General features: G+C 46.3%; 1 protein-coding gene across 2 annotated transcripts; it reads right to left on the bottom strand.

Moving 5' to 3' along the window:
* Positions 1-65454: 65454 nt before the first annotated feature.
* LOC143171913 (protein Hook homolog 3-like) lies at positions 65455-204682 on the bottom strand. 2 transcript variants are annotated; one of them, XM_076361094.1, is made up of 22 exons: positions 204515-204682; positions 193669-193754; positions 181550-181622; positions 169351-169401; positions 161448-161580; positions 155514-155581; positions 150855-150917; positions 149755-149838; positions 148356-148519; positions 132515-132655; positions 131314-131515; positions 128922-129032; positions 109875-109962; positions 109159-109228; positions 101967-102107; positions 100346-100433; positions 82777-82811; positions 81241-81323; positions 71171-71271; positions 69953-70057; positions 69751-69822; positions 65455-66392 (listed from the first exon to the last, which is right to left on the bottom strand). In XM_076361094.1, the coding sequence occupies exons 1-22, from the start codon at positions 204569-204571 to the stop codon at positions 66252-66254; spliced, it is 2157 nt and encodes a 718-aa protein (XP_076217209.1). In that variant the 5' UTR covers positions 204572-204682; the 3' UTR covers positions 65455-66251. The 2 variants fall into 2 exon arrangements, with proteins under 2 accessions (XP_076217209.1, XP_076217210.1); XM_076361095.1 differs by lacking the exon at positions 101967-102107.
* Between the last annotated feature and the right edge of the window lie 52793 nt (positions 204683-257475).

Here is a 257475-nt window from a genome sequence, read left to right as displayed (position 1 = left end):
TGGATCGGATGGGGGAGGGGTGGTAGGAGGAGGGAGTAGGGAGGGGAGGAGAGGAGAGGAGAGAAGGGGGAGGGGTAAGAGGGAGAGGGAGATGGGGAAAATGGGGAGGGGGAGTTGGGAGGAGGACAGGAAGTGAGAGGGAGGTATGGGGAGCGGGAAGAAGGGAGAGTAGGGAGGAGGGGAGGGGGCACAGGGGCGTGGGGTTGAAGGGAAGGGGAAGAGGGGAAAGTAGGGAGAGGGGGTTGTGGGGAAGGGAGGAGGGGGAAAGGAGAAGGGGGTTGGGGGTAAGGGGGAGGGAGTATGGGGAGGTGGAAAGAGGGAGAGGTGGGGGAGAGGGCAGAAGGGGATTGGGGGGGTAGGGATTCGGGAGTAAAGAGGGAGGAGGGTGTTTTGCACCAGGAGGTGCTGGTTCACGATGATCACGGTAAGAAAGGCACTTAGACTCTGTAATGTATCATTTAAAATGCTATTTATTAGAGCTAACACTATAAAGAAGGAATCATAGAATCATTAAGGTTGGAAGAGACCTCTAAGATCATCGAGTCCAACCGTCAACCCAACACCACCATGCCCACTAAACCATGTCCCTAAGTGCCTCATCTACACGTCTTTTAAATACCTCCAGGGATGGGGACTCCACCACTTCCCTGGGCAGCCTGTTCCAATGTTTCACCACTCTTTCAGGAAAGAAATTTTTCCTCATGTCCAATCTAAACCTCCCCTGGCACAACTTGAGGCCATTTCCTCTCGTCCTATCGCTACTTACTTGGGAGAAGAGACCGACACCCACCTCGCTACAGCCTCCTTTCAGGTAGTTGTAGAGCACGATAAGGTCTCCCCTCAGCCTCCTCTTCTCCAGGCTAAACAACCCCAGTCCCCTCAGCCGCTCCTCATAAGACACGTTCTCCAGACCCCTCACCAGCTTCATTGCCCTTCTCTGGACACGCTCCAGCACCTCAATGTCCTTCTTGTAGTGAGGGCCCAAAACTGAACACAGTAGTCGAGGTGTGGCCTCACCAGTGCTGAGTACAGGGGCACGATCACTTCCCTACTCCTGCTGGCCACACTATTTCTGATACAGGCCAGGATGCCGTTGGCCTACTTGGCCGCCTGGGCACACTGCCGGCTCATGTTCAGCCGGCTGTCGACCAGCACCCCCAGGTCCTTTTCCGCCAGGCAGCTTTCCAGCCACTCTTCCCCAAGCCTGTAGCGCTGCATGGGGTTGTTGTGGCCGAAGTGCAGGACCTGGCACTTGGCCTTGTTGAATCTCATACAGTTGGCCTGGGCCCATCGATCCAGCCTGTCCAAGGAGAGGATAGTATAGATAATGTTATGTCCCTTCAGATGCTGGGAACCCCAAGTTGTGCAGCATTGAATGGGCCTCTGATGAGGGTGCAGCACACCATGCAAACCCTGTCTGTAGAAAGGGTTACTCCATTTTGGTCATTTGAGCTCTTCTAGGGTTTTCTTACAAGAAAACAATTCTGTTCATTTCTGCTGTCAAACAGAAAGGATGTTTACATGAGAACTCACTGCTTTACTTTTAGACCAAGGCAAGGAAATGCAGGGGGTGTAATCACTGATACCAAGTGGGAGCTGCCTGCAGGCTCCTCTTACAATGAGCTGGCTAAATTTATCCTGCGGCTAAGGGATATGTGCAGCACAATGCAGGCCTGGGCTTACTTAGCTTAATTGTTGTGTGGATCACTAACTCCTTGATGTACAATTGTCTTCTAGTTAGGATCACTACATCACCATGCACACGTTCTTTCGAAGTTGGCATTTTGTTCTGGGTTTCCATTTTAGTGGATAGTGTTGCCTGTGTCTTGCAGCACAGCACAAAGCCCAAAGGCTGCCCCGGTAATACTGCATGTCTGTCGTGGTTTAACCACAGCCAGCAACTAAGCACCACACAGCTGCTCACTCCCCCCCAGCAGGATGGGGGAGAGAATCAGAAGGGTAAAAATGAGAAAACTCGTGGGTTGAGATAAAAACAGTTTAATAATTGAAATAAAATAATAATAATAATAAAAATAAATTGTAATGAAAAGGAAAATAACAGAGAGAGAGAAATAAAACCCAAGAAAGACAAGTGATGCAAATGAAAACAATTGCTCACCACCAACTGACCGATGCCCAGCCAGTCCCTGAGCAGTGGCCCCCCTGCCAACCTCCCCCCTAGTTTTATTGCTGAGCATGATGTCATATGGTATGGAATATCCCTTTGGTCAGTTGGGGTCAGCTGTCCCAGCTGTGTCCCCTCCCAGCTTCTTGTGCACCCCCAGCCTACTTGCTGGCGGGGCGGTGTGAGTAGCAGAAAAGGCCTTGACGCTGTGTAAGCACTGCTCAGCAATAACGAAAACATCCCTGTATTATCATCACTGTTTCCAGCACAAATCCAAAACATAGCCCCTTACCAGCTACTGTGAAGAAAATTAACTCTATCCCAGCCAAAACCAGCACAATGGTCATCCTGGTGGTTTGGGTCTGTGAGGCCCTCTTGTTTCAGCTCACAAGATTGGTTTCTTCTTTGCCCCGGGGCAGGGGTTACATGGATGCCCCTTGAGTAGCCTCCTAGGAGGGGTCCATAGCGCTTGTGCATGTTCAAACTTCTTTGTGTCTCTCTGATCCTTTTGGCACACCCCATTCTCTTAAACTCCTCCTCACAGAGAACACAGAGAACAACAGATAGAGCAGGGGCACAAAGGGACTAAGCACTTCAGAATAGGAATAATGCTCTGGGCACTGGTGAGGACAAACAAGACCCTTCAGGGGATTCATCAGAGCTAGGTGAGCCAAAGCCTTGTGTCTGCATGAAGGAGAAAAGGCATGTGATAGTTACTGGAGACTCCTTCCTGCAGGGGATGGAAGCATCAGTCTGCCAACCTGACCTGATGTCTCAGGAAGTTTGTTGCTTGCCAGGAACTAGAATCCAGGATGTTGCAGAGGGACTGCCAGGGCTTGTCTGGCCCTCTGACTATTACCCCTTTCCTGTTCTTCCATGTAGGCAGGAACAGTACTGTCAAGGGTATCCCAAAGTGTATCAAGAGTGACTACAGAGCTTTGGGGATGAGGGTAAAGGGCATGGGGGCTCAGATGGTGTCTCCTCAGACCTGTCAGTGAAGGGGAAAGGCTCATGTAGAACTGGACTCATTCAGCAGATCAACACCTGGCTGTGGGGCTGGTGTCACACAGATAGGGCTTTGGCTTCTATAACTATGGGACCCTATTTGAGGAGTGAGGACTGCTGAGCAGGGATGGGATACATTTGACAAAGTGGGGCAAGAGTGTCTTTGCAAAAAGGCTTGCTAACATACTGAGAAGGACTGTAAGCTAGGTATGTTGCTGGAGGGTTGCTACAACCTGAAGAGAAATGAAGGTGCAGGAGGCAGAGCAGATGTGTCTAGGGGACAGCATGACAGGGGAGGCTTTCATACTTTGCCTGTGTAAGGGGCTTAAGGCAGTCCTGCCAATTTATAGGTTTGGGATATAGTTAATGTGGTGGGTTAGCCTTAGCTAACAGCCAAATGCCCACCCAGCTGCACATTCATTCCCCCTCCTCAGCGGGACGGGGGAGAAAATAGGATGAGAAAGCTTGTAGGTTGAGATTGTTTACCAGTTACTGTCATGGGCAAAACAGACTCGACTTGGGGGGAAAAAAATTTATTGTCAATTAAAATAGATTTGGGTAGTGAGAAACAAAGACAAACATTAAAACACCACCTTTCCTCTCCCCCCTCTTCTAGACTCAACTTGACTCCTTCACTCTGATAGCCTCTACCCTGCCCCACCCTGCTGAGTTGTGCAGGGGGATATTGCGGGGTTACAGTCAGTACATAGCAGTTTCTCTCTGCTGCTCCTTCCCTCTCACACTCTTCCCCTGCTCTGGTGTGGGCTCTCCCGCAGGGTGCAGTCCTTCAGGAAAAAAATGCTCCAATGTGGGTTCTCCTTGGGCTGCAGTTCCTTCAGGAAATATCCATCTTCTCGGGTATTGGTCCTCTATGGGCTGCAGGGAATATCTGCTCCAGCACCATGGAGCACTTCCTCCTCCTCCTTCTCTGACCTTGGTGTTCCCTCTGCCATTTCTCTTTTTGTTTGGTTTTTTCTTTCTCCCCTCCTCCTCTCTCTGTCTGGCCTTCCCCGTGTCCCCCCCCCTTCCTTAAATGTGTTTTCACAGATTGATTGGCTCAGCTTTGACCTGTGGTGAGTCTGTTGCCGAACCAGCTGGAACTGGCTGTGCCTGGCACAGGGCAGTCCCTGATGTCTTCCCACAGAGGCCACCCCCCCACTACCAAAACATTGCCATGTTGTGACTGATCAAGGAACCCCTACAACAGAAGAAGGCTCAGAGAAGATAGGCAAGGATGATGCGCTCATGAAGCTCAGAAAAGAATGCAGGAAATGACCACAGCTATCGTAAAGGAAGCTGAACTTATCTGAACTTATCTCAAGACCAAGGGGACCAGAGGGTCACCTTTGCTCTAGATAAATGGCTGTATCAGTTGAGTGGGTCAACTGGATATGTAAATGGCCTTCCCTAAAATAATCAATAGAAAGTATTATCTTCCTGAGCCAGCCAGACCAACATGGGGGAAGGGTATATGTGTCTCAGCCCATCACAGAGTATAAAAATCGAACAACTAGCAAAATGAACTTTGAAGAGAGCAACTGGCTTGAGCTGGCTTCAACCCATGTATTCCTTCCCAGCAACTGGAGACACCCAGCGTTGTGACGATGAGCATAGACTGGTAATGGGAATCATGTTTGTTTTGTGATTCAACTGTATATTGCAATCGCTATATTATGCTTCTGTTGTGATTTCAGTATATTGCTGTATCACTCTGCTAAATCAAAATCACATGTATCATCAAATATCTTCAACTAATTAATTTTCGTATTAAAACATTAAAGCCTCCTTGTGTGGAGTATCTAAAAGAATCTGGTCAGAGAGTATTTGACTCTGACGCATGTACACCCAATACAGTAACAAGACACCAGACCAGCAGCTTTAGGGCTAAACAATTTATCTCAAAATAACAATACAGTAGCAAATACAAATCAGTAGTACAATTAACGGGGTTGAAACAACATTAAATCCAGTAATTCACTGGGCTAAACTTAATATCCAGGCATGCGAAGACTTACATAACCAAAGTTATCAGGCAGGCCAGCAGGAAGCAGGGCATAGTTTCTGTTACGAGTGACTTGGACCAGCTGACAGGCTTGGGAATTCCAAATTCCCTGATCAGACTGTCCTTTTTTATTGTGGAGTCATGGAAGCACTATCTGGGCTTGATAACCAATCATCGCATCCCAACTCTGCTCCCCCTCTGTGCTGGTTCTTTCCATTGTGTGCACAATGCCCAGATGCTACCTTAAAAGTTGCGCAACCGCCATATGGAGCTGTAGCCATATAAGGTGCAGGGTCATAATGTGGAGAATTACCATATAAGGCAGTAATATACGGACAACTTTTATCCAAGATAAGAAGTGACAGGTGCCCTGCCCCCCTGCAGGCATCCACATGTACCGTTTGCCCCAGAAGGCAATCCCCTCTTCTGGTCATATGCTCTGTTGTGATTGGCTGACAGGACCAGCCATCCCTTCCAGTTTACCCAGAAGTACATCAGACCAGAAAGTGCCTTCCCCTACACACAAAAGAGGCTGCCATTTTGTTTAAGATGCCATTTTATGGCAGGGAGTTGCCATTTTTGACAACGTCATACCTATGTGTTCTCAGATCTCCCTCTGATAGGCTGCCCACATCCTTTGGACCAGGAAGTGTTCAAATATCACAGAATCACAGAATCACAGAATGGTTGAAGTTGGAAAGGACCTCTGAAGGTCATCTAGTCCAACCCCTCTGCTCAAGCAGGGCCACCTAGGGCCAGTTGCCCAGGACCATCTCCAGACAGCTTCTGAATATCTCCAAGGAGGGAGACTCAACAACAACTCTGGGCAAACCCTTCCAGTTCTCAGTCACCCTCACAGTGAAAAAGTGTTTCCGGATGTTCAGACGGAACATCCTGTGTTTCAGCTGGCCTGAAGGGGATTCTTCTGTCTTCAGAAAACCAACTCCAAGAGCTGGCTGCAGAAATAGCCCATGGAGTCTCGGTGTTGGTAAAAGTGAGTGGCAGTCTCACAGGCATGCTGCATTTCTTCTACGTGCCTAGGAATGTATTTAAAGCTTTAGATTGGAATATGGATTAGTTGTTTTCTGCAGACCTTGGAAAGGAGGTTAGTCTTATAATTTGAGCTATGGCTGCATGAGCTGCTTACAGTTCCAGCCATGGAACTACTGCCAGATCCCTAATGAAGTTTGGAGTTGAGATACTATGCTTTTGTTTGCATTTGTAACATCTCCTTTTCAACCCTGCTGTGTGTTTGTTCCTAGGCAATGAATAAATATTACTTGCTGTTTCTCAATTTGAAGAGAAACGTAAGGGATATTACTTTGGTAAACTGTGCTTGTTTACCCTACTACTTCTGATAAAACAAGAGCCTTTGCAATAATATGTTTCCGACTTTTATGCTGATAATGTGAAGGGAGAGAACTTAAAAGGTATTTTTATTTAATAGGAAATGAATCTTTAATGAAGGCTGAAGGTTGAATAGAGGTTTATATATAAAGTATTTTGGATGAAAAAAGCAAATAAGGAATGTGCTATTAATAAGCAGAATACATATCTGTTTCAGAAAGTATAGTTAGATCCTAGAGTTCTATAGAATAGAATAGTTCAGTTGGAAGGGACCTACAACGATCATCTAGTCCATTCTACTATAGAAGAGTTGCCCACTCTCATTCCAGCTTTTTTAGGAGGTTTAGAATATTGATTTTCTGGATTCAAGGGGGGGGGGTGTGTGTGTGTGTGTTTTTCAATTAGATGTTGAGAAAGCACAGGCATTTAAACAGTTTCTGTGTCTAGAAACCTGGGTTGGGACAAGTTATTGCTGTCATGCTGATTTTTATCAAAACTTGTGATAATATCTCAATCCAAAACTTTTTGAAAATAACAACTTTAATGAAAGTATCTGCAAATGTCAGTCACTGATCTTGTGAGCTAGGATAGAACTGGAGCAAGCAGTTTCCTTGCTTCTATTAGGTGATGGTGCATGCACTGATAAGTGAAGCGAATGATGTACTGTGCTTTGGGAATCTCTGGGCATTATGTGTGTAGTAATGTATTTTGTGTCATGCTTGTATTTAGAAGTTGTCCTGGGGACAAAATGAGCACTTAAGGGATGACTAGAGAATTTTAACGCCCCTTAAAACAAAACCCCTCTGAAGGGAAAGAAACTTCAGAAATAGCTATTTTTTCCCTTCAGCCCTAGAATCCACTTCTGTGAAGTTTTTTGAAGCATCTAGGAACGAGTTTGTTAAATGTCTGTATTCTTGCATCAGGAGTGCCAGGTGTTGTCAGATCTGTACATGTCAAAAGAAGTGCAGCAGTACCTAGGCTGTTTCTCAAAGGAATCGCTTTCAGATGTTGTTCAGCATGCATCAGTCCAGCTGTTTAGGCAATTAGTGAAAGCCCATTTTGTTGATGATACTACTAAGCCTGTCGTCTTCTCTCTTTCTGTGATGCTATGCAGGTTGAATGATCCTAAGATGTCGGAAGCAGAGCGTCAGTCAAAGGAAAGCGAACGGGCAGACCGCAGCTTGTTTGTTCAAGAGCTTCTACTGTCCACTTTGATGCGAGAAGAAAGTTCCTCCTCAGATGAGGATGAACGGGGAGAGATTGCTGATTTTGGTGCTATGGGCTGTGTAGATATTATGCCTCTAGATGTTGCTTTAGAAAACCTAAATTTAAAAGAGAATAATAAAGGAAATGAGCCTCCTCTTTGATGGCATCCCACTTTGCAGACAATGTCCTCTGTGCTGTATTTGCCAATGAAAGTGGGCAACAACTATCTTGGGTTTGTTTTGGTGATTGTAATTTCAGGTCTGTCACTCTTGTTACATTGTGTACATTCAAAGGAAGAGAGAAAAGATATATACGATAATCATTTCCACTTAACCAATTTTTACTTTTAGCAAGTAAATATAGGTTGCAGTGCAGAGAAAAAAGCTCTGTGTCCTGTAGCTTGACGTGCAAAAAGCTCTCCTAATACTCCACATTCAAACTGAAGAGGAAAAAGTGAAAAATCTCTAATGAAGCTGCTGTGTGTATTTATGAATATTAATGAATAAAAATTGCTTGGATGGTTTACCTTAACTACTGCATGATTTTTTTTGCAGCGTGCATGAGTTTTAGTGACCTTGTCATTTAAAAAAATGTAAGTACAAGGAGTAAAACTATAAAACCCCAAAGCTTTCCCATTATTCAAAGGTAACGTGACAAAAAAAAAAAGATTAATGCTCACTAGCAGTTTGTGGCCGTGAAGTAGCCTTTGAGTAACACATGACCAATGACCTTTTTATGTGCTCTCCCTGCGTATTAATGCAAACTCTGCAGTGGGCTATATTTTTGCTTCCGGAGTGTGACGTTTTGCTATATCATGACCACTATGTTGCCCTGTTAGACATCATATCCATGTGGAATTGAACTTTGTATTCATCTGTAGGAGACAAAAAACAAGGGCCACTACTGGAATCTACCACAAAGGGCTTCTGTGTGCCCTAAAACCAAATTTTGCTCACCTTTCTCTAAAGTTTTCCTTTTTGTGTTAAATATACTTTATTTAGGTGTAAATGATTCATATATTCACTGTCGGGGGGGAGTTAACCTGGATTGTGTTGTCTTAGTTCTAAGCCTTCACAGTCCTTATCATTTTGAGTTATTTATGTATTTGCTTCATAGTTTGCAGAGACTCCTTAGTATCAGGAGAGCTTGAGGATTTGACTTCCCAGATATCTCCATATGTTACAATTGAATTCTTAATGCTAACTTCCTATAAACCTTTATTTATTGGGTTTTTGGGTTATATTTCTGACATAAAAAATAAAGCCTTTTTAATTGAGTCATGCTACCTATTTGCCTATACTGTTAATCCTATAAGGTTTTTTGTATGGATTATTATAATAGCCCCAAAGCAAGGGACAGCAAGGCTTTAGTTATTTGGAATGTAAAGTTAGCTTATAAAGATAAAAATGCACACAACTTCTGAAAATTAGACTTGAAAACCTGATGACGTTCCTAAGAGAACTGTGATATGTATGTTAATCTAAGATAACAGCAACAAAAGAAGCTACCCCATAGGTTGACATTTGAGTTCCATTCTCATTTTCTCAATTCTCAAATTCTGATTGTTTCCGTCTAGTACTGTATTAGCATTGTTTTTCTTTTAGTCTCTGCAACAGAAAATGTTTTAAGGGAACTTTTTACACTAGTCTTCTGGTTATCTCAGGAGTTACCCTCAATAAAGATTCATTTTTAATTGATTGTTTGAGGATGTTAAAAAAAAAAAATCAAACTGCAGTCTTCTCGGACACATCTTCTGCACATTACAAAAAGACTCAGTTCAATAAAGCATTTTAAGGGCTGTTGTTCAGTTGATTCTTTGGTGATGATGTAGAAGAAATTCTGGAATTAAACTATCATTCACAACTGTATGCAAAGGCATTTCATGGCGAAACCCTGGGTGATTTACATAAACAGTTTTTAAAAAGGTGCATATTCTGTGCAGTGCATGTAGCAGTGATTAAGCATGTAATCTTATAGCTTCATAGGTATGTGCATTGAATTTCTAGAAAAGACTTGTTTAAAAACAGTATCTTAATGAATTTTTTTTTTTTTAATCTAGATATACCTGGTCTATTGAGGATGTTTACATTGCAGGGTTTGCAAACTCCATTCTGCTTTTACATAAAGCACTTGGAAAGCCTGCGAACTCTTACTGTCCATGTTTATTATTAGAATCTGAGTATCTGCTGGCTTACATTTAAAATTAAATTTAGTTACTGCATTAACTCCTCTAAGAATCACAAGTGTGTGAGATTTTGTTAGTTTAGAAATAATGCCAAACAGCGACTGGGAGAGTGTTGTTCTAGCACTCTGCTGATGAGTATTTCAGGGAAGTGTTCTTCATTGAAAGAATGTTTCTCAAAATTATATTTTTGTTACTTTCAAAATACTGATGTTTATTTTCATAATGCTGTGGGCTATAGTGAAAGTAGCCTTTGGGAACTTTTCAAGGGGATCCTGGAGGGGATATCACATAATTTCCTACCTTAAGACCACCGCTTCAGAAAAGAGGGCCGTAGCATTCAGCATACCTGACATTCACAAGAAGTCTGTTGAATCCTGTGCATTTGTGTGAGAGAAGTTTGTTTTCCCAAAAATGTGGCACAGCCTGTGACAATCTTTGCAGAGACGCTACATCTATGAATAGAGAGCACATCTGGAATTTGGTGTGCTCTCCTATGAATTTGCACCTCGGAGCTCAGATGTGGCTTGCTTCTGCTTCCTCTGTTTAATCAGCCAAGAATCTGTATGTTGCCTTATGGAGTATGGAAGTTGTATGAATTTTGCAGGGGAGGGTAGGGTGCCCATGTGCCCTTAGACTGAGTCTTGCAAGATGGCAAATGAGACTCTACCTGTGTGAGGATGTTGACCTTTGTGTTTGTGTATGTATGTTAGCTCTGGAGACCAGTGAGACTGTTAGGTCAGCTTGGTTTTTTACCTGCATTCTGTGCTGACTGAAAGCACTGTAGCTGTCCTTAGTGTGATGCTGATATTGAGCTTACAAGTGCTGCAAAAATGATCCCTTTTGGAGAGATAAGGGCATATTCCTATATAGAAATGGGAAGAGATGTGAACTTTTTTGAAGCTGTTGGGGAACAAGTCCTGCTTTAGGTGCCTGTGGGTACTTATGTTTAGTATGTATGGTGCAATTCAGACTATTTGCAACTCTTCTAATCTGATTTAACCAGGTTTTTCATCTGTTTGGTACTGTGCCAGAAACAGACGTTTGCATGAGGTGGAACATGGAACAGAATGAAATTGCATTTTAACTTAAACATCTCTGGGGACTAATCAGTCAAATGAGATGTCCAGGAGGTGAAGTGGTTGACTACATCTTACTAGTATTATAACTGGTTCTGGAGACTGTCAGACCTACTAAACCTCTCAGTAGAAAGCCTTTATGGCTGTCACTACTTCCACTGGGTAGTTTCTTTTGGAAATGAGGCTTTGTTCTTCCCATAGGAGCTTCTTGGTTCTCTCACTTCTATAATGTTGTTGTTAGCCTTTGCCAGCTTCACCTACTGGAAGCTTTTCTGTTTTGTGGGAGTTAAGAGTATTGGCTCTGATCGGGTCATTGTTCCTGTTTATTGAGAGGGACAAAATTATTACTGCTGTAGCAGGGAAAGGACAGTCTGTCCCTTAGCAAATACTTTGTCTGGGAAATGAGTGGGGGAAGAAACATGACATTTGGTCTGGATGAGATCTGGGTCTTGGATGGAAACGTGATGGGTTGCAAACTAAGCATGGGATGTGCTCAGCAGTCTGGGCTCAGCACACGAAGGTAATGTTTTCATAGTGATTCTACACAGAAGGGACCAGCGTGATTCCTCATCTGACATGCAGTGAGGCTGGAAGTGGAACTGTGAGCTTAGGCAGTAGCTCTAACTTGTATATCTCCCTCTGTCTTTGAAAGAAATGAGCGCCTTTTTTTTTAACCTATCTTGGGTGTGTTATTTAAGGGTGTGGACTCTTACTCACAGATTACTTAAGGACGCTGTAGCTTGCCTCAAAAGCCGAGTGTCTACATGTGCATGCATTTCTGTCTTGGGGCCCCTGTCTGTTCATAGAATCATGGAATGGCTGAGATTGGAAGGGACCTCTGGAGGTCATCTGGTCCAACCCCCCTGCTCAAGCAGGTCCACCTAGAGCTGGTTACCCAGGATCATGTCCAGACGGCTTTTGAATATCTACAAGGAGGGAGACTCCACAACCCCACTGGGCAACCTGTTCCAGTGCTCAGTCACCTTCACAGTGAAAAAGTGTTTCCTGATGTTCAGACGGAACAGTTCTCCTAATACAGCCCAGGATACCAATTGCTGGCTCACGTTCAACTTGGTGTCGGTATTGGCTTTACATGGCAAGATTATGGTAGCGGGAGGGGCTGCCGGGGTGACTTCTGTGAGAAGACACCAGGAACTGCCCCCATCTCGGACAGAGCCAGTTCCAGCTGGCTACAAGATGGACCAACTTCTGGCCAAAGCTGAGCCAATCAGCAACATTGGTAGCACCTCTGTGATAACATGTTTAAGAAAGGGTAAAAAATGCTCCGCAGCAGCTGTGAGAGAGGAGTGAGAGAAACAACCCTGCAGACACCAAGGTCAGTGAAGAAGGAGGGGGAGGAGGTGCTCCAGGCGCCGGAGCAGAGATTCCCCTGCAGCCTGTGGAGAAGACCATGGTGACGCAGGTTGTCCCCCTGCAGCCCACGGAGCACCATGTCAGAGCAGATATCCACACTGCAGCCCTTGGAGGACCCCACACCAGAGCAGGTGGATATGCCCTGAAGGAAGCTGCAGCCCGTGGAGAGGAGCCCACGCTGGAGCAAGCTCCTGGCAGAACCTGTGGCCCTGTAGAGGGGAACCCATGCAGGAGCAGGTTTGCTGGCAGGACTTGTGACCCCGTGGAAAGGACCCACGCTGGCGCAGTCCGTTCCTGAAGGACTGTACCCCATGGAAAGGACCCACGTTGGAGCAGTTCGTGGAGAACTGTCTCCCATGGGAGGGACCCCGCGCTGGAGCAGGGGAAGAGCGTGAGGAGGAAGGAGCGGCATAGACAAAGCGTTATGAACTGACCACAACCCCCATTCCCCGCCCCCCTGTGCTGCTCAGAGAGGGAAAAGGAGGTAGAAGAGTTGGGAGTGAAGTTGAGCCTTGGAAGAAGGGAGGGGTGGGGGGAAGGTGTGTTTAGATTTGTTCTTATTTCTCATTGTCCTACTCTGTTTAATTGGCAATAAATTAAACTAATTTCCCCAAGTCGAGTCTGTTTTGCCCGTGACGTTAATTGCTGAGTGATCTCCCTGTCCTTATCCCAACCCTTGAGCTTTTCATCGTACTTTCTCCCCCTGTCCTGTTGAGGAGAGGGAGTGATAGAGCAGCTTGATGGGCACCTGGCGACCAGTCAAGGTCACCTCACCACCCTGTCCACCAGGACCCCCAGGCCCTTCTCTGCCAAGCTGCTTTCCAGCTCAGTGTCCCCCAGCATATATTGGTGCATGGATTTCTTCTTCCCCAGGTGCAGGACTTGGCACTTCCCCTTGATGAACTGCATTTGCCACCATCCATGAGTCAGTATAAAGTCCTGGCCATTTTTCTCGGTCAGCAATATCTAAAGCCAGCTGGACGGCTTTCTCCTCTGCAAACCTTTTCCTTCAGCGGATTCTGCGACTTGTCACGTAGGACTCCACACAGCAGCTTTCCACTTCCGATGTATTCCCACAATACGACAGGACCCATCAGTGAACAGAGCATATTGCTTCTCATTTCCTGGTAGTTTATTATACAGTGGGGCCTCCTCAGCATGCGCCACCTCCTCCTCTGGTGATATTCCAAAATCTTTGCCTTCTGGCCAGTCCATGATCTCTTCCAAGATTCCTGGGCAACTGGGGTTTCCTATTCAAGCTCGTTGTGCAATCAGTGCGACCCACTTACTCCACGTAGCATCAGTTGCATGATGGGTACAGGGGACCCTCCCTCTGAACATCCAGCCAGCACCGGCAGTCGGGGTGCCAGGAGGAGCTGTGCTTCAGTGCCGATCACTTCCGAAGCAGCTCAAACCCCTTCATATGCTGCCAATATCTCTTTTTCAGTTGGAGCATAGCGGGCCTCGGATCCTCTGTATCCCCGACTCCAAAACCCTAGGGGTCGACCTCGAGTCTCCCCTGGTGCTTTCTGCCAGAGGCTCCAGGTAGGGCCATTCTCCCCGGCTGCGGTGTAGAGCACATTTTTTACATCTTGCCCTGCCCGGACTGGCCCCAGGGCTACTGCATGAACTATCTCCTCTTTAATTTCTCCAAAGGCTTGTCGTTGCTCAGGGCCCCATTTGAAATCGTTCTTCTTTCGGGTCACTTGGTAGAGAGGGTTTACGATCAGACTGTAATTTGGAATACGCATTCTCCAAAAACCCTGCAACGCCTAAGAAAGCTTGTGTTTCCTTTCTGCTAGCTGTTGGAGACATGGCTGTTATTTTGTTGATCACATCCATTGGGATCTGACGACGTCCATCTTGCCATTTTATTCCTAAAAACTGGATCTCCTGTGCAGGTCCCTTGACCTTACTTTGTTTTATGGCAAACCCGGCCTTCAGTGGGATTTGGACTATTTCCTTCCCTTTTTCAAAAACTTCTCCTGCTGTGTTGCCCCACACGATGATGTCATCAATGTATTGCAGGTGTTCCGGAGCCTCACCCTGCTCCAGTGCAGTCTGGATCAGTCCATGGCAAATGGTGGGGCTGTGTTTCCACCCCTGGGGCAGTCGGTTCCAGGTGTACTGGACGCCCCTCCAAGTGAAAGCAAACTGTGGCCTGCACCCTGCTGCCAAAGGGATTGAGAAAAACACATTAGCAATATCAGTTGTGGCATACCACTTGGCTGCCTTTGACTCCAGTTCGTATTGAGGTTCTAGCGTGTCCAGCACGGCAGCACTCAGCGGCAGCGTGACTTCGTTCAGGCCACGATAGTCTACTGTCAGTCTCCACTCTCCATTAGACTTCCGCACTGGCCATATGGGACTGTTAAAGGGTGAGCGAGTCTTGCTGATCACTCCTTGGCTCTCCAGTCGACGAATCAGCTTATGGATGGGAATCAGGGAGTCTCGGTTGGTGCGATATTGTCGCCGGTGCACTGTCATGGTGGCAATTGGTACCTGCTGTTCTTTAACCCTCAGCAACCCCAGCACAGAAGGATCCTCTGAGAGACCAGGCAAGCTTAATCTTCTCCGTACTCAAGGCAGCTATACCAAAAGCCCACCGGTACCCTTTTGGGTCCTTGAAATACCCTCTCCTGAGGTAGTCTATGCCAAGGATGCACGGAGCCTCTGGGCCAGTCACAATGGGGTGCTTCTGCCACTCATTCCCAGTTAGGCTCACTTCAGCCTCCAATACAGTTAGCTGTTGGGATCCCCCCGCCACTCCAGAAATACAGATGGGTTCTGCCCCTTTGTAGCTTGATGGCACTAGGGTACACTGTGCACCGGTGTCCACTAGAGCCTTATACTCCTGTGGGTCCGATGTGCCAGGCCACCGAATCCACACAGTCCAGTAAACCCGGTTGTCCCTTTCCTCCCCCTGGCTGGAGGCAGGGCCCCTCTAGTCCTCATCACAGTATTCGTTTCTCGTTTCTTGTACGTACGAGTCAGAAGTCTCTTCATTAAGATCAAGAGTAAGATCAGCCCTTCTACTCTCTCTGGGGAACTGCCCGCTGGAAACTGGAGCAGCAATTTTCCTGGAAGAACCCTCTTTTGTGACTGGTTTTCCTTGCAACTCACGTACCCGTGCCTCTAGGGCTGAGGTAGATTTTCCATCCATCGAATCCACACAGTCCAATAGAACTGGTTGTCCCTTTCCTCCGCCTGGCCGGAAGCAGGGCTCCTTTATTCCTGGTCAGAGTATTCATTACTTGATTTTTGTAACTGCAAACCAGAAGTCCCTTCGTCAGGGTCAGAAGTAAGATCAGCCCTTCTACTCTGCCCAACAGAAACTGGAGGAGTACTTTTCCTGGATGGATGCCTGTTGTCTGTTGTTTTTTCTTGCAATTCCTGTACCTGAGCTTCTAGTCTACAGGTTGGTTCACCATCCCACTTCCTCATGTCCTCCTCATGGTCACGCAGCTAGAACCACAGGGTTGCACGTGGTGTTCACCACTGGTACCCTTTCCCTTGAGCAGAAAAAGGCTGACTCTTAATAGCTGAGACCTTGGTTGGAGTGTGTGAGGAAGACCTATCCTTCTTTGATTGCTGGGACAATTTTTGGGTCAGTTCCTTCATAGCTGAGACGCAGGCCCATAGGGACGAAGTGAGATTCTCTTTGAATTCTTGGAGTTGGTTGGCCAATGCATCCACAGTTGGTGCCTCCGTGTCTGTCCAGCTCATCATTGCCAGGGTGTTGGCGTATGACATTGGTGCACAACTTTTTCACAGTGAAAAAGTGTTTCCTGATGTTCAGATGGAACCTCCTGTGTTTCAGTTCGTGCCCATTGCCTCTTGTCCTGTCACTGGGCACCACTGAAGAGAGCCTGGCTCCCCCTTTTATGGACCCTCCCTTCAGGTATTTACATGATGAGATTCCCCTGAGCCTTCTCTTCTCTAGGCTAAACAGTCCCAGCTCGCTCAGCCTTTCCTTATAGGAAAGATGCTCCAAACCCTTAATCATCTTCGTGGCCCTTCGTTGGACTCTCTCCAGCATGTCCATGTCTCTCTTGTACTGAGGAGCCTGGAACTGGACACAATACTCCAGATGTGGACTCACCAGTGCAGAGTAGAGGGGAAGGATCATCTCCCTTGACCTGCTGGCAGCACTCCTCCTAATGCAGCCCAGGATATTGTTTGCCGTCTTTGCGGCAAGGGCATGTTGCTGGCTCATGTTCATCTTGGTGTCCACCAGGACCCCCAGGTCCTTTTCTGTCAAGTTGCTTTTCAGCTGGGTGGTCCCCAGCATGTGCTGGTGCCTGGGGTCGTTCCTCCCCAGGTGCAGGACTTTGCCCTTCCCCTTATTGAACTGTATGAGGTTCCCGTCAGCCCATTTCTCCAGCCTGTCCAGGTCCCTCTGGATGACAGCATGACCCTCTGGTGTATCAGCCACTCCTCCCAGTTTTGTGCCACCTGCAAACTTGCTGAGGGTACACTGTGGCCCATCATCCAGGTCATTAATGAAGATGTTGAACAGGACTGGACCCAGTATTGACCCCTGGGGTACACTGCTAGTCGCTGGTGTCCAACTAGACTTTGTGCCACTGATCACCACAGTCTGGGCCCGGCCATTCAGCCAATTTTCAATCCACCTCACTGTCTGCTCATCCAGCCCATACTTCATCAGCTTCTCTATGAGTATTTTATGGGAGACAGTGTCAAAAATCTTACTCAAGTCTAGGTAGAAAATATCCACTGCTCTCTCCTCAACCACCAGGCCAGTCATTTCATCATAGAAGTTTATCAATTTTGGTCTGGCATGACTTCCCCTTGGTGAATCCATGCTGTTTACTCCCAATCACCTTCTGGTCCTTCGTGTGCCTTGAAATGGTTTCCAGGATTAGCTGCTCCATCACCTTCCCAGGAATGGAGGTGAGGCTGACCAGCCTGTAGTTCCCTGGGTCCTCCTTCTTGCCCTTCTTGAACATAGGAGGGACATTTGCTTTCCTCCAGCCCTCGGACACTTCTCCCAATCACCATGATCAGGGAAAGATTATCAAGAGCGGCCTTGCAATGACATCTGCCAGCTCCCTCAGCTCTCGTGGATGCATCCCATCAGGTCCCATGGACTTATGTATGTCCAGTTTGCTTAAGTAATCCCTGACCTGATCCTCTTCCACCAAGCATCTTCCTTGCTCCATATTTTTCCCCCTGGTCTCTGGGACCTGGGATTCCCGGCTGGTCTTGCCGGGAAAGACTGAGGCGAAGACAACATTTGGTACCTGAGCCTTTTCCATGTCCTGTGTCACCAGGTCCCCTGCCTCATTCAGCAGCAGGCCGACGTTTTCCCTAGTCTTCCTTTTGTCACCTATGTACTTAGAAAAGCCCTTCTATTTGTCTTTGATATCCCTGGCCAGATTCAATTCCATTTGGGCTTTGGCTTTCCTTAGCTCATCCCTGCATGCTCAGACAATGTCTCTGTATTCCTCCCAGGTTACCCATCTGTGGTGGGTCGACCTGGGCTGGCTGCCAGGTGCCCACCAAGCTGCTCTATCACTCCTCCTCCATCTACAGGACAGGGGGAAAATACGTCAAAAAGCTCATGGGTCAAGATAAGGACAGGGAGATCACTCAGAAATTATCGTCACGGGCAAAACAGACTCAACTTGGGGAAATTAGTTTAATTTATTGCCAATTAAACAGAGTAGGACAATGAGAAATAAGAACAAATCTAAAAACACCTTCCCCCCACCCCTCCCTTCTTCCAAGGCTCAACTTCACTCCCAACTCTTCTACCTCCTTTTCCCTCTCTGAGCAGCACAGGGGGGCGGGGAATGGGGGTTGCAGTCAGTTCATAATGCTTCGTCTCTGCCGCTCCTTCCTCCTCACGCTCTTCCCCTGCTCCAGCGTGGGGTCCCTCCCATGGGATGCAGTCCTTCATGAACTGCTCCAACTAGGGTCCTTCCCATGGGCTGCAGTTCTTCACGAACTGCTCCAGCATCGGTCCATTCCACAGGGTACAGTTCTTCAGGAACGGACTGCTCCAGCATTTTTTACCCTTTCGTAAACGTTACCAACATGACTGATTGGCTCAGCTTTGGCCAGCAGTTGGTCCATCTTGGAGCGGGCTGAAACTGGCTCTATCGGACATGGGGCCGCTTCTGGTGTCTTCTCACAGAAGCCACCCCTACAGCCCCCCCCTCCAAACCTTGCCACGTAAACCCAGTACACCGTCCTTAGAATCATAGAATCATAGAATCATTGAGGTTGGAAAAGACCTCTAAGATCATCGAGTCCAACCGTCAACCCAACACCACCATGCCCACTAAACCATGTCCCTAAGTGCCTCATCTACTCGTCTTTTAAATACCTCCAGGGATGGGGACTCCACCACTTCCCTGGGCAGCCTGTTCCAATGTTTCACCACTCTTTCAGGAAAGAAATTTTTCCTCACGTCCAATCTAAACCTCCCCTGGCACAACTTGAGGCCATTTCCTCTCGTCCTATCGCTAGTTACTTGGGAGAAGAGACCGACACCCACCTCGCTACAACCTCCTTTCAGGTAGTTGTAGAAAGCGATGAGGTCTCCCCTCAGCCTCCTTTTCTCCAGGCTAAACAGTCCCAGTTCCCTCAGCCGCTCCTCATAAGACTTGTTCTCCAGACCCCTCACCAGCCTCGTTGCGCTTCTCTGGACACGCTCCAGCACCTCGACGTCCTTCTTGTAGTGAGGGGCCCAAAACTGAACACAGTAGTCGAGGTACGGCCTCACCAGGGCCGAGTACAGGGGCACAATCACTTCCCTACTCCTGCTGGCCACACTATTTCTGATACAGGCCAGGATGCCATTGGCCTTCTTGGCCGCCTGGGCACACTGCCGGCTCATGTTCAGCCGGCTGTCGACCAACACCCCCAGGTCCTTTTCCGCCGGGCAGCTTTCCAGCCACTCTTCCCCAAGCCTGTAGCGGTGCATGGGGTTGTTGTGGCCGAAGTGCAGGACCCGGCACTTGGCCTTGTTGAACCTCATACAGTTGGCCTGGGCCCATCGATCCAGCCTGTCCAGGTCCCTCTGCAGAGCCTTCCTACCCTCGAGCAGATCAACGCTCCCGCCCAACTTGGTGTCGCCTGCAAACTTACTGAGGGTGCACTCGATCCCCTCGTCCAGATCATCGATAAAGATATTGAACAAGACCGGCCCCAGTACTGAGCCCTGGGGAACACCGCTCGTGACCGGCCGCCAACTGGATTGAACTCCATTCACCACAACTCTCTGGGCCCGGCCGTCCAGCCAGTTTTTGACCCAGCGCAGAGTACACCTGTCTAAGCCGTGAGCCGCCAGCTTCTCTAGGAGAATGCTGTGGGAGACGGTGTCAAAGGCCTTGCTGAAGTCCAAGTAGACCACATCCACAGCCTTTCCCTCATCCACTAGGCGGGTCACCTGGTCATAGAAGGAGATCAGGTTGGTCAAGCAGGACCTGCCTTTCATGAATCCGTGCTGGCTGGGCCTGATCCCCTGGTTGTCCCGCTCATGCCTTGTGAGCCCCCTCAAGATGAACCGCTCCATAATCTTCCCCGGCACCGAGGTCAGGCTGACAGGCCTGTAGTTCCCCGGATCCTCCTTCCGGCCCTTCTTGTAGATGGGCGTCACATTGCCAATGCATCCACAGTTGGTGCCTCCATGTCTGTCCAACTCATCATTGCCAGGGTGTTGGCGTATGACATTGGTGCACTTCGTACAAACTTTCACCACGTGGACCGCCACATGGATGCCTGGTTGTTGTCCAAGTTGCTGTAGATCACCTCCACCACGGCTAATTCCCTCCGATACTGGATACCTCCCTTAGTGGTGGTCCATTTGATTCAGGAATTTGCAAGTTCTTCGTTCAGGGGATACCTTTCCTTCACGCTCAACAGGAGCTGCCTTCAGAGACTGAGGACTGCTGTCCCTTTTCCAATCTCTTTGTCAATAGCTTTATCCCTAGCAAGGGATCCCAGTTGCCGGGCTTCCTTACCCTCTAATTCCTGACTACTGGCACCAACATCCCAGCATCGGAGTAACCAGCTGAGAATTAGCTCGCCTGCTTGACGGCTGAAATCTTTCTTCATATCTTGCAGCTCACTTAGAGATAGGGATCGGGTGGTTTCTGACTCATTTATGATTTCAGTCTCTTCTTTCTCTTGTTCTTGTGGCTGTTCTGCTGCAGAACAGGCTGCCTCTTCTGATTCTTTCTCCTGCTCCCTCTTAGGAGAAGCTTCTTCCTCCCTTACTAAACGAGTTGACTTCCACGTCCATTGTTTCTTCTTGACTATAGGGGTGACTGATATAGTTGAGGGTTGGGTCTCAGGTTTAGCCACAATGTCTGTTGGTATGTCTTCAGATCCAGAGACCCTCTCTTCTCCTTGAGGGTGCTGAATAGTACTAAATAATCTTGGGATATTGTGGTGGGTTGACCTTGGCTGGATGCCAGGTGCCCACCAAGCTGCTCTATCACTCCCCCCTCCTCAAGTGGACAGGGGAGAGAAAATATAACGAAAGGGTCGTGGGTTGAGATAAGGACAGGGAGATCACTCAGCAATTACTGTCACGGGCAAAACAGATTCGACTTGGGGAAATTAGTTTAATTTATTGCCAATCAAATCAGAGTAGGGTAATGAGAAATAAAAACCAAATCTTAAAACACCTTCCCCCCACCCCTCCCTTCTTCCAAGGCTCAAGTTCGCTCCCGAATTCTCTACCTCCTCCCCCCGAGCAGCGCAGGGGGATGGAGAATGGGGGTTGCGGTCAGTTCATCACATGTCTCTGCCGCTCCTTCCTCCTCACACTCTTCCCCTGCTCCAGCGTGGGGTCCCTCCCACAGGAGACAGTCCTCCACGAACTTCTCCAACTTGGGTCCTTCCCAAGGTGCAGGACTTGGCACTTCCCCTTGATGAACTTCATGAGACTTAGAGAGAGGGTAAGACTGAGATAAAGAGGGACTGTGACTGAGAGAGAGAGGTGGGGGGGCGAGGGTGCAAGAGAGAGAGAGGCTAAGACTGAGAGGGAGATATTCACGCATTCCAAGGGACACTTAGAGAGAGGGGGATAAGAGACATCAAGAGAGAGGCTGATGCCGAGAGAAAGAGAGAGAGAGACAAAGGGTGAGGGATGTGAGGCAGAGAGAGGGACAGTGAGGGGGAGATTGAGAAAGAGGCCAAGATGGGGGAGAGAGAAGTCGAGGGCAAAAGACAGAGAGGGAGTGTGGATGAGACACACAGAGAGAGAGGGCGAAAGAGGGAAAGAGGCAGAGGCTGAGACCATGGGCGGGGAGAGGGGGAGTTAGAGAGAATGAGATCAAGGGGGGGGGGGAGAGAGGCCAAGATCAAAGTTAAGATAGAGAGAGAGGCCGAGAGAGATTGAGACATGCTGAGAGAGCATGGGGGGGGCGGGCAGAAAGAGAGAGAGAGGCAGAGGCAGAGAGAGGCTGTGGCCAAGAATGACAGAGAAAGAAAGAGAGGAAGAGACCAAGAACGAGGGTCCAAGACCAGGAGAGAGTGGCTGAGATTAAGAGCGAGAGGCGGGGGTGCCGAGAGAGAGGCTGGGGGTGAGGACGAGAGAGAGAGGTGTAGGGAGCGAGACTGAGAGAGAGGTCGAGAATGACACAGAGAGAGGGAGCAGCCAAGACTGGGAGAGAGAGGCCGAGAATGAGGGCGGGGGGAGGGAGAGTGACCTCATCCAAGGGTGAGAAAGGGAGATGCTGAGACTGAGAGGAGGGGTGGCGGAATGTGTGGGACACAGCACGTGAGAGACAGAGGAAGGAGGGAGGGAGAGATGGGGCAGACAAAGAGAGAGGCCCAATAGTGCACGAGCGTAAGAGTAAAACTTGCTGACAGTTTCTCTTGCTACATTCTGCTGAGAATGGTGAAAGCCAGCTGAGTGGAACAGCTAGGTTTCTGTTTATTGCTGCCTTTAGCTATTAATTACATCAAAGAAACAAAAAGCAATTATTGCATCAAAAATTCTGTGTACTTGTTGTGATGGACTGAATTCTGCTCCTCAGCAAATTTCTGTTTCTTTTCTAATCATGAACACTCAACAGTGTTGCTTAACCTCAGGGGCCTGATTTCCCCCTTCCTATCCAGGATCACTTGGGGCGGGATAGGGAAAGGGAGAGTTACCAGTAATGACATGGGACTGGGGGGCAGGTCCCTTGCGCGATACCTCAAGGTATCTAGTTGCTTTTGTTTCCCAAAGCATAATAAAGTAAGAAAGGGTGGCATGGGACAGAGCACGGTCACCTAATTCACAGTGCAAGTTTCTGTTCAACCTTTCATGGTAGGGTGTCCCCTACAGGACTAGAAACCCTGCCTGGTCCTGCCAACACCAAAATGGTGAACTTCTACCCAAGGGATAAAATTATTTCTGCTGAGGCATCCAGTTGAAAATGCCTAGGAACCTGTGCTGCAAATGGTTCCAAATAGAAGCAGGGTGGCAGCCTGGAACTGCTGAAGAGAGGGTACATGGCCACATGTGCTTCACTACTGAGAGCCACCCCACAACTGAGTCAGCTGCAGTCAGCACATGCACCTGGGTGAACCTCTACACCAAAATCAAAGCGGGGGGGAGAGGCCAGATACAACCAGCACCATAAAACACAGTTCAGGGACAGGGAGTGCCTTCAGAAGATGGTGGGACCATAGAACAGATGTGAGGGGAAGGAAGCAGAGAGGATGGATTTCTGCCATCTGTTAGAGACAGGACATTGGGAGTTCTGTTGCCATGTGCTTTACTAGCAACATTGCTCTGTTGGTGACAGCCTCCAAGGAATAGAGACTTGAAGGTGGCATTATCATTTCTTGGCACATAAGAAGCAACCCGTGTGCACAAGAAAAGTTAGATGGGCAGAAGACACCATCTTACAGGCACAAAGCTAACCCAAGGAAAATAAAGCTACATCTTACCTTTTGAGGTGCAGTTAAAAATTTCAGCACAAAAAAGAAAAAGAGCTGAGAAAATGGACTTATATAAAGAACAGGTACTCACAGACTTTTTTGATGCCTGCTGATCTGACAGTACAGATATGGCTTGAGCTTCCTCACAGGATCCAGTTCCCAGACACACAAATAACAACTTGTCTTGTTCCCCAAGGACTGTGCAAAGCAGAAGAATACTATTTGTGTATCAGGAGTACCCAAGGAAACAAAGACCTCCCAAGCTTTCCCTGGAGAGTCTGAACTGGCTAGTCCATCACAGCAAGAATTACCTAGGCATTTTGCTTCAAGAAGGACTGTCCTGGTTTTGGCAGGGATAGAGTTAATTTCCTTCCTAGTAGCTGGTACAGTGCTGTGTTTTGGATTTAGGATGAGAACAAAGTTGATAACGCACCGATGTTTTAGTTGTTGCTAGGTAGTGCTTACGCTAATCAAGGACTTTTCAGCTTCCCATGCTCTACCGACTGAGAAGGCTGGAGGTGCACAAGAAGCTGGGAGGGGGCACAGCCAGGACAGCTGACCCCAACTGGCCAAAGGGACATTCCATACCATGGGACGTCATGCTCAGTACATAAACTGTGGAAAGCTGGCTGGGGGGGCCGCTGCTCGGGGACTGGCTGGGCATCGGTCGGCGGGTGGTGAGCAATTGTACTGTGCATCACTTGCTTTGTGTATTATTATTATTATCATATTATTATTATTATCATTTTATTTCAATTATTAAACTGTTTTTATCTCAACCCACGAGTTTTTCTCACTTGTGGTCTTCCAATTCTCTCCCCCATCCCACCGGGGGAGGGGGAGTGAGCAAGCGGCTGCGTGGTGCTTAGTTGCCGACTGAGGTTAAACCACGACAAGGACCAAGTATAAACTTCCAAATAGTCATACAGTTCTGCTGACTGCATTTTAGCTACAGAAGTAGTCAAAAGCGCCCCCTGCCCCCCCTCCCCAATACACTGCTAATATGAGCAGAAACATTTTCCTTTCATTCTCTAGAGTGAATCAGCTTCTTTTTTCTTTTTGGGGTGGGGGCAGGCAGGTGGTGTCAAACAGAAGAAGCAGGACATTGTCCCTATTTTGGTGATAGGAAATGCAACAGCTAAGAGCAGTTACTGAGCCCACAAGCATGGTGTATGATGCTGATGCTGAAAAGGCATGAGCAAACAGCCCAAAGCAACTTTTCAAGGGCTGTCTTGAGAGCAAAAAGGAGGGCAACCTCCTGTTCCTCTGCAAGCACAAAGACCATGGCTGCATCCCACCCCTCCCCCCACCCCCCCATGAAGCAGTGACTTCAGCAAAGACATATGTAAAACACACCATATATAGTAAATTCATGTATAAGGTGGACTTCCAGACTATTGAAGAAAGAGCAAGGTGTAGAGCATGTTACCAAACCTAGAAGTAACCCCAAGGGAATCCTAAAGCAAGGAGGAAGAAGCCATTAGCATCAACATCATACTTCTCCCAGGGAAGAAATGCCAGAGTTACACAGATATCCGTTCAAAGGAGATGATGCTCTGTAAATATTATGTCTTTGGCTGCCATTGCTGTGTTATCAGGAAAGCTAATAAAACTGGCTAGCAGGCAGAGCTCAGCCTCTTTGAGCTATTGCCTGCTAGAGCCTTCAAATCCTAAAGTTTTGTCTCTTGTCTTGGGCCTGCCCTGACAACTACCTCGAATAGACCCTCCCTGCTGAAAATACTGGGTAAAGATGTCTGGTTCCCAAGCCCTTGCAGGCGTATCTGCAGAGGATGCTGTTAAAGCTCTGCAGTGTACAGAACAGATAAAACAGCTCTAGTAGCAGTATTCACAGGAACTGGGATTGTTACTGGGTGAGATATGGGAGAAGACTTGAACCTTGATAGAGCAGCTTTGTCATCATGTGGAGGCTGTGGAAAGGGCAGGCTGTTTCACCTCCCCATTCTCCCCCTATTGCTATTCTTTTGCATGGTGGGGGTTTTTCCCTCATGTCTGTTTGTTCTCTCCCTCCCCATTTTACTGGGGATATGGATCCCCTCTTTTTGCATTTCTTACGGAAGTTTTCTTGGAGGGTTGGGATAGTGCTTTTCCCAGTGATTGTGCAAAGGTTAGCTTTCTTTTGTCCTGTTTGGGGGGCAAGGCCTTGTAGTGGGCTCAGTCTTTGCATGCTCAAGGAGATGGGGTTTTGGATGATTCTACCTCCTTGCTTGCAATGTCAGTGGATTTCTTTGGGCTTGTGCCTCAACCATGTTTTTTAACCCACTGCACCAAAGGGGGCAGAGTGTGGCAGAGTACGCCGGCGGATTTCCTGAGCATGTCCTCAGAGCTGAAGTGGGAGGATGACTTTTTGTTACCTCTCTATATTCATGGCCTGGCTGGTTGGTGATGTCTGAAGAGAGGTAGCCTGGGGGTTGGCACCAGCAGATTTGCAGGCTGCCATTAAACGTGTGTCTGAAGCAGAGCAGCTCCTGTGCTTGCCTGGTTCTGCTCTGGCTTTGACGCCCCCCACAGCCCCCCCTGCATGGCAAGAGGGCAGGTGCCATGCTGGCAGTGCCGGGGGTGGGGATCATGTGGCCAGGACCAGGGTGGCACCTCCCTGCCCCAGCCCTGCTGTGGGAGAACCAGATCCTAGAGCAGTATCTCCATTGTTATATTAATTACCATCAGGATGACTGGGGCTCTGTGTTACCATTGGCAGAATTTGCCTATAACAGCAGTGTCCACTCTTCCACACAGCAGACCCCTTTTTACGCGCAGTATGGTTTTCATCCCTGTGACCACCCAGCTACTCTGGTGGCTGTCCAGGGGTTTTCCCCTGAGGACTCCCTTGAGCGGTTGTGGCATATTCGTTTCTTTGAGAGCAGCTGGAAAAAGCAAAGGTTGCTTGCAAACATTATACAGATAGATGTCAGCAACCAGCATTGAACTTTGTGGTCGAGGACTATATTTGACTGTCCAGTGAACATGATTGTTCAGTGTGTCCTTCTAAGTTGGACCACCATTACCTGGGCCCGTATAAAATCTTGGCCCGGTGTTGTGGGTAAATCCCAGTAGACAGCTAAGCACCACACAGCCACTCGCTCACTTCCCCCCCACCCCCAGTGGGATGGGGAAAGAGGAAAGGAAGAGTAAAAGCAAAACATGTGGGTCAAGATAAAAATTGTTTAATAAGCGAAGGAGAAGTGGAAGAAGAGAGAAAGAAAACAAAACAAATGATGCAAAGGCAATCACTCACCACCTCCCATGGGTAGACCGATGCCCAGCCAGTTCCCAAGCAAAAGATGGCTAACCTCCCTAAAACCCCCTCTTTTCCCTTTTTATTGCTGAGCATGATGTTATATAGCATGGAATATCTCTGGTTAGTTTGAGTCATCTGCCTGGTTGTGTCCCCTCCCAACCTCTTGCACACCCTCCAATCTACTCACTGGGTGGGGGGGGGGCAGAGTGAGAAACAGAAGGCCTTGACGCTGTGCAAACACTGTTCAGCAATAGCTAAAACATCAGTGTGTTATCAGTATTGCTTTGGTCACAAATCTAAAGCACAGCACCATGCGGGCTGCTATGAAGAAAATTAACTCTATCCCAGCCAGACCCAGTACACCCGGGTTAATCTCATTGCGTTTCATCCGCAGCTTCCACATGCTCTCAAGATTCACCTTGTTCACATCTCCCTGTTAAATCTTGTTCACCCAGATCCCTTCCAGCAGCAACCTCCACTTCTGCCTCCAGTTATGGTCCAGGGCCAGAAGGATTATTGCATCCAGGCAACTTTTGGATTCCAGGATATCCCAGGGTACCTACTAGAGCCTTTGAATCTTATGTTTTTGTCTCTCGTCTTGGGGCTGCCCTGACAAGAACTTGGGATGCTGAAGACTCACTATACAGCCCCCTCCACCAGACTGAAGTCACTGACCTTAGGAAGGTGAGCATAACACCAGAGAAAGGGGTAGATACTAGAAAGTATGGGGTTTTTTAATTTTAACTGCATATAATTTGAATTGTCTTAGTATCACTGTAACTGGACTAATAATAATTCTCTGGTTAGACTGTTAAGACTTTACTTCAACTAAAAATAAGTTCTTAGCTTTACATATAAAAGTAAAACCGCAACCATGGACTTCCGGAGGGCGGACTTTGGCCTGTTCAGGACGCTGGTTGAGACAGTCCCTTGGGAGACGGTCCTGAAGGGCAAAGGGGTGCAGGAAGGCTGGACGTTCTTCAAGAAGGAAGTCTTAAAGGTGCAGGAGCAGGCTGTCCCCATACGCCGTAAGAAGAACGGGCGGGGAAGACGACCAGCCTGGCTGAACGGGGAGCTCTTGCTGGGACTCAGGAAAAAAAGGAGAGTTTACCACTTGTGGAAGAAGGGGCAGGCGACTCAAGAAGAGTACAGGGATCTTGTTAGGTCGTGCAGAGAGGAAATGAGAAAGGCAAAAGCCCAGCTAGAACGCAATCTGGCCGCTGTCGTTAAAGACAACAAAAAAAGTTTTTACAAATATATTAATGACAAGAAGAGAGCCAAGGAGAATCTCCATCCTTTATTGGATGCAGGGGGGAACATTGTCACCGAGGATGAGGAAAAGGCTGAGGTACTCAATGCCTTCTTTGCCTCAGTCTTTAACAGGCAGACCAGTTATCCTCAGGGTACTTGGCCCCCCGAGCTGGAAGACAGGGACGGCGAGCAGGATGAACCCCCCATAATCCAAGAGGAAGCAGTCAATGACCTGCTACGCCACCTGGATGCTCACAAGTCTATGGGGCCGGATGGGATCCACCCGAGAGTGCTGAGGGAGCTGGCAGAGGAGCTCGCCAAGCCCCTCTCCATCATCTATCAGCAGTCCTGGTTAACGGGGGAGGTCCCGGACGACTGGAGGCTTGCCAATGTGACGCCCATCTACAAGAAGGGCCGGAAGGAGGATCCGGGGAACTCCAGGCCTGTCAGCCTGACCTCGGTGCCGGGGAAGATGATGGAGCGGTTCATCTTGAGGGTGCTCACAAGGCATGAGCGGGACAACCAGGGGATCAGGCCCAGCCAGCACGGGTTCATGAGAGGCAGGTCCTGCTTGACCAACCTGATCTCCTTCTATGACCAGGTGACCCGCCTAGTGGATGAGGGAAAGGCTGTGGATGTGGTCCACCTGGACTTCAATAAGGCCTTTGACACCGTCTCCCACAGCATTCTCCTAGAGAAGCTGGCAGCTCACGGCTTAGACAGGTGTACTCTGCACTGGGTCAAAAACTGGCTGGACGGCTGGTCCCAGAGAGTTGTGGTGAATGGAGTTCAATCCAGTTGGCGGCCGGTCACGAGCGGTGTTCCCCAGGGCTCAGTTTTGGGGCCGGTCTTGTTCAATATCTTTATCGATGATCTGGACGAGGGGATCGAGTGCACCCTCAGTAAGTTTGCAGGCGACACCAAGTTGGGCAGGAGTGTTGATCTGCTCGAGGGTAGGAAGGCTCTGCAGAGGGACCTGGACAGGCTGGATCGATGGGCCGAGGCCAACTGTATGAGGTTCAACAAGGCCAAGTGCCGGGTCCTGCACTTTGGCCACAACAACCCCATGCAGCGCTACAGGCTTGGGGAGGAGTGGCTGGAAAGCTGCCTGTCGGAAAAGGACCTGGGGGTGTTGGTCGACAGCCGGCTGAACATGAGCCGGCAGTGTGCCCAGGCGGCCAAGAAGGCCAATGGCATCCTGGCCTGTATCAGAAATAGTGTGGCCAGCAGGAGTAGGGAAGTGATCGTGCCCCTGTACTCGGCCCTGGTGAGGCCACACCTCGACTACTGTGTTCAGTTTTGGGCCCCTCACTACAAGAAGGACGTCGAGGTGCTGGAGCGTGTCCAGAGAAGGGCAATGAAGCTGGTGAAGGGTCTGGAGAACAAGTCTTATGAGGAGCGGCTGAGGGAACTGGGGTTGTTTAGCCTGGAGAAGAGGAGGCTGAGGGGAGACCTCATCGCTTTCTACAACTACCTGAAAGGAGGTTGTAGCGAGGTGGGTGTCAGTCTCTTCTCCCAAGTAACTAGCGATAGGACGAGAGGAAATGGCCTCAAGTTGTGCCAGGGGAGGTTTAGATTGGACGTGAGGAAAAATTTCTTTCCTGAAAGAGTGGTTAAACATTGGAACAGGCTGCCCAGGGAAGTGGTTGAGTCCCCATCCCTGGAGGTATTTAAAAGACGTGTAGATGTGGCACTTAGGGACATGGTTTAGTGGGCATGGTGGTGTTAGGTCGACGGTTGGACTCGATGATCTTAGAGGTCTTTTCCAACCTCAATGATTCTATGATTCTAAGATTGTAAAAGCTGACGGGTTGTCATGGTTTAACTCCAGCCGGCAACTAAGCCACTCGTTCACTCCTCCCCGGTGGGATGGGGGAGACAATCAGAAGAGTAAAAGCTGCACGCACAAGCAAAGCAAAATAAGGACTTCATTCACTCCTTCCCATTGGCAGGCAGATGTTTAGCCATCTCCAGGAAAACAGGGCTCCATCACACATAATGATTGCTTGGGAAGACAAACGCCATAACTCCAAACGTCCCCCACTTCCTCCTTCTTCCCCCGCTTTTATTGCTGAGTATGATGTCATATGGTATGGAATAAGGGGTAGAGAATGTACTGGTTTTGGCTGGGATAGAGTTAAATTTCTTCATAGTAGCTGACTCCAACTGACCAAAGGGATATTCCATACCGTATGACATCGTGCTCAGCAATAAAACTGGGGGCGGGGGGCGGGGGGGGGGAGGTTGGCAGGGCCTGCCGTTGCTTGGGGACTGGCTGGGCATCGGTCAGTTGGTGGTAAGCAATTGTTTCCTCTTGCATCGCTTGTTTTTCCTGGATTTTATTTTCCTCTCTCTTTGTTGGTTTGTTGGGTTTTTTTTTTCTTTTTTTTTTTAAATTATTAAACTGTTGTTTTTCTCAACCCATGCATTTTCTAACTTTTACCCTTCCTATTCCCCTCCCATCCCACTGCAGGGGGAGTGAGCAAGCAGCTGTGTGGTGCTTAGTTGCCAGCCAGGGTTAAACCACAACAGTCCTTTTTGGCGCCCAACATGGGGCTCGAAGGGTTTGAGATAACAACAGATTTGACCAGAGTGTATTAGAGGGAACTTATAATTAATATATATTTAACAGGTGCTGATCATGATATTGACTTACCTGTTCTTGATATTAGTTTATCATCTGATCTGTGCCATGCTCCCTTTTTCGCTGTACATTTTGAAGACTTTTTGGCTTTTGCAGTTTGCTGTGCTCTGTAGCGCTTAGTGATGTTTTGCCTGGAAGATTTATTATCAAAGCACTGGCCTTGAGCTTAATCTGGTATTTGGGCTCTGCATTGATGCCATCCCTGTACTTCAGGAACAATCTCATGGACACAAAAAACAATTAGACTTTTTCCCTTTTCTCCTCTGAGAGCCGTTCCGTGGAGGAAACACAGAATGGCACCTTCACCACCTTCTTCTGTGTGTCAGATGTTTTCTCCCTCATTACAATAATCCTTCAGTATCTTGAACATCCTTGGGTAACCAATATACTCCTATTGGTTCTTCTCAATAATACTGTTTCAGCTTTTTCTAAGGTTAACGAACTATTTAGGAATATCACCCAGGGATATGACCCGAGGCAGCGTGGTTATGGGTGGCAAGGCATGTGGGAGAATATGGGCAGGTACACGGAAAGGTTGTCACCTCCAATGGTCTGGGACTTCACCCTTGAACAAGTGCGGGATCCTGATGAAGTGATAGAATGTTTGAAAAAAGGATGCTCTGGCCTTGGCTATGACAAAGAGACACAACTTCTCACACTGTGCTGGGGCCTGGGTTTGCACGGCAAAGTTTTGGTAGCAGGAGGGGCTACAGGGGTGACTTCTGTGAGAAGATGCTAGAAGCTTCCCCCATGTCTGATAGAGCCAATGCCAGCCAACTCCAAGACGGACCCGCCACTGGCCAAGGCAGAGCCAATCAGCAACAGTGGTAGCGCCTCTGTGACAACATATTTAAGAAAGGGGAAAAAACTGCTGCGCAACAGCAACCAGGAAAGATGAGTGAGAATATGTGAGAGAAACAACTTCGCAGACACCAAGGTCAGTGAAGAAGGAGGGGGAGGAGGTGCTCCAGGCGCCAGAGCAGAGATTCCCCTGCAGCCCGTGGTGAAGACCATGGTGAGGCAGGTTGTCCCCCTGCAGCCCATGGAGGACCACGGTGTAGCAGATATCCACCCTGCAGCCTGTGGAGGACCCCACGCTGCAGCAGGTGGATGCACCCGAAGGAGGCTGTGACCTCATGGGAAGCCCGCGCTGGAGCAGGCGCCTGGCAGGACCTGTGACCCCATGGAGAGAGAGGAGCCCACACTGGAGCAGGTTTCCTGGCAGGACTTGTGACCTCGTGGGGGACCCATGCTGGAGCAGTCTGTTCCTGAAGGACTGCACCCTGTGGAAAGGACCCATGCTGGAGCAGTCTGTGGAGAACTGCAGCCCGTGGGAAGGACCCAAGTTGGAGAAGTTTGTGGAGGACTGTCTCCTGTGGGAGGGACCCCACGCTGGAGCAGGGGAAGAGTGTGAGGAGGAAGGAGCGGCAGAGACAACGTGTGATGAACTGACCGCAACCCCCATTCTCCATCCCCCTGCGCTGCTCGGGGGATGCAGTAGACTATCGTGGCCTGAACGAAGTCACGCTGCCGCTGAGTGCTGCCGTGCTGGACACACTAGAACCTCAATACGAACTGGAGTCAAAGGCAGCCAAGTGGTATGCCACAATTGATATCGCTAATGCGTTTTTCTCAATCCCTTTGGCAGCAGAGTGCAGGCCACAGTTTGCTTTCACTTGGAGGGGCGTCCAGTACACCTGGAACTGACTGCCCCAGGGGTAGAAACACAGCCCCACCATTTGCCATGGACTGATCCAGACTGCACTGGAACAGGGTGAGGCTCCGGAACACCTGCAATACATTGATGACATCATCGTGTGGGGCAACACAGCAGGAGAAGTTTTTGAAAAAGGGAAGGAAATAGTCCAAATCCCGCTGAAGGCCGGGTTTGCCATAAAACAAAGTAAGGTCAAGGGACCTGCACAGGAGATCCAGTTTTTAGGAATAAAATGGCAAGATGGATGTCGTCAGATCCCAATGGATGTGATCAACAAAATAACAGCCATGTCTCCACCAGCTAGCAGAAAGGAAACACAAGCTTTCTTAGGCGTTGCAGGGTTTTTGGAGAATGCGTATTCCAAATTACAGTCTGATCGTAAACCCTCTCTACCAAGTGACCCAGAAGAAGAATGATTTCAAATGGGGCCCTGAGCAATGACAAGCCTTTGGAGAAATTAAAGAGGAGATAGTTCATGCAGTAGCCCTGGGGCCTGTCCGGGCAGGACAAGATGTAAAAAATGTGCTCTACACCGCAGCCGGGGAGAATGGCCCTACCTGGAGCCTCTGGCAGAAAGCACCTGGGGAGACTCGAGGTCGACTCCTAGGGTTTTGGAGTTGGGGATACAGAGGATCCGAGGCCCACTATGCTCCAACTGAAAAAGAGATATTGGCAGCATATGAAGGGGTTTGAGCTGCTTCGGAAGTGATCGGCACTGAAGCACAGCTCCTCCTGGCACCCCGACTGCCAGTGCTGGGCTGGATGTTCAGAGGGAGGGTCCCCTGTACCCATCATGCAACTGATGCTACGTGGAGTAAGTGGGTCGCACTGATTGCACAACGGGCTCGAATAGGAAACCCCAGTCGCCCAAGAATCTTGGAAGTGATCATGGATTGGCCAGAGGGCAAAGATTTTGGAATATCGCCAGAGGAGGAGGTGACGCGTGCTGAGGAGGCCCCAGTGTAGCATCGGAGGTGGAAAGCTGCTGTACGGAGTCCTATGCGACAAGTGGCAGAAACTGCTGAAGGAGAAGGTGAATCGAGCCAATTTGCAGAAGTCAAGGCCATCCAGCTGGCTTTAGACATTGCTGACCGAGAAAAGTGGCCAGTGCTCTATCTCTATACTGACTCATGGATGGTGGCAAATGCCCTGTGGGGGTGGTTACAGCAATGGAAGCAGAGCAACTGGCAGCGCAGAGGCAAACCCATCTGGGCTGCCGCATTGTGGCAAGATATTGCTGCCCGGGTGGAGAACCTGGTTGTAAAAGTCCGTCACGTAGATGCTCACATACCCAAGATTTGGGCCACTGAAGAACATCAGAACAACCAGCAGGTGGATCAGGCTGCTAAGATTGAAGTGGCTCAGGTGGAGCTGGACTGGCAACATAAGGGTGAAGTATTTCTAGCTCGGTGGGCCCATGACACCTCAGGTCTCCAAGGAAGAGATGCAACATACAGATGGGCTCGTGATCAAGGGGTGGACTTGACCATGGACCCTATTGCGCAGGTTACCCATGAATGCGAAACGTGCTGCCATCAAGCAAGCCAAGCGGTTAAAGCCTCTCTGGTATGGAGGACGATGGCTGAAATATAACTATGGGGAGGCCTGGCAGATCGATTATATCACACTCCCACAAACCCGCCAAGGCAAGCGCCACGTGCTTACAATGGTGGAGGCAACCACCGGATGGCTGGAAACATATCCCGTGCCCCATGCCACTGCCCGGAACACTATCCTGGGCCTTGAAAAGCAAGTCCTATGGCGACATGGCACCCCAGAAAGAATTGAGTCAGACAATGGGACTCATTTCCGAAACAACCTCATAGACACCTGGGCCAAAGAGCACGGCATTGAGTGGGTGTATCACATCCCCTGTCATGCACCAGCCTCTGGGAAAATCGAACGATACAATGGACTGTTAAAGACTACGCTGAGAGCAATGGGTGGCGGGACATTCAAACATTGGGATACACATTTAGCAAAGGCCACCTGGTTAGTCAACACGAGGGGATCTGCCAATCGAGCAGGCCCTGCCCAGTCAGAACTTTTACGTACTGTAGATGGGAATAAAGTCCCTGTAGTGCACATAAAAAATATGCTGGGGAAGACAGTCTGGGTTATTCCTGCCTCGGGTAGAGGCAAACCCATCCGTGGGATTGCTTTTGCTCAAGGACCTGGGTGCACTTGGTGGATAATGCGGAAGGATGGGGAAGTCCGATGTGTACCTCAAGGGGATTTGATTTTGGGTGAGAATAGCCAATGATCTGAATTATGTGATGTTAATTGCTACATAATATTATATGCCATACTAATCTTATTACAATAAGAATCACCCAGACTAATGAAGAATAACTTTGATGAAACCAAGCAAAGCACAGTGATGATGGTACCAGAACTGACTTCAACATGAAACAATCCAACACCACATACCATCTCCATCTTTCCTGCCCTGGAAGATTATTACAACAGATGGAGCCCAAAGTCATGGACTAAATGAACTCACCGAACATTTTAGAGGGATGGCCCATGGACTAAGGGAATGATATCTCTGTGTGTGTGTGTGTGTGTGTGTGTGTGTATATTAAAAGAAACCCGGGAAAAGGGGTGGTGATTAATGAAAATGTACTGGAAAATATGAGACTTGAGCATGACGCAGATGGTATAGAATAAGGGGTGGATATTGTCCTGGTTTCGGCAGGGATAGATTTAATTTCTTTTCTAGTAGCTGGTACAGTGCTGTGTTTTGGATTTAGGATGAGAATAATGTTGATAACACACCGATGTTTTAGTTGTTGCTAGGTAGTGCTTACACTAGCCAAGGACTTTTCAGCTTCCCATGCTCTACCGACTGAGAAGGCTGGAGGTGCACAAGAAACTGGGAGGGGGCAGAGCCAGGACAGCTGACCCAAACTGGCCAAAGGGACATTCCATACCATGTGACGTCATGCGCAGTACATAAACTGGGGAAAGCTGGCCGGGGGGGCCGCTGCTCGGGGCCTGGCTGGGCATCAGTCAGCGGGTGGTGAGCAATTGCACTCTGCATCACTTGCTTTGTGTATTATTATTATTATTACTACATTATTATTGTTGTTATTATTATTTTATTGCAATTATTAAACTGTTTTTATCTCAACCAACAAGTTTTTCTCACTTCTACTCTTCCAGTTCTCTCCCCCATCCCACCGTGGTCGGGGGTGGGGAGGAGTGAGCGAGTGGCTGTGTGGTGCTCAGTTGCCGACTGAGGTTAAACCACAACACCCTCTCAGCCTTTGCATCTCTCTTGTTCATTCTACACCTCTCCCTGTCGTGGCTTCCCCCACTCTCTGCCTTGCCCTTGGCCTCTCTCTGCCCCCCTCTTTCTTGTCCCCCCATATGCCCCCCCCTCAGTCTCAGCTCCCCACTCAAGCTCTCACACTCTCTCTCTTTGCATGTAGCATTCTCTCTATCTGCCGCTACCCTCCCTGTCTTGGCCCTGCCTCCCCCCCCTTCTCCCCTCCCCTCCCCTCCCCTTCCCCCTCTATCTCCGCCCCCCCCCCCATTTGGATACCCCCCTTTCCCGCTGCCTCTCTCTCTCTCTCTGCCTCTCTCCCCCTAGTCTTAGCTTCTCTCTTAGTGTGACTTGGCCTCTCCCTCTCCCTTCCCCCCCCTCCCTCTTGGCATGTGTCAGTCTCTTTTACTCAGCTTTGTTTGCACCCTCTCCCTCTCCCTCTCCCTCTCCCTCTCGGCCTCTTCCCCCCCCCCCCCCCGCCTCTGTCTCAGCCTTTCGATCCCCTCCTCTTGGCCTTGGCCCCTCTCCCTCCCTCTCCAATACCCTCTCTAAGTCTCTTGTGGCATGTATCATTCTTTCTTGCCTGGTGTCTCTCCTTCCCTCACCCCACCCCCCCGGCACACCCACGCTCTCTCTTTCAGCCCCTCTCTCGTTAAGTCTCTTTTGGCATGGATCAGTCTCACGCTCTCTTGGTTTTGTGCTCATGTGTGCTCTCGTCCTTAGCCCTCTCCCCCCCCCTCAGTGTCTCATTCTCCCCCCTCCCAGTCTCTCTCAGCCATGGCCTCTGGCCTTTCTCGCTCATGCATGCTCCACCTCTCTCTGCCCCTGCCCCTCTCTCTCTCACGTTGCCCGCTGTATCTCAACCCCCCCAAACAGTCTCTCTCCCTCTACCCCTCCCTTTCCCTGTCTCCTTCTCCCCCCTTTCCTCCCACCTCAATCTCTCCCTCTCCCTCTCTCTCCCCATCCCCACCCCGCCTCTTTCAGTCTCAGCCTCTTTCTTTTGGGCTTGCCCTCTCTCTAAGACTATCTCACCCCCTGCCCCCCATCTCGGCCACTCTTAGTCTAGATCCCTCTACTTCTCTAGGTCTCTCTCTTTTTCTTGTCTCAAACTCTGTTGATCATGCTCTCTTTCTCAGCATGTCTCAGTCTCTCTCTCAGTCATAGCATAGCTCTCCCCCCCCCCCCGCCTCTCCCTGTCCCTCTCTCGGTTTCGCCCCCCTCAGCCTTTGAATCTCTCTTTGTCTCAGCTTCTCTCCCTCTCCCCCTCTCCACCCCCTGGTCTATTGCTTTCTCTCTTGCCCTTGCCTCTCACCCCCCGTCTTGGCCGCACATTCTCTCTCTCAGCCTTTGGATCTCTTCCTCTCCCCCCCCCCATCTCTGTGTCCCCCCCCCGGTCTCTGGATGTCTTTCTCTCTTTTCGTCAGTTTCACCCTCTCTTGGTCTCAGCACCTCTCTGTCTCTCAGACTCGGTCTCTCTGTCTCAGTCTCTCTGTCTCAGTCTCACCCCCTCTCTGTCTTTGGATATCTCTCTCCCCACCCCACCCCCTTCTCTATCTTTGACTCTCTCTTCTCCTCTCCTCCCCTGGTCTTGCCCCCTCCCCCCGCCCTCTCGCTCTCTGCCTCGTCCCCTCTCTTTCCCTCTCTCCACCTCCCCAGCTTGTCCTCTGTCTCTCGACCTCTCTTGCCCCCTCTCCCTGCCCCCCACCTTGGCATGTATCAAGCTCTCTCACCTCCAGCACCTCTCTCTCTCACCTCTGCCCCCCCCCCCCGACACACACACTCTCTCGGCACCGGCCACTGTCTTGGCCTCACCCACCCACTCTCACCCCCTCTCACTTTCTCTCTCTCTCTCTCTCAGCATGTCTCATCTCGCCCACCAACTCTCATCCTCTCTCGTCCGTCTGTGTGTCCCCCTGGCAGGTCTCAGCTTCTCTGTGTCTCTGTCTTGCCACGCCCACCCCACCCCCCCCCGCCTCCCCCGCTCTCTGTCTCTCTCTCACTCTCTTTTGGTCTTGGCCTCTCTCACTGTCTCATGGCATCTGGATCTCTTCCTCTCTGTACCCCTCTCTGTCGCACTCTCTTGTGCCCCCCCGCTTCTCTGTCTCACTGCCTTTGGACTTCTCTCTTTCTCTCAATCTCAGTCTCTCTCTCAGTCTCTGCCTCTCTCAGTCTCTCTTTTGCCCTCCCCCTCTCTGCCCCCCCTCACCCCTCCCCCTGCCTCAGCCTCTCTGTTTCTCAGTCTTGCTCTTGCACACCTGCGTTTTGACACACCCCCCCCCCCCATGCTCTCTTGGCCTCTCTCTCTCTCAGCATCTGGATTCCTGCCCCCCTCTATTTCTCCCCTACTCCCCCCCCCAGTCTCATCCACTATCTCTTGTCCTCTCTCACCCCCCAAAGGTCTCATAGTGTGTGTGTGTCCATGTCCATCTCTCTCCTCCCCCTTCCTCCAGCCATGTCCCCTCTCTCTTCTGCTCAGCCTTGGCAAGTCTATCTTGCTTGATCCCCACCCCTCTCTGTCCTTCTGCCTGTCTCTCTGCCTGTCTCGGCCTCTGTCTCTCACACCCTATCTCTCTTTGCATGTAGCAAACTCTCTCCCCCCCCCCCCCCAGCCTCTTCCCACCACCTCCCTCCCTCCCTCCCTCCTGGTCTTGGCCTCTCTCCCCCCCACTTGGTTTCAGCCTCTCCCGATCTCTCCCTCAGCCTCGGCCTCTCTTTCGGTCTCAGTCTCTCTATCTTGATCTCCATCTCTCTCTGACACTTTTGGCCTCTGCCCTCTCACCCTCTGGATCTCTTTCTTGGCCTCAGCTTCTCCTTCTCAGTCACGTGGCCCCTCTCTCACTCTCACTCTCAGTGTGCCTCTCTCTATCTTGTGGAATCTCTTGGTGTGTGCCCCTCTCTTTTTCTCTCAGTATCTCGCCCCCTCAGGCCCCCTCCCCTGCCTTTCTCTCCCTGTAAGTCTCTCTCTTTTGGTCCCACACTCTGTCTCAGTGTGCCCCTCTCCCTGCTTTGGGATCACTCTCTTTCAGTCTATATCTCCCCTCCTCCCTGTGCCATGCTCTCTCTTGGTCTCTTCCCCGGTCTCTTTTGCTGCCTCTGCCTCTTTCTTGCTCTATGTGTCTCTCTTGGTCCCTGTAGTAATCCTGACCAGAAGACCATTGTACATCGAGGAGCGTCTTACAGTCTCTCTCTCTGTGTCTCGTTCTAGCTGTCTCTCATTTTATTTCTCTCACCATATCTCTCTTTCTCGCTCTCCCTCTCCCTGTCCTTCCCCGTCTCTCTCTCCCTGCTCCCTTTGCCTTCTTTCTTGGTTTCTATCTCTGTCTCTTTGTCTTTCTCGCTCCTCATTTCTGCCTGACATTCTCCCTCTCTGTCTCTTCAGCTCTCTCTCATTCATTCTCTTTGCCTCTCTGTCTCTCCAATTTGTTCTCTGTGCCTTTCCCTCTCTGTCATTTCCCCTCTCCGTCTCCCTCTCCTTATTCTGTCTGCCTCTCTATGTCTGTCTCTGACTCTCCCCCCTGCTCTCTCAATAACTCTCTCCCTGACCCTCTCTCTTGCTTTTTTTCTCATTTTCTCTCATGCTGTCTCTCTTTCCATTTATCTCTACGTCTCATTCTCTATTTCTCTGTATGCCCCCCCCATGTCTGTCACACACCCTGTCTTTCTCTCTCCTTGTCAGTGTCACTCATGCTCTCTCCCTCTGTCTCCCATGCTCTCTTTGTGCCTCTGGCTCTCTCTGCACATATCTCCCCCCCATCCCTCTCCGCTGAGTGCTCTCCCCCCCCATCTCCCTCTACCTTTCCCTTTCTCCCTTGCTGCTTCTTTCCCTCTGTCGTGGTTTAACCAGGACACCCTCTCACCGTTTTGGTCTCTCTCATTCTCTCCCCTCATCTCTCTGTCTGCCCTCTATCTCTCTGCCTGTCTCTCTCTCACACTGCCTCTCCCCACTTCTCTCACTCATGCTCTCTTGGTGTCTCTCCCATGCCCCCCCCCCCCCCCCCGCATGCGCTCTTGCACGCTCTTGCATGTTCTTGTGCTCTCTCCACCCCCCTCTCTTCCTCAGTGTCTCTACCTCTCTGTTTCCCTGTCTCCTCACTCATTCTCTGTCTCTCTCCCTGTCTTGCTTTCTCTCTAATCCTTTCTCTGGCTCTTTACCTCTCCATCTGCCTCTCTCCCTCTCCATCTCCCTCCCCCTCCCCTCTCACTCTCTCTCTGCCTCTAATTCTCTCTCTCCCCCTCTGTATTTCTCCTTCTTGGTCTCTCTGTCCCTCTGTCTCTCTCGCTGTCTCTGCCTTCTCAGCTCTCTCCCCCTCACACACTCCCTATCTCTCTTTATAGCTGTCTCTCTTCCTCTCTCTACCTCTCTCTGTCCTGCGCTCTTGTGCCCATGTGCCCCCCTCTCTTTCCCCTCCTCTCTCCCCCTCCCCCCTTTCTCCTCTCCCTCCCTTTTTGGGGAAGGAAGAACTGCTTTAACCTTGTCCTCCTGCTTCCTCCCTTGGTCCATCTGAAATGCAGCAAGCAAACATACTTGCTTGTAAGATTTAATTGGACTGCATGCAACGTCAATCCTAAACTTAAAAGCACAGCAGAATAAGCTCATGGCATGATTAATATCCCCAGATGTGAATGCAGAGACCCCTGAGCTGACTTTTCAAGCCTGGAAGCAGAACGGTCACTTTCACCTAGCCTTATGGCTCAAGTCAGTGGTAACCTACAGATCTCCATGCACTATAGGCAACAGCATCAATGATTGTTCTCTTTCCCATTGTAGATTGACTAAATTTCTTATTACATAGTTTACATCTGCTTTGCATTATCTGTGTGATCCTGGATAATCACCTGCTGGATGCAGAAGGCACCACCAACATTTTATACAGCAAAGAGCACTTCACATTCAAAACTATATTTTTAACATGAACTGTGCTTTAACTGCTCATTATAACAGAGTAAGAAACAGAGAGAAAGCAAGCATTAAAATTTTTATAAAGCCTTTATTTACAACTTGTTTAACAACTGTACACTTTTCTGTTGCCTTGGAAGCATTACTTTATTTGGGAAAAATATTAAATGTTTTAATTCTAATGACCATTACTAAGTATTTTTTGTCTATATACAAATATTGCTACCAGTACCACAACAACCTGGTAGTTACAGAAGTCATAGGTGAACTGAAATGGGAAATTAATTTTTTGACACTGTAGGAATCCAGTCTCTTACAGAAAATAAATCACTGGCAATTTCATAAACAGGTATTTTGGTAACTGGTCAACACCTAATTCAGGTCTATCAAACAAGTTGTTATTAAGAAAGTAAAACAGTTTTCTATGCAGCACAAATGAAGTTAGCATATCATAGACATGGTGGAGATCACTGCTGAGTTGTGACTGAAATTTGCAGTCACTTAATCACAGAAATGCTAATCTAATCTAATTAAAATAGCCAGCAGTTGCTGGAAGTTACTAGTGCCACCCGATGTTTCTCTGCTGCATTAAGTGGACTCAAACAGCTTTTGTAAAGCTAAACTCACTTCCATATAAATGCCTTCAGGCTCAAAAACAACTGCTAGTTGGTCACTAATGCCAGAGACCACTTGGAAAAATGAGGTACAGTTCTACTATGTCTTAGAACACCCATCAAGATGGCTACAAACAAAGCACAGCCAACCCCTGCCACCCAACACAGAACTATCAGCATCAGGATTCCCACATCCAATGTGGCTTGGGGAAGGGGTGAGGTCCTAATGGCAGCAGTGTTTGCAAACGAGAAATGCATCATACATCAAACTCCCAAGAAGGAAGAGAACACATTTTCATCCCCTGGATGCTGGGGGATCAGGAAGGGCATGTCTCTCTCTCCTAAACAGTGAGGAGCCATCCCAGACTGCTGTCAGCCAGAGAGCTCAAATCTCCCAAATTCAGAAGAGAGAACGCAGGCCCAGACTGTATACTTCTCTTTCTTCCAAGGCAGGGGTAGGGAGAGAGAATGGTCTGGTAACTTACCCTGAGCCTTCTCTTCTCCTGCAGTCTGCCTGGAACTCAGTCCTTACCTGCACTTCCCCTCATAGCATGGCAGAGACCTTCCTGTGCAAAAGGAGGTAAGGACAAGCTGTACCTCCAAATCGCGCTGCATATCACTACCTACACAGGTATTAAGGACCCTGAAGACTAAACAAATGTAGGTATCATCTCAGCATGAGGTTGCCTAGAGCCTCATTTGATGGGCCAGGGACTATGCTCATGCTGTGTTTTGTGATTGGAAGTGTCTGCAGAGACTAGCGGACACATCAATACTGGTTAGAATAGAACAGAGCAGAACAGAACAGAACAGAATAGAATAGAATAGTTCAGTTGGAAGGGACCTCCAACAATCATCTAGTCCAACTGCCTGACCACTTCAGGGCTGACCAAAAGTTAAAGCTTGTTATTAAGGGCATTGTCCAAATGCCTCTTAAACACTGACAGGCTTGGGGCATCGACCACCTCTCTAGGAAGCCTGTTCCAGTTTGACCACCCCCTCGGTAAAGAAATGTTTCCTAATGTCAAGTCTAAACCTCCCCTGGCGCAGCTTTGAACCATTCCCACATGTCCTGTCACTGGATACTGGGGAGAAGAGCTCAGCACCTCCCTCTCCACTTCCCCTCCTCAGGAAGCTGTCGAGAGCAATGAGGTTGCCCCTCAGCCTCCTTCTCTCCAAACTAGACAAACCCAGAGTCCTTAGCCGCTCCTCATAGGACATGCCTTCCGGCCCTTTCACCAGCTTTGTTGCCCTCCTCTGGATGCATTCAAGGACCTTCACATCCTTCTTAAATTGTGGGGCCCAGAACTGCACACAGTACTCAAGGTGAGGCTGCACCAACGCTGAATACAGCGGGATAATCACCTCTTTTGACCAGCTGCATATACTGTGTTTGATGCCCCCCAGGATGCGGTTTGCCCTCTTGGCTGCCAGGGCACACTGCTGACTCCTATTGAGCCTGCTGTCGACCAGCACCCCCAGATCCCTTTCTGCAGGGCTGCTCTCCAGCCACTCCTCTCCCAGTCTATACTTGTGCCCGGCGTTACTTCATCCCAAGTGCAGAATCCGGCATTTGGACTTGTTATATTTCGTGCCATTGATGATTGCCCAATGCTCCAATCGATCTAGATCCCTCTTGCAAGGCCTCTTGTCTCTCTCTCGAGTCAACAGCACCTCCCAGTTTGGTATCGTCAGCAAACTTGCTAATGGTGCATTCAACTCCTGCATCCAGATCATTGATAAAAATATTGAACAGAACTGACCCTAGAATTGAGCCCTGAGGAACACCGCTGGTGACCGGTCGCCAGCCAGATGTGGCCCCATTCCCTACAACCCTTTGAGCCCTGCCCTTCAGCCAGTTCTTCACCCAGCGCAGCGTGTACCTGCTCATCTCACAGTTGGACAATTTGTCCAGAAGGATGCTGTGAGGGACAGTATCAAAAGCCTTACTAAAATCCAGAAAAACTCCATCCACCACCTTCCCTTCATCCACTAGGCGGGTGACCTTATCATAGAAGGAGATCAAATTAGTTAAAAAGGTTGCCCAAGTACAAAATGAATATACAGTAGTACAAATGTGCAGATATTTAAGAATATTAAATAAGTAGGTTTTTTTTTTTAATTAATACAGACAGCACAAAACATTGAGTTATACTGCTTAAATACAGCAAAATCTTATAGCAAACCTTCATAATACAAAGAAACAGCCATGTTAGTGCAATTAGAAATTAAATAGCTAAAATAAGGGGGGGAAAGAGAGAAAAATAGTACTGGAAAAAGATAATCCAAATTATAAACTAGCAAGGACACTGCATAATACTGAAAACGTAGACTGCTTTCATTCTCATTATCACTGTTCATGTTCTTTCCTCAGACTAACAATTGTACACAGATTTAAAAAAAAAAGTTTTTGAAAGAAACTGACAACAGCCACAAACTATAGGGTATATACATAAGCAGGCAGTGTCTGTAAACAAAATAAGGCATGATAGTTTGCCTGGCTCAGAGCTTATTAGATGAACACACCTTCTTGGCTTTACTTTTAATTATTTAAAGACTCCAAGTGAATCCTTTAAGGGTGCAGGTGCTTCAAAAATTGTAACAGTAACCAAAGGTGCTTTTTTATGAACCCATTAAGACTATATTTTTCTATAAAATCTTGCAGGAAATCTGTGTGTTAATGCTGTTAATTAGAAATTGACAGAAAGAAGTAAAATGGAGAGCTGACAGTGCTCTGTCAGTTTGCAGAATGCCTTCTCTGAACTTCTGAATAGTGGGTTTCCTCTCTTTCTAGCCTCATAGGATACTTTTTCTGAAGGCAAAAAAATGGAAGAGGGAAATGGGAAAGCAACTCCCCAAGATGGTAAGCTTCTCTGCAAGTAGACCTCTTTGAAATCATATGCTCATGAGTCTTAATTGTAGAACTGGTTATGTTTTGGTTATGCAGTCTGGACAGAAAAGTAAGTCATGCACTGAACAGTCCCTGTTATAATAATGCTGCAGGTCATGCATCCACATCACTGCAAATAATAAAAAAAAAATCAAGAAAGTAAAAAAGCAACAAAAATATTGTTGTTAGAAGACATTTTCAAAGCAGTTTAGTAAGGCTGTTGCTAGAGTTGTGCAAATTCACAGGGAAAACTTTGTTAGGGTAATTCTTCCAATTCTCAGGAAGATTACATGCCAAAAATAGAAGCAACAAAAGTGAGCCTTTAACAATGGCTAAACTCAGAAAAATTTTAATATTTTTCTGCTAAGAGCCTAAAAGGCATCACTCTCGACTAACACAGCTATGAAATTAGTCCACACAGCTATGAAAACACCTCATGCTTTCTTGCTGAGTGCAATCAGTTAAAAAACAAAAATCAAAACCAAGACACAATATGAAGTGAAAGGTCCAATACAATGTATGTCTATCTACAGAAAGACAATAGGGGTTGTAACTGCCCTATATGAGATTTCAAGCTTTGAGCACAAGAGCAAGCTCTTAAAGATTAAGTGCTTATCATCTTTGATCAAAGCCAACCCTGTGTTTGATGTTAAAAATGCAGTGTCATATTACACTGTCATATTACAGTGTCATATTACACTGGCAAGCTCTATTCATTTCATACAAATTAAATTTTTTTCAGCAAATGCAAGTTATAGGTATTCCTAATAAAATATGCAGGATAGGAGCCACTGAATAGTCTGCACATCACATCATGGTGCTATATAGCGTTACTTAAGCCAGTCTAGGTACAGTGCATAGAAGATGTTAGCATACTACTCCATCCTGGCTATTATACCCTCTTTCTCAGCAATTTCATGAAATTGGCCAGGTGAAATGCTTTACTACCACAGCTATGGTGCTTTCAGCTCCCCCCACAAACACAAATCTCTCTACACAGCACAGCATTATCTGCTAATCCCAATTTTCTCGTCTCACTGTGCTGCAAAGAATAAAATGGTTTCATTGGACTGAACTCATATTCTGTGAATTATGGTTATTGTTCCCCCTCTAACTATTGCACTGATCAGGAAACTATTCTAAGCTTGTGTATCCCTCCCTTTTCCTCCTTGTCCTCCAACCTAGAAGGCTAACAGTAGTCAGAAAGCACACAGGAAGCCCAGGCATAACAGATCAAATGAAATAAAAATAAAGAATGCATAAAATGAACACATTCAAAGCAGAACTTGAGAGTATATTTTGCATGTCTGTTTGAAGTGTGTTGTTATGCACATAAACACTGCTAAGTAAGCATAAAGTTACAGTGTTCAGGATGAATATTATTGTAAAGTCCATTAAAAATTAAATGTTCAAGCTATAGCACAGCATAGCTAGCCAGTCAAGGGAGGCAATTGTCCCACTCTACACTGCACTGGTGCGGTCCCACCTCGAGTACTGTGTGCAGTTTTGGGCGCCTCAATATAAGAAGGACATCAAACTATTAGAGTGTGTCCAGAGGAGGGCGACCAAGATGGTGAAAGGCCTCGAGGGCAAGATTTATGAGGAGCGGCTGAGGTCACTTGGCTTGTTCAGCTTGAAGAAGAGAAGGCTGAGGGGTGACCTCATCACAGCCTACAACTTTCTCAAGGGGGGCAGCGGAGGGGGAGGTGCTGCTCTCCTCTCTCTGGTGACCAGCGACAGGACACGAGGAAATGGAATGAAGCTGCATCAGGGGAAGTTCAGATTGGACATTAGGAAAAGGTTCTTCACTGAGAGGGTGGTCGGTCACTGGAACAGGCTCCCCAGGGAAGTGGTCACGGCACCAAGCCTGTCAGAGTTCAAGGAGCGTCTGGACAATGCTCTTAGTCATATGGTTTAGTTTTAGGTAGTCCTGCGAGGAGCAGGGAGTTGGACTTGATGATCCTTATGGGTCTCTTCCAACTCGAGATATTCTATGATTCTATGATTCTATATGAGTGCATATATTCTACTACATATAAATAATCACAGCCTGTCCTCTAGTCTCACTTGGATACAAGGCAGTTCAGTTCTGCTGTGTAGTAGCATCTCATTAGTCCTGTTGCACATTAACAGAACTGATATTACAATTTTGTCTTTCAGATGTTAGTTCTTTTGAGAAAAAATAAGTTAATGTCTTGTAAACACTGGACAGTATATTCTCTTTGAAGGATATTACAAAATACCCTGATTCATCCAAGAATCATTAAGAATCATTAGTTCTCTTCTGACAAGAAATTTTCTTTCATTTAGAAATGAGAACAGAGTACTTTGTTCATTTTTTCCTTTCAGGAAACACCTGAAATAAATCATTAACTTCAAAAGGAACCTGTTGCAGCAGCAGCATTTCAGAGAAGAGAAATGCAAGATGTGAGGGTAGATCCACAGCTGGCATAACCTGTCATTACTTCTGTGGTTTCGTCAGAATATGACAATTCTTCAGCAGAGACTCCGTCTATAGAAAAGAGGGATTTTCTCTTATTTGCTTCCCTTGCCAGCACAGAATATTCTGACTGTAAATAACTGAAGTAATGCTGCTATCGTTGCTAGCCTGGGGGATTATTCCTTAGTAAGGAATCCCCCTTTGATATTCAGTGTCAAACCTCATTAGCTCTACTTCATCACATGTGGCTATCATTCCTTTAAAAATCTCAACTTCTCTCTGCTCTTGTGGTTTTTGAATGCACAGAAGTGATATAGATATCTCCAGGCTGTCTCAGCTGCAGAAAAGATGGCAACTTCTCCATTTCACCACCCTCACCAGCTCTGGAGGTACCTATCCACATGTGCACTATAAAACATGCTTATAGTAGACTTTCAAACCAAATCAAATGCAAAGAACACTGAACTTCCTGTTTGCTTGGTTTTTTAACCTCCCTCAATTTAATGTAGTTTTGGTCCTAAGATGAACCAGGATTTGTGTAGCCAATCATTTGCTGTCCCTAAGTGCCACTGCCACACAATCACTAAAGCAATCAGAGCAATGCAATCTGTTTACTTTTAAGTCCAGCACTATATGCATTAATTTCCCAAGTATTTCTACCAAGTCTCTGCTCTGAATTAACTGCCTCCAGATTTATTTGCTTGCAGATTTCCTAACTTCATTACTTCCTGTATTCTACTGTTAAGTCCCTCCTCTCCTCCATCTACCATGGTATTTTATTTTGACTTTTAAAAAGAGCCTCACAACATAATATCCTCTATAGCTGTATTAACACCACCTTGCATTTTCATAGCTCTTTCAATCTGAGAGCACAAATTATAAATTTAAAAAAATTTGTCTTTCCTATGTGTCCTGGTTTTGGCTGGGATAGAGTTAATTTTCTTCCTAGTAGCTGGTATAGTGCTGTGGTTTGGATTTACGATGAGAATAATGTTGATAACACACAGATGGTTTAGTTGTTACTGAGCAGTGCTTACACTAAGTCAAGGACTTTTCAGCTTCTCATACTGCCCTGCCAGCGAAGAGGCTGGAGGTGCACAAGAAGCTGGGAGGGGGCACAGCCAGGACAGCTGACCCAAACTGGCCAAAGGGACATTCCATACCATGTGACGTCATGCTGAACAAAAAACTGGGGGGAGTTGGCCATGGGGGCGTGGCCGCTGCTTGGGAACTGGCTGGGCATCGGTCAGCAGGTGGTGAGCAATTGTGTTGTGCATCACTTGTTTTGTATATTCTTTTATCATTATTATTGTTTTCCCTTCCTTTTCTGTCCTATTGAACTGTCTATCTCAGCCCACGAGTTTTACCTTTTTTCCGATTCTCTCCCCCATCCCACTGGGGGGGGAGTGAGTGAACGGCTGTGTGGTGTCTAGCTGCCTGCCGGGTCAAACCATGACACTATGACATGTTCATTACTATTCCAATATTTTGACTGGCATTGATAATGAAAATTCTGCTCATTTAATGATGATACTAACAATCAGTCTTCATGTTAATTTTCTCTTTAAAAAGTTGACTTCATTATTAGGGTTTCAATTTCCACTTGCAGAATAACCACTGCCAGAAAAGTTCTTTCTTTTTGTAACAGGAAAGCCATTTCTAGTTTGCCTATCTATCTCATACATTACTCCCTAACTGTGGAAATACCTGCTGTTGCAATAGTTCAAATAGTTAACAGCTACAATAGTTAACAGCTCTTCACAGTGACAATAAATTAGCATGATGTGCACAGTGGTTGAGTAACAGGTAGCCAATGTTGTTTCTGAACTGGGGGCAGCACATTTTCTCACCTAGAAAAGTTGTTGTTATGAATTTTGAAACAGATGCAATCTATAAGAAAGTTTTCAAGAACAAACATAGAAATGACACAACAAAAACAGACCTGAACACAACCGGAGAGCTCACAGCTGGAACCAGAAGTTGGAAATTCCACTTCTGTAAAGATTAAAGTAACCATGTTGCTCTCTCTGAAATACTGATAGTCTACCTTTATCTGACAGTCAAGAACCACCCCAAGACCAAACAATGAATAATGCTGCCACCAAACAGGAAAGGTTTCCTGACTGCCCCACATTTCCCCTCTATTAGCCACACTTTTCACTTTGTCTGGATCATGCTCTGAGATCAGAGGCACCAGAACAGCACCAGGAGATTTTTCTATGACTGTCAGATAGAATCCACTTTCAGTCTGGGATCAACACAATAGTGCTAAGGAGACTGAAGGCTATGCTATCAGTTTCCCAAATAATTTTGCATATACACAGTAAACGGCAGCAGAGGAATTTCTTGATTTGCTATTGTGGCTAACTAATAGAGAGAAGTATTTCAGAGAAACAATGTTTAAACCACAGGAAGCCAATGCCAGCAGCGGCGGCAGCAGTTGTTGCTGTGTGCTGAGAAGAGTGCAAGGCTTGTGAGGTCCCTGGGGGGTGTCTGAGGGGGGGGTCTGGGCCCCCGGCACCCTTGGGCTGTGTAGGGAAGGGACCGGCTGGCAGGCGACAGGTCTCGTGAGAAGGGCGGGCAAGAGTTGAGCGGTGCCAGCTGTTCCTGCAGCTAGTTCAAACCACGGGAAGCTGCATATAACCGGCATGCAAACAAGGAGTGGCGTGGTAGTTTGAATTTGCACGAGAAAGGCAGCGCACTCTACCAGCTGTCTGGCTGCTGCCTGCTCTACTCACTCGCAGGCTTAGGCTGCAGCCCCAATGGTCACCCCAACTAACTGGTGGCTGTGCAAGCCTACCCAGCAGCTTGAGATCTCCAGGGAATTAGAAGGGCTTATTAGGCAGTGCTTTGAGATTGTCAGAAGCATGGTGGCAGAGACTAGGTGAGGGCTGTGCTCTGCAGCAGCTGGGAGCCCATCTACCTAGCCAGGCTAGCCCGGGACGAGTGGAGGCAGCCACCCAGACAGAGCTTCCTATCAGGGAAGCTGCTGTCCAGGTGGAGGGCTGTAAAGTCTGTACCCCACACTCCTGGGTGGAGAAGGGTGGAAGCTCCACTTGCGCAAGGTGTGCTCTGGTGGAGTCACTTGGGCAGCAGGTGGAGGAGCTGCAGGAGGAAGTCAGCAGGTTATGCTGTATTAGGGAGGGGGAACAAGAAACAGAGTACTATTCGAGGTGTTGCAAGAAGAAATACTAGGGCCCCATGGCACTGTCCTCCAAGGACTACCAGACAAAGAGTGTCCACAACAAACAGACAGCACCTTGGAGAAGGAGGCACCATGGTCTCTGGTGACCCATGGGAACAGGATATCACTTCACTCCCCTTCCTCATATGTGCCAACCAGCAACAGATATGAAGCCTTGGCAGTGGACAAAACCAATGAGCAAGATTCACAGGGAGAAACCACACCAGCAGCACATACTAAAAGCTGCAAAAGGAAGTGGCGAGTGCTAGTAGTGGGCGACTCTCTGCTGAGAAGCACTGAGGCACCCATCTGCCGGACTGATATACAGTCAAGGGAAGTTTGCTGCTTGCCAGGAGCCAAGATCTGGGATGTCACAGAGAGACTGCCACATCTGGTAAAAAGCACAGACTACTATCCCCTACTTCTCTTCCACGTGGGCACCAATGACATGGTAAAGCAAAACCTGGGCAAGATCAAGCAGGACTTCAGAGCCCTGGGGGCACAAGTGAAAGGGACAGGGGCCCAAGTGATCTTCTCTTCTGTCTTGCAAGTCAGGGATAGGGGTACGGGCAGAAGTCGACCCATCATGCAGATCAATACCTGGCTTCGTGGCTGGTGTCATCACCAGGGCTTTGGCTTCTATGATCACAGGACATTCTTCAATGAATACTGCCTATTGGGAAGAGATGGGATTCACCTATCTAGAAGAGCCAGGAGAATCTTCACTAGCAGATTGGCTGACTTAGTGAATCGTGCTTTAAACTAATGAACTTGGGGGGGTAGGGTCCACAGCTGTGACACCTGTATATCCATAAGCAACAGAGTGGAAGAGCACACCTACCAGAGTAGTGAGGAATGCTCCCCAACTCTCTCCAAAGGCAAGAACCCTAAGTCCAGCCACCTCAAGTGCATGTATACCAATGCACGTAGTCTGGGCAACAAACAGGAGGAACTGGAGCTCCATTCCCAGTCTGAGAGTTATGATGTCATAGGAATCACAGAAACTTGGTGGGAAAACTCATGACTGGAAGACCACAATGGATGGCTACAAGCTCTTTCAGAAAGATAGGAAGGGAAGAAGAGGAGCTGGAGTTGCACTTTATGTAAAAGAGAAATTTGAGTGTATGGAGGTGAGCTCTGGAGACCACAGAAGTTCTATCAAATGCCTTTGGATCAAGATTGGAGGGATCATCACCAAGGGGGAATCTTATGTTAGGTATCTGTTACTGATCTCCCAATGAGGATGACGAGGCTGACGAAACCTTACTTCGGCTGCTCAAGGAAGTCTCAAGCTAACAGAACCTGGTCCTCATGGGTGACTTCAATTACCTGGACATTTGTTGGGAAAGCAACACAAGTCATCCATCAGGTTCCTGGAATGCATTGAGGACTGCCTCCTGCTACAGATGCTGGACATGCCGACTAGGAATGGCGCATTGCTGGATTTACTGCTCACAAACTGAGAAGACTTACTTGACAACATAACTACCAATGGTAGCCTTGGATACAGCAATCACAACATTGTGGAGTTTAAGATCCTGCCGAGCATGCTGAAGGCCAGTAGTAGGACAAAGACCCTGGATTTTCGAAGAGCCAACTTCAATACATTCAGAGCCCAGCTGCAAGGGATTCCATGGGAAGCATCCATGGAGGGCAAAGGAGCTTGTGAGTGCTGGGAGTTATTCAAGAACAGCCTCCTGGAAGCACAAGAACAGGAAAGGTAAAGGAAGAAGGCAGAACAAGAGACCACCCTGGCTTAACAAAGAGCTTTTGGCTGTGCTTAAAAGCAAAAAAGAAGCATACCAGCTATGGAAAGGCAGCCAAATAGCCATCGAGGACTACAAGAACCTTGCTAGAGCATGCAGAAATGCAGTCAGGAAGGCTAAGGCTCAGCTAGAACTGAAATTGGCCAGAGATGTCAAGTACAACAAGAAAGGGTTCTTCAGGTACGTGAGCAGTAAGCAGAAGCACAGGGAAGACAGAGGCCCATTGCTAAACAGGGCAAGAAAAATAGTCACTACTAATGCTGACAAGGCAGAGGTTCTCAGTGCCACCTTTGCCTCTGTCTTTAACGGCATAGCTGGACCCCAGATCACAGGATCGAGTAGCTACAGCAACATGTGTCGACCCACCAGCAGTGGAGGAAGGGCTGGTCTGCGGCCTCTTGCAAGGGCTCAACCCGTATAAATCTATGGGCCAGGATGGAATCCATCCCAGGGTGTTAGGAGAAGTGGCTGACATTGTTGCAAGGCCACTGTCTATAATCTTTGAAAAGTCGTGGAGATCAGGGGATGTCCCTGATGACTGGAAGAGGGCAAATGTCATACCCATCTACAAGAAAGGCCCAAAAGAGGACCCAGGAAACTACAGGCCCATTAGTCTTGCTTCAATCCCTGGGAAAGTAATGGAACGAGTCCTCCTAGAAACTGTCACAAGCCAAATGAAGCAGGTGACTGGGAAAAGCCAGCACGGATTTACCAAGGGCAAATCATGCCTGACTAACCTGATCACCTTCTACAGCAAAATAACATCTTCTGTCGACACGGGGAGAGCAGTGGATGTTGTTTACCTGGACTTCAGCAAAGTGTTCAACACTGTTTCCCACAGCCTTCTCCTGGACAAACTGGTAGGATACAGACTGGATGGGTGGTCTGCGAGATGGGTAGGAAATTGGCTAACAGGCCACACTCAGAGGGTGGTGGTCAATGGTTTCTACTCAGGCTGGCAGCCTGTCACAAGCGGGGTCCCCCAGGGGTTGATACTGAGCCCCATGCTGTTCAACATCTTCATAAATGACCTGGATGATGGGATTGAAAGCACCCTCACCAAGTTTGCTGATGACACTAAACTGGGTGGTGAGGTGGACACTCCAGAAGGGTGAGCCATTTTACAGAGAGACCTGGTCAGGCTGGAAGAGCGGGCTGGCAAGAACAGTATGAAGTTTAACAAAGACAAGTGCAAAGTCCTGCACCTGGGTCGGAATATCCAAAATAAAACAAATAACAGGCTAGGATCTGTGTGGCTGGGGAGCAGCCTTGCTGAAAGGGACCTGGGGGTCCTGGTGGACAACAAGCTGAACACGAGTCAGCAGTGTGCCGCTGCAGCAACAAAGGGAAATCAGATTCTGGGCTGTATCTGCAGGGGCATTACTATCAGAGATAGAGATGTAATCATCCCACTCTATTCAGCACTTGTCAGGCCGCACCTGGAGTACTGTGTCCAGTTCTGGTCCCCACAATTCAAGACAGACGCGGTTCAGAGGAGGGCCATGAAAATGATCAAAGGGCTGGAGAACCTGCCCTATGAGGAAAGACTGAAGGAGTTAGGTCTTTTCTCCCTGGAGAAGAGAAGGCTCAGGGAGGACCTCATCACAGTATTCCAGTACTTAAAGGGTGGCCACAAAGAGGACGGAGGCTCTCTCTTCACAAGGAGCCACATAGAGAAGACAAGGGGCAATTGGTACAAGTTTTAACGGGATAGGTTTCATCTCAATATAGGAAAAATTTTTTACAGTGAAAACAATCACTGGAACAACCTCCCCAGGGACATGGTAGATTCCCCATCACTGGAGGTTTTCAAGACGCAAATGGACAGGGTGCTAGATAATCTCATCTAAGCTCCCTTTCCCATGAAAGGTTGGACGAGATGATCTTTTGAGGTCCCTTCCAACCTGGGCTATTCTACGATTCTGTGAATCCCATTGCATTAGCAAGGCCCTACAAATAGAGTGTGAAATCTGGGCCCTAAGAAGAAAAGCATCCACTGGCCTCCACAGATGAGTGTTTCACTGCAGAATTTACCAAGAGTTCCTGCCAAGTCATCAGCTGTGGTTTGATACCAAAACAATTTGTTTGGGAAGCCGCCTTGGTTCTACTGCCATGTGTTCCTTTGATGTCCTGTGGGATTGTGTGCTTTGCCAAGTTTTCTAGGGCTGCACAGGATCATAGAACGGTTGAGGTTGGAAGGGATCTCTGGGGTTCATCTTGTCCAACCCCCCTGCTCAAGCAGGGCCACCTAGAGACGGTTGCCCAGGACCATGTCCAGACAGGTTTTGAGTAGCTCCAAGGAGGGAGATTCCACAACGTCTCTGGGCAACCTGTTCCAGTGTTCAACCACCCTCATAGTCAAGGAGAGTGTTCTTATGTTCAGAGGGAACCTCCTGTGTTTCCATTTGTGCCCATTGTCTCTTGTCCTGTCACTGGGCACCACTGAAAAGAGCCTGGCTCCCTCTTCTTTGCACCCTCCCTTCAGATATTTGTACACATTGATGAGATCCCCCCTGAGCCTTCTCTTCTCCAGGCTAAACAATCCCAGCTCTTTCAGCCTTTCCTCATAGGAGAGATGCTCCAGTCCCTTCATCATCTTCGTGGCCCTTTACTGGACTCTCTCCAGTAGCAGCATGTCTCTCTTGTACTGTTGAGCCCGGAACTGGACACAATACTCCAGGTGGGGTCTCACCAGTGCAGAGCAGAGGGGAAGGATCACCTCCCTCGACCTGCTGGCAACATTTCTCCTAATGCAGCCCAGGATACCATTTGCCCTCTTTGTGGCAAGGGCACATTGCTGGCTCATGTTCAACTTGGTGTCCACCAGGACCCCCAGGTCCTTTTCTGCCAAGCTGCTTTCCGGCTGGGTGGCCCCCAGCATGTGCTGGTGCCTGGGGTTGTTCCTCCCCTGGTGCAGGACTTTGCCCTTCCCCTTATTGAACTGTATGAGGTTCCCGTCAGCCCATTTCTCCAGCCTGTCGAGGTCCCTCTGGATGGCAGCATGACCCTCTGGCATATCAGCCACTCCTCCCAGTTTTGTGTCATCTACAAACTTGCTGAGGGTCAACAATCTTCTCAATCTGTATTCATTCATTCACTAATTTAATCAGTTGATACATTTTTTAAAAGGACCTTTGTGTCTCATTTTTTCAGTGAACCCATGAAAATAAAGGGGGGAAAAAAAAAAAAAAGAAAAGAAAAAAGGACAAAACCAGAGAAGTCCACAAATTCTCCAAACACTGCAGTGAAGCTGGCAGCAAAGACAAGATCTCCAGGAATTCACTGTACCAGATGCAGGAAGTCTGAGGTTGACACGGCCGATAAAACAACTTCAGTCTTATTCATATAGGGTGAAACCTCAAATAGTCAACTGCAACTCAAAGTTAATTAAAAAAAAAAAAAGAGACCCATTCCAAGAGCTCATGATTCTTTTTCAAACTACAGCAAAAAAGCAGCATGCAGGTAGACATACTACTCTTCAGATTTTTGTACTCAACAAGCTTCCTGGAACAGGTTCTTTCATCTTCCGCCTCCTTTCCCTCCAAACTGAGGAAATCATCACTTATTTTTACGTATTGCGTGCAGAGGTCACTCACAAGCTCCTGCTGCTTTTCTGGACTTCCAGAGAGGGAAGACATGTCATAGGTGCAAGGCAACACAATCACATATGCTAGAAAGCTCTCAAATTCCTTGAGAGTGGCAACCAGATATTGCTGGATCCTATGTATAATCTGTCACCTCTCTCTTCACCCTACCCCCCCCAGATGACATGAATATAGCTCATGGAGATGTTATGAGTGCAAGGGATATTTGTCCCTCGCTATAAGAAGGGCTCCTACTTCCACCTTACAAGAATAAGCAAAATTTCACTTCTGCCTTCTCACAAAAGCCACAAAGTTGGAAAGCAATATCATTTCTACTCCAGAAGGGAACTGAACTGCTCAGGTCTGGAAGGGAAAGTGTACCTTGGCTGTGTGCAATCTGCCTGGCTCAAATCCCCACTCAAATTCCTTGCTTACCTGATCACTTTGTTTATGTTATTTTTTAACTTTTCTATTTAACAGAAAAAAATACCTGTGTGTCACATTTCCAGCTTTAGCTAATACAATCATTCTAAGGAATGGTTTCTGAAAAAGTTTCTTCTTAAGCGCTTGATTTCCTAAGATCACACTTTGTGGGGGTGAAAAGCGGCACGGACTCCGGCAGACACAGCAACCAAAGACCTTTATTGCTTTTTGTTAGCATCTTTTATAGCAAGCAGAAGTACACACGCGCTACCTGCAGCTTGCAGATAGGTTATAGCCTTGTGTTCACGCACATCTATGCTCTAGCAGATTGGCCCGTTCTTCCTGATCATGCGAAATGCCTTCATGGTCTTTATCTTGTTTTTCTCCTTCCAGCTGCACATTCCTTTCTCTGTTATTTTCTGCTTAAGTGCCTTGTCATGCCAGGTGGTACAGTGTTTGCTCATTAAAATCAAACTCAGGAATGTCCGTTAGTGAGATTCCCATCCCCACATCTCCCCCTTTTTGTTTTACTAGAAACACTGCTGAAACAGATCTTTCAATCATTTTTCGCATACCTTGTAACAGACACGGCACACAAACCAGGATGCAAAGGAACATTACTAAGCATAGCCCTCCTAGCTTGGCTAGTCCTTTTAACCAGCCACTTAGACCCCATTTCCCGAATAATTTATCCAACCAGTCCCAGGGGTCTTCCACTCTTAGCTTCTGTACTCCTTCCTTCAACATCTGAATGCTGCGGTGAATTGATTCCGAATGATCAGATAGGTTCATACAACACATTCCCTCCAACTCTTCACACCCATGGCCTTGCGCTAAAAGCAAAAAATCTATCGCTGCTCTATTTTGCAAAGTAGCATGTCGTATAGAATCTACATCCATTAATAATCCCGTTAGTGCTTCAGAGGTTGCATTTGATTGTTTCGCTAGCCAACATCCTAATTTATTTAATGTGACCAAACTCTTTGCTGCTGCGACACCTGGAGCCAAGATTGCAACCGCAGCTACAGTGTTCCGGTTCCATAGGTCGACAGCATCATCACATTGTGAAGTGTAGGCATGTGCTCTGCGCTTACCGCGCGTCTTAGGGGTGCTCCTTCTGTGGTCTAGGATCATAGATGTATTTGGCATTAGTAGAGTTAATCTTCCCAACGAACACGGCCCACCTTTAATATGAGAGGGAATGCCAGGCCAGGCTCAGGAAACATTGGCCCCTGAATAATTGAAATACAAACACCAATCCATTTTTATGGACCCTAATAGCTCGAGTTCCTGAGGTTCTATTGGCAAGTGATTAAGATGTGGTAGGCATCCATCCCAATTGTCAGTGGCGTGTCGTCCCCCCCCGCAGGCCTCCTTGAAAGGACTAATCAGGCCCAAGTCCCAATTATCTAAAGGAAGCCCCACTAGGCAGGTAGAAAAGGGGTTACCGGGGGAAAATATCGACAGGCAGATGGAATCCTGTCCTGTCTGATTGGCCAGAGTTACCCAAACATTTTCCTTCGGCTGTGAGGGTGCCCATAACGCAGCAACCGCACACAGTGATACTAGCCACAAGACACCCCCCCATACTGGCGTCATGGTTTACGTTCTCTTTTTGTTCCGTTTCCACCCAAATCGTTTGTCACACTGTCGTTTGGTACTTTCCCAGTCCACGGCTAATGGCAACCCACTTGGTCCCCTATATACCCCGGCACGGCCTGGTCCACTAGGTGGTTCCCCAAATATCGAATGAGATACTTTGTGTAAGTCCCAGTAATCTACTTCAAACCGTTGATGCATCTGTGGGCTCCTTGGGCTCCTTGTCCAGATACGGTCGAACGCAGCGGGCAGGTATCCACTGGGGTCCACGATCTGTGGAAACACAAGCATATCCTCTCCCCCATGTTATAAGATCATAAGGGCCTTCCCATTGGCTATTTTCCAATGACTTGACCCACACCTGAGCCCTTTCTCCTGCTGGAGAAGCTGAGTTACAAGATGTAAAGTGTCTCGCTATTACCGTGTTAGGGCTGCCAACTGCTGTCCTGTCTTCCCTTATTGTAAAATGATTTAAAACATATATTGCTTTATGGAGGCGGGCTTGCGGTGATTCCCCTAGCATTCCCCCTTTTTGTTTTTGTAGTAGCTGCTTGAGAGTGAGATGAGCCCGCTCAATGATACCCTGGCTCTGAGGGGAATAAGGGATACCAGTGATATGTCGAATGCCCCATTGTGCCAAAAAGGCCTGCGTCTTTGCGCTTATGTGCCCGGGCCCATTGTCCGTTTTGATCTGGTGTGGAACCCCTAGAGCAGCAAAGGCCCCTTTCCAGTGCCGTAAAATATCTTTGCTTTTTTCTCCGGTCTCTGCGGTCGCCCATAGAGCTCCGGAGAACGTATCGATGGAAACATGCACATATTTTTGTTTGCCAAATTCTCCGATATGAGTAACATCGGATTGCCAAATCTGTAGGGCCTTTTCTCCTTGGGGATTTACCCCTGTTTGGGGTATGGGAACTAATTGCTGACAGTCAGGACACATTTGTGCGATACTTCGTGCCGTGTCCCAAGTCAACCCAAATTGTCGACGCAGCATTCGGGCAGATTGATGGAAAAACTCGTGCGACAATCGGGCTTGTGTAGAAACGTCTGGTACAGGGATTGTCCATATGGGGGCAGCGAGACGATCAGCTCGCGCATTCCCTTCTGATATAAACCCTGGGAGAGAGGTATGACTCCTCACGTGGAGCACGTAATACGGGTTTACGCGGCGATTCAACAAGTCCCATACCTGTTTGAACATTAAAAACACTGGTTCGTTATCAACTTCTTTGAGCCAAGCCTTTTCCAAGCGCCTGACAACGTTGGCGACGTACTGAGAATCAGTAACCAAATTTAATGGCATCTCCCATTGGCGAAAGACCTGAATTACTGCGTATATTTCCACCAGCTGAGGACTTCCTACAACATGGTGAACTTGATGTTTCCATTCCCCTTTTTCGCACCACACTATAACTGCCTTACCTGTTCGTCCTGATCCATCGGTGAATAAGGTGGGTCCTTCGACAGGTACCTCCTTACTCAACGATTCAGGAATTATACTAATTTCCTCATTAAGGGAGAATAATTTGTGAGATGGATAGTGAATTAGAATTTGTCCCTTAAAGTTTTCCAGCGCTATCTGTAGTTCTAGGCTATTAGCCTCACACCAATTAAGGTGGTCTTTAGTCAGTGGGAGATAAATTGTTTTAAGATCTGTGCCCGTTAATTCCAAACATCGCGCGCGTCCCTTTCGCACAAGCATCGAAAACATTTCCACCCTTGTCACTATCGTTTTTGGTGCTTGATGCGGCAGGAATACCCATTCAATGATGGCTAAGGGATCCTGGGTACCCTTGGTGTCCCATTGGCCTAAGAGGCCCACTGCTTGTCTGGACTGATTTAGGGCATACAAGTTAACTCCCAATCCTTCAATTACACGTTGTGCTTGCCTTTCGGTAAGCGCCTGTGATATTTTTTGTAGCGCTTGTTTGGCCTCTGTCGTTAATTCTCTTGGAGATGTCAACTCAGGATTACCCTTTAACAACTTGAACAGTGGGTTTAACATGTCATTCTCTATTCCCAGCAATGGGCGTACCCAATTGATAGTCCCTACTAGTTTTTGCAAGTCATTCAGTGTCTTAATGTTAGATTGCAAGGTTATGGGTTGGGGCTGTATCGTATGTTCTAAAATCTTCCACCCCAAGTACTTCCACGGGGCTTGCACTTGCACCTTTTCAGGAGCTATTTGCAAGCCGTATGTCTTTAACCCCTGCAACATATCTTTCATAACTGTGACGAGTTCCTTTGGGTCTCGTCCGGCGATTAAAATATCGTCCATGTAGTGATAACAAATTAAGTCAGGATATTTGTTTCTTATGGGCGACAACGCACACGCAACATACATTTGACATATTGTGGGACTGTTTTTCATGCCCTGGGGCAACACCGTCCAATGATATCGCAACCTAGGCCCTTGATGGTTTACAACTGGGAGAGAGAAGGCAAATCTGGGAGCATCTTCCGGTGCTAAGGGAATCGTGAAAAAGCAGTCTTTCAAATCGATAATCACAATGTCCCATTGACGAGGTATCAATGTCGGTGAAGGCATACCTGGTTGCAATGTTCCCATATCTTGAATCACGGCATTTACTTGCCGTAAATCATGTAGAAGTCTCCATTTTCCACTTTTCTTTTTTATAACAAACACTGGGGTGTTCCAGGCGCTGGTGGTGGGAACCAGATGTCCTTGACTCACTTGCTCGTCCACTAACGTTCGCAACGCGTCGGCCTTTTCCTGTGATAGGGGCCACTGATCCACCCACACTGGCTGATCGGTGAGCCATGTGAGTCGAACGGTGGGCCGAGCGCCAGTGACCCCCGCTAAAAATGTTGATGCGGATCAGCAGTGCCAATCACTAGTCCCCAAGTGCTCAAGACATCTCGTCCCCACAGGTTTAACGGCACAGGAACCACAAAAGGTCGAATAGTTGCAACCTGTCCTTCCGGGCTTACAATCTGTATTAAGTTGGCACTCTGCCTGGACGTCGACAAGCCTCCGATTCCCACTAGCCCCGTGTTGACCGGGATGGTTTCCCATGATCCAGGCCACTTTGCAGTACTGATGATAGTAACGTCTGCCCCTGTATCTATCATTCCCTTCACTACCAGTTGTTCCGGTTTGCTGCCTTTATTCTTTAGAGTGCAGGTCAAAGTGGGCTGAGTTCTTTGGACAAGCTGAGTCCAAAAAATATTTGGTTCACCTGTGGACCCAAATCCACCAGCTCCCCGGGAAATATGATCCCAATTACGAACCATGCTCTTAAAAGGAACTAGCTGTGCAATCCTACTTCCAGCTGGAATAAATACTGGAGGAGAGGGGGTCCATAGCAACGCTTGCAGCTGTCCCGTATAATCAGAGACGATAACCCCAGGTAACACAAACAAACCCTGTATAGTAGCACTGGACCTCCCCACCAATAGGGCACTCAGCCCCTGGCCAAGGGGGCCTCTCACATTGAGGGGCACCCTGTGCACAGTCTGATCGTTTATAGAGAGGTTGGTGGCTGTGGAGACATCCACTCCGGCACTGCCGATGGTTCTGGCCTTGAGGTGACCCAGGCCTGCTGAGACAGCGGTCTCATGGGGTTTTGGGGTTGGGGATTTTGGGGTGGCATTTGTGTCAGTGCGCGCCCCCGCCTCGCGCTCGACTTCCCGTTTCCTGACAAGGGTCGACCGCGGAGATCGTATTTCGACCGGCATTGATTAACATAGTACCTCCCCTTGCGGCAGCGCGGGCAAATACCAGGGGGCTGCTGAATTCCTTCCGATCCTCCCTTCTGTACAGGATTCTCAGGACATTGCCGTTTAAAATGCCCCGAGTTTCCACAGCGGAAACACGCTTTGTTACCGGGACGCAAGGCAGCGGCTAAACAGGCTGCAAAAATCTCATTCTTATGTGTAATTGAACCCACACGATTGCACGCGTCAAGCATGTCTATTATGGTCGGATTTCGCAATGTCTGTAAGACTCTTTTACAGTCCTCATTGGCATTCTCTATAGCCAATTTCATAAGCAATGCCTCTTTGGCTTCAGGATTTTGTATTTGTTTTTGAATAGCTTCTTGGAGCTTGTCGATAAAATCCATATAAGGTTCGTTGGTCCCTTGCTTAATGCTAGTAAAAGATTTTACCGGTCGTCCTGTATCAGGGACCTTTACCATTGCTTGAAACGCAAGGTCTGCTGATTGTCTTAAAATTTCAGGCACCAGCCGTGCCTGCAGTTGCGGCGTATTGACAGGGTCCTCCCCCATTAACTGAGCAAGTCCCGCGCCCCGTAACGGGTCTCCCGCTCGCCGTTAAAAGCAGTAGCCAAATCAAGGGGAATTCCCTTTCGTTTTAGCCATGAAAGCAATAGGTGGAGGGTATGGTCATCATACTTAATTCCATGCTTTTCTAACAGTTTCTTAATAATACATAGTATAGATTCCTCCTCCTTAGTTAGTTGCGATCCCATTTTAAGTTTCCCAGCTGCTCACCTCTGCTCCAACGAGGCGATGATTCAAAGTTCCGGCTCCAGCTCTTTCCTGAGACTGCTCTGTCTCCCGCTGGCTATGACTCGTTCAGCTGGCTCCCCACCGGTGCTCTGTTCCAGCATTTTCGCCCCACGTTGGGCACCATTTGTGGGGGTGAAAAGCGGCACGGACTCCGGCAGACACAGCAACCAAAGACCTTTATTGCTTTTTGTTAGCATCTTTTATAGCAAGCAGAAGTACACACGCGCTACCTGCAGCTTGCAGATAGGTTATAGCCTTGTGTTCACGCGCATCTATGCTCTAGCAGATTGGCCCGTTCTTCCTGATCATGTGAAATGCCTTCATGGTCTTTATCTTGTTTTTCTCCTTCCAGCTGCACATTCCTTTCTCTGTTATTTTCTGCTTAAGTGCCTTGTCATGCCAGGTGGTACAGTGTTTGCTCATTAAAATCAAACTCAGGAATGTCCGTTAGTGAGATTCCCATCCCCACAACACTTCAGTCAGAATTCTCTCAAAACTTCTCTGCAGGTGAAATCCCTGCAGTATGAATGCCTAAGACTTGCAGAAAAATACATGGTTATATAAGTATGTCGTGATGGAGGAACCTCTTTCCACTCTTTATTACACAGTACAGGTGAGGGAAAAGCTTGCAGAATTACCTAAGCTTGGTTTGGAGGTGTCAAAGTTTGTCAATACAAAATTATTGCTAAATACAGGGTCCGCATGCTACCTAAGACACATGTGCACAAACCCTAGAAGTCAGAGTTAAATATCTGACTGAGTGCAAAAAACCTTCCCCCTCAATCTGTGAGGAAGGGAAGGGAAAGGAGAGGAGAGGAGAGGAGAGGAGAGGAGAGGAGAGGAGAGGAGAGGAGAGGAGAGGAGAGGAGAGGAGAGGAGAGGAGAGGAGAGGAGAGGAGAGGAGAGGAGAGGAGAGGAGAGGAAAGTTAAGTTTGGGGAAAAAAATCTCCGTAAGAGGAATGAAATCCAGGTATTGTTTGCTTTGTAGCAAAAAATTTGAAAGACACATTCAGGATATTCTTCTTCAGAATGTCTAACTAAAGGAAAAACAAGTGGTAAGATAATATTTTCTAATTACCATATCTACAAAGAAAACATCAAGTCAATCAAACCCGTCAAAAATCTTCCAGGAAGTTGCTAAGTGGACAGTATATATACAAGAGGACTGAGAAAATGCAAAAGCTATTGGCACACATCAAAATACAGGGACCATTAAATTTGCCAAAAATCTCTTGAATTTTCTTGACAATGCTGTGGTATGTGCAAGCTAAGATGTTCATAAAACAGCAACAGAAAAAGTCAACATTAATTCTTTCATACTCTAATGAACATAAAATTGATAGTGTTCCTTACTTGAATAGAAAGCTTCAGACAACTTTCAGAACAAGTATTACCATCTCCAGGTGACAACAGAATTGCAAAGGATTCCCAATTGCTTAACTCCAAGGAGATAAAAGTACCTGAGAGCTGATATGTACTTATTTAATTTTAAAATATTTATAGCTGTGTGCTCTGATATTTTCCTTTGCACTATAAGTGGGATACATATTACCTTTACATTAGATTATTATAGTTTATAGAGCACTTGGAAAATATATGGCATGATATAAGTGGTAAGTGTTGCTATCAGGAAAACAGGGATCATTAATGTTCTTTTTTATGATGCCTAATTATATATACAATAGTACCTCAACTCCTCATGGAAGTATACAAACTGGACTGCATACATTCTTGAAGATCAGAAACTAAGATCCAGCTGCTGGACAGTAAACACATTTGCGTGTTTAACTGTTAGCCTTAATTGGTATTTAATTCCAATCTCTGGGAAAGATTCAGCCAGCCAGATCCCAGGAACAGTACTTAGGAATGGCAGTATGTGCTCTTATGAACTATTCACCATTTCTCTCTAACATCTCTCTGCAGGTTTTTTTTTTTCTTTTTCTTTCTTTCTTTTTTTTCTTCTCTCTCTTCTTTTTCTAAGTTTATCAGGACAGCACATAATGTTGATTTAATAACTAATCATTACAGTTTTGATGTAATTAGTCTTTGGTGCCCCATAAGAAACCCTCCCAAAAATTTATAAGTAGTTATGGTATTGGGAAAATCTGTTTTTCAGCTTTTTTGCTTATATTCTTTTATTACTGAAGATATGAAAAAGAGAGTACTCACTGGTAGTTCATCCATACAGCTGCTTACTCCCTGAAGTCACACTCTGAACTCTGTTTCTAATACCAAAATTATTTCCAAAGCTACATATTAGCAAGATTCCTTAACAGAAAAGTAATGAAGTTGAATCCTTCCAATAAAGAAATGTTATAGGGAAGGTTCACTGATGCTTACCACCTGCATTGAAGAGAACCATCCACACACAGTAACTGATGTGTGCAACAAATATTAAGAGTGAATGCTTAAGAACAAAGAATGAAATCCTATAGGTTTCCATTAAAACATAGAATAAATGACCTCCTGGAACTAACCAGACTGTATTTAGAGAATTTTCTACAAGCTCCTAGCATACTTTGAGAGGTTTAAATGTAACACAAATTCTGGGGAATACAGAATTTCTACAAATTTGGAAGTTCTCAGAGAACAAAATATTTATTTGGTCTTACCTGACAATTATTATGAGCAGCAGTGAAGCATAGATTCAATATTACTCTTTTTTGCTCCTACATATACAGTATCGCAAAGCTGAATAGGATTTTTTTTCTTGGAGAGAACCCAGGAAAACACTATAGTATCTAATCTTGTGGGAAAAGGAGGAGGGAAAAATTCCTCAAAACAAGACAAAAGAACAGAGACCCAAGAGACAGAAAAGTAAAAGCCAGAAGGAAGGTTTCTAATGAATGTTTGTTTAGCGTATAACCTGTAAGAGCCTTTGTGACTGAAGCCTTAGCAAAATGGTAACACAAATGATAATAAGAGCAAGTGGTTTTATTCTAGTGTGGAGAGTGTATTTGAGTTTCTTTTAGACACACGTCAAATTAATGGCAATAGTAAACTGAATTAGTAGACAAATCAAGGAGATAAAACCTCCTATTGAAGTCTTGGTATCCCTTTCTTTCACAAATCGATTTTGGCAGTTTGGTAACAGACAAGAAGAGCCAGCCAGCCAAAAGTAAAATGATAATTTTAATTTTTTTTTTTTCCGTTGGATGATATATAAATGCTGTGTTGTCAATCAAGAATGTTAAATTCATTCAGAAAAATGTTTCTATTTGCTCCTTTGCACAAAGAGCAATTGTGGTAGACAAACATATACATCAGTGGTAAGACTTCAGAAGACATTGTTTGCATTGCTGGAAAAAAAATGCAAATGAAAAAGGGTAAAAGTTCTTCAAACACATATTGAATGCAAGTTTTTAGCCTGGATTTGATATGAACAGCTGATGCTTTAAAACAGTTTCTATAAATGCCACTCATCTATACCTATCCTTTAATTCAAGCATGCTGGTTTTAAATGATCCTTTGCCTTTTCCATGGTATGTGTAGATTAAAATATATCTTGGGATGGTTAAAGTAAAAGCTATTGTGTGTTTTATCTGAAGGAATATATCAAAAGTAAAAGCTTTCACTGGAGAAAGATAATGGAAAAATAATGGAAAAAAGATAAATTTATAAACTAGAGCAAAACAGAATAAATAAAAGGACTTTAAGATGAAATTGCCACAGAATGCATACGTATGAAACTCTCCCCTGAGCAAATGTATTACAACCAATGATCAGATGCACTTTGTGTCCAGCACTATCAATTACTTGAAATAAATGATAGGGAGAGTTAAGAATTACTCAGGGGATGCTCAGAACTTTGTAGGACCAGGGCCTAAATTAATAATAGGCACCCTCATCCATTCCACTGACCAACAAAAAGGTGCTACAAGGGTGAGACATTATTAGACAGTTACATGTTTAAAAGTTAGTACAATAAACAAGTCAATTTTCAACAGTTAGCAACAAAGAAACTTGCCTCAAGAAGCTAGTACCATTAGTAAGGCAACTGATATAATCATCCTCTAAATTAATATGTTAAAAATAGATCTTTTAGTAGGGAATAACAATTTGACTACATTAACCTCCACACTACACATTTGGACCTCGATGGATTGATCCATTATGTACTGCTAATCCGTAATTACAAAAGTTTAAAATAAATGCCTTCTTTTAAATGAATGATGCTGTAGCATATTAAAGCATTCTGAATATTTTAAAACTTTCTTTTATATTTATTTATGTATATATGCACACACACACAAACTTCAACGAGTGGAACAAACCATTTGAAAACATTCACCTATCAGCAAACATAACAGCAGCTGATAAACAAAAGCAGATAGGAACCATTTTTAGGGAAGAATAAAAGAAAGCCTGCAAAAATTCCACTTCCCTACTAAATGCCAAGCATCAAGAATAGGAGCAACCTCTGTATGTAGGAGAAGATGGGTGGGGGGTTAGGGTTTTTTTTGTTTGTTTTAGGGGTTTGTTTGGGGGGGGATTGTTTGCTTTCTGCTTTTTTTAACTCATAAACATCCTAAATGAGATAGCAAAGGATGTGGCTAGGCTACTCTCATTGCAAATATTAAGTTTTTTGGCTGCAAATACATTTCACAATAACATTATAATATAATAATACATGTAGGCACAAATATATCAACTGTGACAAATTTGTTTGCTATACAGCCTATGTCAGGCTTTTCATATGAGATAAGGCTTCATAGAAATTTTAAAGACTCCATTATTATACAACATTTTTCTAGATATTTTTCAAACCTTTTGCACAATCAAAAAGGCAGAGAGAGTAAGTGACAGAGACTCCAAAAAACATGAACAAAATACATTAGAACAATGAGAAACCATGATAAAACCCCTTTTTGAACTGAGAAATAACAGTGGTTACAAGGGATAAAGAGATAGGATACTGCTTGCGTTTCCAGAAATGTCATGTGCAACAGAAGTGGCTGGGATCACAGGGCAATTTTCTTTCTAAAGGCAAGGCTTCTTTACCTTGCTGTTGCTGGCTGGACATAACCAGGGTAAGATCTCCTTGTGCTTGTGGCTTGCCTTTGTCTAGCCAGGAAGGACTGTCCTGAGCCTGTACTAGCCAGTCTGTCTTCTGCTGCTTTTTTATGCAGAGTCATTCCCTATAAAGAGAAACTTATCAGTGAATACCAATAAATAACAATGAACAACTCATTTACAATTTATTATTTCTTCTTCACAAATACGAGCTAACCTGGTTTGAATTTCAAGCATTATATTTTCAGGAATGGGGTTAAGACATTCTTCCTGAGCCTTTTCAATGAGTTAACTTTTTATCATCATGCAAGTTTGCAGTAATTCTTGAGAAAAAGGACTCCCAATGTGCCAGGTCTTGAACGTGTATTTCCACACATGAACACATGGTGCTATGACAAACCTTTTGGAAAGCCACCCCCCACCCCACTCCCCCCAGAAGTTGAGCTAGAAGAGTACTTCTCAATTATATTCACCCTCTGTGAAAATACTAAATTAATAGAAGTGGTGGGAGTATATTTTGGTGCTGGTGGATACCAAGTTGAACATGAGCCAGCAATGCATCCTTGTGCTAAAGAACGCCAACAGCATCCTGGGTTGCATAAGAAAGAGCGCTGCCAGCAGGACGAGGTGATCCTTCCCCTCTACTCAGCACTGGTGAGTCCATATCTGGAGTCCTGTGTCCAGTTATGGGCTCCCCAGTACAAGAGAGACATGAACATGCTGGAGACAGTCCAGAAAGGGCCACAAAGATGATGAAGGGACTGGAGCATCTCTCCTATGAGGAAAGGCTGAAAGAGCTGGGATTGTTTAGCCTGGAGAAGAGAAGGCTCAGGGGGGATCTCATCAATGTGTACAAATACCTGAAGAGAGGGTCCATAGAAGAGGGAGCCAGGCTCTTTTCAGTGGTGCCCAGTGACAGGACAAGAGGCAATGGGCACAAACAGAAACACAGGAGGTTCCCTCTGAACATAAGAACACTCTCCTTGACTGTGAGAGTAGTTGAACACTGGAACAGGTTGCACAAAGAGGTTGTGGAGCCTCCATCCTTGGAGAGATTCAAAAGCCATCTGGACATGGTCCTGGGCAATTGTCTCTAGGTGGCCCTGCTTGAGCAGGGTGGTTGGACCAGATGATCTCCAAAGGCCTTTCCAACCTTAGCTATTCTGTGATTCTCTGTTTTTGAGAGAATCTGTGTCTTTAGCAGACGCTAGGAGCTATGAAATATTACCACTGTTGAATGACAGGGTAAAGAAGAAAATCGCATACTGACTGGAAGACCCTGACCAGTATGAGATGCTATGGTAGGCTGTGGATAAATCAGAGACTAACTAAAAGGAAGAAGCAGGTGAAGCTATCACTAATCATCTTCGTCTACATGAGAGTCAGGCTACTGAACTATATCTCTCAGCTCAGCCTTGTCTTCTGCTTACCAGTGGGACCAAGATTATGTAGTTGGACAAGGGCACGAGGTCACCTGAAAGTGCCTTCAATACCAAAAAGATTCAAATGCTCTGTTTAAACACCATTTTACTCTCCTACTCATGAACGTAGCAGGAACATAAAACAGCAAGAAGGAAACTCTTCCAAGGGAAGACAGAGTGAAATGATTTAACCTTTATGATGAAACAGATGCATGTTACAGGGGGGTCAGGGACTCCTATCAGGAGAGCAGTTTCAAAGCAGCCTGTGGTGGGTTGACCCTGGCTGGATGCCAGGTGCTCACCAAAGCCACTCTATCACTCCCCCTCCTAAGCTGGACAGGGGAGAGAAAATATAAGAAAAGGCTTGTGGGTCGAGATAAGGACAGGGAGATCACTCAGCAATTAGTCATGGGCAAAACAGATTCAACTTGGGGAAATTAGTTTAATTTTATTACTAATCAAAATCAGAGTAGGGTAATGAGAAATAAAAACTAAATCTTAAAACACCTTCCCCCCACCCCTCCCTTCTTCCCGGGCTCAACTTCACTCCCGATTTCTCTACCTCCTCCCCCTGAGCAGCACAGGGGGGCGGGGAATGGAGGTTGCGGTCAGTTCATCACACGTTGTCTCTGCCGCACCTTCCTCCTCACACTCTTCCCCTGCTCCAGCGTGGGGTCCCTCCCACAGGAGACAGTCCTCCACAAACTTCTCCAACTTGGGTCCTTCCCATGGGCTACAGTTCTTCACGAACTGTTCCAGCATGGGTCCTTTCCACGGGTGCAGTCCTTCAGGAACAGACTGCTCCAGCGTGGGTCCCCCACGGGGTCACAGGTCCTGCCAGGAAACCTGCTCCAGCGTGGGCTCCTCTCTCCATGGGTCCACAGGTCCTGCCAGGAGCCTGCTCCAGCGCGGGCTTCCCACGGGGTCGCAACCTCCTTCAGGCATCCACGTGCTCCGGCATGGGGTCCTCCATGGGCTGCAGGCGTATATCTGCTCCGCCATGGTCTCTCCATGGGCTGCAGGGGGACAGCCTGCCTCACCATGGTCTTCACCACAGGCTGCAGGGGAATCTCTGCTTCAGTGCCTGGAGCACCTCCTCCCCCTCCTTCTTCACTGACCTTGGTGTCTGCAGAGTTGTTTCTCTCACATATTCTCACTCCTCTCTTCCAGCTGCAGTTGTGCAGGGTTTTTTTTTCCCCCCCTTCTTAAATATGTTATCACAGAGGCGCTACCACCGTTGCTGATTGGCTCAGCCTTGGCCAGCGGCGGATCCGTCTTGGAGCCAGCTGGCATTGGCTCTATCAGACATGGGGGAATCTTCTAGCAGCTTCTCACAGGAACTACCCCTGTAGCCCCGCTGCTACCAAAACCTTGCCACACAAACCCAATGCACAGCCACACCCAATCAAAGGTAAGTCTTGAACACATTTGCTGAAGGTGAACAATTCCCTGCAAAAGGTCCAACACTCTGTGATTGATATACAATTCCCTTATGCTTTGAATAGTGTAAGTGAGGCTTGACCCTGTGCTCACCCATTTTCATACGTAGTAAACAGAATGAAAGAACCAGATATGTATAGCTTGGTAAATGCCACAAGAAGAGTATCAGGTGCGTACAAAACTACCAGTATTGCCACTCTAATGAAATAGAAACAAGCAGAAGATTGGAGAGGGGGCAAAGAAGAGAATTAATTTGAGTATTAGAAGACAGTATAGGTCTGAAATTACAAAAAAGAAAACTGAGGCTTCCTTTCCCCCCCACAAAGTGATGCTTCAGGTTTTGAAACTTGAAAATAACAACCACCTTGGTTTCTATATTCTGAACTGAGGCTTACTTTGCTGTTTTTTAGTATGAACTCTGTCAAGCCTTTTACAAATTTATTGTTTTCCACTAGCGGTTAACTGTTATATAATGATAACTACAAGAGAATGCTTTCATCTGCATATATATTTGAAAATACTTCACACACAAAAATATTATAAATAAACGAAGACCTTGATAAACACCACAGAAACAACTAAGATTAACTTTTTTATTGTTTTTAAGTTTGGAGATTCTTACCATATTATACCAGGCGCTAACAATAAACTTCTCTTCCATTTCTCTTTGACTCTTTGTTTTTTCATATTCTTTCTAAAACAAAACAAACCCCATATATTTAAAATTGTTTAACTGCAGAGAACAGTAAATATTAGAGAAGCACAGTCTATACCCAAAAATGAGGAAACACAAAAGATCTACTGGGAAACATGGAGATTATTACCTCTAATGAATGGAACATTCTGTCACGTTCCTGCAACTGATTTTTCAGTGCCTGAATCTCAGGAGCTGCACCCTGGTTTTGTTTAGGATCTAAGGTGCGGATAACCTGTGTGAGGAAATCCACAGTTTGTTTTTAAATCAGTGTTGGAAAAGGCATCAAGGCATTATAACCACATAAGGCAGATTAAGAGACATAGAAGTGACTTAAAACATGTCAATATAATAAAGTGACATTTTAAGATGTCAAACAAAAGAATGCTTAATTTTAAAAGGCTGACATATAATACAAACACATCTCTCTCCTAATAAGACAGAGGCTCTAAATTGTCAACCAGGATGATGGAGACTATCTCTAAACAACAATCATGAAGTGTCACACATCATCTGAAATGTGCTCTAACAGGACTGTCAAACAAAAGTGTTGATAGGAGGAAGCAAGACCTTGGAGGTTCAATATCTTGGACACAAGGAAGCAGTTCCTGCCCCCATTCTGCACTCCCATGGGGCCAGAGCATGTGAAACCTTTCCTTGAAGCCTTTTTCTCTTTATAGCTAAGGATTACCTATCTGTTACCCATCAACTCACTCCTCACTGTGAACTCAAGGACTACTTCTATCTGGAAAGAGGCTGTGATTCAGGGATCTGGAGCACCAGTAATGCAAATTTTAGGAAGTTCTGCTACAGCCAAGAAGAATCCATGGCAGTGCATGTGTGATGAAGTTTCTGCCACTAAGTAAGATGAGGGGAACAACTAACTACATTCTTATGTAGCACCCATCAGAGGCAGCATTTGAGTGCTAACAAATACTCAAGAACGATTCCAGTAAAGGCCGAGGTTTTTAAGTTTGTCCTAGAAAATAGCTGAAAAACTTTTTAAAAACATGAGCCCTAGCATGGACATGATTTCAGCCAAACTGCATCACTCACTGATGAGCCTGGAAGAACTTCCACCAAGAAACAGGTTATTATAACATCAGGAAGGGGTTAACACCATCTCTGTGTTATCCACTGGCACTTGTGACTCTTAAGGAGCTTTGTCTGGGTAACTCTAATATAAATCTGTATCAGTGGGGTACATATGTGTACAGAAGTAGTACAAAGGCTTTTGGTTAGATAGTAGTCACAAGTAGAGATACTTAATTTAGTTTTATTCCTACAGAGTGAAAATGTGGTACAGCCTGTTAGGGAAGGATTGTTAACTTGGAACCCAGACACTTACACTTTTGGCCTTTTCCAAATACTTTTTGTATCGTTCTTCCATTTGCTTCATTTCTTCATCTTTTTTCCGCAAAGCTTCTTGTAATTCTTCAATTTTGAGTGCTTTATGTCAGGATTAGAGGATAAAATAATTACATTACATTTATTTACATGCATTTAAACAGACATTAAAACCACAGCTAGGACTTTATTTCAGTTAAGAAAAGCTTACATAAGGAATGAAAAATGCTTATTGATGCAGTGGACACAATAAGTTTAATCCAAAACCTCAGAAACGCATATGAAAAATGCATATGAAAAATGGTATATTGTAGGTCAAATGAACAGAAGTTTAACAGTCCTAAGTGACAAACAAGATTCTTGCTCATATCTGCCCAAAGGTAGCAATGAAAAAAATTCTTCAAAATTGTGACATGAAAATACTCCAATTATGTTTTCTTCACATCATCCTCAAGAAGTGATGCAGAGCAACAGGACAGTTTCACTGTACATCCAGTTTCCTGTGTTGATTTAAGAATGTGCCAACCACTACTACTTGTGCAAGCTATGCATCCTACTTGCATCTCAGAGAAAGATCAAATTTGTCACCATCAATCAAATAGTATATAACATTGGTGTCTGGTTCTCAGACGATAAATATTTCACAACTCTTAATCTGTCTGTTTTCTAACCTCATTTTTCAATTTTCATTTATGTTTGTCTTATTTACAATTTTCTCTCTAAGCATAATGAAAATACCAAGATGATGACTGGGTAAGATTTCTTCAACTGATCTGTTACAGAACCAATTGCAGGTATTCATCAAGACTATAGAATCTGTTTTTCAAAATTTTGTATAATTCTGGCACAAACTTCTTGGCCATAATTCAGTCCAGTTAAAAGAATCCAAAGAAACAATCCCCACACCATTTATCCTATTCATGGAAAGAAAGGAAGTAGTATAACTACTTTAGCTGTTTTTGTCATAGCAAGATAGAAGCTCAGCCCAAGGTTTTTCACAAACAACTTGCAATTCAAGTAAGCCAATCAGAGAAGTCTGAATATGCTCTAAATTTTAGAGGTTAGGGACTCAGAAAACCAGGCCCCTTTCTGCCCTGCCCCCCACATCTGAGGCATGTTAAGTATGGAAGGATTACATACTCAACTACTCAGCTCCTGAACTTAATCTCCAGTTGTCTTATCATTTTCTAAAATGTGGAATTTTGTAACATGTAATATTGTTATGTGGTTTTAACTGGAAACTAATGAAAATTTCTTGGATCTAAAATTTACCTAATGATTACATAATCATTAGGTAGCTGGAAAGCTGCCTGGTGGAAAAGGACCTGGGGGTGTTGGTCGACAGCCGGCTGAACATGAGCCGGCAGTGTGCCCAGGTGGCCAAGAAGGCCAATAGCATCCTGGCTTCTATCAGAAATAGTGTGGCCAGCAGGAGTAGGGAAGTGATTGTCCCTTTGTACTCAGCACTGATGAGGCCGCACCTCGAATACTGTGTTCAGTTTTGGGCCCCTCACTACAAGAAGGACATTGAGGTGCTGGAGCATGTCCAGAGAAGGGCAACGAAGCTGGTGAAGGGTCTGGAGAACAAGTCTTATGAGGAGCAGCTGAGGGAACTGGGGTTGTTTAGCCTGGAGAAAAGGAGGCTGAGGGGAGACCTTATTGCTCTCTACAACTACCTGAAAGGAGGTTGTAGCGAGGTGGGTGTCAGTCTCTTTTCCCAAGTAACAAGTGATAAGGACAAGAGGAAACGGCCTCAAGTTGCGCCAGGGGAGGTTTAGATTGGATATTAGGAAAAACTTCTTCACCGAAAGGGTTGTCAAGCATTGGAACAGGCTGCCAAAGGAAGTGGTTGAGTCACCATCCCTGGAGGTATTTAAAAGACGTGTAGACGTGGCACTTAGGGACATGGTTTAGTGGTGGACTTGGTAGCGTTAGGACTCGATGATCTTAAAGGTCTTTTTCAACCTAAATGATTCTATGATTCTATGATTCTTCTAATGAATACCAAAATGATATTTCAGTCTTCCCAGACCATTTCATGAATAGAATTGCTTTGGTGCTTCCAAGAGAAGCTGACATTGCTACTTGACAAAAGTAAGAGACAATGTATTATTTACCAAGACTAGTCAGTATAAAAAAGGGAAAGGCTGGTAGCCATCAGTGATATACCCTTCAGTCATTTACAAATGGGTGCTGAGGTCTTGCTGTGATATGCCCAAAATGGCCCAAAAGATATATTCTCATTGACGAGTGTCCAAAAACTTTCCCAACTTATAGCAAAATTCCACTCTGTAATCTGAAAACAGATTGATGTAACATATATTGGGAGTTAAAATAACGTGAATATGGCAACAAGGACTTTTAAACATAAGATGTTGTCCTGGTATCGGCAGGGATAGAGTTAATTTCCTTCCTAGTAGCTGGTACAGTGCTGTGTTTTGGATTTAGGAGGACAACAAAGTTGATAACACACCGATGTTTTAGTTGTTGCTAGGTAATGCTTACACTAGCCAAGGACTTCTCAGCTTCCCATGCTCTACCGACTGAGAAGGCTGGAGGTGCACAAGAAGCTGGGAGGGGGCACAGCCAAACTGGCCAAAGGGACATTCCATACCATGTGACGTCATGCTCAGTACATAAACTGGGGAAAGCTGGCCGAGGGGGGCCGCTGCTCGAGGACTGGCTGGGCATCGGTCAGTGGGTGGTGAGCAATTGTACTGTGCATCACTTGCTTTGTGTATTATTATTATTATTATTATTATCATCATATTATTATTATTTTATTTCAATTATTAAACTGTTTTTATCTCAACCCACGAGTTTTTCTCACTTGTGCTCTTCCAATTCTCTCCCCCATCCCACCGGGGGGGGAGGAGTGAGCGAGCGGCTGCGTGGTGCTCAGTTGCTGACTGAGGTTAAACCACGACAGTCCTTTTTGGCGCCCAACGTGGGGCTCGAAGGGTTTGAGATAATAACAGATTAACTGGAGTGTATTAAGGAACTTATATCTGTTAATAGTTGTGGGTCACAATGTTGGTTCCTCTGTTCTCAATATTGATTTGCGTAATCTGCATCGTGCTCCTTTTTTTGCTGTACATGTTAGAGATTGGTGTTGGGTTTTGCAGTTTGCTGTGGTCTGCAGTGAGTAGTGATGTCATGCCTGTGAGGTTTGTTTTTAGAACATTGACCTTGACGTTAGTGTGGTATGTAAGTTTCGCAATGAAGCCGTTACTGTACCACGGAGACCATTTCGTGGAGACAACTAGCAATTACAGTAACTTTTCTGAGAGTTTTTTTACGGAGGAAATACAAGAATGGCAGTGTCACTACCTTCTTCTATGATGTTTCCTCCTTCATTACAGTAACTTTTCAGTATTTTGAACATCCTTGGTCAGTTAAGATACTTCTTTTGGTATCTCTTGGGAATATTGTTTCGGTTTTGTCTAAAGTTGGTAAGCAATTTAAGAATATCATCCAGAGATCTGCCCCAAGGCTGCATAGTTATGAGTGGCAGGGTGTGTGGGATAGGATGGGCAAGTACCTAGGCCAATGGGCACCCCCAGTGTTTTGGAACTTCACCCCTGAGCAAATGCAGAATCCTGAAAAGTTAGTGGAATATTTGGACAAAGTATGCTGTCACCCTGGCAACTCCAGAGAGATGCAGATCATTGCAAGGTGCTGGGGCCTGGCCCATGCCTACCGAGCCCTGTTCAACACCATTCAGTACCCTCAAAGGGAAGAGAAGGTCTCTGGATCTGACGGTAAAAAGACACGCACTGCGGCCACTCAGACCCGGGCAACACGCCCTGCGGCCACTCTGACCCCAGCGACACGCCGTGCAGCCACTCAGACCCCGGTGACAGGCCCTGCGGCCACTCCGACCCCAGCAACATGCTCTGCGGCTACTCAGACCCCACCAACAAGCCCTGCAGCCACTCAGACCCCGGTGACATGCTCTGCTGCTACTCAGACTCCGGCAACAGGCCCTGTGGCCACTCAGACCCTGGTGACACGCCCTGTGGCTGAACCAAAGAGCCAGCCTGTGCCGCTATCAGTCGCCCCTGTACACAAGAAGAAATCTTGGAAGCGCAAGTCGGCTCGTTTAGTAAGGGAAGAAGAAGCTTCTTCTAAAAGGGGGCTGGAGGAAGAAGTGTACGAGACAGACGACCCTAGAGAAGGGCCATTACGAGAACAGCAGGAGGAGAGCCGGCCGCTGATCGGGGAGGAAGAAGAGGAAGAATTCATGAGAGGCAGTAACCACCCGATCTCTATCCCTGAGTGAGCTGCGAGATATACGAAAAGATTTCAGCCGTCGTCCAGGCGAGCATATTGTCACCTGGCTGCTCCGATGCTGGGACAACAGAGCCAGTAGCCTAGAATTAGAGGGTAGGGAAGCCAAGCAGCTGGGATCCCTTCTAGGGAAGGGGGCATTGACAAAGCGATTGGAAAAGGGACACGAATCCTCAGCCTTTGGAGGCGACTCCTGTCAAGCGTGAAGGAAAGGTATCCCTTCAAGGAAGATGTCATATGTCGCCCAGGCGAGTGGACCACCATGGAGAAGGGTATCCAGTTTCTGAGAGAATTAGCTGTGCTGGAGGTGATTTATGATGACCTGAACAATGAACAGCTATCCAAAGATCCAGACGAAGTCAAGTGCACACGACCCATGTGGCGGAAGTTTGTAAGGAGCGCACCATCGTCATACGCCAATTCATTGGCAGTGATAACCTGGAAAGATGGAGAGGAACAAACAGTGGACGAATTGGCTAGTCAACTCCGGCAATACGAGGAAAGTCTTTCTTCCTCCCTCGTCTCGGCGGTGGAGAAACTGTCCCGGGAGATCCAGCAACTCAGAGAGGATAGGTCCTACTCCTCACCTATACGGACCAATATCTCGGCTATTAGGAGTCAGCGTTCTTTTGATCAAGAGAGAGAATATAAAGGGTACACACCATGGGGCACCCTATGGTTTTACCTGCGTGACCACGGAGAGGACATGAGGAAGTGGGATGGGAAACCTACCTCAGCCCTAGGGGCACGGGTACATGAATTGCAAGGGAAAACAATCACAGAAAGAGGTTCTTCCAGGAAAATTGCTGCTCCAGTTTCCAGCGGGCAGTTCCCCAGAGAGAGTAGAAGGGCTGATCTTACTCCTGATCTTAATGAAGAAACTTCTGACTCGTACGTACAAGAAATGAGAAATGACTACTGTGATGAGGATTAGAGGGGCCCTGCCTCCAGCCAGGGGGAGGAAAGGGACAACTGGCTTTACTGGACTGTGTGGATTTGGTGGCCTGGCACATCAGACCCACAGAAGTATAAGGCTCTAGTAGACGCCGGTGCACAGTGTGCCCTAATGCCATCAAGATATATAGGGGCAGAACCCATCTGTATTTCTGGGGTGATGGGGGGATCCCAACAGCTAACTGTATTGGAAGCCGAAGTGAGTCTAACTGGGAATGGGTGGCAGAAGCACCCCATTGTGACTGGCCCAGAGGCTCCGTGCATCCTTGGCATAGACTACCTCAGGAGAGGGTATTTCCAGGACCCAAAAGGGTACCGGTGGGCTTTTGGTATAGCTGCCTTGGAGACGGAAGAAATTAAACAGCTGTCCACCTTGCCTGGTCTCTCGGAGGACCCCTCTGTTGTGGGGTTGCTGAAGGTCGAAGACCAACAGGTGCCCATTGCTACCACCACAGTGCACCGGTGGCAATATCGCACCAACCGAGACTCCCTGATTCCCATCCATAAGCTGATTCGTCGACTGGAGAGCCAAGGAGTGATCAGCAAGACTCGCTCACCCTTTAACAGTCCTATATGGCCAGTGCGGAAGTCTAATGGAGAGTGGAGACGAACAGTAGACTATCGTGGCCTAAATGAAGTCACGCCACCGCTGAGTGCTGCTGTGCCGGACATGCTAGAACCTCAATACGAACTGGAGTCAAAGGCAGCCAAGTGGTATGCCACAGTTGATATTGCTAATGCATTTTCCTCAATCCCTTTGGCAGCGGAGTGCAGGCCACAGTTTGCTTTCACTTGGAGGGGCGTCCAGTACACCTGGAACCGACTGCCCCAGGGGTGGAAACACAGCCCCACCATTTGCCATGGACTGATCCAGACTGCACTGGAACAGGGTGGAGCTCCAGAACACCTGCAATACATTGATGACATCATCGTGTGGGGCAACACAGCAGGAGAAGTTATTGAGAAAGGGAAGGAAATAGTCCAAATCCTGCTGAAGGCCGGTTTTGCCATAAAACAAAGTAAGGTCAAGGGGCCTGCACAGGAGATCCAGTTTTTAGGAATAAAATGGCAAGATGGACGTCATCAGATCCCAATGGATGTGATCAACAAAATAACAGCCAGGTCTCCACCAGCTAGCAGAAAGGAAACACAAGCTTTCTTAGGCGTTGCAGGGTTTTTGGAGAATGCGTATTCCAAATTACAGTCTGATCGTAAACCCTCTCTATCAAGTGACCCGGAAGAAGAACGATTTCAAATGGGGCCCTGAGCAACGACAAGCCTTTGGAGAAATTAAAGAGGAGATAGTTCATGCAGTAGCCCTGGGGCCTGTCCGGGCAGGACAAGATGTAAAAAATGTGCTCTACACCGCAGCCGGGGAGAATGGCCCTACCTGGAGCCTCTGGCAGAAAGCACCTGGGGAGACTCGAGGTCGACCCCTAGGATTTTGGAGTCGGGGATACAGGGGATCCGAGGCCCGCTATGCTCCAACTGAAAAAGAGATATTAGCAGCCTATGAAGGGGTTCAAGCTGCTTCGGAAGTGATCGGCACTGAAGCACAGCTCCTCCTGGCACCCCGACTGCCGGTGCTGGCTGGATGTTCAAAGGGAGGGTCTCCTCTACACAACATGCAACTGATGCTACGTGGAGTAAGTGGGTCGCACTGATTGCACAACGGGCTTGAATAGGAAACCCCAGTCGCCCAGGAGTCCTGGAAGTGATCATGGATTGGCCAGAGGGCAAAGATTTTGGAATATCGCCAGAGGAGGGGGTGACGCGTGCTGAACAGGCCCCACTGTATAATAAATTACCAGGAAATGAGAAGCAATATGCCCTGTTCACTGATGGGTCCTGTCGTCTTGTGGGAAAGCATCGGAGGTGGAAAGCTGCTGTATGGAGTCCTATGCAACAAGTTGTAGAAACTGCTGAAGGAGAAGGTGAATCGAGCAAATTTGCAGAAGTAAAGGCCATCCAGCTGGCTTTAGACATTGCTGACCGAGAAAAGTGGCCAGTGCTCTATCTCTACACTGACTCATGGATGGTGTCAAATGCCCTGTGGGGGTGGTTGCAGCAATGGAAGCAGAGCAACTGGCAGCGCAGAGGCAAACCCATCTGGGCTGCCGCATCGTGGCAAGATATTGCTGCCCGGGTGGAGAACCTGGTTGTAAAAGTCCGTCACGTAGATGCTCACGTACCTAAGAGTTGGGCTGTGGGGATAGGAATCTCACTAACGGACATTCCTGAGTTTGATTTTAATGAGCAAACACTGTACCACCTGGCATGACAAGGCACTTAAGCAGAAAACAACGGAGAAAGGAATGTGCAGCTGGAAGGAGAAAAACAAGATAAAGACCATGAAGGCATTTCGCATGATCAGGAAGAACGGGCCAATCTGCTAGAGCATAGATGCGCATGAACACAAGGCTATAACCTATCTGCAAGCTGCAGGTAGCGCGTGTGTACTTCTGCTTGCTATAAAAGATGCTAACAAAAAGCAGTAAAGGTCTTTGGTTGCCGTGTCTGCCAGAATCCGTGCCGCTTTTCACCCCCACATTGGGCCACTGAAGAACATCAGAACAACCAGCAGGTGGATCAGGCTGCTAAGATTGAAGTGGCTCAGGTGGAGCTGGACTGGCAACATAAGGGTGAATTATTTCTAGCTCGGTGGGCCCATGACACCTCAGGTCACCAAGGAAGAGATGCAACATACAGATGGGCTCGTGATCGAGGGGTGGACTTGACCATGGACCCTATTGCGCAGGTTATCCATGAATGTGAAACATGCGCTGCCATCAAGCAAGCCAAGCGGTTAAAGCCTCTCTGGTATGGAGGACGATGGCTGAAACATAACTATGGGGAGGCCTGGCAGATCGATTATATCACACTCCCACAAACCCGCCAAGGCAAGCGCCACGTGCTTACAATGGTGGAGGCAACCACCGGATGGCTGGAAACATATCCCGTGCCCCATGCCACCGCCCGGAACACTATCCTGGGCCTTGAAAAGCAAGTCCTATGGCGACATGGCACCCCAGAAAGAATTGAGTCAGACAACGGGACTCATTTCCGAAACAACCTCATAGACACCTGGGCCAAAGAGCATGGCACTGAGTGGGTATATCACATCCCCTGTCAATGCACCAGCCACCGGGAAAATCGATCTGTTACAATGGACTGTTAAAGACTACACTGAGAGCAATGGGTGGCGGGACATTCAAACATTGGGATACACATTTAGCAAAGTCAACACGAGGGGATCTGCCAATCGAGCAGGCCCTGCCCAGTCAGAACTTTTACGTACTGTAGATGGGAATAAAGTCCCTGTAGTGCACATAAAAAATATGCTGGGGAAGACAGTCTGGGTTATTCCTGCCTCGGGTAAAGGCAAACCCATCCGTGGGATTGCTTTTGCTCAAGGACCTGGGTGCACTTGGTGGATAATGCGGAAGGATGGAGAAGTTCGATGTGTACCTCAAGGGGACTGGATTTTGGGTGAGAATAGCCAATGATCTGAATTATGTGATGTTAAGTACTAATTGTAGTTATAATAGTTATACTAATAATACACAGATATACTAATAATATTAATAATATTATATGCCATACTAATGTCATTACAACAAGAATCACCCAGACTAATGAAGAATAACTTCAATGAAACCAAGCAAAGCACAATGATGATGGTACCAGAACTGACTTCAACATGAAACAATCCAACACCGCATACCATCTCCATTTTTCCTGCCCTGAAAGATTATTATGACAGATGGAGCCCAAAGTCATGGACTAAATGAACTCACCGAACATTTTAGAGGGATGACCCATGGACTAAGGGAATGATATCTCTGTGTGTATGTGTGTGTATATATATATATATATTGAAAAAAAGGGGGTGGTGATTAATGAAAATGTACTGGAAAATATGAGACTTGAGCATGACGCAGATGGTATAGAATAAGGGGTGGATATTGTCCTGGTTTCGGCAGGGATCGAGTTAATTTCCTTTCTAGTAGCTTGTACAGTGCTGTGTTTTGGATTTAGGAGGAGAACAAAGTTGATAACACACCGATGTTTTAGTTGTTGCTAGGTAATGCTTACACTAGCCAAGGACTTTTTTGTTTCCCATGCTCTGCCGACTGAGAAGGCTGGAGGTGCACAAGAAGCTGGGAGGGGGCACAGCCAGGATAGCTGACCCAAACTGGCCAAAGGGCTATTCCATACCATGTGACGTCATGCACAGTACATAAACTGGGGAAAGCTGGCCGGGGGGGCCGCTGCTCGGGGACTGGCTGGGCATCGGTCGGTGGGTGGTGAGCAATTGTACTGTGCATCACTTGCTTTGTGTATTATTATTATCATCATATTATTATTATTTTATTTCAATTATTAAACTGTTTTTATGTCAACCCACGATTTTTTCTCACTTGTGCTCTTCCAATTCTCTCCCCCATCCCACCGGGTGGGGGGAAGTGAGCGAGCAGCTGCGTGGTGCTCAGTTGCCGACTGAGGTTAAACCACAGGAGATGTTAGAAGACATAATACTATTTTCAGAAAACAACAGTTGCAAACAACTGAGTTTAAATGACAGATGATCATTCTTTGCCACAGTGGGCTCTAAAATGTGATCTGCTACATCTCAAGAATTAGTAGCATGTTTTTGGTCATTATAGCTTTCAGAGTAATTAACACCACACATAGCACTACCACTTGAAACATACGTTTTTTTTTTCTTACAGCTTTTATAGATATTAAATGAAATATTAAATATCATTCCCTGCATGCAAAACATTTTACAGTTAAAAGAAATGGAGTGCATATGAGAAAACTCACAACTGTTATTACATCTTGGTTCCAAATCCTCAATAATAGCTCGTTTCATCTGTAGCTCACTGTTAGCCTCATGGAGCTTCTCACTGTTACAAACCATAAAAGCACATATTATTTTTCCAATACTCTTATCCTCTTCAATGAACATTAAGTGACAAAAAACCCCAAACCCTCAGAGTATGGTATATTTCTGGGAGTATAGTTGACTTGGTGTCTTGGTTTCGGCAGGGACAGAGTTAATTTCCTTCCTAGTAGCTGGTACAGTGCTGTGTTTTGAATTTAGGATGAGAACAAAGTTGATAACACACCGATGTTTTAGTTGTTGCTAGGTAGTGCTTACACTAGTCAAGGACTTTTCAGCTTCCCATGCTCTACCGACTGAGAAGGCTGGAGGTGCACAAGAAGCTGGGAGGGGGCACAGCCAGGACAGCTGACCCAAACTGGCCAAAGGGACATTCCATACCATGGGACGTCATGCTCAGTATAGAAACTGGGGGAAAGCTGACTGGGGGGGGGGGCGCTGCTCGGGGCCTGGCTGGGCATCGGTCGGCGGGTGGTGAGCAATTGCACTGTGCATCACTTGCTTTGTGTATTATTATTATTATTATTACATTATTATTATTATCATTTTATTTCAATTATAAAACTGTTTTTATCTCAGCCCACGAGTTTTTCTCACTTTTACTCTTCCAATTCTCTCCCCCATCCCACCGGCTGAGGGGGGAGTGAGCGAGCGGCTGTGTGGTGCTCAGTTGCCAACTGAGGTTAAACCACGACACTTGGCTGTGAGGCATGAGGAAAAATGACAAGTGGGTCAATGTCTATGGGAATGTTTATAAAATAAACTAAAAAGCATTACCATATATGCAGAGTTTTAAAACCAGACAGCTCCATTCTCAGCCCAGAATTATATACTTACTTTAGAATTTACAATAAATTGTACAAAGCATGTTTGAAGTGTATAATATCAATAGCTGTGATAAGATTTGGGAAGAATGGCTCACCCCCCACACACCCAAAAGTTATAGAGAGACTATACTTTCTAGTAAGCCAGTTAACAAGTGAACAATTCTTTAAGTAAAACTTGCAGTTTAAAAAAAGTGTAAAATTAAAAGCAGTGCAGAAATAGTAGAACAGAAAGATCACACTAACTAAAATGTTATCTTTCAGTCCAGAATGTATACGAAAATGCAAAAATGTAAATATTGTTTATATTAAAATGTTTTCCTCAGAACAAAATTAATTATTCCTCTTAACTTAAGCTTTACCCAATTTTAAATAAAGTTTTCTAACTACCATAAAATGGTGGCTCTTTCATAACTCCTTTTAATTTGGCAAAGGCTTTCCATAAGAAATGAAAATAATGCCTCAATAACAGATTCTCTACATATTCCTGAGCTATCTGCATTACTCTTCTTTATATATCTTCCAAATGCACTACTGCCTTCCCACTGCTGTTAATGGCTAAGCACTTGCTAAGCATATGGAAAGCAGATCATTTTATATGGCAAGCAAAATATGGAAAGCTTTATTACTTACAGATGCTCTTCAAGTTTCTTTTGCAGAAGCAGTGACTAAAATAGAAAGTTAAATGTGTCATTTTAAGATGTTATGGTGCTTAGTATCATTTCAGTTATATTAAAATATATACTTTCACAATTATAACCATAACACAGCCATTTAATTTCACCCATTTTTAGGTCATAATTGTATAGCAGTTTTCTGTAGTAGTTGTCCTTTCCTTGATAGCTGTGGATTTTCCCAAATCAGAATGCCTTATAACATCACAAATATTTTCTAGGAATTGGGTCAATATAGGAGACATCCATTAATGACAAAATTGTATTTCAGTTGTTTTCATAGCTTTGTGTCCTGGTTTTGGCAGGGATAGAGTTAATTTCCTTCCTAGTAGCTGGTACAGTGCTGTGTTTTGCATTTAGGATGAGAACAAAGTTGATAATGCACTGATGTTTTAGTTGTTGCTAGGTAATGCTTACACTAGCCAAGGACTTTTCAGCTTCCCATGCTCTGCCGACTGAGAAGGCTGGAGGTGCACAAGAAGCTGGGAGGGGGCACAGCCAGGACAGCTGACCCAAACTGGCCAAAGGGCTATTCCATACCGTGGGACGTCATGCTCAGTACATAAACTGGGGAAAGCTGGCTGGGGGGGCCGCTGCTCAGGGACTGGCTGGGCATCGGTCGGCGGGTGGTGAGCAATTGTACTGTGCATCACTTGCTTTGTGTATTATCATTATTATTCCATTATTTTTGTTGTTGTTGTTATTATTTTATTTCAATTATTAAACTGTTTTTATCTCAACCCACGAGTTTTCTCACTTGTGCTCTTCCAATTCTCTCCCCCATCCCACCGGGTGGGGGGGAGTGAGCGAGCGGCTGCGTGGTGCTTAGTTGCCGACTGAGATTAAACCACGACAGTCCTTTTTGGAGCCCAACGTGGGGCTCGAAGGGTTTGAGATAATAACAGATTAACCGGAGTGTATTAAGGAACTTATATCTGTTAGTAGTTGTGGGTCACAATGTTGGTTTCTCTGTTCTCGATTTTAATTTGTATAATCTGCATCGCGCTCTTTTTCCTGCTGTACATGTTAAAGATTGGTGTTGGGTTTTGCAGTTTGCTGTGGTCTGCAGTGAATAGTGATGTTCTACTTGGGAGGTTTATTTTTAAAACATTGACCTTGGGCTTAATTTGGTATCTGAGTTTTGCAATGAAGCCATTACTGTACTACAGATACCATTTCATGGAGACAACTAGCAATTACAGTGACTTTTCTTAGAGTTTTTTTACGGAGGAAATACAAGAATGGCAGTGTCACTACCTTCTTCTATGATGTTTCCTCCTTCATTACAGTAACTTTCCAGTATTTTGAACATCCTTGGGTAGTTAAGATACTTCTATTGGTACTTGTTGGGAATATTGTTTTAGTTTTGTCTAAGGTTAATAAGCAATTTAAGAATATCATCCAGAGATCTGCCCCAAGGCTGGATAGTTATGAGTGGCAGGGTGTGTGGGATAGGATGGGCAAGTACCTAGGCCAATGGGCACCCCCAGTGTTTTGGAACTTCACCCCTGAGCAAGTGCAGAATCCTGAAGAGTTAGTAGAATATTTGGAAAAAGTATGCCGTCACCCTGGCAACTCCAGAGAGATGCAGATCATTGCAACGTGCTGGGGCCTGGCCCATGCCTACCGAGCCCTGTTCAACACCATTCAGTACCCTCAAAGGGAAGAGAAGGTCTCTGGCTCTGACGGTAAAACGACACACACTGCGGCCACTCAGAACCCAGCAACATTCCCTGTGCCACTCAGACCCCAGAGACAGGCCCTGCGGCCACTCTGACCCCAGCGACAGGCCCTGCGGCCACTCAGACCCCGGCGACAGGCCCTGCGGCTGAACCAAAGAACCAGCCTGTGCCGGTATCAGTCACCCCTGTACACAAGAACAAATCTTGGAAGCGGAAGTCAGCTCGTTTAGTAAGGGAGGAGGAAACTTCTTCTAAAAGGGAGCCAGAGGAAGAAGTGGATGAGGCAGACTACCCTGGAGAAGGGCCATCACGAGAACAGCAGGAGGAGGGCCGGCAACTGCTCGGGGAGGAAGAAGAGGAAGAATTCATGAAAGAGGCAGTAACCACCCGATCCCTATCCCTGAGTGAGCTGCGAGATATACGAAAAGATTTCAGCCGCCGTCCAGGCGAGCATATTGTCACCTGGCTGCTCCGATGCTGGGAGAATGGGGCCAGTAGCCTGGAATTAGAGGGTAAAGAAGCCAAGCAGCTGGGATCCCTTTCTAGGGAAGGGGGCATTGACAAAGCGATTAGAAAAGAGACACGAGTCCTCAGCCTTTGGAGGCGACTCTTGTCAAGCGTGAAGGAAAGGCATCCCTTCAAGGAAGATGTCATATGTCGCCCAGGCAAGTGGGCCACCATGGAGAAGGGTATCCAGTTCCTGAGGGAATTAGCTGTGCTGGAGGTGATTTATGGTGACCTGAGCAATGAACAGCTATCCAAAGATCCAGATGAAGTCCAGTGCACACGACCCATGTGGCGGAAGTTTATAAGGAGCTCACCATCGTCATATGCCAATTCACTGGCAGTGATGACCTTTAAAGAGGGAGAGGAACAAACGGTGGATGAATACTGTGATGAGGACTAGAGGGGCCCTGCCTCCAGCCAGGGGGAGTAAAGGGACAACCGGGTTTACTGGACTGTGTGCATTCGGTGGCCTGGCACACTGGACCCACAGGAGTATAAGGTTCTGGTAGACACCGGTGCACAGTGTGCCCTAATGCCATCAAGCTACAAAGGGGCAGAACCCATCTGTATTTCTGGGGTGATGGGGGGATCCCAACAGCTAACTGTATTGGAGTCTGAAGTGAGTCTAGTAAGGCTGAGATAGTTCATGCAGTAGCCCTGGGGCCAGTCCGGGCAGGGCAAGATGTAAAAAATGTGCTCTACACCGCAGCCGGGGAGAATGGCCCTACCTGGAGCCTCTGGCAGAAAGCACCTGGGGAGACTCAAGGTCGACCCCTAGGATTTTGGAGTCAGGGATACAGAGGATCCAAGACCCGCTATACTCCTGTCACCCCGACTGCCAGTGCTGGGCTGGATGTTCAAAGGGAGGGTCCCATGTACGCATCATGCAACTGATGCTACGTGGAGTAAGTGGGTCACACTGATCACACAACGGGCTCGAATAGGAAACCCCAGTCGCCCAGGAATCCTGGAAGTGATCATGGATTGACCAGAAGGCAAAGATTTTGGAATATTGCCAGAGGAGGACGTGACGCATGCTGAGGAGGCCCCACTGTATAATAAATTACCAGGAAATGAGAAGCAATATGCCCTGTTCACTGATGGGTCCTGTCGTCTTGTGGGAAAGCATCGGAGGTGGAAAGCTGCTTTATGGAGGCCTATGCGACAAGTTGTAGAAACTGCTGAAGGAGAAGGTGAATCGAGCCAATTTGCAGAAGTCAAGGCCATCCAGCTGGCTTTAGACATTGCTGACCGAGAAAAGTGGCCAGTGCTCTATCTCTACACTGACTCAGGGATGGTGGCAAATGCCCTGTGGGGGTGGTTGCAGCAATGGAAGCAGAGCAACTGGCAGCGCAGAGGCAAACCCATCTGGGCTGCCGCATTGTGGCAAGATATTGCTGCCTGGGTGGAGAACCTGGTTGTAAAAGTCTGTCACGTAGATGCTCACGTATCCAAGAGTCGGGCCACTGAAGAACATCAAAAAAACCAGCAGGTGGAACAGGCTGCTAAGACTGAAGTGGCTCAGGTGGAGCTGGACTGGCAACATAAGCGTGAATTATTTCTAGCTCGGTGGGCCCATGACACCTCAGGTCACCAAGGAAGAGATGCAACATACAGATGGGCTCATGATCGAGGGGTGGACTTGACCATGGACACTATTGCACAGGTTATCCATGAATGTGAAACATGCGCTGCCATCAAGCAAGCCAAGCGGTTAAAGCCTCTCTGGTATGGAGGACGATGGCTGAAATATAACTATGGGGAGGCCTGGCAGATCGATTATATCACACTCCCACAAACCCGCCAAGGCAAGCGCCACGTGCTTACAATGGTGGAGGCAACCACCGGATGGCTGGAAACATATCCCGTGCCCCATGCCACCGCCCGGAACACTATCCTGGGCCTTGAAAAGCAAGTCCTGTGGTGACATGGACTCCTGTCCTATGGGTGGGAGTGTTGATCTGCTCGAGATAGGAATGCTCTGCAGAGGGACCTGGACAGGCTGGATCTATGGGCCGAGGCCAACTGTATGAGATTCAACAAGGCCAAGTGCTGGGTCCTGCACTTCGGCCACAATAACCCCATGCAGCGCTACAGGCTTGGGGAAGAGTGGCTGGAAAGCTGCCCGGCGGAAAAAGACCTGGGGGTGCTGGTCGACAGCCGGCTGAACATGAGCCGGCAGTGTGCCCAGGCGGCCAAGAAGGCCAATGGCATCCTGGCCTGTATCAGAAATAGTGTGGCAAGCAGGACACGGGAAGTGATCGTGCCCCTGTACTCGGCACTGGTGAGGCCCCACCTCAAATACTGTGTTCAGTTTTGGGCCCCTCACTACAAGAAGGACGTTGAGGTGCTGGAGCGTGTCCAGAGAAGGGCAACGAGGCTGGTGAGGGGTCTGGAGAACAAGTCTTATGAGGAGTGGCTGAGGGAACTGGGGTTGTTTAGCCTGGAGAAGAGGAGGCTGAGGGGAGACCTCATCGCTCTCTACAACTACCTGAAAGGAGGTTGTAGCAAGGTGGGTGTCAGTCTCTTTTCCCAAGGAACAAGAGATAGGACAAGAGGAAATGGCCTCAAGTTGCGCCAGGGGAGGTTTAGTTTGGATATTAGGAAGAATTTCTTCACCGAAAGGGTTGTTCAGGTACTGGAACAGGCTGCCCAGGGAAGTGGTTGAGTCCCCATCCCTGGAGGTATTTAAAAGATGTGTAGATGTGGCGCTTAGGGACATGGTTTAGTGGGCATGGTGGTGTTGGGTTGACGGTTGGACTCGATGATCTTAGAGGTCTTTTCCAACCTTAATGATTCTATGATTCTATGACATCGCACCCCAGAAAGAATTGAGTCAGACAACGGGACTCATTTCTGAAACAACCTCATGGATACCTGGGCCAAAGAGCACGGCACTGAGTGGGTGTATCACATCCCCTGTCATGCACCAGCCTCTGGGAAAATCGAACGATACAATGGACTGTTAAAGACTACACTGAGAGCAATGGTGGCGGGACATTCAAACGTTGGGACACACATTTAGCAAAGGCCACCTGGTTAGTCAACACGAGGGGATCTGCCAATCGAGTAGACCCTGCCCAGTCAGAACTTTTACGTACTGTAGATGGGAATAAATTCCCTGTAGTGCACATAAAAAATATGCTGGGGAAGACAGTTTGGGTTATTCCTGCCTCGGGCAAAGGCAAACCCATCCGTGGGATTGCTTTTGCTCAAGGACCTGGGTGCACTTGGTGGATAATGCGGAAGGATGGGGAAGTCCGATGTGTACCTCAAGGGGATTTAATTTTGGGTGAGAATAGCCAATGATCTGAACTATATGATGTTAATTGCTACATAATATTATATGCCATACTAATCTTATTACACTAAGAATCACCCAGACTAATGAAGAATAACTTCGATGAAACCAAGCAAAGCACAGTGATGATGGTACCAGAACTGACTTCAACATGAAACAATCCAACACCGCACACCATCTCCATCTTTCCTGCCCTGGAAGATTATTACGACAGATGGAGCCCAATGTCATGGACTAAATGAACTCACCGAACGTTTTAGAGGGATGGCCCACAGACTAAGGGAATGATATCTGTGTGTGTATATATATATGAAAAAAAAAACCAGGAAAAGGGGTGGTGATTAATGAAAATGTACTGGAAAATACAGGACTTGAGCATGACGCAGATGGTATAGAATAAGGGGTGGATATTGTCCTGGTTTCGGCAGGGATAGAGTTAATATCCTTCCTAGTAGCTGGTACAGTGCTGTGTTTTGGATTTAGGAGGAGAACAAAGTTGATAACATACTGATGTTTTAGTTGTTGCTAGGTAGTGCTTACACTAGCCAAGGACTTTTCAGCTTCCCATGCTCTACCGACTGAGAAGGCTGGAGGTGCACAAGAAGCTGGGAGGGGGCACAGCCAGGACAGCTGACCCCAACTGGCCAAAGGGACATTCCATACCATGTGACGTCATGCTCAGTACATAAACTGGGGGAAAGCTGGCCGGGGGGGCCGCTGCTCGGGGACTGGCTGGGCATCGGTCGGCGGGTGGTGAGCAATTGCACTGTGCATCACTTGCTTTGTGTATTATCATTATTATTACTACATTATTATTGTTATTATTATTTTATTTCAATTATTAAACTGTTTTTATCTCAACCCACGAGGTTTTCTCACTTGTGCTCTTCCAATTCTCTCCCCCATCCCACCGGGTTCGGGGGGGAGTGAGCGAGCGGCTGTGTGGTACTCAGTTGCCAACTGAGGTTAAACCACAACACTTTGTGATTCAGTACTTTTGTAGATTAGACTCAACAAAATTAATTAAAATTATACAGTAGAAAATTTGCTTGAAGAGCTGTCCAATGCATCAAAGCCAATTCACATAAAGACTCGAGGTAAAATTCTGTCCCCACAAAAATTAGATGGAGTAGAGAGCCACTGACCAGAGCACAGGAGAAATTTTATCTTCAATTGCTCTGCTTTTCTCTGTTTTCACATCTTTCTTTGCCCACAAATATTTAAATATAATACACCTTATGGTGTTCTGATTTCTGGCTAAGTCACATTTGAATAAGCTCTTGGTGGGGGGTGGGGTGGGGACCTTCAAAGTAAATTTTAGTTTAATCATAAACTCACTTTATATACAGTGAGCATCTTTTAAAATCAAAATCATAAATGCCTATAAAGGAAAAGTAGTGTTAAGTAAACAAAAAGCCATACTCACAATAGCCTTGAGCAGAAACCCATGCCAGGAAACAGAGATGACATATTAGCATAAATCAAAAACAGCAACCAACAGAAGAAACTATTTAGTAACTAATGAACAGAAAAGCTTAAAGCTATGCATTTTTTCCAGCCATGCACATTTTTCTTACTTCTCTGCTCTCATTACCAGTTTCATCCTGTCACATTTTCTGGAGAGTTTAGGAAAGCTAGTAAAAATTATCCATACTGTGTTCAAGTATATGAATTCTTTTCCACTTTCACACATATGCAAACATCATACTCAAACCAGAATTTCTAAGGAAAGCAGTTGCTGTTATGAAAAGTAATTTTAACATTGAAGTCCCATTAGTAGCTGTGCTGGTTTTGGCTGGGATAGAGTTAATTTTCTTCATAGTAGCTAGTATGGGGCTATGTTTTGGATTTGTGCTGGAAACAGTGTTGATAACACGGGGATGTTTTAGTTATTGCCGAGCAGTGCTTACACAGCATCAAGGCCTTTTCTGCTTCTCACACCGCCCTGCCAGCAAATAGGCTGAGGGTGCACAAGAAGCTGGGAGGGGACACAGCTGGGACAGCTGACCCCAACTGACCAAAGGGATATTCCATACCATATGACATCATGCTCAGTGTATAAAGCTGGGGGAAGGAGAAGGAAAGGAGGGGATGTTCGGAGTGATGGCGTCTGTCTTCCCAAGTAACTGTTACGCGTGATGGAGCCCTGCTTTCCTGGAGATGGCTGAACACCTGCCTGCCGATGGGAAGTAGAGAATGAATTCCTTATTTTGCTTTGCTTATATGCGCAGCTTTTGCTTTACCTATTAAACTGTCTTTATCTCAACCCATGAGTTTTTCTCACTTTTACCCTTCCAATTCTCTCCCCCATTCCACTGCGGGGGGGAGTGAGCAAGTGGCTGTGTGGTGCTTAGCTGCCTACCAGGGTTAAACCACAACAGTAGCAAAGCAGCAGACAATATGCAGTCTTTTGGGCTGCAATCAACATGTAGAGATACAAGTATTTTAGTGAAAGATTCTGAATTCTTATTTTCATATGGTTTAAATACAAGACATTAAATATTGGATATTTAACTCAGACTGCCTTTTTGGCTTGCATTTGTCCAGTACCCATTATAGTGGAGTCCTAGTCTGTGACTGATACCCCAAAGTGCTATCACAATATAAAATAAAATCATCAACAAAATTATTTCATTGTTCTTCCTTTCCATGTTCTTTCAAGAAAAATTTAAACACAAAGCCAATACAGACAATTTGTACGCAATCCAAGAAAAATTTTTAGCTGGAGTTTAAACACTTCAAAATATCATTTTTAATCACATTCCTGGGTTATGCTGTTTGATTAGTTCAAAGTTGGATTGTCTTTTACACTATGAATAAAGAAGGTAGGAGGTAAAATATCCCAAGTGACCAAGGAGGTAACATAACTCAGTGACTCCACTGAGTTCAAACAGAGCTACAGAACTTTACAATAGCTATGGACCTGTGGGTTTTGGCTGTTTGCTTTTTTCCTTTTCCAGTTTTTCTAAGAAATATAATAACAAATTACACACTCGGTGGAAGGGACACCCTGTTGGCCTCTCCCAGGGCTGTCCCAGGAGAGCATCAGCCCCATGGTCCAGGCATGGAATCCATCAAGATGAGTCAATGCTGGAGCACCTTTCGGACTGAGGGGGAGTTGCTGCCTAGGGATATGGGACACATTATGGGGAAAAACATTTTGGGATTGCACAGGACTTATTATGGGATGTTTAGGGAAGGAACCCAAGGCAGGAAAAGGGGTTTAGGTGATTTGGGGAGGAATAAGTTGGGGAAAAAAGAGGGTACGGAGATAAAATGGGCTAGTCGCATGTAAACAGTGGCTGGTCAGTACACTTTGGCTGATCAGCGCAGTCTGTGTTATCTTATTAAATTCCATTTCTAACTCTTTCCCTGGGTGAGGAACTCTATTATGCGTGCGTGTGTGTGTATGGGGATCTGAGTGCCAGTGACTGGAATCAGACCACAGGTCACAGGTGTGGGGGTGAAAAGCGGCACGGACTCCGGCAGACACAGCAACCAAAGACCTTTATTGCTTTTTGTTAGCATCTTTTATAGCAAGCAGAAGTACACACGCGCTACCTGCAGCTTGCAGATAGGTTACAGCCTTGTGTTCACGCACATCTATGCTCTAGCAGATTGGCCCGTTCTTCCTGATCATGCGAAATGCCTTCATGGTCTTTATCTTGTTTTTCTCCTTCCAGCTGCACATTCCTTTCTCCGTTGTTTTCTGCTTAAGTGCCTTGTCATGCCAGGTGGTACAGTGTTTGCTCATTAAAATCAAACTCAGGAATGTCCGTTAGTGAGATTCCCATCCCCACACACAGGGGCTCATGTGCCTGGGTGCCAGCAACTAGAGACCAGAGTGAGTGAAATCAAGTGCAAGCCACCGGAGTGGGACCAGGGGCCAGAGCACCTGTGTGCCCATAGTGTCAGCAACTGGAGCAAGTATGGTGGTTGTGTGAGTGTGTGATTGCTAGAGAATATCAAGCTGGACTAGCCAGCGTGTAGGTGAAGTGACCTGGGAGCCAGGAATGTGTGTGTGTCTCCCTAAGGGCAAGACTGGCTATTGGGGGACCAGAGGAGTCCTGGCCACTGCACCAGCAACTGGAGTGGGCCTGCAGCCTCAAGGGCTCTTATGTCTGGGTGCCAGCAACTGGGGAGACTGGGATCCAGGGGCCAGCTACTGGGCAGACTGAGTGTCTGAGCCCTGCTGCTGAAGGTATCCACATTATACATATGTACATATATTTGCACTAGTGGACCTCTATCCTGCTCAGCCAGAGAGGGGCGTAGGATGAGGCCATCGGTGTTGTCTGTGTTCATGTGAGTGCTCTGTGTGTCTGTCTGTGATCTGTGTGGCCAGCCATATATATATATATGTGCATATATATGGTATATATGTGTGCTCTGTGTGCGTGTGCTTACTGGGAACACATCTTCAGCCTTGCTATCAGTTGGGCCTGGAGACATGGAGCTGTGGCAGCCTCATCTCTCTCGGGCTGATGGATCTGGCCTGATTTCCCCTAACAGATTTAACAGGTTGGCCCCTGCTTTGAATAGGAAGACGGACCAGACATCCAGATCCCTAAAGGTACTGTCCTGGTTGTTTTTTTATTATTATTGTTGTTGTTGTTATATTATTTCAAGTATTATAGAATCATAGAATAGTTTGGGTTGGAAGGGACCTCTAAAGGTCATCTAGTCCAACCCCCCTGCCGTGGGCAGGGACATCTTCAACTAGATCAGGTTGCTCAGAGCCCCCTCCAACCTGACCTGGAATGTTTCCAGGGATGGGGCATCCACCACCTCTCTGGGCAACCTGTGCCAGTGTTTCACTGTGGGAATGGGAATCTCACTAGCGGACATTCCTGAGTTTGATTTTAATGAGCAAACACTGTACCACCTGGCATGACAAGGCACTTAAGCAGAAAACAACGGAGAAAGGAATGTGCAGCTGGAAGGGGAAAAACAAGATAAAGACCATGAAGGCATTTCGCATGATCAGAAAGAACGGGCCAATCTGCTAGAGCATAGATGTGCGTGAACACAAGGCTGTAACCTATCTGCAAGCTGCAGGTAGCGCGTGTTCATAGTAGATAACTATATAAGCCCTGTTATAAGTGTAAATAAAGGAGAATGACCATACTCATATTGAGATCCGTCATTACTCCGGAATCGCAACTCCCGCTCCGTCGTCGACACTGAACAAAGGGAAACTCCGACATCTGGTAGCAGAGGATGGTTCGGCGTGCCTCTTCGAGACTGCAGTAAGAGCAGCGAGAGAAGGGGAGCGGGAGAATAGCGGCTGGGAGTTGTACTATCCCGATGATCGGAGGGGGATAACATAACGGAGCAGTCTGGCCAACTGCCTCCCAGTGAGCGACCGCTATCATGGAAATAGAGGCGGCAGCTGCGTTGCTCGTAAGCATCCTCTCAAAGAGAGGGATCGAGACAACGGTAAAGCAATTATGTACGTTGATTAAATTAGGACAACGTTGGGGACATTTTAAGGACAGTCAAACTATTTTTTCCGACCTTGAGTGGCGAGAGCTTGGCAATACTATGTGGGAGCAGACTATCACGGGGGACGAAAAGTCAAAGAAGGAGATTAAAACAGTGCGGGAACTATGGAGGTCTGTGTTAGAGACTTTAAAAGCCATGAAAGCTGAAAGAAAGGTGGCTTGTGCAGCCACTCAAATGCTAGCCCCAGAACCCTTGCCTGATAGACCGAAGAATACAACATCTGGACTGTTTCGGTTCTTTGGGCCGTCTGCAGTCCGAGGTATGTCGGGTACCCCCAAACGAACTGCCTTGGAAGCCAAGTATAGTGTTCTGGGGGGTGACGGCGCTTCTGAACTGCATGAAACCTACCCTCCGCTTACGGACTGCAAAGATGCAGAAACTAGCGGTAACGGGGCCCCTCTTTCACCTGAGGCGGTCGCGGAAGAGCGACGACCCGGGGAGGAGGAGAGGCTGGTTCCGTTAACCCCTCCCTGGCCAACAGCCCCGCCTCTAGGAGTCTCTTCAGGTGCGTCTACTCCACCACAGGGTGACAGCAAAGCACAGAGTATGGCTGAGACTAATGAGCTCCTGAAGAAGGTAGTGCAACAGTTACAGGACTTAACAATTACAGCCCAGAGGGGAGGGATGGAGCACCTGTCCGGGGCATCAGGGGAATCCCTACCCCCTTGCCTCCCTGGGCCACCAGCGACGGTTCAGCCCAGACGCTGGAGCGAAGTGGCTAGAGACGCTATTTTGGATGGACAATGGCAAGCGGCATCCAGCTTGGGGGCGAGTGCTTTTCCTGTGCTGCAAGAGAATAACGGCAATAAGTGGGCACCTCACGATTGGAAAATCATACAGCAAGCAAAAAACACTGTGTCCCAGTATGGGATAAAATCAGAAGCTTCACGTCAAATTGTAATCTGGATCTTTTCGGCTGACCCGATGTGCCCTGCTGACTGCCAAAACCTTATGAGGCTTTTATTGTCACCTACGCAGTATTTGTTGTGGGGGTCGGAGTGGTCACGGCGGGCGGCGGGTGCTGCGGCACAGCATCAAATGCAGGGGGATCCCCTCTATGGGATTACCGTGGAAATGATAACGGGGACGGGAAGGTTTAACGATATTAATGCTCAGTTGGTCTTTCCTATTGCTTTGTTGCAGTTGTCTGCCAAACTGGCACTAGACGCCTTTTTAGCCTTACCCGGTTCATCCGCTCCATCCCTTAGTTCTGTACAGCAAGGTGCCACTGAAGTGTATAGTCATTTTGTCGATCGCTTGTGGGGGGTGATACGTGATCATCCAGATTTGGGGGAGGATAGCAAACAGCAAATGTTTCAAATTTTAGCTTTCGATAACGCTAACAGTGCCACAAAAAATATATTAGCCACCCTGCCAAAAGGCGCAGGAGTAGAGGACATGCTCATGCGAGTAGAACGTGCTCAAATTAAGAAACAGACTGAAGTGATGGCTGCCACACTACAAACCGCCATTAAGGAGGTAATGGACCGGTCTGGGTGCCCAGCAGATCTGTGAAGCCTGCATTATCATCAGGACAAAGAGAATCAGAGGACCCGTAACTGCAGAACTTAGCTCATGCAATGAGCTTTCCAAAAACGGTGGTAAAAAAAAAAAAAAGAAAAAAAAAAAGAAAAAAAAAAGAAAAAAAAAAGAAAAAAAAAAAAAGAAAAAAAAGAGGAAAAAAAAGAGAAAATAAAGAGGAAAAAAAAAAAGAAAAAAGAGAGAAAAAAAGAAAAAAAAAGAAAAAAGAGAAAAAAAAGAGAGGGAAAAAAGAGAAAAAAAAAGAGAGAAAAAAAAAAGGAGAGAAAAAAAAAATAAATAAGATAAGTTGTTTAGAGTGCCTACGGTGTGTACCGTGAGTATTGTGTCAGTGTTACCATTGTGATAAGAAGAGAAGTGGTGGGCCCGGTGCACGCGTGCACAAAGGTGGTGTGAAACCTGCTATCTGAAAGAAATAGTGCTGTATAGAATATTAATAACCACTGGACACGAAATAGTTAATATGCCTGTTTTCGCTGAGAGTAGCCATAAGTGGATTAGCTCAGTCCACGAAAACGCCAAATTGATTATTGTTTGTGGGATTGAATGTAAAAAAAAAAAAAAAAAAAAAAAAAAAAAAAAAGAGTTGTGCGACGTGCTTGCAGAATGATGGGAAACAGCGAAGATCTAATCTCAAAGGCGATTCGCCTAGAAGGGAAAACGGTGAGCCGGGCAGATGTGATCGTAATTGGGCTAATCTTAATAATCCCAGGGTCGGCAACTATACATCGCATTAACCCAAGGGAAAATATGTGGGTAACCTGGGCAAATAAAACAGGGCAGCCCGCGTTTTGCCTTTCCCTCGCCTCAGCAACTGAGCCGTTTAGGACTTGTTTGTTAGGTATGCCTGGATATAAGGAAGGTGACTTTGCCGGGTTCAGTAATGGCAGCTGTACTAATGTGACAACAGAGGTTATTGAAAAATTACTTGCAGATCAGGATAGCTTGCGCCATGCGATTTTGCAGAATAGAGCCGCTATTGACTTTCTGTTATTAGCACAAGGACATGGGTGTGAGGATTTTGAAGGGATGTGTTGTATGAATCTGTCTGACCATGGGGAGTCAATCCACAAACAGCCACAATGGTTAAAGGACCACGCCAAGAAGATTCAACAAGATCAGAGGTTATTGAATACCTGGCTTAAGAATATATTTGGGGAACTGCCATCTTGGATAATAAGTTTAATAAAAGAAAGCTTACGCATTTTAATTGTTATATTAGTAATAAGTATATGCTCTCGTATAATTTTTAGCTGTGTGAAGAAAGCAATTATGAAAATTGTTAATCAAGTCTGGGTTGCTCAAAAACAAGAAGGGGGAATTGTGGAGGAGTGGCTGGTACAGCAGGGGCACAATCTAGTATCCCTGAACAACCCATGTTTTAAACAGTAGCAGGGGTATGCTGACAAAGACGGCTGGTGACCTTGACCGTCCTTCCCTGGGCAGAAGAAGGAGCCTCGCCACGTGATGAACAACAAAAGCGGAACAACACCCGGGATAAGGAGGAGGCAGAGATCAGCGAGACCAGCCGGCAGCTACCAATGAGAAGGGTGTTGTGAACGCATGGACAGCTGTGATTAACCAATTATAGGTTGTTATGAAGCGCGTGTCCAAAGGTGTTGTGAGCACGTGCCCAGCCACCCCATCCGTTCCGGTGAATGATGGGGGAGTGACCGGGGAGAAAGACCCCCTGGCTGCTGCGTTTGCAGACTTGCGGGTATCAGACAGCTCCTCCTCATGGCTGGTTAAAAGGACTAGCCAAGCTAGGAGGGATATGTGTAATAGTATTTATATGCATTTTGGTTTGTGTACCCTGTTTGTTGCAATGTATACGAAAAATGATTGAAAGATCGGTTTCAGCAGTGTTTCTAGTAAAACAAAAAGGGGGAGATGTGGGAATGGGAATCTCACTAGCGGACATTCCTGAGTTTGATTTTAATGAGCAAACACTGCACCACCTGGCATGACAAGGCACTTAAGCAGAAAACAACGGAGAAAGGAATGTGCAGCTGGAAGGGGAAAAACAAGATAAAGACCATGAAGGCATTTCGCATGATCAGAAAGAACGGGCCAATCTGCTAGAGCATAGATGTGCGTGAACACAAGGCTGTAACCTATCTGCAAGCTGCAGGTAGCGCGTGTTCATAGTAGATAACTATATAAGCCCTGTTATAAGTGTAAATAAAGGAGAATGACCATACTCATATTGAGATCCGTCATTACTCCGGAATCGCAACTCCCGCTCTGTCGTCGACACTGAACAAAGGGAAACTCCGACATTTCACCACCATCAGCGTAAAAAATTTCTTCCTTATATCGAGTCTAAATCTACCCCCCTTTAGTTTAAAGCCATTCCCCCTTGTTCTGTTGCAACAGGCCCTGCTAAAAAGTTTGCCACCATCTTTTTTATAAGCCCCCTTTAAGTACTGACAGGCTGCAATAAGGTCTCCCCAAAGCCTTCTCTTCTCTAGGCTGAACAACCCCAACTCTCTCAGCCTTTCTTCAGAGGAGAGGGGTTCCATCCCCCTGATCATTTTCGTGGCCCTCCTCTGGACCCGCTCCAACAGGTCCATGTCTTTCTTATGCTGAGGGCTCCAGAGCTGGACGCAGTACTCCAGGTGGGGTCTCACCAGAGCAGAGTAGAGGGGCAGAATCCCCTCCCTCGACCTGCTGGCCACGCTTCTTTTCATGCAGCCCAGGATACGATTGGCCTTCTGGGCTGCGAGCGCACATTAAACTGTTCTTATCTCAACCCACGAGTTTTCTTACTTTTGGTCTTCCCATTCTCTCCCCCATCCCACCGTGGTGGAGGATGGTGAGTGAGCAGCTGTGTGGTGCTTACTCGCCAACTGGGGTTAAACTACAACAAGTACCTTCCAATTTAATGTATTCTGTGATTCTACATTTCCTTTTCTGCTCGTTTAAGAGTACAAGTAGGCAAATATTCAGTACCCAACAAGATAGGTCCATGAGGGTAGTGCCTATATATCACTGCTGGTGTGGTCAAATTTATGCTGAAGCTAGGAATGCAGCTGGTGCATCATGAGCTTCAGCTCTGCCTGGTACCCACAGCAGGCTGTACAGTTCCATGTGAAAACCTGTGCTGGCATGGTTTTGCTACTAGCAGAACCCAAACCAGCTCAGGTTATACCTACATGGGCTGTAGTCAGTCCTTTAAGTGCATTGTAGACATATCTTAAATCACTGTCTAAACCAAAGCCTCAAACAGGGCCAGATTTAAAATTACAATAAATAAAGGTATATTTGATTAGACTGAGATTATTCACAATACTCTCCACATCCGAGAATAGCTTTCATAAACACATTGCTCAAAAAGTAAATCACAAAACAAAGCTTTATATGTCAACTGCTGAAAATAACAAAACTCATGAGAAAAAAAAATGACCTGTCTTATCAATAAATGCTTTCTCTGGGTTCCTAAACTGTAAAAGTGAAGTTTCATTTTCTGGTACATAAATATAATAGGCTAGGTGCATTTTAAGAAATATCATCAGAAGTTTTCAGGAGAATGTTAAATTTAGCAATATTACAATCAAACTTGTCAAATGGAACTGCTAAGAACTCCTCTGTCTGTATTCACTAATCCTTAATTTCAAGCATATTTAAACGCATTCCTTGTCAAGACAGGGCGAAATCCTGACTCCACTGAAGTAAACAGAGGTTTTCCTCTTGATTTTCAGTGGGACCATGTTTTGCCTTCAGCTTCCACAACTCTTCTTGCCAGAGTGGAGCTGAGAGCAACAAAGATCCTTTTTCCGAGAGACTAACAGCATGTCAGTAAAGTTGTGTTATTCTTCATACCAATACCAAAATATCAATGCTCTGATCTCACTGGGCTAACAAGGGAGGAATGTTTATTGAGAGCATGAGAAAGGTGGAGACTTAGCTGACTGAATTACTTAGGCTGTTGCACTGCTGAGGAAGCCCTAAGATTTCTCAGCCTTTCATACACACATAACAGAATCAATATCAATTGGGTTGGGCTTTTTGAGACTTCCTACATCAAAATGATAGTGATAGTGTTAGTAATAAGGGTTCCAATCAATTGGACATTATTAAACGGTGCTCCTGTTAAGGATGCCAAAGATCAAAGATTCTGTTGAGTCTGTTTACCACAAAACATGCAAGGAGTATATCCAGATTTTAATCACCCTGAAAAATTTGGTTTTGACCTTTAACCAAGACAGCAAAGAATATCATGGAATGACATAATAGTATAGACCCATTTTAAAATGAATTATAAGTTATTTCTTAAGAGCATTTTTCTAAATAGGAAATCACTGCTTTCAGGACAGTTCTATAGCTTCTACTCTCAAATAAGGGAGGTGGCAAATAAAATTTTCAGTGGAAGATTAGAATTTGTATTCCCATACTAAACCTGTGACAATGTCTTTATTTTAAATATTAAAATGTACAATATCTAGGTATACAGAAATAGAAAATATTGCACTGTGTCAAAGGACTGCTCATTTGACTTTTTTAGTTTTGGCTTGCATGACATCTTGCATTAGAGATACACATTTATATCAGCAATTACTGGGTTTCCATTGGCAAGAAAGGTATTTACTACCATGAAGAACAGTTAAACAAAAATACTTTGGGATATTTTACTAAGAAATGGAAAATCAATGTATCCTTAATTTTCTATAAATGTCTCTATTCTAATTACAGATTTTTAAATAATACTGATTTTACTACTGGAATGGACACATTGAAGGGAAAAAAATTTATTTAATTCCTTTTCTACAAAGAAAGGGTTTTTTTTTAATTCTAGACAAACATTTCATTTTACATTTCTCATTGAGAAAAATACAGTTTAAATGTAAGGCCATAACAGCATATATGGAAAGCTACCAGAAATCTCCATCTGCATTATTTCTTCATGATGCAACAAGCAGGAGATATTATGTAAAGCTGAAAGGTAGGATAATAGCAATTACTTGAACACAAGTTTTACATACATTTCTACTTACATCTTCAGCTTTTGAACCTTGCTCCTGCAAAGACTTCTGTAGTTCTTCAACCTGGGACTGTACTTCTAGCAGTCTCTGATTTACCAGCCTAGGAAATAGATAAAACTTTACTTTTCAGAAACAATGAATTACAACATGATGAAATCCGAGATGTTTAGTGTCCAGCATTATCACGACATCTATGCAAGAGATACAACACTATTTCTTCATTCAAAATTGCATTTGGTTTATGTGACAAGGTTTTGGTAGCGAGGGGAGGGGGGCTGCAGTGGTGGCATCTGTGAGAAGAAGCCAGGGGCTGTCCTGTGCTGGACACAGCCGGTTCCAGCTGGCTCTGCACCACTGGTCAAAGCTGAGCCAATCAGGGAAGCTGGTGGCACCTCTGAGAAAACATATTTAAGAAAGGGCAAAACACTGCCTGGGAGTGAGGAAAAAAGAGTGAGAAACAATCCTGCAGACACCAAGGCCAAAGAAGGAGGGAGAGGAGGTGCTCCAAGTGTCGGAGCAGATATTCCCCTGCAGGTAGTGGAAAGGACCACAGTGGACCAGGTATTCCCTGCAGCCTGTGGAGAGGACCATGCCAGAGCAGATATCCACACTGCAGCCCATGGAGGACCCCATGCCAGAGTAGGTGGATATTCCCTGAAGGACCTGCGGCACAGGAGACATGGGGAATGCAGGGTTGCAGTCAGTCCATAACAGTTCCTCTCCGCTGCTCCTTCCTCCTGACACTTTTTCCCTGCTCCAGCGTGAGTCCTTCCACAGGCTGCAGTCCTTCAGGAAAAATCTGCTCCAGCATGAGGTCCTCCATGGGCTGCAGGGGAATCTCTGCTCCGATGCCTGGAACACCTCCTCCTTCTCTGACCTTGGTGTTCGCACTGCAGTTTCTCACTCTTTTCTCTCTTCCTTTGCATGTCCGGAGTTTTTGCCCTTCTTAAATATGTTTTCACAGAGGTACCACCAACTTTGCTGATTGACTCAGCTTTGGCCTGCGGTGGGTCTGCTGCAGAGCCAGCTGGAACTGCCTGTGACTGGTCTAAGATTATTTCTGCTGACTTCGTCCTCATTGATCACAGTATTCTGTGGATGAAGCAAGACAGCTAAAACCTACTGCATACTACAGTAAGAGAAAATTCAGTACATAAAATCATGGAAAAGTTTTTATCACCCTAAACTTTCATAAAATACTCAGTTTTACAAAATCTAGATCATCTTGACAGCAGCTCTAACACCTGTGAACATACTTTTAAAGAACAAAATAAGAAACAGAAGGGAAGATGGAAAATGTACAGGGAATGAATGGGTAGTAGGGAAGATAAGGGATTCTTTTTGTTACGCTTGCTTTACAGAAGGAGAAGCTGAAGTAATACATGGTTCCTTTTGTGAGCCTTTGCATCATTCCAATTGCAATCTATTACAGAATTCTTCAGCCCACACTGCAGGCTCCAGATGCTGGAACAGCACTGAACGACTGAGTAGACTCACAGGCTGGTTGAGATTTTTTGATAGGGCTAACCACATTTTTTTACATAAGGAACTTGGCCCTGACAACAATCTGCTAAGACAGAAGTGTACAGCATTGTTAGGAAAGTCACTGGAACAGAGAACAATACTTCCTTACCTGTTCTCTGTCTCCAATTCATTCTTCCGTAAATTTGTACCATCAAGCAAGCTCTGCAACAAGGTGATCTTTTCATTGTCAGAACCTTCTTGGTTCAGCTTTAACATCTTGTTCTCATGCTGAAGGTGAATGAGTTTCTCCCTAAACAAATAAAATCTACTAGAAGCAGCTTACCATTCTCTATAAAGAATAAAACAGTTTACCACAGGATGTGTAAAGATAACAAAGATCTTTACCAGTTTTAGAAATAGATGAAACTACAACTGAGTCTTGATCTCCAAATTCAAACTTGATTAAAGAAGCTGCAATTGTACAAAACGCAGAAGAGGAACATTGCCTGAGGGCCCAGATTAGATCTGAGAACAAGGTCAGACAGACTGATGGGTAGTAAGCAGAGCTGGGTATCAGGGTATCAAAGGATACAGGTTGTAAACTTAGCTATCAATAAACTACTGCATGAACTTGGGCAAGTCACTTCCCTCCCCTTGGTCTTCCCCCCCCATAGCCCCCATGAATGTCACTGTATTGAGTCTGGCCAGGATGGAGTTAACTTTCTTTATACAAGCCCATATGGTGCTATGTTTTGGATTTGTGGCAAAAACAGTGTTGATAAAACACTAATATTTTGGCTATTGCTGGACAGTGCTTGCACAGAGTCAAGGTTTTCTTTTTTTTCCCCCACTCTGCTCCAGCCCAGCGAGTAAGCTGGGGATGGACAAGAGGTTGGGAGAGGACACAGCTGGGACAGTTGACCTAAATTGGACAAAGGGATATTCCATATCATATAACGTCATGATCAGCAATAAAAACTGGGGTAAAGGAAGAAGGGGGTGGGGTTTTTTTTTTTGTTTTGTTTCCAAGGTGGCCACTGTTCAGGGACTGGCTGGGCATCAGTCTGCTTGTGGGAGGTGGTGAGTGATTGCCTTTGCACCACTTGGGGTTTTTTTCCCCTCTTTCCTTCACCTATTAAACTGTCTTTATCTTGACCCATGAGTTTTCTTGCTTTTGCTCTTCCTATACTCTCCCCTGTCCCTTTGGGGTGGGGCAGGGGAGAGTAAGCGAGCAGCTGTGTGGGTGTTTAGCTGCTGCCCAGGGTCAAACCACAACAGTCACTTAACTTGTTTATTTAGAACAAGTCCAACCAACAGCCCATAGACTGAATCCACCTTGTGAAAGAAACACTTTCACCCAGTCTGCAATTTTTCTCTATCATAGAATCATTAAGGTTGGAAAAGACCTCCAAGATCATCGAGTCCAACCGTCAACCCAACACCACCACCCACTAAACCATGTCCCTAAGCGCCTCATCTACACGTCTTTTAAATACTTCCAGGGATGGTGACTCAACCACTTCCCCGGGCAGCCTGTTCCAATGTTTAACCACTCTTTCAGTAAAGAAATTTTTCCTCATGTCCAATCTAAACCTCCCCTGGCACAACTTGAGGCCATTTCCTCTCATCCTATCGCTAGTTACTTGGGAAAAGAGACCGACACCCTATGGGATGAGAAAAGATGGTTGAATATAAAATCTTGTCTTAATGGCCAGGTACTCTTTTTGCTAGCTTACAGTGGAGACACCCAAATTCTGTTGTCATGGAGAAGATAGGAGAGAAGCAGTAGCCGTTCCTATGGGTGCGAGCCCCCTCCGACCAGCGACAGAGGCCTCCTGCAACCTTCACACTTCATTGGAAGCAGTGGCAGCAGCCCAGCTCTGTAGATCAGGAAGAAGCAGTCTTCCCAGCTCAACCACTGCTACTGTCCATCTTTCTGAAGTAAGCAAGGAGGCCAAGTTTAGCACCTCCAGACAGCCAGCATAGACGTATGTTAGTCTGAAACCCAGCTTCTGGAGCTGCTGAAGGTAAAGAGGCAGTGAACTCTACATGGCCGTGCCTGGGTATTTACAGCATTTAGGATCCTGTTCTCTCCTATGCAAATCATTTGAATGTTCATGCAATAACCCCCTACTTTTGTAATATTGCCTCAAAGCATTACTCTCCTTCTCTGCTGCTAGAGAACAAAACTGAAAGGAACTACTCTCGTAGCAATCCACAGCAATGCAGCTGAAGGGAAACAGCTTGTTTCTGTTTTTACTTACCTAGCAAGATATCCTTTAGAATCATAGAATCATTGAGGTTGGAAAAGACCTCTAAGATCATCGAGTCCAACCGTCGACCCAACACCACCATGCCCTCTAAACCATGTCCCTAAGCGCCACATCTACACGTCTTTTAAATACCTCCAGGGATGGGGACTCAACCACTTCCCTGGGCAGCCTGTTCCAATGTTTCACCACTCTTTCAGGAAAGAAATTTTTCCTTACATCCAATCTAAACCTCCCCTGGCACAACTTGAGGCCATTTCCTCTCGTCCTATCGCTAGTTACTTGGGAGAAGAGACCGACACCCACCTCGCTACAGCCTCCTTTCAGGTAGTTGTAGAGAGCGATGAGGTCTCCCCTCAGCCTCCTCTTCTCCAGGCTAAACAACCCCAGTTCCCTCAGCTGCTCCTCATAAGACTTGTGCTCCAGACCCCTCACCAGCCTCGTTGCCCTTCTCTGGACACGCTCCAGCACCTCGACGTCCTTCTTGTAGCGAGGGGCCCAAAACTGAACACAGTATTCGAGGTGGGGCCTCACCAGTGCCGAGTACAGGGGCACGATCACTTCCCTACTCCTGCTGGCCACACTATTTCTGATACAGGCCAGGATGCCATTGGCCTTCTTGGCCGCCTGGGCACACTGCCGGCTCATGTTCAGCCGGCTGTCAACCAGCACCCCCAGGTCCTTTTCCGACAGGCAGCTTTCCAGCCACTCCTCCCCAAGCCTGTAGCGCTGCATGGGGTTGTTGTGGCCGAAGTGCAGGACCCGACACTTGGCCTTGTTGAACCTCATACAACTGGCCTGTCCAGGTCCCTCTGCAGAGCCTTCCTACCCTCGAGCAGATCAACACTCCCGCCCAACTTGGTGTCATCTGCAAACTTCCTGAGGGTGCACTCAATCCCCTCATCCAGATCATCGATAAAGATATTGAACAAGACTGGCCCCAAAACTGAGCCCTGGGGAACACCGCTCGTGACCGGCCGCCAACTGGATTGAACTCCATTCACCACAACTCTCTGGGCCCGGCCGTCCAGCCAGTTTTTGACCCAGCAAAGAGTACACCTGTCTAAGCCGTGAGCCGCCAGCTTCTCTAGGAGAATGCTGTGGGACACAGTGTCAAAGGCCTTGCTGAAGTCCAGGTAGACCACATCCACAGCCTTTCCCTCATCCACTAGGCGGGTCACCTGGTCATAGAAGGAGATCAGGTTGGTCAAGCAGGACCTGCCTCTCATGAACCCGTGCTGGCTGGGCCTGATCCCCTGCTTGTCCTGCACATGCCTTGTGAGCGCCCTCAAGATGAACTGCTCCATAATCTTCCCCGGCACCGAGGTCAGGCTGACAGGCCTGGAGTTCCCCGGATCCTCCTTCCGGCCCTTCTTGTAGATGGGCGCCACATTGGCAAGCCTCCAGTCGTCCAGGACCTCCCCCGTTAACCAGGACCGCTGATAGATGATGGAGAGTGGCTTGGCGAGCTCCTCCACCAGCTCCCTCAGCACTCTCGGGTGGATCCCATCCGGCCCCATAGACTTGTGAGCATCCAGGTGGCGTAGCAGGTCGTTGACTGCTTCCTCTTGGATTACGGGGGGTTCATCCTGCTCGCCGTCCCCGTCTTCCAGCTCGGGGGGCTGAGTACTCTGAGGATAACTGGTCTGCCTGTTAAAGACTGAGGCAAAGAAGGCATTGAGTACCTCAGCCTTTTCCTCATCCTCGGTGACAATGTTCCCCCCTGCATCCAATAAAGGATGGAGATTCTCCTTGGCTCTCTTCTTGTCATTATTATATTTGTAAAAACTTTTTTTGTTGTCTTTAATGACAGCGGCCAGATTGTGTTCTAGCTGGGCTTTTGCCTTTCTCATTTCCTCTCTGCACGACCTAACGAGATCCCTGTACTCTTCTTGAGTCGCCTGCCCCTTCTTCCACAAGCGGTAAACTCTCCTTTTTTTCCTGAGTCCCAGCAAGAGCTCCCCGTTCAGCCAGGCCGGTCGTCTTCCCCGCCCGTTCTTCTTATGGCGTACAGGGACAGCCTGCTCCTGCGCCTTTAAGACTTCCTTCTTGAAGATCGTCCAGCCTTCCTGGACCCCTTTGCCCTTCAGGACCATCTCCCACGGGACTCTCTCAACCAGCGTCCTGAACAGGCCAAAGTCCGCCCTCCGGAAGTCCATGGTTGCGGTTTTGCTGCCCCCCCTCCTTACTTCACCAAGAATGGAGAATTCTACCATTTCATGGTCGCTAAGCCCAAGACGGCCTCCGAACACCGCATCTCCCACCAGTCCTTCTCTGTTTGTAAACAGCAGGTCGAGCGAGGCACCTCCCCTGGTAGGCTCACTTACCAGCTGTGTCAGGAAGTTGTCTTCCACACACTCCAGGAACCTCCTAGACTGCTTCCTCTCTGCCGTGTTGTGTTTCCAGCAGACATCCGGGAAGTTGAAGTCCCCCACGAGAACAAGGGCTAGCGATTGAGAGACTTCTGCCAGCCGCTTGTAGAACGCTTCATCCGCCCCTTCATCCTGGTTGGGTGGTCTATAACAGACTCCCAGCAGGATATCTGCCTCGTTGGCCTTCCCCCTCATCCTTACCCATAGACACTCGACCGTATCATCATCACAATCGTTGAGCTCTAGACAATCGAAACACTCCCTAACATACAGGGCCACCCCACCGCCTCTCCTTCCTCGCCTGTCCCTTCTGAAGAGTCTATAGCCATCCATTGCAGCACTCCAATCGTGAGAGTCACCCCACCATGTTTCTGTGATGGCGACTAAGTCATATCTCTCCCGCTGCACAATGGCTTCCAGCTCCTCCTGTTTGCCGCCCATGCTGCGTGCATTGGTGTAGATGCACTTGAGCTGGGCTATCGATTTCGCCCCCAGCATCGGCATGCCACCCCTAGGCTCATCTCTAGCGAGCCTGGTTTTATCCCCTTCCCCCTTCAAACCTAGTTTAAAGCCCTCTCAATGAGCCCCGCCAATTCATGAGCCATGATCCTTTTCCCCCTGTGAGACAGCTGGACTCCATCTGCCGCCAGCAGGCCCGGTGCCGTGTAAACCTCCCCATGATCAAAAAAGCCAAAATTCCTCCGATGGCACCAGCCCCTGAGCCACGTGTTGATCAGGTGTGTTTTCCTGTTCCTTTCCATATCCTTCCCTGCCACTGTAGGGATTGAGGAAAACACTACCTGTGCTCCTGACCCTTCAACCAGTCGCCCCAGTGCCCTGAAGTCCCTTTTGATCGCTTCAGGACTTCTCTCTGCAACCTCATCACTGCCAGCCTGTATAACCAACAGCGGGTAGTAATCGGAAGGCCGTACCAGACCAGGGAGCTTCCTAGTGATGTCTCTGACCCGGGCCCCAGGGAAGCAGCAGACTTCCCTGTGGGACGGGTCTGGTCGGCATATAGGGCCCTCTGTTCCCCTCAGAAGGGAATCGCCTATGACAATTACCCTCCTTTTTTTCTTAGCAGCGGCAGTCATAATGCATGGGGCTGACTGCCTCACCCTAGGCAACCTCCTGGATGGACCTTCATCTATATCCTCGTTTGCCTCGCCCTCAAGTTCCAGGGCCCCATATCTGTTGTGTAAAGGCAACCGGGAAGGTGAGGGAGGCCGGGCAGGGGTTCGCCTGGCACCCCGAGCAGGGACCCGTTTCCATTCCCCCCCCATCGCTTGGATCCCCTCTTTCTACCTGGTGGCAAGAAGGCAGGGGATCCTCTGCTTCTCGTGGAGCCTCCATCTGCTGCCTTTGCCTCAGGGACGGTAGGGTGCAGCTCCACCAATCTATCTCCCTCTCGCACTCCCAGATACTCCTTAACCTTTCCACTTCCTCCTTCAGCTCTGCCACCAGGCCAAGCAGATCATCCACCTGGTCACACCGCACACAGGTGGTGTCTCTGCTGCCCTCCAGTACAAGTGACAGGCTCAGGCACTCCCTGCAGCCAGAGACCTGGACAGCTGTGTGCTTGTGTGAGGGCTCCATCTGGGTCGCCACATTCCTTCTGGCGACGGCTTTCGGCCGAGTGGAAACCATAGCTGGTCCTCTTCTGGGAAGGCGACGACTACTAGTTGAGTTGGCCTCTAGAGCCAGGAGGGGGGCTGCGCCTTGCGCGCTCGCCTTCCCTGCACGCCCTCCCGCGCGAACTGCCGCGCGAACTGCCGCGCCACGCCCTTCTGACGCGCCACGTCCTGTTTGCCCGCCCTGTTCGCCGCACTCCCTGGGGGCTGCTCTTGTAAGTGAGGGGTTTGGCCGCCGCCCCTCTTGTCCCCGCCCACGCTGAGTCAGAGCTGCCGCTCGTCAGGAGCTCCCTCCTCCGGCTCGGGGGGTGGGGCTGGGGCACCCTCTCACTCCCTGCGCTTTTGCTTTTCGCGGGTTTTGCCGCTTCAGGAAGTGTCCCCCGGCGCGATCCTCCGCTCCGGAGCCCTTCGCCTCGGTGGCTTCGCTGAAAAACTACTTTAACTACTCTAAAAAGTTTCTCAAACCCATATGCAGCTTTCCAAATGTTGAAACAGTTGTACCAACATTTGCAGAGGAAAAAATGAGCTCCTAAAGAGCTTGCAGACTTCTGAGATGTGAGTGGCCCTTAATGACTTCAAGTTACAGTGATACCAGGCACTCTGGCAAGGCTAAACACAGACTGCATTATCTTAAACCACAGTGATTTTCAGTCCTGTCCCTTCTCTTTCTTTCTAATAGTGCATGGCTGTTCTAATGCCATCATGCAAATGCATTTTAAAATCTATTCTTCATTTTGACAATTTTAATGTTTTTTCCCCATACAATAACATTATATCCCATTGTTACAAATATTTTTGTCTGTTAAAGCACATAAGAAGTTGCAATTGTGTGAATTCTTTGCAGGAAGAGAAACCCAACTTGAGGATGAAGGGTTTCTTTGTTTCTCCTTTTGAAACAAGACAAACTTGAGAGAGATCAAGTGAATCTTGTCTATAAGCATAAAGGGTGCTGTTGTATGGAACTCCAAAGGGAAGGAGAAGAACAAACATGAATCTTAGAATTTTTCAAACACTGAAAACCAGATGGGAATGGTCATTTATGTGCACATTCTAAGGCTTAGGCAGAATAAAAATATGAGTTAACTTACTTGATTTCAGGAGTAACAATTTCCACTGCTAGACTGTCTGAAGGTTCATGGCTTCCCAGGGGCATCAGTGCTGTGTCAGGAAAAGAAAGAGATATAAAGTTTACCAGGAAGAACAGTAACTTTCTTTTAAAAGACCAGGAATAAACTTTGTTCTACAAGTTGATAGATTTAGAGTAATGCTCTTGAGTAATTGGGAAATAATACAAATGTCAGGCCTCTAGCAAGAAGGAAAGACAAACACAACACAATTTGGAGAACAATCACTGTTCCTATTTTCACCCATTCTGGAGAAGTGATTTTATGGTGAATGGTTTACTGATTGGTTTATATAAGAATTAAAAAGCTGTGCAATGTAACACATGGAAATAAATTGCAGCATATGAACAACCCTGTAGGCATCAGGAAATTGTTACATAATATTCTTTGGAGATGAGAGAGATGTTGAGCATGACTATTCAGAAATCAAATTCCTGGGGTAGGGAGAAACATTTTCTGAAACCACCATATTTGGGAAGAGACTAAAGATGAAAAATTTCAGTCAAACTGAAAGTTTCATGAGTTCATAAGCATTTTAAAAAAAAGTAATACCAAAAATGTTTTGAGTTTAGCTGAATTTTAGGTTTATTATCTGCTAAATAAAGACATATCCAGTATTCTCTGGAAGACCTCTGTGCACTTTAGAAAAGATATATTTAATCTCCTTTTTTGTCTCTTACCTGTAGTGGTGAGTTGACCCTCCTGTGCTTGTACACATCGGAGCTCTTCAATAGTTTCTTTTAAAGAATCTCTTTCTGCTCTTAATCTCTGAATAATAGGAACAACAATAATATTAGTGTTGGCACTACAGATCCATCCTTAACACTAAGCAGATTGCCACAAGGCAGAGCATCAACACTTCAAAAAGAATTTATATGCAACTCAAGAGATGATTTTCATGTCAAGGCATTTCAACTTATTTCAGAATAGAATAAAGACCAACTACTTCCTGGAAAAAGCAATTCTTAAAGAAGGTTTGCTGCTGCATATTACACTTGTTGGGCTAAAGATATCAGAATATAAGCTTACAAGATCACAGAATTACAGAATGGTTGAGGTCTGAAGCGACCTCTGGAGGTCATCTGGTGCAATGCCCCTGCTCAAGCAGGGCCACCTAGAGACGGTTGCCCAGCATCATGTCCATATGGCTTTTTAACATCTCCAAGGAGGGAGACTCCACAACCTCTCTGGGCAACCTGTTCCAATGCTCAGTTACCCTCACAGTCAAAAAGTGTTTCCTGATGTTCAGACGGAACCTCCTGTGTTTCAGTTTGTGCCCAATGTCTCTTGTCCTGTCACTGGGCACCACTGAAGAGAGCCTGGCTCCCTCTTCTATGGACCCTCCCTTCAGGTATTTACATACATTGATGAGATCCCCCCTGAGCCTTCTCTTCTCTAGGCTAAACAGTCCCAGCTCGCTCAGCCTTTCCTCATAGGAGAGATGCTCCAGTCCCTTCATCATCTTTGTGGCCCTTTGTTGGACTCTCCAGTAGCTCCATATCTCTCTTGTACTGAGGAGCCCAGGAACTGGACACAGGACTCCAGGTGTGGCCTCACCAGTGCTGAATAAAGAGGAAGGATCACCTCCCTCAATCTGCTAGCAACACTCCTCCTAATGCAGCCCAGGATACCATTTACCCTTTTTGCTGCCGCCAGGTGCCCACCAAGCCACTCTATCACTCCCCTCCTCAGCAAGACAGGGGGAGAAAATAAGATTAAAAACTCGTGGGTCAAGATAAAGGCAGTTTAATAAGAAAAGCAAAGGCCGTGCACGGAAGCAAAGGAAACAACAAAAAAAAATTATTCTCTACTTCCCATCAGCAGGCAATGTCCAGCCACTTCCTGGGAAGTAGGGCCTCAGTACGCGTAGCGGTTGCTTCGGAAGACAAACGCCTTAATAACGAATGCCCCCTCCTCCTCCTCCTTTCTCTTAGCTTTTATTGCCGAACATCATATGGTATGGAATATCTCTTTGGTCAGTCTGGGTCAGCTGTCCCGTCTACGTCCCCTCCCAACCTCTTCCCCACCCCCAGCCTACTGGCCTTTGTGGGGGGAGTTTGGAGACACAGCCTTGACGCTGTGCCAGCACTGCTCAGCAGTAGCCAAAACATTGGTGTGTTATCAACACCATTCTAGCTACCAATACAAAGCACAGCACTATGAGGGCTGCTATGGGGAAAGTTAACTCCATCCCAGCCAGACCCAATACAGGCACACTGCTGGCTCATGTTCAACTTAGTATCCACCAAGACCCCCAGGGCCTTTTCTGCCAAGCTGCTTTTCAGCTGGGTGGCCCCCAGCATGTGCTGGTGCCTGGGGTTGTTCCTCCCCTGGTGCAGGACTTTGCCCTTCCCCTTATTGAACTGTATGAGGTTCCCGTCAGCCCATTTCTCCAGCCTGTCCAGGTCCCTCTGGATGGCAGCATGACCCTCTGGTGTATCAGCCACTCCTCCCAGTTTTGTGTCACCTGCAAACTTGCTGAGGGTACACTCTGCCCCATCAGCCAGATCATTAATGAAGATGTTGAACAGGACTGGACCCAGTATTGACCCCTGGGGTACACTGCTAGTCGCTGGTGTCCAACTAGACTTTGTGCCACTGATCACCACCCTCTGGGCCCAGCCATTCAGCCAGTTTTCAATACACCTCAGTTTCTGCTCATCCAGCCCATACAGCTTTTCTAAGAGGATCTTATGGGTGACAGTGTCAAAGGCCTTCCTGAAGTCAAGGTAGTCAATATCCACTCCTCTCCCCTCATCCACCAGGCCAGTCACTTCATCACAGAAGTTTATCAAGTTGGTCAAGCATGACTTCCCCTTGATGAAGCCATGCTGACTAATCCTGATGATTTTCTTGTCCTTCGTATGCCTGGAAATGGTTTCCAGGATTAGCTGCTCCATCACCTTCACAGGGATGGAGGTGAGGCTGACCGGCCTGTAGTTCCCTGGGTCCTCCTTCTTGCCCTTCTTGAACATAGGAGGGACATTTGCTTTCCTCCAGTCCTCAGGCACCTCTCCCAGTCACCATGATCAAGCAAAGATTATTGAGAGTGGCCTCACAATGACATCTGCCAGCTCCCTCAGCTCTCGTGGATGCATCCCATCAGGTCCCATGGACTTATGTATGTCCAGTTTGCTTAAGTATTTCCTGACCTGATCCTCTTCCACCAAGGGTACATCTTCCTTGCTCCAATTTTCCCTCTGGTCTCTGGGAAATGGGATTCCTGAAGGCTGGTCTTGCCAGGAAAGACTGAGGCGAAGGTGGCATTCAGTACCTCAGCCTTTTTTCATGTCCTGTGTCACCAGGTCCCCCCGCCTCATTCAGCAGTGGGCCCACATTTTCTCTAGTCTTTCTTTTTTCACCTATCTACTTAGTGAAGTCCTTCTTGTTGCCTTTGACATCCCTGGCCAGATTCAATTCCATTTGGGCTTTCCTAATCTCATCCCTGCATGCTCAGACAATGTCTCTGTATTCCTCCCGGGTTACCCGTCCTTGCTTCCACCCTCTGTATGCTTCCTTTTTGTGTTTGAGTTTTGTCAGGAGCTCCTTATTCATCCCTGCAGGCCTCCTGGCATTTTTGCCTGACTTCCTACTTGTTGGGATGGAGCTCTCCTGAGCTTGGAGGAAGTGATCCTTGACTATTACCCAGCTTTCTTGGGCCCCTCTTCCCTCCAGGGCCTTATCCCATGGGTTTCTACCAAGCAGATCCCTGAAGAGGCCAAAGTCTGCTCTCCTGAAGTCCAGTCTTGTGATCTTGCCCTGCTCCCTCCCCTCAGGATCCTGAACTCCACCATCTCATGGTCACTGCAGCTAAGGCTGCCAGCTAAGGCTGCCTTTGACCTTCACATTTCCAACAAGCCCCTCCTTGTTTTTGAGTATGGGGTCCAGCAGAGCCCCTCTCCTCCTTGGCTCCTCTACCACTTGGATGAGGAAGTTGTTGATGCACTCCAGGAACCTCCTGGATTGCTTATGCCCTGTTGTGTTGTCCCTCCAGCAGATATCGGGGTGGCTGAAGCCCCCCATGAGGACCAGGGCCTGCAAACATGGGGCTACTTCAAGTAGTCTGCAGAAGGCCTCATCCACTTGTTCTTCCTGGTAGGTGACCTATAGCAGACACCCACTACAGTGTCACCCTTACCCACCTTCTCTATAATTCTTACCCAGAAGCTCTCAGGTGGCTCCTCATCCATCCCCAGGCAGAGCTCCAAGCACTCCAGCTGCTCTCTCTTCCCAGTCTGCCCTTCCTGAAGAGCCTGTATCCCTCCATTGCAACACTCCAATCATGGGAGCCATTCCCACCATGTCTCCATGATCCCAACAAGACTGTAGCCATGCAACTACACACAGATCTCTAACTCCTCATGTTTATTCCCCATGCTGCGTGCATTAGTGTACAGGCACTTCAGAGAGGCACCCCAGCATGTTGACGTCCTAGAAAGTATTTGAGGGATTTCTCCATAATGGTGCCTTGTAGGCACTTCCTTGCTTACATACAAGTGCTGGAGGTGACCCCGCTTAAGCCCCATTTTGTTGATTTTGTGTTCCGTTCCTATCACAAATCAAGATATTCATGACGCAAACTTCAGGTACCGGATAGCAAACAGCATCCATTGGGACCACTCACCTGTCTTCTTTTTCCCCTCACACATAGTTGGCTCCAAGGAAAAGCAAGTGAGCTAAAATACCATTGGCTACTTTTCCCTTACCAAGGAAAGCAAGATTCAGTAGACAAGAGGAGGGAAATGTAAGGTAGCTCAGGGATATACAGAGTCAACACAACAGATGAACTACAGTAATTTGACACTGTTGCTTTTCCAACAGTGGGAGGTTAGACAGCAGTTCCACTTCCTCCTCCTGATCTGTGTCACTGGCTTTGCCATCATCTGAGCATTTCAGACATGGAAGGAAACTAGCTGTTTCAGGTTCAGTCCAAAGACAACTGAAGAACAGTACTGGACCATCCTAGAGTGTAGATACATTGACTCTTTTGTAGTGTCAGGCCTGTATGCTCCCATTTGCCAGTAAGGCAAAGGAAAAGAAGCTACAGGTAGCACCAGGTTAGTAGCCCAAAAGGATCACAAGACTCCAACATAAGAGAAGAGGGTGACAATTTATGTAAAAATCAAAGCGGTAGTCTGTTCTAGAACTAGGATGTGTCGCATGTCACTAAGTTCTAGGACAGCCCTTAGCTCTGTGTAGGTACAGAGCTGTGTTGGCTGGTAGCTGCTCACACCAGACACAAGTCAACCCCAATGGATTCAGGACTTGTGATCCCTTTGGCAAACAGCAGTTTGGTGAGGTGCATCAGGGGCTTGTGTTGTCTGAACCTTGCATGGATAATTCTGGTTTAACTGTTGGTTCAACCTGAATATAGTGGGCATGCTGATTGTATGAACAGCCATTTCACAAAACCCTTAGATTATAAAGCTTGGATTGGTTTTACCATTGCAGTAAAAAGAGCCACTCAGCAGGGAACACTGCAGAGTTTGATACTGGCAGCCAGAAAATACCTTGAAGTTGATTCCTGGAAAGCAAGAATATTTTAAACCTGAAAGATCACAAAAGAAACAGGCAGCTGAGAACTTGAAATGTCAGGTAGCAGAAAGAGAAGAGTTACAGGTACAGAAAAGAAGTACTTTGAGGAACAGAAAAAGCACTAGGGCTGCAATCAGTGGTAGAAGTGCTTGTAGCAGATACTGAAGAAAAAGTTAACTCATCAAATTGCATGGGTATCTATCGGCCAACACAACATATATAGAAAACTCGAAGACATTATTATTAAAGATATCAATCACATACTATCATACCCTGACAGAACAGACACAAGGACAAAAATGAGTTCAACAGCTAATTCTAAAGTATAATTGACAAGATATTACAATGTAACTTGTTATCTGTGATGGGCAATTTTAGTCATAGAAGCATAGAATAGTTTGGGTTGGAAGGGACCTTTAAAGATCATCTAATCCAACCCCCTGCCATGGGCAGGGACATCTTCAACTAGGTCAGGTTGCTCAAAGCCCCCTCCAACCTGACCTTGAACACTTCCAATGATGGGGCATCCACAACTTCTCTGGGCAACCTGTTCCAGTCTCTCACCACCCTCATTGTAAAGAAATTTCTTCCTTATGTCCATTCTAAATCTACCCTCTTTCAGTTTAAAACCTTTGCCCCTTACCCTGTCACTACAGGTCTTGGTAAAAAGTCTGTACCCATCTTTCTTATAAGCTCCGTTTATATATTGAAAGGCCGCAATAAGGTCTCCCCGGAGCCTTCTCTTCTCCAGGCTGAACAACCCCAACTCTCTCAGCCTTTCTTCATAGGAGAGGGGTTCCATCCCCCTGATCATTTTTGTGGCCCTCTTCTGGACCCGCTCCAACAGGTCCATGTCTTTCTTGTGCTGAGGGCCCCAGAGCTGGACGCAGTACTCCAGGTGGGGTCTCACCAGAGCAGAGTAGAGGGGCAGAATCCCCTCCCTCGACCTGCTGGCCGCGCTTCTTTTGATGCAGCCCAGGATACGATTGGCCTTCTGGGCTGCGAGCGCACATTGCTGGCTCATGTCCAATTTTTCATCCACCAGTATATCCCCAAGTCCTTCTCGGCAGGGCTGCTCTCAATCCATTCATCCCCCAGCCTGTACTGATACTGGGGATTGCCCTGACCTAGGTGCAGGACCTTGCGCTTGGCCTTGTTGAACTTCATGAGGTTCACACGGGCCCACTCCTCAAGCCTGTCAAGGTCCCTCTGGATGGCATCCCTTCCCTCTAGCGAATCAACTGCACCACTCAGCTTGGTGTCATCTGCAAACTTGCTGAGGGTGCACTCGATCCCAGTATCTATATGTCATTGATGCCACATTAAGATGCGACAATCAAGAAACAGAAAGAATAATGGGATTGAGAAAGAATAATAGGTTAAGAATCACTAACCGAAACACTGAGAGACCACTTTATCTATGATATAGTTTTGTCCTGGTTTCGGCAGGGATAGAGTTAATTTCCTTTCTAGTAGCTGGTACAGTGTTTTGGATTTAGGATGAGAACAAAGTTGATAACGCACCGATGTTTTAGTTGTTGCTAGGTAATGCTTACACTAGCCAAGGACTTTTTACTTTTCCATGCTCTACCGACTGAGAAGGCTGCAGGTGCCCAAGGAGCTGGGAGGGGGCACAGCCAAACTGGCCAAAGGGACATTCCATACCATGTGACGTCATGCTCAGTACATAAACTGGGGAAAGCTGGCCGGGGGGGCCGCTGCTCGGGGACTGGCTGGGCATCGGTCAGCGGGTGGTGAGCAATTGTACTGCGCATCACTTGCTTTGTGTATTATTATTATTATCATATTATTATTATTATCATTTTATTTCAATTCTTAAACTGTTTTTATCTCAACCCACGAGTTTTTCTAACTTGTGCACTTCCAATTCTCTTCCCCATCCCACCGGGGGGGGGGAAGTGAGCGAGCAGCTGCGTGGTGCTCAGTTGCCGACTGAGATTAAACCACGACAGTCCTTTTTGGCGCCCAACGTGGGGCTCGAAGGGTTTGAGATAATAACAGATTAACCGGAGTGTATTAAGGAACTTATATCTGTTAATAGTTGTGGGTCACAATGTTGGTTCCTCTGTTCTCGATATTGATTTGTATAATCTGCATCGCGCTCTTTTTCCTGCTGTACATGTTAAAGATTGGTGTTGGGTTTTGCAGTTTGCTGTGGTCTGCAGTGAATAGTGATGTCTCGCTTGTGAGGTTTGTTTTTAGAACATTGACCTTGACGTTAGTGTGGTATGTAAATTTCGCAATGAAGCCGTTACTGTGCCACGGATACCATTTCGTGGAGACAACTAGCAATTACAGTAACTTTTCTGAGAGCTTTTTTAGGGGGAAATGCAGAATGGCAGTGTCACTACCTTCTTCTATGATGTTTCCTCCTTCATTACAGTAACTTTTCAGTATTTTGAACATCCTTGGGCAGTTAAGATACTTCTTTTGGTATCTCTTGGGAATATTGTTTCGGTTTTGTCTAAAGTTGGTAAGCAATTTAAGAATATCATCCAGAGATCTGCCCCAAGGCTGCATAGTTATGAGTGGCAGGGTGTGTGGGATAGGATGGGCAAGTACCTAGGCCAATGGGCACCCCCAGTGTTTTGGAACTTCACCCCTGAGCAAGTGCAGAATCCTGAAGAGTTAGTAGAATATTTGGAAAAAGTATGCCGTCACCCTGGCAACTCCAGAGAGATGCAGATCATTGCAACGTGCTGGGGCCTGGCCCATGCCTACCGAGCCCTGTTCAACACCATTCAGTACCCTCAAAGGGAAGAGAAGGTGTCCTGGTTTCGGCAGGGATAGAGTTAATTTCCTTTCTAGTAGCTGGTACAGTGTTTTGGATTTAGGATGAGAACAAAGTTGATAACGCACCGATGTTTTAGTTGTTGCTAGGTAATGCTTACACTAGCCAAGGACTTTTCAGCTTCCCATGCTCTACCGACTGAGAAGGCTGAAGGTGCACAAGAAGCTGGGAGGGGGCACAGCCAAACTGGCCAAAGGGACATTCCATACCATGTGACGTCATGCTCAGTACATAAACTGGGGAAAGCTGGCCGGGGGGGCCGCTGCTCCAGGACTGGCTGGGCATCGGTCGGCGGGTGGTGAGCAATTGTACTGTGCATCCCTTGCTTTGTGTATTATTATTATTATTATCATATTATTATTATTATCATTTTATTTCAATTATTAAATTGTTTTTATCTCAACCCACGAGTTTTTTCTCACTTGTGCTCTTCCAATTCTCTCCCCCATCCCACCGGGGGAGGGGGGAGTGAGCGAGCGGCTGCGTGGTGCTTAGTTTCCGACTGAAGTTAAACCACGACAGTCCTTCTTGGCGCCCAACGTGGGGCTCGAAGGGTTTGAGATAATAACAGGTTAACCGGAGTGTATTAAAGAACTTATATCTGTTAGTAGTTTTGGGTCACAATGTTGGTTTCTCTGTTCTCGATATTGATTTGTATAATCTGCATCGCGCTCTTTTTCCTGCTGTACATGTTAAAGATTGGTGTTGGGTTTTGCAGTTTGCTGTGGTCTGCAGTGAATAGTAATGTCTCGCTTGTGAGGTTTGTTTTTAGAACATTGACCTTGACGTTAGTGTGGTATGTAAACTTCGCAATGAAGCCGTTACTGTACCACGGAGACCATTTCGTGGAGACAACTAGCAATTGCAGTAACTTTTCTGAGAGTTTTTTTACGGAGGAAATACAGAATGGCAGGGTCACTACCTTCTTCTATAATGTTTCCTCCTTCATTACAGTAATTTTTCAGTATTTTGAACATCCTTGGGCAGTTAAGATACTTCTATTAATACTTCTTGGGAATACTGTTTCGGTTTTGTCTAAAGTTGGTAAGCAATTTAAGAATATCATCCAGAGATCTGCCCCAAGGCTGAATAATTATGAGTGGCAGGGTGTGTGGGACAAGATGGGCAAGTACCTAGGCCAATGGGCACCCCCAGTGTTTTGGAACTTCACCCCTGAGCAAGTGCAGAATCCTGAAAAGTTAGTAGAATATTTGGACAAAGTATGCTGTCACCCTGGCAACTCCAGAGAGATGCAGCTCATTGCAACGTGCTGGGGCCTGGCCCATGCCTACCGAGCCCTGTTCAACACCATTCAGTGCCCTCAAAGGGAAGGGAAGGTCTCTGGCTCTGACAGTAAAACGACACGCACTGCGGCCACTCAGACCCGGGCAACGCGCCCTGCGGCCACTCCGACCCCAGCGACATGCACTACGGCCACTCAGACCCCGGCAACATGCACTGCGGCCACTCAGACCCTGGCAACATGCACTGCGGCCACTCCAACCCCAGCGACATGCACTGCAGCCACTCAGACCCCGGCGACATGCACTGCGGCCACTCAGACCCCAGCGACATGCACTGCGGCCACTCCAATCCCGGCGACATGCACTGCAGCCACTCAGACCCCGGCGACATGCACTGCGGCCACTCAGACCCTGGCGACATGCACTGCGGCCACTCCAATCCCGGCGACATGCACTGAGGCCACTCAGACCCCGGCGACATGCACTGCGGTCACTCCAACCCCGGCAACAGGCCCTGCGGCCACTCAGACTCCGGTGACATGCACTTGCACTGTGGCCACTCCAACCCCGGCGACAGGCCCTGCGGCCACTCAGACTCCGGTGACATGCACTTGCACTGTGGCCACTCCAACCCCGGCGACAGGCCCTGCGGCCACTCAGACTCCGGTGACATGCACTTGCACTGTGGCCACTCCAACCCCGGCGACAGGCCCTGCGGCCACTCAGACTCCGGTGACATGCACTTGCACTGCAGTCACTCAGACCCCGGCAACAGGCCCTGCGGCTACTCGGACTCCGGTGACATGCACTTGCACTGCGGCCACTCCAACCCCGGCGACATGCACTGCGACCACTCCAACCCCGGCAACAGGCCCTGTGGCTGAACCAAAGAACCAGCCTGTGCCGGTATCAGTCGCCCCTGTACACAAGAAGAAATCTTGGAAGCGGAAGTCGGCTCGTTTAGTAAGGGAGGAAGAAGCTTCTTCTAAAAGGGAACCGGAGGAAGAACTGTACGACTACCCTGGAGAAGGGCCATCACGAGAACGGGAGGAGGAGACCCGGCCGCTGATCGGGGAGGAGGAAGAGGAAGAACTCATAAACGAGGCAGTGACCACCCGATCTCTATCCCTGAGTGAGCTGCGAGATATACGAAAAGATTTCAGCCGTCGTCCAGGTGAGCATATTGTCACCTGGCTGCTCCGATGCTGGGATAATGGGGCCAGTAGCCTGGAATTAGAGGGTAGGGAAGCCAAGCAGCTGGGATCCCTTTCTAGGGAAGGGGGCATTGATAAAGCAATTGGAAAAGGGACACGAGTCCTCAGCCTTTGGAGGCGACTCTTGTCAAGCGTGAAGGAAAGGTATCCCTTTAAGGAAGATGTCATATGTCGCCCAAGCAAGTGGGCCACCATGGAGAAGGGTATCCAGTTTCTGAGAGAATTAGCTGTGCTGGAGGTGATTTATGGTGACCTGAACAATAAACAACTATCCAAAGATCCAGACGAAGTCAAGTGCACACGACCCATGTGGCGGAAGTTTATAAGGAGCTCACCATCGTCATACGCCAATTCATTGGCAGTGATGACCTGGAAAGATGGAGAGGAACAAACAGTGGATGAATTGGCTAGTCAACTCCGGCAATACGAGGAAAGTCTTTCTTCCTCCATCGTCTCGGCTGTGGAGAAACTGTCCGAAAAACTGTCCCGGGAGATCCAGCAACTCAGAGAGGATAGGTCCTACTCCTCACCTGTACGGACCAGTATCTCGGCTATTAGAAGTAAGCGTTCTTTTGCTCAAGAGAGAGAATATAAAGGGTACACACTACGGGGCACCCTATGGTTTTACCATATAAAAAAATTTTACCATTATAAAGTTCCTGTAGTGCACATAAAAAATATGCTGGGGAAGACAGTCTGGGTTATTCCTGCCTCGGGCAGAGGCAAACCCATCCATGGGATTGCTTTTGCTCAAGGACCTGGGTGCACTTGGTGGATAATGCGGGAGGATGGGGAAGTCCGATGTGTACCTCAAGGGGATTTGATTTTGGGTGAGAATAGCCAATGATCTGAATTATGTGATGTTAAGTACTAATTATAGTTATAATAGTTATACTAATAATACACAGATATACTAATCATACTAATAATATTATATGCCATACTAATGTTATTACAATAAGAATCACCCAGACTAATGAAGAATAGCTTCAGTGAAACCAAGCAAAGCACAGTGATGATGGTACCAGAACTGACTTCAACATGGAACAATCCAACACCACATACCATCTCCATTTTTCCTGCCCTGAAAGATTATTATGACAGATGGAGCCCGAAGTCATGGACTAAATGAACTCACCGAACATTTTAGAGGGATGGCCCACAGACGAAGGGAATGATATCTCTGTGTGTGTGTATATATATATATATATAAAAAGGGGTGGTGATTAATGAAAATGTACTGGAAAATATGAGACTTGAGCATGACGCAGATGGTATAGAATAAGGGGTGGATATTGTCCTGGTTTCGGCAGGGATAGATTTAATTTCTTTTCTGGTAGCTGGTACAGTGTTTTGGATTTAGGATGAGAACAAAGTTGATAACGCACCGATGTTTTAGTTGTTGCTAGGTAATGCTTACACTAGCCAAGGACTTTTCAGCTTCCCATGTTCTACCGACTGAGAAGGCTGAAGGTGCACAAGAAGCTGGGAGGGGGCACAGCCAAACTGGCCAAAGGGACATTCCATACCATGTGACGTCATGCTCAGTACATAAACTGGGGAAAGCTGGCCGGGGGGGCCGCTGCTCGGGGACTGGCTGGGCATCGGTCGGCGGGTGGTGAGCAATTGTACTGTGCATCACTTGCTTTGTGTATTATTATTATTATTATCATATTATTATTATTATCATTTTATTTCAATTATTAAACTGTTTTTATCTCAACCCACGAGTTTTTTCTAACTTGTGCTCTTCCAATTCTCTCCCCCATCCCACCGGGTGGGGGGGAGTGAGCGAGCGGCTGCGTGGTGCTTAGTTGCCGACTGAAGTTAAACCACGACAGAAGGTCTCTGGCTCTGACAGTAAAACGATATGCCCTGTGGTCACTCAGACCCGGGCAACACGCCCTGCAGCCACTCCGACCCCAGCAACATGCACTGCAGCTACTCAGACGCCGGCGACAGGCCCTGCAGCCACTCAGACCCCGGTGACATGCACTGCAGCTACTCAGACTCTGGCGACAGGCTCTGCGGCCACTCAGACCCCGGCGACATGCACTGCGGCCATTCAGGCCCCGGCGACAGACCCTGCGGCCACTCAGACCCAGGTGACAGGCACTGCGGCCACTCCAACCCCGGCGACAGGCCCTGCGGCCACTCAGACTCCGGTGACATGCACTGCGGCCACTCAGACCCCAGCGACACGCCCTGTGGCTGAACCAAAGAACCAGCCTGTGCCGGTATCAGTCGCCCCTGTACACAAGAAGAAATCTTGGAAGCAGAAGTCGGCTCGTTTAGTAAGGGAGGAAGAAGCTTCTTCTAAAAGGGGGCTGGAGGAAGAAGTATACGAGACAGACGACCCTAGAGAAGGGCCATCACGAGAACAGCAGGAGGAGAGCCGGCCGCTGATCGGGGAGGAAGAAGAGGAAGAATTCATGAGAGGCAGTAACCACCCGATCTCTATCCCTGAGTGAGCTGCGAGATATATGAAAAGATTTCAGCCGTCGTCCAGGCAAGCATATTGTCACCTGGCTGCTCCGATGCTGGGACAACAGAGCCAGTAGCCTGGAATTAGAGGGTAGGGAAGCCAAGCAGCTGGGATCCCTTTGTAGGGAAGGGGGCATTGACAAAGCGATTGGAAAAGGGACACGAATCCTCAGCCTTTGGAGGCGACTCCTGTCAAGCGTGAAGGAAAGGTATCCCTTCAAGGAAGATGTCATATGTCGCCCAGGCGAGTGGACCACCATGGAGAAGGGTATCCAGTTTCTGAGAGAATTAGCTGTGCTGGAGGTGATTTATGATGACCTGAACAATGAACAACGAACAACTATCCAAAGATCCAGACGAAGTCAAGTGCACACGACCCATGTGGCGGAATTTTATAAGGAGCTCACCATCGTCATACACCAATTCATTGGCAGTGATGACCTGGAAAGATGGAGAGGGACAAACAGTGGATGAATTGGCTAGTCAACTCCGGCAATATGAGGAAAGTCTCTCTTCCTCCCTTGTCTCGGCTGTGGAGAAACTGTCCAAAAAACTGTCCCGGGAGATCCAGCAACTCAGAGAGGATAGGTCCTACTCCCCACCTGTACGGACCAGTATCTCGGCTATTAGAAGTAAGCGTTCTTTTGCTCAAGAGAGAGAACATAAAGGATACACACCATGGGGCACCCTATGGTTTTACCTGCATGACCACGGAGAGGACATGCGGAAGTGGGATGGGAAACCTACTGCAGCCCTAGGGGCACGGGTACGTGAATTGCAAGGGAAAACAATCACAGAAAGAGGTTCTTCCAGGAAAATTGCTGCTCCAGTTTCCAGCGGGCAGTTCCCCAGAGAGAGTAGAAGGGCTGATCTTACTCTTGATCTTAATGAAGAAACTTCTGACTCGTACGTACAAGAAATGAGAAATGAGTACTGTGATGAGGATTACAGGGGCCCTGCCTCCAGCCAGGGGGAGGAAAGGGACAACCAGGTTTACTGGACTGTGTGGATTTGGTGGCCTGGCACATCAGACCCACAGAAGTATAAGGCTCTAGTAGACGCCGGTGCACAGTGTACCCTAATGCCATCAAGCTACATAGGGGCAGAACCCATCTGTATTTCTGGGGTGATGGGGGGATCCCAACAGCTAACTGTAATGGAAGCCAAAGTGAGTCTAACTGGGAATGGGTGGCAGAAGCACCCCATTGTGACTGGCCCAGAGGCTCCGTGCATCCTTGGCATAGACTACCTCAGGAGAGGGTATTTCCAGGACCCAAAAGGGTACCGGTGGGCTTTTGGTATAGCTGCCTTGGAGACGGAAGAAATTAAACAGCTGTCCACCTTGCCTGGTCTCTCGGAGGACCCCTCTGTTGTGGGGTTGCTGAAGGTCGAAGACCAACAAGTGCCAATCGCTACCACCACGGTGCACCGGCGGCAATATCGCACCAACCGAGACTCCCTGATTCCCATTCATGAGCTGATTCGTCGACTGGAGAGCCAAGGAGTGATCAGCAAGACTCGTTCACCCTTTAACAGTCCCATATGGCCAGTGCGGAAGTCTAATGGAGAGTGGAGACTGACAGTAGACTATCGTGGCCTAAATGAAGTCAGGCCACCGCTGAGTGCTGCTGTGCCAGACATGCTAGAACTTCAATACGAACTGGAGTCAAAGGCAGCCAAGTGGTATGCCACAGTTGATATTGCTAATGCATTTTCCTCAATCCCTTTGGCAGCGGAGTGCAGGCCACAGTTTGCTTTCACTTGGAGGGGCGTCCAGTACACCTGGAACCGACTGCCCCAGGGGTGGAAACACAGCCCCACCATTTGCCATGGACTGATCCAGACTGCACTGGAACAGGGTGAGGCTCTGGAACACCTGCAATACATTGATGACATCATCGTGTGGGGCAACACAGCAGGAGAAGTTTTTGAAAAAGGGAAGGAAATAGTCCAAATCCTGCTGAAGGCCGGTTTTGCCATAAAACAAAGTAAGGTCAAGGGGCCTGCACAGGAGATCCAGTTTTTAGGAATAAAATGGCAAGATGGACGTCATCAGATCCCAATGGATGTGATCAACAAAATAACAGCCATGTCTCCACCAGCTAGCAGAAAGGAAACACAAGCTTTCTTAGGCGTTGCAGGGTTTTTGGAGAATGCGTATTCCAAATTACAGTCTGATCGTAAACCCTCTCTATCAAGTGACCCGGAAGAAGAACGATTTCAAATGGGGCCCTGAGCAATGACAAGCCTTTGGAGAAATTAAACGGGAGATAGTTCATGCAGTAGCCCTGGGGCCTGTCCGGGCAGGACAAGATGTAAAAAATGTGCTCTACACCGCAGCCGGGGAGAATGGCCCTACCTGGAGCCTCTGGCAGAAAGCACCAGGGGAGACTCGAGGTCGACCCCTAGGGTTTTGGAGTCGGGGATACAGAGGATCCGAGGCCTGCTATGCTCCAACTGAAAAAGAGATATTGGCAGCATATGAAGGGGTTCGAGCTGCTTCGGAAGTGATCGGCACTGAAGCACAGCTCCTCCTGGCACCCCGACTGCCGGTGCTGGCTGGATGTTCAGAGGGAGGGTCCCCTGTACACATCATGCAACTGATGCTACGTGGAGTAAGTGGGTCGCACTGATCACACAACGGGCTTGAATAGGAAACCCCAGTCGCCCAGGAATCCTGGAAGTGATCATGGATTGGCCAGAGGGCAAAGATTTTGGAATATCGCCAGAGGAGGAGGTAACGCGTGCTGAAGAGGCCCCACTGTATAATAAATTACCAGGAAATGAGAAGCAATATGCCCTGTTCACTGATGGGTCCTGTCGTCTTGTGGGAAAGCATCGGAGGTGGAAAGCTGCTGTGTGGAGGCCTATGCGACAAGTTGTAGAAACTGCTGAAGGAGAAGGTGAATTGAGCCAATTTGCAGAAGTAAAGGCCATCCAGCTGGCTTTAGACATTGCTGACTGAGAAAAGTGGCCAGTGCTCTATCTCTATACTGACTCCTGGATGGTGGCAAATGCCCTGTGGGGGTGGTTGCAGCAATGGAAGCAGAGCAACTGGCAGCGCAGAGGCAAACCCATCTGGGCTGCTGCACTGTGGCAAGATATTGCTGCCCGGGTGGAGAACCTGGTTGTAAAAGTCCGTCACGTAGATGCTCACGTACCCAAGAGTCGGGCCACTGAAGAACATCAAAACAACCAGCAGGTGGATCAGGCTGCTAAGATTGAAGTGGCTCAGGTGGAGCTGGACTGGCAACATAAGGGTGAATTATTTCTAGCTCGGTGGGCCCATGACACCTCAGGTCACCAAGGAAGAGATGCAACATACAGATGGGCTCGTGATCGAGGGGTGGACTTGACCATGGACACTATTGCGCAGGTTATCCATGAATGTGAAACATGCGCTGCCATCAAGCAAGCCAAGCGGTTAAAGCCTCTCTGGTATGGAGGACGATGGCTGAAATATAACTATGGGGAGGCCTGGCAGATCGATTATATCACACTCCCACAAACCCGCCAAGGCAAGCGCCACGTGCTTACAATGGTGGAGGCAACCACCGGATGGCTGGAAACATATCCTGTGCCCCATGCCACTGCCCGGAACACTATCCTGGGCCTTGAAAAGCAAGTCCTATGGCGACATGGCACCCCAGAAAGAATTGAGTCAGACAACGGGACTCATTTCCGAAACAACCTCATAGACACCTGGGCCAAAGAGCACGGCATTGAGTGGGTGTATCACATCCCCTATCATGCACCAGCTTCTGGGAAAATTGAACGATACAATGGACTGTTAAAGACTACACTGAGAGCAATGGGTGGCGGGACGTTCAAACATTGGGATACGCATTTAGCAAAGGCCACCTGGTTAGTCAACACGAGGGGATCTGCCAATCGAGCAGGCCCTGCCCAGTCAGAACTTTTACGTACTGTAGATGGGAATAAAGTCCCTGTAGTGCACATTAAAAATATGCTGGGGAAGACAGTCTGGGTTATTCCTGCCTCGGGCAGAGGCAGACCCATCCGTGGGATTGCTTTTGCTCAAGGACCTGGGTGCACTTGGTGGATAATGCGGAAGGATGGGGAAGTCCGATGTGTACCTCAAGGGGATTTGATTTTGGGTGAGAATAGCCAATGATCTGAATTATGTGATGTTAAGTACTAATTGTAGTTATAATAGTTATACTAATAATACACAGATATACTAATCATACTAATAATATTATATGCCATACTAATGTTATTACAATAAGAATCACCCAGATTAATGAAGAATAACTTCAGTGAAACCAAGCAAAGCACAGTGATGATGGTACCAGAACTGACTTCAACATGAAACAATCCAACACCACATACCATCTCCATTTTTCCTGCCCTGAAAGATTATTATGACAGATGGAGCCTGAAGTCATGGACTAAATGAACTCACCGAACATTTTAGAGGGATGGCCCACAGATGAAGGGAATGATATCTGTGTATGTGTGTATATATATATATATAAAAGGGGGTGGTGATTAATGAAAATGTACTGGAAAATGTGAGACTTGAGCATGACGCAGATGGTATAGAATAAGGGGTGGATATTGTCCTGGTTTCGGCAGGGATAGAGTTAATTTCCTTCCTAGTATCTGGTACAGTGCTGTGTTTTGGATTTAGGATGAGAACAAAGTTGATAACGCACCGATGTTTTAGTTGTTGCTAGGTAATGCTTACACTAGCCAAGGACTTTTCAGCTTCCCATGCTCTACCAACTGAGAAGGCTGGAGGTGCACAAGAAGCTGGGAGGGGGCACAGCCAAACTGGCCAAAGGGACATTCCATACCATGTGACGTCATGCACAGTACATAAACTGGGGAAAGCTGGCCGGGGGGGCCGCTGCTCAGGGACTGGCTGGGCATCGGTCGGCGGGTGGTAAGCAATTGTACTGTGCATCACTTGTTTTGTGTATTATCATTATTATCATATTATTATTATTATCATTTTATTTCAATTATTAAACTGTTTTTATCTCAACCCACGACTTTTTCTCACTTGTGCTCTTCCAATTCTCTCCCCCATCCCACCGGGTGCGGAGGAGTGAGGGAGCGGCTGCGTGGTGCTTAGTTGCCGACTGAGATTAAACCATGACAAGTTTTTACAGGCACCTATTCACTCAGAAGAATGCATTAAAAATAAGCAACCCCAAAACACTTCTTGCCAGGTGGCAAAACAAAACCATATCTGCAATGACTCGAAATGCAGGTCCTTCATACAAAGGGTTTCCACCAAACAACAGGTAAGCCAAAAATACAAACTTCCCCTGAAATCTGGGATGGGGGTGGGGGGAGTGGGGAAAACACAACACAACCCAGTAAAAAACAGGAAAGAAAAGCAAAGGAAGAAATGAACAAGACTACTGTGAGCCATTCCAATTTGAGAGTGAGGAGCAGAAGAAAGTGATGACAAGGACAGGTATCCATAGTATTTAGTAAATTTGGCAAGGTACAGAAAGGTAAGACCTATGAGCAGAATATAACTGAGAATTTTCAGCTCAAGTGCTACCTAAGTGCAAGACCTGGAAATTTATTAAAAGATTAGACAGGAAATAGGATATCTTCAGGAAAGCATCTACAAAGATTCTGCTTGAAGGAAAGACAGACTTCCACTTCAAATAAGCCTGAGCAATTGCTAACTGAAAGTGTTGGCCATGTTTCATGTGGTACTTTATAGTGCCAATATACAGACTTCAAAAATATCCACAAACGGAAACCAACTGTCAAAGAAACTAGAGTATGCCAGAGAAACATGGAGGATCATTCTTGGCAAGAGAGGGCAAGAGCAATCAACCTCAGTCTGTTGGTGGCTTAGAGAGGAAGATAATAAACTGGTATCTATACTGCATATCCATGATGACACCAGAAACTAAATCAGTGATTAGTGATCACAAGAGAAAGGGGAAATCACAATAGAGGACACATCCTTCTACAAGATTCCTAAACCTCTTGCTACAGAGGCCTTGATTTCACGAAGAGAAACATGCAGATGCTACCTCAAGGAACATTACTTTGGAAAAAAAAACAACTTCTGAGTTTAGTTCTAGGGAGATACTGTAAAAAAACTACTTTAAATAGTTTTTCGGAATACATTACAATTATCTTTGGCATTTATTATCCTTTTCATGGTGAATGGTCAAGAAACAACTTCAGACACTATATGTGAGGGCTTTTCCTCTTGAAAATCTGTTGCATATATTTTAATACAGTCACTTTATCCCATGCAATATAAACATTAAGTTTAAAAATGTATTTGTACACAAACATTAGAAAATTTTAAGTGGAAAATAAAACTTATTAATTCAAAAAGCTCAACGTAAAAGCTTTTTTTGATAACCATAGCTCTGTGTAATAAAGGAAAAATGGTTGCTTTCACTACTACTAGAAAAATAATATAATGAAACTTACATCTTTTTCTTTTTGGAGGCTGTCTACTTTTTCTTTCAACCGTTTGCATTCATAATCTAGTTTATCAGCTTTCTTGGATTCTTCAGATAATCTGTTTTGTAATTCCACTGCCTGTGAGAGCAAGAAGCAGTAATTTGTCTGCAATTATTAACATTAAAAGAAAACATATGAAAGAAAGTAGTTAATGACCATGTGCCATGAGGCAAATAAGTGAAATATTTACCTACAGGGCAGTCTAAAATTCTTTTTCATCAGTTGTTACATGTTTCAGCATAACCAAAAGAATTCAAATGCTAGGCCTTAGCACAAATAAAAGAAACAACAAAAAGATGTAAAGTATCTTTAAAAATTTACATACAAGTGAGATTTACAGGAAAAACTGTATAATCCTATGAACAGCTTAGGAATAGTAGAATAATCCTCCTACTTTCAGAAAAGCCAAGGAAAAGAAAAAACTCTCAAGAAACCTTTTGTCATCTCTTTTTCTACAAACCTCACTCAGAAGTCAGGCACCAGTTCATGCAATTAGGTAAATTTTCTTTTGCTTAGACATTTGTTATTGTTTATTAATACACAAACATGAAAATTCAGCTGCAGGCTCATTATCAGTTTTCTTTATTTCAAGGGGCAATATGTTCCTAACAAAATCTCATAGATATTTTTCAAGCTGTAAGTTAGCAAAGAGCTTTTAAAACTAAAAAAGAAGTATAAAAGCTTAGCAGAAAAGTTCAGTGAGTACAAGACAACTCAGCAAAGTTCTCAGCCTTTACTAGTGTAGACTCAATCCCAGAATGTTAATAACATAACACAGTGTGAAAGCAGTAAACAGAGTAAAGACTGACTGGCAAACACATAAGCTGAATGAAGACTCAGCTGAAGATATAGAATTAATTCTTATAGCAGGACACAGAGCTAGGACTCCTGGAAACTAATTTGTTTGTGACATTTCATATTTATACTTTCTTCATTCATGTTTTGGTCTCAAAGGTGTATTCAGGAGGAGCTCAACTTTATAGACATTGAAGGCAAACAGACTGTGTTTGTTCTGAAACAGTGTGTGGTTAAAGTGAAAGAAACTCAGGCCTGCCAGATTAGAGGCCTGGGCTTTATTCCAGTCTCAGCCAGCAGTAAAGTTCCGTACAACACATCAGCTCCTCAGTTGTAAAATCTCATCCATAAAACATTGGGAATGAGGGAGAAGAGATATTCTTTGCAGATGCACAGCTTAGACATAAAGAACAAAGTTTCCCCTTTCAAAATCTGCATCATCATTGAAATAAGCATGATCAGATGCAAACATCAGGGATAATACAACTGTAATGGGTGCTCTGTTATTCGGAGGAATTACTCCTTTTATGAGCAAATGAGATATTAATGGTGTGTGAAAGGGTGCCTCCTTCTATATTTCCTTTTCCCTTTGATTGTATGTTACTTCAGCCTTTTTCTTATCCAAGTTCTGTTTTTTTCCTAGTGGAATCAATTGGACTATAATAACAATCAACCCAGCGAGGTGTAAGCTAATTGCCTTACTTATCAAGATGGCCAAATGCAGGGAAACAGCTTTCAAGTTTGAGGGATGCACATCACTCCAGGGCTTGCGATGCTCTTGGTGCCTGTTTCTTTTAAATTTATCTTTTTAAATTCTGCTGTGGATTGACACGTAGGGACACCTGTAGTGTGACCATTCAAGGTTAAGGGAGGTCAGAATAAAGACAGGGCACTGTTCACATAAATCGAGCTCAAGCTGGCCTTGCAAAAAGGATCTCAGAATGATGGCAGGTCAATGTACTGTAGATGCAAAAAGGAGATATGCATGCATCCTCCATCTTTATAGAAATAGTCACATCCCTTTCAGTGGAACAGGAAAATAAACAGATGTTCTCCACTCCTGAAGGCTCTGGTGATACACAAGGTACTTTTCTTGATGCATATATGCAACAAGGATGATATAGAGGATGGAGGATGTATACTTTCTAGCCACAGATGGACAAATTCAGGTTAGAAACTTAAAGAAAAAAGTCTTACTTAATCACTAGAATAACTTACCAAGGCTATGGTGGATTCCCCACTGCTGGAAATTTTCAAGTGAAGAGTGGATGCTTTTTCTGAGAAAGAAGCTCTAATTCTAGCCCCACTACTGAACTTGAATTAGGAATAATTTGATAAACCTGTTACTTTTTGAGAGGTAAAACTGTTCATTGACAAAAGTAACACAAACTTGACATAATGACCAATAAACAATGTAGGGAGGGAGGAAGAAAGAAGTATTTACAAAAGAAGCAAACACAAGGAGCTGGTTTTGTTTGGGTTTTTTTTGTTTGCAACATAAGCCATGTTGCAAAGAAGAAATGTTGAGAAATACAGAGAATTATTGCACTGATGATGTTCTCACCTGTCTCTTGTATGTCTCCAGCTGGCTACGTGCTGCATTGGCTTTCCTTAGTTCTTCCTCCAAGCTTACAGTGTTTTGCATGTACACCGTATTCTTCTCTTCTAATAGTTTCACTTGCCGCCGCAAATCACCCAGGTCTTCCAGTTTCTTTCTGTATGACTCTACCTGGCTTTCTAACTTGGCCACTTTATCAGAAGAATGCCTGGGAAGACAAGAGATTGAACATTTGTATCAAATCTGTACTTGGAAGACTAAAAATCAATGTAGAAAATATTCCCAGACATCAAGGGAGCACAAGAACACAAACATCCTCACACACTACTAAATGTCTTGGTTTTCAAGTTGTCTGCTCCCCCCCATTAGTTGACACAAAGTGCTGTTATCAGAAGTGCTTTTGAATGGCATAATTCTTCCTATAATTTCCTTATCTGCTTCCAATATTAATTAAAAAATAAATTGTTAACACTCCTACAATTCCAACCTATTTCCTTCCAACTCTGAATTCATCCTCAGAAGCCACTGCTTTACCAGAGTAAAAATAATATTTTCTGCCCTTCACTTTTTTTTTTAAGATAACCAGGGATAAACGTGTTCTGAAAAAGGAAATGGCAAATTTATGCTAACAGCTATTATATCCATTTCCCAAGCAGTCATACAGGATTACCATAATAGTTTTGGAGTCTGAATCCTTTTTAACAAAAATGCAAGACAGAGCTCAGTTTATAAAACATTCAAACAGAGTTTTCTCAATATTGTATCATTACTTTAAATTGTAACCAACTCCTAAGTAATTCACAGCTTGATTGAAAACAAACAACATTAGGAAAATATCCTCTAATTTGAAAGTTTTCACAAAAATTTCAAACACCCCAAACCTGTAAGCTAACAGTAACAAATGAATCCCCATAGCCATACTCAACAGTGTGAAACTAGAATGAATTCAGCTGAACTGAACTTTTTGGTACTTAGTAATCTGATGTCAGACTGCTTGACACACAAGTTAGAACCATCATTTTGATGGCCACAGAGTGGCTTTTACTTACTTGCTTAAGAAGTGTTTTAATACATATCCATCCTTAAAACTATTACACCAAAAGCTAATGAAGACTAAATTTAATTATATGAATTTTACTGTGGATCAAAACTATTTATATATTATAAAAAAGAAAAAACAACCCAAAGCTAATGGAACATAGTTTACCTGAGTACGTCTATTTCATCCTTCAAAGACTGAGCCTCTTCTGCTAATGTACTAAGCTCTTCAGTTTGTTGTCTCAGCTCTGCAATTTCTTTTTCTAGTTCTTCACAACGTATGCGATAGTCATCTTTGGCAGCTTCTAACCTGTACAATTGAAGTAAATCAGGATGACATGGTTGAGAGCCTCTGGGTAAGGATTAGGGGAAAAAGCTAATAAAGCGGATGTTGTGGGAGTCTACTATAGATCACCCAGCCACACCGATGACACCGATGTATTATTCTATAAGGAATTAAGGGAAATCTCTAGATCAGTTGCCCTTGTTCTTATAGGTGACTTCAACTTCCCAGATGTTAACTGGGACTATCATACAGCAGACACGAACAGGTCCAGGAAATTCCTGAAGCACGTTGAAGATAACTTTTTGATACAGGTACTAAGGGAGACGACTAGGAAAGGTGCCCTCCTAGATCTGTTGTTTGTAAATAGAGATGGTCTCGTGGATGATGTGATGATTGGTGGCTGTCTTGGCCACAGTGATCATGAAATGGTTGAGTTTAAAATCTTTGGTGATATGAGAAAAACTGTTAGCAGAGCTACTACCCAGGATTTTGGGAGAGCAGACTTTAGGATGCTCAAGGAACTAGTTAATAAGGGCCCCTGCAAATCTGCTTTTGAGGGTATTGGGGTCCATAAATGCTGGTCACTTTTTAAGAACCATATTTTAAGAGCGCAGGAGCAGGCAATTCCAATGTGTTGGAAGTCAAGCAAGCAGGGCAGAAGGACAGCTGGGCTGAACAGGGATGTCCTTCAGGAACTTATGCAGAAAAAGAAAGCGTATGGACTTTGGAAGCAAGGTCAGGCTACCCAAGAGGACTACAGAGATGCTGTTTGCCACTGTAGGGAGAAAATTCATACGGCTAAAGCTCAATTGGAGTTCAAGCTGGCCAGTACTGTGGTGGATAACAAAAAAAAGGCTTTTTTAAGTATGCTAACAGGAAAAGGAGGACTGAAGAACATATTGGTCCGTTACTTGATGAGGTTGGTCACCTCACAAATAGGGACATAGACAAAGCAGAGACATTTAATGCCTTCTTCGCCTCTGTCTTTAACACTGATGATGGGCCCTGGGACCCCCGGAGCCCTGGGTTGGAGGACCGTGACTCAGGGAGTGAAGCTCCCAGTTGACTTTGAACTTGTATGGGATTTGCTGCTGCAACTGAATGCACATAAGTCTATGGGGCTCAATGGGATTCATCCCAGGGTACTGAAAGAGTTGGCTGATGTTATTGCGAGACCTCTCTCAGTTATTTATCAATGGTCTTGGGAGTCTGGAGAGGTCCCGGTCAACTGGAAGCTAACAAATGTTATTCCAATTTCCAAGAAGGGCAAGAAAGACCGTGGTAATTACAGGCCTGTCAGTCTCACTTCAGTGCCTGGTAAAATTATGGAGAAGGTTATTCTGGGAGTTATTGAAAAACACTTGAAAGACAATGCAGTCATCGGTCAGAGCAAACATGAGTTCATGAAGGGAAAGTCATGCCTTACTAACAATATGTCGTGGTTTAATCTCAGTCGGCAATTAAGCACCACGCAGCCGCTCGCTCACTCCCCCCCACCCGGTGGGATGGGGGAGAGAATTGGAAGAGCACAAGTTAGAAAAACTCGTGGGTTGAGATAAAAACAGTTTAATAATTGAAATAAAATGATAATAATAATATGATAATAATAATAATAATAATACACAAAACAAGTGATGCACAGTACAATTGCTCACCACCCGCCGACCGATGCCCAGCCAGTCCCTGAGCAGCGGCCCCCCCGGCCAGCTTTCCCCAGTTTATGTACTGAGCATGACGTCACATGGTATGGAATGTCCCTTTGGCCAGTTTGGCTGTGCCCCCTCCCAGCTTCTTGTGCACCTCCAGCCTTCTCAGTCAGTAGAGCATGGGAAGCTGAAAAGTCCTTGGCTAGTGTAAGCATTACCTAGCAACAACTAAAACATCGGTGCGTTATCAACTTTGTTCTCATCCTAAATCCAAAACACTGTACCAGCTACTAGAAAGGAAATTAACTCTATCCCTGCCAAAACCAGGACAATATCCACCCCTTATTCTATACCATCTGCGTCATGCTCAAGTCCTGTATTTTCCAGTACATTTTCATTAATCACCACCCCCTTTTATATATATATATATACACACATACACAGATATCATTCCCTTCATCTGTGGGCCATCCCTCTAAAATGTTCGGTGAGTTCATTTAGTCCATGACTTCAGGCTCCATCTGTCATAATAATCTTTCAGGGCAGGAAAAATGGAGATGGTATGCGGTGTTGGATTGTTTCATGTTGAAGTCAGTTCTGGTACCATCATCACTGTGCTCTGCTTGGTTTCACTGAAGTTATTCTTCATTAGTCTGGGTGATTCTTATTGTAATAACATTAGTATGGCATATAATATTATTAGTATGATTAGTATATCTGTGTATTATTAGTATAACTATTATAACTATAATTAGTACTTAACATCACATAATTCAGATCATTGGCTATTCTCACCCAAAATCAAATCCCCTTGAGGTACACATCGGACTTCCCCATCCTTCCGCATTATCCACCAAGTGCACCCAGGTCCTTGAGCAAAAGCAATCCCACGGATGGGTCTGCCTCTGCCCGAGGCAGGAATAACCCAGACTGTCTTCCCCAGCATATTTTTTATGTGCACTACAGGGACTTTATTCCCATCTACAGTACGTAAAAGTTCTGACTGGGCAGGGCCTGCTCGATTGGCAGATCCCCGAGTGTTGACTAACCAGGTGGCCTTTGCTAAATGCGTATCCCAATGTTTAAACGTCCCACCACCCATTGCTCTCAGCGTAGTCTTTAACAGTCCATTGTATCGTTCAATTTTCCCAGAAGCTGGTGCATGATAGGGGATGTGATACACCCACTCAATGCCGTGCTCTTTGGCCCAGGTATCCATGAGGTTGTTTCGGAAATGAGTCCCATTGTCTGACTCAATTCTTTCTGGGGTGCCATGTCGCCATAGGACTTGCTTTTCAAGGCCCAGGATAGTGTTCCGGGCAGTGGCATGGGGCACGGGATATGTTTCCAGCCATCCGGTGGTTGCCTCCACCATTGTAAGCACGTGGCGCTTGCCTTGGGGGGTTTGTGGGAGTGTGATATAATCGATCTGCCAGGCCTCCCCATATTTATATTTCAGCCATCGTCCTCCATACCAAAGAGGCTTTAACCGCTTGGCTTGCTTGATGGCAGCGCATGTTTCGCATTCATGGATAACCTGCGCAATAGTGTCCATGGTCAAGTCCACCCTTCGATCACGAGCCCATCTGTATGTTGCATCTCTTCCTTGGTGACCTGAGGTGTCATGGGCCCACCGAGCTAGAAATAATTCACCCTTATGTTGCCAGTCCAGCTCCACCTGAGCCACTTCAATCTTAGCAGCCTGATCCACCTGCTGGTTGTTTTGATGTTCTTCAGTGGCCCGACTCTTGGGTACGTGAGCATCTACGTGACGGACTTTTACAACCAGGTTCTCCACCCGGGCAGCAATATCTTGCCACAATGCGGCAGCCCAGATGGGTTTGCCTCTGCGCTGCCAGTTGCTCTGCTTCCATTGCTGCAACCACCCCCACAGGGCATTTGCCACCATCCAGGAGTCAGTATAGAGATAGAGCACTGGCCACTTTTCTTGGTCAGCAATGTCTAAAGCCAGCTGGATGGCCTTTACTTCTGCAAATTGGCTCGATTCACCTTCTCCTTCAGCCGTTTCTACAACTTGTCGCATAGGACTCCATACAGCAGCTTTCCACCTCCGATGCTTTCCCACAAGACGACAGGACCCATCAGTGAACAGGGCATATTGCTTCTCATTTCCTGGTAATTTATTATACATTGGGGCCTCCTCAGCACGCGTTACCTCCTCCTCTGGCAATATTCCAAAATCTTTGCCCTCTGGCCAATCCATGATCACTTCCAGAATTCCTGGGCGACTGGGGTTTCCTATTCGAGCCCCTTGTGTGATCAGTGTGACCCACTTACTCCATGTAGCATCAGTTGCATGATGTGTACAGGGGACCCTCCCTCTGAACATCCAGCCCAGCACTGGCAGTCGGGGTGCCAGGAGGAGCTGTGCTTCAGTGCCGATCACTTCCGAAGCAGCTCGAACCCCTTCATATGCTGCTAATATCTCTTTTTCAGTTGGAGCATAGCGGGCCTCGGATCCTCTGTATCCCCGACTCCAAAACCCTAGGGGTCGACCTCGAGTCTCCCCTGGTGCTTTCTGCCAGAGGCTCCAGGTAGGGCCATTCTCCCCGGCTGCGGTATAGAGCACATTTTTTACATCTTGCCCTGCCCGGACTGGCCCCAGGGCTACTGCATGAACTATCTCCCGTTTAATTTGTTCAAAAGCTTGTCGTTGCTCAGGGCCCCATTTGAAATCGTTCTTCTTCCGGGTCACTTGATAGAGAGGGTTTACAATCAGACTGTAATTTGGAATGTGCATTCTCCAAAAACCCACGACGCCCAAGAAAGCTTGTGTTTCCTTTTTGCTAGTTGGTGGAGACATGGCTGTTATTTTGTTGATCACATCCATTGGGATCTGACGACGTCCATCTTGCCATTTTATTCCTAAAAACTGGATCTCCTGTGCAGGTCCCTTGACCTTACTTTGTTTTATGGCAAAACCGGCCTTCAGCAGGATTTGGACTATTTCCTTCCCTTTTTCAAAAACTTCTCCTGCTGTGTTGCCCCACACGATGATATCATCAATGTATTGCAGGTGTTCTGGAGCTCCACCCTGTTCTAGTGCAGTCTGGATCAGTCCATGGCAAATGGTAGGGCTGTGTTTCCACCCCTGGGGCAGTCGGTTCCAGGTGTACTGGATGCCCCTCCAAGTGAAAGCAAATTGTGGCCTGCACTCTGCTGCCAAAGGGATTGAGAAAAACGCATTAGCAATATCTACTGTGGCATACCACTTGGCTGCCTTTGATTCCAATTCATATTGAAGTTCTAGCATGTCTGGCACAGCAGCACTCAGCGGTGGCGTGACTTCATTTAGGCCACGATAGTCTACTGTTAGTCTCCACTCTCCATTAGACTTCCGCACTGGCTATATGGGGACTTGTTAAAGGGTGAGCGAGTCTTGCTGATCACTCCTTGGCTCTCCAGTCGACGAATCAGTTTATGGATGGGAATCAGGGAGTCTTGGTTGGTGCGATATTGCCGCCGGTGCACTGTGGTGGTAGCGATTGGCACTTGTTGGTCTTCGACCTTCAGCAACCCCACAACAGCGGGGTCCTCCGAGAGACCAGGCAAGGTGGACAGCTGTTTAATTTCCTCCGTCTCCAAGGCAGCTATACCAAAAGCCCACCTGTACCCTTTTGGGTCCTTGAAATACCCTCTCCTGAGGTAGTCTATGCCAAGGATGCACGGAGCCTCTGGGCCAGTCACAATGGGGTGCTTCTGCCACCCATTCCCAGTTAGACTCACTTCGGCTTCCAATACAGATAGCTGTTGGGATCCCCCCGTCACCCCAAAAATATAGATGGGTTCTGTTCCTATATATCTTGATGGCATTAGGGTACACTGTGCACCGGTGTCTACCAGAGCCTTATACTTCTGTGGGTCTGATGTGCCACGCCACCAAATCCACACAGTCCAGTAAACCCGGTTGTCCCTTTCCTCCCCCTGGCTGGAGGCAGGGCCCCTCTAATCCTCATCACAGTACTCGTTTCTCATTTCTTGTACGTATGAGTCAGAAGTTTCTTCATTAAGATCAAGAGTAAGATCAGCCCTTCTACTCTGTCTGGGGAACTGCCCGCTGGAAACTGGAGCTGCAATTTTCCTGGAAGAACCTCTTTCTGTGATTGTTTTCCCTTGCAATTCACGTACCCGTGCCCCTAGGGCTGCAGTAGGTTTCCCATCCCACTTCCTCATGTCCTCTCCGTGGTCACGCAGGTAAAACCATAGGGTGCCCCGTGGTGTGTACCCTTTATATTCTCTCTCTTGAGCAAAAGAACGCTGACTCCTAATAGCCGAGATACTGGTCCGTACAGGTGGGGAGTAGGACCTATCCTCTCTGAGTTGCTGGATCTCCCGGGACAGTTTCTACACACCCAAGACGAGGGAGGAAGAGAGACTTTCCTCGTATTGCCGGAGTTGACTAGCCAATTCGTCCACTGTTTGTCCCTCTCCATCTTTCCAGGTCATCACTGCCAATGAGTTGGCATATGACGATGGTGCGCTCCTTATAAACTTCCACCACATGGGTCGTGTGCACTTGACTTCGTCTGGATCTTTGGATAGTTGTTCATTGTTCAGGTCATCATAAATCACCTCCAGCACAGCTAATTCTCTCAGAAACTGGATACCCTTCTCCATGGTGGCCCACTTGCCTGGGCGACATATGACATCTTCCTTAAAGGGATACCTTTCCTTCACGCTTGACAGGAGTCGCCTCCAAAGGCTGAGGATACGTGTCCCTTTTCCAATTGCTTTGTCAATGCCCCCTTCCCTAGAAAGGGATCCCAGCTGCTTGGCTTCCCTACCCTCTAATTCCAGGCTACTGGCCCCATTATCCCAGCATCGGAGCAGCCAGGTGACAATATGCTCGCCTGGACGGCGGCTGAAATCTTTTCGTATATCTCGCAGCTCACTCAGGGATAGAGATCGGGTGGTCACTGCCTCGTTTATGAGTTCTTCCTCTTCCTCCTCCCCGATCAGCGGCCGGCTTTCCTCCTCCCGTTCTCGTGATGGTCCTTCTCTAGGGTCATCTGTCTCATATACTTCTTCCTCCGGTTCCCTTTTAGAAGAAGCTTCTTCCTCCCTTACTAAACGAGCCGACTTCCGCTTCCAAAATTTCTTCTTGTGTACAGGGGCGACTGATACCGGCACAGGCTCGTTCTTTGGTTCAGCCACAGGGCGTGTTGCTGGGGTTGGAGTGGCCGCAGTGCAAGTGCATGTCACCGGAGTCTGAGTGGCCGCAGGGCCTGTTGCCGGGGTTGGAGTGGCTGCAGTGCATGTCGCTGGGGTTGGAGTGGCCGCAGTACATGTCGCCGGGGTTGGAGTGGCCGCAGTGCAAGTGCATGTCACCGGAGTCTGAGTGGCCGCAGGGCCTGTTGCCGGGGTTGGAGTGGCCGCAGTGCAAGTGCATGTCACCGGAGTCTGAGTGGCCGCAGGGCCTGTCGCCGGGGTTGGAGTGGCCGCAGTGCATGTCGCCGGGGTTGGAGTGGCCGCAGTGCAAGTGCATGTCACTGGAGTCTGAGTGGCCGCAGGGCCTGTCGCCGGGGTTGGAGTGGCCGCAGTGCATGTCGCCGGGGTTGGAGTGGCCGCAGTACATGTCGCCGGGGTTGGAGTGGCCGCAGGGCCTGTCGCCGGGGTCGGAGTGGCTGCAGGGCCTGTCGCCGGGGTCTGAGTGGCCGCAGGGCCTGTCGCCGGGGTCTGAGTGGCCGCAGAGCCTGTCGCCAGGGTTGGAGTGGCCGTAGTGCGTGTTGCCCGGGTTTGAGTGGCCGCAGGGCCTGTTGCCCGGGTCTGAGTGGCCGCAGTGCGTGTCGTTTTACTGTCAGAGCCAGAGACCTTCTCTTCCCTTTGAGGGTACTGAATGGTGTTGAACAGGGCTCGGTAGGCATGGGCCAGGCCCCAGCACGTTGCAATGATCTGCATCTCTCTGGAGTTGCCAGGGTGACAGCATACTTTTTCCAAATATTCTACTAACTTTTCAGGATTCTGCATTTGCTCAGGGGTGAAGTTCCAAAACACTGGGGGTGCCCATTGGCCTAGGTACTTGCCCATCTTGTCCCACACACCCTGCCACTCATAATTATTCAGCCTTGGGGCAGATCTCTGGATGATATTCTTAAATTGCTTACCAACTTTAGACAAAACCGAAACAGTATTCCCAAGAAGTATTAATAGAAGTATCTTAACTGCCCAAGGATGCTCAAAATACTGAAAAATTACTGTAATGAAGGAGGAAACATTATAGAAGAAGGTAGTGACGCTGCCATTCTGTATTTCCTCCGAAAAAAAACTCTCAGAAAAGTTACTGCAATTGCTAGTTGTCTCCACGAAATGGTATCCATGGTACAGTAACGGCTTCATTGCGAAGTTTACATACCACAGAAACGTCAAGGTCAATGTTCTAAAAACAAACCTCACAAGCGAGACATCACTATTCACTGCAGACCACAGCAAACTGCAAAACCCAACACCAATCTTTAACATGTACAGCAGGAAAAAGAGCGTGATGCAGATTATGCAAATCAATATCGAGAACAGAGAAACCAACATTGTGACCCTCAACTATTAACAGATATAAGTTCCTTAATACACTCCGGTTAATCTGTTATTATCTCAAACCCTTCGAGCCCCACGTTGGGCGCCAAAAAGGACTGTCGTGGTTTAATCTCAGTCGGCAATTAAGCACCAAGCAGCCGCTCGCTCACTCCCCCCCACCCGGTGGGATGGGGGAGAGAATTGGAAGAGCACAAGTTAGAAAAACTCGTGGGTTGAGATAAAAACAGTTTAATAATTGAAATAAAATTATAATAATAATATGATAATAATAATAATAATACACAAAACAAGTGATGCACAGTACAATTGCTCACCACCCGCCGACCGATGCCCAGCCAGTCCCCGAGCAGCGGCCCCCCCGGCCAGCTTTCCCAGTTTATGTACTGAGCATGACGTCACATGGTATGGAATGTCCCTTTGGCCAGTTTGGCTGTGCCCCCTCCCAGCTTCTTGTGCACCTCCAGCCTTCTCAGTCAGTAGAGCATGGGAAGCTGAAAAGTCCTTGGCTAGTGTAAGCATTACCTAGCAACAACTAAAACATCGGTGCGTTATCAACTTTGTTCTCATCCTAAATCCAAAACACTGTACCAGCTACTAGAAAGGAAATTAACACTATCCCTGCCGAAACCAGGACACTGGTACAGTGCTGTGTTTTGGATTTAGGATGAGAACAATGTTGATAACACACGGATGGTTTAGTTGTTGCTGCGCAGTGCTTACACGAGCCAAGGACTTTTCAGCTTCCCATGCTCTACCGACTGAGAAGGCTGGAGGTGCACAAGAAGCTGGGAGGGGGCACAGCCAGGACAGCTGACCCAAACTGGCCAAAGGGCTGTTCCATACCATGTGACGTCATGCTCAGTACATAAACTGGGGAAAGCTGGCCGGGGGGGCCGCTGCTCGGGGACTGGCTGGGCATCGGTCGGCGGGTGGTGAGCAATTGCACTGTGCATCACTTGCTTTATATATTCTTCTTATTATTATTACTATTAGTAGTAGTAGTAGTATTTTATTTTATTTCAATTATTAAACTGTTCTTATCTCAACCCACAAGTTTTCTCACTTTTACTCTTCCAATTCTCTCCCCCATCCCACTGGGGTTGGGGGGGAGTGAGTGCCTGTGTGGTGCTCAGTTGCCGGCTGCGGTTAAACCACAACAGTCCTTTTTGACGCCCAACGTGGGGCTCGAAGGGTTTGAGATAATAACAGATTAACCGGAGTGTATTAAGGAACTTATATCTGTTAACAGTTGTGGGTCACAATGTTGATTCATCTGTTCTTGATATTAGTTTATCTGATCTGCATCATGCTCTTTTTTCTGCTGTACGTGTTAGAGATTGGTGTTGGGTTTTGCGGTTTGCTGTGCTCTGCAGTGATTGATGATGTTTTGCCTGTGAGGTTTGTTATTAAAACACTGGCCTTGAGCTTAATCTGGTATTTGAGTTTTGCACTGAAGCCATTACTGTACTTCGGGTACCAATTCGTGGAGACAATTAGCAATTATAGTTCTTCCTCTGAGAGGTTTTTTATGGAGGAAATACAGAATGGCAGCGTCGCTACCTTCTTCTATGATGTTTCCTCCTTCATTACAGTAATTTTTCAGTGTCTTGAACATCCTTGGGTAGTTAAGATACTTCTATTGGTATTTCTTTGGAATATTGTTTCGGTTTTGTCTAAAGTTAATAAGCAATTTAAGAATATCATCCAGAGATCTGCCCCAAGGCTGGATAGTTATGAGTGGCAGGGTGTGTGGGACAAGATGGGCAAGTGCCTAGGCCAATGGGCACCCCCAGTGTTTTGGAACTTCACCCCTGAGCAAGTGCAGAATCCTGAAGAGTTAGTAGAATATTTGGACAAAGTATGCCGTCACCCTGGCAACTCCAGAGAGATGCAGATCATTGCACCGTGCTGGGGCCTGGCCCATGCCTACCGAGCCCTGTTCAACACCATTCAGTACCCTCAAAGGGAAGAGAAGGTCTGGATCCGACGGTAAAATGACAGGCCTTGCGGCCACTCCAACCTCAGTGACAGGCCCTGCGGCTAAATCAAAGAACCAACCTGTGCCAGAATCAATTGCCCCTATACACAAGAAGAAATCTTGGAAGCAGAAGTCGGCTCGTTTAGTAAGGGAGGAAGAAGCTTCTTCTAAAGGGGAAGCGAAGGAAGTGTACGAGGCAGACTACCCTGGAGAAGGGCCATCACGAGAACAGGAGGAGGAGGGCCAGCCGCTGATCAGGGAGGAGGAAGAGGAAGAACTCATAACTGAGGCGGTGACTACCCAATCTCTATCCCTGAGTGAGCAACGAGATCATAGAATCATAGAATCATAAGCCATCATCCAGGCGAGCACATTGTCACCTGGCTGCTCCGATGCTGGGATAATGGGGCCAGTAGCCTGGAATTAGAGGGTAGGGAAGCCAAGCAGCTGGGATCCCTTTCTAGGGAAGGGGGCATTGATAAAGCAATTGGAAAAGGGACACGTATCCTCAGCCTTTGGAGGCGACTCTTGTCAAGCGTGAAGGAAAGGCATCCCTTCAAGGAAGATGTCATATGTCGCCCAGGCGAGTGGACCACCATGGAGAAGGGTATCCAGTTCCTGAGGGAATTAGCTATGCTGGAGGTGATTTATGATGACCTGAACAATGAACAGCTATCCAAAGATCCAGATGAAGTCAAGTGCACACGACCCATGTGGCGGAAGTTTGTAAGGAGCTCACCATCGTCATATGCCAACTCATTGGCAGTGATGACCTGGAAAGATGGAGAGGGACAAACAGTGGACGAATTGGCTAGTCAACTCCGGCAATACGAGGAAAGTCTCTCTTCCTCCCTCGTCTTGGGTGTGTAGAAACTGTCCCGGGAGATCCAGCAACTCAGAGAGGATAGGTCCTACTCCCCACCTGTACGGACCAGTATCTCGGCTATTAGGAGTCAGCGTTCTTTTGCTCAAGAGAGAGAATATAAAGGGTACACACCACGGGGCACTCTATGGTTTTACCTGCGTGACCACGGAGAGGACATGCGGAAGTGGGATGGAAAACCTACCTCAAACCTAGGGGCACGGGTACGTGAATTGCAAGGGAAAACAATCACAGAAAGAGGTTCTTCCAGGAAAATTGCAGCTCCAGTTTCCAGCGGGCAGTTCCCCAGACAGAGTAGAAGGGCTGATCTTACTCCTGATCTTAATGAAGAAACTTCTGACTCGTACGTACAAGAAATGAGAAATGACTACTGTGATGAGGATTAGAGGGACCCTGCCTCCAGCCAGGGGGAGGAAAGGGACAACCAGGTTTACTGGACTGTGTGGATGCAGTGGCGTGGCACATCAGACCCACAGAAGTATAAGGCTCTAGTAGACACCGGTGCACAGTGTACCCTAATGCCATCAAGCTATATAGGGGCAGAACCCATCTGTATTTCTGGGGTGACGGGGGGATCCCAACAGCTAACTGGAAGCCGAAGTGAGTCTAACTGGGAATGGGTGGCAGAAGCACCCCATTGTGACTGGCCCAGAGGCTCCGTGCATCCTTGGCATAGACTACCTCAGGAGAGGGTATTTCCAGGACCCAAAAGGGTACAGGTGGGCTTTTGGTATAGCTGCCTTGGAGACGGAAGAAATTAAACAGCTGTCCACCTTGCCTGGTCTCTCGGAGGACCCCGCTGTTGTGGGGTTGCTGAAGGTCGAAGACCAACAAGTGCCAATCGCTACCACCACAGTGCACCGGCGGCAATATCGCACCAACCAAGACTCCCTGATTCCCATCCATAAACTGATTCGTCGACTGGAGAGCCAAGGAGTGATCAGCAAGACTCGCTCACCCTTTAACAAGTCCCCATATAGCCAGTGCGGAAGTCTAATGGAGAGTGGAGACTAACAGTAGACTATCGTGGCCTAAATGAAGTCACGCCACCACTGAGTGCTGCTGTGCTGGACACGCTAGAACCTCAATACGAACTGGAGTTAAAGGCAGCCAAGTGGTATGCCACAACTGATATCGCTAATGCGTTTTTCTCAATCCCTTTGGCAGCGGAGTGCAGGCCACAGTTTGCTTTCACTTGGAGGGGCGTTCAGTACACCTGGAACTGACTGCCCCAGGGGTGGAAACACAGCCCCACCATTTGCCATGGACTGATCCAGACTGCATTAGAACAGGGTGGAGCTCCAGAACACCTGCAATACATTGATGACATCATCGTGTGGGGCAACACAGCAGGAGAAGTTATTGAGAAAGGGAAGGAAATAGTCCAAATCCTGCTGAAGGCCGGGTTTGCCATAAAACAAAGTAAGGTCAAGGGACCTGCACAGGAGATCCAGTTTTTAGGAATAAAATGGCAAGATGGACGTCGTCAGATCCCAATGGATGTGATCAACAAAATAACAGCCATGTCTCCACCAACTAGCAAAAAGGAAACACAAGCTTTCTTGGGCGTCGTGGGTTTTTGGAGAATGCACATTCCAAATTACAGTCTGATTGTAAACCCTCTCTATCAAGTGACCCGAAAGAAGAACGATTTCAAATGGGGCCCTGAGCAACGACAAGCTTTTGAACAAATTAAACGGGAGATAGTTCATGCAGTAGCCCTGGGGCCAGTCCGGGCAGGGCAAGATGTAAAAAATGTGCTCTATACCGCAGCCGGGGAGAATGGCCCTACCTGGAGCCTCTGGCAGAAAGCACCAGGGGAGACTCGAGGTCGACCCCTAGGGTTTTGGAGTCGGGGATACAGAGGATCCGAGGCCCGCTATGCTCCAACTGAAAAAGAGATATTAGCAGCATATGAAGGGGTTCGAGCTGCTTCGGAAGTGATCGGCACTGAAGCACAGCTCCTCCTGGCACCCCGACTGCCAGTGCTGGGCTGGATGTTCAGAGGGAGGGTCCCCTGTACACATCATGCAACTGATGCTACATGGAGTAAGTGGGTCGCACTGATCACACAACGGGCTCGAATAGGAAACCCCAGTCGCCCAGGAATTCTGGAAGTGATCATGGATTGGCCAGAGGGCAAAGATTTTGGAATATTGCCAGAGGAGGAGGTAACGCGTGCTGAAGAGGCCCCAATGTATAATAAATTACCAGGAAATGAGAAGCAATATGCCCTGTTCACTGATGGGTCCTGTCGTCTTGTGGGAAAGCATCGGAGGTGGAAAGCTGCTGTATGGAGTCCTATGCGACAAGTTGTAGAAACGGCTGAAGGAGAAGGTGAATCGAGCCAATTTGCAGAAGTAAAGGCCATCCAGCTGGCTTTAGACATTGCTGACCGAGAAAAGTAGCCAGTGCTCTATCTCTATACTGACTCAGGGATGGTGGCAAATGCCCTGTGGGGGTGGTTGCAGCAATGGAAGCGGAGCAACTGGCAGCGCAGAGGCAAACCCATCTGGGCTGCCGCATTGTGGCAAGATATTGCTGCCCGGGTGGAGAACCTGGTTGTAAAAGTCCGTCACGTAGATGCTCACGTACCCAAGAGTCGGGCCACTGAAGAACATCAAAACAACCAGCAGGTGGATCAGGCTGCTAAGATTGAAGTGGCTCAGGTGGAGCTGAACTGGCAACATAAGTGTAGCTTGGTGGGCCCATGACACCTCAGGTCACCAAGGAAGAGATGCAACATACAGATGGGCTCGTGATCGAGGGGTGGACTTGACCATGGACACTATTGCACAGGTTATCTATGAATGCGAAACATGCGCTGCCATCAAGCAAGCCAAGTGGTTAAAGCCTCTCTGGTATGGAGGACGATGGCTGAAATATAAATATGGGGAGGCCTGGCAGATCGATTATATCACACTCCCACAAACCCGCCAAGGCAAGCGCCACGTGCTTACAATGGTGGAGGCAACCACCGGATGGCTGGAAACATATCCTGTGCCCCATGCCACTGCCCGGAACACTATCCTGGGCCTTGAAAAGCAAGTCCTGTGGCGACATGGCACCCCAGAAAGAATTGAGTCAGACAACGGGACTCATTTCCGAAACACCTTCATAGACACCTGGGCCAAAGAGCACGGCATTGAGTGGGTGTATCACATCCCCTGTCATGCACCAGCCTCTGGGAAAATCGAACGATACAATGGACTGTTAAAGACTACGCTGAGAGCAATGGGTGGCGGGACATTCAAACATTGGGATACACATTTAGCAAAGGCCACCTGGTTAGTCAACGCTCGGGGATCTGCCAATCGAGCTGGCCCTGCCCAGTCAAAACTTTTACGTACTGTAGATGGGAATAAATTCCCTGTAGTGCCCATAAAAAATATGCTGGGGAAGACAGTCTGGGTTATTCCTGCCTCGGGCAAAGGCAAACCCATCCGTGGGATTGCTTTTGCTCAAGGGCCTGGGTGCACTTGGTGGATAATGCGGAAGGATGGGGCAGTCCAATGTGTACCTCAAGGGGATTTGATTTTGGGTGAGAATAGCCAATGATCTGAACTGTATGATGTTAATTGCTACATAGTATTATATGCCATATCAGTGGTATTATAATAAGAATCACCCAGACTAATGAAGAATGAACTTCGATGAAACCAAGCAAAGCACAGTGATGATGGTACCAGAACTGACTTCAACATGAAACAATCCAACACCACATACCATCTCCATCTCTCCTGTCCTGAAGGACTGTTATGACAGATGGAGCCCGAAGTCATGGACTAAATGAACCCAACGAACATTGTAGAGGGATGGCCCACAGACTAAAGGAATGATACCTGTGTGTATATATATCAATAGACAGGAAAAGGGGTGGTGATTAATGGGAATGTATTGGGAAGTGGGGGACCTGGGCATGGCGTAGATGGTATAGAATAAGGGGTGGATACTGTCCTGGCTTCAGCTGGGATAGAGTTAATTTCCTTCCTAGTAGCTGGTACAGTGCTGTGTTTTGGATTTAGCATGAGAATAATGTTGATAACACATGGATGTTTTAGATGTTCCTTGATCAGATAACTTTGCTGGAATAAGCATTCTCACACTCTCACATATGCTTATCATTTGGTGTGACTGACCAGGTTTGGTTCTCGTCACTGCCTCCCTTATCATTTCTTGGTTAGGTTTGTGTTTCCGTATGTTCTTGTTTATGGTTTCCTCCTTTTCTTATTATCTCTTTTTTGCAGTGAAAAGGTCCTTGACCAGATAACCTTAAAGGAGCAGACACTCTCCTTCCACGTACCCTTACATTAAGGACTGGTTTTATCTTTCAGATAACAAATAATTACTTTTCAAACTTATAAAAGAAAATACTTTGCTATTAATAATACTGTCTGTAGTACACTCCATATCAAACTTTCAGCTAGGAATTGCTACAACTTCCAGGGGAGGGGAAGGGGGGTGGATGCAGCATTTCAGTATTTTTTTTTTAAATCCACATTTTTCAAAGTCTGAGCTTATAAACAGGTAGATCATAACAGAAACTTCACTACTATGGTTATTATGCCACCCATTATAATAATTTAGCATAAATGCCAGTAGAACCAAAAGCATACAAGTCATACTGGCTGCCAACTACAGTTTATCCACTTGTGGCTTTTTTACCTGAATGTTTCCTCTTGGAGGTGCTCTAATTGGGTCTGCAGCTGCAAGTGCCTACGACCTGCAGGGCTGTTGGGATCTTCTATAGAATCAGATTGATTCAGACGTTCCATCAGAATCTGGTTCTCAGCAAGTAAAATGCTCTTCTCTTCTTGAAGTGCTGCAACCTGTTGTAATAAAAGAACAGACTGAAATAATGGAGCTGTCAGCTACAAAGAGCAATTTTTTGGTGCACACAGCAAAACATTAACACAACTCATAACTGGAAACATCGAAGTTCACAAAACTGTATTTCACGGGAATACATTGTAACTTTAATACTTTTTCATTTGATATGTGATGTAACCAATGTACTACAGCATTAGGGACAGGATTCACCATAAAGAAAACAGCGTTCTTACCTTTATTTCTCAGAAATATCTAAAGAAAAATATCAAAGTTATCAAAGATTATGTCACTGTATTAAACTCTGCCTACTTTTCAAGCACCACCACCCCACGCACACACCCTAGCACCCCACAGTAAGGTTTTTTAACGTTTTCCAAAGGAAACAATGTTTATACAATCACACAGAATATTCAAGTCTCTCATGACCATGCCTCTCCAAAAAATTTTTTAGTCCAATGGCCAATTGCAAATGGACTTGAAACAGGAACAGAGGTCCCAAAGATGATTAAATTTCTGCCAGCTTTGTGAAAACAGGCAGTGGGGCAGAGAAGCCAAAGTGCTGTGACTCAAAGAACGTCTGAAGCATAAGCTCATATTATTAGACACTATACAATCAAAATGCAGGTAGGAGGGGAAAAGAAAGAATATAAATATCCCAAGAGAAAGGAAAGTTTTGATCAGAACTTGCATCCGACACAACAAAATCAACCAACTGTCAAACACAAATCAATAAGGCACAAGGCTTCATTAATTCTGGTCATTACTGCTTGGCTAAAAGCCAAATTATATGCCAAAATAGGAATTGATTGAAATGGCTCTTCTGGGTTCCAGGTTTAGTCTGTTGATGCCTTCCAGATCATATATGCTCAGTTTACAGTAAAACTTAGTTTATGCATAGGTGATAGTCTAGAGTAACTTTGATTTGTTGTAACTTCTTACTGAAATCATTATATCAGCAGAACTCCTCCTAGGATTTCTGTAACTCATGAGTTGAGCAATGCAGCTTATTTCTTGCTTGAATACAAAAAAGCTTTGTCAGTACCAATCACCTTAATGCTGACATCATTGAATCAATACAAGTGGGCACACACTTGTTGCTCTGCTAACATGGGTAAAGAAATACAGCAATTGAGGATTTTTTTTTTTAAATATAAAAGGTAGATTTCCAGAATAATCCCTTTCTTCAGCTGTCCAAGAATTAACATACTTTTTTCTCGATTTGAAGATGACCTACCTGCATATCTAACTCATGACATCTCTGGGCAATTTCTTCTTTTGTTGCTAGGGCTTCATTTAATTCTTCTGTAGTTTTCTTCAGCTATCATAAACAACAATCATTTTTAGTTTCATAATCATATATCTCTATAAATGATATAGCAAAATTATGAATTATATGATTGTAAAGTCTTTTTTTACATTTATGTAATAATTAAGATTGGGGAAAAAAGAAAAACAATTCTGCTTCTACAATGAAACAAAGTAGCAACCGTAATTGTTGTTTAATTTGTCTAACGAAGGTAAATATAGCTGAATATATATTTGGTCTTGAAACAAAACATTGACGTTATCACATTTATTCTGTAAACTGAGCCCCCCCAAACCAAACAGCTTAGCTCTGAAGAATCTATTGCCTCTGTACACTGAAAAATAAAAGCATTGATACCACTTCTCTTTATGGATGCAAAGAATACATGATTTCAGTTTTTAATCTACTTTTCAAATACACAAAAGATTGGGAGGTAGAATACAAGGAATAAACAGTTAAGGTAAAACCTGTCTAGTCACTGGGAACTACTCTTACTGTACAACAGAGGAAACAATCAGCATTGTGATGGAGAAACCTACCCATCTGAAAAAAGACACTGAATCTTATAAGCAGTGTGGAAACATTCAGTTACATCTCTTTAAGGGACTATATAATAATTAAAAGACATATCTTCCAAGTTTCTGTATGAATGTAGTCAGGGAAATAAAGAAATACCTATGAGAAAATTGGTCTGATAAAATATGAACATAGTTAATGCATATGTATATATTTTATTACGCATAATAAATTTTAGATGGGCCTTCTACTTTTCACAGACAGGATCATAATCTTTCATTTTTTAAGTTTACAAGGGACAGCTGACATAAAAATTAATTCCATCTACCAGAATTTATGTACTTCTACACAGATAACTGTAAAAAACAGTCAAGTTTTATTTTGTAACCATTATTCAAATTTTCCACAAAACTCTCCCACAATAGTAAAGGTAGACTGCTTAACAATGAACCATAATGATTAGGCACTGATTTCTTGTGATTAAAGGAAAAGAAACATCTCATCTTAGATACCTGACGTTCAAGGTCAATGTAAGCATCGTTTCCAAAAGAGACTGGAGACTCTTTACTCATCAACTGCAATTAGATTACATTGGATTAGAAAAACCATAAGATTTATTTGCATATTAAAGGTAAGTTTCAATGAAAAATTAGGTTCATCTTAACCTTTAGGAAAGCTCTTTTTTCTGACAACAGTAACATTTTTTACTTCATTTTTATATGAGGTATATTAAAAAAGAATTACAGAAAGACATATTCAGGACTTATATCTAAAGTATGAAAAACGTTACCTTACATAGTCATTCTCTCTTCTGAAAAAGCACATTCATTATCTATCATGAAAGCTACGCTATCCTTTGCAGAGCACTGTATTGAAGCAGCATTAGACTGGTGGCAGCTATTATGTGGCAGGCAAGATAGGTCTCAAATTGTTCTCTGGCAGTTGTTTTTACCTTTTCCCATTTTGAGAGCCCACATTCTTATTTTTGGTTTTGAAACATCTGTATCTCAACTAATTATAAAGAAATGAGGACCAAGCTTACTGCTCCCAATTTGTCTGGAATTTGCAGATTAAAAATTTATACTCTAGAATGAGTATTTTTGTAACAAGCGTTACAATTCTTTGTAATCTGAGTAATCTATCTGACTAGAAGAATGGTTTGTAATGGTTTCAGTGAGGAAAAAAAGATTGTCAAGTCATTACTTTCTTAGAAAGCCCCAGATTGACTGACATGCTTATTGGGGGAAAAAAGTTTTCTTTCAGGAACCTCACCCACTGATCAACTACAACAAATAAATGGCTAGAAATAAATTTAAATATTGCAAATATTTTAAGACCAAAGAACTCCCTACCCCCAGCAAACAAATTGTCAGGGCAGGCTCAAAACAAGAGACAAAGACATAAAATTTGAAGATTCTAGCAAGCAATAGCTCAAAAAGGCTGAGCTCTGACTGCTAGCCAGTTTTATTAGCTCCCCTGATAACACACCAAGGGCAGCCTTAGACACAATATTTACAAAACATCGTCTCCTTGGAATGGATAGCCAAGTAACCCTGACACCAGTTAAGGTGAAGTTAAGGTTGAAAGCAGTACCATAAGAAATTTTAAATTCTAAAACTATAAATATTAAATATATATTACAGATATGTTGCAAATAACTAAAAAAGAAATGTTTTCGCTCCCTGAAAAAAAACCACCACAAAACAAAAGTAAAATAGTAAAATATCCCAAAACTTAGGCAGGAAATCTGGCACTTGCCTGTTCCTGACAACACTGACTTAAAGAGATAGAAAAAAGAAGCTGATCTAGCAGGAAGTTTGGGGATTTTTTTTTTAAATCCTAATTTTAAGAACTCTCGATCTGCAATTTTAGTCCTTGAAATGATTCCATAGTCATCCAATAGGATCCAAGACATCATGCAGCATGAGTTAGAGATAACAAGTAGCAGAGCCCTCAAGCTCAAGTGACATCTCTTTACTGACATCTTTTAGAGATGTAACAGAAATAGTGAAATTGCTCTAGTGTTCAACATGGAATTCATCATTTCTTGCTCACATTCAGAAGCAATTTGATTACCAGTGAAGGCCTAGGAAGGAAAGGCATATTGACAAAGACTTAAGAACTGTTATTTTTCTTCTGGACACTTGCCACACTTTCTTGCCAGAAAGTACAGGAAACTATTCCTTTTAACTATTCCCCTGCAGTAAACCTCCATCAGGAAGACTGACCAAGCAACATGAGAAGTTACTCATGGCAACAGAGTGGTCACTAACATTATTCTGTAGTTTTCTTCTTTTATGCTTCCATCTGCATTGTTAGTGTAATTTATCATTTAAAGAAGATCAAGAAAACCTTTACAGCATACAGCAACTCTCCAGGCTAACGACTGCTAAGCACAGCAGAAGAATGGTCTTTCCCATCACCATAATCTTAAAAATGAATCAGGTTTCCTATTACTATCCTTAAAACAACATTTTTACAAAATACATTGCAGTGCATTTATTAACATGCTACAAAGTATTATCAGGAATACTTTAAGTAGTCTATTAATCTTGCTAATAACTGACAAAATAATATTTTGCTGCATGTTTCTCTATTTCTTTTCATTTGTCCAGTTGCAACATTTAGTTGTTCAGATTTTTTTTTTCCAATTATTAGATAGAAATTTTTAAAAGATTTGATACTGTCTCTCACAGTATCCTTCTGGACAAAATGTCCACCATACAGCTAGACAAGTCCATAATACATTCAGTGAACAATTGGCTGACGGGTGGGGCTCAAAGAGTTCTAGTAAATGGGGTTACATCAGGCTGGCGGCCAGTCACCAGTGGCGTTCCCCAGGGCTCAATTTTAGGGCCAGTGCTCTTCAATGTTTTTATAAATGATCTGGATGCAGGAATCAAATGTACATTAAGTAAGTTTGCCAACGATACTAAACTAGGAGGAGCTGTGGACTCCCTCGAGGGTAGAGAGGCCTTACAGAGAGGTCTGGATAGACTAGAGAGCTGGGAAATCACCAACCGTATGAAATTTAACAAGAGCAAGTGCCAGATTCTGCACCTGGGATGGGGTAATCCTGGTTATACGAACAAATTGGGGGACGAGATGCTAGAGAGCAGCCCCGCGGAAAGAGATCTGGGAGTTTGGGTTGATGGCAAGTTGAATATGAGTCAACAGTGCGCCCTGGCAGCCAAAAGGGCCAACCGTGTCCTGGGGTGCACCAAGCACAGCATAGTTAGCTGATCGAGGGAGGCGATTGTCCCACTCTACACTGCACTGGTGCGGTCCCACCTCGAGTCCTGTGTGCAGTTTTGGGCGCCTCAATATAAGAAGGACATCAAACTATTAGAGTGTGTCCAGAGGAGGGCGACCAAGATGGTGAAAGGCCTCGAGGGCAAGACTTAGGAGGAGCGGCTGAGGTCACTTGGCTTGTTCAGCTTGGAGAAGAGAAGGCTGAGGGGTGACCTCATCACAGCCTACAACTTCCTCAAGGGGGGCAGCGGAGGGGGAGGTGCTGCTCTCCTCTCTCTGGTGACCAGCGACAGGACATGAGGAAATGGAATGAAGCTGCGTCAGGGGAAGTGCAGATTGGACATTAGGAAAAGGTTCTTCACTGAGAGGGTGGTCGGTCACTGGAACAGGCTCCCCAGGGAAGTGGTCACGGCACCAAGCCTGTCAGAGTTCAAGGAGCGTCTGGACAATGCTCTTAGTCATATGGTTTAGTTTTAGGTAGTCCTGCGAGGAGCAGGGAGTTGGACTTGATGATCCTTATGGGTCCCTTCCAACTCGAGATATTCTATAATTCTATGAAAAAATTCTACAGTATTTGGTTGCTTATATAAAAGCAGTATAATATACTTCAGGAGCTACATAGTAGGAAAGGTAAAGGAAAGGGAGCCCATTATCAAAACATTCTTTAAGTCAATGTATTGGGTTTACGTGGCAAGGTTTTGGTAGCGGGGGGGCTGTAGGGATGGCTTCTGCGAGAAGACACCAGAAGCTGTCCCCATGTCGGACAGAGCCAGTTCCAGCTGGCAACAAGACAGACCCACCACTGGCCAAAGCTGAGCCAATCAGCGATGATGGTAGCACCTCTGTGATAACATATTTAAGAAAGGGTAAAAAAAATGATGCGCAACAGCAGCTGAGGGAGACGAGTGAGAATATGTGAGAGAAACAACTCCGCAGACACCAAGGTCAGTGAAGAAGGAGGGGGAGGAGGTGCTCCAGGCACCGGAGCAGAGATTCCCTTGCAGCCTGTGGTGAAGACCATGGTGAGGCAGGTTGTCCCCCTGCAGCCCATGGAGGTCCACAGCGGAGTGGATATCCACCTGCAGCCCATGGAGGACCCCACACTGGAGCAGGTGGATGTGCCCTGAAGGAAGCTGTGACCCTGTGGAGAGCCCACACTGGAACAGGCTCCTGGCAGGACTTGTGACCCCACGGGAGACCCATGCTGGAGCAGTCCATTCCTGAAGGACTGCAGCCTGTGGGAAGGACCGATTTGGAGAAGTTTGTGAAGGACTGTATCGTGTGGGTGGGACCCCATGCTAGGGCAGGGGAAGAGCGTGAGGAGGAAGGAGCGGCAGAGATGGTGTTTTGACCTGACTGCAACCTCCTATTGCCCATCCCCCTGCGCTGCTGGGGGGGGAGGCATAGAAAATCAGGAGTGAAGTTGAGCTTGGGAAGAAGGGAGGAGTGGGGGGAAGGTGTGTTTAGATTTGTTCTTATTTCTTTCTCACTATCCTACTCTGTTACAATTAATTGGCAATAAATTAAATTCATTTCCCCAAGCCGAGTCTGTTTTGCCCGTGATGGTAATTGCTGAGTGATCTCCCTGTCCTTATCTTGACCCATGAGCTTTTCCATCGTATTTTGTCCCCCTGTCCTATTGAGGAGGAGGAGTGAGAGAGCAGCTTGGTGGGCACCTGGAGGCTAGCCAAGGCTACCACAGTTGAGAAGATTTAAACTTCTAGAGAAGTGGGGCATGCAACCAAAGTTCTTTGACATGAGGAAGGCTTGCTTGATTTGTTTTTCTAACTCAAAAGAGGAAAATGTTTCTTCTAAAATTGCAAACTCTGTGCCCCTTTTTCATCACAGTGGAAAAAAATATGATTTCTTTGAAATATTTAAAGGCTTAATTTCTGCATGCTATGGACACTCTAACATACCTCCTGAATGGCTGTCATGACAACATGTTGAACTGATTCTTCCATCATCATTATGGTCTGTATGTACTCTGAAAATAAGAGCATTCAGGTGTGTTACTATTTATGCTTGAGAAAGTCACACAGAACATTAGATCAGTAGTCATATCTTTCCTACAAGCTGAGCAGGTGTTACAGATGAGACTGAAATTTGTAATTACCTTTCAAGTTTCAGGCCAACAAACTCAAGAACACATTATAGAAAAAAAAAAAAGTCCATTCAGACATAAATCAAGGCTCACTGGAACACTGCAACGTTTGGGGTTTTTTTGCCTATGATGGCCATTTTTTTCTTCCCCATTACCTCCCAAAAGAACTGTCTACTCTCCAAGTACCTTTCTCCCTTTGTTCCTGAATTATTCAGGCAATAGAAGAACAGGATCCAAGGATGGATTGTCTTTTTCCATGACTTTGACTCCTTGTCCTGTCTTTCTACAGCACACTCATTTCACAGAATTTCCATATGAGGTCTTGAGAAAGCACAGAACTAAGTACAATAAATCCTCTCTACATTTTCTCTTCCTTTTCTATATATAGATGTGACTTGTATTGGAAGCATGCTGTAAGAGGATTGAGTGGTTAGAATATCAAATTCTGATGTTTAGACTGAGTCAGAGTTTGTGACTTGTCCAATATCATATGCATCCCAGCCAGGTATCATGACCTTTTTTTTTTTCTTCCCCTAAATGCCATGCATATCATTGTTATGATTTGTCTAAGAGGAAGATGTTGGGAATCAGCCACCTCAAAGTAATTTAGAAGAGGCACAACAGTAAATAATCAAACTACATATAACTAGACTGTTTATATGTCTGCATCTCATGTTTTTAATGTTTAGACTGACAGAATATGCAAAGTTCAGGGAAAGATACATTCCTCACTAATAAATGCCAAGCAGCTACCAAAATAAAGAATGAGAAATTTACACTTCTGTGACCAACCAACACACCCCCACAGTGGAAGAAGGATCAGAGGAATCATAGAATCATAGAATCATTTAGTTGGAAAAGACCTTTAAGATCATCAAGTCCAACCGTAAACCTAACACTGCAAGAATACTGAGCTCAGGAAAGAATGTAAGGAATGATTGCCAATTATTGTAAAGAAAGCTGAACTTATCTCAACACAAGGGGGACTGGAGGGTAGCCTTTGTTTTAGCTATAGGGCTGTACCAGTGGGTCATCAGGTTGTATAAACAGCCTTCCCTGAGATAATTAGTAGAGAGTAATGGCTTCCTGAGCTAGCCAGACTAGCGGGGGTGGAGGGGGGGTGGGGGTGGGGTGGGGGTGGGGGTGTATGTGCCTCAGCCCAACATAAAGTAGAAAAACTGGACAACTAAAAAAATGAACTTTGAGGAGAGCAACAGGCTTGAGCTAACTTCAACACACGTATTCCTTCCAGGCAACTGGAGACACCCAGTGTTGTGACAGTGAGCATAGAGAGATCGGTAATGGGAATCACATTTGTGTATTGTGATTCAATTGTATGTTGCAATAGCTATATTATGCTTGTATTGTGATTTCAGTATATTGCTGTATCACTCTGCTAAATCAAAATCACATGTAACATCAAATACCTTCAAATAAGTAAATTTTATATTAAACATTAAACCCTCCTCATGTGGAATATCTAAAAGAACTTAGTCAGAGAGTATTTGACTCTGACAACTTCAGAGATGTTAACTAAGCAGTCAAGTGGAAGAGAGGTGGCTTAAATTAATAGTTATTTATGTACTTACGGAAGGGAAAACACTTGTATTCTAAATAAGAGGATGGCCAGACTTTCTCCTGCTTAAGGGAAGAATAAAAGTAGTTTCAGGATGGGACATTAAAGCAATTTAGAACCCTGAGAAAACTGGAAAGGGGAAATTAGCTTAAAAGCTAAGATACACAATACAAGAGGAAGACAACAGTCTTGAAAAACAAGCTGCCATTTTGCCAGAAAGGAAAAAGAAGTGAGGTGTATTAGGGGGAGACAGACTTTGATAGAACCGTAGCGTAAATACAGTAAGCATAGCTTTTTCTTTCACTTATCCACCTACATCTCTTATGAAGACTCTTGCAACTTACCCCGATATCTGCTGGAGGGACAACACAACAGGGCATAAGCAATCCAGGAGGTTCCTGGAGTGCATCAACAACTTCCTCATCCAAGTGGTAGAGGAGCCAAGGAGGAGAGGGGCTCTGCTGGACCCCATACTCAAAAACAAGGAGGGGCTTGTTGGAAATGTGAAGGTCAAAGGCAGCCTTAGCTGGCAGCCTTAGCTGCAGTGACCATGAGATGGTGGAGTTCAGGATCCTGAGGGGAGGGAGCAGGGCAAGATCACAAGACTGGACTTCAGGAGAGCAGACTTTGGCCTCTTCAGGGATCTGCTTGGTAGAAACCCATGGGATAAGGCCCTGGAGGGAAGAGGGGCCCAAGAAAGCTGGGTAATAGTCAAGGATCACTTCCTCCAAGCTCAGGAGAGCTCCATCCCAACAAGTAGGAAGTCAGGCAAAAATGCCAGGAGGCCTGCAGGGATGAATAAGGAGCTCCTGACAAAACTCAAACACAAAAAGGAAGCATACAGAGGGTGGAAGCAAGGACGGGTAACCCGGGAGGAATACAGAGACATTGTCTGAGCATGCAGGGATGAGATTAGGAAAGCCCAAATGGAATTGAATCTGGCCAGGGATGTCAAAGGCAACAAGAAGGACTTCACTAAGTAGATAGGTGAAAAAAGAAAGACTAGAGAAAATGTGGGCCCACTGCTGAATGAGGCGGGGGGACCTGGTGACACAGGACATGAAAAAAGGCTGAGGTACTGAATGCCACCTTCGCCTCAGTCTTTCCTGGCAAGACCAGCCTTCAGGAATCCCATTTCCCAGAGACCAGAGGGAAAATTGGAGCAAGGAAGATGTACCCTTGGTGGAAGAGGATCAGGTCAGGAAATACTTAAGCAAACTGGACATACATAAGTCCATGGGACCTGATGGGATGCATCCACGAGAGCTGAGGGAGCTGGCAGATGTCATTGTGAGGCCACTCTCAATAATCTTTGCTTGATCATGGTGACTGGGAGAGGTGCCTGAGGACTGGAGGAAAGCAAATGTCCCTCCTATGTTCAAGAAGGGCAAGAAGGAGGACCCAGGGAACTACAGGCCGGTCAGCCTCACCTCCATCCCTGTGAAGGTGATGGAGCAGCTAATCCTGGAAACCATTTCCAGGCATACGAAGGACAAGAAAATCATCAGGATTAGTCAGCATGGCTTCATCAAGGGGAAGTCATGCTTGACCAACTTGATAAACTTCTGTGATGAAGTGACTGGCCTGGTGGATGAGGGGAGAGGAGTGGATATTGACTACCTTGACTTCAGGAAGGCCTTTGACACTGTCACCCATAAGATCCTCTTAGAAAAGCTGTATGGGCTGGATGAGCAGAAACTGAGGTGTATTGAAAACTGGCTGAATGGCTGGGCCCAGAGGGTGGTGATCAGTGGCACAAAGTCTAGTTGGACACCAGCGACTAGCAGTGTACCCCAGGGGTCAATACTGGGTCCAGTCCTGTTCAACATCTTCATTAATGATCTGGCTGATGGGGCAGAGTGTACCCTCAGCAAGTTTGCAGGTGACACAAAACTGGGAGGAGTGGCTGATACACCAGAGGGTCATGCTGCCATCCAGAGGGACCTGGACAGGCTGGAGAAATGGGCTGACGGGAACCTCATACAGTTCAATAAGGGGAAGGGCAAAGTCCTGCACCAGGGGAGGAACAACCCCAGGCACCAGCACATGCTGGGGGCCACCCAGCTGAAAAGCAGCTTGGCAGAAAAGGCCCTGGGGGTCTTGGTGGATACTAAGTTGAACATGAGCCAGCAGTGTGCCTGTATTGGGTCTGGCTGGGATGGAGTTAACTTTCCCCATAGCAGCCCTCATAGTGCTGTGCTTTGTATTGGTAGCTAGAATGGTGTTGATAACACACCAATGTTTTGGCTACTGCTGAGCAGTGCTGGCACAGCGTCAAGGCTGTGTCTCCAAACTCCCCCCACAAAGGCCAGTAGGCTGGGGGTGGGGAAGAGGTTGGGAGGGGACGTAGACGGGACAGCTGACCCAGACTGACCAAAGAGATATTCCATACCATATGATGTTCGGCAATAAAAGCTAAGAGAAAGGAGGAGGAGGAGGGGGCATTCGTTATTAAGGCGTTTGTCTTCCGAAGCAACCGCTACGCGTACTGAGGCCCTACTTCCCAGGAAGTGGCTGGACATTGCCTGCTGATGGGAAGTAGAGAATAATTTTTTTTTGTTGTTTCCTTTGCTTCCGTGCACGGCCTTTGCTTTTCTTATTAAACTGCCTTTATCTTGACCCACGAGTTTTTAATCTTATTTTCTCCCCCTGTCTTGCTGAGGAGGGGAGTGATAGAGTGGCTTGGTGGGCACCTGGCGGCAGCAAAAAGGGTAAATGGTATCCTGGGCTGCATTAGGAGGAGTGTTGCTAGCAGATTGAGGGAGGTGATCCTTCCTCTTTATTCAGCACTGGTGAGGCCACACCTGGAGTCCTGTGTCCAGTTCCTGGGCTCCTCAGTACAAGAGAGATATGGAGCTACTGGAGAGTCCAACAAAGGGCCACAAAGATGATGAAGGGACTGGAGCATCTCTCCTATGAGGAAAGGCTGAGCGAGCTGGGACTGTTTAGCCTAGAGAAGAGAAGGCTCAGGGGGGATCTCATCAATGTATGTAAATACCTGAAGGGAGGGTCCATAGAAGAGGGAGCCAGGCTCTCTTCAGTGGTGCCCAGTGACAGGACAAGAGACATTGGGCACAAACTGAAACACAGGAGGTTCCGTCTGAACATCAGGAAACACTTTTTGACTGTGAGGGTAACTGAGCATTGGAACAGGTTGCCCAGAGAGGTTGTGGAGTCTCCCTCCTTGGAGATGTTAAAAAGCCATATGGACATGATGCTGGGCAACCGTCTCTAGGTGGCCCTGCTTGAGCAGGGGCATTGCACCAGATGACCTCCAGAGGTCGCTTCAGACCTCAACCATTCTGTAATTCTGTGATTTTAAGCATTATGAATAACCGTTTGCATTTTTACCTTAATCTGACTTGAGTTAAACGTAATTTAAGAGAACTAGATAACAATAAGACATCACACACCCAAGGATGCAACAAGGGCCCTGGAACATCTCAAGAAATGCTTTAACTGTCCAGCAAATCCTCTGCCATATATGGAGAGAAACAGAATGGGTCCCCATTTTACTTGTGTAGGTCAGATAAAGAACTGGCACCACAGAAGCCAGAGGAGTGTTTTCCAATAACTGCCTGGGTGGGATTCCGTAGCTTAAATATAGGCCTCTAGTGACACCTCAGATGTCCTTGGGATATCCTGCCTGGCCTCCAGCTACTGGCGCAGAAGGGCACAATCTCCCATACTCCAGTGCTAACCCTGTGCAGAAGTCTCAGAAACCCTAATGTCTCAGTTGGCAGTAGATGGCACCTGGTGACAATGAAGGCTCTCTGACATGCGGTAAAATATTGGGATACATTCCTGAACCCAAGGGTCACAGTGAAGGATGTGTAAATCACATTTGTTGATTCTTCACTTCACAGAGCTACCTCATACATGAATAGTTAAAGGTTGGGGACAAGACTTTTAATTTGTGAAGTCCCTTTTCAGCTCAGGGAACCCAAACTAGAAATATGCATGTTGAAAGCAAAACCAATTCCACATTTCCAGCCTGCAAACTTAGTAAAGCTCATAATATAACAGCACTTATTGTCTGTAAAATAAAGTAGTGTTACAATTTAGAAAAAGTAAATTTGTCTCTCATAGCAACCTATCATTTTCCCTCAGTTATTTAAAAAGCAAGTTAGATTTTCATTAACTGCCCTGGAAGCAAAATATACTTTCAAATACCTTGCTTCTGTTCACAATTCACAGCACATCCCAAAATAAGCTGAAGCATTCTCCCAAGCTCTGCAGCATCAGAGTGCTCTCCAATCAGGCTAACATCAGGAAGAGCGAAGTCGTTAATCTGTTGCCCTAGAATCTGCATACATATGTACATCACTATATATACATACACATACATTACAAAATACAAAGATGATTCAGAGGCAATAGGAAGCACTTACTCTTTTCAAATCCATCTTTAAAACAAACTAAAAAAATAGCAACAGCTCATATACATATTTCAAAATATAAAACCATCCATATCACTTGACGCAACTGACATTTTGGAAAGCTGTCTCAACTAATAACAAAGTATTAGTTTCAAACTTATCAAGAACAAGATTTGTTCTTCCAGGTAAGGAAAGGTAACATAGGTAAGCCTAAAAAAGCTAATCAACGGTACTCAATGAATCAATTATTTTTATTAATTTTTTCATTAAAAAAAAATCTAATGCCTAAAAGCTTTCCATCTGGAATAAAGTAAGTCTGAATTTCTAAATCATACCATTGCAAAGTCAGAAATTAAATGTTTTACTTCAATAAAAAACATCTAGCAAGAATGGATAACAAATCTCAGTTTGTAAAACACTTGGTCTAACAGTTTTGTAGGTCTAATCTAAGGATACTTAGCATGTCCAGAGCCAAAACAACTAATTTCTCATCCATGAGAAAAGGACCTGACCTAGTGGTACAACATGCAATTAAAGAGAACAAATGTAAATACAAAAAGAATGAAGAGAAAGAAAGCATGAGAGGGTGAGAGAAGGCACCGGGGGGGGGGAGAAACTGTAAGAGTGAGAGAGGTAGTGAGGGCAAGAGAGCCAGAGCGAGAGAGAAGGTGAGGGAGAGAAGGCGAGAAAGAGGGCAAAAAGGTGAGAGAGGGGGTGAGAAGGAGACTAAGAGAAGGCAAGAAGGAGTAAGAGAGGGAAGGCGAGAGAGAGAAGACAAGAGGGAGAAAGGGAGTGAGGAAGAGAGAAGGGGAGGGAGAGCTAGGAAGATAAGGTGGGCAAGAGAGAGAAGGTGGGCTAGAGAGAGTGCACAGGCAAGTGAGTGAGAGGGAGATATGGGGGGGGCACATGGAAGTGAGAGAGGATGAGCGAGAGGGGAGGTGGATAGGTGGGAGAGAGAAGGTGAGAGGGGGGTGAGCAAGTGTGCAAGTGGCAGAATGAGAGCGATCAGGAAGGCGAGCGAGTCAGAGAGAAGGCGAGAGTCAGGAGGTGAGCAAGTGAGAAGGTGAGTGAGCGAGATGGTGAGAGGGGAAGAGAGAAGGCGAGAGATGTAGAGGGTGAGCAAGAGAAATATATGGCAAGAGAAGGGGGAGCAAGGGGGGGAAGAGAAAAAGGGGGGAAGGGAGATAGAGGAAGGGAGGGGGTGAAGGAAGAGGGAGAGGGGGAGAGAGAGGAAGGGAGAGAGAGGGGGAAGGGAGAGGGGAAAAGGAGGAGGGATGTGAGCGGGGGAGGTGGGACACGGGAGGGGGTGCAATGGGAGAAGCAAGAGAGAGGGGGGAAATGAGGTGCAGGAAGTGAGAGAGGAGGTGAAGCTAGAGGAGGGGAAATGAGTGAAGAGGAGGGAAAGCGAGAGGTGGAGGGAAGGGGGGGAGAGATAGTGAAAGTGGGGGCGGAAGCATGTGCATGAGCAAGAGAGAGCACATGAGAGTGCAAGAGAGAATGAGCCAGATAACAGTGCAAGCAAGTGCAAGAAAGTCCATGAACGAGCAAGAAAACAAGAATATAAGTTGTCTCTAAGAAAAAGAAGAAAAACATGAGAGAATTATTGGAAAATGCTTTGCAATTAGGAAGAATTTACATTAATGATTATCTGTAGAAGTAATTAAACATTTCTGCTAGACTGTTCTGCAAGCTTTCAGGGAGCTGAAAATATGAATATATAATGTGCAATTAAACACAGTTCTGAAACTAACTGTAGACAAAAAGAAACAGCCAATTCTAAAGAAGGCTACAGAAGGAATCACTCATTTATTTTCTGAATGTTGTTTTTGCTTAATATGCAGAGCAGGTCAAGGTATTCATATGAAAATTGTTGAACAGATGTAGAAATCAAGTTGTTGAAAAGTTTCCAGGATTGGGCTTTGGAGGAATCATGAGGTGGTTGGGGTTTTTTTGTTTGTTTGGATTTGTTTGTTTTTTAAGGACTTGCTCAAAGGATGAACACAGACACTACTAATAATCTGACTATTTTAAAAATTTCAGGTCCACTTTTCTATTAAAATGAATCCTTTTTGGTCACTGATAAGAAAATAAGAATTCTACGGAAGCATCAAGTACAACAGAAAATGTTACTATTATATAAAATGAAAACAAACATAGCATTTTTTGAATGGTCTAAGTTTGATTCACATTTACATTTCAACTTGTATTGCCTGTATTTTTAATGCAATGCTGGTTTTTCTATTAATGATAATACAGTTGCTTTGTAAAAGTTGTTGGGAGAAGCTGAAGAGGTATTAGCTTGTACCATAAAGAAGTGGGGAAAGCGAAGAAGAAAATTTAGGATTATGAAATAAATGTAACAGACAATTTTAATACTGCAACAAAACTCAATGAGATACACAACAAAAGGAAGGTTAGGCTCCAGAATAAATGTCTTGTGATGAAAGTAGACACCTTTCATTTATTTGAGGAAAATGAATAGTAGAACATTTTACAAAAAGAATGAAAGTTTGGATTCTAAAGCAGCAAGATTTCAAGGGCCTCCTTTAGCTTGTTGTTCTTCCATATTATAATAGACAAGACAACCAGTGTAGGACAGCTACTGAGAGACTGTTCTCTTGAAAGCAACAAATTATTATGTTTCTCTAAAATGAAATAAATTGTCATAAAAACTTTTCAAAGGTTTTTAGCTGCACCAGGTATATAAGAATTCTCACCTGTACTGTGTAAAAGGGTTTTTCCAGAGGCAGGAGGGAAGACCCTGGTAACAAAAGTATAAATAGGGCTAGTAGCAGAATCAAGTACATCTCTGCTGTGGCTAAAATCATCGCTTCAGCAGGGGGCGCGTGTATGTGTGTCACGCTGTCCTGGTTTCGGCAGGGATAGAGTTAATTTCCTTCCTAGTAGCTGGTACAGGGCTGTGTTTTGGATTTAGGATGAGAACAAAGTTGATAATGCACCGATGTTTTAGTTGTTGCTAAGTAATGCTTACACTAGCCAAGGACTTTTCAGCTTCCCATGCTCTACCGACTGAGAAGGCTGGGGGTGCACAAGAAGCTGGGAGGGGGCACAGCCAGGACAGCTGACCCCAACTGGCCAAAGGGACATTCCATACCATGTGACGTCATGCTCAGTACATAAACTGGGGAAAGCTGGCCGGGGGGGCTGCTGCTCGGGGACTGGCTGGGCATCGGTCGGCAGGTGGTGAGCAATTGTACTGTGCATCACTTGCTTTGTGTATTATTATTATTATTACATTATTATTATTATTTTATTTCAATTATTAAACTGTTTTTATCTCAACCCACGAGTTTTTCTCACTTGTGCTCTTCCAATTCTCTCCCCCATCCCACCAGGGGGCGGGGGGGGGAGGAGTGAGCGAGCGGCTGTGTGGTACTCAGTTGCCAACTGAGGTTAAACCACGACATACACTTAGCACACTTATAGATGTAATTTATATTTGTACAATTTAGTAAATCAATCATTATTGCCTGTCGCTTGCTGACTTAGTAAGGTAATAAAGACTATAATGAAAGATCCTTTTAAACTTTAAATGAAAAGTCAAAGTAGTTACAGACTGTGCACTGGTGCAAGTATAAGGACACATACTGAAAAACGTACGTCAAAAAACACAAAAATCTAATTTTAAAATGTACTTATGGCCTTCTAATAAGGTCAGCTATGACCAGATAGAATCATAGAATCATAGAATCATAGAATAGTTTGGGTTGGAAGGGACCTCTAAAGGTCATCTAGTCCAACCCCCCTGCCGTGGGCAGGGACATCTTCAACTAGATCAGGTTGCTCAGAGCCCCGTCCAACCTGACCTGGAATGTTTCCAGGGATGGGGCATCCACCACCTCTCTGGGCAACCTGTGCCAGTGTTTCACCACCCTCAGCGTAAAAAATTTCTTCTTTATATCTAGTCTAAATCTAACCCCCTTTAGTTTAGAGCCATTCCCCCTTGTCCTGTCGCAACAGGCCCTGCTAAAGAGTTTGCCACCATCTTTTTTATAAGCCCCCTTTAAGTACTGATAGGCTGCAATAAGGTCTCCCCAAAGCCTTCTCTTCTCCAGGCTGAACAACCCCAACTCTCTCAGCCTTTCTTCAGAGGAGAGGGGTTCCATCCCCCTGATCATTTTCGTGGCCCTCCTCTGGACCCGCTCCAACAGGTCCGTGTCTTTCTTATGCTGAGGGCTCCAGAGCTGGACGCAGTACTCCAGGTGGGGTCTCCCCAGAGCAGAGTAGAGGGGCAGAATCCCCTCCCTCGACCTGCTGGCCGCGCTTATTTTGATGCAGCCCAGGATACGGTTGGCCTTCTGGGCTGCGAGCGCACATTGCTGGCTCATGTCCAGCTTCTCAACCATCAGTACCCCCAAGTCCTTCTCGGCAGGGCTGCTCTCAATCCCTTCATCCCCCAGCCTGTGTTGATACCGGGGGTTGCCCCAACCCAGGGGCAGGACCTTGCACTTGGCCTTGTTAAACCTCATGATAAGTCAGGACATAAAATATTTGCTCAAACATCAGTTCTCAAAATGGTGACTTCAGCATGGATATTCAGCACTTGGAGGGGTGACCATTTACTAAATATGGACTTATGAATCTAACTTCAGGTACTCAGTTTTTTTAGAAAAATCTGTTTGTTCTAAAGCACTTCACTGTATTTGCAGTCATCTTCCTCATAGTATTTATAAGAAGTGAATATTGTTTCTTGGGACAAGCAATATCCCCATGCAATGAACATGAATGAACAGACTATGCATCACACTGTGCTAACCAATTTACTACAAAACATCACTCAAACTAGAAACAAATTTTAGAGCTGAAGATTCACCATTGAAAAATACTTTGTCATTTGGAGTGATTCATCTTTAGATTTGCATAACACCCTCCTATATAACAGAGTGGGCAGTCTCTAACACTCAAGAATTAAAACATTTTAATTAAAAATTACAATGGGGAGATGGTGAAAGTGCCCTTTCCTCCTCCTCTTCTCTTCCCAGGGAAGGGGGGGAGAAAGAATCAGTCTTTGGTTGGAACAGAGGAGAAAAATCCGAGGCGCTGTTTAAGGCTATCACCAAAACAGAGTCAGTATCAAAAAGGTCTCCTGTTTGTATTCCAAAATCAGACTAACGTGGAAGCTCTGACAGAATATTTGCACCAGGAACAAGTGAGGAATATGACCTCCCTTCAGGGAAGGCATCAGAGCCAGCTGAGCCTCAACCAACTGTCCACACAAAGTAAATAAGAAGGGTGATAGTTACTGGAGGCTCTCTCCTGCAGGGGATGAAGGTGTCCATCTCCAGACCTGACTTGATGTCTTGGCAGGTTTGTTGCTTGCCAGAGACTCGGGTCTCTGAGGGGAACAGAGGTGTTCTCCTCAATCCTTCCAGTGAGGGAAGAAGGCTCAGGTATGAGTGGATGCACACAGGTCAAAACCTGGTATTGCAGGCAGGGCTTTCATTTTTATGACCATGAGACCCACTTTGAGGAATGATGACTGCTGAGCAGGTACAGGATCCATCTGACAAAGTGGGGCAAAAGAGTCTTTGCCAATAGGCTCACTAAGATAGTGAAGAGGACTTTAAGTTAGGTACATCAGGGAAGGATTACCATAACCTGAAGTCACGGCATGGGGGACAGTATGATGGGAAAGGCACAGAGAAATGGGGGGCTAGCTCATATGACTGGAGTGCTGCCATGGATGCTCTATGCAAAGGAGCAGCTTGAATGCTTTGCCTTGGAATGAGTGATGAGCCAGTCAGGCACCTGTTGGTCAAGATGAGCAGACAGACCAACACAGGTGACATTGTGGTAGGTGTCTGCTACAGACAGCCTGATTAAGAAGAGGAAGTATATGAAGCCTCTTTTAGAAAGCAAAATGCAGCCTCATAATCACAGGCCCTGGTACTGTGAGACTTAAAACACACAGATATCTGCTGGAAGGGCAACATGTCTAGATGCAAGCAATCCAGAAGATTTTTAGAGTGTAGTGAAAACAATTTTCTTGATGCAGATGACTGATGAACCAACTAGGGGAGATGTTCTCCTGGACCTGTTACTTACAAACAAGGAAAAACGGTTAAGGGATGTGAAAGTCAAGGGCAGACTTGGCTGCAGTGACCAAAAAATGGTGGAGCTAAAAATCCTGACAGAAATGAAAAAGAGAAATAGAAGAATCACAGCCCTGGACTTCAGGAGAACAGATTTCAGCTTGTTCAGGTATCTGCTTCCAGGGAGACTGCCCTGGAAGGCAAAGGGGCCCAGGACAGCTGGTTGGTCTTCAAGGACAACCTTCTCAAAGCACAGCAAATGTCCATTCCAACATGCAAGAAGTTGAGCAAGCGTGGAAGGCCACTATGGATGAACAGGGAACTTGTGACTAAGGGGAAAGCAGTGGATGTCGTTTACCTTGACTGTAACAAGGCCTTTGACACAGTCTCCCATGGTATCCTTTTAGCCAGATTGGTGAGATTTGGACTGGATAAGTGGACAAAAGGGTGGATGGAAAATTGGCTGTTGGGCTAAGAGGGTTGTGATCAATGGTACAAAGTCCAACTGACTGATGGTTACTAGCAGCATCCCTAAGGGATGGATACTGGGGCCAGTACTGTTTAATATCTTTACTAACAACGTGGACGATGGGATGGAGTACACTCTCAGTAAGTTCACAGACAATACCAAATTGGGGGGAATGATCAATATGCTGTAAGGCAGGGCTTTATTCAGAAGGACCTTGACAGGCTGGAGAAATGGGCTGGCAGGAACTTCATGAAATACAAGGATAAATGCCAAATCCTGCACCTGGGGAAGAATAACACTCTGCACCAGTACAGGCTGGGGCCAACTGGCTAGAAAGCAACATTGCAGAAAAGGACCTGGGGGTCCTGGTGGACAACAAGTTGAACAGGAAGCAGCAGTGTGTCCTTGCAGCCAAGAAGGCCAACCACATATTAGCAAGAGCATAGCCAACGCATCACAGGAAGTGATTCTTCCCCTCTATTCAGCATTTGTGAGACCACACCTGGAGTCCTGTGTCTAGTTCTAGGCTCCTCAGTAAAAGACAGATATGGACATACTGTAATGAGTCCAGTGGGGGCCACCAAGATGATCGGGGGCTGGAGCATGTGATGTACAAGGAAAAGCTGAGAGATCTGGGTTTGTTCAGCCTTGAGAAGAGAAGGCTCAGGTGAGATTTATATTGCTGTCTAAAACTACCTAATGGGAGGGTGTAGAGAAGAAGGAGCCAGCCTCTTCTTAAGGACGCACAGTGATAGGACAAGAGGCAACAGACACAAGTTGCAACAGAGGAAATTCTGATTTGATATAAGGAAAAAACTTTTTCCCCATGAGGGTGGTTAAATGCTGGAACTCCAGCCCAGAGAAGCTGTGGGATCTTCATCCCTGGAGGTATTCAAACCTCAACTGGACAAGGCCCTGAGCAACCAGCTCTTGTTGGCCCTGCTTTGAGCAGAAGACTGGATTACGTGACCTCTGGAGGTATCTTCCAACATACATGATTGTATGGTAATGTGGGCAATCAATTTTGAGAGGGCTAACACATGAGAACAGGCTACAAGATTCCTTGAGTGCCCAACACTGAAAAAGTCCAGATCTAATAAATCAGCAGACTATATTGTACATTGAAGAGAATAACAAAAGAAAAGTCAATGTAGATTACTTAAAACTGCTCTTACCTCATGGTTATAATCCAGTATCCCTTTTAAAATTTTCTTCAAGTTGCTTACCTATGACAGGAAGAGGAAGGAAATATGTTAAAAATGCAGGGAACACCTAAATAGACGATAAGTTACACAAATACTATGTGGTCAAAGAGTAGACAATCACACCAAAAAAAACCTCCCACACTCCACCATCAAGAATCACATAATATACATCTATTTAAGTTCCCATGAGAATTTCTGTCTGAACAGTTTAAATTAGCATAAAGTAAGTTATGCAGTGGTCCCTTGTGATCAAATTTCTAGATGTTATCACAAGTCCACATGAAACAATGGAACCCAATTAAGTCTATGAAAAGACCACACCCCCCCCCCCGAAAATTACACACCACATTGTCTTGGATGGGTTTTAGATCAGACACTATGATTTTCTAAAAGAAGTCTTCTCTAGAGTACTTGTTTATCTTCAGATGTTTTTGTATTTAAAAAATAAAATTTTCTTTTCCTCTCTGCTTTTCTTGAAATATCCTGGTGAATCTTCTTACTCTCTAGAAACATACACCTCCAAGCCAAAACCCCTAATAAGCTCATATTTCACTGCTCAATCATACTCCTTCCTCTCTAAGCTACAGAAATTTATTTTTTCATGTTCTCATTAATTATTTCTCCTGGTTCCTATATTTTTTAATTGCCAATCTATGACTTCTTGTTGTGGTTTAACCCGGCAGGCAGCTAAACACCACACAGCCGTTCGTTCACTCCCCCTCAGTGGGATGGGGGAGAGAATCGGAAAAAAGGTAAAACCCATGGGTTGAGATAAAGACAATTTAATAGGACAGAAAAGGAAGGGAAAACAATAATAATGATAAAAGAATATACAAAACAAGTGATACAAAACGCAATTGCTCACCACCCGCCGACGGATGCCTAGCCAGTTCCCGAGCAGTGGTCACCACCCCCCGGCTAACTCCCCCAGGTTTTTTTGTTCAGCATGACATCATATGGTATGGAGTATCCCTTTGGCCAGTTTGGGTCAGCTGTCCTGGCTGTGTCCCCTCCCAGTTTCTTGTGCACCTCCAGCCTCCTCGCTGGCAGGGCAGCATGGGAAGCTGAAAAGTCCTTGACTTAGTGTAAGCACTGCTCAGCAACAACTAAAACATCAGTGTGTTATCAACATTATTCTCATCCTAAATCTAAAACATAGTATTATACCAGCTACTAGGAAGGAAATTAACTCTATCCCTGCCGAAACCAGGACACTTCTTTACAATTAAATGCCTTCCTAAATGACTAAGGGAATGATATCTGTGTGTGTGTATATATATATATATAAAGAAACCCAGGAAAAGGGGTGGTGATTAATGGAAATGTACTGGAAAATATGAGACTTGAGCATGACGCAGATGGTATAGAATAAGGGGTGGATATTGTCCTGGTTTCGGCAGGGATAGAGTTAATTTCCTTCCTAGTAGCTGGTACAGTGCTGTGTTTTGGATTTAGGATGAGAACAAAGTTGATAACACACCCATGTTTTAGTTGTTGCTAGGTAATGCTTACACTAGCCAAGGACTTCTCAGCTTCCCATGCTCTACTGACTGAGAAGGCTGGAGGTGCACAAGAAGCTGGGAGGGGGCACAGCCAAACTGGCCAAAGGAACATTCCATACCATGTGACGTCATGCTCAGTATATAAACTGGGGAAAGCTGGCCGGGGGGGCCGCTGCTCGGGGACTGGCTGGGCATTGGTCGGCAGGTGGTGAGCAATTGCACTGTGCATCACTTGCTTTGTGTATTATTATTATTATTATTATTATTACATTGTTATTATTATTGCTATTATTTTTTTATTTCAATTATTAAACTGTTTTTATCTCAACCCACGAGTTTTTCTCACTTGTGCTCTTCCAATTCTCTCCCCCATCCCACCAGGGGGTGGGGGGGGGAGGAGTGAGCGAGCGGCTGTGTGGTACTCAGTTGCCGACTGAGGTTAAACCACAACACTTCCTTACAATAATCAAGACAAATTTCCACATTTCTTGGCAGCGTCTTCAATCCCATGCAAAGTTAACTACTGTAACACCTGCACAACCAACGCCAAAGTTAAATTCCATATAAGCAGGAGGCTTGTATTTATGCCAGATTTCTCTAGTACTGAAGGGTTTCAGCTCACTTTCTGCTGAAAATTAATTTAGAACAAGTATCAAATAGAGCATGTATTAAAATTTATGAAGATACTGTATGGATCTCATAGGTTATATTTAGAATAAACAAATCTTCTGGTTGAAAATAACTTCTACAGATTCTCAGTCTATTAGTGTCATAAAGTACTTAGCAAAGAATTTAAACAATGGAAGCAATGTGTTATCTCATTTGACAGGAAGTTTAAATAAATAACTTCTGTAAAGACTTCCTGAAGAGGGATGAAGAAAATGGTTAGAAAGTTGAATTTTCCTGGGTAATCTTGTCCCAGTTCAATTCATCTTATCTCAGACCTAAATAGCATACTGTCCTATGACAAAGTTTTACACCACAGGTGATTACACTTCACAAGATGCATACTACTGACAACATCATACAAGTTGTGACATGAAATGCAAAACTATAACAGAGGGAGGAGGGAGGGGAAATGAAACAGAATGCCCAAATTTTTACTTTCTTTAAAACAAGAGATATTAATATATATAGTAAACTTTTGACATTGGACAGCCTTTTTAAAGTTATCTTCCAAAAAGATATGAGAACACACAGCAGAAAATAAATTAGGAAGCACTATACTGATATTCAAGGACAAATTATGAACTCCAGCATAGCCAAAATGAGAGCTGCTGAAAGCTAAACTCAGTTTCTCTCCAAAGAAAAGTTCAAGAATGCAACAGGCTATTCATCCCAAAAGATAAAGGAGAGCCCTGAACTTAAAAATGGTGATGGTCTGACCATTTCATTCCTACTAAACCCACCCCTTACAGAAGCAGGAGTCAAAACCTGACCAACTACAAGCATATATAAAACATCCCTGAGAAATGTTCATCATCTTCATAATCATTGAATCTAAAGTTATACTGAAACATTCACCTAAACATCTAAAAAGGCATACCAAACACTGGCAACCTAAGGTAAGAAATAGAGATGCTACATGACAATCTGCAGACAACAGCTGTTCCTCTATCTCTTTTAATTGGATGTACACAAATCATTAGTTTATCTCCAGGTTTAACCCCCCTCTCCTGCCATTTTTGGTCTAAGAACTTCAAAAATTTCCTAGATGATTGCCAAATGGTCCGGGCCCCACGACCTCTCTCAGTGATCATGCACTGTCATAACCAAAGTCTACAGCAAATTTAAGAATTATATAAATTGATTTTCATAGCATTGCAAAGACTACTGTACTGATTGGAATATCAGTTTCAAACTTGATTCATTAAAAACCTTCCAGTTTGTAATTTCCCTCAGGCTGCTGCAGAAAGCACCACAGAAAACAATGGACCATGTTTTTCCTCTGTCTTCTCACTGCACTGCTTTGCAGTTTTAGTTTCCTGCTCTGTTTAGTTTGCCATTTCCTCCCCCACATCCACCTGGTAGCTTCTAGACTGTTGACTCCATATTAGAACAAACATGATAGATAATAAGCAAATAACAGTAATTTTAATATCTGATAAATATTACCCAGTAACAGTTGTGTACACAGCTTAGTACCCAAGTAGTGCGTAAAATCTGCACCCAATTAGTGTGTAAAATCTGCACCTATTTAAGCATATTCCAATCAATGTCAATAGTGTCAAACAAAGACCACCAATGGAAAACTTGAATGGGCATCGATTAAATATATAATTGTACTGGGGGGAAATGGTTGGGGGTTGTTGTCCCATCCCCCCTCCTCCACAATGCAACTGTGACCCCCCCTGCTGCACTCTAAAGGATGTTCACATGTGGACCTCTGCCACTTCTCTTCCTGGCTGGTCGCTGGGGAGTTTTCAATTCCTTTCTCTCCCTCTCTATCCCTATGTTTTAATTTGTGCCCATTGCCTCCTGTCCTGTCAGTGGGCATCACAAGAAGAGTCTGGCTCCCTCTTCTTCACTCCCTCCCATCAGGAATTTATATACATTTATAAGTCTTGTTTCTGCCCCCCCCCAAGCCTTCTCTTCTCCAGGCTGAACAGTCACAGCTCTCTCAGCCTCTCCTCATAGGAGAGATTGCTCCAGTCCCTTGATCATCTTTGTGGCCCTGTGCTGGACTCACTCCAGTAGCTCCATATCCTTCTTGTACTGGGGAGCCCCAAACTAGACACAATAATCCAGATGCAGCCTCACCACTTCTGAGTAGAGAGGAAGGTTCACCTCCCTCGACCTCCTAATGAAGCCCAGGATGCTGATGGCCGCCTTTGCTGCAAGGGCACATTGCTGCCTCATGTTCAACTTGGTGTCCACCAGGAGCCCCAGGGCCTTTTCTGCCAAGCTGCTTTCCAGCTGGGTGGCCCCCAGCATGTGCTGGTGCCTGGGGTTGTTCCTCCCCTGGTGCAGGACTTTGCCCTTCCCCTTATTGAACTGTATGAGGTTCCCATCAGCCCATTTCTCCAGCCTGTCCAGGTCCCTCTGGATGACAGCATGACCCTCTGGTGTATCAGCCACTCCTCCCAGTTTTGTGTCACCTGCAAACTTGCTGAGGGTACACTCTGCCCCATCAGCCAGATCATTAATGAAGATGTTGAACAGGACTGGACCCAGTATTGACCCCTGGGGTACACTGCTAGTCACTGGTGTCCAACTAGACTTTGTGCCACTGATCACCACCCTCTGGGCCCAGCCATTCAGCCAGTTTTCAATACACTTCAGTGTCTATTTATCTAATCTGTACTTTGTCAACTTCTCTATGAGGATGTTAAGGGAGACAATGTCAAAGGCTTTACTAAAGTCAAGGAAAACAACACTTACTGCTCTCCCCTCGTCCACCAAGCTAGTCACCTCACTGTAGAAGGCTATCAGGTTGGTCAGGCATGATTTCTCCTTCATAAATCCATGCTGACTACTCCCGATCACCTTCTTGTCCTTCATGTGCCTGTAACTGGTTTCCAGGATTAGCTGCTCCATCACCTTCACAGGGATCAATGCGAGGCTGACCGGCCTGTAGTTCCCTGGGTCCTCTTTCTTGCCCTTCTTGAAGATAGGGGTGATATTTGCTCTCTTCCAGTCCTCAGGAACCTCTCCCAGTCACCACAACCTTTCAAAGACAATTGAGAGTGTCCTCGCAATGATATCAACCAGCTCCCTCAGCACTCATGGGTACAACCCATATCCCATGGTATTCTTCCAAGTAAATACCTGAAGAAGCCAAAGTCTGCTGTCCTGAAGTCCAGGTTTGTGGTCCTGCTTTTTACTCTGCTCCCTCCTCTTAGGATCCTCTTAGGAGTTCACTCCAACATCTCATGGTCACTGCAGTCAAGGCTACCTCCAACTTTTACAACCCCAACCAGTTCTACATTGCTTGTAAGTATGAAGTCCAGCAGAGCACTTTTCCTTGTTGGCTCCTCAATCACCTGTGCCAGGAAGTTGTCATCAATGCACTCTAGAAATCTCCTAGATTTCTTGTGCCCTGCTGAGTTGCCCTTCCAGCAGATATCAGGGTGGTTAAAGTCCCCCATGAGGACCAGGGCTTGTGAACATGAGGCTTCTTCCAGTTGTTTGAAGAAGGCCTCATCTGTTTCTTCTTCCTGATTAGGCAGTCTGTAGCAGACACCCATCACAACATCACCCATGTTGTTCTGCCCTCTAATCCTGACCCATAAGCTCCCAACGGGCTCCTGACTGGTCCCATGTCATCTGTCTCCACAATTCCAATGGCCTACATTAGGGTTTCTGCTCTGAACTGCATTCTGCAGGAATCTTTGTCTCTCCACTTAAAATATAGGGGGCCAAGAAAGACACCAACCTATTAGCCTTGGGGCCCACCCCACCCTGACCACACACACAACTGTCTTCCATGAAAAGAAATCCTAAGAATATGCCTGTATCTTTGTTTGGCATGGGCAGGTACGGGCACTTGAGTTTAACTGGAAACCAAGATATATTTTTAAAGGAGGTAGCTCTGAACACATTTCCAGATTACACTTATGTTGGGACATAGAGTGCCTCAGAAGTTAAAGACACAGAAACAGAAATAACTATGCTAGTTACTAATTATCTTCTTGATGTTAGGTGAATATCAGGCCAGATTCGACAGCCCAAGAAACACAAGGCTGCCCCAGCTCCATGCCCCCAGGTCCAATTGGTAGCAAGGCTGAAGATGTAGGCACGCTCACACAAAGCACACGTATACACCACATATATACACAGATAGACACACTCAGCACTCACACAAATACAAAGAGCACCAATGGCCTCATGCTGTTCCCCTCTGGCTGAGCAAGATGGAGGTCCATTAGTGGGAATGTATGTACATATGTATAATGTGGATCCCTCCAGCAGCAGGGCTCAGACAGTCTGCCCAGTAGCTGCCCCTGGATCCTAGTCTCCCCAGTTGCTGGCACCTGGACATATGAGCCCCTGAGGCTGCAGCCCCACTCAAGTTACTGGTAGAGATCATCTCACTCACATACACGTGCGCACATACATGCACAGAGCTGTCTGGAACTCTCCTGGTTCCCTAGTAGCCAAACCCCCATAGTCTCACCCTTACAGACACACAAATACACAAGTGGGTTTCACCCTTAGAGCCCCCCAGACCCTACGGTCTCTCTAGCAGCTGGCTGGGACTCCCCTGGTCCCTCTGATAGCCAGCTCCTACCATGGGCTCACCCTCAGAGACACCCCCCCCCCCGTCTCCCAGGTCACTTCATCTAGTTACTGGCTAGTCTGCCTTGATATTCACTAGTGATCATACACTCACTCACACCCCAGCAGCATTCGGTCCAGTTGCTGGCACTACAGACACACAGGTGCTCTGGCCCCATGTCCCATTCCAGTGGCTGGCACTTGATTTTTCTCACTCAGCTTTCTCCAGTCGCTGGTACCAAGGCACACAAGCCCTCCAACCCGTGGAGTGACTCCAGTTGCTGGCACTCAGACACCCTTACACACACACATGTGCACAGACTAGAGAGCCCTTCACCCAGGGAGAGTTAGAAAGGAATTTAATAACAAGATAGGACAGACTGTGCTGATCAGGTACAGGGCATGGCCAGACAAGTTTACTGACCAGGCACTCGTTTACATGCGACCGGCCCTTTTTATCCCCTTACCCCTCTTTTTTCCCCACACTTGTTCCTCCCCAAATCACTTAAACCCCTCCCTTTTCCTGCCTTTGGTTCCTCCCCTAAACATCCCATAATAAGTCCTGTGCAATCCCAAAATGGTCTTCCCCTGCATCCCATAATGTGTCCTATACCCCTAGGCAGCAACCCCTCCTCAGTCCGAAAGGTGCTCCAGCACTGACTTACCTTGATGGATTCCATGCTTGGAGCACGGGGCTCTCATTCTCCTGGGACAGCCCTGAGAGGGGCCCAGACAGGGTGTCTGTATTGGGTGTATGTGGCAAGGTTTTAGCAGCAGGGGAAGCTGCAGGGATGGCCTCTGTGAAAGGACATCAGGGGCTGCCCTGTGCTGGACACAGCTGGCTCCGCAACAGATCCACTGCAGGCCAAAGCTGAGTCAATCAACAAAGATGGTGGCACCTTTGTGAAAACATATTTAAGAAAGGGCAGAAAACTCCAGGTAGAGAGAGAGGGAGGGAACAAAAAGGGTGATAAGCAACAGAGGGAACCCGAATGTCAGAAATGGAGGAGGAGGTGCTCCATGGAGCAGATATTCACTGCAGCCCATGGAGGACCCATGCCGGAGCAGCACACAAATAGTCTCTGCAACCTCTCCTCCCTTCCCCTCCTAGGGGTTTGGCTGCCTGTGTTCAAGGCCAGTTCTGATATGATGCAACTATGCAACCTGGGATCAGACTGCTGGGAAAGAGTCGGGTGAGAAAGAGCTGGGAGAAGACACATCAGAAGCCTCCCCACTTTGCTCAGGTGCAGCAGATGCCTCGCCCTTGTGATACCGAATATAAAGAAATACTAAGGAGACATATGGTTCTCTTTGTCGAAACAAAGTAGCTAAATGTTCCGTGGATAGACAGACTGGACATTCCATAGATAAAAGGAAGCCTTGAAGCTCTGTGTACAGGGGTGGAATAGATAAGGAAGTTCTGCTGAAATCAGCTAGTTAGTGCAGCTGGGCCAAAAGACAAACTGTGCAGGCGCAAAGACTGAGTTCAACTAGCGGACACGGTGAGGAAGACTATTGACGACCACCAGAGGACCCTGAAAGACCACCAATGAACATAAGAGCGCATGTGTTAAAGACTTTTACATATGTTAATGAGTTCCAGGAAATAGCATGAATATGTTAATCGTTTCTCAGAAATCTAATGAATATGTATATTTTCATTGTACATAACTCCTATAGTTGAGCAGCTCGGTGCGCACACTAGGTGGAGCGATCCCCTGTGCGCCCGGCACCGCAATAAAGAATGCCTGCTTTCTAAAACTCCAAATTGAGTCTTAGAGAGTTTTTAATTTGCCAACTTACGATAACATTTGGGCCTGAGCTATGCTGTAGATATGCTGTGGCCAGCCATGTCCCTCACTAATCCGGACTTGACCCTCTGACTTGACTTCCTGGCTTGACCTCAGACCTGCCTTGTCACTATGGGCTTGCCTGGCCATCACTGGACTATTGGCTGAACCTGGCTACTGTCACCAGACCTGCCCTGCTCTCCTTGCTGAAGGACTGTGCCCTGTCGGTGAGGCCACTGCTCCTGCCTGCCTTGCTGTCACCCTTGGTTCCAAGCTCACCTGCCCTTGCAGAGCACCCACTTCTGCTGCTCTCTAACATAGCATGATAAAATTAAGCAGAGATAGGCACAAATGTCAACCACAAGTCATTAATTGTTTAAAATTTCTGTTCTAACATATCAGCATCCCTTGACCACTGAACTATTTTTGTGTATTTTGTGTATTTTTGTGTTTTTTTCATACTTGTGAAATTTTAGCAAGACAATTAAGTTACTTTTTGGTGCTATTTCCTAGTTTCAGTGAAGGCTGTTTTGTTTTGTTTTGTTTTGTTTTCAAAATGTGTCAGTAGGAAATATTGGTTTGCATACAGTTAAAAAGTGATTATAGGAAGTATTTAGTTCTTAATCAGGAAAGAGTTCTCTCCATGTTCATAGATTTCTTTTTGTTACATAAAACTATATTTAAGCCAATAATGAGAAGTAGGGTTTTCATTCCCAAATGGAGAAAAAAATGAACTGCTAAGCTTAGTGATTACATAAGTTTTGCCCCTGAAATCCTGTCTTCCAGGAAGCAAACTATATCTGTATTAGAACACAATATTTAAATAGAATGAGTCACTTTTAATATACAGTATACTAACTGGCTGGATGCTTTCTACTCTGCCAGTCCCTAGAGTTCTAACATTTCCCTTATTCTATCCTATCCTATCCATTACTCAAATCTCTGAAGCCAAAGTCTGCTCTGAAACCAAGATTATAATGACCTGTGACTGTACAGATTTATTTGAAACTAGCTGGCTGCCAGGTGCCCACCAAGCTGCTCTCTCACTCCCCCTCCTCAATAGGACAGGGGGACAAAATACAATGGAAAAGCTCGTGGGTCAAGATAAGGACAGGGAGATCACTCAGCAATTACCATCACGGGCAAAACAGACTCGGCTTGGGGAAATGAATTTAATTTATTGCCAATTAATTGTAACAGAGTAGGATAATGAGAAAGAAATAAGAACAAATCTAAACACACCTTCCCCCCACTCCTCCCTTCTTCCCAAGCTCAACTTCACTCCCGACTTCTCTACCTCCTCCTCCGCCCGAGCAGCACAGGGGGACGGGGAATACTGGGTTGCAGTCAGGTCATAACACTTCATCTCTGCCGCTCCTTCCTCCTCACACTTCTCCCCTGCTCCAGCGTGGGGTCCCACCCATGGGAGACAGTCCTTCATGAACTTCTCCAACGTGGGTCCTTCCCACAGGCTGCAGTTCTTCAAGAACTGCACCAGCATGGGTCTGTTCCACAGGGTGCAGTCCTTCAGGAATGGACTGCTCCAGCGTGGGTCCCCCATGGGGTCACAGTTACTGCCAGAAAACCTGCTCCTGCATGGGCTCTCCACAGGCTGCATTTTCCTTCAGGGCACATCTACCTGCTCTGGTGTGGGGTCCTCTATGGGCTGCAGGGGAAATCTCTGCTCCGACACCTGGAGCACCTCCTCCCCCTCCCTCATCACTGACCTTGGTGTCTGCAGGGTTGTTTCTCTCACATATTCTCATTCCTCTCCATCAGCTGCTGCTGCGCAGTGTTTTTTACCCTTTCTTAAATATGTTGTCACCATCACTGACTGGTTCAGCTTTGGCCAGCAGCGAGTCTGTCTTGGAGCCGTCTGGAACTGGCTCTGTCCGACATGGGGACAGCTTCTGGTGTCTTCTCACAGAAGCCATCCCTACAACCCCCCCTGCTACTGAAACCTTGCCATGTAAACCAAATACAGTATAGTAACTGAACAATACTTTTAATAAGACAGTGTCCTTGCAGTTATCAGCAAGTAAAACAAGTAACTAACTGAATAGAAAGATAACTTACAATGCAGGGGGGGGGGGGGCAGGGCGGGAGGAGTGAGCCATGTATCCATGTATTCTTCCATAATTCTCCATATGCAAGAACATTCAATCAAAGTTTACAATTGGGTATTTTTCTAAATAGTTGTATCAATGGTGCTGAGATTACTGGTCAAAGGGAAGGTATCAGAGAAGTAGGACAACAACCCCTGCACATTCTGTCTTGTCACCCATTTTCCATTCTAGGCTAGATTGCTGGATCCTTTATTTGGTTTGTAATACTGACAGCTCATACAAGTGGTTGACTATTACACCATATGGTGTTGGATACAGAGAGCGACTCTGCCTAGCAACAAGAATATGCCTCAACAAGCTATCAGTTACTTGAAATAAACTGCTCTATGAGCAGCAGAACCAACAGAGCTGGTTTTGGGAGGAATGTCCCTTGTCCCCCAGCCCACCCATACTGCTTCATCAGTTTCCCTCACTTCTGCTGGCAACCCCATTAGTCAAGAGACAGTACATGCTATACATAAGTTCAGAGTTACACGTGACTGGCCAGGCAGTGCACACAATACTGACAGGTCTGTTGGTCAAACCAAAACATGTACAACAGCAGTCCTCCCTACCTTTTCATCATAAGGCACTTATTTGTGCATCTTCTCTATTAAGCCACTGATGTTCATAAGCCTGTAAGAACTAAAACATCTCAGAATTCTAAGCCCTTTGCCAAACATGGCTGAAACAAGTTCAGAAAGGCTTTTGCACACCAGAACAAGGTGAATTTATAGGACACATGAACAGACAGACAAACCATGCCAGTATTGTTTCCCCAGGAAACAAGGTTGGAAATGGCATTTTAGGAAGTCACATATATCCTGATTTTCCCATCAAATGTGGTCAGTGTACATTTGAATTTACTTTTTACCTAAAGCTACACTGACATATAAATGGCTAACTGTGTTCTTTCAGGTTTTAAGCCCAAATGCTCCTTAATTACATCAGTGAAACTTCTACTGCCTTGAAGGTTTGCATAAGAAAGAATCAAGAAAAAGTACTAGCATACCAGGTGGCAGAAATGATCTAGCAAATACAGTGTTAATATACATGCTGATTACACACAAAACAGAAGAGCACCACTTTCTCCTCTACAGCTCAATAATTTTGCAGAGCTGTCAAAGAAAAAGAAACATCATTTTGCTTTTTTATGCAAATAAATTACTTATTACTTTGCTATTTTTATGCAGTCATTTCTCAGAGCACAAACTTTTTTTGAAAGAGTAATTATTTTCACACTTTGCAATAAAAAGAGTAAATCCCCTTATTCACACTTCTCAGTTGCTCAAATGTTAATTTAAACATACAATTTAAGATTTATTTTTCATCTTAAATTATTTAAACTTATTTACAAACTCAACTTTTGTTCGTTTTTTCTTCATTAAAGTACAGGATAATAATAATGTAACAAACAACTAAAATTATCTTACATTCAATATACTCTATTATAAAGCAAAGTGGTAATTTAAAAATACATTACTATTTAAGCACAAACAATATTGTACTAAGAACTGATAAACAGATTTGCAGGCAAGCAAAACAAACCAAATACCTTTAGCCTCCAATTATCTCCTACTTCTGTTTTGATTCTGTTTAACCAGTTTTCATCAAAGTAAGTTGGATCTCTGAAAATACATAAAAAGTTAGAACATTTGTTAAGAACACAAATTTCAAGTACTGATACCCTAGTGACTCAACATCTATTTTAGGCAGATTTAAGTGACTACCTATATAGATATGGTCAGTATACAAAAGTTCAGAATTCTGCTATTATTCATTTATCTAAGTATTTACACCCTGCTCATATCCCAGCTTTATCTGCATGCTATGGGTAGTTAATACTTTTGAGGAAACTGCAACACTTGGAAAGCATCTTGCAAATTTCTTCCATGTCTCCAAGTTGAAAGTGTTCCTTTCTTAATGTTACAGGTTATTGGCTAATGCTGGGGCTTAAACACTCAGGGGAAACTACCATGTTTGCAACACTTGAAAACATTAGTAAAATTAAGGGTTTTTTTCCACACATCAAGAATTACCATTGCTAGATGCTGGCTGCAACACTCTAACAGGAAAGCTTGAGAGTGAACAAAATATTCTGCCTTCATACACTCAAAAATGTTAAAAGCAGCACTGGAATTAAGTATTTGCTACTGAGAACATACTTATCTGTTATACTTTCTATCAAACATCACAGTTTTTCCAAATATTTCTTCATGGCAATTCTTCACAAAAAGATTTGCCATTACCTTTCTTTAAAGGATTTTCCATCTTCTGCACTCTGATGAAGCAATCAAGATAGACACAGAAAAAGAAAACACCTATTGCTTGTAGAGCATGCTGCTATTTCTATAAACCTCCTTCCTCTCTTGCACATCTTCTGTGAGCTACTTATTCATGACAACTAACACTCCCTCCCTCTTGCCCCCCAATTCAGAGACAAGATTATCTAAAAGGGTAACATTTCCTAATGCTCATTGAAGTCATATTTTCCATTCTACAACACAGATTTAGGACAGTGTTATGATCAGAACTAAAGAGAGATAAGGCATTAAAAATAAGTGGTGTTAAAGCAATATGCCAACATAAGGAAAGACTCATATTTCAGATGAAAAATAGTCACTACAGTCCAAAAAAGAATGGCATTTTTTGAAAGGGTAAGGCTCCTGAGAGTCAATGTAGCAGTCAATCTCCAGACTTCAGTTTCACAATAAGTAATCCTAATTTCTGGACTTAAACTGTCACATGTTGCTGCCAAACACTATTAAATTTACTGCTGTATTCTCCAAAGAGACACCAAGCGGACATAATTATCAGTGCTTCACTGGCAAAGATGACCAAGAGGACTTTCTTAGCGGCCTCATCTTATCATCCTTAAAGGCCATGGTAGGTCACAAATATTTTCAGCTGCTTCAAGGCTGCAATGCCATGATTATGTCAATTCTTGGCCTTATATTTTCATTGTAAAAAAAACTAGTCTGAAAAGCAAGATGGAAAACAACATGGAAATGCCCACAAGGAGACATTTACCTGGAGGAACTGGATGGCTAACACTGCATATGCAATATTCAACAAGGAAGGCATCAGTTGAGGAAAAAATGCAAAATTTAGGGTTCAGCACCAATTCACTTCACCCTTGGAGTCCTATATTTCAACAGTGATTAAAAAGCTTTTCTTAGCTACAGCAGCAATGACTGATACAGAGATCATCAGTCTACCTTCACTTTCTTCTTGACAGAAGTCATGGATTGCCTACACTTTTATTTAGCTCTCTGGACATTCATTTTTGGAAGGCTCTTTGGAATGCAATTAAGTTAAATGTGAGTGTCCCATCTGGTCTTCATGAAGGATAGAAGGACCAACAGCTGATAAACAATCCATTCAAAGTAATTCACACATAACAAAAGTCAGAAAAGTGCCAACAACAATTCTCTTTACAGCACCTCAATGCCAGATTAAATAATAGCTAGAAACATCTAGAGAAAGTACAATGCCAGCAAATCTCTGAAAGAGAGCTGTAAGAGGGTAATCACCAAGCGAGTCTAAAAGAATCGTACTTTCTTCCACTGTTGGGAAGTCACCTCAGTATTGTTCCTAATGCAACTGTCAAAATTTCTGTTCTCTTCTCAAAAGTTCTAAAGTTCAGATCATGAGAATTAACATCAACAACAATGCTTTTTCTTTATAATCAAACCAAGGGACCAAATCAATGATCAAAACCTTAGCATAGAAGCATTAAAAAATGGTGTATTGGGCATAATTGTTAGGGTTTGGGTAGCAGGGGACTGCAGGAGTGCTCTGTGTGGGAAGAAGCCATGAACTGCCCTGTGCCAATCACAGCTAGTTCCAGCCAGCTCTGAAACGGATGTGAACAACCTACCTTGTGCCAAAACTTCAACCAGTCAGAGGAGCACATGGCACCTCTGCTCAAACATATTTAAGAAAGAGCAGCAGCCACTAGAGGCAGGAGATGGCATGTGAGGATGCACTAAAGGAGACACAAAAGGAAAGATGTAGATGTAAGGAGACACAAAAAGGAGACGTGAGAGGAGACACAGGAGGACACACATAAGGGGACACGTGAGGAGAAACATGAAGAGAGGCATTTGGAGAAATGAAACAGAAGAGACACATGGAAGGGGACATTGTTGAGGACATGGCTGGAGATGCACTCTTGGAAGGAGGTGCTCCATGCCAAAGGAGGTACCTCTGAGAGGATTGCAGCCCATGGATAAGTCACACCAGAACAGGGACACCCCAAAAGGGACTGTGGCCTGTAGAATACTCACTCTGGAGCAAAGGAAATGAGTAAGTAAGAAGAAATGAGCAGCAAAACCAAATCAGTATGCACTGACCCCAACTTCCTGTGCTGCCTGTTGCCTCACTGAAGGGATTGGGAGGGACTGAGTGTAATGAGCGGCAAAAAAAAGGGAAGTTACCCAACCAATCCCCCCAAACCCCCAAAATACATCCCTCCACTGGGGATATAAGAGTCCTGCTTTTATATTCTGCACATATTAACACACACAAGCTATGCTACACTGTATAACACTTAGTCATTGATTGAGTGGTACAAGATAAGTAGATGACACAAATGAAAACATATGCCATCTTGTATATCTACCAAGTCCAATGGAGCTGATAAAGAAAGTACCCAAAGATATATAGATACTAAACAGTCTCCAGAGATGGAAGAAAGTAGAAAAGCTAGTACTCTACTGTATAACAGAGAATTATTCTTTTCCACTGATATCAATAGATGGGTAAGAAATACTGACACTGATAAATAACATTACAGTAAAGAAAAAAAAAAAACACCACACCATGAAGAAAAAGTGGCTGCAGTGACCACGAAATGGTGGAGTTCAAGATCCTTAGGGCACCGAGGAGGGCGCACAGCAAGCTCACTACCCTGGACTTCAGGAGAGCAGACTTTGGCCTCTTCAGGGATCTGCTTGGTAGAGTGCCATGGGACAAAGCCCTGGAGGGAAGAGGGGCCCAAGAAAGCTGGGTAATAGTCAAGGATCACCTCCTCCAAGCTCAGGAGCGATGCATCCCAACAAAGAGGAAGTCGGGCAAAAACGCCAGGAGGCCTGCGTGGATGAACAAGGAGCTCCTGGACAAACTCAAACACAAAAAGGAAGCCTACAGAGGGTGGAAGCAAGGACAGGTAGCCTGCGAGGAATACAGAGAAATTGTCCGAGCAGCCAGGGATCAGGTTAGGAAAGATAAAGCCCTGAGAGAATTAAACCTGGCCAGGGACGTCAAGGGCAACAAGGAAAGATTCTATAGGTACGTCGGGGATAAAAGGAAGATGAGGGAAAAGGTGGGCCCTCTCCGGAACGAAACGGGAGACCCGGTTACCCGGGACACAGAGAAGGCAGAAGTACTCAATGACTTTTTTGCCTTGGTCTTCACCGGCAAGTGCTCGAGCCTCACCGCCCAAGCTGCAGAAGGCAAAGGCGGGGCCTGGGAGAATGAAGAGCCGCCCACTGTGGGAGAACATTAGGTTCGAGACCATCTAAGGCACCTGAAGGTGCACAAGTCCATGGGACCCGATGAGATCCTCCCGCGGGTCCTGAAGGAACTGGCGGATGAAGTTGCTAAGCCACTATCCATCGTATTTGAGAAGTCGTGGCAGTCCGGTGAAGCTCCCACTGACTGTAAAAGGGGAAACATAACCCCCATTTTTAAGAAGGGGGAAAAAAGGAAGACCCGGGGAGCTACAGGCCAGTCAGTCTCATCTCTGTGCCTGGGAAGATCATGGAACAGATCCTCCTGGAAGCTATGCTAAGGCACATGGAGGACAGGGAGGGGATTCGAGACAGCCAGCATGGCTTCACCAAGGGCAAGTCCTGCCTGACTAACCTAGTGGCCTTCTATGATGGAGTGACTACATCAGTGGACACGGGAAGGGCTACAGATGTTGTCTATCTGGACCTCTGTAAGGCCTTTGACACGGTCCCCCACAACATCCTTCTCTCTAAACTGGAGAGGTATGGATTTGATGGGTGGACTGTCTGGTGGGTGAGGAATTGGTTAGATGATGGCATCCAGAGGGTAGTGGTCAACGGCTCAATGTCCAGATGGAGGCTGGTGACGAGTGGCGTCCCGCAGGGGTCTGTATTGGGACCGGTACTGTTTAATATCTTCATCAATGACATAGACAGTGGGATCGAGTGCACCCTCAGCAAGTTTGCAGGCGACACCAAGCTGAGTGGTGCAGTCGACACACCAGAGGGACGGGATGCCATCCAGAGGGACCTGGACAAGCTGGAGAAGTGGGCCCGTGTGAACCTCATGAGGTTTAACAAGGCCAAGTGCAAGGTCCTGCCCCTGGGTTGGGGCAACCCCCGGTATCAACACAGGCTGGGGGATGAAGGGATTGAGAGCAGCCCTGCCGAGAAGGACTTGGGGGTACTGGTGGATGAGAAGCTGGACATGAGCCAGCAATGTGCGCTCGCAGCCCAGAAGGCCAACCGTATCCTGGGCTGCATCAAAAGAAGCGCGGCCAGCAGGTCGAGGGAGGGAATTCTGCCCCTCTACTCTGCTCTGGGGAGACCCCACCTGGAGTACTGCGTCCAGCTCTGTAGCCCTCAGCATAAGAAAGACACGGACCTGTTGGAGCGGGTCCAGAGGAGGGCCACGAAAATGATCAGGGGGATGGAACCCCTCTCCTCTGAAGAAAGGCTGAGAGAGTTGGGGTTGTTCAGCCTAGAGAAGAGAAGGCTTTGGGGAGACCTTATTGCAGCCTATCAGTACTTAAAGGGGGCTTATAAAAAAGATGGTGGCAAACTCTTTAGCAGGGCCTGTTGCGACAGGACAAGGGGGAATGGCTCTAAACTAAAGGGGGTTAGATTTAGACTAGATATAAAGAAGAAATTTTTTACGCTGAGGGTGGTGAAACACTGGCACAGGTTGCCCAGAGAGGTGGTGGATGCCCCATCCCTGGAAACATTCCAGGTCAGGTTGGACGGGGCTCTGAGCAACCTGATCTAGTTGAAGATGTCCCTGCCCACGGCAGGGGGGTTGGACTAGATGACCTTTAGAGGTCCCTTCCAACCCAAACTATTCTATGATTCTGTAACTTATCCAGGTAATAATCTATGGCACTTCTGCTAGAAACATCACAAGCTGCATATTTTTAGCCAGACAGCCCACTCATATCCAATCCATAAGCAGTTTGCTTTGTCTCCAATCTTTACTCTTTACTTTTGAAGTATTGCATTCCTTAGAAGAATCAACAGTTTTGATGGTATACAGTCATATTCATTTTACTGCATTTCTTCCCTGTTTTAATCAGAAGGAATGGTAGCCTTCACATTTGAAGATTCAAGTGAAGTCTACATCATTAGGAATAAAAAAATATTTCAGCTCCAAAATGAAGGCTGATATTTTCAGATAAAATAAACTTAGCACTGGAGAATCCAATTCATTAGTACTTTAACCTGAATTTCAAAGATGATGGTTTAAGATAAAAAGAAAAAAGTTCCCTTCAGGATTTTTATTTAGTGACACCTGTATCTGTAGGTAAAAATGCTCTTGCTTGCTTGCATCATGTTTATACCATATTTTATCATGTTCTACATTGGTGAAAAGCTTCTGAAGGTGTCAATAACTCCCTCTAAGTACTCTTTTCCACAGTCTCTTTCAGTAGCTTTATTACAGAGAAGTTCTGCTACATGGTTTCATACAGATGGTCCTCATACACTTGGGATAACATCTTATCCTAGAAAAAAAAAAATAGCAACACCAACATACTTTCAAGATCAAAGGAGCTCCTGATCCTTCCTAGCCAGTTAACACAAGGGATGGCTGTTCTATCATCTGATGAGCAAGTGATTTTCTTCCACTTCTTTCATTGCCAACAAATCTTATGGTTCTTTCTCTGAACTAAGAATCCCTCTGAAACTGGCCCTCACCATAAACTAGTTTTGTCTTTGTTTCTACAGTAACCTGCCTTGATAAGCACCTAGTAGACCCTTTCCATGATGGTGGAAGTAAAGAAATGGAAAGAATAAGAAGTTTAGACTTCTCAACTGACAATTTTCTTGTAATACTAGCCATGTTCTACAGAAATACGCCCAGATCACTGGATCAGTGCAAGAAATTAACAAGCCCAACATCCACAGACTTCTATCCAATGCTTTGCCTGATTCATGTTCATTAATAACAAAACTCATCCCTTTTTTGGAATTCTCACTGGAGAGATTAATCTGCTTTTCTGACTTTTATAAAAATGGATTTTTTATTGTAGTAGGCTGACCCCAGTCAGCCAAGCACCCACACAGCCACTTGCTCACCCCCCCCTCTCCCAGCAGGACTCTCTTTACAGGAGAATAAAGGAAGAACAAAAATGAGAAAACTCGTGGGTCAAGATAATGACAGTTTAATAGGAGAAGGAAAGAGGGGATAAGAAATAAAAAAGAAAAGAAATAACAATGCAAAAGGAGTCACCTGCCACCTCCTGACACCCTGCCCCTTGACCAATATTGGCAGCATAGACAAACTGCTGACCCTCTGCCCCCTGACACCCTGCCCCTTGACCAACATCGTCAGTGTAGGCAGGATGCTGCCCACATTCCATGTAAGGTATGATTCTCTCAAATCACACTGCCATTGGTGGAGCCAAGGGGTGGCGTGACTCTTACCCACATTCAAAAGGCATTTGCATGATTGGCTGTTTCTGCCAAATGACCCGGACAGCAAGTGTCCCTGGCAGTCTGCTGGAGCCATAGCACCACTTATGATCCTGTGTTTGCTATTGGTGATTGGGTGAGTCACCATATGGGCACGTTGTTGCTCCTCTTTCTTACTGCCTCAATAAAACTTTGTTTTATAATGTGTTGTCAGACTCTGTTCGGACCACACCTCCCACAAACAGACTGATGCCCAGCCAGTCTCTGAGCAACAGCTACTTTGGAAAGACCAAATCCCCATTTTTTATTGCTAAGCATAACGTTATATGGCATGGAATATCTCTTTGGTCAATTCAGACCAGCTGTCCCAGCTGTGTCCCCTCCCCACCTCTTGCCCACCCCCAGCCTACTCACTGGGCTGGGGCAGAGTGGGAAAAAGGGAAAGCCTTGATGCTGTGCAAACACTGTTCAGCAATATCCAAAACATTGGTGTGTTATCAATACTGTTTTAGTCACAAATGCAAAGCACAGTACCATATGAGCTGCTATGAAGAAAGTTAACTCCATCCCAGCCAGACCCAGTACAATTATGATGAAATTCCTGATGCACTGAAAAGTCATCAAAAATCTCTTCCCCTCCCCAATGCAATTAATATTATCAGCCTCAATGAACACACATTGGTGGAGGACCTTAAATTGGAGGCAGCTGTACTGAGTGACAACCCGCCCCTCCCCCAAAACTTCAGGAAACATCATTTACAGAAGTAGCAGTTTGCCTTTCTCAATGGAATAAGAGAAACAATTTTTAAGTTGATTTTGACTCCAGTTTCCATTCTAAATTTGTCTTTAAGATGCCCTTGCTGAAGGGTTGGAAGAGTGAGGTGAAAAAACTCTCAGTTCTTCATTGAAAATGACACCTGTAAGTCATAGACTTATGATCCAGGCTCCATTCCCTTATTTATAGTAATCTATTGCTTTTAGGCCTAATTTATTCTTCACTATTAAACTTTAATGCATGACTTCTGAATAACTTCTAGCACCCACCTGCCTTGCTGTTATGCATTTCTACTTATGTGTCACCTTTCTTCTACTTAGTGCTCCTTCTTGGGACAGGGAGGGAACCAGTGCTGCTGATACATAAGAAAAGACTGACTCCTCTGTTCTATTCTAACTCCTTTTATTTGTCTGAACACTCCCACCTTACTTAAATAAGTATCCTTTCTGTAGTACCTGTTTGAATTGAAGAAGCAAAATGGAGAACTTGACTAGTTTCAAATTTGTTTTTCAAATTGTTAACAGCAATGAATGCTTTCTCTTTGTATTCTCTACAATGGCTTTGTCTATTGGCTCCCTATCAGTTTTTTAAACAAACTATTTAGACCAAACATACTGACCACATCTATGTGCTCACCTTTCACATTCAGATACACAGCTGTCTATTGTGTTTGCTACCCTTGATAGCTACATCAAGGATCCACTGAAAGTATCCACTACTACTACAAAAAGAGAAGCAATCATATTTTTCCTTAGAAATCATGCATACCTTATCATTGTTTTAGAATTCTAAGATCAACTCGTTGCTGCAATTCCTTTGCTCCAAATCTTTTCTCAATAGAAATACAGTCCAGGTTATTGTTAAATCCATGTATGAGAATCAATATCTTCATTACACAAGCATGCAAAGTGGTAAATCTGAATTAGAGTTGACATGAGTTAAGATAGCCAAAGAGTAATTTTGTTAGGCTCAAATTATTGCATGAGACAGCAGAAGACTTGCAATTGCTTAGCTGATCTTTACTTAAACTTCTCTGGATACACTGACAAAGTCCAGCTAACATTCAGCATCAATGTGACAATTGCTAAGGGAAGAAAAAAAAAAATCAAGTGCTGCTACAGAAACACAATATTCACATGGTACATACTTTTCTTTTTAAGAAATCACTTGAAATCACAGTTGAAAACAGTATCTCAGAGTAGATTTCCTTGCTTACTTGGGGGGGGGGGGGGCACAGCATCCCAAGTCACCAGTAATAGGTTAAAAGTTAAAAACACTATCAGTAAGATTGAGGTCTGTTATTCAAGCTTTATTTTGGTATACAATCAAGGCATAGTATTTTTTTTTAGATCCCAATTCTGACCAGTCCTTGAACTAGTCAGTTTAAAAAAGCTAACAGAAGACACTTATCAATTGCTGACGTCATCAAGTAAATAGGAATTGCACTCTATGAGGAAAACTGCACAAATTGATGACTGATGAACATCCAAACTCAATATGCCACAATCATGTTTTTCTCTACCAAGTGCTCCAACAAAGAATTTACAGACAATTTTGATAAAAATCTTGACTTCTTACAGAATTTACTAAGCTTGCTTACCATCTATGTGATAAACTTCTCTTCTACTTTAGCAGGTAAGAGAGGAAGAATTTTACAATCTTGAAGAAAGAAACAGCATCCAATTTCTTATTAGACTTGTAACACTGATAGTCACATTTCAGAAAACTTAAGAATATGCTATTTTAAATGTTGGATTATAACTACCATTTCTATCTTTTGTCTTCTTTTATGTCAACACAAAATACTTAAAGATTTTTCACTTATTCTAAAGCAGCCAGGACTGCTGACATTATTTGCAATTGCAAAGATTCCCTTAAAGCAAAGTATACAGAGAACAGCATTTATTATTTTTATAAATAATTGATGCTTCACTTTCTTCACAGGAGAAGTTATGTGAGAAATCTCCAGATGACTGTATTTGTTCTTTCAGCAAAATAACTGTTTCTTCAGAACTTCCATTAAAAAATCTATGTTTTTTCCACTACTAAGCTATTGGACTTATTTGGGTTTCCCACAACAGATATGTTTCTCTCTTACCTGAAACAACTTCTAATGAAAAGTTAAAAAAAACTCTCTCTGAAAACAGGTAGTTCCAGATATATATTAACTGCTTATTAACTACTATATTAACTAAAATATATTAACTACTATGCTTATCTATAGTCTCCCAGAAGCCAAAACACTGTACACGGTGTCAAGATTAAGCATTTCAAAACATTTCATTCTCAAATTCACATAGTATACAGAAACATCCTAGACTATATACTGGCATGCTTAACTAATGTATACACTATTTTAATCCTAATTAACTTCAAAGTTTTTAATCAAAATTTATTATTATCCAGCATAATAGTGATTTTCCCTTTCCTTTAATCTAAGAATGTAATGTCCTTGCATACCACTAAAATTACATTACAAAGCCATTCAGCTTATAGAATCATAGAATAGTTAAGGTTGGAAGAGGCCCCTCAAAATCATGCTCAAAGCAGAGGCAGCTACAGCAAGGGAAGCTCTCTAGGCAACCAGTTCCAATGTTCAAATCACGCTCACAGTAAAAAAGTATTTTCTAATCTTTAAATGGAATTTCCTATATTCCAATTTCTGCATTTCAATTTGTGCCCATTGCCGCCTCTCCTGTCAGTGGGCATCATTGAGAAGAGTCTGGCTCCCTCTTCTTCACTCCTTCTTGTCTGTGTCTGGAAATGGTTTCCAGGATTAGCTGTTCCAGCACCTTCCCAGGGATCGAGGTGAGGCTGATTGGCCTGTAGTTCCCTGGGTCTCCCTTCTTGAAAGCAGGGGTGACATTTGCTTCCTCCAGTCCTCAGGAACCTCTCCCAATCACCACAACCTTTCAAAGACCAATCGAGAGTGGCCTCGCAATGACATTGGCCAGCTCCATTAGCACTCATGGGTGCATCCCATCAGGTCCCATGGACTTGTGTGCGTTCAACTTGTTTAAATGTTCTCTAACCTAATCCTCCTCCACCGAGGACAAGTCGTCTTTGCTCCAGACTTTCCCTCTGGTTTCAGTAGCCGTGATTCCTGAAGGCTGGTCTTGCCAGGAAAGACTGAGGTGAAGGTGGCACTGAGTACCTCAGCCTTTTCCATGCCATTTGTCATCAAGTCCCCTGCCCCATTCAGCAGTGGGCCCATGTTTTCCCTAGACTCCCTTTTGGTGTTCATGTACTTGTAGAATCTTTTCTTGTTACCCTTCACGTCCCTTGCCAGATTCAACTCCAGGTGGGCTTTAGCTTTCCTAACCCCGTCCCTGAACACTCAAACAGTGACTCTGTATTCCTCCTGGGTCTCCTTTCCCTGCTACCCCTTCTTATGCTTGAGTTTAGTGAGGAGCTCCTTGTTCATCCATGCAGGCCTCCTGCCACCTTTCCTTGATTTCCTGCTCATTGGGATGGACCATTCTTGAGCTTGGAGGAGGTGATTCTTGAAAAAAAATCAACGAGCTCTCCTAGACCCCTCTTCTCTCCAGGGTCTTATTCCATGGGATTCTTCCAAGCAGATCCCTGAAGAGGTCAAAATCTGCTCTCCTGAAGTCCAGGGCTGTGATCCTGCTTTTTGCCTCGCTCCCTTCTCACAGAAGTTTTTTTGTTTGATCCAGATTCCCCATGCTGCCCTGCTAATACAACTAAGACATGACCTGGAAAGACTAACTCCAGTTTTAGAGTTATTTTTGATGCCTGTTCAGTATTTGCACTCCCCTCTAGCACTCATAAAAATGATAGCAAAAGTGTGAGCAGTAACACAGACAATTTTAACAGCTTCATCTTTTCTATCTACTGCAATTCTAACATGTGATACAGTGTACTATAACTTCAAACACTGCCCCAAGCTAATAACTTACCTTGCACTGGCTTCAAATGTTTAAGATGAAATTTAAGTTTTGTGAACGTATAAGCTCAGTTTTAACCCAATTTACTTTTCAATAAGATTAGCACTAGATAAACACCTTGTCCAAGTACTATTTTTTTAGGCTTATATTAACTGCTATTAAGATAACTATCTGAAAGTTAGAGAAAAAAGTAGTAACCATATTCCAGATTAAAAGCACTGGCTAAACATAGTTTAGTTGAGTACTTACTGAATACTGGCCAAATTTGAAATAAGAAAATATACTCAAATTCAGACAAATGTACAAGTGATAAACTTGTGCACCAAAAATCACAAAACAAATTTGTTCTTACATCTTTTGGAGCACCTGAGCCATCACAACCCCATTCGTTAAGTCTTCCACAGTCTGGCATGGTGTTTCAGTGTTAAACGTCTGGATCTGAAGAGGAAGGGGAAAAAAAGAAGTTATTTTCTTCTTTTACTTTTGAAAACCTTTTGGTGCTTATTTTATTTGCTGTTGTTACTCAGAATAAAAAAGTACACATTTATTGTATGAGTAAAGAGGAAGAAAGTTTTAGATTGAATGGCAATCAGTAAAACAAACTGGAGACATTGCTTAATAGCTTTATTTTTGCAACCAAAAACATTGCAAACTCAACTACACTCAACTATAGCATATTTCCAACAAAGGGACTTCTGAAAGCATTTTTTAACACACTGAAAAAAGTTGGAAGTCAATGAGACTTGTGTTCTCCCATTTAAGCATTCTGGAAATCCCACTTTCTCAACGTAATGTACATAAGAGAACTGGTTAAAAACAACACAAAAGAATAAAAAAAACAAAACAAAACAACACAACACTGATCACTCAGAGCCCCTACGTGTTCCAGAGAGATGTACTCCAAACCTAACTCCTCTATAACATGAGCACAATTCTTTGAGTATTAGCAGGTCTTTACACTGCTAGTTTTCCAAATATTTTGAAGCACTTGGTTATTACAGTAACAGACATTAAGGGCTGTATACAGAAGAGTTTCTGGTCTGTAGATGGAGGTTAAGATACAAGATGCGAGCACTGCTAATTCAGAAGCATGGAAAGGGAACGTCAAGGATCATATATATATGATGACCTGGGGCCTGATGGGATGCACCCACGAGTGCTGAGGGAGCTGGCAGATATCATTGCAAGGCCACTCTCAAAAATCTTTTGCTTGATCATGGTGACTGGGAGAGGTGCCTGAGGACTGGAGGAAAGCAAATGTCCCTCCTATGTTCAAGAAGGGCAAGAAGGAGGACCCAGGGAACTATGGGCTGGTCAGCCTCACCTCCATCCCTGTGAAGGTGATGGAGCAGCTAATCCTGGAAACCATTTCCAGGCAGATTAAAGACATAAAAAACATCAAGAGTAGTCAGCATGGCTTCAGGGTATTTATATAACAAAAAAACAATAGAGCAATTGTAATGATAAAATGAAAATACAGTATACAATAGGTAATTTTTGAATAGCCTGAGCCTAAATCAACACTTCTTTCTGAGCTTTCATCTACTTAATCATACTTTGAAATAATTTGTCCAAATTCCTTTTCTTATTCTCTTTAAAAAAAGATCATTGGCAATATTGTCAATTGCAAATATACTACAACTTTATGCACATTCACGTTTTTTAGGACACATACATACACACCTCACCAAGCAGTGATGAATTTCAGAAACACCACAGAAAAAACCTGTATTTTAAAACCAGAAACATATCATAGAACAAAATATTGAGAACAGAGTTTACAAGAGGTGAACTACTAGTTTACCCTTCGGAGCATCAAATTCTAAAAACCTATATCTCTACTTGCCCAGTGTCAAAATAATATAATATATGTCAAATAATATAATCGTATAAACACATTCTCAGAAAAAACCCACAACCAGTGTTAGTCTTCTACAAGGCTCTTGAGGAAATCTAGGTAACAACATAACCCAAAGAATAATACCACTGTGGGGCAGTCTGTAAGGCTTCTTCCTGGCAACAAGGCCTGGATAACAACCACTGATAAGATAGGGATGTGAGTGTAACAGTGGGTGTGAATTGGGACACCCACAACTGTCTGAGAGGGCATTTGCCCCAACCCCAAACTGATAACAATGAAGAGGATGATGACCATCAGCTGGATTAAACAGTAACCAGGGAATTACAAGAGACTTGGCAGGAAGCGCGGGGGGGGGGTCAGCTTAAAAAAGAAGTAGAAAAAAAGCAGTAAAATTTTGCAAATGTGGAAAAGGAAATGGCAACAGAGAAACAGTGAAACTGGGTTTGATGCTGCCAGAAGTGGCCCTGCTGGCATCGCAACCTCCACCTAGGCCTAGCAAAGCAGCCTCCTCCTTCATGAGTAGCCTGCATCCAGCTACTGGGCTAGCAGTACAGGGTGCACCAAGTAGGGGTCCACCCCTCGGGGTGTGAAGGTGACCTCTTGGGGGGCTTTCTCACTGGCATGTGCGTTAGCAGATTGTAGGGAGCAGCATGGGCACACCTAAAGCTGCAGCACCCGCATGTTCCACATGAGGGGTGTGCAAGTAGGGTAACCCACACTACCAGAAGGGGAGGTGTGCTTGTTACCCTACACTGCCTTGGGGGGGTGTGTGTGTGTTAACTCTGTGTGTGCGTGTGAGATTATGTGCTGGTTTTGGCTGGGATAGAGTTAATTTTCTTCATAGTAGCTAGTATGGGGCTATGTTTTGGATTTATGCTGAAAACAGTGTTGATAATATAGAGATGCTTAGGAGTAGCAACAGAAGCATATTTAGAAACATGTAGGTGTTTATTAACATTTTGTAGGTGTTTAGTATTGTGGTTTATCTGTTGTATTATCGATATGGATTCTGAATGCATAGTTCAATTATTGCTGTTTAATCATGTATTGTTAATAAATCAATAAAACACTGATCCTCATTTGATTTAAATCATGTGAGTTGAAAAGTTTTTCCCTGCAACAATCCACAGTTTAATCTATCAAAAATAATGCAACTATTCTCTAAAACAGACATTGGTTTATGTGGCAGAATAGCATTCAAACCCATTAAGAAAACCATTGTTATCACAGATGAAGACTGCCAGATTACTGGAAAACTGAACAGCATCAGAAAAGCATGCTACATTTAACCCCTATTTAAACAATGTTTGACATGCAAAGGTGTATAGTTTTTATTTGACAGCATAAGGCAAAACAAAGTCCTTTAACTTCTTGGATAGGGTTTGGAGAAGAAAGCTTAGAAGACTAGTAGTTCAGATTTAAACACATTTCAAACATTATGTTAAAAAGCATAGCTGAACACAGATAACAGTTGTGCCTCTGCAGAATAAAGAAGTCATTTGAAGCCCAGAACTCCACCTTCTTGCAGGTATAGCTTAGATGAAAAGCACCATCTTTATTGACAGATGGAATAAAGAACTCTTCTCCCAAAGGTATTGTGGTGGGTTAGCTTTGGCTAAGGGCCAAATGCCCACCCAGCCACTCACTCACTCCCCTCCCTCAGCAGGACAGGGGGAGAAACTCAGATGAGAAAAGAAAGCTCGTGGGTTGAGATAAAGACAGGGAGATTGCTTACCAATTATGGTCACAGGCAAAACAGACTCAAATTGGGGAAAATTAATTTAATTTAATTTAATTTATTGCCAATTAAAATAGATTCAGGTCATGAGAAACAAAGACAAACATTAAAACAACACCTTTCCTCCCCCCTTTCTCATGCCCAGCTTTACTTCTTCACTCCAGACTCCTCCTCCCCCACAAGCAGCACAGTACATAACAGTTTCTCTCTGCCGCTCCTTCCCTCTCACACTTTTCCCCATAATAAAGCTAAGAATACTTTCTTGCCTGTGGCAAACAATCTCCCTCAAAGCTTTATCTTATGTAACCCTAGAACAGAGGAAAGGCTATGCCCCATTAAATGCTCTGCAACTCTGAAATATGCAAAATACAGACTTTAATTTCCCAGATCTTCTAATACACCAGAAACATAAACAGTGTGAATACACACTTGCTGTCCAACTTAGATATCTAAATTCAGTTCCCAGACAGTCTTAGCTCCTAACAGTCAATGAGATCTCCACAAAGAATATACAGTACTAGTCAGAAGCTTAGTTAGATGGCACAAATAATACCCATGAGCTCCTTGGTGCAGATATGATATCACCCTCAGAAGAAAAAATGAAAGCCTACAACTTTGTGGTTGGTGATCAATGACTAGAACAAAGAGGCTTAGCTAGTCTCCTGCAGTCCTGTCATTCACAAGGAACCAAAACAGGCGCTTAAAGTATAGGCTACACAGGAGACACACGAAGACCAAAAGTACTATAGCATAAAAAGTAAGGAAGTAACTGAAGAGGAAAGGAAAAACATAGCTTAACTAGTGAATTCCAGCAACTTTGACTTACTTCACAAAGGGACTTTACAAAAAAATTCACAAGTACCCTTCTTGAAGGATCAAAGTCTCTGTCAGGAGTTGTTCAGATGGCCTCTAGATCTCATATGAATGCAGGCAGATCCTTTCAGTTTGGAATGGGTACTGCATAGAAGACACAAACACCAGACTGAGGAAGTTTTTCAGCCTAAAGTCAAATATAATAGTAAGGATTGATACCACATAAAGAGCTAGAAATACTTTCAAAATGGAAGTAGCCAAAAGAGAGGCCTTGAACAGTATTTACAAAATGCCCACTTCATAGAGAGTTTTAACACCTCTACCAAGGAACTAAGCATCTAAATTCCTCTACCTGCAGAAAGTATTTTTATTTGGCCTTCAAGACAAGAAGAAAAGGAAAGTAGGTAAGGTACAACTCAGTGGAGGCAACATACAACAGAATAACATACAACAGTTACCATGACAGGGGAGGGACAGTTGCTGACATCTCCATTGCAATCTGCTACAGAAGACCAGCCAGCATTGACCTCTTTGAGGAATCCTGCTGGTTAAATAGCAAGCGCTGAGCAACCTTCCCCAGTATTAGACCTTAGCTCTATGTTTGATAAAAATACTAAAAAACAACACACGCTAAAAACAACACACTGAAAAGCCTGCAGTCATTCTTATTTCAGATATGGGCAAATTACAGTGCAACTGCCACATGCATGTATGAAAACTCTCCAAGGTCTTCAGACATGGCTAGAAGATATAATTCAGTTCAAAACACTCCTGATGCAACACCCACAGCAAAGAACCTCAGTGTCTGTACGTTGATCAGTCATAAGTTTTAAACAGAAAAGATGCTGTGTACTTCTATTAGATATGCTGAAAGAATTTTAAAAACACAGCAGGTTTACTCCACAGCCACACTGTTCTAGACTGCTTTGGTTGCAATGCTGTTTTGGTACCTATACTGCATTGCCTAGAGTAGTCTGAGAAGAGGCTTTTGGGAAATTTTGTTAGGTAGGATACTAATTCTGCAATGACACTGGGCTGCAAACACTGCTAAGGCTTAGAACAATCAATTCTGATATGTTAGTAGCTGGGCTCCAGTCCCTTGCTCAGTTTCACTCCAGTTGCTGCTACCCTGGCTGCCTCAAGAACCATCATGGCAATCTGCTGAATCAGCAGGAAACAAAAGCTCTCTCAGGTGTTTAAAACCCGGAAAAAAAATGATTCAGGAACATATACAACAATGCTCTAAATCCAAGAGATAAATGAAATCAAGAAATGCCATAATAGAATTACAGAATGGTTGAGGTTGGAAGGGACCTCTGGAGGTCATCTTGTCCAACTCCCCTGCTCAAGCAGGGTGACCTAGGGCCAGCTACCCAGGACCATGTCCAGATGGCTTTTGAATATCTCCAAGGAGGGAGACTCCACAACCTCTCTGGGCAACCCCTTCCAGTGCTCGGTCATCCCCACAGTAAAAAAGTGTTTCCTGACGTTCAGATGGAACCTCCTGTTTTTCTGTTTGTACCCACTGCCTCTTGTCTTGTCACTGGGCACCACTGAAAAAGAGCCTGGCTCTGTCCTTTTTGCATCCTCCCTTCAGGTATTTATATACATCAATAAGTTCCCCCCTGAGCCTTCTCTTCTCTAGGCTAAACAGTCCCAGCTCGCTCAGCCTTTCCTCATACGAAAGATGCTCCAGTCCCTTCATCATCTTTGTGGCCCTTTGTCGGACTCTCTCCAGTATGTCCATGTCTCTCTTGCACTGGGGAGCCCAGAAATGGACACAGGACACCAGCTGTGGCCTCACCAGTGCTGAGCAGAGGTGAAAGGATCACCTCCCTCCACCTGCTGGCAAAGCTCCTACTGCAGTCCAGGATACCTTTTGCCCTCTTTGCGGCTGTCGTGGTTTAACCTCAGTCGGCAACTGAGTACCACACAGCCGCTCGCTCACTCCTCCCCCCCCCGCCCCCCGATGGGATAGGGGAGAGAACTGGAAGAGTAGAAGTGAGAAAAACTCGTGGGTTGAGATAAAAACAGTTTAATAATTGAAATAAAATAATAATAGCAATAACAATAATAATGTAATAATGTAATAATAATAATAATAATAATACACAAAGCAAGTGATGCACAGTGCAATTGCTCACCACCCGCCGACTGATGCCCAGCCAGGCCCCGAGCAGCGGCCCCCCCAGCCAGCTTTCCCCAGTTTATGTACTGAGCATGACGTCCCATGGTATGGAATGTCCCTTTGGCCAGTTGGGGTCAGCTGTCCTGGCTGTGCCCCCTCCCAGCTTCTTGTGCACCTCCAGCCTTCTCAGTCGGTAGAGCATGGGAAGCTGAAAAGTCCTTGGCTAGTGTAAACACTACCTAGCAACAACTAAAACATCGGTGTGTTATCAACTTTGTTCTAGTCCTAAATCCAAAACACAGCACTGTACCAGCTACTAGGAAGGAAATTAACTCTATCCCTGCCGAAACCAGGACAGCGGCAAGGGCACATTGCTGGCTCATGTTCAACTTAGTATCCACCAAGACCCCCAGGGCCTTTTCTGCCAAGCTGCTTTCCAGCTGGGTGGCCCCCAGCATGTGCTGGTGCCTGGGGTTGTTCCTCCCCTGGTGCAGGACTTTGCCCTTCCCCTTATTGAACTGTATGAGGTTCCCGTCAGCCCATTTCTCCAGCCTGTCCAGGTCCCTCTGGATGACAGCATGACCCTCTGGTGTATCAGCCACTCCTCCCAGTTTTGTGTCACCTGCAAACTTGCTGAGGGTACACTCTGCCCCATCAGCCAGATCATTAATGAAGATGTTAATAGAATCACAGAATGGTTGAGACTATAACAGAACCCAAATAATAAAAATAAAATAACCCAAAACAGTGAGGGGAGTATTAAAAAACAAAACCAAAACATTTATAGTTAAAGTGACTTGCTCTGGTTTAAAGATATCAAATACAGTAATCTCAGGCATGCAATATATAAGACTTGAGGGATATTCTCATTGTCCTGGTTTCGGCTGGGATAGAGTTAATTTCCTTCCTAGTAGCTGGTACAGTGTTTTGGATTTAGGACTAGAACAAAGTTGATAACACACCGATGTTTTAGTTGTTGCTAGGTAATGCTTACACTAGCCAAGGACTTTTCAGCTTCCCATGCTCTACCAACTGAGAAGGCTGGAGGTGCACAAGAAGCTGGGAGGGGGCACAGCCAGGACAGCTGACCCAAACTGGCCAAAGGGACATTCCATACCATGGGACGTCATGCTCAGTACATAAGCTGGGGGAAAGCTGGCCGGGGGGGCCGCTGCTCGGGGACTGGCTGGGCATCGGTCGGCGGGTGGTGAGCAATTGCATTGTGCATCACTTATTTTGTATATTCTTTTATCATTATCATTATCATTATTATTATTTTCCCTTCCTTTTCTGTCCTATTAAACTGTCTTTATCTCAACCCATGAATTTTACTTTTTTTTTTCCCCCGATTCTCTCCCCCATCCCACTGGGGTGTGGGGGGAGTGAGCGAACGGCTGTGTGGGGTTTAGCTGCCTGCGGGGTTAAACCACAACACTCATCCATCAAAAGCACAGGTTGTCAGAGAGGAGCAATTTCAAGTCGCCTACATCAATGCCAGCAACACAGTTTAGGTTGAATAGTTTCTCAGACCTCTTTGCAAAGCCTTATCTCCTCAAAACATTGACAAACCAGTTGAAGTACTTCATTATGGATGTGAATTGCTTTTACAAGCAATCCAGGAGGTTAAACCAGTTCTTAAAAACAAACAATTTTTCCAGCACAATAGATCTCAGATGACCAGTCTTTTCTAAGTTTTAACAGCTCTTTTGCCATCTAAAAGAGCAGTTGCCCAAGAATCATTATGGGACTTGAGGGAAGAGCCAGACAAAGAAAAGTTTTATTTATTTATATTACCCATTTCACTTGAGACTAAAAAAACCTCAAGGTCTCTTTTGCAAGTTTCATGTCTTGCAATTTTAAGGGAAATGCATCCCAGCGGTTCAAGTGTAAAACCTGCTCAGCCAAAACAGTTTTTAAATCCAGGTAGGGCCAGAACAAAAGCTAAGTCTGAATCACGGTTTGTTGTTTTTTTTTAAATTGAACTGAGCCGTTTTCAAAGCCACATTCACACAAAAATATTGAAATGGCTAAAATAGCAAAAAAAACCCACACATTCACCTAAGAAACACAACTGTGTCGACTAATTCTAATGCCATTTAAGAATTATTTACAAATATTTCTGCTAACCAAAAACAGAAGAAGCTAGGTCAGCATGCAAAGAATGGGGAAAAAAATGTAAAGGGCATAGATTAGTTGGAATATTTAAATAAATGGTCTATGGGATGCTAGACTTCAGGGATACTGCTTGGTCCATCTCTATGGACCACTCCTACAGAGATGGACAAGGATCCATCTGCACAGATGCAATTTCATGATCAAGGAGTGTAAATACTTACTATTGCTTAAGAATGATCACATGTCCAAGTACATAATTCCTACAGACGGACAATGCCATAGAGCAGAATTAACTTTTCAAACTTTCCCGTTCTTTCCTGTTCCTTGTCCCAAGGTGATTTTTTTTAATAGTTGGGATTTGTAAAAAAAGTTCAAAAGTAACAATAAAGTTTACCACTGAACAAACTGATTGCCTCATCTTCAAATTTGAAACGTGGCAGGGACAACCACTAGTTGGTTCCAATACTTTTCAGTGCCATGCAAGGAAAAAAAAAAAAAAGAAAAAAAAATTTTTCCTAACAGTTCACAAGCAGACTTCATCTAGATATATTGGTCCTCATCCCCTCCACAAACAAGAACCATTATTTTATTTTACTTCATTTTTTATCAGCACTATCCCAACTTCTACTGGACCTGAGCACACACATAAGTTGAGCAAGACAACAGTCCTTTAGAATACATATAGAGCATTGTTTCATATAATATTTACCTGTACAGAGAAGCCTCCCCTCCCCGAAAGAAGCCTTTGCCTCTAACTATGCATTTTGTTAGTCCTCTAGCTAGTTAGCAAATACTTTAATGTTATGAAATATTTTTTTGCATTTCTGAAATTTTATTTAAATTTGTTTAAAACCAAATTTGAACAGCATATTTTAAATAACTGTCAGACTATTTCTAGTCCTAAAATCTCTTTAAGAATTATTGACAGACTTTCATATAGCAGCTTTGCTCTAACAATACAAAGATATTTTAATCAAACCTAAAATTGGCTAAGAAGTAGGATCAACAGATCAGATCACTCTTAACAGACCACTACAATACAAGAGAAAAATAAATAATTACAATAGCTCACAAGGATATTGGTTGCATGCAGATGATGGGAAGCACAGCAAGAGTTAATTTGTAGGTTATTTGAAAAGTTAAAGAGCCAAGAAGCAATTTGGGACTGGGGGGGGAAGCGGGAAGCATACATAAAACAACTAAAGCAGGAGCACATGGATGCTAGCAACACATAGCAACAGGTCTCTTTCTATCATCCCCCTTGTAAACCTTCCTTCCTTGTACCAGTCTTAAAACAAGCCTCTCACTTGACTTTTCTTTCCCAGGGTTCATACACACGTATGCTTCCTCATGAAGCTCAGCAGTACTCTCATGTCTTCTCCAACATCTGCAGGGGAGGAGAGGGAAAAAAATCATAGAAGCAAAAAGGAGGACAAATAACAACCTTGGTTAAGACACAGGAATTAGCAGGAATGCAAAGGAAAGAGAGACCCTAGTGCAGCTAGGGCATAATATAAACATCTCTTCCCATAAAATTCAGTCTTGTGTACATTCCAAGCTACCCACTCCCTTTTAACAGGTATTGGATGTCCCTTCCTTATCCACTTTGATTTTCAGAGAAACCTAAACATCATTTTCATATCCCCAATAATTTTCATGAACTTCACAGCTTATTCCAGCTCCCACCTTTTACAGGCTAAGTTTCTAAAAGCCAAATGAGTTATTGTTGAGAATAAACAGAAATGTTCCACAATTTCATATTAGTAGATATTTACTTGGCAATTTTCTTAATGTGTGTTTGGGAAGCCAATGATTCTAGAGAGTTAAACCAGCAAGTCAACTGCTAATGAAATGGCAGTTTCACAATTATGTTACAGTTACACAGGTATGTTCCATGTCTCAAAATGCAGAGTAGCTGCAAACACAGGTTCAATGTCCGGTAAGTTCTGGCTGTTCTGTGAGTAAAAGCACACCATGAAGCTACTGATGCATGCAGTCCAGGTCGAACGCAGGCAACGGTTAGGAAACACGGCACAAGAACTTCGCAGCCACGAACAGGACAGGCACAAGACATGAGAGGCCGGGGACACACAATCAAAGCAATGGATAACAACTTGCCCACCAAGTCCAGGCACGCGACAGGAAGGAAATACACACCAGACTCTTCGACACACTGAAACCTGCTTACTCCTGTGCAGGCGCGCGCGGGGAGCAAGCTCCTTTGTTTTTCCCGGCAGAAGCAGAGTTAAGGCTATGGAGACCTCTACGTACAGAGGTTACGACTCCCCATCCCGCCCCGGGGCTTTGGTCAGGCGGGGCAGATCCACCGGGGCCCGGCCGACCCCAGAAGGACTCAAACCCATCCGAGAGCGAGGGTGTGTCCTGGGACGCAGGGACTGCGGTGACGGACAGAGACTCCGGAGCCACCCGTAGAGCCGCGGAGAGGAAGACCGGAGAGGGCGGACAGACGCGCACCGCAACGGATGCCTCCAGCCAGACTACCTTGCTCCAGGCGAGGCGGCCTACTGGGCCCAGGCACTCACCCATGTAAGGAGGCTCTCCCCAAGCTCGGCCCGTTCTAGGCTTTCCACGTTGAACATAGTGGAGCACAGTGATCCTGCAGCCACCAAGGTAACTGTTATAGGCTAGATCAGTAGCCAAAGTGGTACTCGTCGCCTTTTCACCCCGTCTCAAGCCAGGCTGCAGTGCAGATACGTCACTACGACCTACCAGAATCTGCCCGCTGGTTCCGCCTCCGTCACTGCTACTACGTCACGCTAACGAGGGCGGGGCTAAAACTAGCAATTCAGTTATTGCAGTACTCCACAGAGAGAGGTTACTTATTGCTCTCCTTTTGGTACTTAGGGAAAGGGGAGTTGGTGGCTCGGGATGTGGTACTGTCCGCTCGTTCGTTCGGAGGGTGAATCTGTCTTTTTCTCCGTTTACTGGGAAACCCTTTCCTTGGGCATGCGCCGTTTCTTTTTTTTCCGGTTTCGGGGGTAGGTTTGTCTGCCGTTCCAGGCAAGCCCTGCTACTGTGGGGGCACTCGCATTGCTCTGAGGGGCCCATGTGGGATTGGTGTCCCGGAGCACCAACATCCTGTCCCCAGGCGGTCTCTGAGCGCTGGTGGACTTCAGCTCTGCGGGGAAATGAAAGGGGTCTAGGCTCCTCAGGGAGGCCCCTAAAGGTGGATCGCACAGAGCACTCGCCACACTGTGCCAGGATGGCCTGGGCACCCTTGTGTTGACAAGTGCGAAAGGTGCGCTGCTTGTGTCTGTATGCACATTTCAGCTGAAACACTTTTATTGCACGCATATATTCTGCATAAGAGACCTTAGGAGGTCACTAGTGATATTTAACTGATATTGGAGCACATGCCTTAGCAAAGATGATGCTATGGTTACTTTTTCTTTTATAGAGTTTGCAATGGCAATTTTTGTTGATTAAAAAGTAAGTTCCTTAAGAGGGCTAGAAGTCCTCTGAAGAAGTCCTCCACAGGTTGACTTCACTTGCCTTGTATCTCTCCTTTGTTGTAGTCCTACAGTCTGAATGCATAAGTAGGAACTGATTTAGTGGGTCTCTGACAGGTTGCTCATAGGGTTAGGAGGGAATCTGTGCTATAATCCAACTTCCAGTAATCTCCAACTTCAATAATGTGGTTTTGTGAGGATACTGCACCCAAAAAAATTCACTTACTAGTAAGTAATATGGTTTGACATGTGGAAGGAGTAGCCTTTAAAAGGAGATTTTTTTTTTCTCATCTGAAAAAGGACATTAACTTTCTCTTAGTAAGATCCTGCTTATCCACCATTAGATCATGTTTGCTTGTCAAAATGGGGGGGGGTGTAAGGGTATGTGGAACATGAGAGCATCTGTTTTATTAAGGTTATCCAAACAAGGACCTTTTCAGTGCAAAAGCAGATAATAAGTAAAGGGGGAAGCGATAAAGATCACACAGAGACACAAACCTGATAGACAAGGGATAACAGAGACAATGCCAAAGACCAGAAGTCTTCAATCACTGATTGATGGGATATTCGAGGGGGGTCCTGTGGGACTATGCAAAACTTATTAAGGAATTTTTAGGGGAAGGGGGTAGGGGAGGAACAAAGGGGGGAAAATAGAGAGGAGGGAATATAAAAGGGCCAGTTGCATGTAAACCATGGCTGGTCAGTGCACTTGTCTGACAAGCCCTGTGCCTCATCACCGCAGTCTGTACTATTTTCTTATTAAGTCCTTTCTTAGCTATCTCTCTGTCTACCCCATGTGTATGTATGCTGCAAGGAATAAGTGCCAGCTACTGGTGAGATGGGCATGAGTGGATTTGGTGCCAGCAACTGGAGTCAGACCGGGGGTGTAGGTGCCCCGTGGCCTGTGGTGTCAGCTACTGTAGTGAGTGGGAGTCTTAGGGCCAGCAACTGGAGCGGATGGGGGTCTCAGCATCAGTAATTTGAGGGGCCATGGGTCTTAGATGTGTGTGTCCTTGGGTCTTAGGAGTGTGTGTCTGGGATGCCAGCTACTGGAGGGAGGGGACTGGCGCAAGTGCATTCAGGGCCAGCAATTAAATTCAGACTGGGGGTGATGGCGCTGGCAACTGGAGCAGGTGAGGGTCTCGACTCCAGCCACTGGAACGAGACCAGTGTGTGTCCCAGGTGCAGTTCCTGGGGGGGCCAGGGTGAGTGAAGCAAGTGAGGGTCTTGGTGCCAGCAGCTGGAGTGGGGCCGTGGGTCACAAGCTGTGGTGCCCCAACAGAGGAGCGTCCAGGATTTCTTTCCGATTCCAGGACTAACCAAGCAATCACTCAGAAGAAATGTATGCCAAGTGAAAAAGTAAAAAACAGTAAAAAGTTTATTTAGTTCTTCTCTACTGCAACTAGATAGATATTTACAATTGATCAATGCTTTAAGGCCTTATTTCAAATAACACGGGTGCACAAATTATCACTCTCACCCATGTCCTATGAGCCACCCCTCTGGTATTAGTTTTCCCCGGAATGGGAACTGTGCCAGGTCGAATCACATCTTCCCTGGCAGTTGGCATCAGGGGCATCCCTGCTGATGGGTGGGTTGTCAGTCTGCAGGCCAGCTGATAGCGAGTCTGAGTCCACACAGAGAGTATGTAGCTTTTTTCTTTATTCCTTTCTTACGCCTCATGCTCGGCCCTTTCAAACCAGTCAGGTGTGAATCTAGTACTCGTGATGAGCTCCTGCTCAGCTTGTGTTCCAATTACAAATGAATATTCAAGGTCCTTCCCTTTTTTGGCTATTCCGTTTATTGTTATCACCTATTGTCACCCTTGAGCTTGTACAGACTTGCATTTTTCACTTCTCTGTTTGTGTGAGTCTGTGATGTCAGCTTGCTCAGCAGAATTGGTGGGGGGGGTGTGAACTGCCAGGCTGTAGCCTGTCACGGCGGGACTTTGGTCAACCTACACAGTGCAGTGACTCGAGCCGTGACATACCCAGGAATTCTACCCTTTGAGAGCACCCCAAAGGTAGTTCCTTCTTGATGGGCTAGGCCATCCCGAGTCCTGCCCTTGCCTGTGCAAAACCTGTCACAAGTCCATGTGCCTGGTGCCAGCTGCTGGGGGGAGGCTGGAGTGTCTGTATCTTCCGAAAAGCTGATGTTCATGGGTGTGTGTTCTTCCTTCGAAGCTTTGCCCATTTTTCCAGCTGAAGGATATAAAATGTATAGAACAGGCAGATAAAATGTATGACATGGCTCCTATTTATCCAAATGGCTGCTTATTGCTCTAAGCGTAACTGAAATGCAAATATTGGTGGGTTTTTTTTCTGTGTAAGTGATGTAAATTAGGTTTCTCAAAAGTGTGCTCTCAGCCTAACTGCAATGAGGGGGTCTGTACTAGCTAATACTCCTGATAAAATGGATTTATTACACTCCATATAAACAGACTGCACTTAAAACACATCGAATTGATAAGGCTCTCTTATGCCCAAGTAAGATATATGTTTAAAATCCCCAGATTAAGGTATCTGACTGATTTAAAAGGTCTTAAATGACTGGGCTATGATCTGAAGAATTACTGTTGTGTGAAAATAATGTGCAGTCCTCTGCATCAAGCTCTCTATTTAATAAAATTCGGACGATTACAATTGCTTTGACCCGCCACCCCTTTTCCCCCAAGTGGCAATTAAGCTGTAGTCTCAATATTTAGTGTGTATAAATATGAAATATGTATATATGTTTCTGTGTATATCTGTATTGGGTTTACATGGCAAGGTTTTGGTAGCAAGGTGGGCTGCAGGGGTGGCTTCAGTGAGAAGACACCAGAAGCTGCCCCCATTTCCAACAGAGCCAGTTCTAGCCGGCTCCAAGACAGACCCACCGCTGGCCAAAGCTGAGCCAATCAGCAATGCTGGTAGCTGTGATAACATATTTAAGAAAGGGTAAAAAACACTGCGCAGCAGCTGGGAAAGAGGAATGAGAAAACGTGAGAGAAGCAACCATGCAGACACCAAGGTCAGTGAAGAGGGAGGGGGAGGAGGTGCTCCAGGCACCGGAGCAGAGATTCCCCTGCAGCCTGTGGTGAAGACCATGGTGAGGCAGGTTGTCCCCCTGCAGCCCATGGAGGACCACAGTGGAGCAGATATCCACCCTGCAGCCCATGGAGGACCCCACGCTGGAACAGGTGGATGTGCCTGAAGGAAGCTGCAGCCCGTGGAGAGCCCATGCCAGAGCAGGCTCCTGGCAGGACCTGTGACCCCATGGGGGACCCATGCTGAAGCAGTCTGTTCCTGAAGAACTGCACCTTGTGGAAAGGACCCATGTTGGAACAGTTCTTGAAGAACTGCAGCCTGTGGGAAGGACCCACATTGGAGAAGTTCGTGGAGGACTATCCCATGGGAGGGACCCCACGCTGGAGCAGGGGAAGAGTGTGAGGAGGAAGGAGCAGCAGAGATGAAGCGTTATGACCTGACCACAACCCCCATTCCCCGTCCCCCTGCGCTGCTCAGGGGAAGGAGGTAGAAGAGTTGGGAGTGAAGTTGAGCCTGGGAAGAAGGAAGGGGTGGGGGGAAGGTAAGCAGGAGAGCACCTGAAGAGCAGCACAAAGGAACTCCAGCCAGTAAGACAGCTTCAGCGGGGGCCCAACTTCAATGCCTCTATGCAAACACACGTAGCATGGGGAATAAACAAGAGGAGTTCGAGACATGCACATGCATGCAGGGCTACGACCTTATTGGCATCACAGAGACGTGTTGGGATGGAGGGATACAGGCTCTTTAGGAAGGACAGGCAGGGGAGACGAGGAGGGGGTGTCGCCCTCTATGTCAATGACCAGCTGGAGTGCATGGAGCTCTGCCTGGGGATGGATGAGGAGCCGACCGAGAGCTTGTGGGTCAGGATTAAAGGGAAGGCAGGGACAGGTGACATTACGGTGGGGGTCTGCTACAGGCCACCCGACCAGGAAGACCGAGCGGATGAGGCCCTCTATAGACAGATAGGAGCAGCCTCACGCTCACAAGCCCTGGTCCTCATGGGGGACTTCAACCACCCCGACATCTCTTGGAGGGACAACACGGCAGGGCATAAGCAATCCGGAAGGTTCCTGGAATGCGTCGATGATAACTTCCTTCTCCAAGTGGTAGAGGAGCCAACGAGGAGAGGTGCTACGCTGGACCTTGTTCTCACCAACAAGGAGGGGCTGGTGGGGAATGTGAAGCTCAAGGGCAGCCTGGGCTGCAGTGACCACGAAATGGTGGAGTTCAAGATCCTTAGGGCACCGAGGAGAGCTCACTACCCTGGACTTCAGGAGAGCGGACTTTGGCCTCTTCAGGGATCTGCTTGGTAGAGTGCCATGGGACAAAGCCCTGGAGGGAAGAGGGGCCCAAGAAAGCTGGGTAATAGTCAAGGATCACCTCCTCCAAGCTCAGGAGCGATGCATCCCAACAAAAGGAAGTCAGGCAAAAATGCCAGGAGGCCTGCGTGGATGAACAAGGAGCTCCTGGACAAACTCAAACACAAAAAGGAAGCCTACAGAGGGTGGAAGCAAGGACAGGTAGCCTGCGAGGAATACAGAGAAATTGTCCGAGCAGCCAGGGATCAGGTTAGGAAAGATAAAGCCCTGAGAGAATTAAACCTGGCCAGGGACATCAAGGGCAACAAGGAAAGATTCTATAGGTACGTCGGGGATAAAAGGAAGACGAGGGAAAAGGTGGGCCCTCTCCGGAACGAAACGGGAGACCCAGTTACCCGGGACACAGAGTGGATCCCCTCCAAACCTTCTCCAGTTTTTCAGGATACATCCTAAGGGAGTACACAGGGGTACTTCGGTAGAGGCAGCTGCACCCATATTACCAGATTCCGACCCCCTGTCGGAATAGGATTCCTCTGAGCTCTCACTGCGGGCCTCTCTTGATGCGTCTTACGTAGAGCAAATTTAAGCCACTCAGCTTACCAGATTCTGACCCCCTGTCGGAATAGGAATCCTTTTTAAGCTCCTGCTGCGGGCCTTTCTTGGCACATCTTATGCAGAGCAATTCCAAGCCATTTCAAAAGCAGCTACTTACCTCCATAGTCCCTTGCCTCCTTTTAAATATCTCGTATTGGCATTGCACCGCTGAGTTGCCTGTCATCTGTCTGCAGAGAGGAACCGGTGGATTCCCCAATCAAAAGGTCGGTGCGTGCTGGGAGTCCTTCCTGGTCCCGTCTCTCGTCCGGAGCAGCAGGACAATCCAGGCAAGGCTTAAAATAGCGGTCCCATCTGGGTCGCCAGAAACTGTTGTCCCACAAGCGGGGTCCGGTACCCGGTGTGCAATAAGCCAATCTTACACACAGAGCTGAGATATTTTTTTCTCTCATGTTTGCGCAAAGATGGGTGCTAGGTGGTAATTCCACAAAGGTAGCACACCACACACAAGAACTACAGCGTATTTATCTTGTTACATGATTAGTAAAAGCCTGCCTAAGTTCATGCTCATTGGTTAGTTGTGTTCAAATTAGCCTCGCTTGCCATGTAAATTAGCACGCACGCTCCTTGTGGGTGTGGGGGGGGCAAGTCTTCCCAGTCTTGAATCGAGTCGGTGGTCGCGATCTCCCCCTGCCACCTTTACCTTTCCCCTAGTTACCGCAGTTTTTTGCTGACTTCTTGTTTCTTTGGCAATCATCTAGCCTCCGGCGCCTTCTAGGGCAGGATGTTCCCCTTTTATCAATCAGTCTTCTAGTTCTTCTTCGAGGGCATAGTCGTTGTAAGGCATGCATTGTTTATACAAGGTAATCAGGCTAGAAAAGTGAAGACTACAGTCTAGGTATTAACCCAAAACATATGGCTACACTTCTAGGGATCTTTAGAAGTGTCTGCCCTTAAGAATGACAATTCGAGCATAGGGGATGGGGGAGGTGACAGTTTCAGGTGCCGTCCTGCATGATTCCCCCCCCCAGAACTTAAGCGCTAAAGGCAGCAGCAGCACTCAGTGGTGAAGTGGGGGTCAGCACGGGGGAAGGGGCTGAGATAATGTTCAGACCCTCCCCCATCAGAGAGCCAGAGATATCAAGCTCATTCACCAAAGCAGCAGGAACCCTGCTTTAAATAGTTTAGTTCATAGTGAATACACTCTAAATTAACTACTCAACCACCACTGATTGAGATTAGATATTTAAGGATGAAGAAGGTGGGGGTCAATCAACTGAAACTGAGACACGTGTCCCCCCCCCCAAGCCCCATATAGCTGCTGGGAAGGTGGGGTTGCTCAAGCTCCGGTGATGTGCCCAGGGATTTCTCTCTAAGAAATATTCCTGAGAAGACAGTAAAGGAGAGGTAAGGAAACTCTCCTATTGCTTGAAAATTTCTCTCCCACCCAGGTTTTCAATAGTGAACCTGGCCAGAGGGATTTACTCAGCTCCCTGCAAACTGCTGGCAAAATGGCTTTGGGAGTACAGCAAGAAGAATAACAGATATACCTGCCCTTGCTCACGTACCCGTTCAGTGGCCCACACCAGCAAAGGGGGGGAATGATTGCAGCTATGACAGGATTAGTTTGCTCCAAATTTTTCTTGTGCACGTATTTTTCAGTTGGTTGTCTATTCTCAACATGGTTTTGGAATGGGATGAGAGCAATGGAATGCTTTAGTTAAGTCACTGAGCTAAGGACTACATCATTAAAATGTTGGTATATCTAAAGATACAGCTAAAATTAGAAAAGGAAAGTTGAAGCACTTTAATATGTGATTTCCCCTCTTTTGACAGTCCACATAAATTTAGGGTTTGTATAATTTATACACATTTTTATTTAATCAAATAATTCTATAGCTTGAATGACCAGAAAGGGGCTTTCATTTTGTCAGAAATTAAGGTGTAAAGGATTGAAGCTTGTTAGTAAAGTATTGTTCTAATTCTTGAATCTTCATATTGTTAGGACACCTTTTCAACAAAATAATATAGGACAGCAGGAGAAGACAAGTATAACTGCACCCCCTAAACCGTGGGAACCATCTGTAAATTTACAAATTGACTTTATTCAAATGCCTAAATGTTGTAATTCTGAATGTGTTTTAGATATGTTCTCAGGATGGGTAGGAGGTTATCCTTGTAAACATGCAGATGCAAACACAGTCGTGAAAAAGCTGTTAAAGGAATTAATTCCTCAGTTTAGTATTTCCTTAATGCTAAATAGCAATAGGGGGACCCATTTGACTGGACAAGTAATGCAGAAAATTTGTGCAGCCCTACAATAGAACCTATTCCATTGTGCCTATCATCCCCAATCCAGTGGGGCTGTAGAGAGAAAAAACCTCCTATTTGGAAACCAAATCGGCAAAGATTTGTGCAGAGACTGGCCTGAAATGTCTGGATGTGTTACCTCTCCCATTGATGTATATAAGAAGTATTGTGAATAGAAAACATTGGCTGTCACCTCATGAGATTTAATGGGCAGACCTGTGACTGCCTTAACAGCACCCTGAACTCCCCGTACAGGCAAACTTAAGTTGACAGATGATCCTCTCCTAAATTATTGTCAGGCATTAATGAAATGTGTAAGGACTTTCCACACAGAGCTGAAAGAAGCCTTACCTGAACCCACCACTGATGTCTGTGAACCCACTCCTTGAAACCAGGAGACTGGGTCTACACTAAGGTATACCAGTGAAAACGGGCACTTCAGCTGTGCTGGAAGGGACCTTTATCAGGTACTGGTAATTACTAATACTGCAGTAAAATGCAAGGGCCTGTTCAACTGGATCTGTGCTTCCCAGTGTAAAAGGGTCACACCACCTTCAGACACAATGCAGAGTGTATCACCTGTCACAGCAGAGCTAAATGATCTGAACAAACTTCCTTTGACCAAAGGTCAACAGAAATACAATCTATAGCCTTGCAAATAGGCTTTGATAACCCTATAGTTATCCCCTGAACTTTTATTGTTTTATTCACTTTGGTTTTGGAAATCATAGCTTTTTTTGCTCTGGGATTTTGCATTTGAGTTTATATTACTCATCATATACTAAATTATAAGAACTATTATAAAATAAGACCTTAGGGAATGAATGATACTGGCCCATGGGCAATAATAGAGAACTATTGGGACTTAGAAGTCCCTCAAGGGATTATCATATTATTGTTTGTATTCTCTTTTTTGTATTAGTTATTTGTTGGCGCCCTAAAATTTAATCATGCAGTGGAAAATATTTTGTTTTCTCCTTGAACTAGTACAAGTTGATAGTTGGAAAAACAATACAACTATTCAATGGCTGCAGGCTATCACCACTGCTGGCAAAGAGTCCAACTGCTGGTACTGTGTTCATGGTCCCCAGCAGGCAGAAGGCAGCTTTAATTGGAAAGGTTTTTCCCTTAATGCTCTATGGCTGCAAGAGAACGCTACTGGCATTCAAGGCTGATTTAACATGCCTGCATATCAGGCACAAGCTATCCCTGTTCACCAACAAACCACAGTTAGACTATGTATTTATAAAATACCAGATCCAAATTCAAATTGTGGGTCTCAATCTATAGGGATTCAAGCTATCTGTAATGCAGCTATATATTACAGTTGTACTAGAGGACAATATTTTTTCCCTGATTGAAATTGCACAGGTCAACATAATGACACTTCTGCAGGATATGGGAAAAATTGCACCCAATCTAACAATACTCAATGTCTGAATTACCGGGAACTAGACATTGAAAATAAAGTGGTAAAAATAGATGTCCGAGGACAAATCACCCCGTTAAACTCTAGCAGAGAAATACCTAAGCACCCTTTATGGGCAATAAGAGAAGCCAACCAATGTCAATACTTCTGGAATCACAGTTCCAGTGATTCTAGCAATCTATACCATAAGAGTGAAAGAGCTCTTGTACTCACTTGCTAAAATAAATCAAAACCAACCCTTTTAATCCCCACCCTCTTTAATCCTGGATACTATTGGTTATGTGGCCCTAATGCTTATAAGGCTTTATCCCCTAAATGGTGTTGTACCTGTACTTTGGGAATTTTATCCCCTGAAACCTTTGGAATTAAAAATCTATCCATTTATACCATGTGTAACCATTGGCCAAACAACAGAGTGAAACAAAATACAAAACAAACCAAATCCACTTGTTATCCAACAATCTGGCTTTCACCAGTTTGCACAAGCATTCCTCCCCTGTCTAGAAGTATAAGAATTAGAAAGGGCTATTGTAAATATATCTGCTGTAACAGAAGAGAAGGAAGAAATGCTTGGACTAGTGACTATAAATGATTATAAAAAATAGAGGCAAGAACAGTTGATGGGATAGCATGGCCCACACAGTGATTGATCCTGGGCTCCCAGGAGTTGTGAGCAGGGCGTCTGCAGCCCTTTTACCATACTCTAGATCTTTAAGAAAGTGATGGTGTGAGACAAAAAGTCTCAAAGGGGGGAAAGTTGAAGTAGAAATGCTAAGGCTTGAGTGGGCCTCTCGACTGAACTCTCAGCTCAGATTATTGTTTCAGGAGACAACAATCACTGTGTAACCTTGTCATGCTTTAAGCCCAGCCAGCAACTAAGCACCACCCAGCCGCTCGCTCACTCCCCCTTCAGTGGGATGGGGGAGATAATCAGAAGGGTAAAAGCGAGAAAACTCATGGGTTAAGATAAAGACAGTTTAATAGGTAAAGAAAAAGCTGCGCACGCAAGCAAAGCAAAACAAGGAATTCATTCACTACTTCCCATCCGCAGGCAGGTGTTCAGCCATCTCCAGGAAAGCAGGGCTCCATCACGCGTAATGGTTACTTGGGAAGACAAACGCCATCACTCTGAACGTCCCCCCCTTCCTTCTTCCCCCAGCTTTATACGCTGAGCATGACATCATATGGTCTGGAATATTCCTTTGGTCAGTTGGGGTCAGCTGTCCCAGCTGTGTCCCCTCCCAACTTCTTGTGCACCCCCAGCCTACTGGCTGGTGGGGTGAGGAGCAGAAAAGGCCTTGACTCTGTGTGAGCACTGCTCAGCAATAACTAAAACATTCCTGTGTTATCAACACTGTTTCCAGCACAAATCCAAAACATAGCCCCATACTAGCTACTATGAAGAAAATTAACTCTATTCCAGCCAAAACCAGCACAGACAGGTAACCTGGGAGGAATACAGAGATGTTGTCTAAGCATTCAGGGATGAAGGTAGAAAGTACATAGGGGACAAAAGGAAGACTGGAAAATATGGGCCTGCTGCTGAATGAGGCAGGGGACCTAGTGACACTGGACATGGAAAAGGCTGAGGTACTAAATGCGTTCTTTGACTCAGTCTTTACCAGCAATACCATCCTTCAGGAATTCCAGTTCCCAGAGACCAGGGTGAAAACCTGGAGCAAGGAAGATGGGCCCTGATGGGATGCACCCATGAGTGCTGAGGGAGTGCAAGGCCACTCTCAATCCTTGATCGATCATGGTGTTGCAGGAATTATGCAGCTGCCACCTAGACCATAGTAGGAATTATGCAGATGCCACCTCAACAGGGCTCAGCCCTAGGTTCCTCCTCAAAGATGAGTTGCCAATCCACTGAGTAAATAAGCAGTGAGGCTGCTCCTAGCTGCCTGTAGAGGGCCTCATCCACTCGTTCTTCCTGGTCAGGTGGCCTATAGCAGACACCCACTACAGTATCACCCTTACACAACTTCTCTATAATCCTTACCAGAAAGCTCTCATTTGGCTCCTCATCCATCCCCAGGCAGAGCTCCAAGCACTCCAGCTGCTCTCACATAGAAGGCAGCTCCCCCTCCATCTTCCCAGCCTGTCCTTCCTGAAGAGCCTGTATCCCTCCATTGAAACACTCCAATCATGGGAGCCATTCCCACCATGTCTCCATGATCCCAACAAGATTGTAGCCATGCAACTACACACAGATCTGTAACTCCTCATGTATATTCCCCATACTGCGTGCATTAGTGTACAGGCACTTCAGAGAGACATCCCAACATGTTGAGTTCCTGGAGAGTGTTCGGGGGAAATTCATAGAATAGTTTGGGTTGGAAGGGACCTTTAAAGATCATCTAGTCCAACCCCCCTGCCATGGGCAGGGACATCTTCAACTAGGTCAGGTTGCTCAGAGCCCCATCCAACCTGACCTGGAATGTTTCCAGGGATGGGGCATCCACCACCTCTCTGGGCAACCTGTGCCAGTGTTTCACCACCCTCAGCGTAAAAAATTTCTTCCTTATATCTAGTCTAAATCTAACCCCCTTTAGTTTAGAGCCATTGCCCCTTGTCCTGTCGCAACAGGCCCTGCTAAAGAGTTTGCCACCATCTTTTTTATAAGCCCCCTTTAAGTACTGATAGGCTGCAATAAGGTCTCCCCAAAGCCTTCTCTTCTCCAGGCTGAACAACCCCAACTCTCTCAGCCTTTCTTCAGAGGAGAGGGGTTCCATCCCCCTGATCATTTTCGTGGCCCTCCTCTGGACCCGCTCCAACAGGTCCGTGTCTTTCTTATGCTGAGGGCTCCAGAGCTGGACACAGTACTCCAGGTGGGGTCTCCCCAGAGCAGAGTAGAGGGGTAGAATCCCCTCCCTCGACCTGCTGGCCGCGCTTCTTTTGATGCAGCCCAGGATACGGTTGGCCTTCTGGGCTGCGAGCGCACATTGCTGGCTCATGTCCAGCTTCTCATCCACCAGTACCCCCAAGTCCTTCTCAGCAGGGCTGCTCTCAATCCCTTCACCCCCTAGCCTGTATGGGAGAAGGATGTTGTGGGGGACCGTGTCAAAGGCCTTACAGAGGTCCAGATAGACGACATCTGTAGCCCTTCCCGTGTCCACTGATGTAGTCACCCCATTGTAGAAGGCCACTAGGTTAGTCAGGCAGGACTTGCCCTTGGTGAAGCCATGCTGGCTGTCTCGAATCACCTCCCTGTCCTCCATGGGCCTTAGCATAGCTTCCAGGAGGATCTGTTCCATGATCTTCCCAGGCACAGAGATGAGACTGACTGGCCTGTAGCTCCCCGGGTCTTCCTTTTTTCCCCCTTCTTAAAAATGGGGGTTATGTTTCCCCTTTTCCAGTCAGTGGGAACTTCTCCGGACTGCCACGACTTCTCAAATACGATGGATAGTGGCTTAGCAACTTCATCCGCCAGGTCCTTCAGGACCCGTGGATGGATCTCATCGGGTCCCATGGACTTGTGCACCTTCAGGTGCCTTAGATGGTCTCGAACCTGATGTTCTCCCACAGTGGGCGGCTCTTCATTCTCCCAGGCCCCGCCTTTGCCTTCTGCGGCTTGGGCGGTGAGGCTCAAGCGCTTGCTGGTGAAGACCGAGGCAAAAAAGTCATTGAGTACTTCTGCCTTCTCTGTGTCCCGGGTAACTGGGTCTCCCATTTCATTCTGGAGAGGGCCCACCTTTTCCCTCATCTTCCTTTTATCCCCGACGTACCTATAGAATCTTTCCTTGTTGCCCTTGACGTCCCTGGCCAGATTTAATTCTGTCAGGGCTTTAGCTTTCCTAACCTGATCCCTGGCTGCTCGGACAATTTCTCTGTATTCCTCGCAGGCTACCTGTCCTTGCTTCCACCCTCTGTAGGCTTCCTTTTTGTGTTTGAGTTTGTCCAGGAGCTCCTTGTTCATCCACGCAGGCCTCCTGGCATTTTTGCCTGACTTCCTCTTTGTTGGGATGCATCGCTCCTGAGCTTGGAGGAGGTGATCCTTGACTATTACCCAGCTTTCTTGGGCCCCTCTTCCCTCCAGGGCTTTGTCCCATGGCACTCTACCAAGCAGATCCCTGAAGAGGCCAAAGTCTGCTCTCCTGAAGTCCAGGGTAGTGAGCTTGCTGTGCGCCCTCCTTGGTGCCCTAAGGATCTTGAACTCCACCATTTTGTGGTCACTGCAGCCCAGGCTGCCCTTGAGCTTCACATTCCCCACCAGCCCCTCCTTGTTGGTGAGAACAAGGTCCAGCGTAGCACCTCTCCTCGTTGGCTCCTCTACCACTTGGAGAAGGAAGTTATCATCGATGCATTCCAGGAACCTCCCGGATTGCTTATGCCCTGCCGTGTTGTCCCTCCAAGAGATGTCGGGGTGGTTGAAGTCCCCCATGAGGACCAGGGCTTGTGAGCGCGAGGCTGCTCCTATCTAATTCCTCCATAATGATGCCATTGTAGGCACTTCCTTGCTTACGTGCAAGCTTAAGCTCTATTTTGCTGATTTTGTGTTCCCTTTCATTCACATCACCCCATGCCCTTTGCTCAGCAATCCTGTCTGTCACTCCCTCACAGGACTAGTGGTTAGAATCATAGAATCACTGAGGTTGGAAAAGACCTCTAAGATCATCGAGTCCAACCATTGACCCAACACCACCATGCCCACTAAACCATGTCCCTAAGCGCCTCATCTACACGTCTTTTAAATACCTCCAGGGATGGGGACTCAACCACTTCCCTGGGCAGCCTGTTCCAATGTTTAACCACTCTTTCAGGAAAGAAATTTTTCCTTACATCCAATCTAAACCTCCCCTGGCACAACTTGAGGCCATTTCCTCTCATCCTATCGCTTGTTACTTGGGAGAAGAGACCAACACCCACCTCACTACAACCTCCTTTCAGGTAGTTGTGGAGAGCGATGAGGTCTCCCCTCAGCCTCCTTTTCTCCAGGCTAAACAACCCCAGTCCCCTCAGCCGCTCCTCATAAGACTTGTTCTCCAGACCCCTCACCAGCCTCGTTGCCCTTCTCTGGACACGCTCCAGCACCTCAACGTCCTTCTTGTAGTGAGGGGCCCAAAACTGAACACAGTAGTCAAGGTGCGGCCTCACCAGGGCCGAGTACAGGGGCACAATCACTTCCCTACTCCTGCTGGCCACACTATTTCTGATACAGGCCAGGATGCCATTGGCCTTCTTGGCCGCCTGGGCACACTGCCGGCTCATGTTCAGCTGGCTGTCAACCAGCACCCCCAGGTCCTTTTCCGCCAGGCAGCTTTCCAGCCACTCCTCCCCAAGCCTGTAGCGCTGCATGGGGTTGTTGTGGCCGAAGTGCAGGACCCGGCACTTGGCCTTGTTGAACCTCATACAGTTGGCCTGGGCCCATCGATCCAGCCTGTCCAGGTCCCTCTGCAGAGCCTTCCTACCCTCGAGCAGATCAACACTCCCGCCCAACTTGGTGTCATCTGCAAACTTACTGAGGGTGCACTCGATCCCCTCATCCAGATCATCGATAAAGATATTGAACAAGACCGGCCCCAAAACTGAGCCCTGGGGAACACCGCTCGTGACCAGCCGCCAACTGGATTGAACTCCATTCACCACAACTCTCTGGGCCCGGCCATCCAGCCAGTTTTTGACCCAGCGCAGAGTACACCTGTCTAAGCCGTGAGCCGCCAGCTTCTCTAGGAGAATGCTGTGGGAGACGGTGTCAAAGGCCTTCCTGAAGTCCAGGTAGACCACATCCACAGCCTTTCCCTCATCCACTAGGCAGGTCACCTGGTCATAGAAGGAGATCAGGTTGGTCAAGCAGGACCTGCCTCTCATGAACCCGTGCTGGCTGGGCCTGATCCCCTGCTTGTCCCGCTCATGCCTTGTGAGCGCCCTCAAGATGAACTGCTCCATAATCTTCCCCGGCACCGAGGTCAGGCTGACAGGCCTGTAGTTCCCCGGATCCTCCTTCCCGCCCTTCTTGTAGATGGGCGTCACATTGGCAAGCCTCCAGTCGTCCGGGACCTCCCCCGTTAACCAGGACTGCTGATAGATGATGGAGAGTGGCTTGGTGAGCACCTCCGCCAGCTCCCTCAGCACTCTCGGGTGGATCCCATCCAGCCCCATAGACTTGTGAGCATCCAGGTGGCGTAGCAGGTCATTGACTGCTTCCTCTTGGATTACGGGGGGTTCATCCTGCTCGCCGTCCCTGTCTTCCAGCTCAGGGGGCCAAGTACCCTGAGGATAACTGGTCTGCCTGTTAAAGACTGAGGCAAAGAAGGCATTGAGTACCTCAGCCTTTTCCTCATCCTCAGTGACAATGTTCCCCCCCCCGCATCCAATAAGGGATGGAGATTCTCCTTGGCTCTCTTCTTGTCATTCATGTATTTGTAAAAGCTTTTTTTTGTTGTCTTTAACAACAGCGGCCAGATTGTGTTCTAGCTGGGCTTTTGCCTTTCTCATTTCTTCTCTGCATGACCTAACAAGATCCCTGTACTCTTCTTGAGTCGCCTGCCCCTTCTTCCACAAGCGGTAAACTCTCCTTTTTTTCCTGAGTCCCAGCAAGAGCTCCCCGTTCAGCCAGGCCGGTCGTCTTCCCCGCCCATTCTTCTTATGGCATACGGGGACAGCCTGCTCCTGCACCTTTAAGACTTCCTTCTTGAAGGTCGTCCAGCCTTCCTGGACCCCTTTGCCCTTCAGGACCATCTCCCACGGGACTCTCTCAACCAGCGTCCTGAACAGGCCAAAGTCCGCCCTCCGGAAGTCCATGGTTGCGGTTTTGCTGCCCCCCCTCCTTACTTCACCAAGAATGGAGAATTCTATCATTTCATGGTCGCTAAGCCCAAGACGGCCTCCGACCACCACATCTCCCACCAGTCCTTCTCTGTTTGTAAACAGCAGGTCGAGCGAGGCACCTCCCCTGGTAGGCTCACTTACCAGCTGTGTCAGGAAGTTGTCTTCCACACACTCCAGGAACCTCCTAGACTGCTTCCTCTCTGCCGTGTTGTATTTCCAGCAGACATCCGGGAAGTCGAAGTCCCCCACGAGAACAAGGGCTAGCGATTGAGAGACTTCTGCCAGCCGCTTGTAGAACGCTTCATCCGCCCCTTCATCCTGGTTGGGTGGTCTATAACAGACTCCCAGCAGGATATCTGCCTCATTGGCCTTCCCCCTCATCCTTACCCATAGACACTCGACCTTATCATCATCACAATCGTTGAGCTCTAGACAATCGAAACACTCCCTAACATACAGGGCCACCCCACCGCCTCTCCTTCCTCGCCTGTCCCTTCTGAAGAGTCTATAGCCATCCATTGCAGCACTCCAATCGTGGGAGTCGCCCCACCATGTTTCTGTGATGGCGACTAAGTCATATCTCTCCCGCTGCACAATGGCTTCCAGCTCCTCCTGTTTGCCGCCCATGCTGTGTGCATTGGTGTAGATGCACTTGAGCTGGGCTATCGATTTCACCCCCAGCATCGGCATGCCACCCCTAGGCTCTCTCCCTCCCCTATCATTCCTAGTTTAAAGCCCTCCTTACCAAGTCAGCCATCCTGCTGGCATCCTTTGCCCCGCTCAGTGAGGTGGATCCATCTCTCCCAAGCGTACCTTGATCCTCAAACAGGGTCCCATGGTCATAGAAACCAAAACCCCACTGCCAACGGTAGCTGTGCAACTAGTTTTTGACATGCAATATCAGTGCCCTCCTCCTCACACCCTTTCCCCTTGCCAGCAGGTTTGAGAACACCACCTGGGCCCCTATACTCCTGACTATTGCCCCCCAACTCTGTAGTCACTTTTGATACTCTCCAGGTTTCTCCTGGCAGTATCATCAGTGCCCACAGGGAAGAACAGCAAGGGGTAACAGTCAGAGTGTCAGACAAGCTTTGGCAGTTTCTCCACATCCTGGATCCTGGCCCCAGCAGGCAACAAGCCTCTCTAGATGATAGGTTAGGTAGGCAGATGGGCACCTCTATCCCCCCTGCAGCAGGGAGTTACCCACTACTATCATTCACTGCTTCCTCCTTGTGATCTTGCATGGTTAAGGGTCAATTGGTCTAGATGCTTTGCTTGAAAGTACACCCAGCTCCTCCCCAGCCCTGAGGGCAGTGAATCTGTTTCATAGCTGCAAACCTTTAGGTGGAACAGGAGCCTTCCTCTTGGGGCCAAGAGGTCACCAGCTTCCAGCCCTTGCCTTCCCCAGAACTTGCACTTACCATTCTGCTAAGGACAGACTCTGCCTGTGTCTCCACCGCAATTGGGGTTTGGGGCTCACCTCCTGCAGGACATAAGGCCATCTCTTCTAGTGTCAGAGAGGTCCCAGGCACTCCCTGCAGCCTGAGACTTGTAAGGCTGCTTCCACTACCTGAAGTGCCGTCTGGGTCAAAGCCTCTGTCCTGGAAGGGACAGCTGCGCCACTACCTGCTGGAGAATATGCCCTGCAGCATATCACCACCATACCTGAGAACATTTAGGTTGGTCTTAACAAAGATAAAACCCCTTTCTTTATACTTTTCTGCATAAACTACTGCCTCCAAGAGCTGCATTCTAGGCCTAGCTGTTATATAGGCCTCTCCCTAGCACCAGCTAAAAAGGTGTTTGACCCTCTGTAATCAGGGGGGCAGGTGCCATAAAGGCTGCAGGCACCCTGGGTCAAGTGCAGCTGATCATGCTTATTAGAAGCTGTTAGTTTCCTCAAGTTCACACCCCTGTGGCTTCCCTCACCTTGTCCTTATATGGCAGCGGTAGACCCCTCAAGTTTCTCAGAGGGTTCCCAGGCATTCCCCAATGATCCTGGACCCTGTCCCCAGAAGGTCCAGAAGCAGAACCCAGAGACTGTTGTGCCTGTTAGCTGCCTCTGTTAATTGCTTATGTCTCCATGATTCCAATGAGATTGTAGCACTGCAATTGCACCAAGACTTCTAATTCTTGCCATTTGTTCCCCATGCTGCGTGCATGCAGTACAGTACAGGCACTTCAGAGAGGCACCCAAGTGTGATGGTTCCCCAGAAAGGGTATGATAGCTTTCCCCATAATGCTGCCCCGTAGGCACTTCCTTATTTATGTGCGTATACTTGGGGTGACCCATTTCAGCCCTGTTTTGTTGATTACAATGACCTTTCTGTTCACATCACCCTAGACCGTTTGCTTGCCAACCCCATTCACCACTTCCTCACTTGATTGTTGGTCATTGTCTCCCTACCCCATCATTCCTAGTTTCAAGTTCTTCTTACCAGGTTGGCTAGCCTGTTGGCAAAGATACTTTAGATCCTGCCTCTTCCAAGCAGCTGTTGATCCTCAGAGAGGGTCCCATGGTCACAGAAACCAAAACCCTACTGCCAACACCAGCTGTGCAGCCAATTGTTGGCCTGCAGGATCTATCTAGTCCTCCTTAAGCCCTTCCCCTTCACCAGCAGGATCAAGGAGAACACCACCTGGGCCCCCAAGTTCTTGACAATTGCCCCTAGAGCCATGTAGTCACATTTGATGCTTTCCAGGTCATCCCTGGCAGTATCATTGGGGCCTATGTGGAAGAGCAGCAGGAGTTAATATGGCTGGACAAGCCTTGGCAACCTCTCCACAATATCCCAAATGCAAGTCCCCAGCAAGCAGCAAACCTCCCTAGATGACAGGTCGGGTCAGCAGACAGGGACCTCTGCCCCCAGCAGCAGGGTGTCTTCCGCTACTGTCACTTGCCACTTACCCTGTGTGGCTCAGATTCAGCTGTCATAGGTGCTCCATTTGACAGTGCTCCCAACTTCTCATCCACTACCAATGTGGTGAACCTATTCCGTAGTTGCAAGTCTTCAGGTGGAAGAGCCTTCCTTCTGGTGCCAGAAGTCACCAGCTTCCAGCCTTAACCACCATGTGAATTTCCACTTTCCAACCCGATAGGCACAGACTCTACCTGTCCCTCTGCTACAGTTAGAGATTCAGACTCTTGAAGCTAGAGTGTCTCAGAGAAGATCCAGTTGATCTTTTTCATCCTCTTTGATGCTGCAAAGTCTGCTGACCTCATCCCACAGCTCCTTTACCTAGCAGCGCAGCTCCTCAGCAACCACATACCTCTTGCAGGCTGGAAGACCATCTGCCCCAGCCTCAGTGAGAGACCCTAGGCACTCCCTGCAGCCTGTGACTTGCAGAGTTGTGTTCTCCTTCTGAAGCTCTGGCTGGGTCAAAACCTACAGTGCTGCAGGGACAGATGCTTCAGTAGCTGCTGAGGACCATGCCCTGTGGCACATCACCACCATAGCTGAGAATGTGTATGCTGGTATAAGCAAAGTTACTGGCTGCTTCTTTACAAAAAACTGCTGTATCTGTTCACTACAGTCTGGACCTATCCCTCACATAAACTTCTGACAGTTGTCTGAGCCCTGTGCCTAAACGCGGCAGTCTATCCTATCTTCTTAGTAAACCTTTTCTTAACTATCTCTCTGCATAATCTCACTTTCTGTCCTATGTGTATGTGTGCTGCAAGGACTAAGTGCCAACTACTGGGAAGACCTGTGTGAGAGGATTTGGTGCCAGGTAGTGGAGTCAGACTGGGGCTGTAGGTGCACCATGGCCTGTGGTGTCAGCTACTGGAGTGAGTGGGAGTCTCAGTGCTAGTTACTAGAGTGGGTGAAGGTCTTGGCTGCCAGCTACTGGGGTGGGAATGGTGTGTGTCCTGACAAGCAGCTACTGTGAGGGACTGTCATGAGTAAGACGAGTGAGGGGCTCAGCGCCAGCCACTGGAGCAGAACTACAGGTCACAGCCCGTGTGCCTGGTGCTGGCTGCTGGGGAGTGTCTGTATCTTCCCCAAACCTGGTGAGTGTGGGGGTGTTCATGTGTAATTTGCTAGCAAACTTCAAGCTGGACTAGCCAGCGAGTAGGAGGCCCTGGATCTGGGCAGGGGTATCAGGCAGGCAGAGGGTCCGTGTTGGTATTCAGAGGGACTAGTGAGTGTGGAGTGCCTGTGAGATGAGTGTATGAGTGTGTGCATGTTTGCTAGCGAGCATCAAGCTGGACTACCCAGCAAGTAGGGGACCCATGAAGCAGACCCATGAAGGGCCTGGGATCCGGGCAGTGGTACCAGATGGACAAAGGGGGCTGTGCTGGTACTCGAGGAATCTGTGAATGTGCATGTGCTTGTGAATCTAGAGAGTGTCATGTGTGTGCTTTCACTAGTGAACTTCTATCTCTATCAGCCAAAGAGAAGGAGGAAGGGGACTTGGCTATGTTTATGTTTTATGTGAGTCCTATATGCAGGTGCTGTTGAAGGTAGCACCTTGTCTGTGGCAGACTGTGTGACCAGCCGTGTCAGTGTCCTGTATGTGTCTCTGTGTGTGTCTCCGGAATATGTGGTCAGCTTCGCTACTGGTTGAACCTGCAAATGGGAAAGTGGCAGCTGCATCCCTCAGTCTGGTCCAGAGACCCCAGGTCCCCAAGCACACCAGGCTGGGCTCCAGCAGCCAGGCAAGGGAAAGGCCTGGGCCTGTGGCTGCTGGAGGTGACAGCTGCTCTTAACATCCCTTAACAGGCTATGGGACCAAGGGAGTTCCGGTTGACTCTGGGTGTGAGAGTACCTGTGTATCTGTCCTGGTTTCGGCTGGGATAGAGTTAATTTCCTTCCTAGTAGCTGGTACAGTGCTGTGTTTTGGATTTAGCATGAGAACAAAGTTGATAACACACCGATGTTTTAGTTGTTGCTAGGTAATGCTTACACTAGCCAAGGACTTTTCAGCCTCCCATGCTCTACCGACTGAGAAGGCTGGAGGTGCCCAAGAAGCTGGGAGGGGGCACAGCCAGGACAGCTGACCCAAACTGGCCAAAGGGCTATTCCATACCATGTGACGTCATGCTCAGTATAGAAACTGGGGGGTAGTTGGCCGTGGGGGCGGGGTGACCGCTGCTCGGGGCCTGGCTGGGCATCGGTTGGCGGGTGGTGAGCAATTGCATTGTGCATCACTTATTTTGTATATTCTTTTATCATTATCATTATTATTATTTTCCCTTCCTTTTCTGTCCTATTAAACTGTCTTTATCTCAACCCACAAATTTTACTCTTTTTTTCCCCGATTCTCTCCCCCATCCCACTGGGGTGTGGGGGGAGTGAGCGAACGGCTGTGTGGGGTTTAGCTGCCTGCCGGGTTAAACCACAACATCTCTAAGAGTGAGAGCACAGGTGGGGGTCAGCTATTGGAAGCTGGAAAGTCCTGGCCAGCTGTGTATGTGTCTGTGTACATGTGACGGCCTGCACCAGCAACTGGAGTGGGGCTGCAGCCTTGGGGGCTCGTATGTCCAGGTGCCAGCAACTGGGGAGACTGGGATCCAGGGGCCAGCTACTGGGCAGACTGAGTGTCTGAGCCCAGTTGCTGGAGGGATCCACCTTGTACATATGTATATATATTCTCACTAGTGGACTTCCATCCTGCTCAGCCAGAGAGGGGAGCTGGATGAGGTTGTTGGTGCTGTCTGTGTTCATGTGAGTGCTCTGAGTGTCTGTCTGTGATCTCTGTGGCCAACCATGTATATATGTAGCATATATGTGTGCTCTGTGTGTGTGTCTGCTGGGAATACATCTTCAGCCTTGCTACTGGTTGGACCTGGAGACATGGAGCAGCAGCAGCCTCACTTCTCTCATGCTGTTGGATCCAGCATGATATATTTTCCCGTAACAGCAACAACCTTTCTTCCCCCAAACATAGGGTCATTTTCATTTGGGCTAAGCAGGGGGAGGGATTTGGTCTGGGATCTGAGTATGGTTGGAGACCAGAACACTTCATGTCCTACTGGCGTCAAAGAACATTGATTTGGAGAAGAGGTGCACTGCTTTGAGGCAGACAGCTGCACTGAGATGCTCAGTTATGGATGCCAAGGAGAAGCTTCTTGGTTGAGGTTAGAGCATGTGCAGCTGTGGCTGGAGGAAGCAAGCCTAAATGCAGCCTGAACTAGCAGAAGGAAATGGCTCAAGGCAGGACTTGCTAGCTGGACCATTACACTGGAAAGTCATTGGCTTTGCCACAGGGACTTCCCACTCCAGTCTCTTCCTACCCCCAGCAGTTACTGCATAGAGGAAACAGTACTGAGTTCTGAGACAGAGGGTGGACCATTGCTCAGGGACATAAGTGAGTGGTACTCTTACTATTCAGGTGCTGGAGTGTGCAATCCTGCACCCCACCCCCATTTCCAGAGGGGCCAGGAGGGTTTTTCCATAGGGTATAGCAGTAGCTGTATTGGGTTTACATGGCAAGGTTGGAGCGGGGAGGGCTGCAGGGGTGACTTCTGTGAGAAGAGACCAGGGGCTGCCCCTGTGCCGGACAGAGCCAGTTCCAGACAGCTCCAAAATGGACCCACTGCTGGTCAAAGCTGAGCCAATCAGTGAAGCTGGTGGCACCTCTGTGAAAACATATTTAAGAAAGGGTAAAAAACCCTGCGCAGCAGCTGTGAGAGAGAGACGAGTGAGGAAAAAAGTGTGAGAAACAATCCTGGAGACACCAAGGTAAGCGAAGGAGGGGGAGGAGGGGCTCCAGTCACTGGAGCAGATATTCCCCTGCAACCCATGGAGAGGACCACGGTGAAGCAGGTATTCCCTGCAGCCTGTGGAGAGGACCACATCAAAGCAGATATCCACACTGCAGCCTGTGGAGGACCCCACACTGGAGCAGGTGGATATGCCCTGAAGGAAGCTGCAGCCTGTGGAGAGCCCATGCTGGAGCAGGCTCCTGGCAGGAACTGCAGCCCGTGGAGAGGAGCCCACGCAGGAGTAGGTTTTCTGGCAGGAACTGTGACTCATGCTGGAGTGGTCTTTTCCTGAAGGACTGTAGCCCATGGAAAGGACCCACGCTGGAGCAGTTCATGAAGAACTGTAGCCCATGGGAAGGACTAATGCTGGAGCAGGGGAGAAGTGTGAGGAGGAAAGAGCGGCAGAGATGAAGTGTTATGAACTGACCGCAACCCTCCATTCCCCATCTCCCCTGCACCACTCAAGGGAAGGGGAGGAGGTAGAAGAGTTAGGAATGAAGGAGTGAAGTTGAGCCTGGGAAAAAGGGGGTGGGTGTGGGTGAGTGTCATGGTTTAACCCCAGTTGGCAACTAAGCACCACACAGCCACTCACTCACCCTCCCCCCCCCAGAGGGATGGGGAAAGAGAATCAGAAGAGCAAAAGTAAGAAAACTTGTGGGTTGAGATAAGAAAAGTTTAATACTTGAAATAATAAAATAATAATAACAACAACAACAACAATAATAAATTGTAATGGAAAGTAAAACAACAAGAGAGAGAGAGAAGAACAAAACCCAGGAAGGAAAAAAAAACAAAGAGGTGATGCAACCGCTCACCACCTGCTGACTGATGCCCAGTGAGTCCCTGAGCAGCGATCGCTGCCCCCCAGCCAACTCCCCCCAGCTTATATACTGAGCATGATGTCGTACAGTATGGAATATCCCTTTGGCCAGTTTGGGTCAGCTGTCCTGGCTGTGCCCCCTCCCAGCTTCTTGTGCACCTCCAGCCTTCTCAGTCAGTAGAGCATGGGGAGCTGAAAAGTCCTTGGCTAGTGTAAGCATTACCTAGCAGCAACTAAAACATCAGTGTGTTATCAACATTATTCTCATGCTAAATCCAAAACACAGCACTGTACCAGCTACTAGGAAGGAAATTAACTCTATCCCAGCCGAAACCAGGACAGTGAGGGGAAGGTGTTGTAGTTTTTGTCTTTGTTTCTCACCATCCTACTCTATTTTTAATTGGCAATAAATTAAATTAATTTTCCTCAAGTCGTGTCTGTTTTGCCCGTGATGGTAATTGGTAAGAGACCTTCCTGTCTTTATCTCGACTGATGAACTTTTCAATCTTGTTTTCTTTCCCTGTCCTGTTGAGGAGGTGGAATGAGAAAGCGGATGGATGGGTGTCTGGCAGCCAGCCAAGGTCAACCCACCACAGTAGGTTATAGCCTTTTTCTCCCAAATGTGAATCCTCACTTGTCAGCATCTAATTAAATGTGTATTTTCACAGTGAAATAAATGACAGGGAACTGAGGGGAGGCCACCTGAAATCTTTTGGGAAAGGAGCAATTAAAAATGGAACAAAGGCTTTGCGCTCCCTGCCTGGCAGAGAACCAGCCTTGCTTTGCACCAGTGGGTTCCTGAGGGCAGGAGGGGGAAGAGGAGGAGAAAAACATTCACATCAGACACCTGCTTCTGGGGTCAAGACAGCAGTGACCACAATGAGGAAGCCTCCCCTGTGCTATTAAATCTGTTCTAAGAGGCAGGATGCACACAAATTTGTTAAATTTGTTTTGAAAAGGTTGAGGAAGAAGAGACAACCGAGAGAGAGAGGTGTCCAGGCTGTTAGTCTTGGTTAGTAGGCACTTGTGATTGAATGCATCCCTGAGTGGAAAGTGGATCCTTGTTTGGGAAACTGCAAAAAATATGTAGGTCAGTGGTAAAGTGGCAGAAAACAAAAAGGACAGCTATACAGGGGCCTGCTTTCAGTGGGCCTTAGTGTAGCAGTAGGCTACTTGAAAGCTCTAAGTCACTTCATTTTGTTGGGATTGCATTCTGCTACAAGCAAAGACAAAGAGAGGCTTGGGGTTTTTTTCTTTTTTACTTACCTATAGGTGTTAGAGGGGGGTTTTACTTACCTATATGTGTGTGCAGGGTTGTTACTGTGGAGGGCTGCATTTAATTAATTTTGTGTTTTTATTCCACTGTGCTATGCCTCCACAAGGAGATGCAAATTAGATAAAATTATTAGTTGCATACCACCAGGAGTGCTGCACCTGAAATAATTTGGAAGGCTGCCTAGGGTTTCTCCAGCTTGGCAAAATGCTGCAGAAAGAAGGGGAGGAGGGAGAGTGGGCTGATTTGCTTTTTGTCAGATTTCACAATGTTATGGCCTTGAAAGGGAAATTCAAATTGTAACTGCTCAGCAGCGGTAATTTGTGACTGAGGAAAGATCTGGCATGGAGGGCAAGAAGGCCCAACTACAAGAAAGGATTAAACTGGCTGGAAGCAGGGATGCCAGAGACAGAATGACTCCCTGTAAGGGAGTGAAGTTTCCCTTGGTGATGAGATAAGAAACAGATGCAGCATTGTCTTGTAGCCATCCTGGAATGCAAGCGCTCAGGGGCCACCTTAGGGCAGCAGAGCTGGGCTGGGGGATGGACCCAGGGCCAGGCTGAGGTGTCCCATGCAACCGCTCATGGGATTGGTGCTGGTGCAAGTGTATATAAGGAATCTGCTTGTGATGCATCTTTGTAGACTCCTTGTAGAACCGCTTATGGTGGTAGGACTCTGTCCAATGCATTGTTCATTAAATTTTTCTTTTATATTTAAGCACAAACGTGTTTAATTCACCTCGAGGGGTACCATAACAATTCCCCAACAGCCTGTTTTGTGACCTTTTCTCTGTGCATGCGTTCCTTTATTCTCCCAAAGTCCTAGAGCTCCTCAGGTCCTGTGGCTATATAAGACCTGTCTTTTTCATCTACAAACATCACTCTTTGGTTCCTAGCACACAGCATTGGGGAAGAAAAGCTTAAATGTATGGCCCTTCCCCCAGAACAGGGCTCTGTAGCCATTTCTTAGGGGAAACAGATGAGGGGAGGAGAGGGCCCAGGAGTGGTTGAGCTGGAAGCAGAGTTGTTCTGTGCTATGTATGTGGCTGACCTGTGGACATGGGTGGGCTCAGAGCCTCTACCCTGGTCCCTCCCTCACATGGCTCTCTCAGTAGCATGCTCATTTTTGCCATGTACCCCTGAGCTGCCCCTTGGAAGAGTCCTAGTGAAGTGCTCAAGGAGCAAAAGGAAGTTTCTCACTCGGTTCTTCCTAAGCTCGTGGCCTCAAAAGCTCAGAAATGCAGCCAACTCCTTCCCGTTATGCAGTAGCAGTGGGGGGACAAAAAGCCTGAAGGGATTCCCTACAGGGCCTGAGAGCAAAGAGAGTTCTGCTGCACCTGGGGAAATTTAGGTAGGGCTAACACCAATGCTAATGTGGACCCCAGGTGATGGAGGGGCTAAGCAGCAGCATTGCAAAGACCTCACTCGGTTTTCATTTGGCACATACCAGGGAAGAACAGAGTACAGAAAAAGTAGGCTCTAGCTATCATAACAGTTCCTAATCAGATGGACAAGCTCTGCTGTGGGATGCCCACTGTGGGGAAACAGTGTGACTGATGAAGAGGCTGCATGAAGCAGTAAGTATTATGCACCAGCCCCATAACAAGGTTTTGCTGGCAGCTGCTCTGAGGCATCAGTCCAGCTAGAACAACTGTGGATCTGTTTGAGAATCATAGAATCATAGAATCATAGAATCATTAAGGTTGGAAAAGACCTCTAAGATCATCGAGTCCAACCGTCGACCCAACACCACCACCCACTAAACCATGTCCCTAAGCGCCGCATCTACTCGTCTTTTAAATACCTCCAGGGATGGGGACTCAACCACTTCCCTGGGCAGCCTGTTCCAATGTTTCACCACTCTTTCAGGAAAGAAATTTTTCCTTACATCCAATCTAAACCTCCCCTGGCACAACTTGAGGCCATTTCCTCTCGTCCTATCACTAGTTACTTGGGAGAAGAGACCGACACCCACCTCGCTACAACCTCCTTTCAGGTAGTTGTAGAGAGCGATGAGGTCTCCCCTCAGCCTCCTTTTCTCCAGGCTAAACAACCCCAGTTCCCTCAGCCGCTCCTCATAAGACTTGTTCTCCAGACCCCTCACCAGCCTTGTTGCCCTTCTCTGGACACGCTCCAGCACCTCAACGTCCTTCTTGTAGTGAGGGGCCCAAAACTGAACACAGTAGTCGAGGTGCGGCCTCACCAGTGCCGAGTACAGGGGCACGATCAGTTCCCTGCTCCTGCTGGCCACACTATTTCTGATACAGGCCAGGATGCCATTGGCCTTCTTGGCCGCCTGGGCACACTGCCGGCTCATGTTCAGCCGGCTGTCAACCAGCACCCCCAGGTCCTTTTCCGCCAGGCAGCTTTCCAGCCACTCTTCCTCAAGCCTGTAGCGCTGCATGGGGTTGTTGTGGCCGAAGTGCAGGACCCGGCACTTGGCCTTGTTGAACCTCATACAGTTGGCCCGGGCCCATCGATCCAGCCTGTCCAGGTCCCTCTGCAGAGCCTTCCTACCCTCGAGCAGATCAACACTCCCACCCAACTTGGTGTCGTCTGCAAACTTACTGAGGGTGCACTCGATCCCCTCGTCCAGATCATTGATAAAGATATTGAACAAGACCGGCCCCAAAACTGAGCCCTGGGGAACACCGCTCGTGACCGGCCGCCAACTGGATTGAACTCCATTCACCACAACTCTCTGGGCCCAGACAGACAGACAGTTTTTTACCTGGCAAAGAATACACCTGTCTAAGCCGTGAGCCGCCAGCTTCTCTAGGAGAATGCTGTGGGAGACGGTGTCAAAGGCCTTCCTGAAGTCCAGGTAGACCACATCCACAGCCTTTCCCTCATCCACTAGGTGGGTCACCTGGTCATAGAAGGAGATCAGGTTGGTCAAGCAGGACCTGCCTCTCATGAACCCATGCTGGCTGGGCCTGATCCCCTGGTTGTCCCGCACATGCCTTGTGAGCGCCCTCAAGATGAACTGCTCCATAATCTTCCCCGGCACTGAGGTCAGGCTGACAGGCCTGTAGTTCCCCGGGTCCTCCTTCCGGCCCTTCTTGTAGATGGGCGTCACATTGGCAAGCCTCCAGTCGTCCGGGACCTCCCCTGTTAACCAGGACTACTGATAGATGATGGAGAGGGGCTTGGCGAGCTCCTCCGCCAGCTCCCTCAGCACTCTCGGGTGGATCCCATCCGGCCCCATAGACTTGTGAGCATCCAGGTGGCGTAGCAGGTCATTGACTGCTTCCTCTTGGATTACGGGGGGTTCATCCTGCTCGCCATCCCTGTCTTCCAGCTCGGGGGGCCGAGTACCCTGAGGATAACTGGTCTGCCTGTTAAAGACTGAGGCAAAGAAGGCATTGAGTACCTCAGCCTTTTCCTCATCCTCGGTGACAATGTTCCCAGAGTTTCTGGTAAAGCCAATGGGTGGAGTGAGAGACTGAGTGTGGTGGGTTGACCCTGGCTGGATGCCAGGTACACACCAAAGCCGCTCTGTCACTCCCCTCCTCAGCTGGACAGGGGAGAGAAAATATAACGAAAGGCTCGTGGGTCGAGATAAGGACAGGGAGATCACTCGGCAATTACTGTCATGGGCAAAACAGACTCAACTTGGGGAAAATTAATTTAGTTTATTGCCAATCAAATCAGAGTAGGGTAATGAGAAAATAAAAACAAATCTTAAAACACCTTCCCCCCACCCCTCCCTTCTTCCGGGGTCAACTTCACTCCCAATTTCTCTACCTCCTCCCCCCAAGCGGCGCAGGGGGATGGGAAATGGGGGTTGCAGTCAGTTCATCACACGTTGTCTCTGCCACTCCTTCCTCCTCAGGGGGAGGACTCCTCACACTCTTCCCCTGCTCCAGCATTGGGTCCCTCCCACGGGAGACAGTACTCCATGAACTTCTCCAACATGAGTCCTTCCCACGGGCTGCAGTTCTTCACGAACTGCTCCAGCGTGGGTCCCTTCCATGGGGTGCAGTCCTTCAGGAACAGACTGCTCCAGCGTGGGTCCCCCGTGGGGTCACAAGTCTTGCCAGAAAACCTTCTCCAGCGTGGGCTACTCTCTCCATGGGTTCACAGGTCCTACCAGGAGCCTGCTCCAGCGTGGGCTTCCCATGGGGTCACAGCCTCCTTCAGGCGCATCCACCTGCTCCAGCGTGGGGTCCTCCATGGGCTGCAAGTGGATATCTGCTCCACTGTTAACCTCCATGGGCTGCAGGGGGACAACCTGCCTCACCATGGTCTTCATCACAGGCTGCAGGGGAATCTCTGCTCCGGCGCCTGGAGCACCTCCTCCCCCTCCTTCTTCACTGACCTTGGTGTCTGCGGAGTTGTTTCTCTCACATATTATCACTCCTCTCTTCTGGCTGCTGCTGGTGTTGCAGTTTTTCCCCCCCACTTCTTAAATATGTTATCACAGAGGCGCTACCACTGTCACTGATTGGCTCAGCTTTGGCCAGCGGCAGGTCTGTCTTGGAGCCGGCTGGCGTTGGCTCTATTGGACGTAGGGGAAGCTTCTAGGAGCTTCTCATAGAAACCACCCCTGTAGCCCCCCCACTACCAAAACCTTCCACGCAAACCCAATACATTGAGTTATACAACTTTGTGCTGGTTTTAGCTGCGATAGAGTTAAATTTCTTCATATTAGCTTGTATGGGGCGTTGGTGGCCTTGGTTATGTCCGAGCTGCAGTAGGTGTACCTCTGAAGGGATTGTGGCCCAAGGATAAGTCCACGCTGGTGAAGGTACACCTCGAAGCATCTGTGGCCGTGGATAAGTCCACGACACAGCAGGTACACTCCTGAAGGGAATGTGGCTGTGGGTAAGGCCATGCTGGAGCAGGTGCACCTTGAAGCGACTGTGGCTGTGGATAAGTCTATGCCGCAGCAGGTATACCCCTGAAAAGACTGTGGCTCATAGATAAGGCCACGCTGGAGCAGGTACGCCCCTAAGGGACTGTGGTCCGTGGATAAGTCCATGCTGGAGCAGGGGCAAGGGGAGGAGTTCACTGCAGTATTAAACCCAATGGTCTGGTCCAAAGGGACCAGGGGTGGAGATTGTAATGGAAATACCTTTAAATTGTTGTAACCCAGGATTTGAGTTGCATGTTATAGGAATTACTACAGCAGGAACCACCTGAACCAATGGAGGACGAGCCTCACAAGAAGCAGTGCAAGTGCAGCAGTGACCTGATCTGAGCTGGCTTTGGTGCCCAGTAACTCCACGCAACACACCACCTCTCCTGTCCTGAGTGACCACCATAACAGATGGAGCCCAAAGATCACGGACTAAATGAACTCAATGGACATTTTGTGGACATTTTGTGGACATTTTATGGACATTTTATAGGGATGTTCCATAGACTAAGGGAATGATATAGAATCATAGAATCATAGAATCCTTTAGGTTGGAAAAGACCTTTAAGATCATCCAGTACAACCGTTAACCTAACACTGCCAAGTCCACCACTAAACCATGGCCCTAAGCACCACGTCTACACGTCTTTTAAATACCTCCAGGGATGGTGACTCAACCATTTTCCTGGGCAGCCTTTTCCAATGCCTGATAACCCTTTTGGTGAAGAAATTTTTCCTTACATCCAATTCAAACATCCCCTGGTGCAACTCGAGGCCATTTCCTCTCGTCCTATCTCTTGTTACTTGGGAAAAGAGACTGACACCCATCTCATTACAACCTCCTTTCAGGTAGTTGTAGAGAGCGATGAGGTCTCCCCTCAGCCTCCTTTTCTCCAGACTAAACAGTCCCAGTTCCCTCAGCCGCTCCTCATAAGTCTTGTTCTTTAGACCCTTCACCAGCTTCGTTGCTCTTCTTTGGACACGCTCCAGCACCTCAACGTCCTTCTTGTAGTGAGGGGCCCAAAACTGAACACAGTAGTCGAGGTGGGGCCTCACCAGGGCCGAGTACAGGGGCACGATCACTTCCCTGCTCCTGCTGGCCACACTATTTCTGATACAGGCCAGGATGCCACTGGCCTTCTTGGCCACCTGGGCACACTGCCGGCTCCTGTTCAGCCAGCTGTCGACCAACACCCCCAGGTCCTTTTCCGCCAGGCAGCTTTCCAGCCACTCTTCCCCAAGCCTGTAGCGCTGCATGGGGTTGTTGTGGCCAAAGTGCAGGACCCGGCACTTGGCCTTGTTGAACCTCATACAGTTGGCCTCGGCCCATCGATCCAGCCTGTCCAGATCCCTCTGCAGAGCCTTTCTGCCCTCGAGCAGATCAATGCTCCCGCCCAACTTGGTGTCGCCTGCAAACTTACTGAGGGTGCACTCAATCCCCTCGTCCAGATCATTGATAAAGATATCAAACAGAACTGGCCCCAAAACTGAGCCCTGGGGAACACCGCTCGTGACCGGCCGCCAACTGGATTGAACTCCATTCACCACAACTCTCTGGGCCCGGCCATCCAGCCAGTTTTTTACCCAGCGAACAGTATACCCGTCCAAGCCATGAGCAGCCAGTTCCTCCAGGAGAATGCTGTGGGAAACGGTGTCAAAGGCTTTACTGAAGTCCAGGTAAACACCATCCACAGCCTTTCCCTCGTCCACTAGGCGGGTCACCTGGTCATAGAAGGAGATCAGGTTAGTCAAGCAGGACCTGCCTTTCATAAACCCATGCTGACTGGGCCTGATTACCTGGGTGTCCTGTACATGCTGTGTGATGGCACTTAAGATGAGCTGCTCCATAACCTTCCCTGGCACCGAGGTCAGGCTGACAGGCCTGTAGTTCCCCGGATCCTCCTTCTGGCCCTTCTTGTAGATGGGCGTCACATTTGCTAACCTCCAGTCAACTGGGACCTCCCTGGTTAGCCAGGACTGCTGATAAAGGATTGAAAGTGGCTTGGTGAGCACTTCTGCCAGCTCCCTCAGTACCCTTGGGTGGATCCCATCCGGCCCCATAGACCTGTGTATGTAATGCTCATTTTACTGTTATGAGAATGCTCATAGCAGATAAAAGAAGTGAGAAAAGGGAAACATTAAACTCTGGCTATATGTTCAAACCACAGAGCTATTGAATAAAAGCAGAGGTATAATTTTGAAGTAGCTATGTTCTGTATAGATCTATATGGCATGCATATGCCTACTGTATCGCTCCCCATAAGTGACATAATTTAGGGAACACCCAAGTTGTGAGCTCTAGTGAGATGATGTTGGTTGGCACCAACCTGCTCAGAAATGTCAAGACTGATGCATGTTTTCATTCGCCCAGAAGTAGAAATACTAGGTGCCTGTGATACTTTAAAGTCAAAATCTTAGTCTCTTAAGACCTCAGGTGTTTCCATGGTTAGGAAGCAGCTGAACAAAGGAGTTGTGTGAATTAGTTTCAAAAGTAGATGCCTAAAGTGGGTTTTAGTCATGTTTTGGGTTAACCCCAACTGGCAGCTAAACACCACACACAGCCACTCACTTCCCCTTGCCCCATCAACACTGTATCAACACTGTTTTAGTCACAAATGCAAAGCACAGCACCATACAGGCTGCTATGAAGAAAATTAAATCCATTCCAGCCAAACCCAGTACAAGTCCCTAGGAGGTCTCAGGACCATCATCATCTTTGCAGAGACTAAAATATGTGCCCTGACTCCAGCTAGCCAGAGGGACAGGGCACTTGGCATCCATCTTCCAGCTGCCTAATGAATTCAGTTCCTACATGGATCCTCTCACTGTAGTATTTGCCCTTTGGCTAGCCAGAATATAACTCTGAATTAGGAAATATGGTGCATAACAAAAATCAGACAACATCATTTCACAGGTTGCAAAACTCTTCCACGTAAAATATGCCAGTGTAGTAAGTAAACCAACATAATGAATTAGAGGGAAAAAATACAACTATCTATGACGGACTCACAGAATCATTCAGATTGGAAGTGACCCTGGAAGGTCTCTAGTCCAACCTCCTGCTCAAAGCAGGGTCAACACTGAATTCACACCAGCTTGTTCAGGGCTTTGTCCAGTCAGGTCTTGAAAACCACCAAGGATGGAGAGTCCACTACCTCTCTGGGCAACCTGTTCCAGTGCTTAATTATCCTCATAGTGAAACTTTTTTTCTTTATATCCAGTTGACACCTCCCCAGTTTCAATTACCATTGTCTCTTGTTCTGACATATACCTGAGTAAAGAGCCTGGCTCCAACTTCTTGGTAACCTCCCTGTATTTATTGGAAGGCTGTTGTTAGGTGTCCCCCCCACCCAAGCCTTCTCTTCTCCAGGCTGAACAAGCCCAGTTTCATTAGCTTCCCCTCATAGGGCATGTGCTCCAGCCCCTGGCCATCTTGGTGGCCTTCTACTGGACTTGCTTGTTTATCAACATTTTTCTTATACTGGGAGGCCCAAAACTGGACACAGTATTCCAGATGTGGCTTAACGAGTGCTGAGTAAAGGGGGATAATCACTTCTCTTGATTTACTGGCTACACTGCTTTTGTGTTATAACCCAAGATGTTGTTAGTTTTCATCATTGCCAAGGCACACTGCTAACCCATGTTTATGATCTTGTCTACCAAGACCTCCAGATCCTTTTCAGCAGAGATACTCCCCAGCCAAGTAGTCCCCAACCTGTGCCATTGCAGGGAGTTAGTCAATCCCAGGTGCAGGATTTGGCATTTGTCCTTGTTGAATTCCATAAGGCTCCTGTCTGACCATTCCTCCAGCCTGTCTAGGTCTCTCTGAATTGCATCCCTGCCCTTGAGCATATCAACTGCAACACCACAGTTGCAATGTCATCAGCAGACTTGATGAGGGTGCCTTCCATCTCCTCCTCCAGGTCATTGATAAAGATATTAAACAGAATAGGTCCCAGGATAGACCCCTGAGGAACTCCACTTGTTCCTGAGAAGCAGATCCAGGAGATCATCACCCCAGTTGGCCTAACTAGCATCCGCATTAAGAAGTTGTCCCTGACACCCTCCAGAAACCTCCTGGATTGCTTGTGTCCCGCTGTGTTGCTATTACAGCAGATGGGGAGGTTTAAGTTCCCTATGAGCACTAGGGTCTGTGATCTGGAGAGTTCCTTTATCTGCTTAAAGAAGACACTGTCCACTTCGTCACCCTGGTTGGGTGGGCCATAAAAAACTCTCACCACCAAGTCACCCTTATTGACCTCTCCTCACAAGTTCTCAGTCTGTTGCCTGTTCCATAGAAAAGTGACCTACATTCAAGCCGCTCCTTCACATAGAGGGCAATACCCCTCCTTCTTCCCTGCCTGTCTTTCCTAAAGAGCCTGTATCCCTCCATCCATCACAGAACTCCAGTCATACAAGCTCTTCTGCCACATTTCTGTTATTCCAATGATGACTTAGTTCTGCTCCTGCATACAGCGCTCTAGATCATCTTTGTTTCTCAGGCTGCGTGCATTTGAATACAAGCACTTGATGTGGGCTCCTTTTTGACTTGTTTCATCCTTCCTGAGGGTTCTCTCACTTCCATCACCCAGCCCCATGTACTTACCACCCTTACCCATGGTCCCTCAATTCACTGCAAGTTATCACTGTTACCCAACATTAGTAGTTTAAAGCCCTGTTGACAAAGATGCTCTTACCCCACTTTGTTAGCTGGATCCCATCTCTCCCCAACAGTCCTCATTCCTCAAAGGGGACCCGTAGTCATAAAAGCCAAAGTCTTGCCTACAACACCAGGTGTTAACTCACAGGATGCATCTACTCCTACCTGTAGGGCGCGAGAAGACTTTCTTACAGTAACCCAGGATAGTTCACCTCCCCCATCCGAGTATGTAGAGTCCCAAGCACATCTTATCTTGTTATGGTAACCTGGGATAGTTCGCTTCTTCCCATCTGAATACGTACAGTCCCAAGCACGTTTTATCTCGTTGTCACGGTAACCCAGGATAGTTCACTTCCCACCCCATCTGCACCTACCTTTGCACAGGCACCAACATGACGGCCAGCTGCAGATCTCAGAATTCAGACAACAGGACCTGCATTACATCAGCGAGTTCGCTAATGAGCAAAACAAGACATTGCATATGTATGATATGTTAATCAGCGCAAGTTTTATTATCTACCCCTGTGGTGCTTTCCCTTGAGCTTCACCCCTGAGCAGGGCTCCACTGCATCAGGTCCCCATTTTGACTAGCATCAGTGTCCCGGGGCTCCCACCGTGGTAATGCTACGCTTTCAATAAAGCCAAAGCTTTCACTCGCTGAGTGTTGTGCCTCGTCCCTGAGGGATCCGCACCTGCTTTTCGCTCGTAACACTACCCAAGCCTTTCCCCTTCATCTGTAGGGTTCAGGAGAGCACCACCTGGGCTCCCATGATTTTCACCTTTGCCCTGAGAGCTCTGTAGTCCCTCTTGATTTGCTCCAGGTCTCCCTTAGCAGTATCATTGGTGTCCATGTGGATGAACAACAACATGTTGTTGAACAATAGTCTGAGGCCAGATGAGCCTCAGCCGTCTCTCTGCAGCATTCCAGATCCAGGCTCCCAGCAAGCAACAGGATTCCCATGACAGTATGTCTGGTCAGCAGATGGGTGCCTCTTTCCCCTACAGAAGCGAGTCTCCAACCACTATCACCCACCCCTTCCTCCGGGTGCTAATGTATGGTTCAGGCCCAGCTGGCTCTGAAGCCTCCCTTGTTCCCCTTCCTTGGATACCAGGGCACTGTACCAAGTCTGTAAATTCAGATTTACAGAGGCAGAGAGGGAGCCTATCTCCTGCTGCCAGAAGTCACAAGCTTCCAACTTCCCCCATCCATCCAGCTCTCATTCAAGCATAACCGCTAGCCATCCCTCCTTCCTTGCATCACATGGTTCAGGCTCTTGCCTCTACAGTCTCTGTGAATCATAGAATCATAGAATGATAGAATGATTTGGATTGGAAGGGACCTTTAAAGATCATCTAGTCCAACCCCCCTGCCATGGGCAGGGACACCTTTCACTAGATCAGGTTACTCAAAGCCCCCTCCAACCTGACCTTGAACACTTCCAGTGATGGGAGATCCACAACTTCTCTGGGCAACCTGTTCCAGTGTCTCAACACCCTCATTGTAAAAAATTTCTTCCTTATGTCCAATCTAAATCTACTCTCTTTCAGTTTAAAACCACTGCCTCTTGTCCTGTCCCTACAGGCCCTGGTAAAAAGTCTCTCTCCATCCTTCTTATAAGCCCCCTTTAAGTATTGAAAGGCCGCAATAAGGTCTCCCCGGAGCCTTTTCTTCTCTAGGCTGAACAACCCCAGCTCTCTCAGCCTTTCTTCAGAGGAGAGGGGTTCCAGCCCTCTGATCATTGTTGTGGCCCTCCTCTAGACCCGCTCTAAACAGGTCCATGTCTTTCTTGTGCTGTGGACCCCAGAGCTGGATGCAGTACTCCAGGTGGGGTCTCACCAGAGCGGAGTAGAGGGGGAGAATCACCTCCCTCGACCTGCTGGCCACGCTTCTTTTGATGCAGCCCAGGATACAATTGGCCTTCTGAGCTGCAAGCGCACATTGCCAGCTCATGTCCAATTTTTCATCCACCAGTATATCCCCAAGTCCTTCTCTGCAGGGCTGCTCTCAATCCCTTCATCCCCCAGTCTGTATCAATATTGGGGATCGCCCCTACAAGACCTGTCCATCTCCTGCTCATCCTCCTTGATGCTACACAGCCTGCTCCCCTCCTCCCATAGCTCCTTCACCTGCTGACTCAGTGCCTCGACCAGAGCATGTCTCTCACAGGTGATGCCACCATCACTCCCAATCCCAGGGAGAGGCCCCAGGCACTCCCTGCAGCCCCAGACCTGGGCAGCTGCATCCTGCCTCCAGGGCTCTGTGTCTGGGTCAAGCTCTCTGATGTGCCAGGGGTACTTGTACCAGCCAGTGCTGGGGACTGAGCCCTGTGGCATGTCACCACCATTGTCATACAGTCCACGCTGTCCAGAGCAGCATTTCTGGGTCTCCTTCACACCAGTTGCCCACTAACTGCTGAAGTCCATTAGCTGCTCTCCCGTTACCAAATAAATAAGCATCCCCACAGGAGCTGCCCAGGACCCTGACATCTCCTCACCAGCAGGCAGTCAAAGATGAGAGATGCAGACCCTTTTTAGTCAGGGACCTACCTGTCCTCATCTACCTCTCACCTGTTATTGCCCTCTGATTCTTATGCCCTTGTGCAGTGGCATGCAGTCCATCTTGCTAAGCAATCAGACCACTGCTACTTCCATTGCTTATCGACAAGCAGTGTGAATCTCATATCATCAGCAACAGGCTATTTGCATTGTTTCACTCTTCTCTCCATCTCACTTCAACTTCCAGGTAAAAAGATATCATTTTTCTCTTCCCTCTTTGCACTCTCTTGCTATTATTTTTCACTATTACTGAATTGTTTAACTGTTACTGGTTTAACTTTTTCCATTGTCACTTTGTTGTTTAATTTCAAATGCACAAAATAAATCTTTTTTTGCCTTACATATGTTTTAGGATAGGAATGGATTGAAAGGATTACTTTTTTTAAACAGAAAATGTTATTAACTACATTAAAACTAATACAGCTCTGTACTCTAGACAATACACGGCTTTCATTTGTTATCACTATGTTGTGGGTTAACCCCAGCCAGCAACTAAGCACCACACAGCTGCTCACTCACTCCCCCCAAAGTGGGATGGGGAAGAGAATCAGAAGGCCAAAAGTGAGAAAACTCGTGGGCTGAGATAAAGACAGTTTAATATGTAAAAAAACCCACAAAACCCAACAACAACAAAGAAAACCAAAAACAAGTGATGCAAAAAAAACCCCAAACAATTGCTCACCACCAGCCAACTGATGCCCAGCCAGTCCCCAAGCAATGGCAGCCCTGGCAACCTCCCCCCCCCCAGCTTTTATTGCTGAACACGACATCATATGGTATGGAATATCCCTTTGGTCAGTTGGGGTCAGCTGTCCCAGCTGTGTCCCCTCCCAGCTTCTTGTGCACCCCCAGCCTACTCACTGGCAGGGGCGCAGTGAGAAACAGAAAAGGCCTTGACGCTGTGTAAGCACTGCTCAGCAATAGCTAAAACATCCCTGTGTTATCAACACTGGTTTAATCACAAATCCAAAACACAGCCCCATACTACTGCTATGAAGAAAATTAACTCTATCCCAGCCAAAACCAGTACACACGAACATTAAGCAATCCAAGCTAACACAACTGAGTCTTCTGCTGCAATTCTCCTGTCATATCTCCAAATATACAGAAAGAATTTTCAGAGAAGGGCAAAGAATTCTACCTGTCCTGGACTGTGCTCCTCATGGGAAAACCAAATGTGAAATTCCCTAGACTTCATTTGGGGGAAGAAAGTGAAAAGCAGGATCATGAGCCTGGACTTCAGGAGAGCAAACTTAGGCCTCTTCAGGGCTCTGCTTGGAAGAATCCCATAGGATATGGCCCTGGAGTAAAGAGGGGTCCAGGAAAGCTGGTTGATTTTCAATGATCACCTCCTCCAAGCTTAAGAATAGTCCAGCTTGATGAGCTGGAAATCAAGCAAAGATGGCAGGAAGCCTGCATGGATGAACAAGAAGCTCCTGCCTGAAGTCAAACATAAAAAGGAAGTGTACAAGAGGTGGAAGCAGAGTCAGGTGACCTGGGAGGAATATCGAGACACTGTCCAATCATGCCAAGTTTGTAATACGAAAGCCAAAGCCCATCTGGAATTGAATCTAGTGAGGGACATGAAAGAATGGCTCAGGAAAGTCTTCTAGAGGTTTATCAGTAACAAAAGGAAGCTTGGGAAAATGTGAGCCTGCTGCTGAATAGGGCAGGGGACCCAGTGACAGGGGACGCAGAAAAGTCCAAGGTACTGAATGACTTCTTTGCATTGGTTTTCAATGGTAACATTTGCTGTCAGGAATCCCAGGCCCCTGAAATCAGAGGGGAGCTCTGGAGCAAGGAAGACTTGCACTTGGTGGAGGAGGATCAGGTTGGGGAACATTTAAACAAACTGGACATACATGAGTCTATGGGACCTGATGGGTTGCACCCATGAGTGCACCCATGAGAAGGTGGATCTGGGGAACTACAGGCCAATCAGCATCACCTCAATCCCTGGGACTGGATGGATGGAGCAAACCCTCCTGGAAGCCATTTCCAAATATATTAAGGACAAGGCACTAGGGAATAGTCAGGATGGATTTATGAAGGGGAAATCATGCCTGACCAACCTGATTAACGACCTGGATGATGGAACAGAGCGTACCCTCAGCAAGTTTGCTGATGACACAAAACTGAGAGGAGTGGCTAATAGGCCAGAGGGTCATGCTGCCATCCAGAGGGACCTGGACAGACTGGAGAAATGGGCTGACGGGAACCTCATACAGTTCAATAAGGGGAAGGGCAAAGTCCTGCACCAGGGGAGGAACAACCCCAGGCACCAGCACATGCTGGGGGCCACCCAGCTGAAAAGCAGCTTGGCAGAAAAGGCCCTGGGGCTTCTGGTGGACAACAAGTTGAACATGAGCCAGCAACATGCCCTTGCAGCAAAGAAGGCTAATGGTATCCTGGGCTGCATCAGGAGGAATGTTGCCAGCAGGTCGAGAGAGGTGATCCTTCCCCTCTACTCAGCACTGGTGAGTCCACATCTGGAATGCCATGTCCAGTTCTGGGCTCCCCAGTGCAAGAGAGACAGACATACTGGAGAGAGTCCAACGAAGGACCACAAAGATGATTAAGGGACTAGAGCATCTTTCATATGAGGAAAGACTGAGAGAGCTGGGACTGTTTAGCCTAGAGAAGAGAAGGCTCAGGGGGGATCTCATCAATGTATATAAACACCTGAAGGGAGGGTGCAAAGAGGACAGAGCCAGGCTCTTTTCAGTGGCGCTTAGTGACAGGACAAGAGGCAATGGGCACAAACTGAAACACAGGAGGTTCCGTCTGAACATCAGGAAACACTTTTTTACTGTGAGGGTGACTGAGCATTGGAACAGGTTGCCCAGAGAGGTTGTGGAGTCTTCATCCTTGGAGATACTCAAAACCCAACCAGACAAGGCCCTGAACAACCTGGTCTGGCTGATCCTGCTTTGAGCAGGGAGGTAGGACCAGATGACCTCCAGTGGTCCCTTCCAACCCCAATCATTCTATGATTTTATATTTCTTATAAAAGCTAAACAAGCCTGCAGCTGGTAGGAGATTATTAACAAGTAAAAGAAAGTACACAGGGAAATATATATGTTCTTCTTCCAGAGGAACCCAGACTATGGCACTGGTAGCATTTAAGAAGTAAATGGAGCCCCTGTTTTCACACTTTTAAATTTTTTTATTATTAAAACAATAAGTTCATTACATAATAGGATTGCCCACATTTTGTTTCATCATTTTAGGAAATGAAACTAGGTATATTTTTGGTAACAGGATTTTAGTTCTGACTAGAGCAATTTTTAATCCATGGGTTAGTACTATGCTTGAATCCAGCTATCAGGATTGAGTATGGAACTTGGTGCAACAAAGGCATTTCAGCTCCTTGAATGCAAAGCAGTGGCATAACGAGTTACGAGTAATTCTGAGAAGGGCCTTAATTTTATAGTTGTAAAGTATGCCAAGTTGTAAACTTTGTAAAATAACAGTCATGAAGTTGTAAAGTATATAAAGAAAATTGGTTCCAAAGCCAGTGGAAGCATCAGGGTAAAAAGTACTGAAAACGCACACATTCTGACTGCTATACAAACGTATATACTTTTGCCCAAACTCATCAATGGGATTGATGTTGATGAGATTATATCAGATTTAATTTTGGATATCTTATGCTCAAATTCTGCCTTCCACATTAAGCACAGTATTTCATAGATAAAACAAACATGATAAAGCAAAAAGAAATTATATCATGTGAAAGACATCTGGTAGCTGCTCTTCCAGAAAGAATATTATTTTGCTTATTTGTTTCATCTGTCATTGTCATATTAGTTTATATTCCCAGTACAGAGAAAACTTTTAAAAAATGTAACTCAGAACACAGTTTGACAAGCAGCTATACTGGATCTGTGCCCTGCCAGTTCATCTGGTAGAACAAATATGAACCCTGTTCAACATGTGCAATTGCAAATGGTTACTGGTGAATCAATGAGCTCACAGTAGCGATTTTATGCTAATAAAATGAACCTTTGACATGCTACTTGATATCCTAAAGTGCTTTGCATCTTGCCTACCACTTACCTTTTCTTTGGATTGGTGGATAGCAGTTCTTGTGCACAGTGAACTTATTTGGGCTGATCTTTGTCAGCCCTGCTTTTTTCAACACATCAGTAAGCAGCTATACTGTAGGGTATTATTGCTGGGTCTGAAAGAACAGTATGCAGCTCTATCTTCCTAGCTAAGGAGTAGAGGTAGCACTAACTGTAGCAACAGGAGGAACACAGAACCTTGCTTGGCTGGGCATATAGAGTTGATATAACTCCTATACTGAGTATACCACTGTTGAAATTGAACTATCTTTCATGCTATGGAACACATTCATCAGCAGGCTGCATTTGATGGTGTTAACACAAACTATACCAATGAGCTGGATGGAACTTGCTGATAATTATGGCTTGATTGACACCTGTATTGAGTCACCATGCATTCCATGTTGTTCTCAGGGCCTAAGGGCACTAATAGGCCTTAATGGCCCTGACCAGCCTCACCTGAGGCCTCCACTATTCTTGCCCATAGGCCCAGGGGCTCCATTTAAACTCAGCTCTAGGGCATTGCTTCTTGTCTAAGCTATGTTGTAGGAGTATTGGTTTATAGCTCAACTACAGCCATATCTGTGTTTGGCTGTGCGTGCTGTTGTTCTAGACCCCAACCTGCAGACTGGCTTTCTGGCTTGACCTCAGTCCTACCTTATCATTGTAGACCTGTCTGGTGATTACTAGACCATATGCTAAACTTGACTTGTCGATTGATTTCCTGGCTTGACCATGGATCTGCCTCATCACTATGAACTTGCATGATGATATGGATTCTTGGTTGAACCTGGCTACAGTCTCTGGGTTTGCCCTACTCACCTTGCTTGGGTACTATAGAACCAAGCCCTGCTGTGTTATTGTACTTGGCTCCCCATCCCTTAGGGAGCAGCTGGCCCTTGTTGCTTTCTGAAAATTTCAGTAGCTGATTTTAGTTCTCATCAGCTCAGTAGCTGATAAGAAGAGTGAAAATTGACAGAATGGTTCATACTGCAAACAGAGGAAAATTTCCAGGTAATGAAGATCTGTGCTAAGTGTACCTTTTATTTATGTCATATGGCAAACATGATTCTCACTATGCATGAAGAAGTGATTTGAGGTGGCTATTTTGGAGTTAGCCACAGCAGACTGGAAATTAGGTCAGGGTTAAGATGACAATAACAAACCATGCAATCTGGGAGGGGAGGAGGAGCTCTCAGCCCATGCTATCTATGAATGAGGAACATAAAGGATGATGCAGCAGGCTTCTCTTGCTATAGGCTTCCTAATGGTACTGATGCTGTGGGTGGGACACATCCTTGTTTGCTGCTCTTCTGTCTCTAGGTTAGCTGATAGAATTTCTATACAGTTTTGCTCTAAGCTATGGTGAGTAGTAGTTAGGCTTTATCCCCATCAGTTCTAGCTGATGTGGGAAGATGCATAACTCCTACCTGTCCCACAGTTCCAGTTTGAATCAAACTATGACATTGGGTCTGTTACTACATGATGCAGAGTAATCAACATCAGTGAAATCACTGTTCTGTTAGTTTGCTTGATGAGTCTGTCTATTCTGTGTTGCCCTGGCTCATGAAGTTGCTCATGGATAACCTGACCTGTTGCCAGGAAAAATCCAATGATCTCCTTGGCAGGATTTGACCATCAGGGTCACAGGGGAGTCTAATCTGATATACTAAGATAATTCTGTTTGATGCCTCTTTCCTCTTCTGTGAAAACAAAGGGGAGAAGTTGGCAGGAGAATAGAATATGTGCCCTTTCTGTAAGTGTGTGGGAGCAGGGGAAACTGATCTCTTCATAATAGTTCTTCTTGCCTAATAGTTTTGTCTACTTTTTCTCTCACCTTCACTATGGCTGATCAGTAAACCCCTAGAATGGAAGAAGGCTGTAAGGAGCTGGGCAAGGGCTATGTCATAGCTCATGAAGCTTAGGAAAGAACATAGGGAGTGACTGACCACAGCTGTTGCAAAGGAAGATGGACTTAAAATAAAGGGGACTGAAGGGTGGCCTTTGTTCTAGGTAAACAACTACATCAGCTGAGTGAGTCAACCAGCTGTGTAACTATTTGCCCCTGAGTTAGAGTGCAAATTTCTTCCTGTGTTAGCTAGCCCAACATAAAGTATAAAAACTGAATAACCAACAAAAAGAAGTTTGAAGAGAGCAACAGGCTTGAGCTGGTTTCAACCCACATATTCCTTTACAGCAACTGGGGATGCTCAGTGTTGTGATTGTGAGCATATTATAGAGACCAATAAGGAGAATCACGTTTGTATTGTGATTCAGCTGTATATTGCAATTCCTATACTCTAAGTGTAATTTGTACCTGTGCTGTGATTTAAGTACACTGCTGTATCACTCCGCGAAATCAAATATTTCACTGGGGGAGGGTGGTCAAACACTGGAACAGGGGCCCAGAGACTGTGGGATTTCCATCGTTAGAGATATTCAAACCTCAGCTGGACACAGCCTGGAGCAACCTGCTCTAGCTGACCCTGCTTTGAGCAGGAGGTTGAACTAGAAACCTCCAGAGGTCCTTTCCAACCTGAATTGTTCTGTGATTCTAAATTTCAGCAGCTAGTTCTAGCACATCACCAGAGTCTGATCAAGAATGCTAAGTCTAACATTCTTTTAAGGCTGATTAAGGCTGTTAGGCATTTGGGACATTAGGCCAGTGCAACCTGATCATGAATTGCTATAGTAACACAACCAAAGTTTAGCACTATAGTAGATTTAGCCACTGTCAAGAAATTGTCCCCTGTTGACAGGGGATGATGTGAAGTGGAAAATGAATGATGATATGGAAGTAGGTACTATTCTACACCAAAATCTTAGAGATTTGGATTTTTCAGAAAAGCCACCGGTAGTCCTAACACCAGGCCTTTGACAAATCAAAGTAAGGAGCAAAAAAAGAAACAAGAAAAATGAAACACATTTTATTTTAAAAACATGTGAATAGGAATGTAATAAATAATTTTAATCTTCATATTTATAGCACAGGAAGGTATGAACCTAGCAAAATGTAACCAATCACTAGCTTAAGAAATGGAATCAAGAAGAATTTTTCTCAAGCATCTGTTAAGTAACCACATGACCGTGTATTTAATGTCATAGAAGTGGGAAGGTTCCCTATCTTCTCTTTCCAATGTGAATATCTGAAAAAAACAGCAGTCCAAATCAAGAGCTGATCTTCCCGAAGATTCAGAAAGTTGCATTGTCCCCAAATGGTGGATCAGAAGAGTGACCAGCAGTATTCAAGTAGTGACAGCTATATCACCAAAAGAACTTCAGAGTAAAAGATTACATAGCCAGTGAGTAGTTGTATTGGGTCTGGCTGGGATGGAGTTAACTTTCCCCATAGCAGCCCTCATAGTGCTGTGCTTTGTAGTGGTAGCTAGAAAGGTGTTAATACACCAGTGTTTTGGCTACTGCTGAGCAGTGCTGGCACAGCGTCAAGGCTGTCTCTCCAACATCCCCCCTCCACCTCACCCCCAAAGGCCAGTAGGCTGGGGGTGGGCAAGATCTTGGGAGGGGACATAGCCAGGACAACTGACCTAAACTGACCAAAGGGATATTCCATACCATATGACGTTGTGCTCAGCAATAAAAGCTAAGAGAAAGGAGGAGAGGGGGCATTCGTTATTACAATGTTTGTCTTCTGGAGCAACCGCTACGCGTACTGAAGCCCTACTTCCCGGGAAGTGGCTGGATATCGCCTGCTGATGGGAAGTAGAGAATAAATCTTTTGTTTTCCTTTGCTTCCACACGCAGCCTTTGCTTTTCCTTCATTAAACTGCCTTTATCTTGACCCACAAGTTTTTTTCCATCTTATTTTCTGCCCCCCTGTCCTGCTGAGGATGGGAGTGATAGAGCGGCTTGGTGGGCACCTGGCATCCAGGCAAGGTCAACCCACCACAGTCCTTTTTGGCACCCAACATGGGCCACGAGACAATGGCAGTTTTGTACTAAGCGTGCTATAGCTATAGTAGTTATTAAGTGGCAAGCTTCTGTGCGGGTCATGGAGTTTCTTGGCTGCACTGCTTATCTCTTTATTTTGCTGAGCTTGGGAACATGTTAGTACAAACAATGGCTATGTGCTTTGCCCTGGCATTGATGCCCTTACTGTGCTGGGGGAGCTATCTTGTGGAGAGGCTGAGGGAATACACCTCCCTATTCCTACCCGGGACTGATGTGGGTGGTTTTATTATGCAGGCTCCCGAGGTCCTTGTTCACCCTTACATGAGCTGTTTAATACTACTAATTAACACTGTTAGCATATTATGGGGTTTGTGGAATCTGGTGTCATCCTGGTGTAAGAGAAGACAACTTTTGGGTGAGGTGATACTGAAATGTGCCCTGAGGCGGCCGGTCCCTGGGTGGCAGGGTGTGTGGAAGGATTTGGGCAGGTTCCTAGGGCGGTTATCACCTCCCATAGCCTGGGACTTTACACCTGAACAGGCAAGCAACCCTGGCAAACTGACACGCCACCTGATAGAAGGGTGCCTTGCCTACCCCAATGAAAACCAGCAGCTTCTAGCACTGTACTGGGGCTTGGCCTGTGCCTATCGAGCCACAGTTCAGTACTATCAGAGAACTGTGGTTAAGGCAGGGACCCAAACCACCTCTGAGAATACCTTGACTGAGACCGGGGTGCAAACTACATCTGAGGACATGATAGTAGAGATAGGGACCCAAACTGCATCTGAGGACACCACGGTTGAGATAGGGACCCAAACAACAACGACTACAGTAACTGCCCCAGTAGCGAAAAGGAAACAGTGGACAAGGAGGTCAACAGGCCCATTGATTAGTAAGGGAGGAAGAAGAAGAGGAAGGGTTTGATCAAGAAGCCAGTCCTTCGGCAAAGAAATTGGAGGAAGGAGTGAGAGAATTCAGACAGGAAGCAGAAACTACCCGGTCCCTAACCTCATCAGAACTTCGAGACATGCGGAAAGATTACAGCTGCCAGCCAGGTGAGCGGATTGCTGCCTGGCTGCTCCGATGCTGGGATAATGGGGCCGACAGCCAGCAATTGGAAAATAAGGAAGCCCAACAGCTGGGATCCCTTGCTAGGAACCGGGGAATTGACAGAGGAATTGGAAAAGAGGCAGCAATTTGTAGTCTCTGGAGATGGCTCCTTTCAAGTGTGAGGGCAAGATATCCATTCAAGGAAGATCTTGTGAACTCCCCAGGAAAGTGGACTACCGCAGATGAAGGCATCCAGTACCTGAGAGAATTAGCGGTGCTGGAAGTCATCTACAGTGATCTAGACAATGATGAGGTCTCCAAAGATCCAGAGGATGTCCTGTGCACACAGGCCATGTGGAGGAAGGTGATTCAAAGTGCCCCAGCATCATATTCTAACAGCTTGGCAACAATGTATTGCCCAGATATAGATACACCAACTGTGGAGAGAGCATCTTTGCTCCAAAACTTTGAAGAAAATCTCTGTCCCTCCACATCCCTACAGGCCAGCACCTTGGCTGTCAGGGGCGCCCCAACAAGTCAGCCCCCTCCTGCTCCGGTCAGAGGGAAAGGGACCCCCAGGCGCATGCTGCGTGGCACACTCTGGTTCTTCCTGCGTGACCAAGGGGAGGACATGAGGAAGTGGAATGGTGAACCCACCTTTAAGCTGGAAGCCTGTGTACACGAACTGAGAGGGAAGACAGCTGTTAAGAAGGGGCCACCCAAGAAGGCTGTCAGCTTAGTTGCTGTAGAGACACAAGAAGGCAATCAGCGATCTCCCAGACATAGAAGGACTGAGATCACCTCCCTTGGTCCTGGTGAGGGGACTTCTGGACTGAAAGGGTCAGACAGTGAATACTCTGACCAGGAACAGGAATAGAGGGTCCCTGCCTTCGGCCAGGAGGAGGAAAGGGATGGACCGGGTAGACTGGACTGTGTCGATTTGATGGCCTGGCACATCAGAGCCACAGAAGTATAAGGCTTTGGTAGACACTGGTGCACAGTGTACGCTGGTGCCATCAGGGTATAGGGGCACAGAACCCATCTGGATCTTGGGAGTGACAGGGGGATGCCAAGAATTGTCTGTATTGGAGGCTGAGGTGAGCTTAACAGGGGACAAGTGGCAAAAGCACCCCATTGTGACCGGCCCAGAGGCCCCGTGTATCCTTGGCATAGACTACCTCAGGAGAGGGTGATTCAAGGACCCAAAGGGGTACCAATGGGCTTTTGGTGTAGCCACTGTGAACACAGAGAAGATCAAACAGCTATCTACCCTGCCTGGCCTCTCGGAAGATTCCTTTGTTGTGGGACTGTTGTGAGTTGAAGAACAGGAGGTGCCGATTGCTACCAGGATGGTGCACTGGCGGCAATATCGCACCAACCAAGACTCCCTGGCTCCCATCCTTGAGCTGATTCATGAATTGGAGAGCCAAGGAGTGATCAGCAACACTCATTCACCTTTTAATAGTCCCATATGGCCAGTGCAAGAGTCTGATAGAGGGTGGAGGTTAACAGTGGATTATCGTGGTCTGAACAAAGTCACGCCACCGCTGAATGCTGCTGTACCAGACATGCTAGAGCTCCAATATGAACTGGAGTCAAAGGCAGCCAAGTGGTATGCTACAACTGACATTTCCAATGCGTTTTTTTCAATCCCTTTGGCAGCAGAGTGCAGGCCACAGTTTGCTTTCATGTGGAGGGGCATCCAGTACACCTGGAATCAACTGCCCCAGGGGTGGAATCATAGAATAGTTTGGGTTGGAAAGGACCTTTAAAGGTCATCTAGTCCAACCCCCCTGCTGTGGGCAGGGACATCTTCAACTAGATCAGGTTGCCCCATCCAACCTGACCTTGAATGTTTCCAGGGATGGGGCATCCACCACCTCTCTGGGCAACCTGTGCCAGTGTTTCACCACCCTCAGCGTAAAAAATTTCTTCCTTATATCTAGTCTGAATCTACCCTCTTTTAGTTTAAAACCATTCCCCCATGTCCTGTCGCAACAGGCCCTACTAAAAAGTTTGCCGCTATCTTTTTTATAAGCCCCCTTTAAGTACTGATAGGCTGCAATAAGGTCTCCCCAAAGCCTTCTCTTCTCTAGGCTGAACAACCCCAACTCTCTCAGCCTTTCTTCATAGGAGAGCTGTTCCATCCCCCTGATCATTTTTGTGGCCCTCCTCTGGACCCACTCCAACAGGTCCGTGTCTTTCTTATGCTGAGGGCTCCAGAGCTGGACACAGTACTCCAGGTGGGGTCTCACCAGAGCAGAGGGGCAGAATCCCCTCCCTCGACCTGCTGGCCGCGCTTCTTTTGATGCAGCCCAGGATACGATTGGCTTTCTGGGCTGCGAGCGCACATTGCTGGCTCATGTCCAGCTTCTCATCCACCAGTACCCCCAAGTCCTTCTCGGCAGGGCTGCTCTCAATCCCTTCATCCCCCAGCCTGTACTGATACCGGGGGTTGCCCTGACCCAGGGGCAGGACCTTGCACTTGGCCTTGTTAAACCTCATGAGGTTCACACGGGCCCACTTCTCCAGCTTGTCCAGGTCCCTCTGGATGGCATCCCATCCCTCTGGCATGTCGACCGCTCCACTCAGCTTGGTGTCACCTGCAAACTTGCTGAGGGTGCACTCGATCCCACTGTCTATGTCATTGATGAAGATATTCTACAGTACCGGTCCCAATACAGACCCCTGCGGGACGCCACTCGTCACCAATCTCCATCTGGACATTGAGCCGTTGACCACTACCCTCTGGATGCGACCATCTAACCAATTCCTCACCCACCAGACAGTCCACCCATCAAATCCATACCTCTCCAGTTTAGAGAGAAGGATGTTGTGGGGGACCGTGTCAAAGGCCTTACAGAGGTCCAGATAGACGACATCTGTAGCCCTTCCCGTGTCCACTGATGTAGTCACCCCATTGTAGAAGGCCACTAGGTTAGTCAGGCAGGACTTGCCCTTGGTGAAGCCATGCTGGCTGTCTCGAATCCCCTCCCTGTCCTCCGTGTGCCTTAGCATAGCTTCCAGGAGGATCTGTTCCACGATCTTCCCAGGCACAGAGGTGAGACTGACTGGCCCGTAGCTCCCCGGGTCTTCCTTTTTTCCCTTCTTAAAAATGGGGGTTATGTTTCCCCTTTTCCAGTCAGTGGGAACTTCTCCGGACTGCCACGACTTCTCAAATACGATGGATAGTGGCTTAGCAACTTCATCCGCCAGTTCCTTCAGGACTCTGGGATGCATCTTGTCATGTCCCATAGACTTATGTATGTTCCGGTTCCTCAGGTGGTCTCGAACCTGATCTTCTCTTACAGTGGGAGGGACTTTGCTCCCCCAGTCCCTGTCTTGAGGTCCATCCACTTGAGAGGTGTGGGAAGCAGGTTGCCAGTGAAGACTGAGGCAAAAAAGATGTTGAGTACCTCAGCCTTTTCCTCATCCGTTGTTACCAGTTTGCCAGTCTTGTTTATCAGGAGGGGTACACTTTCCTTGACTGGCTGACATACCCACCTCCATGAAGGATTCTAACGAGTCCTCTGTCTCTCCTCTTCTGGTAGATGGAAGGAGCTCAGAGTCCACAGTCCCCAAAAACCCTTCGTTTGTGGTGTGGCACCTAGGCCTTGGAAACCACTTGCAGCGCACACACAGAAAATGTTTTCCTTATACCCAGATGGGGCACTGAGAGGGCAGGAACCCAGGGAAAACGCCTGCGTTCTCTTGCCTGGTCGAAAAAGTAAAGCAGGGGATTTCCTCCCCCTCACACCCCACTGTCTGCTCTGTCACTTAGGTGTGATAAGCTGAAGGAGTCTCCCTCGGTTTGGGTGAAAAAAAAGAAAAGCACAAAGGGACCTCATTAGCACCCGCTCACTGCTGCGGGGAGGGGGGGGGGGGGGGAAGTATAGAAAGAAACCAGAGTTGGTCCCAGAGCCTTTTGTCATGCTGGGCAGCTTGTCTTCCCTCCTTGCCCCTCACCACCTCCTAGGCTCAGTGAGAGGAGAAAAAACAAAAGCCAGAGATCCCAGTATGGGAGGGGACGAGGTGCTTTGCATCCAGTCACAGAGAGCAGAACATAAGAAGGGGAAGATGAGATAAAAGAGAAGCTCCCCTCCACCCCTACCCACCAGGTCTCCACCTCACCTGCTTGCCCCGGTAGAAGAGGCGCTGGCGGTCGGGGCTCACACAGAAGGTCTTCTGGATCTTCTCCCGCAAACATTCAATCTTGGTGAGACGGCTCAGATCATCAATAGTATGGGTCTCAGTGCCATCTATGGTACGAACTTGGATCCACATGGTGTGCGCCTTCCACTAGCTCAGCCACCTGCGGTGAAGGGGAGGTCTTGTTCTCCGAGTACGTGATAACGGAAAACAACAGGCGTTTCCCTCACTTCTTTGTTCAGCTCAATGGAAGCAGGTTTTTTGAATCCCGCCGAACAGGCACGAGCCTCCCCGCCCACAGGCCTCGCTCAGAAGGGCGCGGAGAGGTAAAGACCTGACCCAATCCTTGTCTACTCCCCAGGTGTACCCCGTAATCACAAAAACAAAACCGTAAGCTCTCCAAGCCAGCACAACATGAGGCAAAGTCTGGCGGGAATCGCCACAGGGAGGTCTAACGAACACCACCAGGAGCCATCACCAACCCTCAGAGAGTGTTTACTAGCCGCTACCGCTCTCGTACAGAGGTCACGGCGCCAATAGTGATCTCGCGAGAGCCCTCAGCCGTAAAGAGACAACATTAGGAAGTGGGGGGAGGATAGATAGCATCATCACCTCTCCTTCCGCATTCGGCTTTACACAAAGTCACGCCCCGCCCCGCTCCGCCCCACCCCACCCCACCCCACCCTTTGAGCATTCTCTGGCTGGCATCTTTTTTCCTCCTGCTCAGTAGTTGTATCAAGGACTTTGGGGGGGGATAGTTTAGTGCGTGCATAGAGAAGCAGCCATTATCATTCTTATGGGAGCCAAGCGGGAACGTCTTCTCGTTCCCTCACAGGGCAAAGTGTCTCTAGTCTCAAGGCCTGCAAATTATACCCATGACATAGGAAGTGACTCTGTGCTTCCACCTTTCCCTTTCAGACACACAGGGAGTCAGGACCCAGCATGTCAGGTGTCACAGTGACACAAAAGCATGAACCTGACATGGCATAACTAAAAAGCAAGTAAAACTGCTTTGCATCCACTGATGAAATCTAGGCCCCAATGTTTCCCAGTACAAAAGTGCCATCAAAACCTCAATTCAGCCAGATTTAGCTCTGCCTAATAAATCCAGCATAGATCTGTCTGCTCTTATCATATTAGAAAAGTGCAGATGTGGGCCAGGACAAAAACATCAAGCTTCCTTTTTTAACACGGATCAGATGCGTGGGTTTTATTTGCTACATTTTTGCTCAAGACTCCGAGTAACACTGAAAAAGTCTGGACTTTTCATGTATACTGGTAAAAAGGTACTGTAAAAACATATCTGATGCAGTACCCAGTGAGATTCAGCTTATGGATATAGGTCTCTGTGATGCTATTATACCTGGGAGCACTGAAGCCTACATTTTTGGGCAGCTTTGTTGCCTGAGTAGTAAAACTTTAGAGACTGAGATAACAAACTGACAGGTTCCAGATGATAGAGATGTGTTTTTGTGACTTTTTTGTATCAGGATGATATCAAAGATCCCTGTATATTAATTTCAGGTCTGACATAATTCCCATTGCGGCCTTGGTTGGGTTACTTTTAAGGCCTGATTTATGAGTATTAAGCACTTGCAAAGGCAGCTGAAATAAATGGGAGTTGCTTAATCCTCCTGGAAATCTGTTCCTTGCCTTTCTATCTCCATTATGCCATCTCTGTTGTTGAGATAACACACACCTTCCTGTAACTATACCTACTACAGCACGACACCAGAGTGTCAGAGAGACACAAGTTCAGAGTTTGGTTTATAGCTTGGTGGTGGTGTTACAAGCTCCAATTCAAGTAATGTAGTGCACGTGATCTAGTCAAATCTTTGTGTGCCAGCCTTCTTGGCTTCCCTGAAACATTCAAAGATAATTAATGCAGAGGAATACAGTAGGAATGTGGGTTAATAGTCACAACTAAAAAGAGATAAATCAAGCTGTCTTCAGCTTTGCCCTAGTTCCACTCTACTACCACAGTAAAAGGAACGGAGTCCCAATATAATCCCTTTGCAGTGTCTTCTGTTTTGCAGATCACAATCTTTCTCTTGAAGCTACTGCTAACAACAGAATGTGTCTCTTTTCTGGAGTGGGGAGAAAAAAGTTCTGGAGGGACTCTGAAATGGGGTCAGTTTTAATGGGTTAGAGGAAATAGAATCAATATTTTGTAGGAGCCTATGTAGAAAGCACAGAATCAGCTTTCTGGAATAGGAAACACCTTTTGCTAGCGAGACAGAGACTGAAAGAGGATCAACCTGCTACAAAACCATATCTGGAAATCCATTACCTGGTTGAGGTTGTAAAGAAACAGAGATCAGGTTGCTGGCACAGGGGTTACTGATTAGAAAGATCACATTGTTGTGGATTGATTGTAGGTGGCCTGTTTTGTAACATGCAAAGTGGAATTAGAGACTAGAATATAAAGGGAAGAAAGAATGTAAAAAGTATTTGACTGGTAGTCTGTGAGAGGATGTGAAAAGGGGAGGTTATTGGAAAAGTGAGCTAGTTATTTAGCAGGTGATAATGTCCTGATTGGGTATGCTAGTGAGAAAATTATGTACTGATAAAAGA

Source organism: Aptenodytes patagonicus, chromosome W, assembly GCF_965638725.1.
Source record: "Aptenodytes patagonicus chromosome W, bAptPat1.pri.cur, whole genome shotgun sequence".
Lineage (NCBI taxonomy): Eukaryota > Metazoa > Chordata > Aves > Sphenisciformes > Spheniscidae > Aptenodytes > Aptenodytes patagonicus.
Note: the sequence above shows the minus strand (reverse complement) of the source record. Positions and strands in the feature narration are given on the sequence as shown.

Coding starts and splice junctions, on each gene's coding strand:
- LOC143171913 (XM_076361094.1), bottom strand. CDS start 204,571: ATGTTCAACGTGGAAAGCCTAGAACGGGCCGAGCTTGGGGAGAGCCTC. Junction 155,582..161,447: donor GAATTGTGAACAGAAGCAAG/GTATTTGAAAGT, acceptor TCTTATTTTCAG/AGTACATACAGACCATAATG. Junction 131,516..132,514: donor GATGAAATAGACGTACTCAG/GTAAACTATGTT, acceptor TTGTCTTCCCAG/GCATTCTTCTGATAAAGTGG.